Source organism: Nannobrachium achirus (genome assembly GCF_963921795.1).
Source record: "Nannobrachium achirus genome assembly, chromosome: 24".
Lineage (NCBI taxonomy): Eukaryota > Metazoa > Chordata > Actinopteri > Myctophiformes > Myctophidae > Nannobrachium > Nannobrachium achirus.
Genome location: NC_137831.1, coordinates 27,133,325 through 27,421,682, shown reverse-complemented (window position 1 = coordinate 27,421,682; position 288,358 = coordinate 27,133,325). Strand labels below are relative to the sequence as shown.

General features: G+C 43.1%; 4 protein-coding genes across 4 annotated transcripts; 1 reads left to right on the top strand and 3 right to left on the bottom strand.

Annotated features, from left to right (window-relative positions):
* Window positions 1-25,266: 25,266 nt before the first annotated feature.
* Window positions 25,267-28,688, bottom strand: gbx2 (gastrulation brain homeobox 2; the record flags this gene model as incomplete). The annotated part of the gene is made up of 3 exons (XM_080720455.1): window positions 25,267-25,449; window positions 25,626-26,005; window positions 28,118-28,688. 3 exons carry the CDS (start codon window positions 28,686-28,688, stop codon window positions 25,267-25,269), a joined length of 1,134 nt encoding a protein of 377 aa, XP_080576581.1.
* A 40,306-nt stretch (window positions 28,689-68,994) lies between these two features.
* drc11 (dynein regulatory complex subunit 11) lies at window positions 68,995-202,257 on the bottom strand (the record flags this gene model as incomplete). Its single annotated transcript, XM_080720454.1, has 18 exons — window positions 68,995-69,156; window positions 70,077-70,318; window positions 70,594-70,771; window positions 72,436-72,522; window positions 85,566-85,765; window positions 96,941-97,048; window positions 119,767-119,849; window positions 120,003-120,070; window positions 127,049-127,147; window positions 129,789-129,895; window positions 163,004-163,085; window positions 173,900-174,043; window positions 177,869-177,953; window positions 188,654-188,859; window positions 191,100-191,171; window positions 194,899-195,096; window positions 197,502-197,621; window positions 201,904-202,257. 18 exons carry the CDS (start codon window positions 202,255-202,257, stop codon window positions 68,995-68,997), a joined length of 2,595 nt encoding a protein of 864 aa, XP_080576580.1.
* Window positions 202,258-229,794: 27,537 nt separating this feature from the next.
* ackr3b (atypical chemokine receptor 3b) lies at window positions 229,795-234,477 on the top strand (the record flags this gene model as incomplete). Its single annotated transcript, XM_080720453.1, has 4 exons — window positions 229,795-229,867; window positions 231,345-232,012; window positions 232,606-232,866; window positions 234,154-234,477. 4 exons carry the CDS (start codon window positions 229,795-229,797, stop codon window positions 234,475-234,477), a joined length of 1,326 nt encoding a protein of 441 aa, XP_080576579.1.
* A 50,527-nt stretch (window positions 234,478-285,004) lies between these two features.
* LOC308280543 (glyceraldehyde-3-phosphate dehydrogenase 2-like) lies at window positions 285,005-286,015 on the bottom strand (the record flags this gene model as incomplete). Its single annotated transcript, XM_080720863.1, has 1 exon — window positions 285,005-286,015. The coding sequence occupies exon 1, from the start codon at window positions 286,010-286,012 to the stop codon at window positions 285,005-285,007; it is 1,008 nt and encodes a 335-aa protein (XP_080576989.1). The 5' UTR covers window positions 286,013-286,015.
* Between the last annotated feature and the right edge of the window lie 2,343 nt (window positions 286,016-288,358).

Below are 288,358 nucleotides of genomic sequence, written 5' to 3'. Positions count from 1 at the left end.
AGATTCTACGATCCGCAAATAGGTCCCGAACCACCATTTTGGAAACAGTGATTTAAAGATGTTGTCAAGTGGTGTTTCTTCTGAAATGACTCCTGTGCACAAAGCCTGGATGTCACTCTTACATCTATTTTACATTAACCCTTAAGTTCTGTTCAGATTCACTACGCCTTCGTTCTGTTCGGGTCATTTTGACCCGGGGGGTATTTGGTTTAAAAAAAACAACACTAATATAAATTTTAACTTAACAAATCATCATGATACATTGACTTTGACTCAATACCAAACAATTCATATGATATATATGGTAAATGTTTGCATTCTTGCTTTGCTATATCACATTAAACACTGAAAGAGCTAGGCGTTTTTAATGATTTAGCTGAAATTCATGTAAAAAAACTAATATATTTAATACTGGGCAATATTGCTCATGCTTATAGGACAAAATGAAAATCAGACAATATTTTTATGAACAACATGCCCATTAATTGAATACTTGTGGTTCAACAGGACATCATTCTCACATAGAGCTGAACACACATGTGAACACACATGAACGTCACATATGAATATACACTTGAACGTATACACTAGGACAGAGGTTTTCAAACACTTTGGTCTCAGGGCACCCCTGTAAACAACATTTTCATCCACAGCACCCCTGAAATACAGTGTTACTTTACAGCACCTTGTGTTTATGTAAAATAATGTAAAATTTCCCCTAAGATACAGTACAGTCACAAGGAAAACTTCAGATAAGTGAGGGGTGAGGAGGTGAGGGGTGAGGAGGGGAGGGGTGAGGAGGCGAGGGGGTGAGGAGGGGAGGGGTGAGGAGGAGAGGGGGTGAAGGGTGTGGGGGGGTGAGGGCGATAGGAGGGGGGAGGGGGGAAGAAGGTGACTGTGTGTCTGTGTTAGTATACATGCTTTCTTTTATTTCTGTGCATCTGGGGTGGCTGGGGGGGGGTGTGGGAGGGAGGTGGGGGGGGGGTTGGGTTGGGGGGTTTGGAGGGGAGGGGGTAAGGGCAAGGTGAGGGGGGTTGGAGGGGTGGAAGGGGTTAGGGGGTGATTGTGTATCTGTGTTTGTACATGATTCCTTGCATTTCTGTGCATCAGGGGTTAAGTGTGGGGAGGGGGGGGGGGTGCGGAAAGGGGGGGGGGGTTCGGAATGGGGCTTCGGAAGGGGGGTGTTAGAAGTGGGGGTGACAAGTGGGGGTGACTGTGTGTCTCTGTTTTGGCATAATACTGTGTATTTCTGTGCATCTGTGCTTCCGGGTCAAAATGACCCGAACAGCACTTAAGGTTCAAAAAATATGAGGGGGGTGTAGCATGGGTGTAGTGCAAAAATATTTTTTTTACATGTTCATCTCAGAAGAATCTTTAAGGCCAGTGAGTTTCAGGTGGAAACAATTTAAACTTCTACCTTTTTTTTCCAAATGAAAATGTAAAACGGGTCAAAATGACCCGAACAGCACTTAAGGGTTAACATTAGTTTATTCTACATAACATTATAGTCTAGTAGCCAGAATGTGAACCCAGACATTTTGAGTACCCCAATGTTTTATGTTAGAAATGTTGAGTATGGGTCCCCAGCATGTAAAAACCACCGGATGCTAACTTGTATATGTTGGGCAATTTTCATAATCAGCCGCTAGAGTTGGTGTCCCATCAACTTTACATTACAGGAAAAATAAGCAAAAAATTAATCTGCTTCAAGTAGCATATGAGGGGTCTAACTAGGGGTATTTCATGATTCTGAATCCATTGCAAGCATCCGTTTTGCATGAAAAACATTCCTTGGGCTAAAACGGACCCCAGAAACATGTGAAAAGTGATGACTCTGCACTTTTCATCACTAAACCAAGGCCGATTTTTCGCCAAGGAATGTTTTTCGTGCAAAACGGATGCTTGCAATGGATTCAGAATCATGAAATACCCCTAGTTAGACCCCTCACATGCTACTTAAAGCAGATTCATCTTTTGCTTATTTTTCCTGTAATGTAAAGTTAATGGGACACCAACTCTAGCGGCTGATTATGAAAATTGCCCAACATATACAAGTTAGCATCCGGTGGTTTTTACATGCTGGGGACCCATACTCAACATTTCTAACATAAAACTTTAGGGTACTCAAAATGTCCGGGTCTACAATGGGGCTCTATGGGCTGGCTACTAGACTATTAAGGTTAACAGCCATTTAATGTGTGAAACACTGAAATGATTCTTCTGGTACATATGTTATTGCTCAGGTGATAATAGGTAAAAAATCACACCCGTGTGAACTGAGCGGTGGTCGTGGAGGCTGCGCAACAGCAAAACAAATATATAATAATAATTATAATTATAATAAAAAAGATTAAATAAATATGTTTTAAAAATATTAAAAATAATAATAATAATAATATGGGGGGGGGGGGGTGCTTGCTTGCGTGTGAGAGAGAGAGCCATCCATCCATCCATGTCACTCAGGCCACCACTGGTATTGCAGTTGATGCTCAGGGCAGACTAGACTCAACAGCACCTCTCTGGTCACCAGGGGTACTTAGGCTACATACGGACCCACATACATAGACGGACGGATACACACACGGCCACGCTATGGAGACGGTGTGACCACCGCTCAAAAAGAAGTGGAAGAGTTCAGTGTCATAAAAGTAAAAGTCTTGTTAAAGGAGTAGTTCACCCCCAAAATGACATTTTTTCTATTGATTAGTCACGCCATGGAGACTTGAGTTCAATAATATTTTTAGTTTTTTGTCGCATTCCTAAGACAAAAATGTGATAACAATAAATGTACCCCCATTCGTTCCGGATGGGGACCCGTTTGAAACGGGTCCCCATCCGGAATCAATGGGGGTAAATTTACTCGAATCAAATTTTTGTCTTAGGAATGTGACAAAAAACTAAAAATATTATTGAACTCAAGTCTAATCAATCATGACTAATCAATAATTTTGGGGATGAACTACTCCTTTAAGTGTGTCTTCAACCTGTTCATGTCAAGAAGCAAAAGACGCTGGTGTGGCACGCCTGGTTTTACTAGGACGGGGTTCAATTCCCTTTGGCGTCCTGCTGATTGCAATTACAGGAATGTTGATTTAGGGGGTTTGATTGTACGTAAGTGTAGTTAATAATTTAGACATGTCGATGTTAAATATGTAATGTGTCTAAATATGTATATGTGTATTAGTTTGGTAGTGTCTTCATCTATGTATCTGATGAAACTATGGTTATTTAATTTCTTAATGAATTTTCCATGTGGGCATGGGTGACAGAGACTCTGAACAAAGGTTTAGCTATCAAAGTCATGTGACCAAAAGGTTATTACATTTCTAAGATTTCAGAAATTCATGAACAATATATTTTGTCAATCTTAACAAAACGTAAATGTAAAACTATAACTTCGCTTGTAACTTCTTGTAACTTGTAAATTGAGCCAAAAACTACCCAAAAAGTATCTGTTACTTGACGAGTTACAGAAATATGAATGTAACTAACTTCCTCAACACTGATTGTTTTATGGTTCAGTGCACCATAAATATTCTTTTTGCATTATTTTGTTCCAGGGGTCGCACAGCAATGTGTCGCACATCCACACGTTCGTCTCGGCGAGCTATACAACATACTAAAAGATGTGCACTTAAAACCTATTGGTTTCCGAGTTATCGCACTTTGAAAAATCTAGGAATAGATTTAGAATTAAGGAGAAATGTTTTATGCCTGCAGCTCACTAAGTGTGTGCAACCTTGTGTAGTGTTAGCATTAGCATTTTAGCATTTGTTAGCATTAGCATTAGCATTTGTCAAAAAAAGTAGGGTTCCAGGGCTTGCACAGCAATGTGTCACACATCCACACGTTCGTCTCGACGAGCTATACAACATACTATTAAGACTTAAAATTTATGTTTTGACGACATACCATAGTCTTATGTACATTTGGGGGTTTTGAAGACAATCTAAAAAAAATAATTAATTTCATATCCACGCGTTATTCTCGACGAGTTATACAACATACTAAAAGACGAGCGCTTAAAACCTATTGGTTTCCGAGTTAACGCACATTGAAAAATCTAGGATTAGATTTAGAATTAAGGAAAACATTTCTGAGACATTTTAAGTGTGCCTGCAGCTTGCTAAGTGTGTGCGACCATGTGTAGCGGTTGGTGTTAGCATTAGCATTTTTAGCATTAACATTTGTTAGCATTAGCGTTTGTTAGCATTAGCATTTGCACATCGGAAATTTAAGACTTAAAATCTATGTTTTGGGGGTTTTGAGGACAATCTGAAAAGAATGAATACATTTCATATCCACGCGTTCGTCTCGAAGAGCTATACAACATACTAAAAGACGGGCGCTTAAAACCTATTGGTTTCCGAGTTATCGCAATTTGAAAAATCTAGCATTAGCATTTGTTAGCATTAACATTTGTCGAAAGAAAGTAGGGTTCCAGGGGTCGCACAGCAATGTGTCACACATCCACACGTTCGTCTCGACGAGCTATACAACATACTAAAAGAATGGCACTATCGGAAATTTAAGACGTAAAATCAATGTTTTGACGCCTTATGTAATTTTGGGGGTTTCGAAGACAATCTGAAAAAAATGAATACATTGCATATCTACGCGTTCGTCTCGAAGAGCTACACAACATACTAAAAGATGGGCGCTTAAAACCTACTGGTTTCCGAGTTATCGCACTTTGAAAAATCTAGCATTAGCATTTGTTAGCATTAGCATTTGTCGAAAAAAAGTAGGGTTCCAGGGGTCGCACAGCAATGTGTCACACATCCACACGTTCGTCTCGACGAGCTATACAATATACCAAAAGAATGGCACTATCGGTAATTTAAGACTTAAAATCAATGTTTTGACGCCTTACTATAGCCTTATGTAATTTTGGGGGTTTTGAAGACAATCTGAAAAAAATGAATACATTTCATATCTACGCGTTCGTCTCGAAGAGCTACACAACATACTAAAAGACGGGCGCTTAAAACCTATTGGTTTCCGAGTTATCGCACTTTGAAAAATCTAGCATTAGCATTTGTTAACATTAGTATTTGTCGAAAAAAAGTAGGGTTCCAGGGGTCGCACAGCAATGTGTCACACATCCACACGTTCGTCTCGACGAGCTATACAACATACCAAAAGAATGGCACTATCGGAAATTTAAGACTTAAAATCAATGTTTTGACGCCTTACTATAGCCTTATGTAATTTTGGGGGTTTTGAAGACAATCTGAAAAAAAATGAATACATTTCATATCCACGCGTTCGTCTCGAAGAGCTATACAACATACTAAAAGACGGGCGCTTAAAACCTATTGGTTTCCGAGTTATCGCACTTTGATACAAAATCCAGGAGAAATCCAGGAGATTTGCCAATCCAGGAGCATGCCAGGAGATGGGGTCAAATGGCTTTTTCTGCCTTGCCGTCAGGTGAGGCAAGCCCGAGTGTTGTTAAAGCAAGCAGGGGTTTGAAGAAGTGTTATTGAACGCTGTTAGCTTTTTTTGGGAGCATTTAATAATAATATGAATAATAATAATAATAATCATTCAAAACAAACTGTAGGAAACATAACATTAAGAGACCCATAATGTGACTGTGTGACCGACCCACGTGATGGGGTCGCGCCAAACGGAGCCAACTATTGGGATACAATTTGGTCTAAATCTGTAATTAAAGCAACAAAGTATATTTATTTGAGGTAATTGTACTCTAAGTAAGTGTGTTAACATGTTCTAGGAGGAGTTCACCCCCAAACCCCCGTTGGGGGGTCGTAAACCCGATGTTTAGAAAGTTAGAAACTGAGCAAAAATGAATAAAAATGAACGCAGCTGCCGCCCCGAGCGGCCAGGCGGCGGCGCCGATGATTGCCGATGAATGCCGAACACCGCGACGCCAAGAACAGAACAGCAGCTGCGTGCAACCTGCCGGAACCGGGATGTTGTTTCGACGTCTCCAATGCGTCAGGAACCGGGATGTTGTTTCGACGTCTCCGATGCGTCAGGAACCGGGATGTTTTTTCGTCTTCTTGCACCATAGAAACGGCGAAACACCGTCCGAGTTCAGAGATCTCCAAACACCAACCCACTTCAGTCACAAAATACAGCGCGCGCGCGCGCACACACACACACACACACACACACACACACACACACACACACACACACACACACACACACACACACACACACACACACACACACACACACACACACACACACACACACTGGTGTAGTAGCCTATTAGGCGTCAGGAATCACCATAAAAAAGACAGGTGTTTTCATTGAATCTATCATTTAGTTTGACGTTCCTCCGTTACAATGGGTTCATATGGGGGGGAGGGGGGGGGGTTGATGAAATGAATATTAATATCTAAATAATGTAATAATGTAAAGTCCAGTAGACTGAGTGAGTCTCAAACCCCAGCCTCCCACTTGGAAGACAAGATGAGCAACACACTACACTAAGTTGTTTAAGGGCATTTTCAGCCTTTATTCATAAGTGGACAGTAGGCTGACAGGAAACGGGATGTCCCTTTAAAAGAGGATTTCAGTGTCTGCAGGTTCACATCATTATGAAATAATAAGTAGGCAGTGGTTTGTTCTACACATCTTTTATTTATTTTTTGGGAAAGAAAGCAGTCTTCAAAGTAAAGGACTAAGTGGGATTTGAACTCATCACCCTGATTCTCCAAGCTCAGTGCCCTACCTAACTTAATGACCTACCTCATTGAGCTGCCTACTGCCTACATGAATCAGAGTTCTTTCTCATGAAAGGAACAACAATATGCTTTATTTTGACCTGACCAGAGAGAGAGAGAGAGAGAGAGAGAGAGAGAGAGAGAGAGAGAGAGAGCTAGATCTCACACCTTTCAACAAAAAGAACAATAAAATACCCCCCCCCCCTTAATTTTATGTTTCCTACAATTTGTTTTTAATGATGATGATTATGATGATGATGATTATTATTGCTATGCCCATTATTATATGTTTTACTTTTTTTATTCTTTTGAAATCTTCTGAAATAATTAGCCTATTTAAAAGAAATTGCAATAAACGAAACATTAACTATATTTTGATTTATTGATTGAAGACTTTATTAGAAGTTTGCATAGGAAAAGGTACAGTTTCACGACGGTAAAGTTAACTGGTACAAGGTCTACTAAAAGGAGATCCTAGAAAAGACTAAGCTTATTTCCATAGGCTACTATGGAAATAAGCTTAGTAGGTCTATTAATAATCATTAAAAACAAACTAGAAGACATAACATTAAGAGACCCATAATGTGACTGTGTGACCGACCCACAGATGGGGTCGCACCAAACGGAGCCAACTATTGGGATACAGTTTGGTCTAATTCTGTAATTAAAGCAACAAAGTATATTTATTTGAGGTAATTGTACTCTAAGTAAGTGTGTTAACATGTTCTAGGAGGAGTTGACCCCCAAACCCCCGTTGGGGGGTCGTAAACCCGATTTTTAGAAAGTTAGAAACTGAGCAAAAATGAATAAAAATGAACGCAGCTGCCGCCCCGAGCGGCGCAGCGGCGGCGCCGATGATTGCCGATGAATGCCGAACAGGCGACGCCAAGAACAGAACAGCAGCTGCGTTCAGATTCTAAGTTCCAACTGACTCAGTTCCCCCCATGCATAACGTATCTTTTGAGTCGTTTTATCAACACAATGCAGAGTAAAGTAACTCTATTTACAGTAGGCCTACTGTAGCCTACTTGAGGTACTTTTACTTTACGTATTTTCTTGTTTCTCAGCTTGTAGATGCTCTATTTTCAAACATTAGTTTTTGTACTAATTATTCCAATACTTTTGTACTTTTACTCAAGTAGGCCTACATATTGAATTCTGGATTTTTTTACGTGTAAAAGAGTGCGTAAAAAGAGAAACTTAGAATCTGAACGCAGCTGCTGTTCTGTTCTTGGCGTCGCCTGTTCGGCATTCATCGGCAATCATCGGCGCCGCCGCCTCGCCGCTCGGGGCGGCAGCTGGGTTAATCTTCTTCATTTTTGCTCAGTTTCTAACTTTCTAAACATCGGGTTTACGACCCCCCAACGGGGGTTTGGGGGTCAACTCCTCCTAGAACATGATAACACACTTACTTAGAGTACAATTACCTCAAATAAATATACTTTGTTGCTTTAATTACAGATTTAGACCAAACTGTATCCCAATAGTTGGCTCCGTTTGGCGCGACCCCATCTGTGGGTCGGTCACACAGTCACATTATAGGTCTCTTAATTTAATGTTTCCTACAGTTTGTTTTGAATGATTATTATTATTAATATTATATTGTAATATGATATTATATATGATATGATGAAAAGAATATCAATAAAGTTCAGTGGACTGAGTGATCAGTCTCAACCAGCCTCCACTCAGCAGGGAAGCAATAATACCTGAGTAACCACTGCTGGATTTGAACCAACACCCATTGAAGGTATCTATTATCACTGACACCCTTTAAAGGTAGGCTATTTAACATCAATGACCACATTGCTGGTCCGCTGCGCCAGCAAGCTCATCTCATCACGCTTTCTGTGCTGCATTTGAAGATATTCTGCTGGTAGATATCATAGATAGGCCTATATATCTATGGTAGATATAGCAGGGTGTGTATGTACACTCAAAACTGTGCATTTCAGTTTAGAGTGAAAACTTTCAGTCATGCTTCATAGACCTTCTTCAGACAGAAGTTATTCTGCTGTAAATCAGTCATTAAACAAAGACCTCAGAGGGGTTTGAACCCACGTCCTCTGAATCATTAGCTCACCATTCTAACACATTGAGCCACTTATCTCTGGAACGTTGAGCGTCTTTTTTCATATTAGATGAACTACAAACAACATTACCAAAAAAAAAAAAGAAAAGAAAAAAAAGAAAAAGAAAAGGAAGACCGTTAACAGCATATTTGTCTGTTGTTTGTTGTTGCTTGTCTAGATGTTTGAATGTGTTGGAACCACAACAGAAACAGGACTCAAATAATAACACAAACCTCAGTGACTCACTGGACAAAAGCTCTTCCTGAGAGACAGAAGGTTATAGATGGGGGGGCTGCCTCAGTCTGCTAAACGTTACAATATCCTCTCACAACAAAGTTGGTACTGCTCAATCCTTCTACGTCTGTGGCGGAGAGTCGCAGCCCCAGCCTGAAGCGTAACAACTCTAGTATCTGCCCTTGATGCATAGGGATATTCCTTTGGATTTATGGTTAAGGTAATGGACTTTCATGCGGGGGACCGGGATTCGAATCTGGGTGGGGAGGTTTGGATCTCCTCCGTCACACCAATCTGTCCAATCTGCTTTCTGCGATGTTTTTAACTTAACCAAAAAGACACAGCGAATAAAATACAAACTGTTAACTCCTTATAATCCTTGAAAAGCTGTCAGTCAGTCAGTCAGTCAGGCAGTCAGGCAGTCAGTCAGTCAGTCAGTCAGTCAGTCAGTCAGTCAGTCAGTCAGTCAGTCAGACAGACAGACAGACAGACAGACAGACAGACAGACAGACAGACAGACAGACAGACAGACAGACAGACAGACGTTCTGATTGACACCCATGGCTTGATCCCAAATTGACATAGCTTCCGTGAGCTTGGTATAGTGATACCAAGTGGATATAGTGATACAGGTGGGCCGTTTTCTGTAAAACCTTAAAGGGATCCCTGGCTAATACAACAAATATGCCTTAATACATTATAATTGTCCTTTAACTACATTGTAAAATTTAAAACAGCTCAAAATAGCTCATATTTCACTCAATAGGGGAAATGCCAGTCGCAAGTTGATGATGTCATAAATGTCATGTGTGATCTATCCCTATGGAATTGATGGCATGCATGTGCAAATAAAAACAAATGTAATACTTCCTATGGTTAATATGAGCATCAAATCAATAATTCAAGTGTTTTTTGTTTTTTTTTGCACATACATTCCATAGGGATAGATCACACATGACATTTATGACATCATCAACTTGCGACATGCATTTCCCCTATTGAGTGAAAGATTAGCTATTTCTAGAAGAAATACAATAATTGAGGTGTTTTTAATTTTACACTGTAGTTATAGAGGACAATTATAATGTATTAAGGCATATTTGTCGTATTAGCCAGGGATCCTTTTAAGAATAAAAGTTTTCATCGTTATATGGAATGGGAACTTTGTGTACTATGGAACACATCATTAAAATAAACATGCTCTGAAAATGTACACACAGTGGAGCCGTGCAGTTCAGGAAGTGACCTCATCTAACTGTCATGGTTACATAAAAGTGCCATTTCTTTTCCCACAACCCCCAGATGGTTATTGGATGACGTAAACACATACAGACATACAGACAGACAGACAGACATGGATGAAGGGCGAGGTCGCGCCATGTCTTGGCCATCTGGCCAAAGGGATTTGGTTCCCCTGGCATCACAGAGAGGCATTCACAGATATGGGCTTAATATTGATGACATCAGGGATCTCCATATATGGGCATAAAAGGGATTGCGTTCCCCTGGCATCATAGGGATCTCCATATATAGGCATAAAGGGATTTGTGCTAGTGACCCCCCATATTTGTGTTTGCGACCGTAGGTCGCAGTTTAGTATCAAAACCTCCACCGGCCGTCCGTCGGTCGGTCACACGTCACACGTCACACCTTTGCCCTGCTCATATCTCCGCATCAGTATGACATCACACCACATGTGTACACAAACCTTTGTGTACGTTGCTGTGGCAACAGTCTGTTGTTGCTGGTCTGTTAGTGTACGTTAGCAACCACCTTAGCAACCATGGTTTTACCCTAGCAACCAACTGTTTACCCTAGCAACCAACTGTTTACCATAGCAACCATGTTTTTTTTACCCTAGCAACCAACTGTTTACCATAGCAACCATTTTTTTACCCTAGCAACCAACTGTTTACCATAGCAACCATGTTTTTTTTACCTTAGCAACCAACTGTTTACCATAGCAACCATGTTTTTTACCCTACATCCCTCCATATATGGAGATAACCGACGAATCTCACTAAGTCTGACCTCACAAGCCCCATATTTGGACACGAACAACATATAACTCCATATATAGAGACATAGCTGCTGACATCAGTATGACATCACACTGCTGACATCAGTATGACATCACACCGTACACAAATGACCCTTATATAAGACCGGCATTATCTACCGACAGATTGTGGAGATAAGCGACCAACGGTCGCTTATCTCCCGATTAGGGAGTCTTACTGGTATCAAAACCTCCACCGGCCGTCCGTCGGTCGGTCACACGTCACACGTCACACCTTTGCCCTGCTCATATCTCCGCATCAGTATGACATCACACCACATGTGTACACAAACCTTTGTGTACGTTGCTGTGGCAACAGTCTGTTGTTGCTGGTCTGTTAGTGTACGTTAGCAACCACCTTAGCAACCATGGTTTTACCCTAGCAACCAACTGTTTACCCTAGCAACCAACTGTTTACCATAGCAACCATGTTTTTTTTACCCTAGCAACCGTATAGGTTCCGAACGGAACCCTGTTTATTTAATACCAGAGGACAAGGTCCCCCTATGGGATATCGGCGCCATCTGGCGGCGCAACAGAGTAAAACTCATATCCTCCCGTACGAGAAATGTCATTTGTCGGAAGGGCTGTCAATCACAAAACGAGGGCACCGCCCCCGAGTGTATATAAGCCCTGTGGGCTATCATAACTTCCTCAAAAGCCGCACCTCTGCCCGCAACTAGCGAACCGAGGGGCTTAATTCGGGGGACCTTGTCCTCCGGTATTAAATAAACAGGGTTCCGTTCGGAACCTATACGTTTATTATCATACCTCCAGACAAGGTCCCCCTATGGGACTCATACACTCCCCGAGAAGTCATGAACCGACAAGACTGTCGTGTACACCGACCACCCCCGGAAGGAGGTCTCGTCAACCGACGTGACCCCTCTCAGGACTGGCCCGACCCAGACCCACAGGGCCTGGGCGTGTTCAGACAGAAAAAGAGACCCTGACAGACCGAGATCTGCCTTATGCACTAAGGGCAGACACGGGTCCGCCTTATAATACTACAGTAGTATAAGGGAAACACTCAGGGTCCCCCCCCAGGTATCCTAGAGACAGTAGCATGCTGTCCCAGGAAGGGGAGAGAGCCGCCCCACTACATCGTAGGCGGGGCAGCAGCACCCAGAACCGTATGCGCCATGGCAGAAGGCGCAACGTCCAGGTGATAGTAGGTCGCAAAGGTGGACGGCGAAGACCAATTCGCCGCCGCACAAATCTCCTCAATGGAGACACCTTTGGACAAAGCCCAAGAGGTCGACACACCCCTAGTACTGTGGGCCTTAAGTGCCTCTGGCACTTCAGACCCAGCACGGGTGTAAGCCAACCTAATGGCATCCACAATCCATCTCGACAGAGTGGGTTTGGACACCGCCTTTCGCTGACGGGCATTCATGACCACGAAAAGCTGAGAAGTAGACCTGCTGTCCACCGTCCTGTCACAGTAGGCCTTCAGGGCCCTAACCGGACAAAGACAATGAAGACGCCTATCCTCCTCCGATGCAAACGGAGGAGGATGGAAAGCCGTCAAAACCACAGGTTTCTTCGGGATCACTCGGTTCTTAGGAATAAAACTCAAATGAGGTTTAAGAAGAACCTTGGAGTCATTATTGAGAAACCTCATACAATCAGGGCTCACAGAGAGCGCATGAAGGTCGCTCACACGCTTAGCCGTAGACAAGGCAAGCAAAAGAGCTGTCTTGAAACTTAAATGTTTCAAAGAGGTCCTCCCAAGCGGTTCAAAGGGTGCCTTGCAAAGGCCCTCAAGAACTACTTGTAGATCCCAAGCAGGAAACAAGGCTCTGGTCACAGGTCTCAAATGGTCAACACCATGCATGAACTGGACCACCTCAGGGATTTTAGAAAGGCCTTTACCTGCCACCCCCAGGTGGCAGGCATCAATAGCCGCTAAATAACCCCTCAGTGTAGAGAACGCCAGACCAAGGTCCAGGCGATCCTGCAGGAAATCTAACACCCTCTGGGCCGGAGCTAAGTGAGCCACCACAGGTGGCTCCTGTAGCTCACACCAGTCCAAAAAGGCATTCCATCTTCCATCGTACACAGCCCTAGTGGAGGGGGCTCTAGCACTCTGAATAGTGGCTACAACCATTGGTGAGAAACCTGCTGCTAACAGGTTCTCCCTCTCACGGGCCAAACCCACAGGTCTAGGCCCCGTGGGTCTGGATGGAAGATCTCGTCCCCTGCCTGGCGCAGCAGATCCCTGTGCAAGGGGAGCTGCCAAGGGGGTCGAGAGAGCAGTGGGGTGATCAGAGACCTCCACACTCCCCTGGACGGTGTTACTAGAAGAACCTCCCGGTTGGAACATCTGATCCTCTCCAGAGTGGGAAGGATCAGTTCCAGGGGCGGGAACGCGTAGAGAAGGCCTTCTGGCCACTCGTAAGCAAATGCGTCCGTCCCCAGAGGAGAAGGTCCCCTCACTGAGAAGTAAAGGGGACACTTCGCGTTCTCCTGAGAGGCAAAGAGATCCACTCGAGGTTGACCGAACCTGGAGAAAATCTGCCTCACCACCGCAGGGTGGAGAGACCAATCCTCGTAACGAGGCTCCCCCCTGGACAACAGATCGGCGCCGCCGTTCTGAAGGCCCGGAACATGGGAGGCTCTGATGGACCTCAGACGAGGCAAGCACCAGAGGGTCATCTCGTGCGCCAACTGATCCAGCGGGCGCGAGCAGAGGCCACCCTGTTTGTTGAGATAATACAGGGCCGCCGTGTTGTCCGTCCTGACCAGAACATGACAACCCCGAAGAAATGGTTCGAAATGCTTGAGCGCCAAGTAGATCGCCATTAACTCCAGATAATTGATGTGGTACTCCAACATGGCCGGGGTCCAGAGACCCCTGGCTGAACGCCCCTCGTGGGTGGCGCCCCACCCCGAGCGGCTGGCGTCCGTGGTGATCACCTTGCGTGATATCACCTCGCCCATGGAGACCCCACTCGTCAACAACGCCTGGTCCCTCCATGGGACCAGAGCGTCCATGCAGACCTGGCTGACCGTCACTTTCCTGTACCCTTGCAGGGAAGGAATCCTGAGCGCCAGTGTCCACCGCTGGAAAGGTCTCATGTGAAACCTGCCCAGACGCAGAAGTTGCACCGCTGATGCCATCAGCCCAGCTAACTTCATGCACTCCTTGTACCTGACCACCTGGTTCAGTCGGAAGGAGCTGAGACAAGTCAGAAACCTGTCCACCCTCTCCGGTGAGAGGCGGGCGGACATTGTGGCCGAGTCCAGCGATATCCCTATAAAGGAAATCTGCTGGGAGGGTGACAACATGCTTTTGCCAAAATTGACGTTGAAACCCAAGGCCTTCAGGTGTGACAACACCAGATCGGTATGGCGCGCCACTCCTGAGCAGGAGGCGGCGGAAATCATCCAATCGTCTATGTAGTTCGCGAGCCTGACTCCCTGATGCCTCAGTGGAGCAATGGCTTTCTCGGTCACTTTCACGAAAACCCGAGGGCTCAGGGAAAGACCGAAGGGGAGGACCGTGTACTCGTACAGGCGCCCCTCGAAGGCGAACCGCAGGAACTTCCTGTGTGGGGGATAAATGAGGATGTGTTGATAAGCATCCTTCAGATCCACTGAACAGTGGAAATCCCCCTGTCTCACTGATCTCATCAGGGACTCTGACGTCAGCATCCTGAATTTGAACTTTTTCAAGTGCTTGTTCAGAGCACGTAAGTCCATTAAAGGACGCAGCCCCCCCCCCTTTTTTCTGTACCAGAAAATAACGGCTCCAGAAGCCTAAACGGCTCTGGTCGCGGGATAACTCCACTATAGCGCCCTTGCGCAATAGTGAGCTTATCTCCTCCCTCAAGGCATCCGCTTTCAAGCCACGGGCTCGAGTGTAAATAACCTTGCTGGATAGGGAGGGTATTTCCGCGAACTGTAGTCTGTAGCCCCGTGTCACTGTCCGAAACACCCAGTGATTCGGATTGCAACGCTTCCATTGCTCTGCACACTGTGCTAACGTGTTGCTGAGCAACGGAGAAGCCTTGGGGTTGTACCGCCTGAGCGGGACTACTGGGCCGTGAGGGAGAGGATGGACGGGACCGAGAGGTTCCGTATCCGGGCACGTTTCCGTATCCGCTAGACGCCGGGCCGGAAGGCGCGGAGACACCGGAGGAAAGAGCGTTTCCGTTTCCGGTACGCTTATTTCCGTATCCGTTGGGAGACGGACACGTGACCTCCGAGAAGCCTCGCTTGTTAATAATACAGGTGGCACATAACGTGGAGCCCGGGGGACAGGGTTTATCGCATAAGTAACAAAATCCCCGGCTCGGGGAATTGTATTTACGTTTATAACCTGTTCTAAGGCCTTTATATGCTTCCTTACGGGAAGACGAGGCCGACCCTGGGTGTTGAAATGTGCTGGCTTCTTCCCTGACGCTAAGACCAAACTCCTGTCCTGAACTAGAGTCGGCATAGCAGTGCCGCTCAGTGGAGACAGAGGGGTATTGCACACTAGTGAAACCATACCATTGTGAATAGGAATTAGCTTGTCTGGGAACATTTTGCAATGAGAAATATTCTGCTTGCACCCTGTCTGCGTGACTGGAGAAAGCGATATTTTCTGAGTGGAAAGAAATTCCAGCCTGGACTTCTCTACACTGGCTAAATTCATGCAAAATGGGGTCGTCTGTACTAGAGCAGGTGGGTTTGAAAGAAACAGGCATTGTTTTGTCAACACACACTTTAATACAGGCACTGGAGGAGAGCACAGAGGAGGAGACAACAACATTATTTTCTTGGCATGAGAAAAATTGTTCATATTGTTCACTCGTTTGCGCTTGAGAGGGGGGGTCCCCTGAATGATCAGGGGGACCCCGCCAGAGTCCAGTGTCACTTTCGCGGCGGTTCCCACAGGCCTTGTGGGAGCTGGCCGGTATCCCGTGCCTGGGAGGGTGGCGGGATTGAGAGCGGGTAGGAGCCCCCGCTGTAGTGCGAGGGGGTCCCGCGGAGGAGGAGGAGGGGGTCCTAGGGGGATTGTTGGATTTCCCCTGCTTGGATGCAGAGCGCCCCCTGTCAGCCTGACCAGGGGCCTTGCTTCGTCCCTGCCTCTTCTCCTTTTTGGGTGCCTGGGGGTCCGTCGTGGCCTCCAGGAGTTCCAGAGTGATCTTCTTATCCGCCACCTCCTGGCGGAGAAGCTCCAGTCCACCGCCCATGAGGGAGGTAGGGTGGCCGGGGAGGTCTTGCAGGACCTTCTCGGTCTCCTCTCCGGAACTGCCAGGGCACTTTACCTTTTCAAGCCACCTGGCACGTTCCGCCTGGATGCAGTAATCCATACCGTGTCCAAGCCACTCGATGGCGTGTACATTCAGGTCCATCAGCATGCGCAGCGACTTGTCCACCTCCTCCACCGTATCGTTAGGCACCTCCCGCATCTCGCTAAGGAGGCGCCTGGTGGAGGAGAGCAGCAGCTGGGTGGCGTTCATCGTCCTGGCAGCCAGCGCGGAGGCTCTGTAAGAGTTCCTGACCCTGGACGACTGCTTGTCGTCGTAGGCGATGGCAAAACCAGGAGGCTTCTTCCCCACGGACAAGATGAAGGGATTGCGGCCTCCAGGACCGGTCCGCTCATGAGCTGGCTTGAGGCTCCCGATGAGGGACTGAGCCATCAGTTTGTCCATGGGAGGGCACAAGGGGATTCCCGCCTTCTCTGCGTCGCGGCAGTCGACCAAGAAGGGGAGCTTGGGGGGGTCCTTGTGCGTAGTCCAGGTCGAATGCAGGGCCTCTGCAAAGCCTGGGACTAGTGGGAGCTTAACCATGCGTTGCGGGGGGGAAGGTTCCAAATCCTGGCCTAGGATAGGAACCCTAGCCCGTGGTCCGAGTGGCGCGTCTCCGAGCGGCAGCTCCAGGCCGCAGCGGATGGTAGCACGTTCCAGCACCGAGAGCTCGTCCATGGGGATAGAGTCTGGGTCTTGTGCCTCTGCCCCTCTCGCCCCAGCCGGCATGGAAGGGGGGAGAGAGGCAGAAGGGGCTGGGGAGGACGCGGCGGAGGTAGGAACCTCGGCGTGAGGAACCGACCCGGCCGCGCCTCCGCCCTGACCGGAGGGAAGCGTGGACTCGTCTTCTTCCGAGTACTCACCCTCCGAGTCCACCTCGGACATGTCGTAGTCCTCTGGCTCCGGTTCGTCACCGTCGCTAGCATGCCAGGAGACGGGGCTAGGTGGCCGCATGGCCCGGAGCTGGGGGACGGAGAAGGAGAGGGGAATGTCACCGACGATTAGCGGGTGGAATTCCTTGAAGGGGACGGCCAAGGTTGCAGCTGGCGGTGGAGCAACGTGGGCGGTCTTGCATGTTCTCTTCTTGGGCACGGCACCAGTCGAGCCAGTCGGAGAAACAGTAGGGGGAGCAGCAGTAGCAGGCCCGCTAGCATCGGGGCTACCGAAGCTAGCTGAGGGCGAGGCCGCTGGAGGCCTAACCACGTGGCGAGAAGCAGCGCTGTGGCGTACAGCGCTGTCCGGCACACGAGGAGAGGTGTCTGGGAGGGTTCCGGCGGAGACCGTGGTGTGAAGGCCGTAGCCTGCGGCAGCGATCTCACAGCGGGCCTCGAGGGCTGGAACGTCGTACTGGAGGCATTCAGCACAGTTCACCCCCGTGGCCGGGGCCGGAGGGGACAGAGAGGCCAAGGCGTGTCCTACCCCCATGCAGACAATGCAGAACGGGTGGGTGTCTTCATTGGCGATGAGTCCTTTGCAGCTGGGAAGGCCGCACTTCTTAGGGACCCTGGCTAGCAGGCTGCTAACCGTGGGCAGACGAGCCGCCATCGTGAAGCTAACCGAAGCTAAGCGAAGCTAAGCTAGGGCAGGGAAACACGTGGCAGAGCGTACAGAGAAGAAGGTAAAGACTCAAAGACAAACGAAGAGAAAAACCACGAACTGTAGAGAGAAGATAGAAGAGAAACGTACAGGAGGGATTCTATAAAGGCCAGTGGCCGACTTCCTAGCCGTCGCTATAGGCTATACTTTACAGAATTTAATTACTATATGGCTGAGTTCGCGACACTCTAGTTGCAAGGCAGAGGTGCGGAAAGAGGAAGTTATGATAGCCCACAGGGCTTATATACACTCGGGGGTGGTGCCCTCGTTTTGTGATTGACAGCCCTTCCGACAAATGACATTTCTCGTACGGGAGGATATGAGTTTTACTCTGTTGCGCCGCCAGATGGCGCCGATATCCCATAGGGGGACCTTGTCTGGAGGTATGATAATAAACAACTGTTTACCATAGCAACCATTTTTTTACCCTAGCAACCAACTGTTTACCATAGCAACCATGTTTTTTTTACCTTAGCAACCAACTGTTTACCATAGCAACCATGTTTTTTACCCTACATCCCTCCATATATGGAGATAACCGACGAATCTCACTAAGTCTGACCTCACAAGCCCCATATTTGGACACGAACAACATATAACTCCATATATAGAGACATAGCTGCTGACATCAGTATGACATCACACTGCTGACATCAGTATGACATCACACCGTACACAAATGACCCTTATATAAGACCGGCATTATCTACCGACAGATCGGGAGATAAGCGACCGTTGGTCGCTTATCTCCCGATTAGGGAGTCTTACTGGTATTAAATGTGTTGCAACGCGTTATGAGCTTGTTGATCGTCGTATAGAGATTTAAAGTGGTTAAAACTGATTAGATTGTCACATTTTGCTGGGGACCCCCTGGAACCCATTCAATGACCCCCTAGATGGCCCTGGGGGTCCCAGAATAATAGAGGGGGGGGGGGGCCCTATGGGGTTGAGTTAGGGCCACGGACCTCCATCTGAAAATACATTTGTAATTTTATGTAATGTTTCCAAAAATATTCCTAATCTTTGTTTTAAATGTACAAGCTCTGCAATTCAATAAACAATATATAGGCCTAAATCAGCGGTCTTCAACAGGGGCTCCGGGACCCCTAGGGGGTCCTCAGAGCTAAAACAGGGGGTCCTCCAAATCTTTGTGTGATTCTTATATTAACCACTTGAACCCTAGCGTCCATATTCTGATAACTTTAGCCAGAAATAGCAGATCTACAAGCTCACAATGTAGATCGGCTATTTTCAGCTAAAGAGATTTGGTGTAGAGGGGAAATGAAAGGTCAAGTTTATTAAGTATTGATGGTTCAAGTGGTTAAATATCTAAAAACACAAATTGACATGAATCCAAAATACACAGATTATTATGATATCAAATGATGAAACTATATGGTATCTATGGGTTGTGGGGGTCCCTGCTTCATCTTTCTCTTGACTAAGGGGTCCTTGGCCCTGAAAAGGTTGAAGACCCCCGGCCTAAATCATTCATTCGTTCATCGTAATCGAGGCAAAAGTTTGTGAAATAATGGCGCTATATTGATTTGAAGTCTCATCAGGGACGTGCTGGGCCCCTGGTTCAGCATGGGAAAAAGAGTTGGAGAGGCCCTCATTGCGCGCTATAGAGAGAGATCTCTCTCTATGGGGCTTTTAAGCCGTGACATCATTTTGTAGGCAGAGGAGAATCTGCCCCAGAGCATTTTCTGTCCCTCGCTATTTAAAAAAACAACGACTAAAAAATAACGACTACAGTATAATTCTAACACTTTCCTTTCAACAACAAAGAGAAGAAAAATGTGTAAATAGTAAAAATAGTAAAAAGATTCACGGAAAATGGGGGCAGAAATTCTCCTCTGCCTACAAAATGATGTCATACTTAACAGCCCCATAGCGCTGCTGCTACTCAAAGATTTGCCATTTCAGATCATGACAAGTGACAAGCCAATTACATGAGTTATATTTCATCGTTGTCGGGTGGAAACCTTGTATGTCCAAAACCGTTTGTTTTGTATTTATCATTTTTAAAGATGATTTAAACTAGTGAAAACAGCCGATCTACAAGCACACAACGCCTCGCATTGCGAGGCGTTGTGTGCTTGTAGATCTGCTGTTTTCACTACTTTTGTGCGACAGCCTTGTATGATGAAGCAGGGCTTTGCTTTGCAAAAAAATCCACTAATTTGAAACTTGGAGATACGAGAATGGAACAAAGGCCGACATTTTATTTTTTAATTTTGTCCAAATGGCCGGCCTGGACCGGCCGGGAATGAACCGGCCATTCGGGAGTTGTCCCGCTTTTCCCAATGGCCAGCACGTCTCATGCAGCCAGTGAGACTTCAGCGCAGAGAGAGGGGAGAGGAGAGGAGGGTTGGGGTCTAGTGGTCCTGGGAGCCCCATGGGTCTCATTCATCAGCAGAGCGCGACGGGCCGAGCTGATTACAATTTGCAAGAAAATTCATTAGAGTTATAGAGACCAATTGTCAGCTGTACCTCTCTTTCTCTCCCTCTCCCCTCTCCCCCTCCTTTCCTCCCTCTCTATCTCTCTCCCATCCATTTCTCTCTCCTCTCCCCTCTCTGTCTATTCTCTCTCCCTCCCTCTCTATTCTCTCCCTCCCTCTCCCTCCCTCCCTCTGCTGTCTCTCTCTCTCTCTCTCGTCTCCTTCATTTCATCACTCCCTCCCTCATTTACCCATGTGTTTGTGTCAGCTATCTGACTGTAGTTCGATTATATCAATCCAGAGAATTTACATTTATAGGCTGTTTCGTTTATTGGCAACCCTCCTGTAAATGTCTATTATTTTGTCCTCTTTTTTTTACTCAAAGGTGTGTGAGTGTATTATGTGACGCTGTGTGTGTGTGTGTGTGTGTGTGTGTGTGGGGGGGGGGGGGGGGGGGGGGGAGAGAGAGAGAGAGAGAGAGAGAGAGAGAGAGAGAGAGAGAGAGAGAGAGAGAGAGAGAGAGATCATCTTGCCATCAGAAGAGCAGGCCGTAAATCTGCACTTTACAATAATTCATCTTTTCTGCTGGGGTGACGAGTTGGGATTTCAGATTAATAGCAAATGTGCTGGTAGAATTTCAAACCATGAATCACACACACACACACACACACACACACACACACACACACACACACACACACACACACACACACACACACACACACACACACACACACACACACACACACACACACACACACACACACGTAAAAAAAAAAAGAAGGGGAAAAAAGAAAATTTGTATATGTGACGCTTAAAAAAGTACTCAAATGTATACTTAAGTAAAAGTATCAATACTGCAATGTAGAAATAATCAGTTACAAAAGTCTAGAATTCAAAATGTACTTGAATAAAGCACAAAAGTAGCCTATTGGCATCAAAATGTACGTTTATATGTTCCAATTCATTGTGCAGAATGTCCCATTTCAAGTTTTCAGATAAATCTTTTGAAAATAGCATTGTGAGCTTGTAGAAAAGGCCAAAATTAAATATATTTAGGGTTCAAGTGGGTAATGTAATAATCCAAATCTACAAAGTAATTAAGTTTTCAAATAAATGTAATGGAGTAGGCCTACACTATTTGTAGAAATTTGGAAATACTCAAGTAAAGTACAAATACCTCAATTGTACTTAAGTTAAGTAGGCTACAGTACTTAAGTAAATCATGTACTTAGTTACAACAGTGTCGCTCGCCAAAAATGGCATTATAAAAAGCTGGATCGGCTACTTTCAATTGACAATCAATTGAGGATTAGTCTTTTTTTGTTAAAACGTTTTTCTTTTTTCTTTTTTTTCTTTTTTTTTGGATAAACTTTTCAAATTCAAATGATGTCGGGTTGTTGGTCGTAAATTGCAAACCATTTCCTAAATAAAATACGGAAGGCTTTAATTGCAATAACTCAAATATTAGGCTATAATAAGTATTAGTCTATAAATAATTGTTTCACCAGAAAGGATTTAAAATCATTAAAAAGCACCAACACTGAATGAACACAACCTCACATTAGCTGGAGATGGATTTCAGACGTTTTTAAATGAAAACAACAAGTAGTCGACCATTATTCTGTGATTATTTAGGGCTTGCTTTTAGCGAATAATTAGGCTACTAATAGGCCTGCCTATTGCCTATCGAATTAACGTATTATTATTATTTGTATGATTATTATAATATAACCCAGAGCAACACCAACAAAAAAAAGTCAAATCTCTCACACAGGCAGTAGGCCTATACTGTATATAGGCTACATCTCGCTTTTATGTCCCCTCCTCAGATAATGTCGCCGGTCCCAATAAACTGTGTCATTTGTGTCACCATCCATGAGCCTCTAAAACCGCCTGTCAAATGACAAAGCAATTGACTCCGTGTGTGTGTGTGTGTGTGTGTGTGTGTGTGTGTGTGTGTGTGTGTGTGTGTGTGTGTGTGTGTGTGTGTGTGTGTGTGTGTGTGTGCGCGCGCGTGCGTGCGTGCGTGCGTGTGTGGGAGAATAGGGCTAACACGTGTGGGCAGTCCCAGGGCGGACCAAGGTGAGGCCAGGGCCGTGGGATCAAGGCTTTCTTTCACCGGGGGGACCAGTCGGGACCACCGCCACGACCCTCCCTATAAACAGCCTTGCATCGCGGGGTGGTCCCTGGGGGAGGAGAGGAGAGGAGAGGAGAGGAGAGGAGAGGAGAGGAGAGGAGAGGAGAGGAAGAGGAGGACCACTGACCTTGGTTTTTCATTTCCTCCCCGGCTAGATGCGACATGTGACCCCGCCCCCCTGTCATAACACCACATTATATACGTCGCTCTTATCTTCTTCTTAAAAAAAAAAGAAAAAAAAAAAAAGGCGAAAATATCCTACATGCAACTGATGCAAGGACTGCGTTGTGGGGGGCTTGTAGGGTCTGTGCACGCAGTAAAACAATTAAGTAAAAATAATACAGGGCTTTTAATTCCACAGAGATAAGAGACCCACATAAGAGACCCACAGAAATGCCCGCCCGGCTCTAAATCCCATGTTAATAATATTGAACACAAGCTGTGACAAACAGGTGCCGTGCTATCATAGAGGCCGCCTCGCTTCTGGTCTGCATGCACTGCAGTGCATGTGTCCGGGCCCGGCTTTGCACATTAAAAAAATAATAGTGTTAGTGTTTGAAAGTGCTGCTGGCCTCCTTATAATGACATGTGTGTCACAAAACAATGTTCGAGGTTAGAAATATAGCGTCGTTGTCGGGTGGAAACCTTGTATGTCCAAAAGCGTTCGTTTTGTATTTATCATTTAAAAAATGAACTAAACTAGTGAAAACAGCCGATCTACAAGCACCTGCTGTTTTCACTACTTTTGTGCAATGGCCTTGTATGATGAAGCAGGGCTTTACTTTGCAAAAAACGTACACATTTGAATGGAGATACGAGGTTGCTGCCCGACAGTAGGCTTCTAATTCAGTTGGCTGCATTAGAGACAAAGAATGTTCCTTCAGACAAGCCTTTGTAATGGTAACATTTCAGCTTTTAATTCACACCTATATCATTTACTCGATAAGTCATGGAATGTTAGTTTACTTTTGCACAATTTTATTTTTTATTTTTTTAAATAAATTAGCAGCATAAATTCTGTAAAAGAAGAAAAAATAAAAACGAAAAAATAAATTCAAGCAACAGTGTAAGGGGCCGATTAATACAAATATTAACAACAACAAATAATAATATTAATGAATAACGATCCAGTGGATGTGTTGTCTGTATTTGGCTTGAACTGTTGGTTGTTTGTCTCTTGTCTGTCTCTCTTGAGTATAAGAAAAGAAGGGACAAAACTGTTAGAAAGAAAGGGAGAAACTCGTCTTTGTCTTGGAGTTTGATGTCCACTCCCAGTCCCAAGTTAAACCCGCTTATGTCCGGGGAGAAAGAGAATCAAATAAAAATCAAATAAATACTCATATCAAAGTAAAAAAAAAAAAAAAGGGAAAAGAATCAAAAGAAATCTCAGCAGAACAAATACTTTTTGTCTTTCCATTAAAAACAAGAGTAGGCTATAATGCTACCATACTGAAATGTACACTTGGCTTCTTGGGGATCCATTATATCAGTATACCCTAGTTCTCAAAGTGGGGTCCACTTCGAGGGGTTTCCAAATGGATCCTTACTGTAAGCTCCGAGAGTGTACAAATGGAACCAAATGGTTCCATGGTTCCATTTGTACTCTCAGAGTTTTGGGAGGGATGGGTTCTTGAAGAAAAAAGGGGGAAAAAAAGAAGGAAAAAAAAGTTTGAGAACCACAGCTTTATATATTTTCCAACGTCCTTAGTTCGCCAACAAAATGCATTCCCCCCCCCCCCCCCCTATATCAATACTCATCCCATGGTGACTTGAGTTCAATAATATTTTTTCATTTTTGTCGCATTCAAGACAATAATTTGAATATAATAAATGTGCCCCCATTGGTTTGACATGCGACAAAAAAATATATATTTTATTGAACGCAAGTCTCCACGGGGTTAGTAATGATAGGGGGGGAAAGTCATTTTGGGGTTGAACTTTAATTTTGGTCCCAAATGATGTTGATTCTTTCTGCGTCGGACGGATGGGTGTTTTATTATTTACACGTGTGTGTGTGTGTGTGTGTGTGTGTGTGTGTGTGTGTGCGCGCGCGCGCCGTGCGTGTGTGTGTGTGTGTGTGTGTGTGTGTGTGTGTGTGTGTGTGTGTGTGTGTGTGTGTGTGCATGTGTGCGTGCGTGCGTGTGTGTGTGTGTGTGGGTGGGTGGGTGCGGGTGCTAAATGCGTCCCCCCCGCACTCGCTCGTCATTCAACAGGCGGCCTGTCCGTCGTGTCACTTCACGTCGCGGATGGATCGATTCCCGTGTAGAAGCAACACATGGATGTCACCGTCAATAGCGTCTCATCATGGACTGTCATTCAACACCACTCCTCCCAGTAAAAGGACAACCACAAGTGTCGGATCGACAGAGTGGGTTAGGTTCGGTATAGGCTTACTACACCAGTGCTCCATGTTTTTACGCAAAGTTTATTTGGCGTCTTTATAAAAGTAAAAGAAAAAGATTAATACTGCGTTTTTAGGTCTCTTTTGGTCCAGTTGTTTCTTCTTTTCTTTTCTTTTCTTTTTTAACCACTTAAACCCGTAAAACGGACCTGAGTGAGTTTGGCTCCGATGCTTGGACCGCTTTCTTCCTTCTACGCTGCCAAATCCCCCCCAAAAAAGCCGATCTACAAGCTCAGAATTAGCAAAATTGCAGTGCCCATTGTGAGTTTGTAAATCCGCTATTTGGGGGGGATAATAGCCCCCCTCCCCCTCCAGAATATGCGATGCTGCTGGGGTTCAAGTGGTTTAGTGTTTATTGTACTTGTTCGTTTTTTATTGTTTTTCATGGTCTGGCTTGCTCCAGCTGTTGGTGCTGACTCCTGATGGCGAAGCGGCTCACGTGCACGGGGATGGGCACGACGATCTTGGGGTTCCGCGAGGGCTCGCCCGTCTTGTTGTTGACGTTGCCCGCCTTGACGCGCTTCCACTTGGCGCGGCGGTTCTGGAACCAGATCTTCACCTGCACCTTTGATTGATTGATTGAAGACTTTATTAGTTTGCATATACCTACAGTTTCATGACGGTACAGTTCACAGTTACAACGTCTACTAAAAGGAGATCCTAGAAAAGACTAAGCTTATTTCCACAGGAAACCATTCAAGTATCTCATATAACATTGAATGACAGACGAATAGTACACACCTCGCTCAGCTTGAGCGCGTGCGCAATCTGCGAGCGCTCCGTTAGCGACAGGTATTTCTTGCAGTGGAACTCCTTCTCGAGCTCCAGCAGCTGCTCGCTGGTGAAGGCCGTGCGCCGCCGCCGGTTCTTGCCCGTGGACGTGGTGGCGCCGCCGCAGCCCGAGTCCGGGCCTCCCGCCCCGGCTCCTCCTAGCTCGCCGTCCTCCTTGCCTCCTCCTCCTCCTCCGTGGCACATGGAGCCTCCTCCCCCGGCCAGGGTGTCGTCGGAGGAGCTGTAGTCCAGGTCGCTGTCCATGGAGTAGCTCTCGTCCTTCCTCATGGAGCACTCGTCCGGGCTGTCGTGATGGTCTTTGTTGCCGCCGTGGTGCGCACCTCCTCTGACTGTGACCACAACACACAATACATCGTCAGTGTCGGGCAGAAACGTCGTATCTCCAAGTTTCAAATGTGTACGTTTTTTTCGCGAAGTAAAACCCTGCTTCATCAGACAAGGCCGTCGCACAAAAGTAGTGAAAACAGCAGATCTACAAGCACACAACACTGTGAGGCGTTGTGTGCTTCTAGATCGGCTGTTTTCACTAGTTTAGTTCATTTTTTTTAAACGAACGCTTTTGGACATCCCGACAACGACGATATATAAATATGATTTATTTTAGACGTTAAATAAAATGTCTTGATTTAACTCCCCGAGTGTTCGAAATGGAACATTCCATTTGTATGCTGTTATAACGGCAGTTACAAATGGAAACATTGCGTTTTTTTGTGTGTGCATCATGTGTGATATGGATCTCCCTTGGGTCTGAAATAAAGATTAGATTGAATTAAATTGATACACCCCCGCACGCGCACGCGCACGCACACGCGCACACACACACACACACACACACACACACACACACACACACACACACACACACACACACACACACACACACACACACACACACACGAAGAAGAAGACGAGGGGGAAAAAGGAAGTGAGACATGAGTTAAACATGACATCTGGATGATTCTCATGTCGTTGTCAATCAGCCTTGTGTTTTTTTGATGCTCGGCGCGCGCAGCGGATCGAGGCCCATCTCAAATTGGAACACATTATTTATGACAACAGCGCTGTGCAATATAGGAAGGTTTTTTTACGCGTAATTACGCACGGCCAGGCGCGGCGCGTTCCTTTCTTTCTTTCTGTTCTGTGATCATCATCATCATCGGCCCCTCTAGGCTACATCTGGAGAGCAGTGCGTAATCCCCCCTCCACGCACGCACGCGCACACACACACACACACACACACACACACACACACACACACACACACACACACACACACACACACACACACAGTGCGTGATTTAGGGCCTACGATTTTAAATAATGGCCTTATAACCATGCAGATCTAGAAATAAAATAATACAACTTTCAACTGGCCCAGCTTTTAAATTTAGGCTAAGTCACAAAAAAAGAACTTGTTCTCTATAATGATATCTAAGATGAGTGGATTTTTATTTTGGGATCAGTTTTATAAATATATATAGGCTATATATGTGATATGTGACATTTAAACACTGACGCAGATGTTGGTCGTTATTAAAATGAGCACATCACGCAGCGATTACAGTGATTTGTGAAGGGATTACACAGACTTGCCGCCGGCGTCCTTCTCCAAAAGCCCCGAACTCCGGTGGGATTCATTTGACACGGGATGTTATTTACGGCTGGGATCCAAATGAGCTGCGACACATAGGTCTGCTCTAGACCGCCACGTGTCTCAGTAAGGAATGCTATTTATAATTATAATTATACGTTTTTTCCTGCCACCAATCATATAACAGGTTTTATAAAATATAGGCCTATATAAAGAAAATTCCTTAGTCGCGAGACTGATATGACATGTATTGAATTGTCCTAATTGACATCGATTGCCTATTCTGTGTAGGGTTTATGTCTTTAAAAAATGACAAAGCATTCGATCAATGGAATAAAACATATAGCCTAGAAAACGGATCATTTATGTGTACACTCTCGAACTAAATGTTAAATGTAGCCTATACGCAATTAAATAAAGTTAGATTCAAGACGGAGGAGTTTGTGTCATCATCCACCACGGCTTTAATAGCTTATTACTATTATTTTAAAACGAAATCACATCCAAATGCCATTTATTGACAACATTACAGAAATAAATAAAGTGTACCCACTGAGCACTATTTATAGCACTATATATAAAGATAACTATATTGTTCACCATTGCATTTTCTTTTTTATATAGAGTTGGTGAACACTGCATGTGAACACTGTCATCCACTTGACTTTTAGAACGTCCAGTTGACGATTAGAAAGATAAAACAACATTTTTATAATTTATACAAATCCTGGGTATTTTATTGTTGTTTTAAGGCTTAAAACACAATACAATCCTCAGGATTTCTGTTCACAACACCAACGCAAACTGCGGGTTGGGGGTTGGAGGGGACTGGGACTGCAGGGCGGGCTACCTGTAGCTGCAGACTCCGGGTCGTGGAAGCCGCTGTCCTTCCCGTGAAACGCCTTGCCGTCGTCGCCCCCCTCCAGGCGGCCGCCGTGGTGCAAAGAAGAAGCGTCCTTCTCGAACACCGAGGAGGGCGGCGAGCCGAACTTCCTGATGGCCTCCTGGTGATGATGCTGCTGCGACGCGGAGGGCGAGGACGAAGAGTTGGAGGAGGAGGATGAAGAATTGGCGGAGAAGCAGCCGCCGGGGAGCGACGCCATGAGCGTGGAGGTGAGCGCCATGCCCTGCGCCAGGCTGGAGCAAAAGGTGGATGGGAGCGGGAGCTGGTGGTGCATGCTGGCCGGGGGAGGAGGCGGCGGAGGCGGCGGAGGGAGCACCACGGAGCGGTAGGGCATGAACATCGGGTAGCCGGTGTAGACGAAGTGTCCCGCGGGTCCGCAGGGCTGCGGCCCCCCGCCGCCGGCCCCGCCGCCGCCGATCAGCGAGTCGATGCTGAAGGCGGTGGTGGCGCCGCCGCCGGTGCCCAGGGGCCGCTGCATCACCATGAAGGACGGACTGAACGCGCCGCCCGCACTCATGTCTATATGGAGACCGCGCGCGGGGAGGTGCGATCGGAGCGCACGGTGCAAGAAAATAAAGAAATGTTGTTGTTATAGGTGTCCGCGCGGACCACTCCGGAGGAGGGGAGCGAGGAGGTGGGGGTCCCCGTTGAAGTTTCACACGCCCGACGATCTATGCCTGTTTATTCATTCATGAAGACCGCCGAGCCCTCAGAGAAACCGATCATCATCATCATAACAATAATAATCCCCTCGTTAAATGTCCGCTTCTCGCCTGTAAATCGCCGCATCCCATCGACACAGAGGAGCGCACAGCGCAACAGCTTGATTTTCCTTTCTTTTTTGAGTTACTGTAAAGTAAAAAAAAAACTAAAAACTAAAACAAGCACAAATAACAAGGTTTTAAAAAAATAAATCACTTCGTCCACAGTGCAATGCCAGCCTGCTGTGCGTGCGGTCCTCCTGTCCTGTCGCTGTCAGAGTGCGGTGGTGGCGAGAGAGATGATGTGACATTCACTTCAACTTGACGTGGGCGCACTGCGCGTCGCGGAGCGGAGCGTCTCTCCTTGCCGTTCCAACAGCGTCCAGATGTTTGGCATTGGATTTAAATTCCGCTCCCAAATGCTTCCTCGCCCCCTCCTCCTCCTCCTCCTCGTTCTCCCGGCACGGCACAGCCCCGCCCCCTCCGCGTCGCACCGCTCTCCTATTGGTCGCCCGGAGGACCGGCCCCCCCTCCTCGCGCCCGATTGGTCGCAGGGAAGACGCGAGCGAGATGATCTCCCCCCCCCCCCTCCACCCCCCCCCCCTCCCCCCTCCACCCCCACTTCCTAAGAGTCTCGTGGATGAATGCCAATTACACGTAATTGGGACTACAGGCCATTTAGAAATGTGAAAACATATCATTGTAAATAATAAGCTATATATGTGTGTGTGTGTGTGTGTGTGTGTGTGTGTGTGTGTGTGTGTGTGTGTGTGTGTGTGTGTGTGTGTGTGTGAATAATAAGTCTATGACTATGACTGCCCTCACTCACTCACTCCCTCCCTCCGTGTGTGTGTGTGTGTGTGTGTGTGTGTGTGTGTGTGTGTGTGTGTGTGTGTGTGTGTGTGTGTGTGTGTGTGCGCGTGTGTGTGTGTGTGTGTGTGTGTGTGTGTGTGTGTGTGTCCGTGCATGCGTTATTCTCTAATTTGTCTTTATTATTCTCCCTATTTCTTGTCTGCTTTCATAATGTACGGGGGGGGATTATGTATTTCAAAACAGTATTGCAAAATATCACATTTACACCATAGCTGAGGAAAGAAATATGGTTCGTGCAAATGTGGAATATACAGGACTATGCTCAAAGAACATTATTTTTATTTTTTCCCCTTATTTTTTCCCCCCTTTATTTCAAAACTACAAGATGACATTTGTCATTTTAATTGGGCAAAGAATCATTCAAAGGAAGGAGACCCCATTTGTGTTCCCAGGACCCCCCACTGAGAACTAGAGAGATTGGGAATATCTGCTGAGAGCTGAACTCTCAGCAGATATTCCCAATCTTCCCAATCGTTCACATGCAGTGTGACGGACTTCATTGGACCAGAAAATGGATCAGACTAATTGTGTAATCACTAATAAAGACAAAGTTTTAAAAAAAAAATAAGAAAAAAAAGAAAAAATGGATCAGACACAATTTTGGAATTCAGTGCAGAGATAGAGATTTGATTGATTATTTACACTTTTTATTTTTGAAACCCAGAAATCCATATTCTGTTGGGAACCAAAAAAATAGCAGATCTACAAGCTGGCAACCAGTGTTGACAGATTTAAGAAATAAGCAACCACGTGTCTATAAAAACGAGCGTCTATATAAGCCACACGAGCACGTTACCTATACAAGCTCACAAGTTGTTAGCTTGTAGATCTGCTATTGTCAAAGAAATCTGGGGAGAAAAGTAAAATATGTTACATATCTTTGAAACATTTTAACAACACAAATCTTGTATGGGGGAATCCCTGGTATGCACAACCCTTTTCTGATAGGGATACACAGACAATCAAACACTTTAATTTGGGGGTCCTTGACATGAACATGTTGATGAAGCAGGGACCCTCAGTGTCAGTGGCGTCAGTTCAGCAAAAGCTAAGGTATGGCAAAGATGGGAGTCCTCATGGAAAGGAATCATTACATTTTGTATAACACAGTTCTATTGTGAAAATAGCCATTATACATGCTCACAATTGTGAGCATGTAGAACGGCTATTTTCACAATGTCTAAAAAAAACGAGTTTTGTCAGTTCTTTACTCAGGTTTCTACGGTTTCTTGGGCTGGATATGGCAGCATGGAACAGTTGTTCCAAGTGCAGCTAAACTTGGCATGTTAGTAAACGTGCCACAATTAACAATAATGCATTGCACCTGTGCAGCTGACCTGCGGAACCTGGGAATATACCATCTTGTCAAGATGGGGAGAATACAAGTGTGGAGAACATAATTATAATACCTTGTTAAAGTGATCATGTAAAATTTTGCATTTGTAGTTATTTTACTGTAATTTAACAACAGATTTACATATTTACAAGTAACTTCTATTTCCCCCCATGAACCCAGGGTATGGCAGCTGCATACCCCTGCCATACCCAATTGACACCCCTGCTCAGTGTATCATCAGTTTATTTTGGATTCATGTCAATATGTGTTTTCAGTTAATTAACCACTTGAACCTCAATACATAATACACTTGACCTTTTACTCTGTGTACTTAGTCTGCTCTTTTCCCCTCTACACCAAACCTCTTTGCCGAAAATGGCAGATCTGCAAGCTCACAACACCTCGCAGCACGAGGCGTTGTGAGCATGTAGATCTGCTATTTTTGGCTAAAGTTCTCAGAATAAGGACACTAGGCTTCAAGTGGTTATTCTAAAAAAAAAGGAGGAAAAAAGGTTTCTATCACACAAAGATTTGGAGGACCCCCTGTGGTAACTCTGAGGACCCTCTAGGGATCTCGGACCCCCTGATTAAGACCCCCACCCAAAAAACAAAACAAAAACACAACCCGTAACTACCAATATTTACTAGACACTTTACAGGAAAACAAGCCTAAAGTCACTTATAAGCAGACATGGCAACACTGCTCACAACCTGTGGTGATGAACCTGACATGCTGTGAGCTTGTAGATCCAGCAATTCTTGACAAAGAGATTTGGTAACCAGACTTTCCACCGCAGGGTTCTAAGCTGGGTTTTAAAAATATTGTGTTCCGGTGATGGGTTCCGGTTGATGGCATCGCATTGTTTTGGTTCCCCAGATAATACAAATCAATTAGTTTAGTCTTGTTTGTCGTGCTACAAGTTATAATAGAAGATGGAAGTACCAAACCATTATTATACTAAAATAAACAAAAAGATTATACAAATGTTAAACTGGGGTAATCCTTTTGGAGGTGCACAGCACCGGTGGTTCTGGTCAATGAACATCTCTGCAGGAAAAGACGATTTTCTCTACCAGTCGATTCCAGCCAGCAGATTCGTTGCACCGGGTGGCGAACTCACACCAGAAGTAGGATGAAATGCATGGCAGTGAATGCTGGAGCCGGCTGGATCAGCTCATGAAGTTCCATGAAGAAAAACTATTTTTGAACGACTGAGCTCTTTGTCATATCTAATCGGTACAGGAATATAAAAGAAGACATATCACAGGTATTTTTACAATCACTTGCTTTTCGATGTGCACAGTACATGATTTTATTGAGGGATCTAAACAGCGGCAGGTATAGTTTCTGTCGCGGAGAAATCGTGAGATTTGGTTTCCAGACAGGAAATTGTGGTCTCGCGATACCAGAATAGTTCAGAAACGTACTTTGTGCTCTTTAGATACCTCTATAAAGTTAAACAGCATACACACCGAAAAGCAACACAGCAGAAAACAATGTGTGACATTTTTTTCTTTTCTATTCTTGAGCCGAGTATTTCATAAAGGTCTCTATTGTTCAGATTTATTGAGCGGTGGTCACACCGTCTCCATAGCGTGGCCGTGTGTGTATCCGTCTATGTATGTGGGTGGGTGGGTGGGTGGGTCCGTATGTAGCCTAAGTACCCCTGGTGACCAGAGAGGTGCTGTTGAGTCTAGTCTGCCCTGAGCATCAACTGCAATACCAGTGGTGGCCTGAGTGACATGGATGGATGGATGGCTCTCTCTCTCACACGCAAGCAAGCACCCCCCCCATATTATTATTATTACCCTTATTATTTTAAATATTTTTTAAAAATATTGATTTAATCTTTTTTATTATAATTATAATTATTATTATATATTTGTTTTGCTGTTGCGCAGCCTCCACGACCACCGCTCAGTTCACACAGGTGTGATTTTTTTTGTTCTCATAGACTCTAATGTCATTCACCAAACTTCCAGTGTGAATTTGCCACAGAGTGCTATGAATCTGCCGGGCAAGGATTGCAGGGTAGAGAAAATTACGTTGGTGTAATTTCCTGATCTCTTCAGTGGTTCCGGTCACGTGATGATGTACAGTAAAGTTATTCCCGCTCCGGCCGGATCAGAAACATGAAAATGGCATTGATCCCAAGGTTTAGAGTGAGTGAAAAAAGTGTGTTGCAGTTTTCAGTTTAGGCATTCAGCAGATGCTTTTAATCCAAAGCGACTTACAATAAGCAGGTAATACACATCACTATAATAAGCAAGCAAGATAATATGTCAGTACATTAACAACAATATAAGAAATGCATAGGAATATCAATCTAGAAAAACAATAACATAGGTAGACCACACGCGTAAAAAACTTCTAAAACCTGAAAAATTCTATCTAGCTTCATGTATGGTCATTGAGGGAAGGGGAGTGTTAAGCCCTTTGCACACAGGCGCGTTTAACCGCACGGATAAAACGGATAATATAATTTTTTGAAAAGAAAACAATGATTCTCTATGACCTCATGCACACCGGCTCCGAATTAGCCGTGCGACGAGTGGCTGCCGCCGTGCGTTTTTTTCTCGATCGAACCCAGTTCGATTCGTGCGTCTTGTCGCATGCGGTAAAAAACTCATCACTCCTTTTATGACTCCTTTTTGGATCCGCAGCGCCGATTCCGCACAGCCTTGCACACCAAATCCAATGCGTTTTATTCATGCCGCAAACGAAAAAAACGCAACTGTCCTGTGTGCAAAGGGCTTTACAGTAGTGCTATGAGTTTAGGTGGAGTCTGAAGAGGTGAGTCTTCAGTCCACGGCGGAAGCTAGTGAGTGAGTCTGTAGTTCTAAGTGCGACAGGGAGTTTATTCCACAGTTTGGGCGCCAGGAGGGCAAATTGGATGAGTGGATTTTTGTCCTTGGGTTTTTAGTGAGGGTTCTGTCAGCATCCCTGTGTTGGCTGATCTGTTGCAAGTATATTTGCAAGCAACTCAGGTCCATTTTACAAAATATAGAGCGTTTACATAGAGATTAGTAGGCCTGCCATTCGCAACTGGCAATAACAAACCTAGCCCAGCCTCCCCTAAGCCTTCTTTGTATTTACCTACTGACTGTATATATTTTTTGCACTGTTTATTTGATTTTTATTTACTTTTTTTTTTACTATATCTACTGCATAGTACTGTGTTCTATCCGTCTGTCATTCAATGTTATATATGAACCTCCACCGGCTGTCTGTGAGTGAGTGAGTCAGTGAGTCAGTGAGTCAGTGAGTCCGTCACACTTTTGCCCTGCTCATATCTCCACAACCGTTGCCCTTGACTGCCAAACTACAACCTCCAAGGACCCCCGGAGCCCCAGGGACCCCCAGGTCCCTGGGGGACCCCCAGATGTAAAAAATGACCTAATGTGCTCACACGTCACACATCACACTTTTTCCCTGCTTATATCTCCGCACCCGTTGACCCGATCCATGCCAGATTTTACACACACACTCCTTGCCTGCCAAACTACAACCTCCAAGGACCCCCGGAGCCCCAGGGACCCCCAGGTCCCTGGGGGACCCCCAGATGTAAAAAATGACCAAATGTGCAAAAATGACCAAATGACCACCCCAACGGGGCTGCTCACGGGGAATTCCCGGGGACCACCGACTCCTGGTGCTCCAGAACGGATGCAAAAGTGGTGGCGCCCCCAGTGGAGGACCCCCTGCCACTGCAGCGCACATAAAATGCCGTAACTCGGGCTAGGAGCGTCCAGGAGAGCCGGGGCCGGTACCTATTCGTCCGCTAAGGCAACGCGGAGACCCCACCCCTCATTTCTCACATGGCCCTATTCTAGCGCCACCTTCAGGCCGATTTTTAAAACACATTTTTGGACACTGCTCCTACAGTTTTTGCCCTAAAATCACGAATATCACTACACAGCATGTCTACACTCATGTCATCAACATGGATCAGGAAGATTTTGGAAAAACACATTTTTGCCCTATTTGTGGAGATAAGCCACCTACGGTCGCTTATCTCCCGATTAGGGAGTCTTACTGGTATATGAGATACTTCAATGGTTTCCTATAGACGGGTTTCTTGTTTACAAACATTGAGACTAAATGCACAGCTGACTGTATCATGTAATCAATTCCGTCCAATCCCCAAACCTGTTGTTTTGGGGAGCGCTGGTTTTATTGGCTAATTTTGGTACCGACCCTGCGCAAGCATCTAGTTCTTATCAGTGTAACGTGGACCAGAAACCCGTCTATCGAAATAAGCTTAGTCTTTTCTAGGATCTCCTTTTAATTGACCTTGTACCAGTGAACTGTACCGTCATGCAAACTTCTAATAAAGTCTTCAACATGTTTCGTACAACTTAACAACCAAGATATAACAAGGACGTTCTGTGCCATTATACAGTAAGATTAAATCTTAATTTCTCAGTTTGCAACTCTGAGAGTGTGCAAAATATAACCATTTGATTCCATTTGCACACTCTCAGAGGCTCCTTATACCGAGATTCTTTTTTTACTGTATAGTTCTCTATGACAGTGGTTCTCAACCTTTTCTGGCCGTGACCCCCAAAAGAATCATATTTGAATTGGGGACCCCCACCCTGCACAAGCACTTGGAATTGCTGGAGTTGGCATTACATTTGACTCAATCTATTCCATTGTGAAAATAGCTGATCTACATGCTCACAACGCCTCGCGTTCGCGTTGCGAGCATGTAGATCTGACATTTTCTGTTTCTAATATTTGACAATTTGACCAATGCTTGACCAGAGGTACTAAAAAGGTATTTAAAGTCCTTAAATTGTCATTTTAGAAATGTGCAGATACCCTCTATACACTTAAACTTCATGTCGGTTTGTTTACTTCTGAGTGAGAAAACAATCTTGCACTTTAAACTAATCATCTGGGGGACCCCCCAAAATAATTTGGGGACCCTCCTGGTGGTCCTGACCCACAGGTTGAGAACCACTGCTCTATGACAGACACACATAAGACAATGTAAAGAAGCGAGGGGTCGGCCGGGTCGGTCGCTATATATCCTTTCCCCAGGGACCCCCGGCGTGGCGGGCCGGCGCTCAGAGTCAGATCTCATGCGAGGGGGGGTCTCTTGGGCCAAATCAAGGGCACGCATGAACACCTCTCTCCCCTAACCCACCCCCCCCTCCCCTTCCACACCCCCATCACCCCCTCCGGTCCCCAGGGTCACCGGGCCGGGGATCTCATTAAAAGGCTCTCGTCCCGATCCTGCAACTGCAATGCAGACATTAAATAGCAGTATTTTTCAATTAGGGCTGACAAATTCAATCAAAATTCCATAGATTAGGATGAAATGAGGCATGGGTCATTTACAAGGGGATTTAATTGCACGGCCATTAGACAAATAGTACAGCAGCCACCGCGTCATTATCAATCATGCGGGGGCATCAATAGTAAAAAGGTTGTAGGTGTGCGTGCGTGCGCGTGTGCCTGTATCAAGCGTGCGCATGTGTGTTTGAAATCTGTGTGTGCGTGCGTGCGCGCGCTAAGTCCGCGCACCACCGCCACACCGCATTGGCCCCCGCCGCCGCGCGTGCGCGGGCCACCGCCAACAGAAGCACGCCGGCTAATAAATACCCCTCTTTTGTGCTTATAAATTATCCAGTTTAATTAACAACACGGATTATGATTGGACTATGATTTAATTAAACCTTTCCTGCGTGCAAGGCAAGAGCGCGATCATTCATTATAGCCGCGGAGAAGGGGGTGTGGGTGTGGAGGGGGGGGTCGAGAGAGGGGGTATGGAGGGCATTAACTCCGCGCTAAATGAAGCGGAGAGCTTTTGAGAGGAGCTGCTTACACGATGATAGCGCCTTAATATCTGATCCTTACCGCCCGCAACAAGCGCCGATTATAATAGACGCCAAATGACTCCATATAGAGGTGGATGACACAGTTCTAAAAGAAAAAGAATGGGCATCCCCCCACACACACCTCAAGCGGCCCTCCCTCTTTCTCTCCCTTACTCCTAGCATTTAAATCAGCACGTAAATGGATAACATTCAGGACGAGTTTACCGATATTATTGTGTGTTGTAAGTACCGGGGATGGGGTTTGGCGTGCGTGTGTGTGTGGGGGGGCCCCATGCGAAGCAATTACAGCGCAAAAAGACGGCTACTGCTGGCTGCTGCGTCTTTTTTTGGCGTTGTAATTGCTTCTAGCAGCCACAGCCACACACACACACGCACACGCACACACACACACACACACACACACACACACACACACACACACACACACACAGCGACTGATGATGTTGGCTGTCGGTCGACAAAGAGAGAGAGAGAGACGGGACGAAGGCACACAGGGAAAACGGGAAGAAAAATGGATTTGAGAAACGTTGCCCCGAGCGGAACACGGCAGCGCTGAACGGTGCTCCGTCAATGTGGAGCGATCAACCTTTTCATCAGCTCCCTCTAAATGCCAGCGCTGATTTATTCCGCTCGCTCCCGTTTTAAGGAAAACAGAGTCGCACACACACGCGCACACGCACGCACGCACACACACACACAGCGCAATAAGCGGAGGAGTCACACAGCGGATGCAGGCTCAGAGAGTTGCGTAAAACGTAAAAGTGGGAAAAAAACTACATATCTTCTCATTCCGATTGTTGTTCTGTAAAAGTGGTGGTATTAAGAGCTTGTGTATTCATATGTGCCAGATCTGTAGAGTATAGGCCTATCTGCGCGCTGGTTGTTGTGGAGGGCCGGTCTGGGCAAGGATGCAAGGGCCAAGGGCCGAATTTATGTCCCAGTCCAGCCCTGATTCCTACATATCGTCGTTGTCGGCTGAAAACCTTTTATGTCCAAAACCGTTCGTTTTGCATTTATCATTTTAAAAATTATTCAAACTAGTGAAAACAGCCGATCTACAAGCACACAACTGCTGTTTTCACTACTTTTGTGCGACGACCTTGTATGATGAAGCAGGGCTACGGGATACGAGGTTTCCACCCGACAAAAACATTAAATGAATCAGACAGGTGCTAACAGAAGCCTTTTTGACAACATTATTTTGACAATATTCATTTTTAACTCTCAGTGTTTTACACACTATGGGCCCTAAACGTTTTAGCCAAAAATAAGTAAGAATAATAATTAAAATTAAAAGCATTTTAAAATAATGAAAATAGCCAATCGGTATCGACACGTTGTGAGCTTAGCTATACTTGTACTATTTTAAAATGCTTTTCAAAATAGTACGACAAAATGGATTAAAGGTTTTAGGCTAAGGTTTAGCCCTCAAGACAGGGCCCTTCCCTGCCGTTTGCATGGTTTGGTATATGAAACGAGGAATACTCTTTTTTCTTGTTCTGAAACCCCTCCCCCCCTCCCCTCCCCCCCCAGTCTAACCTGCTCAGACCAGATCAATGAACATTTAGGACTCCGATTGGATTTTTGATTATCGAAGCTGAAAGGAACCCGATTGATTGGTCGCTTAAGGTTGCCCCTGACGATGGCTGATCCAATGAGGGAGAGAGGGGGAAAGGATAGAGGGGCCTGATGTGATGTGAATCGAGTTTCTGGACTGGCACCACTGGTTACTATTGATCGATTCTCAACATAGGGTCCGGGGGGCCACCTAGGGTCCCTTACACGTCTGAAACTCTTGAGTGTATGTGGTGTATCTGTTAGCGTGAATGTTTGTGCTTACCCCCGTAACAAATCAGGGACAAGAATTCTTGGTGGCGTCACCATGAACAAGTGCGACCTGATATAAATAACAGGGCGTGCGCAAGTAGGCCATACGTGGCCACAAGTGCACACTGCGCATGTTGGCACCTCGACAGAGTGCAGTCTAGTTTAACTCTGAGAGTGTAAGAAATCAGTGTTTTCTGATATTAGTCTTTTCTGCCTTTCTTGATAGTATACTGTGTAAAGCATATATGTCAAACTCAAGGCCCGGGGGCCAAATCAGGCCAGCGAATGAATTACCTTCGGCCCGCAGGATGATATTTAATTCCCATTAGAACTGGCCCACTGGTATATTGCACGCACCACCATAATAGTACAAGTCCCACAATGCACTGCGAGAGCATTGGCAAGTATCACAATCCTGCATCTTCACTATTCATCAGCAGCGGAAGCGTATCGCATGTGGTCAACTGTCAGCTACCCCTCTCCCCAAAAATGAAACGAATGGTGAAAACACAAGTTTTCAAGCCAGGTGGGAGGCAGAGTACATGTTCATGGATGTAAAGGGCATGGGCAGGGAACCAGAGAGAGAGAGAGAGAGACAGGGAGTGACACGCAGCAAAGGGCTCGGGCCTACCGAATTTGTGGTATGCGCCTTAACCGCTAGGCCAGCAAATGCTGCTGTAGAGTAAGTTTGTATCAGGGTCACCAGTGGTATATGACTCACCTGAGCTGCTGGTTGTTGGATCATTTCTGATTTGTTCTTAGTCAGTCAGTCAGGCAGGCAGGCAGGCAGGCAGACAGACAGACAGACAGACAGACAGACAGACAGACAGACAGGTAGACAGGTACAGGACTGCATCTTGTGTGAAACACTTCTTCAGGGTAGTAATAGTGAGGTGAACGTCTCGTAGCCGTACCATATCCATGAAGGTAAATGTCCCACGCCACATTAACTCCCCTGCAGCAGCACATTGATCAGGGCTGGCCCCACCCGTCATGCCACTGAGGAATTCATTGAAAGAAATATAAAGTTAGTGGGACCGCGCGTATTAAACCTCACCGAGATTTATACCGAAGGCAGTCAGCTGATGATGCTCCGGATCGGGAGAGACTTACAATTAAGTGGGCCGGTGGCATAAAAATAAAAGCGTGTAAATTCCCTTTCATTGTCAAATATTACAAGCCTAAAGACGTCGAGGAAATGGATAAAGATGAGCAGAAGCGCATGGTAAAAGTCCCGGGCATTCACCTGACTACATTTAACCAATTTCTAAACGTTAAGAGTTAAATGAACAACTGTGTTGCAGTTCTGAGATGTAGACATTTAAAACCTGGGAGTTTTCTTACAAGTACACATGCCTGACAAAGTGCATAGTGACGTACTAGATGACACTCTTGACAGAAAGATCTGCCATCATGCAAGTGAGAGTTGGCACAGAGTAGATCCTAGCCTCAATTAAGCACTTAGTCGTATACAAATACCAGATATTGTAGATTGACTATTTAAGACTATTTGTTTTTTCTTTTGAACAATTTTCACCTAGAATGACATGAGAAGGTATGTCATGTTGATTCAAAGCCAAGAGGGAAGCATGCACATCGGGCCAAGATCAGATTTTAGATCACAACACACTGTGCTGTGTGTGTGTGTGTGTGTGTGTGTGTGTGTGTGTGTGTGTGTGTGTGTGTGTAGGCAGCGATGAGAGAGAGAGAGAGAAACAGACAGACAGACAGACAGACAGACAGACAGACAGACAGACAGACAGACAGACAGGTGACTACAGTATAGGCATATGTGAAATAATATGGATCTCAATGGAAATAAGCCAAGGCTTACCTGAGTTTCATTTTAGTTAACCTTGTACCAGTGAACTGTACTGTCATGAAAATGTACCTTTCCCTATGCAAACTTCTAATAAATACTTCAATCAATCAATCATTCAGCCAAGGAGAAGCCAGGGAGAATGTTGTTTCCCCTCCAAAGTCAAGACCTCGCCAGTCTAATTAATCCACAGCGCCCTCTCCAGGTCTACATAAGAACTTCAAGAAAGCGCTGAAGCATCTCGATGTGCCTCCTCAACTCTGCACGCCCCCTCCCCCACCTCTCCCTCTCTCATATAAAAACAATATGTTAAACAGACATCAGCCATTGTTTGAGGACATTTAGAGCCTATTATAATTGCTGAGGGATTTTGAGGGGATACCCCTTGGTCTCTAGGGGGGGTTGTATGACAGCTTTACAGAGCCCTAGGACGAACTGGCGCGTGCCAACTCCTCTACACTGGGGTGGGCTCCTAAATTTCTGACAGATTAAATAGATGAGACCCCCGGGCTAGCGAAGAGGTGAAAAGCGCCGGTCTAGAGGGGTGTGTGTGTGTGGGGGTGGGTTAAATACAGTTCTGGGATTTGCAGGAATTGGCTTTTCGTTGGTAAATATGCGGCTGAGGTCGTCGCTTATGTTTGTCCTTGTGACTGGTGGCGTTTTGAATGTTAATTTAATTTATTCCATCTTGTCTGTATCCCCCCAACTCTTACCACAAGCGAGAACAAAGGATTATTTTGACATTAATTGATTCTTCATATTTGTAACTTTCTTTAGAGCAATGGTTCTCAAAGTGGGTGCCGTGTCACAAGCTCATCGGGTGCAGAAGAATACTTTGATAATATTTGTCAATATCACTTCAGTTTAAACGCTTAGACCACTAACCCCAACCAGGACCAGCAAACCTCCTCGCCAAAAATAGCCGATATCTTTGGTGAAAGTTCCCCCAAGAATGGGGATGCTGGGGTTCAAGTGGTTAAATCTCAAGTATGAAGTTATTTTTGATCTGTCGTAGTGGAAACTACTATTCTCTCAAGTTTTCCTCGCGACACATACTGTATATTAGGGGGAAAGATTCACGTACCGTAATATGACATAAATGTAAGGTTCTATTGAAATAACAATGTAATTCAGGGGTGACCTGAGACAAAAAAAGTTTGAGAACCACTGCTTTAGAGCTCTATTCTAATTTGTTTTTCCTGCTTTCACCCCAATTTAGTCATCACGCCAATTCTCCACTTGGGATTTGCATCCCAGTTAGTCTGTGTCGCCTCAACCTCTAACCTCCTCCGACACATGAAGTTGCCATGCGGCCTCTTCTTTTCACATGACACATGAGGAGTTTCACTAGGAGGATGTAACGCGAGTGGAGGAACATGCACTTCACGGTTCTGAATAGGCACCCCGACCAACCTGTACTCCCAGCCCGGATTCACCCCTGTGAACACGACAAATTGTGTTTGTTGGAACACACATTTCTATTCTATCGTCGGGTGGAAACCTCATGAGTCCAAAACTGTTTTACGTTTCAGGATTCAAATTAAGAAATAGACAAAATAGTGGCTTAAGCTTGTCAATCTGCCACTTTTGATGCTTTTGTGTGACGTGATCAAGTAGTAGTACGGCATTCATTTACGAAAAAATCACACTCGTGTGAACTGAGCGGTGGTGTGTGTGTGTGTGTGTGTGTGTGTGTGTGTGTGTGTGTGTGTGTGTGTGTGTGTGTGTGTGTTTGTGTGTGTGTGTGTGTGCAACAGCGCCCCTCCCTTAACATGTGTGGTCAGAAAAGGTTACTGCAGGCTACAGACCCGGAGACAGACAGACAGACAGACAGACAGACAAACAGACAAACAGACAGACAGACCCACACACACGGCCACGTATAGGAGCGTTGTGACCACCGCTCAAAAACACAAAAATGTAGAATATGGAGATATGAGGTTTCAGTCCGACAGCTACACTATTCTTGCTAGCTCATAAGAAATCCTATCCTATCCTATCCTATTCTATTCTATTCTAGTGAGTTCCATTCTATTCTATTGTTTTGTAGGCCTATTGCAAGCACCCAGTGTTTGACAGAAAATTATGATAGCTTTTAGTCACAGTCTTTTGAACACAATTCTTTGTAACTTTTTAGTCACATGAAATGTTGTTGAAATGTTTAGTCTAGTTTTATTCGACTAAATAGCATACGATTTAGACGACTAAATCTACAGTTGAATTGGTCGACTACTGGATCTCTTCTCCATCAATCTCTCTTTAACATTTTAATCCAGTTTTTTATTTGTTGCCAAAATTGTCAATATAGGCCTATTTAGTCTTAGTTTTAGTCATCATTAGTTTTTATTTAGTTTTCGTCAGTGAAAAATGGTGGTCGACGAACATTTTTCAACATAGTTTCAGTCATCGAAATCAACACTGCAAGCACTTCTTGCAGTGCTTGCAGGGCCTTATTCCATTCCATCCCATCCTACGGTTGAACCAACGTGGGGGGATTGAACTGTCGTTCACAGCCATCCGTCATCCCTCCCATCAACTTTCATACCTGCCTAAAGACACAGCTCCAGGTGTGCAGCGGCGAGCATAATGACAGTCATTACGGCGAAAACAGCCTTCCCCCGCCGTTGAGCTGCACTTACGGGCACTCAGAGCGCCGCGCGCACAGGCCCCGCGACCTGACCTTTCACTCCGCTCCGCGGCAAAACACGCACTTAAGTATAGCCTCCCATGATGGCGGCAAACCCAGAGAATTAGAGACATCCGCGGCGGGGCCCCGGTCAGACGTGGGTCTGTCTCTATCCAGACGGCCAGGTCAGGTCCAGCGGGGCCGGGGCTGAAAGGTGAAGAAAGGAGGAAAAGGTGGGACAAAATAGAAGGGGAAAGAATTGTGCTGGAACATGTAGTCAGATCTTCAAACCAACAAGTTCTTTTCCAGAAAAGGAAAAGGAGGAAGATGAAGAGGAGGAGCCTGCAGAAACTGGAGAAGCAGATGATGCTGCTAAGCTTAATTTAGAAGACATTTGTAGATTCGGTCTCAGGTCTCAATGAGTTCAACACTTCAGGCCTATATTAGCCTTCTTCATTATGATGAAAACATTCAAAACCTCACTGAATCCACAGTACAAAAGTATTTAAAGGAGTAGTTCACCCAAAGAATTACTTATTTCCTATCAATTACACCCCATGAAGCACTGAATTCATGGAATGAAAAGAGACGATTTGTGTCCCCTACCAGATACATGAGGGTCTTTATTATTATGATCAAATTATTGGCTTATAAGTAGGTCGGAGTGGCTTATTGTTGGTATTAGCCGGTAACACGTAGGAGTCTGTCCACGTTACAATGCGCTAGACCCCTGGGAGATGGATTGCTGAGGTGGAGTGCCACACCTACCATCAGCTCCCAGTACTTGCCGCACCCAAGCCGTGCTGCTCATACGCTGAGTTGGTCCATAGGCGAGAGCTCTAACGACTGAGCTACCCGGACACAGAGCGCTGCTCGCACATGTGCCTCGCGAGCTGATCTTTCACTCCTCTCTGCAGCAAAACACGCACTTAAGTATAGTATATAACTTACGGTAAGTATGGCTTACATGCGACGAAAACAATACAATATCCTTGAATTCAAGAGTAATCGATAGAAAGAAGGTCATTTTGGGGGTGAACTAAACCTTTAAATGCTCAAAGTAGCAAAGTGAAAGAGGTGGTGCCATAGTTTTTGTACTTGTTCTGTTTTGTATGTGTCTATGTATTTAACAGTACTCTAATAGACCACCAGGTATGGTTATAATGTACAAAGTTGCCTTCCCTGTGTATTTTTGGTTCTTCCTGAAAGCTGAAAGCCTCCGAGTCAAAAGGCCTGATCGAAAAACACAGATTTAATGACATCATACAATCAACCCTTCCCCTTTTACCATACACCCAACACTGTGGGTGTGGCTAACTTCAGCTTATATTTTGTATTCAGTTGATAATCAAATTCTGCAAAGTAACTATTAACTAAAACTGTAAAATAAATGTTGTGAAGCAAAAAGGTAGGAGTAGAAGTATGAAGTAGCCACAAAACGTAAATACTCAAGTAAACTACACAAGTAATACCTATTAAGTAAGTAAATGTACTTGGTTACATTCCACCAGCAAAAAAAAAGGAAAAAAAAGGTCTTGAGGACGAGTTTCAGACAAGCAGCTAATTAGATTTGGCGACACACACACACACACACACACACACACACACACACACACACACACACACACACACACACACACACACACACACACACACACACACACACACACACACACACACACACACACACACACACACACACACACAGGCCAAGAAGAGGAAGACACTTATTTAATTATTACAGCCTTAATTACCACTGGTACAATCAACGGGCCCCCCAGAAATAGCACATGGAGAGTATATAGACGGCGGCTAAAATTGGGTTAGCGACGCTTCATTCCGACTAGCTTCCTCTGGGCTAACGGTGTCTAGTTCGATTAGTTACATGAAAGGGCGGCCGCACAGATCTACTCGTCTCCTCAGCTGAAAGAACACATCGTCGGTCTGCTTTCATTACACCGGGAAGGAGAGAAAAAAATAGACAAACGTCAGACATCTGGAAAGCCTCACACGAATGAATTCCACCACTGTCTTATTCACTTACCACTGTCTGTCTTCCTGTTTTTCTGACAAGGGATGGTCTCGCTTTTGTGGTTCCCGCCAGGCTAAAAGAACATTTCTGTTAACCACTTAAACCCTATTATGGTTGACCGGAGTTCCTCAGGGCTCTATACCAGTGTCTTTTCTGTTATTGTGGGGAAAGCTTTCGCGGGAAAATGGCCGATCGACGAGCTCGCGGCGCGCTGTGAGCTTGTCGATCCGCTCTCAAATGCACCACCACAAGATTGTACATGGCCCTGGTGTCCTCCCCCTATTCAGGACATTTGGTAAATGGCGCATTTATACAGCGCCTTTATCCAAAGTGCTTTACAATGTGCGTTACAAGCATCCATTCACACACTGACAGAAGAGGAAAGCATGCACAGCACCAGCAACCTGCTCACCGGGAGCAGTTAGGGGTTCAGTGTCTTGCTCAAGGACACTTCGACAGAAACACTTGGAGGAGCCTGGCATCCAAACTGGGAACTTTCTGATAATAGGTGAACATTCGGGGGAAAAACAGACGAATGCAACAACACATTGTGAGCTTATAGATCAACCATTATCGGCAAAGAGATCTGGCACAGAGGGAATAAAGGAGAGGGCCCAAGTGAGAATCCCTGCGGGATCCCGGTCAACTGAAGTATAAAGGTCAGTGGTGTAAAGTAACTAAGTGAATTCACTCGAGTAGCGAAAGACAGTATTTTAATTTCCAATGTCAGAGGCAAATATTGTACTTTCACTCCACTCGAATTATTTGAAAAGTTTAGTCACTAGTTACTTTGTAGATATTGATTATTAAAATCTACATAATTATCTTTACAAAACATACATTAACCACCTCAGCCCTATAAACCGTACATTAAGTCTGTTTAAAAATGGCCGATCTACCATGCCTCACCCTCCCGCCTGAAGGAGGGGAAAGGAACTTTTTGGAATAGCATTTTCCCTCCACGTGCTATGTCCTACCGGGGAAACTCCCCCGTCAGGTGAAAAGAAGCGGGTTGGACTCCTCGTGCATAGAAGGAAGTATGAGTTCAGTCCGTTGCTCTCCCCTGGACGGCAGAAGGAGTGTAGCGCCCAGGATTACATTAGATAATTGACACTGGGTGAAAAAAATGCACATAAATTCTTGCATAATGAGTTCTTTCTACTTTTGGAACTTTTACCCAAGTACATTTTCAATTCTGGACTTTCACTTGTAACAAGAGTAGGTATTTCTACATTGCAGTATTGATACTTTTACTTAAGTAAAAAAAAAAGGTGAGTACTTTATTCCCACCACTGATAAAAGGTTTAAGTGGTTAAACGGCATATGGCCACATGCTCCCATCCTCTCCCTCTGTTCCAGGCACTTGCACACATCAAAGGGGGCTTGAGCCCCTGCCCCTTTATCCGTCTGTAAAAAGGGCCCTCTCCAGACCATGACTACAGTTTTCACTATGGTGAAAGAAATGCAAATGCCCTCTTTCCACGCCATACCAGAAGGCAGCATTCAAGAGAATTGGCTTGTACAAACTCTCCTGAACTTGAATGCAGCATCTTATGTTGAAAGAATTACCCTCTCTGTGTAGAAATCCATGCCGATACACTTCATCTCCAGTATTGACTTGATTATGCTTAGTTTAGTGTGGTATCAAGTATTGAAAATAGCCGACCTCCAAGCTTACAATGCGTCGCGCGAGCTTGGATGTCGGCTATTTTCGAAATTTTCAACAAAAGGCCCTCTTAGAAATTCCAGCCCCTGCCTCTCTAACATTCTCTGCACGTCCCTGCTCTGTTCTGTTCTGTCTCCAGACAGCTTCCTCTGCAGCGCTGGTGCAGGACAGAGCTGTGACAGATAGCTGGCCAGAGCACCACGCACCATTTAGTTCTGCTCCATTGTGTCAGGTAAAAACCCCGTAATGAGAAGTGAACAACCTGCCCTGGCTGCACAGGGAGAGAGAGAGAGAGAGAGAGATGAGAAGATGAGAGGGAAGGGGAGGAGAGAAGAGGGGAATAATAGAAGAAAAGAAGAGAGGAGAATAGAAGAGAAGAGAAGAGAAGGGAGAGGACCAGACACCAGTGGTGGAAAAAGTACTCAAATTCTTTTACTAAAGTATCAGTACTGCAATGTAGAAAGAACATTGCAGTAAAAGAACAAAATAATTGGTGTAAAAATGGAGTACGAAAAGTAGATATATAGTAGAGCCTACTCATTATGCAGAATGTCCCATTTCACATATTTTCAGATGTATCTTTTGAAAATAGCTCACAATGAGTCACAATGCGACGCATTGTGAGCTTGTAGATCGGCTATCTTCAAATGACCGAAATGTACAGGGTGAGTAGATGTTTTGTAATAATCAGAATCTAAAAAGTAACTAAAGTTTTCAAATAATTGTAGTGGAGTAAAAGTGCAATATATGCCTGGGATGTGGTGCAGTAGAAGCAAAAGCACTGAACATTTGAAATACATCCAATTGAAGAGGAATATCTAAATATTTTAGTAGCCTACAGTACAGTACTTGAGTAAATGTACTTATAGCTACTTTACACCACTGGAGAGGACAAGAGAGGAAGGGAGGACGAGAGACGGACGGACAGCATAGGAGGAAGAGGGAAAGGCAACCAAAGGACAAGACACAGGAGGAGAGAAGACGTCGTCAGCAAAGAAGGAAAGAAAAGGGGAGAGAGGGAGACAGAAGAGAGATGAATGGGGAAATTAAAGAAGAGAAAAGAGATATAGAGATATAAAGATATAGAGATACAGAGATGAGGATAATTGAGAGAGTGGGCGAGGTATGGGTGGAGGGAGCCTTGGCGAGAGAGAGAGAGAGAGAGAGAGAGAGAGAGAGAGAGAGTGAGAGAGAGAGAGAGTGGTAGAGGTAGAGGTAGGTCCAGATCAGGGACGTGCAGAGAATGCTAGAGGCAGGGGCTGAAACTTCTAAAAGGGCCTTTTGGTGAAACTATTGAAAATAGCAGACCTCCAAGCTCACAACGCATCGCAGCGCGATGCGTTGTGAGCTTGGAGGTCTGCTATTTTCGGTACTTGATACCACACTGAACTAAGCATAATCAAGTGAATACTGGAGATGTGGTTTTTGGCATGTATTTCTACACAGAGAGGGCAATTCTTTCAACATAAGATGCATTCAAGATCAGGAGAGTTTGGACAGGCAATTTTCTTGAATGCTGCCTTCACATATGGCATGGAAAGAGGGCATTTGCATTATTTCACCACAGACTAGAGTAAAAACTGGTTTGATGTCTAGTTGTCTACAGTATGTGTGCACGTGCCTGGTCCAGATACAGGCATAATAAGGATGAGACAGACAGTAGACTGGGATCAGTAAGATTTTCGGGTTTCTGATCCGGTTGGGAGCGGAAACAACCTCCGTCATCTTGTAGTCATAGACGCACTACACTTTGGACGGGAAGATCAAACCGGAAACCGTTTTAACCCAAAATAATTCCCAGCGCTCAAGGGCATAATTTTAGGGCCTACCCAATAAAATCCTTCATGCGGCGCCAGCTTATGTTTTGAAAAGTTTGGCATATCTTTTATTCTTCTTTTATTCCAACTCATAACGACTGGCAAGACTACACTTCTCGAGCATTCAAATAGGGATTTGGGAAACAAACAGGGGGGACCAGAACAAATCGACGCCGCCTCTTCTGCCTGTTGCCGGTTTAGGCCACGTCTAGGGGGAAGGTCCTCTGAGGTGGAAGGTCTGGTGACGCGAGGTTAGAAACAGTGGTGTAAAGTAACTAAGTACAATTACTTAAGTCTGTACTTAAGTACAATTTAAGTACAATGAGGCATTTGTACTTTACTTGAGTATTTCCAATTTCCAATACTTTTACTTCTAGTCCACTACTTCTCGTATCCAAATATTGTACTTTTACTCCACTACATTTATTTGAAAACGTTACTTATATATAGATATAAATGATTATATTATAAAACCATTTGATGCGACGCGTTGTGAGCTTGTAGATCTGCTATTTTCAAACAGTTTGTACTTTTACTTTTGGTACTTTAAGTATATTTTGATGCAATACTTTCATACTTTTACTCAAGTACATTTTGAAATCTGGACTTTTACTTTAACATTTGAGTACTTTTTCCACCACTGGTTAGAAAGATAGAGAAGACAGGATAGTGGGCGAGGCAGATGATGACTAGAAGATAGCAAAGTGTGTGTGTGTGTGTGTGTGTGTGTGTGTGTGTGTGTGTGTGTGTGTGTGTGTGTGTGAGAGTGGATGCGTGCGCGCGTGCGTGCGTGTGAGAGAGTGTACTGTATGTATGAGTCACAGAAACATGCATGTACGTATATTTTGCGTGTGTGTGCGCATGCAAGAAATAGATGTTCCAGACATAATGGGCCACTTCTGGTGACAATGAAACCAGTTGACTGTGAGGTCAGTCAAGTGGTGGGAAAAGAAGAATGGGGTCCCCAATTAAATTCGACGGAAGTTTCACACAAGGTTAGGGTGTGTTTGTGTGTGTGTGTGTGTGTGTGTGTGAGTCCCAGTATGTGTGTGTGTGTCTATGGTGTGTGTTTATACATCACAGAAATACATATCGTCGTTGTTGGGGTATTTCCAAAACCATTCGCTTTGTATTTGTCATTTAAAAAGATGATTTAAAATAGTGAAAATAGCCGATACAAGCACACAACTCCTCGCACCGCGAGGCGTTGGGATCTGCTATTTTCCCTAGTCTTGTATGATGAAGCAGGGCTTTACGTTTTGAAAAAAGTATGTATTAGAAACTTGGAGATAAGAGGTTTCCGACAGTGACGATATATCACATAATAAATGTATCGTCTGTCGGACGTGGAAACCTCTCATGTCCAAAAGGGATACATTTCAGGCTTCAAATTCAAAAAATCATTTTGGGAGTGAACTACTCCTTTAATGTACGGAAAAAAAGAACCACACAAAAAGTTAAAAAATGGATATAAGAGGTCTCCAACGGTATGTGAGAGAGTTGTGTCTTGTGTGTGTAGCCTATGTGTGACAGACAGAGAGAGAGAGAGAGATGTGGAGTCAACAGCTATACGCTAACCCCTACACGCGGAGGCGTTTGATGAAGTGCCGGGCGGCTGGCCTCCCTGAGCCGTGGGATCCAACATCGTTAGCGGGCAGAGCACAGACAGTATGTTCTGCCGCTGCGCGCGTCGTCGCCACTAATGAGGCCCGAGCTCCGCTCATCGCTCACGCCGTAATTAGCGGCCGAGGCAGCTAGCGTAGCGCCGCTGCAGCGGCGGCGGTACGGCATTTCCCCCGCACCGCACCCACCCGCCTGCTCCTCGCCGTTAATGGAGTGAACAAGGCCAGAAAACGAGCACTATTAGGCCGGACATGAATCCAGAAGAGTCGCCATGTGAGACCCTTAAACATTATATCGTCAATGTTGGGCAGAAACCTTGTATCTTCGTAAAGTAAAGCCCTGCTTCGTCATACAAGAATGTCGCACAAAACTAGTGAAAACAGCAGATCTACAAGCACACCACGCCTCGCATCTGTGATTGTAGATCGTCTATTTACATTATTTTAAAACGTTTTTAAAATGATGAATACTAAACGATTGTTTTTTTTTACAAGGTTTCCACCTGACAACGACGATATCCTGTTCATCATTCAGCGACCTCTCTCTCTCTCTCTCTTAGAATCTTTCTCTTTCTCACTCTGTCCATTTTTCTTCTGTCTTCGTATGTACCGTTCAAAGTAACTACTACTACTCAAGTACTGTACGTAACCACTGTGTAACTTTCCTCTTCTACCCCGCATTTGAACCCGGTTTCCTGTACAGTTAAGTGCTGACATCTTTACCACTGAGCTAATAGAGCCTGCCTGCTTGCTCAGGGGATACATTGAATCTTGAACTCCAGGTCAAAATTGGTGTCAGATCCTGTGTCTATAGGTGAGACAGAGCAGGGAGACAAAATACAACTGCACCAATTGTATAAGTTGTATTGCATTAACATAGTCTACCATGAAGATGAGGGAGGGCTGGAAAAGATTGGACAAATGTACATCTTATTCATTCAAAAACATATGTAATTTTCTGGTTTCTGATCTGGTCGGGAGCGGAAATAACTTACAGCACTGCTGATGGGGTTGATGATGCAAGACTTGACCTGTTTGCATGGAAGCAGGTCTTATGATGCCATTCCACCCACAAGGGCATCTCTTGTTGCAACCGAAGGTCGCATATACTCTGAAGAACCGTGTCGCTTGAGTGTCCTTCCGTACCCCTGTGATGTCAGTGTGATGTCAGCGAGTTGTGACATCACTTCCTGTACGGGGCGGCTACACAAAATGTGGATAACACTATATATGGAGATAGTCCAGTCCATCATGTCATATGGGACTACCGTCATAGACAGTAGCCAAAAGAGAAGGATACACAAGACTAAGAAAGACAAAAAAAGGAGGAGGAGGATAAAGATACCAAAAGGAGAGAGAAGAAAGGGTGGATGAGGTACAATGTGTCTCAGAAAAGAAAAGGAGGTGGCAACGGGGGCGGCTAGATAAAGTTATTAGGCCTGGATCCGACTTTAAGTCGACGCACAGGATTCCAGAAGTGTAGCGCTTATTCGCTCTTGTATCAAACTGGTACTCGAAACGTTCTTAGAATTTAATATATATTTTCTAAAGTAAATATGGGGGCGGCTGTGAAAAAAAGGGAAGAATAAAAAAGAAAAAAAGGAGGAGGATAAAGATACCAAAAGGAGAGAGAAGAAATGGTGGATGAGGTACAATGTGCGGTATCCTCCTTGTCAAGCTCGACGTTGGTCATTTGGACCTATACATGGAGAAATGGAGCGAACCTGTTTGGCCTAAACATGGAGATGTGGTACAGAATGACTCATATATGGGCATAAAAAGTATGTCATGTGACATCACTTCCTGTACAGACAGTCAGACAGACAGACAGCCATTGACTCCGGCCTAACAATGGCTACTGTCTATGACGGTAGTCCCATAGATAGATAGATAGATACCTTTATTATCCCAAGGGGGAAATTTAGTTGTCCAGTAGTAGCACAGCAGTATACAGTTATTTACAAAGTTACAGAGACGTAAGAAAGATAGATAAGAGGGAAAAAACAAAAAACAAAGACAAGAGCAGTACAGTACCAATAAGGAGAAGTTGCATCAATAGAGGGGGCGAATAATATATAAGTATATATACATAAAGTGTCTTGCAAAAGAGACCATAGCAGTCAATGCTAGTTAGTGCAAACAAGTATCTCACTGTCATTGTTAAACAAAGCAAAAAATACTCAGAAACTACCGACACTAACAACCTAATAGTGCAGTGTCAAAAATCAGTGCGAAAAAAGAAGAAACTAGGAAGTGTGTCACCAAGGCGCACATGAGCACTCTTCCTGGAAGGTCCTTAGAGGTCAAAGTCAATACAGCAATTGTTCCTTAGAGGTCAAAGTCAATACAGCAATGGTTCCGTAAGTCTAAGTTAGGAAGGGAGACCTTTTCAAGCGTCCGTTATGTGTCTCGTTGTACAGCTTAAGGGCAGCCGGTACAAAAGATTTTCCTAATCTCTCACATCTCCGTACTGGGTAGGTAAAGCGGTCGTTTCCTCTCTTACTCCAGTAACTGGTGATCTCTAGATGGAGGGGGTGGGAGGAGTTCTCCAAGATGGAATCTAGCTTCTTCGCAGTGCGCACCCTGGTTACTTCCTCCACCCCCTGCAGAGAGGACCCAACGACAGAGCCTGCTTTCTTCACCAGTCTGTTTAGGTTAAACGTGTCACCTGCTCTGTTGTTGCCACCCCAGCATGTTATGCCAAAAAAGAGGACACTTGCCATGACAGACTGATAGAACATCTGTAGCATCCTATTGCACACCCCAAACGATCTCAGTCTTCTCAGGAGGAACAGCCTGCTTTTCCCCTTGCTGTGAATTGCCTGCGCGTTGTCCGACCAGTCCAGTGAACTATTCAGGTGTACTCCGAGGAATTTGTAGTTATCCACGAGCTCAACCACCTCACCGTTAATGGTGCTTGGCACCATATGACATGATGGACTGGACTATCTCCATATATAGTGTTCTCCACATCTCCATGTTTAGGCCCTATCGCTCACACCCTAGGTGGGGTTGGCGATAGGGCCTTTCTGTGTGGAGTTTGCATGTTCTCCCCGTGTCTCCTAGGGTTGACACCCTCACAAAAACATGAACAAACTCCCCCCAGAATGATAACAACTAGAATCGTCAGAGAAACGTTCTGGTTGGCCAGATAGTCAAGAATTGGCGCGACATGTCACCCTGAGGTCGCATTCCACCCTCAGGTGTCTTACTAGTACAGCATATTAAGTGTAGAACTTATCAAGCTGCCTGCGTCTGGAGCCAGGCAACTGTATGTCAAATGCATACAGAGAGCCCTGCCAACTGGGGATGGCAACGCAAAGATGACATTTGGCAAGTAGTGTGAATGACAGTCCCACCAATTGCCCAGAGATGCAAACATCTGACAAAATGTGGGTGCAGTACTGAATGTTGTGGTAGATGCAAGTTCTACCGCTTTGGACTTCAAGAACACATTGAATTGATTCACAGTTTGTAGTGGGGGTCCCTGCTTCTCCTAGCTCTAAGGCATACATGGGCAACTAGCGGCCCGGAGGCCACATGCGGCCCCCACTTTCACTTAATGCGGCCCGCAGGTTAATACCGGAATACTGATATATTATTGATTTCAGTTGTTCCAATACCAAACATGACCTGCTTTAATTCCGTCAGTCTATATTAGTAGCTTAATGACTAGTATAGTAGTATTAAAATGTATTTATTTTATCTCCAATGTATTTGTATTTAGGTTCATAAAGTTAACATGAGTATATAACTAAATGCGTTTGAAATTAAATCAAAATATTACATCTCAGGATTCCAATTAAAAAAGAACAAAACAATTATTCAGGAGTCCAATTCAAAAGATGCAAAAATAGCTAATAGCTGATCTACAAGCTCAAAACGCATCGCAGCGCAATGCGTTTTGAGCTTGTAGATCTGCTATTTTTGCTTCTTTTGTATGAGACACTAAAGTAGGACGTAACAATATGCAATGTGGCCCTCTGGAGTGAAGGTGGAAATGTAGTGGCCCTCGCCATCATCAAAGTTGCCCACCCCTGCTCTAAGGGGTCCTAAGGCCTGAAAAACATTGAAGACCCCTTTTCTGAGTACCCAAAGACGCTTTACATGGGGGGCAAGAGAGAACTAAGAATAAACAACAACATATAATGTTGTCAGGTTTATCAAGAGTGAAAATGGACCCATGAGGGTCTTCTCAGAGTTAAATTATCCCTCCAGGTAATATGTCTTAAGATCAGCAACATTACAAGCACTCCACAGTAAGCACAGTCCCAGGTTCAAGGCCACAGGTGCACACATCCCACGTCTGATGGGTAACATGTTATACCAGAGTCATTATACTGAGGTGCGGGCATGCGCCGCACACGCAAATTAGCCGGTTTCCAAGATGACAACACATCGCAGCATCGGCCTATTTTCGGAACGCGTCACTAGCACACAACATAGTATAAATCAAAGCTTAGGCAAAGAAGTAAGACACGCAATTGTTCGACGCTAGTCCATGCAAGTCATGATTGGACCCCCCCTGTGTGTGTGTGTGTGTGTGTGTGTGTGTGTGTGTGTGTGTGTGTGTGTGTGTGTGTGTGTGTGTGTGTGTGTGTGTGTGGTGTGCGGTGCTAATGGGTGTCGCCTGGATTTGATGGGTGACAGGGGGCGGGGACTGGTAATAGCCGTGTTTGGGCAAGGTCAGCGAGGTGATTGGTCCGCTGTTCAGAGACGGGGGGTCGGGAGTCAAGGTTAGGGCTGATGAGGGCCTGTGATGGTGATGGCGGTACGGTAGGCGGACCCCCGGACCCCCGAAGGAATGTCACATTGACACATCAGCTTCCACTTCTGCTGTATATATTTACATCACTTGACATCTGGGTTAGGGTTACACATACAGTATGCTATACCAGTGGTTCTCAACCTGTGGGTCAGAACCCCCAGGGGGGTGCCCAAATTATTTTGGGGGGTCCCCAGATGATTAACTTAATCTGCTAAGATCTGCTGTTTTCTCACTCAACAGTAAACAAACCAAGATAAAGTTTAAGTAGAGGGTATCTGTACATTTCTCAAGTGACAATTTAAGGACTTTTTAATTCCTCTGAAATGACAAATTAAACATTGGCCAAATTGTCAAATATTAGAGGCAGAAATTGTGAAAATAGCCGATACATGCTCACAACGCCTCGCAACGCAAGGTTTTGTGACCATGTAGATCTGCTATTTTCACAATAGAACCGTGATATACAAAATGTAATGCCTTGTCAAATATGATTATTTTAGGGGTCATGGCCTGAAAAGGTTGATACTAGGCTAGTATGCTCACAACCCAGTGCTTGGGTCACCGGCTTGTTTCTATGGGTTGATTTGTGAGTAAATATCCTGTTTTCTTAACAGTTGCTGAAAACGAATCCTCCAACAAATCTTCCTCCAAAATATCTTTCTGATCGGCTCTAACCGCTCTGATACGTGGCTGTGGCCACGTGTTTTTCCAAGGGGTTTTCCCCATTGGATGACCTAAGTTCCAAGGGTTTTCCCATGGGGTCATCATCAGCACCGCTCACTTCACACTGGTGTGATTTTTAATTTTGTAAAGTGTTCAATACAAAAAGCAGATCTACAAAGATCACTGCTTTGTGATGTGACACAATGTGATACTGTAGCTGAGATTGTAGCTATAGTGTATTCACTACATTTTAAATGGGACTTAAAGCCGCAAACATGTTGCTGTTCTACACTGGATTTGAACCCGGGTGTCCTAGGCAAATGCTGACATTTTTACCACTGCACTAATAAACCTGCATGCTCTCTCTGGGGAGAAACCGAATTTTGATCTTCGGGGGCAGAATCTGAATCTGTGTCAAACCAGAAACAGGATCTAGTCAAAGGTCATGTCTCATCTAGATACAGGATCTAAATGTCTCAATAGAAGAGCTAGGAGACCAAATACAACCACCCTAATTGTGCTCTACCATAGAGATTGGACAAAATAAAAATGTATTCACTAGAAATCATGAAATTATAGAGCTTTAAGTGAGTTGATTCATATTGCATTTTTGGTGTCCTGCTTTAGACAGGAGAGTTTGGATTACTATATTGTTTGTGCATGTTTACTTGACAACACCATGAATTTACAATTTAGGAATCCAGAGCGACTTACAGTAAGTAAGGAAAACACGAGGCAATACATCAAATGCATAGCAAATAGTAATATAGTATCCTGGGTAAACCAAGAACCTATCATCACAGTCTTAACCCATTTAGACCTAGAATTATTGACTGCTTTAACCAGTGAAAAATAGCAGATATACAAGCTCACAGCGCGGCACCGAGTGCCGCGCTGCGAGCTTGTAGATCTGCTATTTTTGAAAAATCATGTTTTTTCTTTGCAAGTCTTTGAATATATCTATTTAAAAGCGAACGTTTGTAACTCAAATATTTGCTTCTGGGGGGTCCCTGGAACAACATATTTTGAGATGGGGGTCCGTGGCTAAATACCTGTAATTCTGGGGGTCCTTGACATGAAAAAGTTTGAGAACCACTGATTTAGAGGAAGGATTTAGAAGTCGGGTCAAAGATCAGGTCAAAGATGTTCACAGACTTGCACACATTTTCACGATTTTTCAATGGTTAAGGCATAACATAGTGGTTAAAGTGGTTAAAATCTAGCGCGACTCGGGCGCGTTCCAGGTATTTCCCGTGGCCAAGTGTGGATCGACTCTGGGATGAGCTCTCTGTACAGTATGTAGGTAGGCCTACTGTATATATCATTGCTGTCGATCACACTACGAACACTGTCGAACAAAAAATTTACAGTCTTGGACATACAGTTTGAGGTTTCCACCCAACAGAGACGATATGACAATTATGACAGATCCCACCAATACATTACATCAGGGGTCTTCAACAGGGGGTCCGGGACCCCTAAGGGGGTCCTCAGAGTTACTACAGGGGGCCCTCCAAATCTTTGTGTGATAGAAACGTGTTTTTCCCCCTTTTTATATTAACCACTTGAATCCCAGCATCCATAATCTGAGAACTTTAGCCAAACATAGATCTTCAGAGCTTGTAGATCGGCTATTTTTGGCATAGAGCTTTGGAGGGGGAAGTACACTGAAAAGTGGTTCAAGTGGTTAAATATCTGAAAACCCACATTAACATGAATCCAAAATACACTGATGATCGTGATGTCAAACAATGAAACTATATGGAATCTATGATAAGGTTGTGGGGGTCCCTGCTTCATCTCTCTCTCAACTAAGGTTGTCCTTAGCCTGAAAACGTTGAAGACCCCTGCATTACATAATTCAGAGAGAGAGGGAGAGAGAGAGTAAAAGAAGAAGGAAGAGACAACTGCTGATGACAACTATGTGAATAATGATCCCGGCTTCTGTTTCCAGGGATCCATAAAAACACGTCGTCCCACCCCAGACCCCACCCCACCCCACCAGGCCCGGGCCCGGGCCCTGTGATTACCCACAACTGCCGTGCCGGAGCCCTGACCTTCGCTGGCCGGGACACCAATTAGCCCGAGCCTGACTGACGCGCTGTAATCCATGCAGGACAACAGCTGCCGTTTTATGACACCTTCACCTGTTTTTAAACACACAACCTGAACCTCTCTCTTTCTCGCTCTCTCTCTCTGAAAAACTGACTGACTGAAAACTGTGTGAAATAGCAATTATTACCGGTATATCTGGTTGTATAGGATTGCCAAAACGGAAGAATATATAGAGGACAGGACAGGGCAAATGCACTTTCTGTTTTATCGTTTCTTTGGTGAAAGCCAGAATCCAGATTGATTTTAGATTTCTTTTTTTTTAAGGAATGAACAACGTTGAGGAATTCATCGGAAAGTGGCGCTATGCTTTATGCTCTGTGGTAGAAGATAATTTAATATTCCACGTGTTTTAGGTAGGTGTTTGGTTTGATTGATGTATTGAAATACAGACATGTTTTATGGTGAAATGAAAAAGATATTAAAAAAGAAGAAAAGAGAAAAAGAAAAGAAAACAATCCTAACTAATAGAAATACAATCTCTCTCCCTCTTTCTGCCTCTCTCTAGAGAGAGAGAGAGACACACACACACACACACACACACACACACACACACACACACACACACACACACACACACACACACACACACACACACACACACACACACACACAGCGCAGGGATTGAGGGACAAGTTATAGCTCAAACAGGTATTTAGTTTGACCTTAAGAGGTGTTTTAACAAGTTTAAAAGCCCTTAACACCACCTCCCCTTGGTGCACTCCCTCAATCTATCCTAACCTTTCCCCCTTCCTAGAGATACAGTGGAATCAACAGTAGCTTAGAAATGTGTCTTTGAAAAGTAGTGGTGTGAAAGTATCCAAAAAATATAAATGATGTTGAGCACAGTATAGAAGACAAATGTCCTAAAGTACAGTACTCAGATTATGGTATATTGTCTCTGTCGTGTGGAAAACTCCTACGGTATGCCCACAACAATAACTTTTTAGGATTCAAATTTTGAGGCTCATTTCGAGATTGCGGATCTGTTACTTCTGAGTGACGCTGTATATGATACAGTGTCACTTATCAACTTGCCCTACTTGATATGATCACTTGATATGATCAAGTAGGGTATACATTTGAAGCAGAGAACAAGAAAAACTAGGTGCTCAGGAGGTACCAGCAAAGTTAAAAACGTGTGGCGGGTGCTACCAGGATCAGTGGGATAAAACTTGAAAAAAGAGAAGGCGGATCCGAGCACTCAAAAAATAAAAAGGAGGGGAACGGACGTAAAAGCAGTGTACTTTATTTCAAGACATAATAAAAGCCGACATGTTTCGACCCTCTCGGGTCTCTCTAATCGTAACGACTTATTAATAAAAAAGAAACGTAGGCCTACCAATTCCTCTCAATCCCGTCCTTATTTTGTTACACAATATAGCACTGCTGCCAACCATATCAGCCGCATCATCAAAAACAACTGGGGCATCATTAACAGTGACCCTACCCTTAGACAGGTCTTCCCTGAACCTCCAATGGTTTCTTTTAAAAGGGCTCCGACTTTAAGGGACAAATTAGTCAATAACTTTTTACCTCCCCCCAAAAGCGATTCTTGGCTTAAAAGACCAATAGGTTGTTATAAATGTATGCATTGTCCACATTGTTCCAACGTTGAACAAACAAAAACTTTTATGGACTTTAAGACTAATAAAACGTATAAGATTAATGACTTCATTAACTGTAGCACTACTCATGTCATCTACAGGTTAACATGCACCTGCCCTGGTGTGTTCTATGTGGGAAGAACCAAACGTCGCCTTAGGGACCGTCTAGCTGAGCATAAGTATGCTATTCGCACAAACAACATGGTATATCCAATAGCAAGACATTTTAAAGAAATGCACAACAGTAATGATGGTTTACTGCGCATCATTGGTCTTGAGCAGATAAAACCGCTAACCAGAGGCGGAGATCGGCTCAGAAAATTAAACCAGAGAGAAACATTTTGGATCCACTCCCTAGACGCATTGTGCCCTCCAGGTCTAAATGAGGATATAGACTTTATGTGTTTTCTTTAAACTTTTTTGCAATTATACTTTTCTTTGCTTTAAGTTTGCTTCTTTGTTATTGGCATTTTGTTATATTATTTTTTTCGTTCTCTTTATTTAGTCTTTTTGGCTAATTGATTGATTGCTCTATTCATTGTCCCTCCTATGTAATTACCTTTTGTGCTGCTCACACACACACATGTGCAATTCTGAGTGTGTGTCCTCAGTACTGATTGACTAGGTCTCTGCTACTCAGCAGCCCTCTGTATATATTGACTTGTGTTTGTCTGTTTGCCTCATATATGCCCTGATGAAGACCCCGAGAGGGTCGAAACATGTCGGCTTTTATTATGTCTTGAAATAAAGTACACTGCTTTTACGTCCGTTCCCCTCCTTTTTATTTTTTGAGTGCTCGGATCCGCCTTCTCTTTTTTCAGGGTATACATTTATTCACGGGGGAAAAAATTGAGATAGAAAGTTACTGCCCAACAGCAACAATATGTACTTTATTACTGTCCACCACTGCAGACATGTCAGTGTAAACGTATAAGTGGCTGTTACCGTGCCGAAGCAGCAGAAGTAGCACAGTAGTCAGTAGTCACTTTGTGCCGCGCTGCAAGCTTGTACATCTGCTATCCATATAATAATTAGGGAGATCGGTCAGTCAGTCAGTCAGTCACACAATGCATTATCTATTCACTCGCTTCAGCGACTGATCTAAAATTTAACATGGCATTGGCCATTAGCATTATACACACGGTGACGGAGCCCGAATTTCATTTTTCCCAAATTCTAGCTATTTATTAGCGTTTCTTCACTCTACAGCTCTACAGCCTGTTGTCATGGTTACGGTCCGTTCCTCCAGGCCATGGGATCTGTAGCCCTGGGCCCACACACACCTCTCTCACAGTTAGGAATGTTGCAGTCTCTCTCTCTCTCTCTCTCTCTCTCTCTCTCTCTCTCTCTCTCTCTGCATGGGTCACGCATGCAACGGGTGATGTGTGTCTCATCTTCCAACGGGTATGGAAAAATTATGTGGAGCAAGCAAATACATCCTCATACTTCTATTCACCTAATTTTGCTGTTAAATTATTTGTATCCATCATAAATATACACTCCCCCATGGGCTGCTCCTTACATTATGATGCTCCCACATATTCTCACGCACACACCATGCAGTTAGTTACTTTCCCCATAACCCACACTCTGCACATATTTTGCAGCACATATCTTCGAACGGGTAAGGTCTATTTCTGAAGATTTTAGAAAAAACTCGAAAGCGTAAAAACGACAGATTTAGAAGGCATTAGCAGAATCTTAAAGGTCAAGTCACTCACTATGATGTCTCATTCGTCATGACATCACAGCCGTGATGACATCACACTCCTTATGGCATCACAGCCCTCCAGAAGGCCACGCGGCGCGCGGCGCCTGCCTGCTGTTGAGCACAGGAGTTTGTTAAATGCCCAGATCTGTCGGATTAATCAATTGCTCATAATTTGATGCGCTGAAAAGTCATCATGGTAATTAGCAAATGATTAGCAAATGATCTGGAATTGCTGGAAATCCGACTTATTAGCATAACATTAATTGCTGTGTTTTATAATAAGCCAGCTGGCTAATTGTTCTTTTTCTTCCCCCAGCGCAGTAATTGTTCTAGAATGGAGGTGTTTTTTGTCCTGTTTGTGTGAGTGTGTGTACATGTGTACTGTACGGTGTGCACAAAAGAAGAGTGGCCTTTTTCCATGCGCCTATGCTGCAATGTAGCCTGGTTTGAGTCCAGTGTTGTTTTTGACAGCAAATTTTGATTTAGTTTTAGTCATAGTCTTTTGGATAAAATGTCTTTAAGTTTTAGTCATAATTTAGTCACCTGAAAAGTTTTAGTTTTAGTCTCATTTTAGTCGACTAAATATCATAAGATTTTAGGCGACTAAATCTACAGTTGATTTAGTCAATGTATTTTGGCAGGCCTTGATGACATTGTAATGGCTGATTTAGCACAACGCGTTGTGAGCTTGTAGATCGTCTATTTTCAGCACGCAACACCTGAGAGCAAACAAACATAAAATGACTCTCTTCAGCACTAGTCCCGCCCTAACATTTTAGTTTTTATTGTGTTGATGAAATTGTCAATATATTTAGTCTTAGTTTTAGTCATCATGGCTTACTTTTTATTTCGTTTTTTATTTTGTTTTCGTCAGTGAAAAAAACGCAGTCGACAAACATTTTTCGTCATTGTTTTAGTCGACGAAATCAACAATGTTTGAGTCCCGATCCTGACAATCTTTAAGGCATCTCTCTCCCTGTGTCTTGTCCTTCTCCACTATAAAAACTATAAATAAAATGGAGAAAAAATAGCGCTATTTTGCACATGCATAATTATGAATTTGTGTGTGTGTGTGTGTGTGTGTGTGTGTGTGTGTGTGTTCTGCAAGCTCATAGCGGGATTTAAAACAATATATTTTCAAAGACACCGTAGCCATTCTAAAGGTGCTTCAAGATTATCATATTATTATTATATTATAGAATCTCGATGCAGCTCTGAAATCAAACGCTACAGCCGCGACACGCAAATTTGCACCCATGTTCTCAGGCTAAAGGTGCGTATATTTAACGGTGTCATTTTAAAATGGATGCTTTCACATGGCCTTGCTGTGTTTACATATATGACAGCTATAGGGAGGCCACAGGGGTGGATCCCCCCTCCCCTCCCCTCCCCATGGGCGAGGATGGGTCTCGGGGTGTTCTGGTGTCACTCTCTGGGGCCCCTGAGGACCAGCAAGGGCCCCTCGCTTTGTAAATGAGACAGGCACAGATGTGCGGCTCCTGGGGGGCACTGAGGACTATACACTACAGGCACTGGGGTAATAATGTATGATAATACAAGCAGCGCGCGCCCTAAGCCAGCAGGCCCCGTTACTGTGGCCATGTTTCTGATCTCAGATGGAAGAATGCTCCGAAACCCATTAAGGAACCTGTGGTCGACTCTAACGAAATGCCTTTCGAAATCAGCGGTTCTTACACTTTTTCACTGATTTTATTTTTGTTCTCTAAAATAGCAAAAACAGCAGGTCTAAAAGCTCATAACTATGATCATCGCTATGATCTCTTTTTTGAGTGGTGCTAGGCGCTCCTACATCTGGTTTTGTTGGTATGTACTGTCCAAGTGTCCGTTCTACACTTGGCTCATTGGCCAAGCTTCACAGGACGCTTAATGAAATTAACTCATGAAAGCCCAAAAGGAAGGACATCACAGAGCTGAGTGATTCAAAAGTGACCATTAGGAGTGCAGCGGTTAATCGAACAAATCGATTTAAATAGATTATAAAAGAATTATCGATTCAATTTAACAGCAAACCGAGACAATAGCAATTACTCAATCTTCAAGCTCTCAACGTGCATATTTTAGCAATTGGTGGTTAATCAGACTGATCAACCCAGTCGATTATTAAAAATAAAAACTTTGTTCACATCGATTGAATGAAATATAACACCTCATCTTGCATTATATGCAGTACGAGTTGAACTCATTTATTCTTCCTTTGCTTCCTCTGGCTAAAAACACAGATATGCAACAAACATCAGGAGGACAGTGAATAGGGACGAGTGCCACGGGCAAAGCAAAGGAAACAAAGTCGTAATTGTAAAACAAAAACGTCTAATAGGCTTTGTATGACAAGAGGATGCTCCCTCTGCCGGGTCGCGGCCCCCGGGGCTGGATCGTCAAACATAATTGCAGTCAGCGACTGAGACAGTGAATATGTAATCAATGTATTATCATCGCCACGAACGCACAGAGGCGTATAAGCATTATACACCCAGTGAGGGTTCCCTATGGGCCAGCCAGTGAGCCCAACCTGGGTATTATTGCAAATGGGATCCGCTAAGGCAAACGCTATAAGATGATAAAAAAAAGAAAGAAAAAAAGAAGAAAGAGTTAGAGAATATATGTATTTATGTATTCAGATATTTGCACAATGTGTTCCGGTTCCAGTTACGTCATCAGCGTGTCAGGTGACAGTAGAATCTGAAAATATTATGTGACCCGTAGGCAAGCGAACAGCGCCATCCAGCGACCAAAACTTGTCAAACTTGTCACTCATGTAATTTTAGGGGGAAAAAGGAGAAAACAAAATACGATTTGTAACTTTTTCAAAAATTGTAGATCTATTTTAACAGTACTAGACTGGAATCTGACGAATCCGCCGGTGCAAAACAAAAATGCCATAACAGTACAAGCTCACAACACCTTAAGGGTCCATTTGGTTTCATTCGTACGCTTCCAACGTATCAAATCTAAAATCGGATTTTAACTACTTTAACCATTATTTTACACTTTGGCTATTCAAAAATAGCAGATATACAAGCTCATAGCACGTCACTTCGTGCCGTGCTACAAGCTTGTAGATCTGCTATTTTTGAAATGATTGAAAACCACTGGTCAAGGCCATTCAATAAATATTAAAAACATAGAGAGGACATAACAAAGAAACAACAGATGAGTAATTATTACAACACACAGAAACAAACATGTCTTGCAGGAGCAGAGCAGCTCAGCTGAAGCCTAGAAGTCAGACGGAGCGTGAAGTGAAATGATGAACGCACTGCTAGCCCGCTAATTGTCAGTGCATTCCAGTTAACACGCCGCAATTATTCTGGATAACTGCCCCGCCATTCACCTTCACTTAGCTTTATAGCTAAATGAGTCTCAACCTTTTAATTATTTTCTTTTTTTTCCCCCCAAGGACTTACAGTTTGGATGTGCAACCCAAGGTGATTCTACATCTTCTAAATCATATCAGTTTTCTGGGGAAAAAGAAAAAAAAAAAGTCTGTGGTTCTCAAACTTTTCCATGTCAAGGACCACCCAAAATGATATGCATTTGGCCGCCGACCCCCAATCTGAAAATATGATTTGTTCCAGGGACCCCCTGAAGAAAAAGGACTTTGACTTTGTATATCTGTATAGTATAAATAGTGGTTAAAGTGGTTAAAAACAGGGCACAAGCTGGCGTACCGGTCCAGGCGCATACCACATACAGTAGGGTCAGGGTAGCCTGTCAGCGTGTCGCTGGTTCGATTCCCGATCCTGACTACTTTGCTGCGTGTCACTCTTCATATCTCTCCCATGTCTCCTGTCAGTCTACTGTCCTAGCAATAAAGGCAAAAAAAGAAGCAGGCTGCTTGCTCAGGGGATACATTGAAAATTGACCATCAGGTCAAGGCAGGGGTCATCAAAATGTCCGAACAGGTTCTTCAGAATATGTATGATACTGATTTACTTTATGAGTCCACTAGTACTATAGTGGCTCTCAATGTTTTATTTGCTAGGGCCACCATAACTCTGAGAGTGTACAAATGGAACCAAATGGACGTGTAAGGGTCCATTTGGTTCCATTTGTACATGTATTTTGTATGTCCGTGGCAAAAAAAAGAAAAAAAAGAAAGAAATTTGTCAAAAATGTCCACCACAAGCCAACATGCTGATGACCCCCTGGGTCAAGGGTTGTGCCAGATGATTTGTACAGTATCTTTACAAACAAAGCAACAAATTAAGCTATTATAAGACAACGTGATTCCTACTTAATAACTTGACCTCTTTAATCTTATTTTCTTTCTTTCTCTCTCTCTCTAGTCTCTCCATCATGTCTCTGCCAGGTGGGTGCGCGCAGCGTGACAAACGCGGTCACCTTTTCCTGCTCCTTGTAAAGCTTCAGCTAGCGTCTAATTGCATTAATCCTAAGTATGTGGGTTATACGCCGGATTTGTGCTCCGATCTTCAAGCTCACAACGCGGCGTGCGAAGGCCGAGTTGTGAGCTTGGAGATCGGATGTTTTCGCGGCGCGACACCGCGTCGTGCAGGGACGTATGCATTGAGCTGTACTCTACCTCCCCCCTCTCTACTCCCCTGGGCTGAGAAGAGATTAGTTTTATTATGTGAAGATGGAAGGAGGGGTTTGTTTAGCAGATTTGTGGTCACAGTGGAAGAGGTACACAGTAGTGTTTTGTTTTTAGAAGTAGCCCATACCACAATGTAGAAATACTCTGTTACATATAAAACGTCCAGCATTCAAAAGTCCTACTTGTAATCAGTACAATCATAAAAAAGTAATCATAATATTATTGGATTGCAGCTAAAAGCATAAATGTCCGTCCAAAAGACTACGGATTTTGGGGGTGCCCAAGATGATTGGCTTAATGTGCAACACTGTTTTCTCACTCGACAGTAAACAAACCAACACAAAGTATGGTGTAAAGGTCTTCGTTGCGAAATGCGGAGAGAGAGAGAGATAGAGAGAGAGAGCAAGGGGCTGAATGGTGCGCGAAACGGGCGGCAGTGTACAAACGTGACTGACATAACGTGAGGTTGATTTTTTATTTGCGCGCTCCGCAATTCACTGCGATATTCGGCCCGAAAAACGCAGCAATGTGCAACCAGCTTTAGTGTAGACAGGGTATCTGTACATTTCTAAAGTGAGAATTTAATGACATTCAAGATGTTTTTATACCGAATTGGCCAAATTGTAAAATATTCCTCTGTAAAACTGAGCCAAACTAAATGTAATGCCTACAATTCAGAGTGCTTGTCGGGGTGGAGTGGAGTGGGGTGGGAAGGGGGTTCGCGGCCTGAAAAGTTTGGGTACCCTCGCGCCTCGGAGTAGAACTGTAGAAACGAGAGATGGAGAGAGAGGAGAGGACAGGAGCCAAGGAGGAGGCAAAAAAATTAAAAAAGAAAAGAAAAAAAAGAGTGCAGTGAAGGAGACGACGGGATAGGAAGGAGGGAGGGTCCTAGGGGACCCGTCTACGAAGTGGGTCAGCCGCTTGGCAGGACAGGCCAGCTCGTTAGTGTAAACACACACACACACACACACACACACACACACACACACACGCGCGCGCGCGCACACACACACACACACACACACACACACACACACACAGAGACCTGGGGAAAAGGTGCCGTTCGAGAGCCCTCTGGCTGTTAATTGGCAACAATGAAAATTACACAGGCTAATTAACAGCTCCGTGGCATAGAAAGCCTTGCCACACTGCCACTGCTGTGCCAAGGAGGCGGAGAGTGAGCCGCGCGGGTGTGTGTGTGTGTGTGTGTGCGTGCGCGCGTGTGTGTGTGCATCTGCATGTCTGAGCATATCACCGTTGCATCAAGTAATTTATTTGTCTGCAAATGTTCATCATTAAAATCCATTATGCCAGTGTGTGTGCGTGTGTGTGTGTGTGTGTGTGTGTGTGTGTGTGTGTTGTTACACAGATGATTCGTCTCAGGACAGTGGGCGTGAATCCCAGCGCCGCGAGAGAGTCAGGAGACAAATACACATCATCAGCGCTTATTACAAATTACAACATACTCAGCACTGAGCCGATTTAAAATGTAATACGGTATGTCATTATCACTGACATGGCCTGGCGTGATGACAACAAATCTATTGTTAAATCGCTCACGTTGTTCATTTTAGAATGTATTTAAAGCAGTTTTTGCTTTCAAATATATTTTGAGCAGTGGTTTTGCTTTAATTAGGCCTATACAGGAACAGTAGAGATATGAGATGTGGTTGGAGAGGGCATTTTTAACCTATGTTTTATGAATTATCACAAAATATAGCAGCCTGAAATATGCGATTTTGTCGCACCAGCCCCATTTTAGCTGTGAGGAGTGGTTGTCAAAACGCCAGATGAGGAGCAATAATAACAGAAAGATAACAGAAGATGCCTTACTTCATCTTACTACAGTGTCACACAGGAAAATTATCCAAAATAGCCGATCTAAAAGCTCACAACGTGTCGTATCGCGACACGTTGTGAAGCTTGTGGATCGGCTATTTTTGATACTTTTGAAAATACATTCAAGTGAAAAGGTTAAGCGATTAAGTAAGTGTGCTTGTGCTGAATTTATAAATATTGAACCAATGAAAAGTATAGAGGGTATGCGCATGCATAAAGTGAGTGGCAAATCGAGTGGCAAAGTGAGTATAACATTGTTTAACATTGTTTAATGCAATCAGATAAGACTTTTCTTTTTGGATGTATGTATGAGACCTGGGGAAAAGGCTGTCAAGGCTGGAAAGTAGTTTTTTGCCACTCGGTAGGCGTTTAGCCAACTTCCGGGTATGATGATGATGACGATGTTACGTGCATACCTTCTAAAAAAAGCTTGTTGATTAAATAACAACTACATTGATTGATTGATTGAATACTTTATTAGTCAGAAATGTAAACGGCACGTGGTACGGCCAGAGATAAAAGTATAACAAAAAAAGTCTGTAATGTTTTTTTTTTTTTCCAATCCAAATCCCATTGTTCTTCTTTGACCAGGGGTCATCAATATGTCCATACATGGACAAATGTGTCCGTGGAAAAGTAAACTATTTATGAGTTAATTTCATTAACTCATTAGAGGTCCATGACGTGGCAACGCGTCAATATCTTTGATGTCTACGGGTGCCCTTTGACACGTTGTACAGTTGTAGCTACTGTACTTGGCTACCGCGGTGACGAAAAACACTCCATTTCCCAAAATGCAGCGCAAGATCACGTGACCAGGAAGCATGCTGCTGCAGAAAAGTGATTTTTTTCTCCTAATCTAGCTTTTAAATCACCTTCATGTTCAATGTTCAAAACGCGGCCTTTTCTACCGGCCATTTCAAAAGCACTGTGGCCTACGATTGTTTGAAAACGGTCCTGACTGAAAAAAAAATATTATCATGATAAACAGGACATGCTTGCCTGGATTACATTTACTCTGATTACTTTTTTGCCAAGAGGGCCTCAAAGGTAGGTAAAATGATATAATAATGATATAATGATATAATAATCCTGGGCACGCTACCAGTTAAGCATCCCGCGAAGAAGGTTTTATTCTGTACATGTACGGAGAAGTACAGACTGTTTTAGAAATTATTAATGGAAATCAATACATTTTCTCCATTTTACGTATGAAACGCTTTTGGCAAATGTTGGATTTAAAAAAATATATATATTAATGAAAAGTTGAGATTTGTTTTCTTTAAACATTTGTAATTACACACTTGGAATTCCCCACCGTCCTTTTCATCGGCAAACATACATTTAAAGAGTTCTGCATTCATTCAGGTAGTCCGTCACCTTTTCATTTCTTCTTGGACTTAGTTTTCTTCTTAATCTTCATCTTGACCCCCGTCTTTGTCTTTCCTTTGCTCTTCCTGTCTTTACCTTTCTTCAGCTCCGCTTCTTCTATGGTTTTTGCCGCCCGAGCCTTCCTCTTGCCCAGTGGGGTTCTGCTGTACCACATCTGTCAACGCACACGTGCACACACACACACACACACACACACACACACACACACACACACACACACACACACACACACACACACACACACACACACACACACACACACACACACACACACACACACACACACACACACACACACACACACAAATATGTGAGTCTGGAGAACACACAACAGCAGAGAGAACACACAATAGTAGAGAAAGGTCGCCCTCTGCTGGCTGTGGTTAGTTCCTGCAGCTGTGTCAAAGCTCTTCATGGCTACAACATTCTCATGACTGTCCGGCATTCAAATATCACGATTCTTCAGAGACTCTGAAGGTGACTCTCAGGTGTTACCAATGATACCGATTAAGGCTCTATTCCATTCTGGTCAAACAGAGTCAGGGTGCTGATAGTGTGCCCGTTGGCTCACTGGAGACACTCCGCTGCACCAGTGGGTCTCAAAGTGTCCTTGAGTGGGTTCCAAATGCCCGCTTATGGGTGAGTAACTCTGAGAGTGTACAAATGGAGAGTGTACAAATGGAACCAAATGGACCCCTCCATTTGGTTCCATTTGTACACTCTCAGAGTTGATCAGAATCATTGGTAACACCTAAATGAATGCTTTACTTCATCTTACTGCAGTGTCACACAGGAAAAGTATCAAAAATAGCCGATCTACAAGCTCACAACGTGTCGTATCGCGACACGTCTATTTTTGATACTTTTGAAAAGAAATTCAGGTGAAAAGGTTAAGTGATTAAGTAAGGAAGTAAGGAAGGAATATCTTGCCAACAAGGCTGCTGTGCATAAAGGCTGTTGCCGACCAACAGGTGGAGAATCGCTAGCCTAGTAAACCGACTCCTCCTGCCTTAGTCTGGTTTACGAGGCTAGAGAATGGCTACCATACAACATGCGGTGGACGTCGTCTCTGACCTTAAAGGCCTCTTCCTCCTCTTTGAACACGGGGTCCTGTCTGGCCAGTGGGGGGATGAACTCGGAGGCGGCGAGGGCCCTGGAGGGCAGCTGGCCCAGCCTGCGGGGGCTCAGCACCCAGCGCACCGCCGCCACCAGGTGGCCCTGGGTGTAGCCGTCCGTCACCTTGGCCAGGGAGCTCAGGTCCAGGCCCGGCCCGGGGTGGAGCACGCCGCCGCTGTGCAACAGCTCCCTCCACAGGACTGGAGGAGGTGGTGCAACGAAGGAAAGAGGAAGGACAGAGGGGAGTGTGTGTTTAATTGATGTGTCAGTTTAGTATGAGAAACAGCGCATCCTGTCTCCGGACGTCTGTCTGTGTACTCTTTTTTCCGATCTATGGGTTTGCCGCTCTGACATCACGCTCTGACATCACTGTTATGTCAGGGGAACCACACTAACAGAATCCCTTTTATGCCCGTATATGGAGATCCCTGATGTAATCAATCAGGGGTCTCCATATATGGGTAACTGCTCCTACCCAGTCTGGAGGCGTAGTCTGGTCTGGGGATGAGCAGGATCTTCCTGTAGAGCTTACAGAAGGGCTTGAGGTCGGCGTCGAAGGGCCTGCGGCTGGTCCCCACCACCAGCACTCTGTCCTCTGGCTTCAGCACCTTCAGCACCTTAGCCAGGTCCTTCTTCAGCCTCTTAGGCTCCATCTGGAGAGAGTGTGCGTTAAAACACATTTTGACTTGAGAGCGATTCTGTGTGTTCCGAACAAATTTCTGAAAAAGACTGCGTTTCTAGTTTTTATTTTTGAAAATGGTTTTAATTTATTCTAGTTTTTATTTAGTTCTGTTAAATATATATATATATATATATATATATATATATATATATATATATATATATATATATATATTAGTTTTCGTTATTTTGTTAGTTTCGTTTGACTATAATAACCTTCTTTCTATGTCATTTAAATGTATTTGCCCGCGGACCGCCATCTCAAAGCACAGGTTTGAGTTAAAAATTAGACTTTTCACAATACAAAAAAAAAGAAAAGAAAACAGAGCTTATCTGCACTATAAGCTTGTAGATCTGCTATTTTTGAATAGTCAAAGTATAAAATATATCTAAAATGACACAGATGCTTTCCTGGTTTTAATGGGTTAAGCCAATGAATTGCCACAGAAGATTTTTCAAAATAGCTTTATGTCTACTATTTCTGAATATAACATAATGGTGAACCAATCTAAAATGACACAGATGCTTTCCCAATTTCATTGCCTTAAGTCGCCACAAGAGGGCAGTATGAGCTCAGAGTTAAGCTGTGAGCCAGCATAGTTGGGGTCAGTTCAATTTTGCATTGTAACTGATACAACACAACATAAAGAAAAAGTTCAATTCTGTTGATACGATGATTTACATACAATGAATTTATGTCATATGGATAGATAGTGTCTTTTTGAGTTATTACCTATTACAGTATGTAAAGTTTGAATACGGCAAAGGTCTTCAACAGGGGGTCCGGGACCCCTAGGGGGTCCTCAGAGTTACTACTCCAAATCTTTGAGTGATAGAAACTTTTTTTCTCTGTTTTTATATTAACCACTTGAACTCTAGCGTCCATAATCTGAGAACTTTAGAGGCGTTTTGAGCTTCTAGATCAGCTATTTTTGGGGAAAAAGAGAAGACAGAGTGAAAGGCCAAGTTTATTAAGTATTGACAGGTAAAAAAAAGTAAATATCTGAAAACACAAATTGACATGAATCCAAAACTGATGATTGTGCTGTCAAACGATGAAACTATAAGGAATCTATGAAAAGTTTGTGGGGTCCCTGCGTCATCTCTCTCTCAACTGAAGCCCGGATCATAGTCGGGTCCGCGGTGGAAGGCTATCCACCGCGGTGTAGTCTTTTCGAGTCATGAAACTACAACGTTACATCATTCCTCGCGGTGGAGAGCTTTCCACCGCGAGTCCCAACACATCTCTCTGTTTTTACTATCAGACAGACAGGCTCTACACCCCGTTCACTGATTGGTCGACCTGAACCGGTCTAGACGGGGTAAAGGACTTCACCGTGGGCCGTGACTATGATGGCCTGCACTTATTTTCTGACTTGAGGTGGAAAGCTTTCCACCTCAAATTTGCGGTGGATAGCTCTCCACCGTAGACTCTGATCCGGGCTTAAAACGTTGAAGACCCCTGGTATACGGTGTATAAATTATGCTCTTTTTTTCTATTTTTTTAATGACATACTGATCTGGAGTCAGTTATTCTGTACGGTTACCCAGCATATATGGAATGTTTTTATGACACATACTGATCTGAATGGTAATAGGACACATACTGCTCTGGAGTCTGGAGTTATATTCTCACCTCTTTCTCTGTCTTCGGTACTTTCTTGTAGAAGGTTTTCTCTGCGTCTCCGATCCAAATGACTGAGGGCTGCAGCTGGCGAGCCACCTGCCGCACGCACGCGCACACACAGCACACACAGCACACACACACACACACACACACACACACACACACACACACACACACACACACACACACACACACACACACACACACACACACACACACACACACACACAGGGGATAGAGGGGATATTTGGCACGAAATGACATGACATTTCGTCATGTGACATTGTTTTCAATGACATGAAAACAATGTCACAATGTCACAGCAGGACATACACACACACACTGAGAGAGAGAGAGAGAGAGAGAGAGAGAGAGAGAGAGAGAGAGAGAGATGTACTAATAACACACACAAGAGACTTGCTATAAGGTTAAATTGGTATATATTAATATAATAATAGCCCATAAACTGTGACGACCAGAGTACTCCATGGGTAGTCTATCCTTAGTCCTGTTTCCCATTTGCATGTGGAAGTTCAGGACTTTACGTAAGGATGGGGATCAAACCTGTGATCTTCTGGCTACAGAACCTCTTTCTGACAGACAACCTATTTTTGTGTTTAAACTCTCTTACACCAACGTCACTTCAGGACAAGCACTCACACAGAGACATTAACCACTTAACACTTTCAGTGCCAGGGCGTCATATGACGTCCGACACGACCTTGGCAATGATGCCAGAAATTAATATTGGCGTCATATGACGTCCGATGCTTTTTTTTCATATTACAGTAGCACACAGTCTGATCTTGCCCTCAGCACAGACAGGGCCCTCTGGGCTATGGGATTGTGAAGTCACACGTCATGTGACCAAATTCGAGCACTCCGGTTGGCCGGTTCCCCCCAGAAACAAGGGTCTAGACTCTAGAGGCCCATTATATACACAACACAGTCACTGGACACACAGCAATCAGAGGGAGAGATAGATATATTGAGAGAAAGAGCGAGAATCAGAAGCAGAGAATTTAGTTATAAAATCATTAGATTTAGTATTATTTAGAGAGATAGAGATAGAGAGAGAGATCGGAATGTAGAGGTTTTAGCAAGGAGGAGTGGGGGAAGGGCTAGTTTCTTTGTTTAGGTTGGAGAGGGGGTCCGTTTTGTAAAAAAAAAAAAGAACACATCGCCACCACGGGCCAGGCTAAAATCACGGAGGTACTCGGCTGCTACACCCACGGGCCACGGCCTCGATTTTGGTTCTGGCGGCCAGAAAAGCTCCTTCTACGGGCGATCGGTTCATCAGCGAAGGCCTCGGCTGGAACATCCACGGCCTCGATTTTGGTTCTGGCGGCCAGAAGAGCTCCTTCTATGGGCGATCGGTTCATCAGCGAGGACCTCCGCTGGTACATCCACGGCCTCGATTTTGGTTCTGGCGGCCAGAAGGGCTCCTTCTACGGCGAGGCATGCATGCTGCCAGGGACAGACCACCGATTGCTACGGTTTCTCCCCGCGCCCTGTAGGATGCACTGCTGAGCTGTGCTGCGGTATGTTCTCTACGTTTCACTTTGTTATACGTCTGTCTTTCAATGTTATATGAGATAAGTGCTGTATAATGTATCAAAATGTATGAAATATATGGCCCATAAACCATAAAACTGTCTCCGCGACTCACAAATGGGTCCCGACCCAAACGAGAGAAGCATCCATTTCATTGTAAAGTCGACATTCAGAAACGCTGATTTTAGGCCATATTCTTCACTGCATACTACGTGCCACTCACGTTAGAACATTGTTTATTTTGGCGATAATGAGCCAAGGACATCACATCACAGCCTAGTATAGAACAGTGGTTCCCAAAAGGTTTGATCGCGAGCCCCGGGGTGGGGGCGCTCGCCCTGGAACCTCCAAAGCACTAGCGACCACCCTCCACAACTCAAGCCCGATTTGGGAGACCCTCCTGGGCATGGCGCCGCTCGGCGTCGGCCTCTATACCTCCGTGATGGAGGGAGTGAAAACTTTTTATGTCCAAAACCGCTCGTTTTGCATTTATCATTTGAAATTATTTAGACTAGTGAAAACAGCCGATCTACAACAACAGCCGATCTCCTTTTTAGGCACTAACTAGTAACTAACAATAAAATATGAGTCTAGAACACACCACTGTATGAGATGCATAGTGTGGTTCCTGTTGAAATAAGCCATGAATATGTAGCCGCTACATATTCATGGCTTATTTCAACAGGACAGACGCTATTGTGCATAATCCCTATCAAATACGCTACTTTGAAATACTGTATGTGCAGTAGGTCTAGATGTCAATCCATGGTTTGTAGTAGCTGTAAGTTCCACCAACTTCTTCCAGTAAGAATACATTTCTTTATAGTTTAGTTTTTTAGCGTGTGTGTATACCTAGATAGATAGTTTAGTAATACAATCTGTGTGTGTGTGTGTGTGTGTGTGTGTGTGTGTGTGTGACATAATAATCTATCAAATCGATCTACAAATCTACAGTAGTTATGTCAGTCTATAGGCTCTGCCAGCAGATAGTTACTGTAGATTTGTATCAAAGCAGAGCCCATAGAATTCAGTGGCCACGTATATATACATATACATTTGAAATTATTTAGACTAGTGAAAACAGCCGATCTACAAGCACACAACGCGTGCTTGTAGATCTGCTGTTTTCAGACGTATACAGACGTATCATTTAGTATTTTTTTTTCTTCTATCATATACAGGGCCCGTGGAGTCTGACTGGATGGAGGAAGGATGGGATCCCACAGTCTACCCATTCCCTGCTACGCCATGAGCTGCTGGAGACGATCTGCAACCAGACCAATGACAACGCAGAGGACAGTATGATGGCGGCCAGAAGGCAGAGCACCGATTGCTGCCGTTTCTCCCCGCGCCCTGTAGGATGCACTGCGAACCCGGTAAGCGTTACAAAGTTTATGTTCTCTACGTTTCACTTTGTTCTATACGTCTGTCTTTCAATGTTATATGAGATCAGTGCTGTGGTCTACCTGTAACGCACGTATACGGGGTCTGCTGTCGGACTTGCCCGACTTGTGACACCCTCGCGGGCAGGGCGCCGCCAGCCGCTGGCCTCTATACCTCCGTGATGGAGGAAAAATAAAATATGAATAGCGTCTGCCCTTGTGAACCTTTCAAAGTAGCGTATTTGATAGGGATTATGCACAATAGCGTCTGCCCTGGCCAAACGAATAGTGGGTGATCGTCTAGAACACACCACTGTTTGAGATGCATAAAGTGTGGTTCCTGTTGAAATAAGCCATGAATATGTAGCCGCTACATATTCATGGCTTATTTCAACAGGACAGACGCTATTGTGCATAATCCCTATCAAATACGCTACTTTGAAATACTGTATGTGCAGTAGGTCTAGATGTCAATCCATGGTTTGTAGTAGCTGTAAGTTCCACCAACTTCTTCCAGTAAGAATACATTTCTTTATAGTTTAGTTTTTTAGCGTGTGTGTATACCTAGATAGATAGTTTAGTAATACAATCTGTGTGTGTGTGTGTGTGTGTGTGTGTGTGTGTGTGTGTGACATAATAATCTATCAAATCGATCTACAAATCTACAGTAGTTATGTCAGTCTATAGGCTCTGCCAGCAGATAGTTACTGTAGATTTGTATCAAAGCAGAGCCCATAGAATTCAGTGGCCACGTATACATATATACATTTGAAATTATTTAGACTAGTGAAAACAGCCGATCTACAAGCACGGTGCGAGGCGTTGTGTGCTTGTAGATCTGCTGTTTTCAGACGTATACAGACGTATCATTTAGTATTTTTTTTTCTTCTATCATATACAGGGCCCGTGGAGTCTGACTGGATGGAGGAAGGATGGGATCCCACAGTCTACCCATTCCCTGCTACGCCATGAGCTGCTGGAGACGATCTGCAACCAGACCAATGACAACGCAGAGGACAGTATGATGGCGGAGATAGCAATAGCGGAGGAGTCAGGTCAGGTCACTGTAGGTTCGCTTCCTGGACCAATGTCACTCTATGGGAGAACTTCTGGGACTTCTCTTCCTCGTTTCCCAGAACAATGAACACACACACACACACACACACACACACACACACACACACACACACACATACACATACACATACACATACACATACACACACACACACACACACACACAGGGTGAACAGTACCATCTAGTGGCCAACTACAAATAGACATTGTTGTGCTGCCTGCCTTAGAATACAGTACTTTATTTTGACTTTTATATTATTTTATTTATTCTTTACTTGCTGCACATTTATTTTATTTTACTTTTGTGAAGTCATATTTGTGATTTTTTTTTTTTTTTTTTTGAAATATTTGTAAATATTGTTGAACATAAATATGTTCATGCTGGATGTGTGAGGTACTCACCAGGGTTAGGGTTCGATGTTGCCATAAAATAAAAGGTTGACATCGCTTTTCTGACTTTTTGTCTTCCTGACCTTCTAGACCAGGTAAAAACACAGTGAATTCACAGTGCATAGTTCTATCAAACTGTAAGACAACTTCCACCTTCTGAGTCATTCCATACTTTTTCACTTTGCCCCCTTGAAACTAGACGATGGTACAATATTTTTTAAACTTTTTTTGCACCGAATGAAAGCTGGTTTGACATTCTTTCTGTCAAGGGTACTCTTGTTCCGTTACCATTTACCAATTTGTTGCTATGGCTTCCTAAAGTTTTTTTTCTTTGAACTCAAATATCTCAGAATCTAGATTTCTGAGGCTATTCATTGGTTTTTGCAGTGTGCACTCTGCTGCACCTCTCTCCAAAACCGCTTATCGAAATCACTCCAAAATTTTTCTGGTAAAAAAAGAAATCCTCTTTTACCAAATCTCCAATTTTTGTTCCGATGTGAATATCGGATCATTTCCAATTTATTCCCTGGAATTGGGGCAGAAATGAATGGGACCTAATGGTGGCACTGGTAAGGGACGGGGGCCAGGGGGGGCTGGCACTCAAAGTGTTAATAAAGGCATACACTGTATTGTGCGACAAATTGCAAAGATTTGCCGATCTACAAGCTCACAAAGTGCCGATCTACAAGCTCACAAAGTGGCACACATTATTAGCTTGTAGATGTTCTATTTTCTGTGTTTTAGATGTTCCGTATGTCCAGACAATTGCAGGACATTTGTGAAATTAACTCATAAAAGATGGGTGTGATACTTTTGAGTGGTGCTAACCGCTCCTACATCTGGCTTTGTCTGTATCTATGTACTGTATGTCCGAATGTGCGTCTCGCAAAGCTGGGTATTGGCCAAGCTTTGCGGGACGCTTAATGAAATTAACTCGTAAAAAGCACAGACTCACTTCACACTGGGTGTGATTTTATTTTGAACATGTTTGAAAATGTTTGAAATGTTACAAAGTATCATAGCAGCAGCTGCATGCCAGAGCTGTTTACCATCAATGCCTGCATGTTACGAGGTGAGTTCTGTAACTTAAGAATGATGTTTTTGACTACAACCGAGTCGGGGTTATACAACTTTAGCATGCTCTACTTGCTTTGGAAAAAACACATCCTTTCTGTTGCTCAACATTCAGCACTGCAGAGCTTCTGGGACTGCGGTCGCAGTTAATTTGGTGTGACATAAATGCGTAGGCTACAGTTGCAAATGTATAGAATGTACCAACAACAGTTGTCAAACAGCAGGTTGCAACCCCAGAAGCTGGCACTGTTACACGTCACGCCTCCAGAGGGGTGGGGGTGGGGGGGGGGGGGGGTAGAGAGTGACAAAACAAGTGAAACCTTTGCACTATTAAGTGCATCTCAATCCACTTTTCCTGTCAGTGGTGTAAAGTAACTAATTACATTTACTCAAGTACTGATTGATTTTGGGGGTTTGTAATGCAAAGTACACCGTGATGACATCATCACGGTGGTTCTTCCCCTTTAATGAATGTAAGGATGCATACGAGGAGAAACGTGTCTATACTGTCATGTGTGTCATATGTCATGTGATGTCACATGTAGATGGATGACAGTGAATTGAGATGCTCTCACCGCCTCTATAAAATTAGATTAACACTTTTGCTGCCGGGATGAATTTTCCTTGCTGCCGCGGCGCTTCCTCCTTAGGACTCCGCTCTTATTTTGAAGGGCCAGGCGGGATTTTTTTGACCCCATCTAGTCACGGGACAGTGTGTTGACATGTGTCATGGTGGCCCCCGTGCTAGTGCATTTTTAGCATGAAACATGCCAGCCGTGGGATCAAAATGTATTTTTTCAATGTCATTCCCCATCTCTCTCCCCATTTCCTGTCAGTCTACTGTCCTATCGCATAAAAAAAAGCCCAAAAATAAATCTTAAAAAAAAAAAAATGTATTTTTTCGAGTAAATGAGGTCTCTTTATCGCAAGATCAATGGATCTTTATGGAGGAGCTTCACTTCGCATGCACGCCCAACGTGCGTTGTGAACAAATCGCTGATATTACCGATGCAGAATGGACAGCCCAGACGTAGTCATAACAGTTTTACTGTATTTACAGTAAGTGTGACGAGCTGCCCCGTCATATCAACGACATATCAACGGCAGCATAATTGTTAATCTTCAAATAACGTAAAGAGGTGGTTGAAAATATGCATGAAAAGAACTGAACTGGAGGTTAAACACGAACGCTATGGGCCTGGCGATGGCTATCCCCTGGTTCTTCAAATGACGCGCCTCCGATTCCGGAACGCCGGACAAGACAATGCTCATGGGGGAGGCTTTGTTTGAGGAAAAAAGAAGAAAAAAAGAAACCGGCATTAATTAATTGTTTACGCCTCTATTGTGGGATATCTGTTTATTCATCTACAAGCGCCCACTCACCTAACCCAGGACATTTACATGTCAATAAAGCTCCTTAACAACTCAATGGCTTGACTTGAGGGAAGAGAATGCTTCAAAAGACTCCAGAGCTTTGTTCAACCTCGGCAAGTTAACACAATTAGTGCCTCTTAATCTGAAGGTTGCTTGGTGCCTCGGTGCCACGCAGTTTCCTCCATAGGCCGCCGCTATTATTTTGAAGGGCTGGAAGGGGGTTGTTTTTGTTTTTTTGGATTATCACTTGACGGCAACGATTACGTCATCTAGTCACATGACAGTGTGGGACAAGAAGAGGAAAGATGGCTGCGCCCTGCCTTGTGCCTTGTTTACATTTAGATCTGCTGCAAAATGTCTCAAAATGGCTATTTTGTTTAAATGACGTTTCTTTATGGGCCTCTCCATTGACTTAACATTGAGGAGCTTCACTTCGCGTGCACGCCCAACGTGCGTTGTAAACAAATCGCCGACATTACCGATGCGAGCGGGACCGGAGCGACATTAAGTAAGTAATAATATCTTTACTGTATATACAGTAAGATTCACAGTCCTCACCGTCAACGGCGCCATGGTATTAACCCTTTCAATGACGGTGAGCGCCGTCTACAGCAGCAGAACAGTTAAAGTATCACCAAAACCACATAGTGACAAAAGTATCAATTGAACAAACAAAAAACCAACCACCCGCCTACCCACAGGGCATTAACGAAAAAAGTCGACAAGTTGACTCAGTCGACCTCATTACACAAGTCGACTCCCACCAGACAAAGTCAAAAGTCGAAGTTGAAAAGAAAATCCTTTGTAATGTTCTTTTCTATCATTATTTTTGCTCCATGTGTGCGTCTGTACAGGATTCAAACAGTAGGATTGCTTATTGTCAAGGACAGAATGATCCAGTATTACAGTGGTTCTCAAACTTTTCAGGCCGCGACTCCCAGAATAATCATATTTTAACTGGGGACACCCCCCACCCTGACGAGCACTAAGAATTGAGGCGTTACATTTGGTATAACACGGTTCTATTTTGAAAATAGCAAATCTACATGCTCACGCGATGCGAGGCGTTGTGAGCATGTAGATCGGCTATTTTCACAATTTCTGCCTCTATATATTTGACAATTTGGACAATGTTTAATTTGTCATTTTAGAGGTATTAAAAAATCCTTAAATTGTCACTTTAGAAATGTAAAGATACCCTCTATATACTTAAACTTTATGTTGGTTTGTTTACAGTTGAGTGAGAAAACAATGTTGCACATTAAGTTAATCATCTGCTCTTCAAGGAAGGCGGTCGCGACCGCCCGAAATTGTTGCGCAGGTTCTCCAAGATAGCGCCGTCCATGGCAGCTGTGGTGACTATGTGTTGCGTTCTGTTGAATGCAAAAATGTAGTATGCCAAAGCAAATTCCTATGTGTATTACACAATGGTTAATAAAGAAATCTGAATCTGAATCTGACCCCCCAAAATAATTGGGGCGTTGTGTGTGATGTGATGACGTCATCAAACGATAAAGTCAACTTTTTACTGAGTCGAGTCGACTTTCAAAAATCACAAGTCGTTAATGCCCTAACATGCAGTGCTTCAACCCAGAACAAATACACTAACCGTAGATAAACAACTATTCAAACAATGAAACAAATCTGATGAAACACCGGTTTATACTACTGTATGGTCTTTTGATCAGTCTATTAAGACATTTCCATTTGGCTACAGAGGGAAAAGGGAGAATCAACATCTGTAATTGATAAAATACTTTTAATTATAATGAACCATAATTCTTAACCAGCTCATTAATCTGACAAAATTGAATCTACTCCACCTAATTGAAAACACCAGTTACAAAAGTAAACTGTTGCACAACATGGACATCAAGCCATGTCGATGAACACTTAAGAGTAACTGCAGTCTTTACATTTTACACATATTTCATTTGAAAATGATACATCCACAGTTTCAACCTCACACACATCGTAAAAAAATACCCAATTAAAAATAATAATAAGAAAATAAATAAAGACTTCCTTCACATGTGTCTCCAATGACACTAACGAAGGCTCTATTTCATTATGGTCAAACAGGGTCAGGGTGCTGCTGATATTGTGCATGTAGGCTCACTGGAAACTCCAGTGGGTCTCTATAGCCCATTTTCGACTGCAACTTTAGCTCCACACCACACCACACTACACCACACCACACCGCACCACATAAAAATATCTACATTTTCCATTACACAAAAGTACCCCTATCGGTAAGAAACAAATTGACCCTTTTAACTGTGATTATTATACAATATACATTTGTATTACAACTATCCTAAATTATAATACACTATAATGGATTATAACTGTGATTATAATACACAATAAAGTATTAATGTATTACTATGATAATTATAATACACTGTAATAGATTATAATAGTGGTTATAACACAATATCATCTATTATCATGTATTACAACTATATCCTCGTGGTCTAAATGAAAAGTCAGTGAGTGATCAGTCATTATGAAGTGTTTGGCCCTGTTTGGCCTAGCTCAGACCTACTCTAGACTGGATACTTTTTAGTACCATGTTTAGTACCACTTTCACACCACTCTACCCAGGTCCTTGTAGTGGAAAACCTGGCACAAGTGGGCGGTGTGGTGTGGAGTGGTGTGGAGTGGGGTCTGTGGAAAAGGGGCTAAAGTGTCCTTGAGGGGGTTCCAAACGGCCCCTTATGTGTCTGTAACTCTGAGTGTTCAAATGGAACCAAATGGACCCGTAACGGGTCCATTTGGTTCCATTTGTACACTCTCAGAGTTATGGTGGTCCTTGAAATCACTAACCCTAAAAACCACTGTGCTACACTAAGGGGCCTTTTCCACCAGCAATGAACCGGTTCTGGTTCTTTCTCCCACCTATGGGATGAACCAGAGGTGTGCTTTTCCACAGAGAACCGGAGTTGGTTCCGAACCGTAAAAGTTGGTTCCGAACGGGAACCACAAAATCCTTGGTTCCTCAATCATGGTTCAATCGCAAGAACGAACGAAGATTCCAAGAAAGTTGAACCGGCACTGGTTCTGGAACCAAGGTTCTTTCGGTGGAAAAGGCCCCTAAATGGAACAGAGCCTTAATCTGAATCTTTGGTAACACCTGTGAAGGAAGCAAGGAAGGGGCCCAATTTCTTTCCAATGTTGCTGCTGTGAATAGAGCCTATTGCAGTAAAAGTAATGTAAAACTCATTAATTAATGTCACTTCCCTGCTTTGATAAAACATAGCCAAGAGAACAACAACACTTTGCGAGCGCGCACAAGCACAGCTTCATGTTTACGGAGTGCCAACGGTTATAACAAATTGCCCAGCAGATGGGTACTTTCTATTGTTAAAAGGTCACTTATAAAAAGTTGCCGTGTGTGAATTTAAGGACAAAAGCTATGGAAGGGGTTGACAGCGGCGGCCTGAGAGAGAGAGAGAGAGATAGAGAGAGAGAGAGAGAGAGAGAGAGAGAGAGAGAGAGAGAGAGAGAGAGAGAGAGCGCCCCCCACACCGGCACGCAGGACATCCTGACCTGTCAAGACACGATCCTAATCCCACAATGCATTAGAGAGGGTGCCGACAGGCCCCAAACACAACAACACCACTTGTTGCCTGGTGCTGTTTGTGATCTAAAGACAGCTGCTTGGAGAGGTGTCCAAGCCAGACGGACCTGCCCGCACATGTGTGGTTATGGTTAGTGGTGGCAGAGGTGTAAAGTAACAAAGTACATTTTACTTAAGTGCTGTACTTAAGTAAAATGTTGAGGTATTTGTACTTTACTTGAGTATTTGCAGTTTTACTACAAGTACCGAAAGTGGAAATACTTAAGTTAATATGTATGATGGGAAATGTGCCTCAAGATACTATCTCTCTCACGCACAAGCACAAGCACACACACACACACACACACACACACACACACACACACACACACACACACACACGATTTTCCGCACTATGAACTTTTAACTGCACGCGCACACACACACACACACACACACACACACACACACACACACACACACACACACACACACACACACACACACACACACACACACACACACACACACACACACACACACACACACACACACACACACACACACACACACACAGGTTTGCAATTGCTACTTTGTGGGGACATTACACATAGTCTACTATCTTTGTGGGGACATTCCATTCATTTTAACCCTAACCCTAACCCTTAACCTAACCCCTAAAGACCTTGTGGGGACGTATTAATTTGTCCCCACACGTTTTTTTCCCTGGATTGTACTATCTTTGTGGGGACATGAGGTCCCCACAAAGATAGCTTTGCAAGCACACACACACACGCACGCACGCACACACACACACACACACACACACACACACACACACACACACACACACACACACACACACACACACACACACACACACACACACACACACACACACACACACACACACACACACACACACACACACACACACACACACACACACAGTCAATGACTGTCAATTGTATGGAGACAAATCTTTTGGACAGGGAAACACAGGGAAAAAGTAGTGAGGCATGTTGTCATCACAAGGACAAACATGCATGACGGTACAAATATTATGACCTGAAGGCCAATTCATCGTCCAGATGTTGCATTTTAGTGCTCTCCCGTCTGAATGAAGGGAAGACTTTCTTAACCACACGAAGGCTCTATGTCAGCGGTCTTCAACAGGGGGTCCGGGACCCCTAGGGGTCCTCAGAGTTACTACAGGTGGTCCTCCAAATCTTCCAATCCTTTTTATATTAACAACTTGAACCCTAGTGTCCATATTCTGAGAACTGTAGCCAAAAATAGCGGATCTACAAGCTATTTCAGCAACAAGGTTTGGTTTAGAGTGGAACAAGAGCAGACTAAGTACAGAGTAAAAGGTCAAGTTTGTTAGGTAATGGCTCAAGTGTTTAAATATCTGTAAACGCAACTTGACATGAATCCAAAATACACGGATGATTGTGCTGTCAAATGATGAAACTACGTGTATATGGAATCTATGAAGAGGTTGTGGGGGTCCCCTCCATGGCCTGAAAACGTTGAAGACCCCTGCTCAATGTCTTCCCCATGGGGGCTCCTCCACTGGCAGGTAAGTCAGCAGGATACAACAGCAGTGACAATACAGAAATGTGTGTGGTAAGGAAACAATTGGGATAATGGTTAAAATCGGGAGAAAAAGGGGGTAAACATTTTTGGCTACTCAAAAAGTAAGTCATTTTGCATTTTAAGACAGAATGTCAGAGGCCAGAGCGTTAACCATGACATTCTTTTGGAGTAAAATTATCCTCACAAGGTTGATTTCTCCGGTTCTATACTTTGTGGGGACAACTAGCCCTAATAAGTATAGTAATACCCTTACCTCCCCATACAAAGATTCTCTGCTCTGTTATGTGTGCTTCAACATACTGTCTCTCGTATGCACGCGCATGCGCGCGCACACACACGCGCGCGCAGTGACTCATGGTGGTCGCAGAATGCCACAGTGAAGCCAACAGCAGCGACAACTATGTGTTGACCAGATAGCCATCTGAGATAAACATCCTGGCTAACCACTGCTTTGTGTCTGGAGCTTACAGACGCAAGCAGCACGTCTGTGCCTTTTAATGCACTTTGTGTTCTCCGTGATAACATTGTAAAACACTTTTTAGAATTCGTGAGGTTTTATTCTGAAGTGGTGTGTGTATGGAAAGATTGATATGGAAGGTTTCTGATATCTCCATGTGTTTTTTTATTTTATTTTAACTAAGCTTTATGGTAGGGGTCTTCAACAGGGGGTCCGGGACCCCTAGGGAGTCCTCAGAGTTACTACAGGGGGATATTTTTATCTCACAAATCTTTTGTGTGATAGGATATTCTTTTTTTTACACTAACCACTTGAACCCTAGCATTCCTATTCTGAAGAGCCCAAAATAGCCGATCTACCAGCTTCGGTCTACAAGCTACAATCGGCTATTTTTTGCCCAGATGTTTGGTGGAGAGGGAAAAAAGAGCAGACCAAGTACAGAGTTAAATGTCAAGTTTACTAAGAATTGACGGTTTTAAGTGGTTAGAGATGCCAAACAAGTCTATGAAGCTATGAAATCTATGAAAAAGTTTAAGCTGCAACACAACATGTAGTGGAGGGTCCCTGTTTCATAACTCTCTCAGCTAGGGGGCCCGTAAAAAAAGAAAAAAGAAAAAACGTTGAAGACACGTTGCTTTATGGTGCTGAAAAAAACGGCCTTAGGCCCTACCTTGAAGACCAAGTGCAGCAGGTACTGTAGACCACTGCGACCGGGGAATTTGCCCGTCAGGTTGCCAGGCGAGAGGTTGAAGAGGTTGGCTCCGGTCTCGGTGCAGATGGCATGAACCAACATCTTCTTCCCCACGCCAGAGGGCCCTGCTAGCAGCAGGGACTTCACCAGAGGAGCCTTCTCATGGACGCAATGGGAGCCTGAGGGACGAAGAACACATCAGCATTATTATTATTGTACTTTATTTGCACATAATGAAAAACAATAAATCATTCAATCACAATTCAAAATATATTTGTGTCTGTGTTTTTATATGTGCTCTTGGATGAAGAAACCTTTCCTTTTAGATTTGTGAGCAGCAATACTGGTGTGTGCGGATTCTTCTCATATACAGTACTGTTTAACTTTTTTGACCCAGCACCCAGCCTAGTATAGGTCTGTTTTAGCTGTTTCTCAGCTTCTCCCTCGTATTACTTTTACAGCTCATAAACTATTTTACTACCATCAGATTCCTTAATGCACAGCACAATACTTCACAGGGAGAGACAGGAAGCGTTTCAACGTCATCATAATTCTATGACGTAGATCTCATACTTATGGTCCCCACCCTTTATTACAAAGTCATTGTCAACGCCTTTAGTTCCAAAATTCCCAGACAATAAAGTGAGATCAAAGTGGACATGCTCTCTGAAGCGCCTCCAAAATGATCCTTAAATGCTGCAGCACGCCTGGTCTTCAACCTCCCCAAGTTTTCACACGGCTCCACCCTTTTCCGTTACCCTTCGCTGGCTTCCAGTTTGCTGCCCGCTACAACACGTTAGCTAGGCGGAAGTTCAAGACCCAAAAAGAGAAATGACACATTTGCCCGGGACCCAAACCAGTGTAAATAGCAGATCTCCAAGCTCACATCGTGCCGCGTTGGCGTTGTGAACTTGTAGACATGCTATTTTTACTACTTCTTAAATGTTGTATTTTTATTATCCGCGTCCCAAAAATGGGTCCCAACTAGTGTTGATTTCGTCGACTAAAACTATGACGAAATGTTTTTGTTGACTGCGTTTTTTTTCACTGACAAAAACAAAATGAATTATGACATTTTATTCAAAAGACTATGACTAAAACTATATCAAAATTTGCTGTCAAAAACAACGCTGCTTGGGAAATAGTGCTAGAACCTATCTCTGCTCACTGGCTCTTTTCGACACGCAGAACCAAGTGAACCGTGCCGTGAGGGGTGACCAGGGACGTGCTGGCCATTGGGAAAAGCTCCCGAACGGCCGGTTCATTCCTGGCCGGTCCAGGCCGGCCATTAGGAAAAAAATAAAAAATAAAATGTTGGCCTTCGTTCCATTTTGGGAGCTGGGCGGCCAACAAAGTAAATCGCCACTGTTGGGCAGAAACCTCGTATCTCCAAGTTTCAAATTTGTAATTTTTTTCGCAAAGCAAAGCCCTGCTTCATCATACAAGGCTGTCGCACTAAAGTAGTGAAAACAGCCGATCTAAAAGCACACAACGCCTCGCGGTGCGAGGCGTTGTGTGCTTGTAGATCGGCTGTTTTCACTAGTTTAAATCATTTTTAAAATGGTTTTGGACATACAAGGTTTCCACCCGACAATGACGAAATATAACTCATGTAATTGGCCCACTGGCTTGTCAGAGATATCTCTCTCTATAGATATCTCTCTCTATAGCGCGCAGTGAGGGCCTCTACAACTCTTTTTCCCAGGCTGAATCAGGGGCCCAGCACGTCCCTGTGGGTGACATATTTCAAAGGTTCTGGATGTGTTTCCATACGCTTTCTATTCTAGCCTTCCCCAAAAAACCTGGATGTAACTCCACACGACACGTCATAGATTTGTCTCCCTTCTAGCTTCCAAACTGGAACAAACTCCCCATGTGGCAGTCAGAACTGCAGACTCAAATATTTCAGATTTAATCTCACCTTCCTACAGCAGTGCTCAAGTACAGATACCTCAAAATTGTACTTAAGTACATTACTTAAGTAAATGTACTTAGTTACTTTACACCACTGGGTCCACTGTATAGCGTTCAGTCACACAACAGCCAGACCCCTGACCTACAGGCCTATTGTGTGTTCTTCTGATCCTAACCGCGATTTATAAGGGATGTGCTGGGTGTCTGCCAGGTCGCGGAGCGTGAGAGCCCGGCCGGCCGGACCACCACATCCACCACCTCACACACTCCAGACCCCCCCAGAGAACCAGGGGGGGTCCCTGCAGGTGCAGCGCGGTTCCCGAGAATCCTCACTGGTCCCTGGGGGGGAAGAGCAGCTGAGCACCCCTACCCCTCTACACACAAACACATATCTACACACAAACACATACATACTGGGTTCACACACGTTTACTATACTCGTGATGACATCAACATTGTAGGACAGTGATTTTAAGAAGGCCATTTTTACTTTGTGACAATTATTGTTAACCATAAAAAAAAAGAAGAGTCCTTTCTCTTGACCCCCCCCCCCCCCCGATTTTCCTCACAATGTCAATTTCTCAAATTCCCTCTTAAGTATAGTAATACATTGTCAAGTACACAAACACACACAAACAATGGCTGGCAGAAGCTGCGGTAAAATAACAGCTGGTGATTGCAAAAGTCAAGTGTGCTCAAACTGATCCAAGATAAAGAAAAACATCCTCATCCCGTGATGACGACGAACAAAATGAGGAATCCTTTTAATCCTTAAACCAATTTACTTGAGTTTTATGCCTTTCGCAGACTTTCAAAGGCCCCGCCGCAGATGTCATGTCTGCCATTATGCAATCTTTCATAGACAATTCTTCCCCATGGAACCTTTCCACAGTGTGGAAAGCCTACAGTAGGGGTCAGTGTTGTTAATGGAAAAGTTCTTAACAAGAGATACCTCATATATCGTCACTGTCGGGCAGAAACCTTGTATTTCCAAGTTTCAAATTTGTAAATTTTTTCGCAAAGTAAAGCACTGCTTCATCATACAAGGCCAACGGACAAAAGTAGTGAAAACACCCGATCTACAATCACACAACGCCTCGCGGTGCAAGGTGTTGTGTGCTTGTAGATCAGCTATTTTCATTAGTTTAAATAATACAAAACAAACAGTTTTGGACATACAAGGTTTCCACCCGACAACGACGATATGTACCTGTTGTGCGGTAACCGTGTATGTCCAATAGTGTTACATTTCAGGAAATTATGTTCCAAACAAATCAAATGTAGTTATTATTTAGTCACATATGCTCTTGTTTTAATGGATACATTTTATGTATCCATTTCTTTGTCCAATTTGGTCTCCCTGCTCTTCTATTGAGACATTTAGATTGTGTCAAAGGTCATGTCTCACCCATAGACAAAATAATTTTGACCTAAAGGTCAAGAAAGATTCAATTTATCCCTGAGCAAGCAAGCAGGCTCTACTAGCTTTGGTATTCTAAATGTACTTAAAGGAGTAGTTCACCACTTTTCAACCTGTCTTCATATTATAGGTCCTCACTAATGTTCATGATAAAATATCACAATTTTTTTATACTCAGTCCAAGTCTCCTAGGAGAGCTGTGGGAAGTTCAGAACCCATCGTCTTGTGACATCATCATTTTCCCCAAAAAGAAAATGTAATCAATATTTTTGAAAAAAATATTTAGATTTTTATTATCGCGAGAACAATGGCTTCCACTTTAAAATTGCAACTTTTCAGGAATAGAAAGCCTGCAGTTTCTATAAGCTGGATTGGCAATCGATGATGTCACAAGACGATGGGTTTCTGACCTGCCCACAGCCCTCCTCTGAAAAAAAAAAAAAAAAAAAGCTATTTTTGAGTGAGGAACAATTATATGAAGATAGGTTGAAAAGTGGTGAAGTCCCCCTTTAAGTAAAAATATAAATGTATCAAAATGTATTTAAAGTACCAAAAGTAGAAAGCACTCATTATGCAGAATGTCCCTACATTGCAGTATTGAAACTTTTTACTGTAAGTACAACATGTGAGTATACTTCTTCCACCACTGTATCCTGCACATATTGCTGGTTTATTATGGGATGTCCCGTGTACAGTAGTATCCTCTATTGACTATTATTATTGGGCCAGTGCTCACAACACAGAGACTTCCCCTGGGTCTCTGAACGTGTGCCAGCTCTCGGTGAGAAGAAACCGTCCGTGGAGAACAACAACAATGTGCTATTGTCAATTATGATTGTGAGAAACATGCTGATAGTATTAATACACATGAGCAGGTGGTGTAGCAGATGGAACAGAGCATGTCCATGTACCGGTACAACTGTACACATGCCAGCAATGGTATGTTTTGTGTATTTACTTAAAGGAGCACTGGACACAAAGCACGCGCTCTCTCTGTGTGTGTGTGTGTGTGTGTGTGTGTGTGTGTGTGTGTGTGTGTGTGTGTGTGTGTGTGTGTGTGTGTGTGTGTGTGTGTGTGCGTTAGCCCAGTGGTTCCCAGACGTTTTAGCTCGAGACCCAAAAGAGGAATTAGTCATTTGCCCGGGACCCAAACTAGTGAAAATATCAGTTCTACAAGCTCACAGCGGGTCGCTTCGCGCCATGTTGTAAGCTTGCAGATCTGCCTGCTTTTCTAATTTAGGAAATTATTTTTATTTCATTCATGATATTCTCTTTGAAAAAGGTTTGAATTTGTTTTGAACTCATGAAAATGTGTGAACTTGTGTGGGTATCAAAAAAAAAGTGTCCCCGACGACCCACTGTTTGGGAAACAGTGCTTTATCCCATCTACAAGCTTACGCCTCATGGAAGCAGTGGTGTAAAGTAACCAAGTACATTTACTTACTGTACTTAAGTACACTTTTTAGGTATTTGTACTTTACTTGAGTATTTCCAATTTCCAACACTTTTACTTCTACTCCACTACACCTCAGATCCAAATATTGTACTTTTACTCCACTACATTTATTTGAAAACTTTAGTTACTAGCTACTTTGTAGATATAAATTATGATATTATAAAACATACATAAACCACTGTAGCCTTATTTTATACCATGGCAATTTGAAAATAGCAGATCTACAAGCTCACAACGCGTCGCATCGCGACTCGTTGTGTGCTTGTAGATCAGCTATTTTCAAACATATTGTAGTTTACTATTGTAGTACATTTTGATGCCAACACTTTCGTACTCAAGTACATTTTGAATTACAGACTTTTACTTGTAACGGAGTACTTCTACATTGCAGTAGTGATACTTTTACTCAAGTAAAGACATTGAGTAGTTTTTTCCACCACTGCACAGAAGTATAAAATAGGACTAAAAGAGTGCTGGTCTCTCTTTCTGGAAATGCTTTTTCCATTGGCTTGAGCTTTCCCCAGTTGTCTCTTTATCGTCTACAGTTTTGAGAGCAGAGGACAGACTTAGTTGAGGTTTCAACAACTGTTTCACATGAAACAGCCTGCAGGGCCTTGAGTCCACCGGGGCCGCACGCACGCAACGCTCTGCACACGTAAAAGCACATTCTACTGTACGTATACTGTACATCAGTCCATGATTGCGACTATCAAAACCTCCACCAGCTGTCAGTCAGTCTGTCCGTCAGTCCGTCTGTCTGTCTGTCTGTCACGTCACACTTTTGCCCTGCTCATATCTCCACCACCGTTGCCCCTATCCATGCCAAACTTTGCACACACACACTCCTTGGCTGCCAAACCACAACCTCCACCCCTCATTTTTCACATGGCCCTCTCCTAGCGCCACCATGAGGCCGATTCTTGCAAAACACATTTTTGGACACTGCTCCGACAAATGTTGCCCTAAAATCACGCAAAGCGGTACACTGTATGTCTAGACTCATGTCATCAACATGGATCTGTCCCATCTAGCAACACCATGAGGCCGATTTTTGCAAAACAATTTTTTGGACACTGCTCCTACAGATGGATCTGTCCCATTTCCCATATTCCCTCCTGATTGGCTACCATTGCCTTCTAAAGTTTGTGTATGCGACTTACTGGTTATAGAATGCTTTCCTTTATTACCTATAGTAACACAAACCTTGTGCACTTTGGTTGTGATGAATCTGAGCAGATCTTTTGTGGCCTACATTGAACATGGACTGAATTTTTTGGAATCCTTACACTGTGTGTGTGTGTGTGTGTGTGTGTGTGTGTGTGTGCGCGTGCGTGCGTGCGTGCGTGCGTGCGTGCGTGCGTGCGCGCGTCCGTCCGTCCGTCCGTGGTGGATTGGAGGAGGTCCCATAATTAAAATGTCTCAGAAGACTGCTTCCAGCAAGTCCACAGTGCTTGCGGTTGACCTCGCAAATCACAGCAAAATATTCAGCCATCTTAATTGATAAAATGTGCTAGTCTGTGTGTGCGTAAGTACGTTTATTTAATTTCTCCATCTCTGTAACTGTGCGTGACATACAAACCAGACAGTCTCATGTACAAAGTGCGTAGTCGCAGTCGTCAGAATGCAAAACAGACAAAACAGACATCGCCTAATGCAACAACACACTCTGTAGGGTCAGAGGGGAAATACATGACAAGCGAACCCAAAATTAGTTTAACCCACTTTAACCCTTGATACATATTTGAAAACAGACGATATTGTGAGCTTGTAGATCTGCTATCTTCTAAAATGTATTGGAAAATACTTTTTTAAACATTTTAACAACACATCTTGTTTAGGGGTCGCTGGCACAAAAGGATTTTTTCAGACGGGGGTCCACAGCCAAACACATTAATTTGGGAAGGTCATTGCCATGCCACTGTTATACAGACTTCAGTTTGAGTCCATTTCATCTCATAATATATAATGATTTGGTACAAAGATCAAGATGACCTTTGACCCCGCTATGAAAGCGTTTTGGACCCAGTCCGGTGGCCTCCTCCTGACCCCTCCTCAGTGACAGGGTCAAGAGGTCACACATGGAACAACGACGCCACAGACAAAAACACAGAAACCCTAGAGTGGCAGGTGGCATTAATATTTCATCCACAGCGTGCATGCTGTGTACTGTGTATGTGTATGTGTCTGTCTGTGTCTGTGTCTGTGTGCGTGTGCGTGTGCGTGTGTGTGCGTGCGTGCGTGCGTGTGTGTGTGTGTGGGGCCTTTTAAACTGTGCGTGACCCTAGCTGTGACATGGTGGCTCTGTGGTGACCTGCCTCTCACTGTGAACTGAAAGAGGTGTTCGGTGTCACCGTTAGTCCAGGGCTGCCAACATCGGACTGTCAGAATCCAGGAGATTTGTGTGCGGGGGGTTGTGTGTGGATCCCCACAAGCGGGGGTCTGTGAGTCCTCCCCCAAATATTTCAACAGTAGATGGATTTTCCAGTGATGGTTATGCCTACAATTTAAGCCATTAAAACGCAAAAGGTAGGCGTACAGAAATTCCAAGAACCATCTTTAAATTAATAATACCTTAAATGGATATTTGAATGATTGCATGCACTGCCCCCACATCCCAAGTGGAGGGTCTGGGGGTCCTCCCCCAGGAACTTTTTAACATAGTAGATGTATTTTCCAGTGTTCTGGTGAATTTTGGGAGTTTAATACCAAATCCAGGAGAAATCCAGGAGAAATGACAATTCAGGAGCACCGCAGGAGACTCCTGCTGGATTCAGGAGGTTGGCAGCCCGGTTACTGAAGTCAACATTTAAAAAGGACAGCGTGAAACCATGCGTTTCACCAGTGCGTGTCAACATTGGATTTTCCAACAAACATAAAGCATGAATCCTCCTCAATAAGCACAATATGACTCGGGTTAAAATAAATAAAGTAAAGTCGAGAATGACTGGATGGTGCCTGGTTCAATGCCAAGTTTTACACCGGTAGTGTGAAAGGAATCATGCTTAAACAGCTACATTTCCCATTTCTAGTGGTGTAAAGTAACTAAATACATTTACTCAAGTATTGTACTAAAGTACAGTTTTGAGGTATTTTTATTTTTATTTTACTGGAATATTTCCAATTTTCAGTACTTTTACTTTCAATCGACTACAATTATTTGAAATCTTTATTTACTAGTTTCTTTGTAGATTGGATTATTAAGTGAAACACACAGTGACCACTTCAGCCCTATATACTGTACATTTCGGCCATTCGAAAATAGCAGATCTACAAGCTCACAATACCTGTATGTCGCATTACAAGGCATTATGAGCTTGTAGATCTGCTATTTTCAAAAGATTTGTATTCATTTGAAAACTTGAAATGGGACATTCTGCTTAATGAGTAATTTTACTCTCAATACTTTAAGTACATTTTGATGCCAATACCTTTGCACTTTTACTCAAGAACATTTTTAATTCCAGACTTCCATTTCTAACAGAATATTTCTACATTGCAGCAATGATATTTTTACTTAAAGGAGTAGTTCACCACTTTTCAACCTGTCTTCATATAATAGGTTCATAATAAAATAGCAAAAAAAAATTCTATTCAGTCTGGGTCTCATAGGAGAGCTGTCAAATCCTTCCTACCGGTGATATCATCGTTTGACAAAATACATTTAAATAATATTTTTGAAAAAAAAAAATAGATTTTTATTATCACGAGAACAATGGCATCCACTTTAACATTGCAACTTTTTCAGGAATAGAAAGCCTGCAGTTTCTATTAGCTTTCATTTCTCATTGATGATGTCACCGGTAGGAAGGATTTGACCCACCCACAGCTCTCCTATGAGACCCAGACTAGAAAAAAATTGTGATATTTTATCATGAACATTAGTGAGGACCTATTATATGAAGAGAGGTTGAAAAGTGGTGGAGTGCCCCTTTAAGTAAAAAATGTGAGTACTTTTACCCACCACTGGGGTTAGGGTTAGTATCTTAACTAAAATGTCAGGGGACTTCAACAGGGGGTCCGGGACCCCTAGGGGGTCCTCAGAGTTACCACAGGGGGTCCTCCAAATCTTCCTATCCTTTTTATATTACCGTATCAACTTGAACCCTAGTGTCCATATTCTGAGAACTGTAGCCAAAACTAGCAGATCTACAAGCTCACAACGCCTCGCGCTGCGAGGCGTTGTGAGCTTGTAGATCGGCTATTTTCGGCAAAGAGGTTTGGTGTAGAGGGGGAAAAGAGCAGACTAAGTACAGAGTGAAAGGTCAAGTTTATTAGGTAGGGACGGCTCAAGTGGTTAAATATCTGAAAACACAAATTGACATGAATCCAAAATACACAGATGATCGTGCTGTCAAACGATGACACTATATAGAATCTAAAGGTTGTGGGGGTCCCTGCTTCATCTCTCTCTCAACTAAGGGGTCCTTGGTCTGAAAACGTTGAAGACCCCTGTTCTAAGTTGTTTACAAGCAGGACACAGACTAGCATTGCGTGTCTGTGCCTCTCCTCCCCGTCTCTCTGTCTCTGAGCTCTGCCGCCGCCGGCTGCAGCTGCTCTCTTTGATCCCCTCCGATGACCGGAGCGCTCTCTCTCTCTCTCTCTCTCTCTCTCTCTCTCTCTCTCTCTCTCTCTTATTTACGAGGGACGCGACGACCATTTTATTGCATTCGGTGAATGTCAGCGCATGTGAACATTCAGTCTCTCTCTCTCAGCTGCTGGTGTGAATTTCTGCATAAGAGTCGGCACTGGTAGTGATCCACTCAAAAGAAACGAGTGGAAAATGAAAATTATTTTATACTTTAGCTATTGAAAAATAGCAGGTATTATGAGCTTGTGTATAAAATGTATAAAAGATCTTTTGAAAACAGCAGATCTACAAGCTCACAATGTGTAGCGATGCGATGCATTGTGAGCTTGTAGATCGGCTATTTTCAAATGGCCGAATTGTATACAGAGCTGAAGTGGTTAACGTAGGCCTATGTTTTGTAATATCTGCTGTACAAAGTAACTCGTAACTAAAGTGTTTTTTCAATCCAATACAATTCTTTTTTTGCTATTTTACTTTCCCTGAGCTGCTTGTAGAGACGTGGGTGGTCCTGGCTCGTCCAACGCTTTCCAACGAGCCATCCTACGTGTTCTGACGATTTATTCCATTGAAAATGGTTTAGAATAAAGTTTAGAGCACCCAAAAAAAAACTCAATCTATGCGCGACGTATCCGGGGTACCGAAACCAAACAATTCCGGTTTCTTTAATAAAATTAATTAATTAATCGGAGGCCTCAGCGACGCCTCGGTCTAAATTTTCATCCAGGCCGCCGACCGCGATCTCTTTCCACCGGCCCGTAATCGGGTAACGCTGCCGCATCGCGCCGCCTAATCCAATACATTCTCACATCTTTAGAGCTCATTTTCTCTGAACTGTGTTCCTATGGAAGCAAAAAAGTTTTTTTTGTGGCTAAATAGCCTCAAATCGGGCAAAAAAAAATAAAAAGCCTAAAGCCATCTGTTAGCTCTCTTCATCCGGGTCATGTTCATTCCACTGGTCAACGTGAAATGAAAATCCACTGCTGCGTGGGTACCTGTATGTTACAGTGATGGCCTATGGGGAAATGTCTGGCACTTTGGCGCCTCTTGTGGCCCTTGGCACTCATCGTGTTAAGTACAGTATATCGTCGTTGTCGGGTGGAAACCTTGTCCAAAACCGCTTTTTATCATTTAAAAAAAATAACTAAACTAGTGAACACAGCTGATCTGCTGTTTTCACTACTTTTGTGCGACGGCCTTGTCTGATGAAGCAGGGCTTTACTTCGCGAAAAAACGTACACATTTGAAACTTGAAAATACGAGGTTTCTGCCCGACAGTGGCGATATGAACTTAGTTACTTTATTTTCCGCCACGGGAGAAGAGCCATGTCAGTAGCAGTTCTCCACCAGTCAAACACCTGCCTCTCCCCAGTCAGACTCTCCAGAGCTCAGTCCATCTCAGACAGACTCCTGCTGATAGAGACGTCAAACCAACCCGCCAGCAAGCGGTGGGAGGGAGGGAGGTGGTTTAGACCAGTGGTTCGCAACCTTTTCAGGCCGCGACCCCCAAAAGAATCATATTTTACCCCCCCCCCCCCGACAAGCAGTAAGAGTTGAGGCAATACATTTTGTATAACACTGTTCTATTGTGAAAATAGCAGATCTACATGCGTTGTGAGCGTGTAGATCGTCTATTTTCAAAATATCAGCCTGTAATATTTGTCAGTCCTTAAATGATCACTTTAGAAATGTGCACATACCCTCTATACACTTAAACGTTATGTTGGTTTGTTTACTGTTGAGTGAGAAAACACTGTTGCACATTAAGTTAATCATCTGGGACCACCCCCCCCTGGGGATCCCGACCCACAGGTTGAGAACAAACAGACCACCCTGCTGGTATAGAAGACATCACTCAACACCTCCAGTCAAGTATAGCATCAAAGACCTACAGTGTGTGTGTGTGTGTGTGTGTGTGTGTGTGTGTGTGTGTGTGTGTGTGTGTGTAGTAGTAGTAGTAGTAGGTTTGTGTCACTCACCCAGGGGCAGTATGGCGTACAGGGCAACGAGCTGCCTGACGTCTGACAGAGAGGGCATGGGTTCGATGCCCGCCTGGCGCAGGGTGGTGCCCAGGTAGTTGTACTCACCTGGAGAGAGAGAGAAGAGGGGGGAGGGGGGGGGGGGAGGTTCATAGCAGTAACTAACCCTGCAACAGTTCATCAAAGGTAAGGTATTTTGATGGCAGGGAACAGACGACAACAAAGCCTAGATTTGGCAGTAGAAGAGTTAAATATACTGTAACCGTGAACATTTTTGGATGGTGCCATAATTGTGGTGGTCAAAGCAACAGAGGCAAGTCAACCTTCCTTACCGCCATAATAACATAACATTAACAAAACAAAACAAAACAAAGGTTGTATGTTTGCATATTAAGGTTTAATAAGACGTGAAGATAGCCATACAAGGAGCAGGGACTTATGGGCTGAGGCCATCATCCTATAGCTGGCGTCATGGAGACGGTTACACACCATATGTATATGGACATGGGTGCCACATAAGCTCCATTTACTGTATAGGGTGAAATGAGAGGTGATATCAGCAGCATGATGTGGCATCTCTCAGGGAATTGCATAATAAAAGGTGTTATTACAGATTCAGGACGCAGTTACAGGTGTGGAATCTGGGAACGTTCTGCCTAGAGCAGCCAACAGGGCAGCGGTAAGCTTGACAGCTGGACGCTTTATTTTGTCATTGGCTTTTGTGGATTGGCAAGGCTTTGTGTGACATCTGCCACTGAAATAATATAAGCTCTAAACACACATTAGCACTTCAGTGTGTTGTCCATACCAGTCTTTGCAGATCCAAAGAATTTTGCAGTGTGAGAAATGTTCCGCTGGACGGTAAATCCGACTGGAGGGCCAGGATCTTTTAGTGTTGCTGATGCTGTGGTGCAGAACAAGCTGTACGTCTTTATTATGGTGTGTTCTGGGAACATTTTATATATGGAGTGTTATACGCACATTTTCAACACAGTGTCTTTACGCTGGAGGGAGTTGACCACAGTGAGAATTGGGAGAGTCGAAGAAGGCAATGGGTTCCGCCAAAGGCGTAAGGGCCACACAGCTGTGGTGATAGAATATGTTGTCTACTTCTGGGGAGGGTATCCTTACAGCAACGTCCTTTATGCATTTGATGTTGACACCCACAGCTGGTTCTTACCCAAGGTGTCAGGGACCATTCCAGAGGGGAGGTTCTACCCCTCAGCCTGTGTCTTGGGTAAGATCATGTATGTCCATGGAGGACAGACCCAGGATCATAGATACACTAATGACATCTACAGGTTGGACACTTCCACAATGATCTGGTCTTTAATTAACACCAGCGGAACTCCTCAACCTGCTTCATCACATCACTCTGCCACCATCATCGGGACAAAGATGTTTGTTTTGGGGGGAAAAGGGAACGTGGCGGATGACTTCTACCTCGCTGTCAGAGTGTTTGACACAGAGACCAACTGCTGGCTGAACACACCTTCCTCACAGACTCATCCAGGAACACGCTATTATCGTTCAATCTTTACCTACAATGGAGAGCTGTACATATCTGATGACACAATGAGAGCTAGTTATCTGTGGCATTTCAGCCCTGAGACCTTCTCCTGGACGAAGGTTGAGCCCAAAGGCAAAGGCCCATCTGTGTGGTCCGTTCTGCGCTGGTGCCAGATGGGAGATCGCATCGTCCTCTTTGGGGGATACTCAAAACCCAAATACCTGTACATTCTAGATTTAAGTCCTAGCCTGAAGACGTTATGCAAGCTAGCAGTTATTCAGTACGGACTGGAGCAGTCAGAACTCCCTCACGACATCAGGTGGGAACTGAGGGCCATGACTGTTTTCTGCCCCTCGAACCCTAGCACTTTGCTCTCCTGCTAGTAGTGCAGGCATTCTATTGAAAATAAGGGGTTAACCTCAAACAAATGTGTCCCAGCATAGCAGAGGGGCAGTCATTTCGGAAAGCACAGCTTTAGACCAGCACTGAATTTACTTTTTCTTTTTTCTAAAATGTGATAAAGCCACAAAAGCATTTCATAAATATCAGGCTACATTTCACTTAAACGCCAGAGCTTAACTCTGCATGTAAATAAGACTTTTTTAAATTAATGTGAAGAGAAACCTCACATTTTGCAGGTTACATTTTATCTAAAAGGCTGAATTTCTCAGATCTAGTATTTCTGCATGGCATAACTCTATAAGCTATATCTACAAAACTGTTGGGTCAATCTTCACAACCAATATATCATTTTGTAGCTATGATTCCCAGCTGAAAATGAAAAAAAAAATTCAATGACTAGCCCTCAGCTGTGTTCGGTCACAAATTGCAACAGAAACAAAACATAAATCTGCTTTAAGTAGCATGTGAAAAAAAACATTCATTCGGCTAAAAATGGCCCCACAAAACTGTCATCAATTTTCACAGTTTTGTGGCATGCCAGTCAGAGTTGCCCCTGTGTGCAACGGTTTATTTTCTTTATTTTCCTTCTTTTTTTACACAGTGAAATATACATTGGTAAATTATTATCTTTCACGTCATATTGCTTAGGTGGATCTTGACCTTGACAGTGGTATTTAACTCAACAGAATGCAGAGAATCTAGATGGAAAGGAGATACTTACTTACTTTATTTGTTTATTTAGACGGGACAATGCATATTAATGAACACTACATGAATGCAATGTAAATAAGCCGGAATTAGCAAGAATGCTAAATTTCATCCGTAGTCCCCACATGAAGACAAAACAATACATACCAACAAACAGTAACCCTACATTAGGAGAGGGCGCCTAAGAACATACATACAAATACTATTTTTCCTGAACCAAGAAAAAAACAACAAAACAACACATATTACTAACAGTACCCTACATTAAAAAAGGATAGTTAAAAATATACGTACATGGCATGAGCTGTACTCTTAGAACTATACATGGTCACAGGTTTGATTGTCAACTAACCATTTTTTTAGATTGAACTTGAAGGATGGAAATGACAAACAGTCTCTTATTGTTAGAGGTAGGTCATTCCAGATTGAACATCCCTGCACTGAAAGGGTGTTTTTTCCAAAAGCGGTTACCCGGTACGGTACTTCGCAATCCCCTCTAGTGATTGCTCTAGTATTGAGTCCTCTATCAGGCTTCCTTTTTATGAATTCCTTTAGGGGAGGTGGGCATAGACCATTTAGGGTCTATATATGATACTGACCTGTTTAAATACCTTAAAATTAGCGAAACTCAGAAAACGGTACCTCTGAAGAATATTACAATGGTCAGGGTTTCCTGCAGGAAAAAGTCTTGACCAGGGGGGGATCCGAAAATTTTTGATAATTAATTAATTAATTCGAGTAATTAATTCACTTAATTTTTAATATTAATTCTTATTTTTGCCCTATAAAAAACACATGAATGTGCCCATGATGACGGAAAACACAACTACATGCTATCATCCACATTTATTCAACATTGAATAACTTATATTGCCGGTTCGCCACCAAAGGGTTAAAAAAATAGTGTGCACGCTGGTGTACGAATTCGTGCACAGATGATGCACTATGCATGTACACGCTTTTCACAGCTTTCAAACAAAAAAAAATCGCTTGGAAATCCGTTCAGGCATTCAGGAGATACCAGCCCTTATGTTTTCTTCAAATGTAAACAAACATGGCTGCCATGTTTGAAAGATAGGGTTGGTATGGGGGTTAAACATGCAATTTCGCGATCGCGATCATGCCTAGTACATTGTTGGAGGTCCAAAAAGTTTTTTTGAATTTTTTTTTTTTTTTTTTTTTTTTTTATACCCTTGGGGGGGGGGGGCGGGGGGGTTTTCTGGCCAGGCGGGGCGCCTGGCCTGTAAAGTGCTGCAGGAAACCCTGATGGTGATATGAGTGGGGTTTCCTATCGAATACCTTAAGCGCACTCTTATATAGCTGTTCAATGGGTTTGAGAGTCGTTATACCTGTGCAAGACCAGTTTGTGAAACAGTACTCAATGTGTGATAGGATCATGCATTGGAGATACGATTTAGCAGCACTAACTGCCAAAAAAGGTCCGATTTGTTTAAAGTTCTGAAGGTTGAACTTGATTGTGTTTGTAACCTTTTTTACATGTTTTTTAAAGGTTAGGGTTGAGTCTAACATGACCCCGAGGTACTTGAACTCTGACACAAGTTCAAGTTCCTCTCCACCCAGAAACACATTTGATGATTCCATCACAACTGGTCTTTTGGAAAAAGCCATGCAGACCGTCTTTTTTGCATTCAGGAGCAGGCATGAGTCTGTAAGCCAGTCCTGAACGCTGGTCAGAACAGAAGTTAAAACCGTTGACACCTCTGCATAGCTCTTTCCATGAGTCAGTATAACAGCATCATCTGCGTACATCTGAATATGTACATCTTTACATACATCAGGTAGATCGTTTATAAACAGAGAAAACAGAATTGGTCCTACTATTGATCCCTGGGGGACACCAACCGAGCAAGTGTGATAAGGAGACTATATATGGAATACCAATTTGGAAACAAGACCGCAAGGGCTTTTTTGGGGTGTTCCTTTTAGGCAGAGTGTTTTGTACTTCATTTCTTTTGTTTCGACTGTACTTGAACTATTCTACATTTTTGTCTAATACAATATTTTTGTCTAATACAATATTCAATCAATTCAATCAACCAAAGTTCCTCGCAGCACATCCCACTGGGAGCAGACCCTGAGGCAGACCAAAGACCAGATGGAGGGATTACATCGCCACACTGGCCTGGGAACGCCTCGGGATCCTCCCCAGGGATGTGGATAATGTTGCTCAGGAGAGGGAACACTGGAAATCTCTGTTGGAGCCTGTAGCAACTCATAATGTAATAACGGCTCATAATGTAATAAGGGCTCATAATGTAATAAAAAAAATGTAATAAAAACTCATAATGTAATAATCAGCTCATAATGTAATAAAAAAACGAGCGCATAACGTAATAACAGATTTTTCAATAATGTAATAATGTAATAATGTGTTACATTAAGAACCTCCACATAGGAGGCTCATAATGTAATAAAACTTCATAATGTAATAATGGCCTATTTTTTTGGTAAATATCATGGTATTTGCGACCGACCTCCACGGACCCCCAGGGACCCCCAGGGACCCCCTGCCACCGCCGCCAAATAGTGCAAAAATGATCAAATCAACACCCCAACTGGGCTGCTCATGGGGGAATTCCCAGGGACCACCGACTCCTGCTACTCCAACAGTCCTTCACCTTCATTGGTTTAACTTTGCCCCGCCCCCTCCCCTCATTGGCCAAAAGTTTATTTGGCTTTACTCATCAACTGTTTGTCGTACAAACTTGTGGGTGGTGTCAATTGACTTGATTAAGAGTCCTTAACCTTAATTGGTTTAACTTTGCCCCATCCCCTCCTCTGATTGGCCGAAACTTTATTTGGCTTTACTCATCAACCATTTGTCGTACAAACTTGAGGGTGGAACCAATGCCACTCACAGGCCTTTTTGTGTATACTGTGACCTGATGGTCGCTTATTGCGACCGTTAGGGCGCATTTTAGTATCAAAACCTCCACCGGCCGTCCGTCCGTCCGTCCGTCCGTCCGTCCGTCCGTCACACGTCACACCTTTGTTTGTGTACGGTGTGATGTCATACTGATGTCAGCAGTGTGATGTCATACTGATGTCAGCAGCTATGTCTCTATATATGGAGTTATATGTTGTTCGTGTCCAAATATGGGGCTTGTGAGGTCAGACTTAGTGAGATTCGTCGGTTATATTTGTGGAGATAAGCGACCAACGGTCGCTTATCTCCCGATTAGGGAGTCTTACTGGTCTCCCGATTAGGGAGTCTTACTGGTATCAAAACCTCCACCGGCCGTCCGTCCGTCCGTCCGTCCGTCGGTCACACGTCACACCTTTGCCCTGCTCATATCTCCGCATCAGTATGACATCACACTGCTGACATCAGTATGACATCACACCGTACACAAATGACCGCAATCAGTATGACATCACACCATACACAAATGACCCTTATATAAGACCGTTATATAAGATAGTTTTCAAAAAAAATTGGCAATTATTACATTAATAAATTTTATTACATTATGAAGTAATAAGGGTGTGATCCTGCTGATAGTGAGACAGACAGACAGACAGACAGACAGACAGACAGACAGACAGACAGACAGACAGAGACTGGTGACCTTCCTTCCCTACATGATATAGCCTACAATACTGCCATGATACTGACCATGATACTGACATGATACTGACCAGGATACTGACATGATACTGGCATGATACTGACCAGGATACTGACATTATACTGACCAGGATACTGACCATGATACTGACCATGATACTGACATGATATGGCATGATACTGACTGGGATACTGACCTTGACACTGACATGATACTGACCATGACACTGACTGAAACTGACCATGATACTGACATGATACTGACCATGATACTGACATGATACTGACATGATACTGACCATGACACTGACATGATACTGACCATGATACTGGCATGATACTGACCAGGATACTGACCATGATACTGACATGATACTGACTAGGATACTGACCATGATACTGACATGATACTGACTGGGATACTGACCATGATACTGACATGATACTGACCATGACACTGACATGATACTGACCATGATACTGACATGATACTGACCATGACACTGACGTGATACTGACCATGATACTGGCATGATACTGACTAGGATACTGACCATGACACCGACATGATACGGTCATTATACTGACCATGATACTGACATGATACTGACCATGATACTGGCATGATACTGACCAGGATACTGACCATGCCACTGATATGATACTGACCATGATACTGACATGATACTGGCATGATACTGACCAGGATACTGACATGATACTGACCAGGATACTGACCATGACACTGACATGATACTACCATGATACCAGTAAGGCTCCCTAATCAGGAGATAAGCGACCATCAGGTCACAGTATGTACACAAAAAGGCCTGTGAGTGGCATTGGTTCCACCCTCAAGTTTGTACGACAAATGGTTGATGAGTAAAGCCAAATAAAGTTTCGGCCAATCAGAGGAGGGGGTGGGACAAAGTTAAACCAATTAAGGTTAAGGACTCTTAATCAAGTCAATTGACACCACCCACAAGTTTGTACGACAAACAGTTGATGAGTAAAGCCAAATAAACTTTCGGCCAATGAGGGGAGGGGGCGGGGCAAAGTTAAACCAATGAAGGTGAAGGACTGTTGGAGTAGCAGGAGTCGGTGGTCCCTGGGAATTCCCCCGTGAGCAGCCCAGTTGGGGTGTTGATTTGGTCATTTTTGCACTATTTGGCAGCGGTGGCAGGGGGTCCCTGGGGGTCCCTGGGGGTCCCTGGGGGTCGGTCGCAAATACCATGATATTTACCAAAAAAATAGGCCATTATTACATTATGAAGTTTTATTACATTATGAGCCTCCTATGTGGAGGTTCTTAATGTAACACATTATTACATTATTACATTATTGAAAAATCTGTTATTACGTTATGCGCTCGTTTTTTTATTACATTATGAGCTGATTATTACATTATGAGTTTTTATTACATTTTTTTTATTACATTATGAGCCCTTATTACATTATGAGCCGTTATTACATTATGAGTTGCTACAGAGCCGTTACCCCCGTGGCCTGATTCTTGATAAGCGGATATGGATGGATGGATGAAAGGGTTGATACCAACATTACAGTAAACAGTGAATGATGTCTCATTGTCGTGTCCTATCTATAGTGAGGTAGTGGAGGCCACACACGCACACACACACACACACACACTCAGATTCATTCCTGAGGCTAATTCATGCAAATCCATTTCCTTGGTAGTCATGCTGCCTCTGTCGAGTCTTACCATAATGGTAAGACATCAGAGAGTGACGTCAAAGCGATGACAGGCATGTCTCTGCGTTGCTCATTCAGTCTATTAAATCATTATTCAGTCTTTCCATAGCCAGCGGGGACAGAAAGACTTCACCGGGACCGTGAGCGATAACGAGGGGCGGCGATGGTACATTCATAGTTATGGGAGTTGAGTTTTTTCACGGGGAGGGTGTAATGCTGATTCATTCTTTAATCGCTGTTTGGAAACGGCCTGCAAAGTGGATGACTGTTCTACAGCAGTGTTTCACAAACATTGGGTTGCCACCGATATGCTGGGTCACTGCCATGTTCTGTATGGGTGGTCAAAGTCAGTCAAAGAAATCTGAAATGTAATGAAACATTTTTCCAAAATAGCTCAAACTTGACAATCTACAAGCTCACAACGCTTCATATTTCAACATGTAGCTTGTACAGTAGGTCTGCTAATTCCATTACAAAAAAAAAATAATCAAAAAAGGGTCTCAAGCTGAAAACCTTTAGGAACTGTTCTATAGCAACAGCCACCACTGAGACACTGCTATACAACACACAGTGTTCAACTAACCCTAACCCACAGCTAGATTGTCGATAGTTTGGAACAAAAATGGACCCTTACAGATCTGTAACTCAGGGAGTATACAAATAGAACCTAATGGACCCTTACAGATCTGTAACTCAGGGAGTATACGAATGGAACCAAATGGACCCATAGAGGGGTTCCATGGCCTAATGTGTACCACACTGGGGGTCCTTGAAATTAAAAGGTTTGAGAAGCAGACTTTGTTACACTGAAGTGGACTTGACCTATTGGCTAAACAAATTCCCTTTTCTCATGCCAAACACAGCACAGCTGGTAGCCGGCATGAAAGGCCTCTGCAACAATGGGAATTATAGACAGACAGAGCAGATGAGAGAGATCAGAGAAGAGAAGAGAAGAGAAGAGAAGAGAAGAGAAGAGAAGAGAAGAGAAGAGAAGAGAAGAGAAGAGAAGAGAAAAGAAGAGAAGAGAAGAGAAGAGAAGAGAGCACAGGTAACACATGAATATCGTTGATGTCAGTAAGATACCTTGTATCTCCAACTTTTTGTTTTTTCAGAAAATTAACTTCCTTCCTTCTTCATCATACAACAGTGTGGCACAAAAGTAGCAAAAATAGCAGATCTAAAGCCCAAAACACGTCGTGATTTGACACATTGTGAGCTTGTACACTATTTTGAAGAGATGAAGCAGGGACCCCCCACAACCTGTTCATAGATTCCATATAGTTTCATTGTTTGACAGCACAATCATCAGTGTATTTTTGATTCATGTAAATTGGTGTTTCAGATATTTAACCACTTGAACCGTCAATACTTGATAAAGTTGACATTTCACTCTGTACTTAGTCTGCTCTTTTTCCCCTTGACACCAAACCTCTTTGCCGAAAATAGACGATCTATTTCTGATATTTTTGGAACATCAGTGGTGTAACGTAACTAAGTACATTTACTCATGTACAGTACTTAAGTACAATTTTGAGATATTTGTTTTTACTTTACAGGAGCATGTCCAGTTTTCAGTGCTTTTACTTCTACTCCACTACATCTCAGAGGCAAATATTATACTTTTACTCCACTACGACTATTTGAAACCAGTTACGTTGAAGATTTTGATTATCATTACAAAACATACACTAACCACATTATATTTTTTGGCCATTTGAGAATAGCCAATCTACAAGCTCACAATGCGTCGCGATGCAAAGCATTTGTGAGCTTGTAGATCTGATATTTTCAATAAGGATTTTTATACAATGTACTGCATACCTTTGAAAACTTGGGAAAGGGGACATTTGGCATAACAAATACTTTGTACTTTTGGCACTTTAAGTCAATTTGAGAGTGTAAACGACATGAACATGAGATGTGAGAGGCAGAGGAAAATGGAGAACATGTCCGGAGAAGCACTCACAGTACGTACCACCGGACAACAAATAAAACATAAAAAACATGGAAACGCTTCGCTTGAAAATAATGAAAATCGGAAATGAAAACAAATGAAAGAGAGCCCCGAGAGACAGATTCTTGTACGGTCTGGTGTATTTTATTACATTATATTCTATTCTGCTCTGTTGTATTCTAGTTTGCAATGCTGAGAAATAGTCATTAGAACGATACAAATAAGTATGACAGAGTTATGCTACTGTGAAAAAAATAATAATATGAATAATAAATATAAGGTGCTGGAGTGAAAAGTAACAATGTAATTTAGGGGTGCCATGGATGAAAGAAAGATATACTGTAGGGGTACCCTGAGCCCCCAAAGCTTGAAAAGCACTGCCTTAGAGCAGTAGTTTTCAACCTTTTCAGGTCACGACCCCCCAAAATAATGACATTTTAACTGGGGACCCCCCACCCTGACGAGCACTAAGAGTTGAGGCATTGCAACGCGAGGCGTTGTGAGCATGTAGTTCTGCCATTTTCACAATTTCTGCCTCTAATATTTGACAATTTGGCCAATGTTTAATTTGTCATTTTAGAAGTATTAAAAAGTCCTTAAATTGTCACTTTAGAAATGTGCAGATATCCTCTATACACTTAAACTTTATGGTGGTTTGTTTACTGTTGAGTGAGAAAACAATGTTGCACGTTAAGTTAATCATCTGGGGACCCCCCCAAAATAATTTGGGGGACCCCCCTGGGGGTCCCGGCCCACAGGCTGAGAACCGCTGCCTTAGAGGAAGGCATGAATAAACATGAATAGGAGGACAAGCAGACTGATTATGTTCACACGTCAAACACCACCGTGATGGGACGAGAAGAGAACATGGCGGGAAAAAAGCACGAAGAAGATGGTGTGAAATTAATAATACTGGAGGGCAGGAGCGGTCGAGTCTTCAAGAACCGACGAAGACCAGAAACACACAGACGAGGACGAAACATATGAACACGATGTTGTGACAGAGAGCGTCCAGGGACACTGGACCATGAAAAGACCCAAAGAAAGACACAGAGAGAGAGAGAGAGAGAGAGAGAAAGAGAGAGAGGGGCAGATGGAGTTCACCATTATAGACGATGAGCGTAAGATGAGAAACAGACAAACGCATGAGAGAGGTGAAGAAGAAAAAAACAGACAGAATCATTTTAAAAGGATGAAGATAAATGAAAACAATCTTGACAGTGTCCAGTGACGCCCCGAGCTACATGCATGAAACACTGTGTGTCTGTGTGTGTGTGTGTGTGTGTGTGTGGTGTGTGTGTGTGCGTGTGTGTGTGTGTGTGTGTGTGTGTGTGTGTGCGTGGACGGAGCAACCTGCTCACAGTGAGGAGCGCACACAAAGATCACAGGAACACACACATGTGCAGAGACGTGGAAGCGATGGGCGATCGCATGAAAATGATCAGAACGCGCTGAACCGGTGAACAGCAGTGAGTCTTAGAGAGAGAGAGAGAGAGAGTGAAGGGACGCACACCAGAGAGATTTAAAACACCCTCGTCCCTGGAAACAGATGTAAAGCACGCATGCAGGTTTGTATTTCCATAATTGCGAGGACATCGATGTTTGAAAACAGTGATTTGATTAATGGTATATTTTTTTATTGACAGCTTTTATCAGAAGTCTAAAGCCGAAACATAGCATGTACCGGTATGTGCACTATTTTTATTTTTTGGATAAGATGTAACTCTTGTCTCTAATCCCCAACCTATAAATGTCCAATCCTAAACCCAAACCCCAACTAAAGGGCTGTCACGATTATAACATTTTGAATGACGATTAATTGTCACTCAAATAATTGCGATTAACAATTTAATTGTGTTTTTGTTGTTCGTTGACAATTACATTTCTGTTTGGCTTGTAGGCGTTGAAGTTGCACATGGCAGATTTGACACATAACCTAAATATACAAAGACATTTGACAACGTTGAGAGTGGAAATAGCGGATCTACAAGCTCGCATCGCGGCGCGGTGTGAGTTTGTAGATCTCAGCTATTTCCACTATTTTTTGAAAAAGTTTAAAAATATATGAAAATTTTTCAACGATTATGACAAAATAATTGCGAATTATGTCCAAAAACTGCAATTAGACGTTTATGTAATAATTGTGACAGGCCTCACAACCTGAATATTTTTCTAGCTGTGAAACACAGTATACATATGTCTATATACTGTATTTGGTCCTCACAAGTAAAGTAACACACACACACACGCACACACACACACACACGCACACACGCACACACGCACACGCACACACCACCCGCCGGCCTGGGAACAGATACTAGCAGAGTCTTCTCTCCTCGCGTCCGAGGCCTCCTACGGTCTCAATAAAAAGACGCGAAGGACAGGGGCGCGCGGACGTCTCACTTTCCCTTTAAAGTTTGGAAATACAAAGGGAGACCCAGAGAGGGGATAAATCTGAGCCGCTGTAATGCAGACAACATGGCAGAGAAATGTCACAGCTGAGATGGATGGAGATGGATGAGTGTATGGAGGGGGGGAGGGACAGACGGAGAAGGCCAAGTACTGTAGGCAAGGTTATTGATGGTTTTGAATTTTTCGTTTGTTCACATTTGTATTTAATTTTGACTTCACGTTTTTAATTTCAGTTTGTTTTAATTGTTTTTTAAAGCATTTTATTTTAGGTGAAAAGGCATACAGATGTGCTGTTTCAAGTCCTCATGCTTTTCTTTCCCTGTTTTACCTTCCTAATTTTTATGGAGAATGGAGGGTGGGGGCTTTTTATGTCTTTATTTGATAGGATAGTAGACTGACAGGAAATGGGGAGAGAGATGGGGAATGACATGTGGCAAAGGTCGCCAGGATCGGGAATCGAACCGGCGACGCCAGCAGGCATCATAGCCTAGTATGTGGTATGCACCTTGACCACTACGCCAGCGGGCGCCCCAATCGAGGGTATTTTTGCACAAACCTGCAAATGGCAAGAAACCACACCGCCAGGTTGCATACACAAACTTTAGAAGGCGATGGTAGCCAATCAGGAGGGAATATGGGAAATGGGACAGATGCATGTTGATGACATGACTTTAGAGATACTGTGTACCGCTCTGCTGTGAACCACAGTGTCAGGCGTTACCCTTACGGACAAATACGGACAAGCTGTGACGGTTCTGATAGTAAACAATTATCTCACAACACAATATCTTTTAAGCTTGTAGATCTTATATTTTCACTAATTTTAAAGACAAATATTGCATACTGACAGACTAAAACCATGGACATTTTCATGTTTGGACATTTTATGTTGTTTGGTTTGTAAACATACACTACCATTGGTTATCTGGTAAGGTAAATATCATGGTACATGGTTCATTCTTAATTGAAATATACAAAAGTTCCATAAGCGCTACACAATAACCATCAACACAAAGAACGGTTCCATGCTATATAGCCTGTCTTCCTTCTTAGAGGAAAGTGCAGCCAACATACAGCTACGCGTGTGCAGGCCATCTCTCCCTGCTTTCTGCTAGCAAAATGACTGATTTTACAACAATGGAAATCCCAGTTCAGAATAGACCTACATTCATTCCATCAATGGCCGAGTGAACTTGGAAAAAATAACCAATATGGAAAGGCCTTTGATATAAACTTGGCAGTAAGGAAAATGTCTTTGGAAGAATTGGAAAAAGCTTCTTGACAAAATGGTTGGCAGAACTTGACGTTACTTCAAATCGGGCCCTCATTCACAAAGAAGTATTTCTCCTGAGTAAAGAGCAACATACTGTAGGATTCATGAAATGGTGTGTGAAGCCTTCATTTGTGCGCATCACAGGTACATATGATGAATTACAGCTGTTCGTATGTCCAATATGTTTTCATGTTTGAATCATTTACTACTTAAAAATCACACCCAGTGTTATTCTCTGCCAAGTTCAACTTGCCTGTGCAATAGAACTGCCAAGGATTTCTGACGATTTCACTCATCTTGGAGGGACAATTGCGCATTGATGTTGAGGCATAAAATAACAAAACAAAGGCCTATTGGAAAGGCCTATTCGTGTGCTTTCCAGTGGTCCAAAACTATATGTTTCAAACATGTTCGCTTATCTCAGAAAGTGGAAAAGTATAGGGCATGGTATGGGGTCTTCACAGGCTGCTGAGAAGACATTTTGAGTAAAAGCATGTTTTAGTTTTGAAAATGGAATAACTTATGAATAAAATATGATTGCTATTATAAACTATACCTTGCTGGAAAGGCAAATTCGTGCTCTTTCCAACGCTCTAAACCATAAGTTTCAAACATGTTTGCTGATCTCGTAAGGTGGAAAAGTATAGGGTATGGTATGGCGAAAAAACGGCTTCTGAGAAGAGTTTTTTTTTGGGGGGAAAATTGAATAAATATGAAGGAGCTATGAATACTATATAAACTATACCTCTCTGGAAAGATGAATTCGCCTTCTTTCCAGTGCTCCCATCCAGATGTTTCAAACATGTTCTGTTGTTTAGAAAATTGGCCATGTATCACCCAAAACACCTCTAGGAACAAACTGAATACATGTTTTAGTAAAGTAGACCCTCGATCAGAACTCTTTTCTGCCTTTTATTTTTGGCTTCAGTGATGCAGAAGATATTTACAATGTTTTCAAACAAAAGGGAAAAATAACAATGAATAAAAAATAAAGTGATTTTACAGACTTCAAGTGCATTCACAGTTCTCAATAGTGCTTTTTGAAATTACAAAAACAAGTGTTCTCATTCTCTCAGTAGTGGTTCAAGTAAATGACAATGAATAAAGGAACATTTCACCCCCCCCCCCCCCTCTGTAGTGGTTTTCAAGTAAACTACAAAATATGAACATTCCACGCCTTTTCAGTAGTGGTTCAAGTAAATGGCAATGACAAAAGGAACATTTCCCACCCTTTCAGTAGTGCTTCAAGTAAATGACAAAGAATAAAAAGTTCAGTTCTCACGTTCGCTGAGGGTTTCAAATGAAATAAAATAAAAATGTCAGGAACAGAAGAGCTGGGCAGTGAATCCACTGGCTCAGAAGCTGAAAAACACAATATAAAAAATAGGCTAGTTATAGTTTTTGCAAGGTAATATTGTGCACAAAATCAGTAGGCCTACATTGTTTCCATCCCCATCATGTCTCAATGTATGCATTTTGACACTTAGAATGAATGAAGACTTTTACAGTTGCTATGTGGATGTTTGGATTTTTAGATGGATAAAAGCATTGAACACAGATACAATAAATGTAGGCCATCTGTAACAAAAATAACCGTACCTTGACTAAAGCCAACCAATGATTCGCTGTCACCTGCAGATGGACCTGGCTCCTCACACTCAAGTGTCTAGATTGATCACAAAGAAACACAAAGCACACAGATTTAGTACAAAACTAAACTGCAACATGCGTGCACACCCACACAGTGGCGCTCTCGCTCAATCTCTCTCTAGAGAAAGATCCACAATACATGTGGGCATACATTGTATATACTGTTTGTTCAGACTTACTGTTTTCTTTTTTCTTTTTCTTTACATATCTACTGCATAGTACTGTGTTCTATTTGTCTGTCATTCAATGTTATATGAGATACTTCAATGGTTTCCAGTGGAAATAAGCTTAGTCTTTTCATGGATCTCCTTTTAGTAGACCTTGTACCAGTGAACTGTACCGTCATGAAACTGTACCTTTTCCTATGCAAACTTCTAATAAAGTCTTCAATCAATCAATACATGAGGAAAAACAATGCTGCCATTCGTTCCAAAAGCCATACCTATACAAATGCCACAATGCTCTGTTTGCCCAATGCTGTTCCCCCCTTCTGATTTACCAAAGTCATGATTTACACAAAATGAACATTTGTATTTTATTCTAGAGCAACGAGCGCGCGCGCACACGCAACCTCAACTAGGCAACACAACGAGGAGCACAGATCCGTTGGGAAAGGCCTGGCGTTGTTTGCCAACGTGTTTGGGCTCATTGCGCGCAGATCAGAGTGGGTATGGCAGGGATATGCAGCTGCCATACCTTGGCAACAGAGGGAAATAATAAAAATGTAGGCTCTACTTTTCATCGTGCCTGTTGCTAAGGTATGGCAACATGACTGGTGTCTTGCACGCGTGCCCTGCACGCGCGCGTGCAAGACACCAGTCATGTTGCCATACTTTAGCTTGTTCTGAACTGACGCCACTGGGAGAGATGCACTCACTCCGATACAACGTGCAGCTCGTATCCAGAACACAGCGATCACATACAGTACAGAGAGAGAGAGAGAGAGAGACTCAAACACGATACAAATACAAATAAAATGCTTCGTACCACTGGTGTTGGCAGCATCCCTACGGCTCCATGTCGCCGTGGTCCGTCTCTTCCGAGTCGTAGGAACTTTCAGCCAGATCCCTGAACGCAGTGACTCTCAGGCTGCGTCTGAGACCTGGAGTCGCTGCCATCGGTCTCCACTGCAGCAGCCGCGGGTGCCACAGGGCGCTGGCTTCTTCTTGGGCGCTGCGCTTCTGGAGCCGCCTGGACAGCAGGGTCGGCGACCATCTCGATCGCCGACCATGACCATCTCGATCAGTTGTGTTCTAGAATCGTCTGGCACCGAGCTCCCCAGGGGAAAAGACGTTCTAAGGACGTTTATCAGGGAGTGAGTTAAGTGAGCGGTGATTTGTATGAGTTAATTTCATTAAACGTCTCGCAAAGCTTGGCCAATGCCAAACCAGCTGTAGGAGCCATTAGAACCGCTCAAAAATTATTAACCGTTTCTATTTTGTTGCTGCCTATTTTGCATATATTTGTTAATCATGGCTCTCTCTATGTTTTCTATATGCCCTCATGTACTGTACATTATCTGCTCTTAAACAGGACAGCTTGCATGGGCAGGGGTTACCTTGGCAATCGTGTGGCCTTGATTGGCCAACCCAACACATCGGCTTTGTGGATTGGCCAGGTTTTGCGTGACATTTGGGCCGCCATACCAACATAAGTCCAAGTGTTCTCTGCAGGACGTCATTTTACAGCTGAACATTAGATGGGTTTCTTTTAACCTGTAGCGTTCCTGGTGGTTTAAATGTTTTGCTGGACAGTCCACCTGAAAGGAGCACCTAATAGAGACAGGGACCCTGCTGTTGCACTGGGGAACAAGGTGTACTCGTTTGGAGGCTACTGCGATGGGGAGACTTACGTGAACGACAGGGACCAGATTGAGGTGCACGTCTTCGACACAGTGTCGTTGCACTGGTCGACGTTGCCCCCGGTGAGGACCGAGCGAGGAGAGCGCCCCCTTCAGGTCCCCTCCATGCGCCACGACCACACAGCCGTGCTGATAGACGGCGTTATCTACATATGGGGAGGGCGCCCGTACTGCAGCGCGCTCTACGCGTTCGACGTCGACACGCACAGGTGGTTCAAGCCGAAGATTTACCAGACCGTGCCGCAGGCGAGGTACAACCACACGGCCTGCGTCCTGGGGAAGATCATGTTCATCTACGGAGGCTTCAACTGGACCGGATGGACCAATGACATCTACAAGCTGGACACCACCACGATGGTCTGGTCTTTGGTTAACACCAGAGGCACTCTGGCGCCTGTCTCGTCCTGTCACTCTGCCACCATCGTCGGGACGAAGATGTTTGTGTTTGGGAGCCTGGGGGACCAGTTGTACAACAGCATCAGGGTGTTCGACACAGAGACCGACTGCTGGCTGAGAACGCCGGTGGTCAGTCGCAAATACCATTCAGCGTTTGCCTACAACGGAGAGCTCTACATATTTGGCGGCTGCGACAAGAACTGGGTCTTCAGTGACCTGGGGAAGTTCAATCCGCTGACCTTCTCCTGGACGAGGGTCGAGCCCAAGGGGAAAGCCCTGTGTCCGTGGATGACTGGCATGTGCTGTTGCATGGTGGGAGATTGTATCATTCTCTTCGGAGGATACAAAGAAAAACAGACCAAGAAGACGCCGTCTCAAGATCTGTACATCCTGGACTTAAGTCCGAGTCTCAAGACATTATGCAAGCTAGCGGTTATTAATTACAGTCTGGAGAGATCTGAGCTCCCACACAACATCAGGTGGGAACTGGCAGCCATGAGACCACAAGCTGTCAAGAAAAGAAAAGGAAGAATCACAAGGCCCAGGTTGGCATACTGGCGGCGTGCACACACTATCTGCCAGTGATCGGCTCAGCGGTTTGTGAGATTATCTCCGGAACAAACACACTGACGTACAAGCAGAAAGCAAAATGGGAAGCGCCAACAAAGTGAGAAGTGAGATGATGGGACATGGAAGCGGACATGTGGATTGGACTGTTTCACAAGTTCTGGAAATTACAATGTTCAGGAGATTTCGGGAAAAGGTGAATTGTCCTTGACGCTGCCTTCTGGTATGGCATGGAAAGGGGGGGGGGGGGGGGGGCTTTCGCCACAGTAAATGCTGCATTCGTGGTCTTGCGAGGGAAGTTTTTAACAGGCGAGTAAAAGGGCAAGGGGGCAGAAGCTCTCTTTGATGTCTACCATGTGAGCACGTGCCTGGACCCCAGACCTAGTAATGAACTGTTGGTGACAATGTGGCCTGGCAAGCGTCTGAGGGTTCTCCAAAGGCGAAAGGCTCAAGTCTCCGGTGGCTGAACGAAGAACACGCGCATAAAATAAAAAAAGAAAAATATAAAAGACAAACAAAATAAAATAAAAATACCCAGACTGTGTTCATCTGTTAACTAGTACTGTACTCTGTCGAGGTGCCAACTTGCCCCAATTTTGTCATTTCAATGGCATGTGCCATTGGTGCCGTGGCCCCATAGCCAAATAGACAACTATCATCACCCTATGTGCACGCTAACAAGTACTATAGTCTGGTTGCCCTGCAGGTGCAACCACACTAATAATCCTAGTTTGCTCAATATAACTTGTACTGTACTGTACTGTACTGTACTGTACTGTACTGTACTGTACTGTACTGTACTGTACTGTACAGGGATACAAATACGTTGTAAATAAATATACACCTTCTTCATATGCTGAATAAATATGTGCTGCTAAATTATTAAACCGATATTAAATTACTCTCCCCCTTTTTTCTCATTCCCCTTTGCTGCGAATGTTCTGCCATTACTTTTAAACAAATGCTTTTTTTCTTTTAAATGCTTTCATTTAAATGTAATCTCATCTTATTTTTTCCTTTTTTGTTTAACTGCAAAACAGTGTTTGTATATTGTTAGCAGTTAGCACCATCTTGTGTGTAACCCAACTAACATTCCCGTGCTTGTACCTGTGTTTGACAGATAGACTTTAATTCTTGATTCAGACAAACGCACAGACTGACCCCCTCATAGACTGCTCACCCAAAATGATCAATTGATCATCTTTGAACTGGGGAACCCCCACCCTAATAAGTACTTGGAATTGTAGGAGTTGAGACATTCCATTTTATTTGACTCGTTCCACAGATAAATATGAAAATAGCCGATCTACAAGCTCTAGAGAGGCTATTTTCAAATCTTTTGCCTCTTTTACATTATCTGATAATTTGGTATATCGTTTTTTTTAATTACTTTTGATGCAGTAATGGTCTTTTTCTTTTCTATCTTTTTTTAGGTATTAAAATGGTCTTAAAAGTCTTTAAATTGTCACTTCATTGTCAATCATGTGGGGACCCCCTGGGCCCGGGGGTCCCTACCCACCGGTTGATAACTACTGCTGTAACAGTCCTTGTTATTGTTGTCATCATTGTTGTACATCATCCGGATGCTACGGTCATTATTAACGTTCATTATTTGTAATGGCCTGCTGCATTTCCTTCATAGTTCATGGGGGGCAAAAGGGATATATATATATTTTTATTTGTTCATTACTTAGAATTTGCATGTTTGATCTCTTAAAGGAGGATGAAACCCCGCCTCTAATTTGTTTTATCAGACTTGAGAATATGAAAAGATTTCTAAAATGTAGGCGTGGATATCTGCCGTTGTGGGGGGAGGGGGCGGAGTAATGCGTCTTCTATCAGAGTCGAGACAGAGCGGCCCGGGCTGTCAGCAGTGCTTTTCCATTTCGGAAACATTTTTTAAAACCAGCCATTGGAGGTGTAAAAAGTATAAAGATTCGGCAACTCCATGTTCTTTAACCAATTATAATGGGGAAGTATTTTACAAAGAAGCTGTCTGAGCTTGTATCCATGGACAAACTTTCTCCAGCTCTGCATGGACCACGGAACCAGTGAAGAATGGACGCTAGCGCTATAGCTATTTGCTGTGTAGTGTGTGTGTGTGTGTGTGTGTGTGTGTGTGTGTGTGACTGTGTGTGTGTGCGTGCGTGCGTGCGTGCGTGTGTGTGTCGTGACAGTGCGCGCACACACACATCGTCCACACACGAAAACTAGCAGATCTACAAGCTCGTTGTGAGCTTGTATATTAGCTATGTAGCTATGTAGCCTAGCTAACAGCCGTAGCAGCAATAGCTTCTCAACCATGTAAACACGTTGGTTTCGGCTCTACGGCTATTAGCTAGGCTACATACATAGCCGATATACAAGCTCACAGCGCGTCGCTTTCGCGACGCGTTGTGAGCTTGTAGATCTGCTGTTTTCCGTGTGTGGACGTTGTGTGTGTGCGTGCACTGTCACGACACGCACGCAAACACACACACACACACACACACACACACACACACACACACACACAGGCTACACTACACAGAAAATAACACAGGCACCACACAGTGTAACTGTCCGTTGAGAGAGCCTGCTCTTCTCTCTGGCTGAAACAAGCATACAGTGAAACCACGCCCCCCTTGATACGACTCTGTAAAACAAACGTTAATATTAACTCACTTAGCGCCGAGCGAGCCAGATTTCAATATGAATCTGCGCTTATAACGCCAGGAAATAGCTATATTGAATCCCCAAAATCACATTACATAAACAGGTACACGTGCCTGCGGATGCCACAAGATGACCACTAGAGTGAGCCATAGCTCATAGACTTTCCATGGTCCCATGTTAAGTCAGAATAAAAAACAAGGTTCATGACATAACAGGATGGTACAATGACATGCTCTCCATTGACATTCAATGGACAGGCCGCGGGCCGCCATTTGAGCTCAATACTGCTCAATTCGTGCTTGATCGTCTCAAACCACCATTGGTATGGGCATCGGAACGTATATAGATGCCACACAGAATGTTTCCGAATCAAAATCCGACCTAGTGAAGCTACGTGAGGGTCGGATGGTTTGCATTGAGCCTAGCGGCTAACAGAGGCCTACGTAAACAGGAAGCTATGGCTTAAAGGTGACGTCATAATCGTATCCTTTTTTTTCACGGTTTTCATCTGTATGCTAGTCGAAGGTAAGCTAACCGTTCCGCTCCGTCTATCAACCCAAATTAAAAGCTTAAACAATGCTTTTATATAAAAGTCGCTCCGAGTCGCTCGGCACTAAACGCCATCATTAGTTAGTCGCCCCGAAAGTCGCTCGGCGCTAAGTGAGTTAATTAGATATGCCTACGTCACGTTACACCACAGAACATTGATAGCTAATATTTAATGAGTGGCGCGAAAGATTTCTTTTGGACCTAGAAATTGGAAGTACACAGAAATAGCTACAGAGACAGCAGAAAGCTCTGAATCCCCAAGCCTATGGGCAAATTGAACCATATCACTGCTCCCTATCACAAGTGACTCATTGATATAATATATATTTATAGAAAAAGTGATTTTGTGTTTCATGCTCCTTTAACAACCCAGCTTTGTTCTTGGCCTTCCAAAAAATAAGCATTTCCTGGAAAATGTATTTTTTTGGTCTCATTTGTGCGGATGTTGGATATTAAATAAACAGTTTTTAACTTGGATGTCCGTGTCCCCAAACCAAGTTTTTTGCATTGGGCCCCCAAAAAGCTAGGAACCGCCCTGCCTGGTGGCGGCGCTTGTGCACGTGTGAGAGTGCACGTGTGCGTCATACTGTAGGTGCTGCGGTCTCTGTCTTTCTCTCAGTGTGGTACGCTTGCAAATACATCAGTGATGGAAGAAGTAATTTTATTTTACTTGAGTAAAACCTAAGTAACCTAAGTAAAAGCATCAATACCCTAGAAATAGTCTGTTACAGTACAAGTTACACTTGAGTAAAATAATTGGTGTACGAAATGTACCAAAAGTACTCAGTTACGCAGAAGTTCCCATTTCACAAGTTGTCAAGTTAAAATACTTTCTTAACCCTACTATTTTAGTAGTTTAGTTATTTAATCATAACGGCAAAGGTTTGAAATAACTGAAATAACAGTGGTTTGAAGTCATACCACAATACACACACACGCACGCACGCACGCACGCACGCACGCACGCACGCACGCACGCACGCACGCACGCACGGCCTTTCAGCCAGGTGTAGAATTCTGTAGATAACAATAAAGAGACAGACGTGCGAGACAAATGGCCACACATGCACAGACGGAGTTGACGGAGATAGAGAGACAGAGAGCAGAAACACATGAAAAACCAGAATAGATGGTTGGACCTTCTGGGCTGAAGAGGACCCTCACAAACATGTGTGTCTGTTCTACATGATGGAGTGAGTCTGCCTGGAGTTATAGCGTTTTTGTGTGTGTGTGTGTGTGTGTGTGTGTGTGCGTGCGTGCGTGCGTGCGTGCGTGCGCGCTGTGAGGAAGGTTTTGACTCATAAATATGAAATCTGGAGTGCTTTGTCTCAGCTGGTCTGCTGGAGTGGAAACACTGCTATGGGGCGCATACATACATACGCACACACGCACACACGTACGCACACACGCACGCACTACAATACACTCTTTTTAATGAACATCTCTGGGCTCAGCCAGACCTGCTGAGAGAAAGCTCTCTCAATGACTGTCCTTAAACTCTTAATGTGTGTGTGTGTGTGTGTGTGTGTGCGTGCGTGCGTGCGTGCGTGCGTGCGTGCGCGCGTGTGTGTGCTGATAAATTACCAATATAGTCCGACAGCTTGATGTTCATTGGTCGAATCAGGATCCCCTCTAGCACCAGCTCTTCATACAGAGACTCCAGAGACCTGAGAGAGAGAGAGACAGAGAGAGAGAGAGAGAGAGGGATAGAGAGAGACAGGGAGAGAGATGGGGGGTGAGAGAAGAGAAAGAGAGGGGTGAGAAGTGAGATAAACTGAAAGCAACATGTGTGAAGCGCGCACACATGAGACAACACACACCTGTCTGCTGTCAGGTCCTTCTCTTTCTTCTTCTTTCTCTTACTGGTCTTCTTACTCTTCTTCTTCTTCTAATTGAAAAACATAAATAAAAATAAAATAAAAATAAGGTTTCAATCATAAAACTGACTTTGACACGTTTTTTCATATTGAACGACGCCATGAACCAATGTGTAGTTTAAAAGTTGGATGTACAGCGATTAACATGAGAGAGAGAGAGAGAGAAAAAAAAAGAATAATAATAACTAGTGCAGTGCTCTTCCGAGCACAGGTCTCCACCAGGTCAGGTAGGTCCTGGTGGCGCTAAATGTGAAAAGGGGCGAAAAAATACTCTCCCCCATGCCTTCGGCTGGTGGAGACAATAATCTCAAAGTGGGGTTCCGGGGACTTCAGTGCTGCTTACGGAACTCGGCTAAGCTTCGTTCCTGGAGCAACGCTGTCGTGCCAATAATCAGAAAATCTGTAAATCTTGTGTAATATTGCTTTATCAACCGCCTGCATTTGGACCTGCCCTTTGCCATGTCTTGGGCACAAAACGTTTGGAAACAACTGCACAATGTACTTTTGAGAATTACACGGTTGCTTTTCGTCTCATTTGCACAGGTTTAGTGCTGGCTGCAAAGCCGCACCATCCTATTGTCAACTCACCCCTCAGAATGAACCACGTGAACCCTATATTGTCACTGTCGGGCAGAAACCTTGTATCTCCAAGTTTCAAATTTGTAAATCTTTTCGCAAAGTGAAGCACTGCTTCACCACACAAGGCCGTCGCACAAAAGTAGTGAAAACAGCTGATCTACAAGCACACAACGCCTCGCCGTGCGAGGCGTTGTGTGCTTGTAGATCGTCTGTTTTCACTAGTTTAAATCATTTTTAAAATGATAAATACAAAACAAACGGTTTTGGACATACAAGGTTTCCACCCGACAACGACGATATGCTTTGTTTACCGGGGTCTCCCAGGGGTCTAGGTACTTGCCACCTCTCCACCAAATCTCTTTTTCACCCGAAAATAGCCGATCTACAAACTTACATATCTGCTATTTTAACCGAATGTTTGCCTAAGACATGCCCAGAATCATGTGGTTAAAATAGCATTACTCTACTGCCCCGTAACCACGTCCCCCAGGGATCTATACAGGGGATGCTCCTGTTTCCCTCTACACCAAAACTCTTCAAGCTCAACACGACGATACCATTGCGAGCTTGTAGACCAGCTATTTTCCCTGAATGTTAACCCCCAGAAGAGAGACCCCACGGTTTCCAGTGGCCAAGGGTCCACTCTTACACTCTCAGCATTAAACTAACACTCTCTGTGTTTTACAGTGCAGTCTACTGGCCCTTAGGGGTCCGTTTCTGTACCCTCAGAGTTGAAATAACACTTGGGTTTGCACTCTACTGGCCCTCGGGGGTCGGTTTTACACCCTGTGACTCTGATATCTCAACAGACTTAGCAGAACATTCCTCTCACATCCAAAAGAGTTGGACAGCAACCAACAATGATTTTCATGCATTAGACAAGCAGAACGCAATAAAACACATGCTAGCACACACACACATGCACGTACGCACGCACAACTAGACGCATGTGTACTGTACATCCATGCAATGATGTACATGATCACACACACAGACACATGCAAAGAGACATATTGAAACACACACACAGTATGTTTGCATGCATGTACGCAGTCGCACACACACACACACACACACACACACACACACACACACACACACACACACACACACACACACACACACACACACACACACACACACACACACACACACACACACACACACACACAGAGTACATACTGTACCCATAACTAGACACATATGTACATCGGTACAGTATTACACAAGCACACACATAAAGAGACATTGAAACAGATACACATGCGCACACGCACATACTAATCTTTTCTGCTGCCTAACCTCTCATCTGTCTCCCATATCAACCCACAGTATGGCTAGTCTAGTAAGAGTCTGGCGTTGGCAAAACGCCGCCTCTCCACCAACCAACATCCAGTCTCACGCGGCCAAAACGCAACGCACCAGACGTTCCAAAATAACAAAAGATACATCAGAGCACACACACTGCCACCGAGAGACACGATGACAGGAATATGGATGGAATACGTGCGAGAGAGAGAGAGATAGAGAGCGACCTACAAATCTACAGTATATCACAGAGCAACAACAGAGTCTTAAGCGTGTTGACTCAATCCTGTCTTCAGTTAAATATTTACGAGGAAAATGTTTTTTCTTTCTTTTTTTCTTGAAACACAAGTGGATTGAGAGATATAGCAGGGTGGTCCTGGATGGGTTCTGGTGGGATTGTGTTACATTAAAGGCGTATGCATTCTATTTGAAATCGTCCCTGTCGGGTGGAAACCTCATATGTCCAAAACTATTACTGTTCAGGATATATAACAAAATAAAAAATAAAAATAGCAAAAGTAGCAGATCTACAAGCTTAAAACGTGTCGCTTCGAGCCATGTTTCAAACGTGCAGATCTTCTACTTTTGTGTGGCGCTGTAGTATGATCGAGTAGGGCGTTAATGTACGGGGGAAAAAAACAACACAAAAAGTTAGAATATGGAGATAAGAGGTTTCTGCCCGACAGCAAGGGAATGCTCAGACATAACATAGATAGGTGTTCTCGGGTTCATGTTTACATCAATAGAGGGGGGAAACTCCAGCTCTTGAAGTGAGAGTCTGGTTGGATCTTATAGCCTGTTAGAAGAGGGGGCAGGTGAGGGGACTCTGTTGTATTGTATATCAAGAAAAACATTAGATGGGTAGGGACTAGGCTTCCATCCATCCATCCATCCATCACATTATCAATCTAAAAGTTAAAGGAGATATAGTCAACTTTTTCTTGAAAAACTGACTAAAATAAAAATAATGTTTCGAAAATATTTTATAAAAAAGATTAAGCTTCATATATATGTGTTTCTATTCAAAAATGACCACAAGAAGCGTAAAATGATGACAAAATAATCATTTTGGCCATTGTCAGACTGACTTTGTTCACATCCCTCTTCTATTCTTTTATATGGATTGATAAGGGATGTAAACGAAGTTGGTCTGACAATGGCCAAAATGGTTATTTTTTTTTTTTGTCCGTTTTTCAAGAAAAAGTTGACTATTATTGCTGTGAAAATGGCGTGGGATTTTGCGTGTGAACACACAATTTGACTGACTCTACTGGAATACATACTGTAACTGTAATTATTGTCCTTTTTGCGCTGTGTGCATACCGATAGAATTGCTTGTATAATCATGTTGGGAGATAGAAGTGCTTATTGTGCAGAACACAACCTAGAGGACATTTTAGTTCATTAAAACGAGCAAAAGAACATTTTATCTGGAGGCAGAATAGAGAGGAAGGAGTAGCCTACTCCCTCTTTACTCTTCCCAAAACAGAGAATTACAGGAGTGCTTTCATTGCTCAACGTCTTTTCTTAGATACAGACAAAAATAGGTGTTCCTTATTTGGGGGGGTTTAAGTCATATACCTGTGACACAGTTTTTATTAATGAAAGATGTCGCTCTAACCTTGACTGCCCGGGAAAGCGAGAAGAACGTAGAAGAAAAGGGGTTCTTTCATTTCCCAAGGTCTTTTCTTTAGATACAGACATAAATAGGTGTTCCTTTTTTAGTCTTTCTCCTGTGACTTCTTTTTTTTTTTCATGAAAGATGCCTCTTTAACCTTGCCTGCCCAGAAAAGTGAACTTAAAACAAATACTGCAATATAATCATTCAATTTACTTAAATCTCTTGACGAAAGGTCATGTTTACTAAGTATCAACGATTTAAGTGGTTAAATGTCTGAAAAAACACATTAACACGAATCAAACAGAATGATGACAGTGCTGTAAACAGGTCTAAGCGTCTATCTATGAAATCGATGAAAATGTATCACACATTTATACAATATGCAGAGGGGGTCCCTGCTTCATCTCTGGCCTGAAAAGGTTGAAGACCCCTGACGTAGAGCCTTCGTCCTGCTCCTCCCTGCTGACATGTGCCGCCCCAGCCTGCAGTCATATCACCTTCCCTCCCATGAACACGGTCCAATTGTGTTCATATAGACGCTCAACAAAGCCGCATGCACCACAATGGATTCAAACCTACAACATCCACACTGGTGGGCATGGACTTCACCACTGCGCCACCCAAGCACCTCCATCTATGCATCCATCATTCCATGGGGGGGAATGGAGAGCGGGGGCCGCTCTCCATTCCGACATACTGCCATTCCGACATTGAAATCTAATTGTCTGAGTGGTGGCACTTCCATAGAGTAAGTTAGGGTTAGGTTTAGGTATAGGTATAGGGTTAGATACTGTACACCCACCCACCATATCTGGTTCAGCCAAAGTTAACCAAGTGTTTTATATTCCTGAATGTTTAGTTCATCGGTCATTCCTTCTACAAACGAGTTTGTTACTCAACAATCAATATGTTATCATTAACCCCACATTCTTGAACACTACATCATGGCCTGTGGATGAGGGAAAAGCCCTCGACCTGAAGCCAAAAGTTGAGAGGGAGAACATTGTGATCAGAGAACAGCTCAAAAAAGCAGCTGACTCAAGTGTCTGGGGAGAACATGGACACGCTTCTTGGCGTTCTCCAAAAACGAACAAATATATTTTGTGTTGCGTAGTTTCAACATTTTGACCATAAATACGTACTCCCTGGAACTGGGCTGGGTTGTCTAATTTCAGCAAGTCCAAAATAAGGAGGACTGCACGTCCAAAGGGAAAAACTCTGAGGAAATACTTAGAGTCACGTTTCAATCCAGGAAAATGTGTCATAATCTTGGTCTGCTAAGAGTGAACTTTGGTACACTGAGTGACTCAGCGATGATTTGTTATTCATGTCACACGTTTTCATATTCTGCCCGGCGTCAAGACATTATTACGTTCTGCCCAGCATATATTTTGATCCACAAAGTTAATTTACAGACCTAACCTTAACCGAAGCCTCCTTGAAGTCCTAAGGCTAATCTTTATAATAAATGGAAACAACGTAAATATCTTTAAACATATATTGTTGTAGAATGATGTGCTTATAATGTAGTTTGTCCAGACAAAACTGACATCATATCAACATATATATACTGTAGTATCAACATCACACGCATTGAAACAAACTTATTTATCTGTCAACAGGTTCAGCCATTTTGGCAGCGAGTCAGGATAACAAGCCAAGCAATGAGTCATTTATGACCAAACGTTAATCTGTCATAATGTGGTGTACAGTATGTCGCTTTGACCCTTTCTCTACTAAATATTAGTGTCTTGTGTTGTAATCTTGATGTTGGAGATCCATGAATTTTAAACTTGTTGCATTTATTTACTTGCTCTGAGAAGTAGCTTTTGTTAAACCGAGAAAACGAGGGCAACCTTAGAGATCTGCATAGTTGAATGTCAACATCTGAGAAATGTAATGCAGGGAAGTTAAATGGCTTGAGACCAGCTTTTTCCTAGTAATGAGTTAAGTTAGTGATTATATAGTACCAAAAGAGGTTCCCCAATGATTACGAAACAAAGACTACATTTTAGAGCTAATTAACACCATTTTTGTTTAGAATGCTGTACAGTATGCAAAGAAACACACAGGACAGTATTTTTTTATAATTTTGCAGCTCGACTGAGAAGTGCACACTTGTCGAGAGCCCACTCTCTATTGAAAACAAAATGTCAAGTCTCCGGTATATATAAATATTTAACACAGTGTTTGGAGGTTTGGAGTTCACAACGCACTGCCTTTCTCGGTCTGCAACTTTATTCTTTTTTTTTTCTCCTTATAACAAGCCATTTTGGCACATCACCCCTGGACTCTCCAGCTCCCTGTCAACAATTCCAGTTATTTTGGCCTAAACCACAGAACGTCAAGCCAAGTTCCTCTTGGAAACCGGCACATGCTCGTGAAGAAATAAAAGAAATGAAGACAATAAAACCCTGTACAGGCTGTAGAGTTTGATAGCATGAAAGGCACTGAGAATGACAGCTGAATTCTGAGAGAATGGAACTGACCACACAGGAAAAACAACAACAACAACAACAACAACAACAACAACAACAACAACAACAACAACATAACATTAAGGCTGATTAATAATTTGTCACATGATATTTCCGACAAGTGTTGCCAGACAAAAATGAAGCGTTTTCAACAGAAGAAAAGTTGTCGAACAAAGAGGTCATGGAATGGAACAAAGTATGAATGAGCCTTTTAGAGAGGAGCTGGTGGTTTCTGATCTAGGGATCGGGGAGCTTGAATTCAACATGTCCGGAGAGGGTTGAGCTGGCCATGTCGCGGTGAAGACACTCTGTTACAGGAGTAGTTCACCCCAAAAATATACTTATTTTATATCAATTACACACCCCATGAAGCCTTGAATTCTTGGAGATTGTTTTGTTTTTGACTGAGCCAGTAAAATACAAACTCATAGTACAGCACTAGTGTTGATTTTGACAGCAAATTTTGATTTAGTTTCAGTCATAGTCTTTTGAATAAAATTCCATTTGTCACATTTTAGTCACCTGAAACGTTTAGATTTTTTCTATTTTTAGTCGACTTAACATCATATGATTTCAGTGGACTAAATCTACAGTTGATTTAGTCGATTCAAATTGATTTTGGCGGGCCTTGATGGCGTCATAATGCCTGATTTTACACTTGGCTGCATGCTGAAAGTAGCCGATCTACAAGAGGTTGTAGATCTGCTATTTTCAGAGTGCAACACGCACGGAATGTATTTTAGTTCTACTGGATCTCTTCTCCACTAGTCCCTCCATAACATTTTAGTCTAGTTTTTATTTGTTGACGAAATTGTCAATATATTCAGTCATCAGTGAAAAAGGGTAGTCGACGGATATTTTTTGTCATAGTTTCAGTCGACGAAATCATCACTGTGAGGCACAAAGTTTAGGCTTTAGAAGCCAGACAGAGATAAGGGTTTAAAATGTCTGGGCACAATCTAATGATCTAAATCTAGTCCACTCCACACACGCAATTCATTCACCTTCTTGATGCCTTTCTTTGGCTTTTTCTTTTTCTTCCCCTTGTCTCGATCCACGGCCAGTTTGAGGTTCTTCAACTCCTGTCTCATCAGTTCATCCACCTTGGAGACAGACAGACAGACAGACAGACAGACAGACAGACAGACAGACAGACAGACAGACAGACAGACAGAGAGACAATAACAGGGATATAAAAAGAGACACAAAGTAATCTTGAGTGAGACAGAAGCCAGAGACTAGAGCTTAAACCAATCTCAACCCTGTAGCCGAGCACGTTCTGTCTGAGGGCCTGGTACCACAGGCCGGTGTCATTGCTGCACTTGCGTTGAGCCCTGGCTTTAAATCCAACATTGTCTTTCAAAATCAATTGGTCATAATGACAGCTATCAGCTGCAACCCACATCTTTTCAGAGCAGTAAGTGCTGCTGGATAAGTGTTGCTCTGTTGGCTTTCCCACGCACTGGAATAAACAAGCTTCTGATGTGCTGTCATTCAAACTGAAAAAATAAAATAAAGAAAATCTGTTCAGAATTACATGCAGGATCTCGCAGAGTAATGTCAGTGAAGTAACTATAAATACATTTACTCAAGTACTGTACTTCAGTCCCCCCCCCCTTTTACAATTTAAAATTAAAAATGTAGGCAGTTAGCAGACACTCTTAAGCCAGTGTGATTTACAATAGGTACGTTTTTTTTTGTGATATTGATACATCAATATCACCCTTACTGAAGTATTTCCAATTTTCTGTACTTTTACTTTTACTCCACTACATCTGATCTCTGAGGCTACAATTGTACATTTACTTCACTACAAATACTCAAAAACCTTAGTTACTGGTTACTTTGTAGGTTTAGAGTTTTTGAAAATGTAGAGTACATTAACCACTTCAGCCCTATGTACTGTACATTTCGTCCATTTGAAAATAGCCAACTTACAAGCTGACAATGTGTCGCCATGCAGCGCATTGTGAGCTTGTAGCTCTGCTATTTTAAAAACATCTCTATACATACATTATTATACATTTGAAAACTTGTGAAACAGGACATTCTGCATAATGAGTACTTTCAACTTTTGCTAATTTCAAGTACATTTTGATGCCAATACATTTATACTTTTATTAACTCATTCTGTGCCACCTTTTCACCACTAGAGGGCACCCAATGGCCATAGAATACTACATTGACAAGTGCTGGTATATGCACAAGCCCTGTGCAGCCATGACTCGCCTGAACACTTTCCTTTGTTCATGTACAGGAACAGGATGAAGTTAGCTTGAAGTTAGCTATTGACTACCAAGCATTTTAGAAGCCCTATTTTCGGCGATTTAGCCATGATTAAACCTTGCACACCTCATGGATATGCATGGAACAGAGAAAATGAGCTCTAAAGATCCTGGATTGCATTGGAGTGGATGGTAAATATCGGCGGCGCCACGCTCTCGCGGGCCGTGTAAACAGATGACGGCCGGCGGCGCGGCTCAAAAAAATAAATAAATAAATAAATAAATTAAAAAGCCTAACTAGTTCGGGATTGGCACAGTAAGAGTTAAAGTAAATTCTGAATTTGGGGATTTTTACTTGCAACATTGCCTCTCTACATTGCGGTATTGATACTTTTACTTAAGTAAAAAACAGGAGTACTTCTTCCAACCACTGGCGAGTGTCGGGTAGACAGCGAAACCCCCCAATACTTACATTTCAACAATGTAGTCCTAACCTTTGATTGACTGGTGATACTGGGTTTGGTTCTCAGCCTGGCCCGCCCCGGGGCTCCGGTCCGGGCAGAGAGTCAAACCTCTACCGGAGACGTAAAAATTACTTCACCACTTAAACCCTATATGCTTACTGTAGTTGTCCGGAATGCCTCAGGGCTTTATTCTGGGCCAGCTTTTCTTTGGAGAAACTACGTTGTGATCAGTGGTGGAAAAAGTAATCAAATCTTTCAATACTGCAATGTAGAAAAACTCTATTACAAGTAAAAGTCTGGAATTAATTCAAAATATACTTGAGTAAAAGTACGAAAGTATTGGCATCAAAATGTACTTGAAGTACCAAAAGTAAAAGTACAAAATGTTTGGAAATAGCAGATCTATAAGCTCACAACGTGTCGCGAATGTGTGTGTGTGTGTGTGTGTGTGTGTGTGTGTGTGTGTGTGTGTGTGTGTGTGTGTGTGTGTGTGTGGTGTAAAGTACAAGTACTCAAGTAAAATATATATGCAATATACTAGACGCCTCAGGGCGACAAGCGACATCGGCCTAAAGGGCAAGGTCACGCCATAGTGATGTGGACATCAGGGATTGTGGACATCAGGGATCTCCATATATAAAAGGGATTTGTTCCCCTGGCATCACAATATATAGTACTTTAACTCCATTACAATTGTTTGAAAACTTTAGTGACTAGTTACTTTGTAGATTTTGATTATCATTACAAAACACACATCAATCACTTCAGCCCTGTACAGTATATACATTTTGGCCTTTTTGAAAATAGCCCATCTACAAGCTCACAATGCGGCGTGATGCGACGCATTGTGAGCTTGTAGATCGGCAATTTTCAAAAGATTTGTGATACATTTTGAACTGAAATGGGGCATTCGAGTAATGAGTTGTACTTTCACTCAGGTAAATGTTGAATTCCGGACTTTTACATGTAACAGAGTGTCTCTACATTGCACTCTTTACTGAAGTAAAACATGTCGGTATTTCCCCAACACTGGCGTGCGTGCGTGCGCGTCTCACCTGAACTCTGACCTCGTCTTCGACCTCCTCCCTCTTCTCCTCGCGGACCAGCTGGGCATCGAACCTCTGCAGGAAGTTCTGGCTGTCGTCACGTCCCCGCCACACATCTGCGCGCGCACACACACACACACACACACACACACACACACACACACACACACACACACACACACACACACACACACACACACACACACACACACACACACACACACACACACACACACACACACACACACACACACAGGAACACACGCACCTCCGTGACTAAGCTGAGGAACTGAGTCATTGGCATTAGGGCCAAAAACAACCTGTTAGTTGATATGAGGAACAACTACCGTTCCCAGAGAGGAGAGAGAGAGAGAGAGAGAGAGAGAGAGAGAGAGAGAGAGAGAGAGAGAGAGAGAGAGAGAACTGGAAGAGGGGGGCGTAGAGGAAGAGACAGAAAGAGGACAGAGGAAGGTAAAAGCGGGAGAAAGAATGGAGAGAGAAAAAGAGAAAATAAGCCAAGGAAGTGATACTGTACATGGAACAATAGGAAAGAGTACAATTGAGAAAGAACGAAAGCCAGAGAGATACAGGGAGAGAGGTTTTTGCCTCCAAGGCAAAAGTCAAGGGCTGAGACTAAGACTCTGTCTACGACTATGAGGAAACCCCAGAATAAAAACCTTGCTTGAAAGCACCCCAAAAGAATGGTCATTAACACTTTCTAAATTCTAATCTGTTTGTAGATTGCATAAGGTCAATAATTTCTGAACTGCTGCTAGTATTGTATTCTTATTATGTAATGTACAGTATATAGAGTATTTATTATATTTTTGATATCTGCTAATGTTTTATTTTATAATCTGGTCTTGTAATTGCCCGTAATTGCTCTATGTGACCCTGTGTTATAAAGGTCATTTCACGAATAAAACACTTTCACCTTTTGACCAAGAAGAGGAACAGTGCTTGAATTCTCACACACGCAGCAAAACGGTGAAAGACTGAGTGTCTCCCATCACAGAAAGTACAGCGGTGGGAAGAGTAAAGAGTGGTGGGTGGGTAGATTTTCACACAGAGTGTGGAAGTAAAGTCTTCAACATTCTGGACAGAATCCAACCAACAAACTAAAAATACTTTTGAGAAAGTTGTCGGAAAAGAACTGTTGTCAAGAAAGGAAAACTTCTAGTAGAACCAAAGTAGAATTCTACAAAACAACCAAGAACGCTGGCATTATCTGTCGAGGAATAAAACATTCCAAATAGAATCGCATCGCCTCACAAATGCCCACCCCTCCTCCTGCCTAACAGTGGTCTGTATAATGCCCACAACTGGTGCTTTTCTCCTGGTCAACTTTGTATTCATTCACCACTTTTAAAATCATGTGACACCGTCTTTCCATGTGCCACACAATGCAGCTCTCACACTTCCTTTACTAGTGAACGCTCGCAACAAGATCTTTTCAGAGACCCATTTAAAAAAGAAAAACAGTGGTCTAGGGAATGAATCCTTTCTGCTGTGCAGCCTGGGTTAGATCCGGTCTCTATAACCCCAGGGCTCCACCAAAAAGACGGCGTCTTGCCGGCGTCGGACGCCGTCATTGACGCCGTCACGTTGACGTCCTACTGGCTCCACTGAAGGTGAATCTGTTGATATTTCAATCAAAGATCAGATGAGGATATGAGCATTATCAACTACTAGAAGTTTGCGGCCCTTCGGGCCGCAAAAGTCTAGAGTTCAGGCCGCTGCGCGGCCTTCACCGCCATGTTGCAGCAGTGTGGTGTGTGTAATGGCCAAATATGGGTAATTCTTTTTTTGAGAAAAAAAAAGTTTTTTGAGAAAAAAAAGTTTTTTGAGAAAAAAAAGTTTTTTGAGAAAAAAAAGTTTTTTGAGAAAAAAAAAGTTTTTTGAAAAAAAAAATTTTTTGGAAAAATAAAATTTTTGAAAAAAAAAAAAAATGAAAAAAAAATTTTTTTGGGGAAAAAAAAAACGCTTGCGCACACACACACTTGCGCGCACGCACGCGCGCGCGCACACACACACACACACACACACACACACACACACACACACACACACACACACACACACACACACACACACACACACACACACACACACACACACACACACACACACACACACACACACACACACACACACACACACACACACACACACACACACACACACACACACACACCCCTCTGTTGTAATTCGATACTCTACTCTACTCTGCTCAGCTCCTCTCCTCCCTCCCTCTGTAACTTGATACCCTGATGATCATTTTGAGGTTTCAGCACTGGCCAGAATGGTCAGAATACTCTCTGTCAGGACTGGCTGCTCTGCGTGAGGCGAGATGTTGTTAAATTGAAATAAATGCGGTTCAAAGAGTGGCATGTTTAAAATGTGGACAGTTGTAAATTTTCACGTTTGTTCGACGTGGTGGCTATGTTTGTGAGAGGTGTTTGTGAGAATATGTAGCTAAACATTCTGGTTTAGGATTGCCTCCAAATGCTCCAGTATAGGATGGAGATAGTGTTATGCCTAAAAAAACACTGACAACTCTGATAGTGTACAAATGGAACCAAATGAACTCGTTATGGGATCTGTGGCCTAATAATGCACAGAGAACCGGGGGAACAGGGTTTATGTACATGGACAAATGTGTCCGTGGCAAGACTTGTCCTTGTCCGTGGGATTTTGTAACATTATAATGTTCTTATTTTGATCATATTGATATAATTACTGAATGTCAGGTCTCCAGGTTTTCTTCAGGATATGTATGAGACTGATTTACTATGACACATTAGGAGTCCGCCAGTACAGTAGTTCTCAAACGTTTTATTTTCAAGGACCCCCTTAACTCACAAATGGAACCAAATGGTCCCGTAGGGTGAATTTGGTTCCTGTTCTAACTAACCCTGAAGGTCACCTCAACCCACTTTTAGGACCACATCACTAGTAGTATACATCCGGGGTCTTCAACAGGGGGTCCGGGACCCCCAGGGGGTCCTCAGAGTTACTACAGGGGGTCCTCCAAATCTTCCAGTCCTTTTTATATTAACAACTTGAACCCTAGTGTCCATATTCTAAGAACTGTAGCCAAAAATAAGAGATCTCCAAGCTCACAACGCCTCGCAGAGCTTGTAGATCGGCTATTTTCGGCAAAGAGGTTTGGTGTAAAGGAAAAAAAGAGCAGACTATAAGGTCAAGTTTATTAGGTAATGAAGGCTCAAGTGGTTAAATATTTGAAAACACAAATTGACATGAATCCAAAATACACTGATGATTGTGCTGTCAAACGATGATACTATATGGAATCTATGAAAAGGTTGTGGGGGTCCCTGCTTCATCTCTCTCTCTAAGGGGTCCTTGGCCTGAAAACTTTGAAGACCCCTGGTATACATTTAGGGCAATAGCTCTGTTTCTGGTAATAATTCTGTCCATGTTAATGGCAAAAATTTAATTTTGACAAAAATGTCCACCACAAGCCGTCATGGCGATGAACCCTGCGGGGGACTTTAAAATGAAAAGGTTTCACTGTTCTACTGCACTTCATCAAAGTGTGCTTTATAATCCTGCAGCATCTTGGATGGCGTCCCCAGAAAGGTGCTCACTAATCCCCCCACACCTGGTCCCGCTCCCAGCCAGCTGTGCCCAGAGCCTGCCTTAATATAAAGCCTGATTTATATTGTATATCCATAGTTGGTGCGCGACAGGTATAAATCAGGTGTAATGGTCTTGGGAGGCACAAAGCTGTTCATTTTAGATGAGGAAGTGGCTCCAATCGAGGCGCATACACCAGGAGCCAGAACGCAGATGTCGTCTACTCCACTGTTTCCCAAACTTTTATGCGTCACATAAAAGTTGAGTAAATCTGTTTTTGTTTGAGAAACAGGTAATCCCCCCCCAACATAGGTAAAAGTATCAATACGTAAGTCCCGTATTCAAAATGTACTTGAGTAAAAGGTACAACAGTATCAGCACCAAAATATTCTTAAACCAAAAGTAAAAGTACTCATTGTGCAGAATGTTCCATTTCAAAATGTATAAAAGATCTTTTGAAAATAGCCGATCTGCACAATGCATCGTATCTCGACGCATTTTGAGCTTTTCAGTCTGCTATTTCCAAAAGGCCCAAAAATATATATGGCTGAAGTGTGGTTAGTGTGTTTTGTAGGCCTAACAATAAACAAAATCTATCGTTTTCATATATTTGTAGTGGAGTAAAAGTACAATATTTTCCTCTGAGATGTACTGGGGTACTGACGAAAGTAAAATTACCTCAAAATTGTGCTCAGTACTTGAGTACAATTGTACTAGTTACTTTGGACCACTGTGAGAGTGTGAGAGAGAAACAGAGAGAGTCACAGAGAGAGAGAGAGAGAGAGAGAGAGAGAGAGAGAGAGAGAGAGAGAGAGAGAGAGAGAGAGAGAGAGAGAGAGAGAGAGAGAGAGAGAGAGTATTGCAGGTGTAGTGCATCCTGTGGTGGCAGAGTGCATTGTCCTGTCCAAGAGGCTCCCAGGAACCCACATCCTGCTAGGAAGCCTCCACTTCCTGCCTGGGAGCCGGGCTGAGGGCCAGGGAGGAGATCTGCTCATACAGATCAACATCAGACAGGTGCTGCTGGCTGGGTTCGGATCACAAAAAAACTAAACTAAACAAAAACAAAACAAAACTGTGGTGACAACAAAAGGTCCCTGGCCAGCTGAGGACCTGTGACAAAAAGTCCCCGGCTGACCCCCCCTGCTCAACCTTCTCCTCTCTCTCTCTCTCTCTCTCTCTCTCTCTCTCTCTCTCTCTCTCTCTCTCTCTCTCTCTGATCGACTATGCCAGGCTTCCCCAATAGGCGGCCCGCGGGACATTTGCGGCCCGCGAGGGGCTACTGTCTGGCCCCCACCAACCCCAGTAATAATGGTGGTATAAGAGCAGCAACAACACTAGTATATCGTCAGGTGGAAACCTCGTATCTCCAAATTTGTACGTTCTTTCGCAAAGTAAAGTTCATCTTTCAAGGCCGTCTCACAAAAGTAGTGAAAACAGCAGTTCTACAAGCACACAACGCCTCGCGGTGCGAGGCGTTGTGTGCTTGTAGATCTGCTGTTTTCACAAGTTTAAATAATTTTTAAAATGATAAATGCAAAACGAACGGTTTTGGACATACAAGATTTTCACCCGACAACGACGATATCTGAACTGTCGCTGGAGTAGCGTCGTCCCCTGTACTGCAATGTTGTGGCCCTCGGCTTGGTACCCTAGACATGATTCGGCCCTTGGTGAAAACTAACTGGGGAACCCTGGACTATACTCTCTCCACTCTCAGTTCAGTACAGGTCAGTTCGGTAGCTATAGTTTGAAGGGAGACTCTTTTATAGGGCCCAATGTGACATTAAAACGCAAAATGCACACTGCTGCGTTTTCCGGGCCGAATATCGGAGTGAATTTCGGAGCACGTCAATAAAAAAATCAACCTCACCTTATGTCAATCACGTTTGCATACTGCCGCCCGTTTCGTATTTATTTTCGGACCAGGGTTGATTTTTTTTCGCAACTGTTGCCACGACTGAGTCCCTTGCTCTCTCTCTCTCTTTTCTCTCTCTCTCCCTGGCCTCCGGATTTTAGATTTCCTAAATGCAACGAAAAAACGCAGTGCAGTGTGCAACCGGCTTAACCGTTTAGGCGTAATTTCTGTGCGATAAGGGTTAGAGTTACGGTTAGGGCTAGCCATAGTGTCTTGAGGTTAGGGTTAAGGTTAGGTTTAGGCATAGTGTTGGTGAGGTTAGGGTTAGGTTAAGGCATAGTTTTGAGGTTTAGGCGCAGCCTGGGTGACACACCAATTGCCTCTGGGAGACTGATGTTGGGATAATAAAGGTATCTAGCTATCTAATGAAAGAGGGAGTCCCGTATAGTTTGAAGCCTCCAGTTCTTAATGTGCCATCAGTTTGTGGCATGAACTAAATTCGGTTTTTAAAAATTCGTATTTAACCACTTGCACCCAGGGGCCTATAAATGAATAAATAAATGTAATAAATGAAAGGTTTGATGATTTGTAATCTACAAGCTCAAAACATATGAGCTTGCAGATTAGCCATACTATTCTCTTTTTTTAAAATGGGGCATGAGTGGCTAAACTCATTTCAATGTGAGCACATTTTAAATGGGGTTAAAGTCACATCAGCGTTATAGAGTCGCGTGGCCGGACTGTTTTTTTTTTTTTTCATAAAATAAAAATAAGATTTTCGTGAACAGAAATGGCAGCTTACTGCCTCGGATTTCGGGGGTGTAGCTCCAGACTACAGCATGGAATAGTTGTCTGGCTATGCAATGAGACTGCGATGAGATGGCTATGAGACTACAACAAAGTGCACAGATTTACTTGACATACAACCTACATTTCCATAGCAGATCTCTCTCATCTCCTCTCCCCGGTCATCCAACCTATCTCATCCTGCATTCCTCACACTCTCGTATCTCCATCTCTCTCTCTCTCTCTCTCTCTCGCTATGTTCAAACCATGTCTCTTTTACATCTGCCATTTCCTGAGCGGGTCACAGATCTCTCTCAAACAAATAGCGTCTGTCACGGGAGTCCAACTACAATAAGGTCTAGGTTATTATCCTTTAATTGCTTTCCATTGAACCCTAGCTTCCATCCACACAGCATCCTCCTAACTCATCCTGCTGCTTAGGAGAATGACCTGATTCATGCAGACAGACAGACAGACTGACTGACTGTGGGGATGAAGTGCCTTCAAGTTCAGCCAGGCGTCAGAGGTCATGGGTTTAACAGATCCAAACCGGTGGCAGCTCAAAACAAACAACCCTGTCTTTGAAATGAGATCGGCTCCCGAGGTCACGGGGTCAACCTCTCCTCCACAAGTCACCACTGACTCCCCCCCGCCTCCCACCCCTTAAAATCCTCCCTTTTCAAAATGCCCCCCCGGGCAAACTGATACATAGAATTACCTTTTCTCTACCTAAAGCAGGGTTGTTTGTTTTAAGTACTTTCAACCTAGCATCCCTTTTTTGGGGGGGAGCACAAAAGGACTTGGCTACTCTACTCAGGAGCATTAAATAGCACCTTTTTTTCATTGCTCTACAAAGGATATAGGGCATCAATTCTGATCTTCTGAATACATCTGATGATCAGTGATTAGAGGTATCAATTTACAGTTGCCTGAACCCGACACTACCCGACCCGACCAGACATTTATGGGCCGGGTATATAGGGCCTAAAATGTATGCTAATTAGTCAGGCCGGGCCAGTTATGGCCGGGCCTTAATTTTCAGGCCCGTTGAGAACTGAAACAGTGATCCATTGATAGCCAAGCTAACTTCTCGGGTATACTTTATTGGCTTCGTTGAACAGAAAGGAGCATCTTGTGACCCAACTTGGGACACTTTGATCCGACTAGTTGAGAAACACAGCAGTGAACAGAATACATCCAATGCGGAGACCCAGATGTGAAGGCTACTTCATCTTAAAGCTGGAATCTGTGACTTTTATGTCCCACCCGGGATTCAAACTGTGCACGAGAGACCAAATTTCTACCACTCGCCAAGAGGCAATACCCGCTTGTCCAGGGGAGATACTGTATAGGGGTTTATGAGCTTAAGACAGTATCACCTACTCTACTATACAGAAGTACTATGTATTGTATAAAAACATACTCTATCATGCAGACTGGTTAAAATAACGTTTTAATGCAGTTTTAAAATGTGGAAAATACGAGAGGTACGAGCCGGTACGAGCCGATAAAGTGCAAAGTCACATCTCCACAGCTGTCTTCCTCCGGTGGGACAACCATTTCAACACTATTCTATCAAATATCCCATATAAAACAGACACAGAGATCAGAAGTAAAGGTTTATCACCCCTTTGTGAATATTTCACATTGTGAGAAGAATCAGTTTTAGAGCCTTGTCTCTTCATGAAGTCTCTGCCGAGCCGTTTCAAAATAAGCTTTCGCCAGATGAAAAAAGAAAAGGGACAACAATTTATTTTTGGAACTCGGAACACTTAGGAATACTACATTTGCCTATGGTATCATCAGAATTTCGTTTGTATTACTACTTATTATATACTTTGTTGGACCAAAAAAAAAACACATACAAGCTCACAATGTGTTGCGATGCAATGTGCTGTGAGTTTCTGGATCTGCTATTTATTTTAAATATTTTTGAAAATGTTGAAAGTGGTTAAAGGAACCAAAAAAAACGCTCTAGGTTGATTCACATATTAACCGCCAATAAAGAGAATGGATTTCACCTACAAATACAGTACAGTGACAAATAACCCAACAACAACCATCCTGAGCTTCTTTCCCAGGATGGTTGTCATGGAAACAAGCACGATTTGTAACAAAGTGCGACCAGCTCTCGGTTGAAACCAACAGACAGACAGAGAGTGGCATCTGCATTGTTTTGAAACCGCAGCAGACAGAGTCAGACAGACAGAGAGACCAACCAATCTACCAGCCAAATGACAGACAGACGGAGAGTGGCATATCTGCACCACAAGCATAATCTTCAACATTCTGGACTTAATCCAACCAACAAACTAAAAATACTTTTGGAAGGCTGTTTTGTTTTCTTGACAAAATGTGTTGGGGAAAGGAGTGGTTTGCTGCCATTTGTGAATTTCTGCAACAACAAAAAAGAAAAAGAAGAAGAAAAAAAGAAAAAAACAATCCATTCCCTTTGAAATGCATTGGCAGAATCTGGTAGAATAAAGTGTGGTGTGACCGTGTGCTCTAATAAAGTATTCCATCAATAAATCAATTCCAAACCAGAATCGTTATCGCCTCACAAAGAGCTCCTTTAGGAACGTGTCTTCTCATGAATCTACTGCTGGGAAGAGATAATCAGCTCTTTTCACCCAGCCAGGGCGATGGGACAATCCTATGTCCAAACGGAGGCCACACACGCCAGTAGTGGTGGACAAAGTATTCACATTCTTTACTCAAGTAAAATTATCAATACTGCAATGTAGAAATACTCTGTTACAAGTAGAAGTCCGGAATTCAAAATTTACTTGAGTCAAAGTACAAAAGTCTTGGCATCAAAATGAACTTAAAGTATCAAAAGTAAAACTACTTGTTATGCAGAATGTCCCGTTTCACAAGTTTTCAAATGTATAAAATTCATAAAAACCTTCTGAAAATAGCAGATCTACAAGCTCACAATGTGCAATGAGCTTGTAGATCGGCTATTTTCAAAAGGCCAAAATGTATATAGGGCTGAAGTGGTTAATGTATGCTTTGTAATCAAAATCTAAATCTACAAAGTTTTCAAATAATTGTAGCGGAGTAAAATTACAATATTTATCTGAGATGTAGTGGAGTAGAAGTAAAATAATTGGAAAATTCTACCTAAGTACAGTACTTGAGTAAATGTACTTAGTTAGGCTACTTTACACCACTGCGTATCCCCCCCATCCCCTTCACAAAAAAAGCCCATGTCATGTGAAGGCCACAGCACTAGCCATATACCACCTGGCCAGTGAATAGACAGACACTTCAGCTCGAGTGTTCCTCAATGGAGAGCTTCATTCACCAAGGCCACGGTATTCAGCTGCATGCAATGCAAGCAGGGGCGTCACAAGGAGTAGGAAAGTGGGACTGAGTTACCAGGGCCCAAGGTGGGGGGGGCCTAGTAACTTTAGCTATTGAAAAACAGCAGATATACAAGCTCACAGCGCGGCACCGAGTGCCGCGCTGCGAGCTTGTAGATCTGCTATTTTTGAAAAGTCGTGAAAATTTGCACAAATCTTTGGATATATGTATTTTTTAAGTGAACATTTGTAACTCAAACTTTGCTTCTGGGGGGTCCCTGGAACTGAGATGGGGGGTCTTTCACATGAAAAAGTTTGAGCATCACTGACATGTTTCTTGGCACACATTATCACGATTTAAAAAAAATAGCAGATCTACAAGCTCGCAGCGCGGCACTCGGTGCCGCGCTGTGAGCTTGTATATCTGCTATTTTTCAATAGTTAACATTCATGGGGGGCCCGCAGTGAATCCTTGTACCCAGGGCCCAGAATTTGGTTTGACACCCCTGAATGCAAGGCAGCCCTGCTGGCGCCAACGTACGCACCGCCGCTGTCGGGGCAAAAACCTTGTACGTCCAAAACGGTTTGCTTTTCTTCCAATCTGTGTTCCAGTGGATCCAATATAGTTGTTTAACCCATTAACTCTTTTACCGCTTTGGACGTTCCCGTTCGCCCCATTTTTCACGGCGGCGCGATGCCAATAGTACGTTCTTTGGCCGATTCATCGAAATGTCTTCTAAATCCTAACAGTTTTCTAAAACACTTATGTTGCTTTAACACATTCCCCGCCATTTAACAATACCTTCGTACTCTATGGTGCCTCTGGTCTCCATAGACTTCCATGTAATTCATAGTGCACGGATCATGCACACCCATGCCTAGATAATGCACCACGTGTGTCCACATTGCTCACAGCTTTCAAACAAAAAAATCCGAATGGAAATCCGTTCAGGCATTCATGAGATACAAGCCATTATGTTTTCCTAAAATGTAAACAAAGATGGCTGACATGTTTGATAGATGGGGTTGCTATGGGGGTTAAACATGCAAAAAAATTTTTTTTTTTTTTTTTTTTTTAAATGGCGGAAATTCTCGGGACTATCGGGCCTGGCAGGGAAAGACATTGAAATAATCTCGGGACTATCGGGCCTGGCATGCAATGAGTTAATATCAGTGGTTCTCTTTTTTTTTATTCGAGAAAAAATAACGCACATCCTCCTGTCTTTGGTGCTGAGCTAAAAACTGACAGTGCAGTAGTACTAGAAACAAACAAGATAGCTCGCACTCACTTTCTCTGTAGCTCCAATTTTTTATTTAGCAAAACAGCAAAAATATATACGTTTCGACCGTGAGGTCTTCTTCAGTATAGCAGGAAGCAGGAAACAATGTCTTTTTATACAAATGTGACACTGACGATCATTAGCCCCACCTGGTGTGCCGGAGCACGTATCGGTGATATACATTCTGCTTCAATATACATGATTTAGAACATGATTCACAAGAATTATATGATTTTATAGTATTGTTTTTTTTCTTTTTTTCTTTTTTATAAAAAAATATACAAAATTAAAAACAACTCTCCAAGGAGAACAGATCCTGACTTAGTTTCAACCTTCATGTTGACCAAATTACAAGAAATATACATACAGACTATAGCTATAGACCCTCTATTTTACAAGAAGGGCCTGATGTCAAAGTCTTCGTTCAGACCTACAGGTGCCATTGTTTTCAGGTAGTCAATCCACCACACTTCTCTCTTTAAGAGAAGATTATCTATGTCACCTCCCCGTCTTGGATAATGTACTTTTTCAATACCTAGATATCTTAAAGATGAGACATTGTGCTTTGCCTGTTTAAAGTGTACCGCTACTGGACTTTTCTCTTTTTTTTTTATGACAAGGACCCCCAAAATGATATGCATTTGGTCACAAGCTCACAGCTTGTAGATCTGCTATTTTCAAAAGATACATTTGAAAACTTGTGAAATGAGACATTCTGCATGATGAGACTTTTTACTTTTGTACTTTAAGTACATTTTGAGTACTTTTCCCACCACTTTTTACTTTTGTACTTTAAGTACATTTTGAGTACTTTTCCTACCACTGTGTATCTCGAAGCTCAAACAGAAACAATCACGTTCAACTTCAACACAGCGTCACTTTTATTGGCGGAGTGCATTTTGCACGGACAATGACTGTGTGGGCGCTGACAACTACAACTGCGGTGTACTTTCACACTGTGTTGTTGTTATGCGAGTTTAATGGACCATTTGGTCTTGGAAAAGCAGTTAAAAGCCCCATTGTTTAGCCGAGTAAAGTGCAGCACATGAGGGTCAAGGAGATAAGCACCTAGCTACAGTACTTCCACTGTACTTCCAACATAACCTTTGAAAAGTTTGAAATGACAAGAATCATGTTTAGAAGCACTAATCATGTTAAGAAGTAACATGTCTAGAATTGTTGAATCATGTTTATAATCACCAGAACCATATTTAAAAAAATCTGGATCATATTAGAATCGCTGGATGCTGACAGCATCCAAATAAACTACATGATGTAGTGTAAATAAACTACATGATGTAGTGTAAATACAATACATCCGTAGTTCTCATACACAAAACAATCTAAATTACAATATCTAATATCTAAACGGTGCATCTTTACAAACGTATTAACCTCTCGTAATGTTTGGCATGAGCATGCATGCCATACTCACCCAAACCATTCAAGTACAGTACACATATACTTTCACGGCTATCAAGGCAAACCATTTACAGCAAAGTCTATTTGGAAGCAAAAACCCAACGTATACACATGGTTTGAGTCCCACCACCAGCAGCGAGGTATTATTTGTATGCAGGGACACGCCGTTTGAACTCATCTCTCTCCTGCCCCACTCGTGTTTTTTTTTCTTCTCCAGCCTAGCCTGTGCAACAGTCTGGGAAAAAAAGCAGCACTGCGTTTTGTTCTGAGTGCAAAGCTTGCAGGCAGGAAGAGTGAGCGGGGTTCTGGGTAACAAGCGCTTCCTACACTGCACGGTCCCCTGACCAGGAAATTGAAAATTAAGTCCATGGGTCGCATCCAGCCGCTGCTCCGTGACGCTGGCACACAGAACGCAGGAAGAGCCGGGGCTCCAATCACGGCCGGTCCCAGGGTTCTTTTTCTGAAATGCCTGGGCCTAGCTGGGATGGAGAGTGCGCGTTTGTGTGGGGTGTGCGCGTGCGTGAGAGTGTGTCTGTGCGCTCGCAAGTGCACAGAAATAGCAGATCTACAAGCTCACAATGCCTCGCAGCGCGAGGCATTGTGAGCTTGTAGATCAAAAGAGCAAAGAGCTTTGGTGTAAAGGGGAAAATGAGCAGACTAAGTACAGAGTGAAAGGTCTAGTTTAAGTTTATTAAGTATTGACGGTTCACGTGGTTAATTATCTGAAAACAAATTGACTTGAATCCAAAATACACTGATGATTGTGCTGCCAAACAATGAAACTATATGGAATCTATGAAGAGGTTGTGGGGTCCCTGTTTCATCTCTCTCTCAACTAAGGGGTCCTTGGCCTGAAAACGTTGAAGACCCCTGCTCTAAAATGTAGTTACTACCACATTTTTTTTTTTTTTCATTTTTTTAAATCCTAAACAATATTTGAATATTTGATTATTCTGACCCATTCCTAGAAGAGAGAGGGGATGTCTAGCCGCTAAGATCCTCTGTCGGAATCGAACCCTGGCCAGCTGCGGGAAAGGACTATAACCCCTTATGTATTTATGTAGTACTGTATGCACTCTCCACTGCTTGCATCGTTTCATGTTGTCTGGCTCCAACTAAATTGTTATGCTTTCAATGATGCTGCGTTCTTGGCCAGAGGCTTGTAATCTCAGTAAATAATGAAAATAATATAAAATCAATTATGATCCACACAGCACATATACAGTACAATACAAATTGCGTACTCCAACAAAAAACATGCTTGAGCAAAAATAAAGCAAAAGTTCAAAGACAACTCATTATAATGAGCGGTCCAAGTCAAATAAGACTCCAGCAGGATCATGGCCAAAGTCTGAACAAATCAACCCTGAAACTTGCACCGATTGGTCAACTGCTGTATTATCCCCAGGGCTGATATGGCAGCTAACCAATCAAGTGCAGGTTTACCACCGACTCACCCAGGGCAAACAAACATTGGTTATGTGATAAATATACTGTATATCTCATATGTATATCTCAATAAATAATATATAACATTTTAACTAAAATCTTTGCTTCTGGGGTTCCCTGGAACAAAACCTTTTGATATGGTGGTCGGCGGCCAAATACATATCATTTTGGGGGTCCTCGACATGAAAACGCTTTGAGCAACACTGATTTAGCAACATATGTTTTTCAGAAAAATGCCCTCAGGCCATAATGGGTTAGGTGTCCGTGACATTTCACCCGCTGCTCAGTTGCGATGCGAACCTATATCTAGGGATGCGAAGGGATCCTACAAGTTTCCATCTTTGCCTATCTTTCCGCCTCTTGATATATTTCGAATGCCTTCACAATGACGTCGTTACCAAAATATAGCTCTTAGCGATAATAGGTTTGTATTATGTGAATAGCCTGAACTTCAACCCAGTGCTTGTTTCCTTAGCGGACCCCGCTCTCTAACCCCGGCTGTCACCGGGGCTCCGCATAATTAGAGCGAAGCCTCACCTTAACGCCTCGTTACGTCCAAACAAACCTTAACGAGCAATCATCTTCCAATTAGGAACATCTGGTAAAACAGTGACGTTATGACGTGCGGGACCACCGTTCGGCCGACCTCGCAGATTGGACAGATGTTTGCGCTCAGTCTGCTCTTTGACAGGGAGAAGGTTATACGCGGCGTTTTCCGTGCGCAACAGCACTTCAGCCTCCATGTTCCACGCCGCGCAATTATGGCTTTAGTTACGTTGCGTATCGTTTTCTGAGGCAAATGCGCACGCATGCGGTTCATCACAGCACCCGGTCAGTCAAGAGTGCACACGCAGCAAGGTTGGACACAGAAATATTCTAAGTGTGTCAAATGAACTCTGAGAATGTACGTACAAATGTAATCAGATGGACCTGCAAATGATTACATTTGTACAATCTCTGAGTGGATAAATGATGTCTGAGGATTTTACGGAGCATTTATTTTTTGTAGAATACATGCATATTGTCGCTGTCGGGTGGAAACCTAGTATCTCCAAAGTTACAGATGTATACGTTCTTTCGCAAAGTAAAGCCCTGTTTCATCATACAAGGCAGACACACAAAAGTAGTGAAAACAGCAGATCTACAAGCACACAACACCTCGCGGTGCGAGGCGTTGTGTGCTTGTAGATCAGCTGTTTTCACTAGATCAAATCATTTTTTAAATGATAAATGCAAAATGAACGGTTTTGGACATACAAGGTTGCCACCTGACAACGACGATATATAAAGTTAAGTTGTCAGTCAACCTTGTCGAGCCATGACAGGCTGCAAGACATGTAGCCCATAGCTTTTATTTCTGTAGCGTGATGTAGAAATACACAACCTGGACGTGACGCTAGTATGCAGGGACTTACCGCAAATCCAACCCTTGATGCTGAGTGCCAAGCAGGGAGGCATTCGGTCCCAATTTTATAGTCAGGGTTCCCACCCATTTTTACCAATTCATTTCCAAAACTTTTCCAAAACTTTTCCAGAATATTTAACCCAATTTCCAGGACTATATAACAATAATTCAACTCATTAACAAGTCGCTTACTCCTATGCGCAATGTCCAAAGACAGGTAGTGTATGCCAGTGGTTCTCAACCTTTTCACAATTTCTGCCTCTAATATTTGACATTTTGGCCAATGTTAAATTTGTCATTTCAGAGGTATTCACAAAATCAATAACCAAAGACAATGCATAGATATTTTTTCCAGGACCTTCCAGGACCCTTGATAAATTCCAAAACTTTTCCAGTACTGGAAAAATAATTTTCAAATTTCAAAATATTTCCAGGAATTTCATGACCGTGGGAACCCTGTATAGTGTTCAGTATGACCCGACCGGGGAATCAAACCCCGACCTCCCTGTCTCAGGGGCAGACAATAAGCACAAGGCCACTGAGCTGGTATAGACCGATTTCACAGAGCGGCTGTGCGCCGACATGGCAGCGCTCTGGAAAAAGGTCTATAGGCTTCCATTGTGAAGGATGAATCTAATGTAATATTCAATATTCAATAATTTACTGACAAAACAAAGTTACGGTTGTTTTGGGATTTGTTTAGGCGTGCTCAGTGGCCTTGTGCTTATTGTCTGCCCCTGAGACAGGGAGGTCGGGGTTTGATTCCCCGGTCGGGTCATACTGAACACTATACAGGGTTCCCACGGTCATGAAATTCCTGGAAATATTTTGAAATTTGAAAATTATTTTTCCAGTACTGGAAAAGTTTTGGAATTTATCAAGGGTCCTGGAAGGTCAAGAACAATGCTTACTATCAGGTGAGGAACCCCTTTTGGGTTTCAAGACGGGAACCCCTTCTGGGGCTCTTGTTGCAGTATAGTAGCACTTTTTTTAAATACAAATTTGAAGCTTTTCATAAAAGAAGGGTGTTTTTAGAATCAGCCTCAATCCGAAATAGGTTAACGGCTTAATTAAGATCAGCAGCAGCGAAGAACAGGACGCGTTTCGGCACGTAGGCCTTTCTCTGCGTTTCAAGCCGTTTAAACGTCTCAAGAGAGAGATGATTCCTCTTTATTGTACAGTAAACTGAACTAGCACACTCATGCTGAGTCACTCTGGATAACCTGTAAGGTAAACGTAACGTAGACTAGACAAGACACAACAGATGTTGCTGGGATGGTGAATTTGATCCCGCAGGTACCGCGGTAAACCGACCCCTCGAACAAATGGGTTCCCAGCCTTCTTGGCACAGAGGTGCTTGTGATTCAACCCAGTGATTTAAAGTAGGTGAAAAGGAGGAGCGAGATGAAGAGGAGAGGGGAAAATGTCCAACTGTGTCGTGTTATTCCACTCCCACGGCGTCCACGGAGCATATTAATACCAGACGCTTGCCAAGGAGAGGTCAGGGCCTTGTTAAAAAGCTACAAATCAATCACTCCTTCTTCATGCGAGGAGTCTAGACCTGCTGCGGACTGGGCCAGGCTAATGAGCTTTGTGGGAGCAGTGGTAGTAAGTATTCTTAAGTAAAAGTAGCAATACCACAATATAAAAAACACAATGTTAAAAGTAAAAAGGCCTTTTTACTTGAGAAAGGTACAAACGTATCTGCATAAAATATGGGCTACTTACGCCACCAAAGTGAAAGTATAAAAAAGAAAAAATGTTTTTGACAAAGCTCATGTACAAGCTCACAACACGTCGCATTGTGACACATGTTGAGCTTGTAGATAGGCTGTTCGAAATAACCTATCTACTAGCCGAAGTATGAAACAGGGATTAAGAGGTTAAGCCATTATGAATTAAACTAAAACTGTGTACATTTGCCTGTGAGATGTAGTGAAGTAGGAGTATAAAGTATCCAAAAACGTTTACATAATTCCAAATTGTACTTACACTAAGTTACTTGAGTAAATGTAATTAGTTACTTTCCAGCAGCGCGTGGAAGCGAGCAGCAGCAATAAAGCCAACAAGCGTTTCTGAGGTGAGGTGCCGAGCGCGCCGCGTTCCACCGTCTGGTCTTCATTAGCCAGTCAAAGGCTTGTTTCTTTTCAAGAACGTAACCCGAAGCCCCAGGTTGTGGCGGGCTGACATTCGCGGGGCGAATTATAACCGAGGGAGAATTAAACAGCTTTGACCAGGCCCTATAATTGCTTCCTGCGAACGAGGCGCAAGATGTTTTTCTTTTACACCCCTCGGAATGGACTTTAAAGGTGATGCGGAGGGGGGTCGGAATGGAGGCGTTGTGTCTCTGACATAGTAATAACAGGAGGTCAAAGAGAGATTCCTCAATCAAAGCTGAGAGCTCGGAATGTCAGCGGGGCCACAAGTAACATCCATGAGACGGTTGAACACCGAACAACATTTGAATACATTTATGAAAAATAGAGGGCGGCATTTTTTCATGAAAGAATGTTGCACATCTCTAAATTTATTTAAAAAAAAAAGAAAAAGTAATTCTGCTATCCCATGCATTTCTGGACCACTTAATCCCTGTCACCTTTTTATATGCAACAAATATAGAAGGAAATAGCTGATCTGCAAACTCATCAGGTGCATCGCAGTGGGTTCTGAGCTCTTTAAAAAATGTTATATCTAACTATTCATTTACGGAATGTCTGTCCGCATGCTGACATCACCAATACTAAACTGATATTAAACAGTGTCGCCACCATGGTAACAGCCGCATGCTGAAACAATGCCCAAATAATGTCTGTCTGTCTGATATGATGAAACGTGACCAAATTTGGAGATTACATCACAGACTGGCCTGGACACGGAACACCATATATGGGCATGAAAGAGAGCCATGGCAGACATAAGGGATCTCCTTATAACGGATTGGCATGAAAGGGACACAAACTGACAGAAGGATACAACGGGTATTGCACAAATGGACGTCAGTGTGACTATTCTGCCCAAGGGCACCGGTCTAGGTTCTCTAACATTACTTCTGAGACTTCTCAGGGACATTCAATCCCTCATATACTGTGCACACCCCCGGGCACAGGACTAGTATATATTATCAAACATAAATTTCAAAAATGTAAAACAAGTCTACTTTTCCCAAAAGCAAAATACATGTCTTTAATTCAGTCTGACCTGAAGCAGGGTGCTAAAACATACCCCCAAAGGTCATAAAAATATGTATGAAAGGAGGAGGGCTATCAAAAGCCATAGGAATCTGGGAACACTGACACGGTCCACGGAACCAAAATATGACAGAGTGTAAAAATATACTTCGGTGGAGTCTTTCGGTGAAGTAAATAATAATATAGTAAGCCTGGCGCCAGCGGGAGGCCATATTTCTTTGTCCGACTTCAGCCGAAAGTTTACATTGTTATTGATGTGACGTCTGACGTTGTGTGACCCTCCAGCCTTTCGGAACGGCTAAAAAGCCACATTGTGTGGTTTCAAGAATGCCAGCGTCCATGAGAAAATAAACATGTCTTATTTCCTGTAAAAGACCAGTTCTTCCTCACATTTTTTTTGTTTTTACTCAACCATCCTCCTCTTTCTTTAAATTCTCACAGAAAACAATAATAGAAGTGGTGATAGGTTTACGAATATATACAAGGACTAAATGCCAATATTGGTTTGTTGCATAATAGGTTTTACCTAAACTCCCTTACTCCCTTACACAATCTAAATGTTGGTGAAAGAGAATTGACATAAATGCAATTATTTTAAAAGTATGTATTGCTGTATGTATTGATATTAATATAAAAATCGAAATAACATGTATTTGTGCAAACGTGCTCCATTTCATGGAAAGTTCAATACATTAGCGAGGTGTCTAGACTACTGTGTATAAGTAAACTGATTTAAAGGGTCAAATTTGATTGGCCGATAATGGCCAATTCAATTGACGTTTTTATTTTCCCCCCGAAAGCTCTACAATTCACACAGAGACATCAGACAGCCATACATCTGAGTCTCGCTCAAGGACACCTCAACACGGTGCCAGGAGGGGACTGAAGCCGGGAACCTTCCGTTTCCCAGACAAATAAATGCTGAACCTCCTGAACCACTGCCAGTCAGTGCATACAGTAGCATCCTCTCTTTATTATTACAGTGCTAGGCACAGAGGGAACCAGGAAAACCTTATCTTCCCCTTTCCCCCACGCCACTCTCTGGGAGGAAGTTGGAAGTGACTCGGGTCTCCCATGTGTTCCCATTGTGGTTAGGAAGCGGCCGAACAGCTGGGAAGAAAGGCTTTTGACCTGTCACACATATACAGGAACTATAACGCTGTTTCATCCCACTGGTTCCAGGAGACTCAGAGGAAGACGGACAGCTATTGAGTCGCAAAGGGAACAACACTATATTCTTATTGAGCGGTGCCAGCCGCACCAACAACTGACTGAGTGTGTTCGCCTGTCTGTCTGTATGAGTACGGCCTCAACCGCTGCAATACAGCTGGGTGGCCTGACTTCAGGTGGCGCTGTTGAGCAGCCTAAGGCACCTCTCACTCCCACTGGGTGGGATTTTTCAGCTCAGTTAAATTTGAAAAAAAAAACTGATTGACTCATTAAAACAGGGTAAGCGTCTGTGTATATCAACATCTTAGAAAGTGTGCCCTTAGAAAACTCTTAGGATTTATAATATAGTGGATCTCAGAAATAGCAGCTTGACACAAAACAAAAACCTTCGAGAACTACCGATTTAGAAGGCATTTTGTAGAATCAGCCTCAGGTCTTAATGGGTTAAGCAGCAGCAGTGTGTGTGTGTGTGTGTGTGTGTGTGTGTGTGTGCATGCGCGTGCGTACGTACGTGTTTTGTTTGTATGTGTGTGTCTATCTCGAGTATGTGTGAGGGCAGCTATGTGCTAGTTGTGTGTACAGTATGTAGCCTCCAGTATGCATGTGTGAGTGAGTATGTGTTCGTGACGAGCACAAACTACAAATGACAGACTATTCCTCCAAATATATGGTCTCTCTTGGCCATTAGTCCAGTAAATAACCTGTTGATTTGGTGTTTGTTCTCACCCTGAGGGACCCATATAAATATGGTAAGTGGTGGTGACAGGTTCAGGGTGTTTGCAGTTGTGATTTGTGTGTGTTTCTGTGCACGGAGAGAGAGAGAGGGGAAATCCTACAAGAACATATTGTTGATCGCAAAGCGTGGAATCCCTAGCCTAGCTGAGCTAGACATCCCAGCCATGTTAAAACAAGGTAGGGATACTGCAGTTAGTTAGCTAGATGCATTAGTATCTAGGCTGGCCCTAGGCTATGGAATCTCCGCTCTGCCTCAGGTGACTCAGGCCAGGAATAAAACGGTCCACCGCGTTTCTATAACGCCTACATGAAAACAGGGTCGGGATCCTCAGGAACCGGATCCGACATTGAGGAACCAGGAATCGGTTCCATCACATTTGGAACTGTTTCTGGAACCAGCTTTTTAATCACACTGCCAGAGCTGCTATGTGGATTTCACGCCTGCGATACAATTACAATACCGGTGGTTCTCAAACCTTTTCATTTCAAAGACCACCATAACTCAAAAGTACAAATGGTACCAAATGGACATCGTTAAAGGAGTAGTTCACCCCCAAAATGAATTCTTTCCTATTGATTATATCAAATACTAGACCTTACCCGTAGGCCACCCTTACCCGTGTGGTCTCCTTCCCTCCTCCTCTACTCCTCTCTTCCTCCTCCTCACCTCACCTCACCCCCCCTCCCCCTCTTCTACTCTCTTCCTCCTCCTCTCCTCTTATCGGACAGACAGACGGACAGACGTTAAGGTTGCTTAATATAGATATATTATTGTGGGCTCGCCTGAAAGGCGAAAACACTATGTTATCTTCAATATTTATTTATCTATCGAGTTCCGCCCAACAGTATAAAGGCAGGGCCCTTAGCCAATGACACATTTTTTGTGTCTCCATCTGGAATCAATGGGGCAAATGTATTATAATCAATTATTGTCTCAGGAATATTTACAGAACACCTTTCAGACATAAATGTAGTTCAAAGTGTTTTACATTCAGGTTAACAACACAGGACAAAGCAATAAGTCTACTCAAGAGTCTAATTAAAACTGCTTATAAGAAGAGCAGTTAAGTGGGTTTTTTAGCTGCTCTTAAAGCCACCAACCGAGGCTGCCTGTCAGATAAACAGGGGGAGCGAGTTCAAAATCCTCGCCGCGTCACTGCCTGACGCTAACAGGACATAGGCTCTGTCAAACAGGACATAAGCTCCTGACCTATAGGCCATATGGTTTGGAAACTGCTGGTTCCCAAGACTACTTACTTATAAACAAAACTTAGCCGAGCATAAATACAGTTACGTTCATTAGGTCATTCCTGCAAGTTGACCCAGGGAAGAGATTTGCTATGCAATGAGCCGTTCACAATAACTTTCACATTTGTTATCGCTTCCAAGTAAGTGGTTTAGATAATTGGGTTAAATTGCACTCGTTTAAAACCAGTCCGAGTCCTCGCGCTCTGTGGCCCCGATTGAAGCTGTTCAAAATCTCTTCGATGAAGGTGGCAACAAAAACAATGAAAAAGTATGATGGCAAATACAATGAAAATAATAAAAACCTGAAATTTCCATTAAAGATAGAAAACACAAATCTATGTTGTGGTATTTGGTATAGTGGTGAAGTAAGAGGAATAATGATGCACACACAGAACCCAGAAGACTCCCCTGCTCTGAAACAAACACTTGCTGTGAATCTAGTCTGCAGCTGTAATCATCACACAGGAAGATTAATGTAATAGTTGCTGGACAAAGGTACTGAAGCCCATTTCCACTCATTAAATAAAAATAAAACATGGTCCTGACATGTTTAAGATTTTGCTAACATTCATGACATTGCATCTCAGAATTCAGCTCGCTATTACCTCAAAGAGATGTAGTCCAGTAAAAATAAAGCTGAGGTTGGAAAAAATTGTGTTATTTAGTTTTTCAACTGATTCTGACAGGAAATTAGGTATACAAGCCAGGATAAAAAATCTACCATAATCTGCTCACTGCAAATACCCACAGTGGCCAAATCAAGTTGGGCTCCCATCGACTTTCTATAAAGGAGGAAAATACCCAGAAAAAAAATCTGCTTTAAGTAGGATGTGATGGGTCTAACTATAGGGTTTGTCATGATGCTGAATCCATTGCAAGCATTTGTTTTGCACAAAAAACATTCATTGGCCCCAGAAAACGCCCACAAAACTGATGAAAAGTGATGACTCATCATCACTTTTCATCACTAAACCATCATTTTCTGGGGCCATTTTTAGCCCAAGGAATGTTTTTTGTGCAAAACAAATGCTTGCAATGGATTCAGCATCATGACAAACCCCTAGTTAGACCCCTCACATCCTACTTAAAGCAGATTTTTTTCTGGGTATTTTCCTCCTGTATAGAAAGTCGATGGGAGCCCAACTTGATTTGGCCACTGTGGGTATTTGCAGTGAGCAGATTATGGTAGATGTTTTATCCTGGCTAGTAGACCTAATTTCCTGTCAGAATTAGTTGAGAAACTAAATAACACAATTTTTTCCAACTTGAGTGGATTTTTTCCCTAGAATTACTAGACTAATGGGGACTCGAGGGAGACTCATACTCGAGTCGTATTTGTGTTGACTCCAGACTCGACTCGGACTCGCCCCTTAACGACTCTAGACTTGTGGACAATCTTTATTTTATGTTTTATTTGATGCATTAACAGTGGTGTGTTCTAGACTTTTTTTGAGGGCATACTATAATCTATGATCTGCGGCGTGTGGCCAGCGCATACGCCAGTGCCAAATGCCTATCAGATACGCTACTTTGAAAGGTTCACGAGGGCATACTCTTTTTCAAAAAAAAAAAAATCTTCACAGCATCTCTGTATACCGACGTGACAGGTAGAACACAGCACTGTGCATTAATGAATGACAAGCCCTACAAATATATTGTCCTTACATAACCACAAGTCTGTATACATTTTTAGATACAGGAAATAAAGCGCTAATGCTGGCAGTGCTATTGTTGGGCTCTACATGCTGACTTGTACAGGAAATGGAACACCTTACATTAATACATTACTCTACCCCAGGGGTAGGCAACCTTAGGCACTGGTGCCAACCTTGGCACAGGGGAGGGTGATCACTGGCACACTGGCATAAGTGTGAGGGGGAGGATTTTTCTTTTAAAATAAGATATTTAAATACAATTAAGTCCCCTCACATCTTGCAAATGACATCCTGCATGTGTCTGCTAAATGCCTAAATTCAGGCTTGTTCCAAATAATGAATTTCACATCAGCTTCTTCAACTGGGTGTTTTCAACAGGGGGTCCAGAAACCTGAGGGGGTCCTCATAGTTACTACAGGAGGGCTGCCAAATCTTTGTGTGATTGTAAGTTTTAATTCTAATTTTGTATTAACCACTTGAACCCTAGCATCCCTATTCTGGGGAGATCCACTGTCAAAAATAGCAGATTTGGGGTACAGGGGGAAAAGGGTACAGGTTTGAATGAATCCAACACAACACATTGACAGTACTGTCAAACAACTGTCTATGGAGCCATCTATGAAAAGGTTTAATATGCAACACAATGTAGTTAGGGGTCCTTGACCTAAAAACGTTGAAGACCCCTGCCCCTACAGCATTTTGTGAACGGACAAATGCGACTGCGTGCGTGGGAGGGGGATCGACAGCAGGAATTCTGATTTTCCAAAAATGAATGATTAACACCTGGAAGCGAGGGGTTGAGTGCTGGCTGTAAAACTAAAGCAAAAAACAACTAAAACTTGAGTGACGCGGACAAAAACAGCACCATCAACCCGGCATGGCTGTTGACTTAGCAAAAGCCAAACAGTTTGGGCTCTCCAGAAGGAGCCCCCAGGACCGCACGCAAACCCCAACGAGGGGGCGAGAGGTCAGCGGATGGAGGCATGAGAGGCCGCGACCTCTCGCGCGCGACTCGCACACGGGTCACAGGCGCGCAGAGGAACCCCGGGCCACGATATACCTCTCTTCCTCTTGTTAAGGACCCAAAAGGTAGCTGGGAGACAGGAAGGTGGAGGTTTGGACCATGTTTGTTTGGGTTGATTTGTGGGGATGCCTGAATGCTTTGTCACGCAGCGGGACTGTTCATCTAGATCCGCGGGGGACCGCACAGGGCCCGCCAGGATGAAGCTCAAAGTGAGTTACTGCAGTGGGTCTCAGACATTTTACCTGTCAATGACCCCCTCCAAATTGATACATATTCGGCCATGGACCCCCATTTGTAAAGATTTTGTGGCAGAGACGCCCCATAAGAGATTTCTTTTGTTTTGTTTGTCAGATTAGATTTAGTACCCGTGTTAATTTTTTGCTTGTTTTTTTTTAGTCATAGTCTTTTAAATACATTTCCATTTAGTTTTAGTCACATTTCAGTCATCTGAAATGTTCTAGTGTTTAGTTGACTATCATACGATTTTAGTCGACTAATTCTTTTTTTTTAAGATTAGTTTTTTGGGCTTTTATGCCTTTATTTGATAGGACAGTAGACTGAAAGGAAATGGGGAGAGATGGGGAGTGACATGCGGCAAAGGTCGTCCAGATCGGGAATCAAACCGGCGACACCGTCAGGCATCAATGCCTATGTGGCAATGCCTTATGTGGTATACCAGGAGGCCAGCGGGCGCCCCGTTAGTCGACTAATTCTACAGTTCATTCAGTCGAGTAAAATGTATCTTAGCAGGCAGTGATGATGGCGTTGCAATGCCCGATTTATACTATACAGCTGCATGCCGAAAATAACAGATTATGACCCGTCGCGCTTCGTTCTGCTTGTAGATCCACCATTTTCGGAACGTGACTCCTGCGTACAACCAAGCATAAAACGACGTGTCTTAGTTCTACTGGTTCTTTTCTCCCTAACATGTTAGTCTAGGTTTTATTTGTTGAGAAAATTGTCAATATATTTAGCCATAGTTTTCGTCGTCATAGCTTAGTTTTTTCCACTATTGTGTTACACATTTTGAATGCAACATATAAATGTGGTATATTTTGATTGTTGGTGCTTTTTGTCATATCTGCCCCCGTTTAACATTTGTTTACAAGGCCCAAAAGCCACACAATGAAATCGTTCATCGCAATTATTTGTATGACAATTAGTTGTCAAGTAAAAGTTGTATTATCAACCCTAGTACAACCCAGTGTACTGCTGCCAGGGTCGCTGAAGGCCTCACTTTGTTACTGCTGCCAGGGGTCACATTGTACACTGCTGCCAGCAGGGGCGTCACACCAAATTCTGGGCCCAGGGTACAAGGATTCACTGCGGGCCCCCCATGAATGTTAACTATTGAAAAATAGCAGATATACAAGCTCACAGCGCGGCACCGAGTGCCGCGCTGCGAGCTTGTAGATCTGCTATTTTTTAAAAATCGTGAAAATGTGTGCCAAGAAACCTATGTTTCCATGTCAGTGATGCTCAAACTTTTTCATGTGAAGGACCCCCCCATCTCAAAATATTTAGTTCCAGGGAACCCCCAGAAGCAAAATTTGAGTCACAAATGTTCACTTAAAAAATACATTATATTCAAAGATTTGCGCACATTTTCACGACTTTTCAAAAATAGCAGATCTACAAGCTCGCAGCGCGGCACTCGGTGCCGCGCTGTGAGCTTGTATATCTGCTATTTTTCAATAGCTAAAGTTACTAGGGCCCCTCCACCTTGGGCCCTGGTAACTCAGTCCCACTTTCCTACCCCTTGTGACGCCCCTGACTGCCAGGGCCAGCAGCAAGTTGCAACTTTTTGTACTGCTGCTAACCTAAACCAGGCTCCCTCATACATGAGATCTTGTATCTCAATGGGACTTATCCTGAATAAAATAAGGGTCAAATGAATAAAGAAAGGTCCCCACATGAGCCACACGTTGTCATGGTTCCCTCTTGCTCCAATCACCGGCACCAAACTTGACACGAACAACACTGGGTCTTGGCATGAGAATAGTCACACCAAAAAGAAATCTAAATTGCACACATATGGGGTGCAACAGCAGGGCTACTACAGTGGTTAACACTTCACATGGGGAAAAGAAAAGACGCAAAACAATTTAAGGGCGACCCCAGAGAGTTTCAACGAAAATATATTTCTATTTTATTATATCATGCTCATAAAGTGCTCAAAGTGAAAACTGCTTATATTGCACACAATATAGCACTGACAAAGGTCCTATGACCCAAATGTTTGCTGCTTTTTTGCACTTTGCAAAGTCTTCTTTAAAGTTTTTGTAGAGTGCAAGTGTTTTTCCCACCAGCTTTCCATTGTTTCCATTCCATTGCACCTTCAGTCAACACTGAATAAAGGAACAGTTTACCCTGGACTTTAACACTTCAAATGGACAGAACTCGGTGATGATTGCTCTGATCTGCGCAATACAGGACGAAGTAGTCTAAAATGCTGTAAGATCTACAGCACCCTGACATTGAAAGTTACAAGCTGATAATATCTTATCTTTTATATAAAGGCTATCTATTAACAGTCGGATTGCAGCACCAACATGTATGCAGGTGCATGTGCACGCGGGAAAGCTCACATCGCATGTTGACACTCAGTGGTGTAAAGTAACTAAGTACATTTGAAAAGTTGTGAAACGGGACATTCTGCATAACAAGTACTTTCTACTTTTGGTATAAAGTACATTTTGGTAAAAGATTGTAGTACTTTTTCCACTATTGGTGGTACAGCATGGTAGCTGTACATACATACAGAGAGAAAGAGAGAGAGAGAGAGAGAGAGAGAGAAAGAGAGAGAGAGAGAGAGAGAGAGAGAGAGAGAGAGAGAGAGAGCCTGAGACAGACAGACAGAGACAGAGAGAGAGCACACTGTTCAGGCGTCTGTCTGGCATGAGAATAGTCAACAACAAAAAAACAACTAAATTGCACACATATGCACACATTGCACCCAGTGCTACTGCAGTGGTTATAACACTTCACATGGCCATAAGTCTGTGTTCATTGCTCTGATCAGCATAATATAGGCCTAGTTTGTGTTCTCTCAGCAAGAGAGAGAGAGAGAGAGAGAGAGAGAGAGAGAGAGAGAGAGAGAGAGAGAGAGAGATGGGGGGGATGCAAACAGCTGTTTCCACCATATTTATAGAAAAGATACAGCGTAAGGTTTATCGACAGCACAATTAGGCTACAACATGTAGTGGGGGTGGGGGGGTCCCTGCTTAATTTCTCTCTAAGCTAAGGGGGTCTGGGTTTGCATATTTCAGGCTACCAACTCAGTCGTTGCAATATCACAGCTAATTACAAGATACAAATACAATAGTTGCAAGTAGTGGGCTCTATCCCTCACACACACGCACGCACGCACGCACGCTGTGTGCGGGTGCACATAGCTATCTTCACAATATTTATCTGTGAAACCGAGTCAAACTCAACTCCTACAATTCCAAGTGCTTGTCAGGGCGGTGGGTCCCCAGTTCAAATATGATTATTTGGGGGGAGGGATCCTAAAAAGGTTGAGAACCAATGCGGAAGAGAACGCAAGAGTGAGTAGAAGAGAGAGAGAGGGAACGAGGAAGATATGAGGCACAGAGACGAGGTTAGGCTGTGAAGGGTTAACAGCAACGAGGAGGCGCTTCCCAGTGACGCAAATCTCAGGAAGTGAAAGCAAAACAAGGACAGACATTTGGTGTGCAGTGCAAACGCTCTCTACATAACTGTAAGAGGAGCGTTATAGAAGTACTGAGAACTTAATGACAGGCAAGTACAGCACATAATGATTTATTATTCATCACCAGAGAATAAAGGGCACATTAAACTGTATTCTGTAACATTGTACTGCCCAGTATTCATATCTCATGACATTCCCCAGTCTAGTGTTATGTAAATACAAATATGGTTTCTGTATCTGTTATCTGTAGTGTTGATTTCGTCGACTAAAACTATGACGTAAATATTTGTCGATTAGGAAGTCAAAATATATTGACAATTTCATCAACAAATAAAAACTAGACTAAAATGTTATGGTGGGACTGGAGAAGAGATCCAGTAGAACAAAAAGACAAGTCATTTTATGTTTGGTTGTGTGCAGGTATAACGTTCCGAAAATAGCCATTCTACAAGCTCACAATGCGTGACGTGACTCATTGTGAGCTTGTAGATCTGCTATTTTTGCCATGCAGCTAAGTATAATCATGCATTACACCGCTATCACAGCCTGTTAAGAAACATTTTAGCCAACTAAATCAACTGTAGATTTTAGTCGACTAAAATCGTATGATATTTAGTCAACTAAAACTAGACCAACTATAAAACATTTCAGAAGACCAAAATAAGACTAAAACTAAACAGAATTTTATTCAAAAGACTGACTAAAAATAAATCAAAATGTGCCGTAAAAATCAACACTACATGATTGTTCTCTATTCCACAAAATCCAGCTCAGATAATCATTAAGCCACAAGCCGAACTGTATCATTCAAGATCTACATTTCTGTCGCTTTTATTCTCAGTGTGTAGAAATGGCGTCTGCCAGCAGTCTCCTGTCTGAAGAGCAGTTCCTGTGTTCCATCTGTCTGGATGTGTTCACTGACCCAGTCACCACTCCGTGTGGACACAACTACTGCAAAGCCTGCATCACACGACACTGGGGCAGCAATTACGCGTGCAAGTGTCCCCTGTGTCAAAAACAATTCTACGCGAGGCCGGAGTTCTCTGTGAACAAGGTCCTCTCCGAGATGGCCGATCGTTTCAGGAAGTCAAAGCAGCTGAAACGGACGTATGGCGTTACGCAACGACCTGCCGAACCAGGCGAGGTCTCCTGCAACGTCTGCACCGAGGTCAAGTTCAAGGCCCTGAAGTCCTGTCTGGTGTGTCTGACCTCCTACTGTGAGACTCACCTGGAGCGTCATCAAAGAGTGCCGGGGTTAAAACAACACGTACTGATTGACCCTGTGAAGAACCTGGACGACTTCATCTGTAAGAAACATGACAGACCCCTGGAGATGTTCTGTGCGACTGACCACACGTGCGTTTGTCAGACCTGCACTGGGTCGGACCACGCGTCACATCAGATCGTATCTCTGAAAGAAGGATATGAAGGAAACATGGCCGAGCTGGGAAAGACAGAGTGTGATGTTCAGCAGATGATCCAGGAGAGGCAAGCAAAGATCCAGGAGGTCAAACACACAGCAGAGCTCTGCAAGAAAGACGGAGACAAAGAGAAAGCAGACAGTTTGCAGGTCTTCGCAGCTCTGCTGAGCTGTGTTCAGAGAAGCCAGGCGGAGGTCGTCGACGCGATTGAAGAGAAGCAGAAGACAACAGAGAAACAGGCTGAAGGCTTCATCAAAGAGCTGGAACAGGAAATCGCTGAGTTAAAAAAGAGAAGCTCTGAGCTGAAGCAGCTCTCACGCATTGAAGACCACCTCCAACTCCTCCACAACTTCCCATCCATTAACACCCCTCCACCCACCAAGGACTGGGCAATGGTCACAGTCCATCGGTCTCCCCCAACTAGTGTGATTAGAACTTTGAACAGCCTGGAGAAGACACTCACTAAAGAAATAGAGAAGCTACGCAATGATGAGCTGGGAGGGATCCTGATAAACATGATACGGAACACTGCCCGCCGCCCGCCGCCCACCCCCCCCCCCCCCCCCGCCCCCATCCCACGTCACTTTTTGGAGCTGTGTGAAGCACAGGCTCCCTATACGTGGCTGTGTGGGTCTGTGTGTGTGTGTGTCTGTCTGTCTGTCTGTGTGTCTGTCTGTCTGTGTGTATGTAGCCTGAACTTCCTAAACTTCGGCACGCCACTAGTCCCACAGTTTTGCCACCACACACTCGCGCCATATGTCAAATCGACCGGCTTACTCGGGAATCGTGGGCTATTACTTTTCTAAGAGAAAGGTTCTATAGTTTAATTGATATTAATTTATTAGTGAATTAATTTTCCCCATTGACTTATAATGGGAATCGCAAAAACTCACATTCAATTATTTGTCTCTCGCAAACCATAGGGGCTAGAGTTTCAAGACTTGGAGAGGAGGTTCATAATGATTTCAAGGATTAAATAAAAAATAATTGTGTCATTTGGCCGCATGGTGGCGCCATAACACCCCACTTTACGTTTTGGCCTGTAACTCTTGAACCTTAGGTCGGAAAATTAAAAATATTTTTTCCCTGGATTCCTTGGGTCATGACGCATCTCCCCATATAGGCCACGCCCATTTGCGCCATGATAGATTTTCCGCCATCTTGAATTTTCTCCAAAACACACTTTTTGCTCCTTTTCCTACATATTTTCTTCAAATGTCACAAAAATCGGTACACATGATCCACACACACACACACACACACACACACACACACACACACACACACACACACACACACACACACACACACACACACACACACACACACACACACACACACACACACACACACACACACACACACACACACACACACACACACACACACACAGCTCCACTTCACACGGGTGTGATTTTTTGAAGTATGAACCATGCACACAAACCTTCATGCGCCTCAATGCATTGGGACCAACATACAGACTTTGACATAATTGCATACAATTATTTGTGTTGTATTATCATTCTTAATCTTAAAAAAAAAAAGTTAAAAAAAGTACATTTATTCATCTATTTCATTATCATTATCATTATGACTAGAAGGTAAAAGTGTATACTCTTATAACATATTTCTGATTCCTGAATTGCTAGTGTTGATGTATATGGAAATTCCCTTTATCATGTTTCCTTTATCTCCATTAATATTATTATTATTATTATTACACATATCCTTTTATCATGTTTCCTTTTGTTTTGTTTCATCTCTTTTTCCTTTTCTTCATTTTCTCTTATCCGCTAGGCTGATGTATCCTTAAATCTTAAACACTTCAACATTATTATGTTTCCTTTATCTCCATTTAATTGTTTTTTTCCCCATTCTCTCATATTTGCTATGAGGCCGATGTATCCTTGAATTTCAAACATTCCTATAAGAAATCACTGTGTTTTACTCCATGAATAAGTAGGATAGGCTTCTACAAGCTTTCAGCTTCAGCCTATTCCTTTTGATCACATGTAACAATGACTAAGATGTATGACTTGTAAAAATGTGAGTGATCAAATAAACTACGGTAAACTAAACTAAAAAAACTAAAATCTGCCTTAATCTTGATTTCTCTGTTACTGTCGTCTATTATTCCTGCACAAATGTGTGAAGAAACAAAACAACATATGTTTCACTCATAGTATGTACTTTTAACAATACAAATATTGGATGGACTGTGTTGTTACTTTTGTAGAGCGCTTATTATCAGATCTGGTGTTTCCTTTTTAACACTTTGCCGTCCGAAATAGAATGGTTGTTGGTAGATTAGCCGTGAAATTTCTATTATTATGTTATGATCTGAACCGCATTCATTTTACCAGACATCCAGCGCTATATCACGTGGTCTTCATCCCCCATTACCATTCCGCGATCCCCCGTTGTTTTACTCACCCCAGTTCCCAGTGAAATTCTCAATCTGCATTGGCTTAGAGTGGGAGATTCGGCTGACGCATCATGTCCCCGTGCGCTTCGCGTGCGCGATCCGTTCACGTAAATGTCCCCTCAAATAATCCATGTGTGACTCAAGAGTAGAACTGAAAAGTATCGCTAGCATAGCCACCAGCACGGCTGCAGTAGAAGCACTCGTGTACAGACAGTAACTGAATGGGGGAAGGTGCCTTGGAGAAGGAAAGGGCCATGACATCACTTCTGCTTCATGTCAGACCAGCCATGAGCTATCAATGCACGAGTGGTGATTAGGGAAGGTTAGACGATCGCCGATTTTCGGATGAAAATCATTTATTTCAGTAAATACGGGAAAGTACGGGAAAAGACGATTGGCTGCCCCTCCCCCCCTAGGAAGTCCGATATAGTACAGTTTTAATATTAAGGGGCTCCCCGTGGCTTGGAAAGGGTTAAGTGTGTTAATTTCAACTGTCCCTCATATCGCCGAAACCGTAGACATCACCACATCCACTAAGACATGCGGCCCCCACCTCGGCCCGCAGGTTGATACCGGAATACTGATATTTTATTGATTTCAGCTGTTACAATTCCAAACATGACCTGCTTTAATTCCGTCAGTCTATATTAGTAGCTTAATGACTAGTATAGTAGTATTTGTTTAATGTCCAATGTATTTGTATTTAAGTTCATAAAGTTAACATGAATATATAACTAAATGCGTTTGAAATTAAATCAAAATGTTACATTTCAGGATTCCAATTCAAAAAGAACAAAAAAAATGTCAGGATTCCAATTCAAAAGAAGAAAAAATAGCCGATCTACAAGCTCAAAACGCATCGCAGCGCGAAGCGTTTTGAGCTTGTAGATCTGCTATTTTTGCTTCTTTTGTATGAGATAGTACAATGACAAAGTAGGACGTAGCAATATGCAATGTGGCCCTCTGGAGTGAAGGTGGAAATATAGTGGCCCTCGCCATCATCAAAGTTGCCCACCCCTGCACTAAGACATCCACAACATCCCTATTTTACTGTTCCCAAGCTAACTGAACTTGTATGTCTGTGTGTTTATTGTGTGTTTATATTGTATGTAAGGTTTTACTAACAGTACAGTATGTGTATTTGTACTGTATGTAGGGATGGGACGATATGAAAATTTCATATCACGATTATTGTGACAAAAGAAATTGCGATTTACGATATTATCGCGATAATCAAAGTCCATTATCCTGGGGCAGAACATTTGCCAAAAAATAGCAGATCTACAAGCTTGTAGATCGGCAATTCTTTGGCAAAGACATTTGATAGAGTGAAAAGAATACCTTAAAAAAGTACCTTTTACCAATTATAGAGGGTTTAAGTGATACTGGATATGCAGCTCGGCAAATAAAATGTGAACTGATCCCAGTGCATGACGGAGGACGATATCATGATAAATTAAATTGCCACAATACGATTATAGTGAGTGTTTTTTATCACTGATAAACGATAATATCACTTACGATAATATCACTTAAGGGACTATCCTCTCAATAAATTATTTTATGGACTGCATCGTTACCTTTGTAGATCTTGGATCCCTCCATGACGGTGGGGAGGAACCTGCTAGGAGTCATCTTCCATCCCTTCTCCTCCTCCTCCTCCTAAGGCGCATAAAACATTACAGTTACATTACACAACCGTTGAACTCAATTCAAATTCAATTCAATTCAAAGAGGGGAAAAGTACAATAAATACATAACTAGGGATGGGACGATAAGCAATATTATCGTTTATCGTGATAAAAAACACTCACGATAATCGTATCGTGGAGATTTAATATATCGTGATATCGTCTTCTGTCATGCACCGGGATCAATTCACCTTTTATTTACCAAGCTGCATATATGGTAACACTTAAACCCTCGTATACGTACTTGATACTTTTTTTCCCCCTATCAAATGCCTTTGCCAAAAAAATAGCCCATCTACAAGCTCACAACGCGTCATACTGCGACGCGTTGTGAGCTTGTAGATCGGCTATTTTTTGGTAAATGCTCAGCCCCAGGATAATGGATTTTGATTATCTTGATAATAAATCGCGATGTCTTTTGTCACAATTATCGTGATATGAATTTTTTATATCGTCCCATCCCTATACATAACCCTATGATCCGTTTGTTATTAGTGCCGTGGATGAAACCACTGATCATTTACACACATTTAATTGTGACAGTGCTGAGGTGTGTTTAAGAACTTTGACTAAATAATAACTGCATTGGATCCATTGGAACACAAGTTCCATTTTCCCCCATGTCCTACGCTGCAGGACATAGAGTACATGGTTTCTGCCCGACACAGACTATAAGAACTACCTTCTCGCTGCTTTTACTTGTGACGGTCATAGTCCAAAGTTCTGTCTAACCCAGTGGCTCTGAGTAGGGTGCCTCGGCACAAGTCCAGGGGTGCCTCAGTATTCTTTGATAATATTTGGAATTTATGGATGTCACTTCAGTTTAACCACTGAGACCCTTTTATTAAAACAGACCCGAGTTAAACTGTACTTGCTGCGTTCTTTTTCCGCCTACAGCACACCTAGTCTCTGCACCGATTCTACAAATACATTCTAAATCAGTAGTTTTAGTAGTCAAAATAGTAATGAAAACAGATAAGGTTAATACTTTGGAATAATTGTCCATCATAAATAGTTAAAGGTAGCTCTTTATTAAACAGAAAATGTTTTTTTCAGGTCGGGATACCAATTTTATCCAATCAGTATAGGGAACTCCGTCAGGCTAAAGATTAAACAAGTGATGACTCAAAGACCTGAGGCCGATTCTATAAATGCCTTCTAAATCAGTTTTGCTTAAACTTTTTGCGTGCCATGGACCCCCAAAATGACAGGTATTTGGCCACGGTCCCCCCATCTGAAAATGTTTTGTGCTGGGGACCCCCAACAGAGAAGATTTTAATTGGCACTGTGTACTTGGTGCGCTATTTTTTACACTACACTGGATGTAGCGGAAATGTCTACACTGAATCGCTTTGCCGAATTGTGAGCTTGAAGATCTGCAATTTTTGGAGACCGTTCTCCCCAGATTAGGGATGCTAGGGTTCAAGTGGTTAAAGAGACAACGTGAGCAAACATCTACATTCGTCTGTGTGGGCTTGTAGAGATGGAAAATAGGTAAATTTAATTATCTCAACCGCCATAATTTAATAAAAGGTTTGCTTACATTCCGAGTGTAAGAAAACCTTTTACGGACTTAATATACTGTATATATGCATGATTTTATCACGTACGTTCCCGTTCTGCCAGGTCTCATATGAGAAGTTCAGATAATAAATTCCAGGATGAAAAAACTCTCTGCCTTCCAGTAAATCACAATGTAAACAGAGGCAACGTCGCAAAGAAAAGTGTTTCAGATTATACGTATGGCCTGAACCTTTAGGGCATGCACGTTTGCCTTATCTGTAACACATTTCCTTTATTTATAATACACTTCAGACCAGCGAGGGCAGCACGCACAGTCGCACACCTGCACTCACATGTGTATAGCGAATTACTCTGTTTGAAAGGTACCTATCTGTGTGTGTGTGTGTGTGTGTGTGTGTGTGTGTGTGTGTGTGTGTGTGTGTGTGTGTGTGTGTGTGTGTGTGTGTGTGTGTGTGTGTGTGTGTGTGTGCCTCCTTTATCCGTGTGCCATTCCATCCATGTGAAAGAAGTGGAAAGAACCACTGTACATAAGTACAATGTTGAGTTACTTTTACTATTTCCATTGCTATACATACTTCTACTCCACTAACAGTTCAGAGTCAGATGTTGTACTTTTAACTCCACTATAATCGTCTAACAGCTTTAGTCATCGGTTATTGTTGTGGTATTAATACAAACCATACAGATGGATTATGCATTATTATAGGTTAATCTACACAGCAGCACAGGAAGTAATTAAAATCAGCCCCAGCTTTACTAGCTGCTACATTAAAGTGATGGAAACACATTGATCCATTACTAATTATTCATTACTGATGGAATCGAGGGTCCCTCTCGAAAACGTGATGCTGCATCTTAAGGGCTTATCCTCTAGTGCAAGGGTCTTCAACAGGGGGTCCGGGACCCCTAGGGGGTCCTCAGAGTTACTACAGGGGGTCCTCCAAATCTTCCAATACTTTTCATATTAATAACTTGAACCCTAGTGTCCATATTCTGAGAACTGTAGCCTAAAATAGCAGATCTAAAGCTCACAACGCCTCGCGCTGCGAGGCGTTGTGAGCTTGTAGATCGGCTATTTTCAGGCAAGAGGGTTGGAGGAGAGGGGAAAAAGAGCAGACTAAGTACTGAGTAAAAGGTCAAGTTTATTAGGTAATGACGGCTCAAGTGGTTAAATATCTGAAAACACAAATTGTCATGAATCCAAAATACACTGATGATTGTGCTGTCAAACGATTAAACCATATGGAATCTATGAAAAGGTTGTGGGGGTCCCTGCTTCATCTCTCTCTCAACTAAGGGGTCATTGGCCTGAAAACGTTGAAGACCCCTGCTTTTGAAATATCAAAATAAAATAGATTACAATCCAATAATATGATGGGTTTGGCGTTTGGTAATACTTTTGTACTCAAGCAAAGTTTTGAACGCAGGACATTTACGTGGCATTGCTGCGTGATTATGGATCCAACTGGGAAAGATGGATAACCACGCCCCGGACTCATTTTTGAAGCTTGTGATTGGCTGAACCGGACGTAGGGAGCGCTCCGTTGTAGTCACTTGGACCGCGCGAGGTGCACCAAAACCCAATTATCATGGCGTTTATCGTGCGCTTGCCCAGGCCTTACGGCCTGGGCATAAATATAACGATTGCATTCACCACGGCTTCGTAACTCGCGCGGCCGGCGGCCCTGGCCCGCTGGTCCTTCGCGCCGCTTGCAATGTCGTGGACAATAACTGAAAACGAGCGCTCTTTGCCGTTTCCATCCATCTTTCCCAGTTGGATCCATAATCACGCGGCATTGCTCAATGTACTTAAAGGTCTGTGCCTGGTGCTGTGGACACTTCAGAAATCCACCTACACTTGTCATCATCATTAGGTATGTTTATTTGTTTATTTATTTATTCAATCAAATAGATTTTTATTAATGCAAGAACATTGCGTTCATTATAGCATGCTAACTTTCCAGGAATTGAAAGCCTGCCGTTTCTATTAGCTTGGATTCCCCATTGATGATGTCACTGGTAGTTGGGTATCTGAAGTGCCCACAGCTCTCCTCTGAGACGGGGTCGACAAAAATGGTACCATCTTATAATGAGCATAATGAGTGAGGACCAATTATATGAACATAGGATGTAAATGGGTGAAGTTGTGCTTTAAGCAACAACAATCTGAGCAGTGTTGATTTTGTCGACTAAAACTATGACGAAAAATGTTTGTCGACTGTGTTTTTTTCACTGACAAAAACTAAATAAAAACTAAATAAAAACTAAGCTGTGATGACTAAAACTAAGACTTAATATATTGACAATTTTCTCAACAAAATAAAAGAGGGACTAGTGGATTATGTTTGGTTGCTCTCAGGTGTTGCGTGCTGAAAATAGCAGATCTAAATCAACTGTAGATTTAGTCGCCTAAAATCTTATGATATTTAGTAGATTACAATTAGACTAAAACTAAAACGTTTCAGGTGACTAAATTATGAATAAAACTAAATGACATTTTATTCAAAAGACTTATGACTAAAACTAAATCAAAATACGCTGTCAAAAACAACACTGAATCTGAGTACTTCTTCCACCACTGTAGGCGTCCTCAGCTGAATTGACACGGCCTGTTTTACATCTCTCTGTTTGCCTGCGTCGCATCAACCTTCCACTGTCAGTCTAAACGTCCCCATGAGAGGCCAAAGTTCCATTTCAGAGTCTGATGGAATGGTTAAGTGGTTCGTAATACGTTTCAATGAAGGGTGACGGGAACTCTCTCTGCGAGGTGGGAGCCGCTCTCTCCCCAATGGACTGGTGAATTCAAACAGGTATGATCAACATTTCAGCTGTTCAAACTGAGCTGTCAAAAACACCACCGGAGCCTTAATGGACATTGCACATGTCATGGCCTAGCCAGCTGCCTCTGCCATCATCAACAGGCTTAACGATGAACGGCTTGCTCATAGCAATCGGTAACGAAAAACAAATAAAGGTAACATTTTGGAACATTTGATCATTCATGAGTTAGTTGCAGGCTGAAATTCAATTATCTGACGTATTTGAGCTCAAATGTGTCCTGTGGGCCATCTATTATAGTCAGGAAATGTTTAGAAGTAGGCAGTGCCTAATCGGAGCTCATGAAACCGACTAAATCATGTCCGCCCGAACGTAGTAATAGAAGAATACTAGTATTACTTAGGAATGATTCTGACATAAACAGGAAGGGAGTGGCACGTAGAAGCAGTTCTCTCTCTATATCTATTTATCTCTCTACACCTCCCTCTTCCTCTATCCCTGTTGTTAATTAGTTGTTGTTTCAAAACTCTGACCTCTAATGACATTCCTAGGGCGGGGTTCTTGTGCTGCTTAGCTTTCACTGTGAGCACATGTCACTTTTTTTCTTTTCTTTTTGCACTGACCAATGAACACTTCATCACACTGCACTGATAAGTAGTATTCTAAGTATTATTATTTGGGTTATGACGAGATAACTGATAGCACTGACTTATGGACACTTTATTTGGTTTTACCTCCAAATAAAGCTATCTATCTATTTATCTTTCTATCTATGTGTGCATGCATTCACTTTCGCAGACAGTGAATGCCACAGACAGTCACAGACAGACAGACATGTGCCGGACTGTAGTACTGTCTATGGAGGTGCAGGGAAGGTGCTGTATGGTTGTAGTAGGTGGCTGACTAGGGAAGAAACTAAAATAAATAAATAAAAAAACACAGACAGCTCACGTATTAGGAGGGTATGAGTCACCAGGAAAAAAAAAGTGTTTTTGATGAATCTATCATGGTTAAAATGGAGTTTGAAGTTACGATGGGTTTGTATAGGAATGGGCCCTGGATGGGGAGTGTCTGATCAAATTGATCAATGAATATCACATGTCTAAATATTGAATCAAGCAAATTAAAAACTGTCCTGAGTGTTCAAAAAGCCTGAGTAGACAATAAAATGACAAAAAGTTTTTTTGAAAGTGGAATATGTCTTTAACTACTAATTAACAACAAACCTTCAACAAGTCATCAATAACCACTGGCTAATAGTTTGGGAATTATCTCTTCATTGACTATTCATATGGGATAAGTTATTCTAAAGTGTTACCCATAAAAAATACTGTTACTGTTTCTCTCTCTCAAAAAAAGGGAAATCTTTAAGCATTACACGACTATAAACCATATGATTTCTCATCTGGGGTAATGCTTTTATCGGTGTGCCAAGGTTTACAGCTGCCGTGAGCCCGACCCGATAATCCCTCTCCACTTGTCAGCCGTTCTTTGGAGGAACGCCCGTTTGTTTCAGTGCTGCTGCAGCTAGGGAGTGGTGTAAGGGCCTGATAAAGTGGTGGACGTAAAGAACTTGAGCCATACTGTCAAATTGAGAAATGCCGGGTTTGTGCGGTTTTTAGGCGGAACACAGGGGCGAGGAATGTCAGTCCACGGGGAGCGGGGAACCGAGCTGGATCCATGGCCGTTTTACTGAACGCTCCGATGGAATCAGAAGTATTTCCTGGAGACAGTTGTCTTCAGAGAGCATAATAATAAAAGTCCTGACATTCCAGAATGCTTAGAAGAGCTGAAGGCGCCAGATAGCCTATTAACGGAGTCATTTCGTGGCACAAGACAGGGGGGAGCGTGCCAAAGTCGGATCCATATTTGGGAGCCACGTGCATGTGCGCGCACACACACACACACACACACACACACACACACACACACACACACACACACACACACACACACACACACACACACACACACACACACACACACACACACACACACACACACACACACAAGCTGTAATGGTACAGATTCAGTCAGATTCAAACTAAGGTCCTCCTGACTGTAGTAGCCTATTTACCAGTAAGACGCCCTAAAGGGCGAGGTCACGCTGAAATAACAGACTGACACATTATGTCCATATATGGGCTTAATATTGATGACAAGGGATCAGGGATCGCTATATGGGCATAAAATGGACAAGAACAGAATGAATTTGCAAGTGTGGTTGCTGTGACGCGAGTCACACTTGCAAATGAATTCTGTCTTGGCCATACTTTATGGAGCGTGACATGAGACGTGACTGACTGACGCACACGGGCTGCAGGTTTTCATAGTAAATGCGACCTACGGTTGCAACAAGACCATTTACACGTCGTTCGCAAACCCCCAGAACGGCTTGTAAACATTGAAGCGGCCGCCCTACTGGCCAAAGCTGGAATTTCAGGTGGGGTGAAAAATACATGCACGAGCATAAGAGCGCGCCACTGGGGTCTACGATAGGGTTCAATGGACGTCGACGTCGTTTGTGACGTCAAACATTTTGGTCTCTAGGTAGAGACTAATTTCCCCCAGAATGCACCTGGATTAGCTACTTCCGCATGCTTCAAAACGCCACTGAGCACTTGCATTGAAATGATAGCTGGGGGCGGGGCTGGTCCGCTCTCTATTATATACTCTATGGTCGTTCGTTGACAGGGTTTCATGTCATTTACTTCCTTCTTGCACTTTAGAATTCGCACTGGATCAGAATGTCTGCTAAATGCCTGAAATCCTTATTCACGTTTTGTCATCCACTCCGAGAAATCAATCCAGGGACATTGTGATCGCAATCCCACCTCTCTTTAAAAGCTTCCACAACACACATGCACGACTCTTGGCTCAAGTAAAACGTTTAAAGAATGTCTGACTGGAATTAAAAGCATTTCTTGGCGGCGGTTCTTTTCATTGGCCGCGGTTCAATAGCAATAAATGATTGTCATTTTAGAATGCTCCAGTCGACACCAAACCTGTCTGCTAATTGACTTATACGATAATTTAGTGATATGTGAGTCGGAGGCTTAGCGCTTCAGGAAATTAACTGGTATGGCTGTGTGAGTTGAACTGCCAACAGGTTGGGAGATGCATTTAGGTACTATGAAATGTGATATGCCAGTCTAGAACACACCAAACCACATTTCAATTTCATTAAGTTGGTTTTGAGTTTGAGCCAAAGGAGGTTTGATTTAAATCATTACCAGTCGTACCCAGGGAGGAATAAGAAACAGACAAAACCTGGCCGGTGGCCACAGCCATTTTTATGCGAGCAATCATTAAAACCACTTTAACCATGGTGTCCATATTTTGGACATTTCATCATACTGTCATTATACTAAGTAGCAATATAGTTAATTACCGGTAGTATATCATACTCGTTTCAGATGATCTACAAGCATGATGTGAAATATAAACATGAAAATCTGATTGTACAATAGACATGAAAGACAATAAAGGGTAAACTCTAGTCACTTTATCAGTCACTAACTTTGAATACAGGAGCAACTTGAATTTTCCACAATTTCATCCTCTGGCAGAGGTTGAAGCAAGCCAGGTCAAGTGTGCTGTGGAAGTTTACTGAAACACTTGTGTTGCTATGTCAGTGGTGCACAAACGTGTCAAGGACACAAACAATTATATAAATTTGGCTGCCGACTCCCATCTAAAACATGGGTGCGTGCACTGCGCGAGTGTTGTATAGTAATATTTGTGAAAAAGACATTGTGAGGATAATTTTCCTGGTCCGCTCACAAGAGAAAATTGTTGCTATAATATTAAATATGTTTTGGATTCATCTTACAATTAGAAAAAGATTCAAGTTAAGAGTAAGAATTCAGTGGTTAGGTTTAGGGGTTTTAGTTATACCCGCAACAAAAGACAAACCAGGCTTATGGCTTGGTTTTTCATTAAAAAATACATTTAAAAACATACAATTGGAGTCATAACATTTTCTCAAGTCCTCACAAGTACAGTTATACTAACATACGTGTGCATGTGTGCATTCCCTGTGTGTGTGTGTGTGTGTGTGTGTGTGTGTGTGTGTGTGTGTGTGTGTGTGTGTGTGTGCGTGCGTGCGTGCGTGCGTGCGTGCGTGCGTGCGTGCGTACGTACGTACGTGGCTTGACCTTTGGTGTGCTGTAGCCCCAGAAAGATTGATGTGCTAAGGGACTGATCAGTGAAGCCTTGTGCACTTTATTACGTTTGAGAGCTCCAGCCACTTGATTTCGGTGTACCCTCCATGCTGTTCAATTTTCGGAGGTTGAGAGCCCCAGGCGCTCCACAGTCCAGATGCCTTGGGAAGTAACAGTTGTAGCTGATGTACAAGCTTGTGAGCTAGATGTATCTGCTATTTTTGAATAGCCAACGGCCTACATTTAAGTATACCTGGTATTCAGATGGGTGGTGACCCACCTAAAGTTAGCCACACCCACAGCTTTTTTTTTTATTGTGTCACTAAAGCGGTGTATTGCGATTGGGCCTTTTGACTCAGAGGCTGTCAGCTTTCAGGAAGAAACCAAACATACACAGGGAAGACATATGTGCATATTATAACCACATCTGGGGGTCTATTAGAGTAATGTAACTCCATAGACACATACAAAACAGAAAAAGTACCTACCCTTTTAACCTATAATAATGCATATTTCATCTGTTATATTTTGTATTAATACTGAAAAACTAAACTAAAGTTGATAAGTTGATTATAGTGGAGTTCAAAGTACAATATTTGGCTCTGAACTGTTAGTGGGGTAGAATAATGTATAGAAATGGAAACAGTAAAGTAAAAGTAGGCCTAACTCAACATTGTACTTGAGTACAGTGGTTCTTTTCCACTTCTTTGGATGTACTGACGCGCGCGCACGCGCGCACGCACGCACGCACGCACGCGCGCGCGCGCACACACACACACACACACACACACACACACACACACACACACACACACACACACACACACACACACACACACACACACACACACACACACACACACACACACACACACACACACACACACACACACACACACACAAACGGAGGGGGATACTTTTCAGAGTAATTCACTACTGTGAGTGCAGGTGTGCGACTGTGCGTGCTGCCCTCGCTGGTCTGAAGTGTATTATAAATAAAGGAAATGTGTTACAGATAAGGCAAACGTGCATGCCCTAAAGGTTCAGTCCATAAGTATAATCTGAAACACTTTTCTTTGCGACGTTGCCATGCCAGGCAGGGAAAGAACAAAGTGGAAAAACTATATTGGCAGTAAATTAGTGAAAAAAGAAAAAGAAAGATACTTTAGCCAATCAGCTAGAGTGTGTAAATACTGCTAGTTCCAATTTGCCCAGACCTCTGGTATTTGTAGTTTTTAATCCGGTTGATGCGTCTCCTCCACATTAACCCACCAGTAAGACTCCCTAATCGGGAGATAATCGACCGTCAGGTCGCATATACAAACTTTAGAAGGCAATCATAGCCAGGAGGGAATATGGGAAATGGGACAGATCCATGTCAGTGATGTCATTACGTGCGCATCCCGCATCAAAAACTCATTCAAGTCACCCAGGGACTCATTCATGTCATGGTCCTGGGGTCCCGGGGATGCGCCTCCATTGGAGTCCATGTTAAAATAATTTACCGCGTCGTAAATTAGAAGAAGAAAGAAATTCCACAGACACCACCATTGTTCATGCGTGAAAGCATCCTACTTTACCCTACGTTAACACAAATAAAATCCACATAGAAAGTCTTAAACAGGCGATAGAAACATCAATGTTTTGATTCCACCAAAGTCCGACGCCATTTTGCGCGCGTAAACTTTATATTGAGGACCCATAAAACTTTTCTGGGACCCATTTGAATGACCACCTGTGGGTCCCGGGACCCATTACATTGAAAACCTAGTAACATCACTGCCATGTTGATGACATGACTTTAGAGATACTGTGTACCGCTTTGTGTGATTTTAGGGCAACATCTGTAGGAACAGTGTCCAAAAATGTGTTTTGCAAAAATGGTGGCCTCATGGTGGCGCTAGAAGAGGGCCAAGTGAGAAATCAGGGCTGGAGGTTGTGGTTTGCCAGCCAAGGAGTGTGTGTGCAAAGTTTGGCATGGATAGGGGCAACGATGGCGGAGATAAGAGATAAGAGACGTGACGTGACGTGGCGTGACGGACAGACAGAGGGACAGCCGGTGGAGCTTGTCATAGTAACGACGGAGGGACAGCCAGTGGAGCTTGTCATAGTAACTTTAAGACCGGGAAAGCCTATACATTGTTATACCTTTAAAACCGTGAAAGCATCTGTTGTCATTTTAGATGTTGCTATTTGCAACATGATTTCTTCCTCAAATTTTCATATAAAAGGTTTTTCTGAAAACCTAGGTTATAGAAGGCGTCTAGTCTTCAAAAGCAGCATTTCATGTTGTATTATGCTTCAGAACAAAGGTTTTTACCTCCACCTCTTTCCCCTTCTTTCCTTTGCCTTTCCCCTTCTTCTCCTTCTTCTGGTCCCCCTTTCCGACGTTCTTGTCTTTCTTTGCCTTGCTTTTCTTCTTCCTCTCCCTCTCGTCTTCCTTGGCGATGAGCTCAGCCGCTACCTGTTGACGGGACGAGAGCCACGCATTGAGATGACGGCATCACATTAAACCATCATGCCATAGACCAGTGGTTCCCAAACCAAAAGAGAGATTAGACGTTTGCCCAGGGCCCAAACGAGTGAAAACAGCAGATCTACAAGCACAAAATGTGTCGCTTCGCAGAGTGTTGCAAGCTTTTAGATGGTCTATTTTCACTGCTTCTAAATTATTTTTTTTAAAATGTTGGAATTTCTTAGATTTGTTTGTTTTTTAAAATGTATAAAATATAGTTTTAAAACATTATTAAAATATGTAGGAAAAGAAAATGATCCATATTAGTCAAAAATCATTTGTTTATTTTTTGGAACACAGTTCTTATATTCCACGATATTAACACCTTGACGTCCGAAATAGAATGGTGGTTGGTAGATTAGCCGTGACATTTCTATTATTGTATTGTGATCTGAGACATAATATTATGTTTATAAACATGACCCCGCAGCCCCTCCATCTTGAACAGCGCCGCTGTTTTTTTTTTTTTCCCAGGCCAGTAACTCACCATGATTTTCTCGATTTCCGTTGGGATAGAATGGGGGTTTTGGCCGATCGTCGATGTCCCCGTGCGTTTCGCGTGCGCGATCCTTTCACGTAAATGTCCCCGCAAATAGTCCATGTGTGACTGAAGAACAGAACTGAAAAGTTTCGCTAGCATAGCCCCAAGCATGGCTGCTGTAGGAGCTCGAGTGTGCAGACAGCAAACGGATGGCTGGGAGTAGCCTTGGAGAAGGAGAGGCGCTGACGTCACCTCTGCTTCATGCACGGTCTGCATGAGCTATCAGTGCACGAGTGGTGACTAGGGAAGGTTAGACGATCGCCGATTTTCGGATCAAAAGCTTTTATTCCGGTTTTAAAGACAAAGTCCGGGAATGTACGACGTGGCTGAGAGTCCCTGGGGGGATGTGCGATATAGTACGGTTTTAACATTAAGGGGCTCCCCGTGGCTTAGAAGGTGTTAAACACGTCTATGGGAATTCAAAATAGGGAAGAAAACAAGAAACATAGTAGGAATGCGTAAATTACAGCAGCTACATGATGTTCAGGCAAGAGATGCTCTCATCAGTAGGTCCCCCACTTCTCCATATTATAAATTAGTCCCTAAACGGTATATTGTTCCATCAATCTTTAAAACTGCCATAATTAAACCCATGCTTAAAAAACAAACCTTGACCCACACATTCTGGCAAAATACAGACCAATCTCAAATCTCCCATTTATGTCCAAACTGCTGGAAAGAGTTGTGTCCAGTCAGCTAACAGTCTATTTCACAAACAACAATCTCTTTGACAGTTTTCAGTCCGGTTTCAGATCTCACCACTCCACAGAAACAGCACTGGTTAAAGTCAGTAAACGACTTACTAATGGCGATGGACACAGACAGGATCTCTCTCCTCATCTTTTTTGCCTGCATTAGGGTTTGCCGTAGTCTATGAATTTCATTGTTATGACCAAATCGTACTGCCCTGTGGTTTTTAACATTGTGTTGTTTTATTCTTATTTCTTTTGTAAAAAGTGATGTTTTTTGTTTGTCTTTTTTGCTGATCTATACCAGTGGTTCTCAAAGTGGATTCCAGGGACTCTCTGGGTTCCTTTAGAGGGGCCTAAATTGACCCTTACAAGTCTGTAACTCTGACAGTATACAAATGGAACCAAATGAACCCTGACGGGTTCATTTGGTTCCATTTTGTACACTGTCAGAGTTAAGGGGAGACATTGAAATATGAAAGTTTGAGAAACACTGATCTATATACATTTGTGTACTGCTGCATGGAAATTGTCTGATCATGCGTGCTGGCACTTTTTACATTTTTTTTCTTTTCCTTGCTATTTTGTTTGCAGTTTGCCTTGTTTGAAGTGCACAGACCCCTTAGGGTGATGTTCTACCATATATAAAAATAAACTAAAACTGACTGAAACTTGTCAACCAGTAGGTGTCATGTACCGACACAGAGGCTCAAGATGTCTCAATTAATGGAAGCGTATGGAGACCTCGTCCACCCACTGCACGTACATGGTATATTGTAGTAACATACTCTACCAGACTGGTTATTCATTGGATAGCAGCTTTAATTATTGTTCAATGAACGGGACCACGCACACACATGTGCACGCACACAGACATGCGCGCGCAAGCCTTTCTTTTAAGAATAATGTGGTTTTCATTTTGGAAATGGCACATCTACATAAAGTTCACAAAAAAAAGGAGAAGACATTTTCACCAACAACGGGCAAGTCCAAAATAGAGATAGTGTTGTTAAAGTGGTTTACACGCCCACACGGTATATCACATTATCACTCAATGAGGAAAAAACAAGACGGGACAGGATTTAGCAGTAGACAATTTGTCATCCAGATCTAGAGTACAGTAGAGCCATACAATACAGCATCTTTGTCGAGTGGAAACCTCATATGTCCAAAGCCATTACTCGTTTTATTTTATTAGTTATTTACTTTTGTATCTAAACTAGAATATCGCCCGCCGAAGGCGGGCGATATTCTAGTGTTCGCACATAAATCCTTAGTCTAGTTGTGGGAAGAAAAGGATATCATCATCATCATGGCCCCAAATAACTTTTAAATATCTTGCAATTGGCGACGAGTCTCGACTCTTAATAAATCGGCAAGAGTGCCTCTCATTTTCAATACAAAGGCTAAGCTATATAAGCTCTCCATCATCAGCAATAGTAGTCAGTGGTGCGTGTTCCCCACACTCCCAAGCCCCCACCGTTGCGCTTAGGTTCACCGGGAAAAACTCGGTCGCGAGAGGCGACATGGGTTCTGAAGGCAAAGGTGGAGTCAGTGACGTAGCGGCGGCTCCGGCAGAGAAGTATAGGTTCCACTTGCGCAAAGGCACGTCGCATCCGCATACGTCAGGGACGTTTACTTGAGAGACACGGAAGAAGGAGAGACTGTAAAGGATAAGTGATTGTCGTCTCAGGAAGAAGGACAGACCTTTCAGGAAGAATGATATGTGACGTAGCACCGTTCGCGGCTGAGGCATAAAAGCGGGGCAAAGAAGGTAAAAGAATGCATAAAGAGACAATAAATAGCGACGGTCCAAAAGCGAGAGGTATGATTGTGCTGTTGGTTAAATGGTTTTGGGAATTGGGCCGTGGGTCTGTGCTAACATAGCTGCAGTGTAGCAGCGGGATACAGTACACAGGGCGTGATTAACTTCTCAGGGAGTGGCTAACTTCTAAATTGTATATAAGGATAGTGAAGATGATCTTCAAGCGTAACTCTTGTATGATGCAGTAGGGAAAGGGTATTCAACAGGGGGTCCGGGACCCCTAGGGTGTCGTCAGAGTTACTAGAGGGCCGGGCCGGGCCACCAAATCTTTGTGTACTATGTTTTAATGTAAAAAAAAAATAGATGTTATTGTTTTATTATTATTAACCAATGGACCATTAGCATCTCTAATCTGAGGGGAGCGAAAATTGGGCGAAGGTTTGGTGTAGAGGGAAACAAGAGCAGGCCAAGTACAGAGTCAAAGGTCAAGTTTATTAAAATGTTGAGGGTTTAAGTGGTGATGTCATCTATGAAATGAAATCTATGAAAAAAAGTTCAATCTGCATTACAATTTTATACAATATCTAGTGGGGGTTCACTGCTTCATCTCTCTCTCTCAGCTAAGGGCTAAGGGGTCCTTGGCCTGAAAAATCTTTGACGACCCATCTGCAGTAGGGCATTCATTTACAAAAGAAGAACAAATACAACGTTTGAAATAATGGCGATACAAGGTTTCTGCTTGACAGTGACGACAGTAGACGTTTGTTACAGTTACATACCTGCTCGGGTGTCTTCTGAGCGAATATGGAAGCCGATCCTCCGTCCTCGACATTGGGAAAGTCCGGGAACTTCCCAGTTGCATCCCTGGAAAGAAAGAATGCCTTATTGTCATGTGAAGACACCGTTAAAAACCAGGGCCCATAGAAATACCAGTGGTGCTGTGAGAATAACAGCCTCAATTATTCTTTGTCATAAAAGTGTGATTCTCATTTCTCGACATTTTCGGTGCATGACGCATTACCACAGCGTAGAAAAGCCCTACATTCAAAAGGATTATGTATTTTTCAAGAAGGAAAAGTACATAAATATAAGGACCACAGATAGACTTAAAGGTGATACACCATGAAAATTCACTTTTCCTATTTTAAAACCTTTTTTGGGGTCCCACTAGCACCTTCTATCCTCACAAAGTCCCATTTCAGACCGTTGTGTCTTTCTCTGGTTTTGGGAAGGTGGAGGTTAAAAGCATCCCACGGGTTCTCAAAACAGGCTGTCCAGATTTGCTGCAGTTTGTGACGTCATAAACGGCCGTTTTTGAAGAAGAAAAAAAAAGATTTTGGGGGGGGGGGGGGGGGGGGGGGGGGGGCGCAGTTCAGGCCAAAGGTGGTACTGCAGCTGAAAATGCTCTGAGAGCCATTCAAAAATGAGAGGCTCTCTATTCAGGAGTGGTAATTTAGCCTCAAACCTTTTGAAAAACGTTTTTGGGACATAAACAATATGACATAAATACTTTTTAAATGCATGGTGTATCACCTTTAAAGCAAGGGTCTTCAACAGGGGTTCCGGAACCCCTAGGGGGGTCCTCAGAGTTACCACAGGGGGAAAGGGGGCACGGTGGAGCAGTCGGTAGCGCTGTCGCCTCACAGCAGGGACGGAGTGGGACCCAAAATCTCACCGGAATTCACATACACCCACCCAGGCCACATTTGCTAGTGGGCGTGACATGTGCGTGCAAAGCTTGTTATTCCATATAGATTCGTTAGATTGACAGTCACACGGCAACACTCTTTTAAACTGAGTAACACCAGTAAGACTCCCTAATCGGGAGATAAGCGACCGTTGGTCGCTTATCTCCATAAATAGAGCAAAAATGTGTTTTTCCAAAATCTTCCTGATCCATGTTGTTGACATGAGTGTAGACATACTGTGTAGTGATTTTCGTGATTTTAGGGCAAAATCTGAATCGGCCTCATGGTGGCGCTAGAGGGCCATGTGAGAAATGAGGGGTGGGGTCTCCTCGCCGCCAAGGCGGACGAATAGGTACCGGCCCCGGCTCTCCCGGTCGCTCCTAGCCCGAGTTACGGCATTTTATGTGAGCTGCAGTGGCAGGGGGTCCTCCACTGGGGGCGCCACCACTTTTGCATCAGTTCTGGAGCACCAGGAGTGGGTGGTCCCCGGGAATGCCCCGTGAGCAGCCCCGTTGGGGTGGTCATTTGGTCATTTTTGCACATTTGGTAATTTTTTACACCTGGGGGTCCCCCAGGGACCTGGGGGTCCCCGAAACTCCGGGGGTCCTTGGAGGTTGTAGTTTGGCAGGCAAGGAGTGTGTGTGCAAAATCTGGCATGGATCGGGGCAACGGTTGCAGAGATATGAGCAGGGCAAAAGTGTGACGTGTGACGTGTGACAGAGGGAGTGACGGAGTGACGGAGGGACAGCCGGTGGAGGTTTGGATAGTGTGCAAGTAACTGCGACCTACGGTCGCAACAACAACACAATTAAAATGACAGTCACACAACAACCCTATTAAACACAACCACCATGACCACAGGCTGCCCCACACAGTCCTCCAATTCCAGAACCTTTCTGTTCTCTAATCTCTACCCTCACCATAATGCGTAATGCGTCCTTCTGTCCTATATGGTACAGTATATGCAATTAAAAACATATTTGCAGCAATATTTCCAAGTTGGGCAATTGTTTACAGTTATAAGTAGGCTATATAGTGTGCAATATAGTAGTAGTGCCAAGTTTGTTATTTATAGAGTGTACAAATGGAACCAAATGGACCCTAACTGGTCCATTTGTACACTCTCAGTTACAGACCGATAAGGGTCCATTTGGTTCCAAACTATCATCTAGCTGGGGACCACCTGGGACTCCCTCAAGGACCCCTGGGGGTCCCCGGACACCACTTTTAGAACCAATGGTCTAAGCATGTGTTGAGAAGAATCAGTGTTGTACTTACAGTACTTGAGATATCTTTTGAATATCTTTTTTCCTTTCAGCTCCACCACTCCTTTTTCATTCTTGATTACTGACATTTGGACCAACCCAACTATTATGTTGGTGAATGATCAGGCCATCTCAGAGTTTTCCAAAGAACTTTACTTAACTTTTTAGCAGCTAGTAGCAGTAGTGCAATGACAACATGAGACTGATTAATCGATCCACGAAAATCCCCACAAATCACAACACAGGCAAGGCACATCAAACGCAGCACAACTGAACAGAGGATCAGAGAGCAGAACATCAGTCAGTGGTGAGACATAACACCGACTAACAGGTGCCTATCCAGTTTGACAGCGCAGCCGATACACTGCCGCATTTACAGTGGTGCCTGCCTGCATGAAAAAAAAAAAATATATATATATATTTTTTTTTTTATATATATATTTTTTTTGTTTTTTTTCCTATCCTCTGGCAGTTGATTACTCACGCCATGGAGACTTGAGTTTAATAATATTTTTTTGTATTTGTTGCAGACAATAATTTTATGTTTTGTCTTAACAACTTTAGTCACTAGTTACTCTGCAGATTTTGATTATTATTAAAACATACAATACCCACTTCATTCCCTTTACTTTCCCCTCACTTTATTCCCTATACATTTCGGCTATTTGAAAAAAAAGATTGTCGTGTGATGCATTGTGAGCTTGTGGATCTGCCATTTTCAAAAGATTTCTTATACATTTGAAAACGTGGGGGGAAAGGGACATTCTGCATAATGAGTACTTTTTAACTTCTATAAGTTGGAACTTTTAGGCTACATTTTGATATCCTTTTACTCAAATACATTTTGAATTCTGGACCTTTTACCTGTACAGTAAAAAAACAGTATTTCTATTTTATTGTTTTTCATTGCACTATTGATACCTCTACTTAAAGGAGTAGTTCACCCCCAAAATGACTTTTTAGCTGGTCAGCAGGACCAGCTCTTTAAACAGATTACATTGTCCTGAGACATTCAGGGGACCTAGGGGACCTATTTGCCGATTGGCTGTCCATGTCACATGGTCACCGAGCTCATGATCCATTGGCCAGGCCCTCCAGATCTGTACTGCTGTAATGACATATTTTGTCCAGCAGGGAGCACCATTCCTTCACACTGAGGCGGTGCCTGTGGCCAGCCTGCTTGTGATAAATGAAACAGAAGAAAAGAGAGGTCTATACTTGAGTAAAAGTACAAAAGTATTGGCATCAAAGTACAAAATGTTTGTATGATTGCTTGTAGATCGGCTATCATTCTTTGATTTTCACAAGTCATTGTTGACATCATCATCCATTTAAGCTTTATAATTAGCTTCATACTAACATTAACATTATTTTTCTTCTTTCAATTCTAAACGTAGAGATTAGGTTATGAAAGGAAGGTGATTAGGTGATGAAAACTAGCAAAACTATAGCAGCCATTCGTTTAATCAACGCGATGCATCCAATGTAATTGTGATGAGGATGTCAAACAAACGTTAATCACGTCGTATTTAATTATACTTCATCTGTTACAGATGATTGTCCAAATAAACCGTACGTTATTTAAACTGTGAGCCATTTATAGACAATATGCAGTGTTGCCCTGGGCATCGTTGTAGGCTGTAGTAGGTGATGTGTCACACCATCTGCATACCATCTGCATTAACATATGAACTGAACGAGTATGCAAGTTGTCAATGATTTAACTCTATGACCATGATATGGGCTTTGGTGTGAAGTCATGAAAATATCGTACCCTACACAATTTACAAAAGCAACACAAAGTACATTCATTGATGAGCTGCTTCTTCCTGTCATCTGATCAGTGTCCACACAGTAGATTAATTCGAGTTGCATTTTAATATCAAATGAAACAGAGCAAAAACGATGTGCTGAATGAACCAATGCGAGTCTTTGAGAATTACAGTTAGTATCTTCACAAATAATGAGCACATTTCTAGAGACACGGTAACACATTCATTGTACTAAATGACAAGAAAGCATATATTTAGAACGATATGTAGCAGTGAAATACCACAAGATTTTGGAAAATGCCTACAATCAATACACTTATTTGAACACCTTGGTTACATTAAGTTCTGCATAATGCGTACTTTCTGCTTTTGGTACATTTCAATACAAATACTTTTTATACTTGTACTCAAGTAAATTTTGAATACAAGTCTTCCACTTGTATGATACTTAAGTAAAGAATGCGAGTACTTTTCCCACTACTGCCTAATAAGCATGCTAGTTTTAGTAAAATCAGACATCACAGATAGATTTATAGAGTAATAGGCTATATGGCAACTGTAAACTTAGCAGGAGTCCTCCAGGCTATGGGGGAAAGTAGCTGTTGGAAAAAGTACTCAAATGTTTTACACTTGTTTTTTTAAAAGTATCTTAAAAGTATCAATACTGCACTGTAGATGTACTCAGTTATAAGTAAAAGTCACACACACACACACACACACACACACACATACACGGGGGGGGGGGGGGGAGTGACAAAATTCATAGATCTAGAACACAGACTTCATAGATATAGAACACAGAATATGTACTGTACAGTACAGTACAGTGAGGTACAGTATACAGTACAGTAAAGTACAGTAAGGTAATACGCAGTTATTACTGTTGTTTGAGCACGCCCGAGTTTTTTCAAAACTTTTTTTTTCCAAAAAACATTTTTTTCCAAAACTTTTTTTTTTTCAAAAAACATTTTTTTTTTTTTTTTCAAAAAACATTTTTTTTTTCATCTGACCAGCTTATATATTGACTGTGTCAATTCTTGTTTTCTATTGCTTACTCATGCCATGGAGAGTAGAGTTCAATAATATTTTTTGGTTTTTGTCACATTCCTAAGACAAAAATTTGATTTGAGTAAATTTACCCCCATTGATTCCGGATGGTGACCCGTTTCGAAACGGGTCACCATCCGAAATGAATGGGGGTAAATGTATTGTTATCACATTTATGTCTTAGGAATGTGACAAAAAACTAAAAATATTATTGAACTCTACTCTCCATGGCATGAGTAATCAATAGAAAAAAAGTCATTTTGGGGGTGAACTACTCCTTTAAGGTACTTTTTACACTACTGTCCTCTGTGACCCCCCTCCCCCCCTCCCCCTCCCTCCCTCCTGGAAGACTGGCGTTCCCCTTGGGTGGGGGGGGGGGTCCATGAGCGTGACTGAACCCCTCTGGGGCCGTGACCTCTTGTCCGTCACGGTGCTTACATCATTGTCAGGGTTCTGAGTCGAGGTCAAAGGGGAGGGCAGGGACACGGGGGGAGCAGGGGGAGGTGAACGTGTGTAGGCCATGGGCTCACTGTGATCCATCCACCGAGGAGACGATGTTCTGACCCCCCTCCACTCCCAGGCCCACAGACAGGATCAGTGGGACATCAACCACCACTTTCAACCATGGCATTCCTACTTTGGTCATCGTTATTAAGACCTGAGGCCGTTGTGTGGCTCTGCAGGGATCTAAGTGTCTAAAAGAGGCCCGGGTTTTTGACTGTGTGTGAGAGTGAGTGTGTGTGCGAGTGTGTCGGGAGCTAATCTCTCAAACCTCCAGATAAATCAGCGCCACATTTCTTGAGCACTAGGCCTGTCACAATTATTACATAATAATCAACTAATCGCAATTATTTGACATGATCGCAATCATTTTGTCATAATCGTCATAATCGTTTCCATGTTGAAAAATGTTCATATATTTTCAAACATTTAAAAAAATAGTGGAAATAGCACATCTACAAGCTCACGACACGTTGTGAGCTTGTAGATCGGCTAGTTCCACTATCAATGTTCTTTTTTAAGTATAAAGTTGTCAAATATGTAAATGCCAAACAGAAATGTAATTGACAATGACAAAAACGCAATTATTTGATTTACAATTAATAGTCATGTAAAATGTCATAATCGTGACAGCCCTATTGATCATTGCCAGTAGGCCACAGATGCACCTCTACTTTTGAAACGGTTAACTTTATCTTCATAATCAAAGTCTGTGGGGCTATGATCGGCATGAAACCTCACCCAAATGTGTATGTGTTCAAAGCTCCGCAGCTGAATCCGTTGGCAACTCCCATTACAACGTGTAGAGTTATTGTTAGGAATGAAAACAAAGGAGCACCACCAGAAGAGGAGGGCTGAAGTACAATGAGCGGGACGACATCCGGTCTCTACACAGCAGTGTCCCCAGAGGCTTGTATATCTTTTTCCTTCTTTTTTTGTCAATGGGTTGGGTTCCCAGATTGCTGAAGTAGTGAAAGTAGTGGTTGATATTTCCCATGCAATTATTGTATTGTTGTTGATGTATTGACGTATTATTTTGCTTATTACTTGCTTATTGTAAGTCGCTCTGGATTAAGAGCGTCTGCTAAATGCCTAAATTGTAAATTGTAGTGGTTTGAAATTGAGGATCTACGTAGGAGATGGCTTGTAAAGGAGCGCTTGTTTTCGGTGGAGACGACGGAGGCTTTAGCTCGCTCGATCGGAGGTGTCTCACGTGGCTCAAGTTCGCTTGAGCCGACTCAGCGCCGTCCCAGTTATGTCCCGATAGGGACAGTATCGTAAATCTTCGCACCACCCCCGACTTTCGGTACCTAGTCGCGGTCCAAGTGAACACAGCGGAGCGCTTCCTACCTTCAGTTCAGCCAATCACAAGCCACAGCCAAACAAGGGATCTCCCAGGGACACCATAATCGCGTCTAGTACAGGGCTTGACATTAACTTTTTGAGGCACTTGTACTGTGGACAAGTACATTTCCCATTCACTTGTCCAGGCACAAAAGTCACTTGTCCGGATATATATTTGCCATTTCACAGTAATTTCTTTTTCTGTTCTTTTTTGTTTTTTTACAAATAAATAAGACCCCCTTGACCCCCTCCACCCCATAGTCCATAGTCTGCATACAGCACAAAGCTACTAGGAGCGTCACAGAAAAAGTGAAACAAAGTACATTTTTAATGAACTTGTCCATAAAGATTTATTAGTTGTCCCGGACAACAGAACAAGCCTTAATGTCATGCCCTGCAGTAGACCCTGCTGCTTTGAACCGCTGTTAGCCTCCCTCCTGTTTCTGTTAATGGACAGAACCCACCGTTGTCCAGCCATAAATCAAGAGACGCCGATAATCAACCACCGCTGCTACCATGCTCTCCCTGCGTCGAACCCAGGGGAAATGAGCTTTCTAACCATTATGACCTCCTCTCTTCTGCTCCATCTCACTGCTCTTCTCCAGTGGTGGAAAAGGTACTCCCATTTTTTAATTAGTAAAAGTATCAATACTGCAATGTAGAACTACTCCAGTACAAGTCAAAGTTAGGAATTCCAAATTTACAAAAGTGTTATCAAAATGTATAAAGTACCAAAAGTAGAAAGTACCAAGCATATTAATGTCCCGTTTCACAAGTTTTCAAATGGAGATCCCTAAGAGAATCCCTTTCATGCCCATATATGGAGATCCCTGCTCTGAGTATCCGACATCACTGATGTCACAGTGATGTGTCAGGGGAACCACAGTGTCAGGCATTACCAGTCCGGACGGACAGACGAATATGGACAAGCTGTGACGGTTCCGATAGTAAACTGCGACCTACGGTATCAAATTAAGACTTTATTTTTTGTGTATTATAATCACAGTTATAATCCATTATAGTGCATTATAATTAGGATAGTTGTAATACAAATGTATATTGTGTTATAGTTAAAAGCTAAAAGGGTCAATTTGTTTCTTACGGATAGGGGTACTTTTGTGTCATGGAAAATGTAGATATTTTTATGTGGTTGCGGTGTAGTCGTGTAGTGCGGTGCTGAAGCTGCAGTCGAAATGGGGCTTTAGGGTATGGGCACTGAAGACGCGGAGGAGAGAACGCGCCCACAGCGCCCCCAGCGGGAATCGAACCCAGGACCGTCTAGCTGTGAGGCGACAGCGTTACCGACTGCACCACCGTGCTTAGTTACTTTACACCACTGCCTTTCTGTGAACAGTTAATACTACCAGGGGCTTGCAGTGGAGGAGGAAATCTACCTCATTTGTTTTGTTTACACAGCTTCTCCTTTTATGAGTTAGCTCATTCCCCCCGTTAAATTAATAGAAATCTGTATCCTATGAAGGCATGGCATACATCATATTAATACAATGCAGAAGCCTGATGCTGGTGCCAGGAGGCCTTTTTCCCCCCATTCATTTTCATTACGCTGATAAAGCCCACAGACAGCAGAAATGTCATGTTTTTAACCCATTTAGGCCTAGAATTATTGAATGCTTTAACCAGTGAAAAATAGCAGATATACAAGCTCACAGCGCGGCACCGAGTGCCGCGCTGCGAGCTTGTAGATCTGCTATTTTTGAAAAGTCGTGAAAATGTGTGAAAATCTTTGAATATACTGTATGTATTTTTAAAGCGAACGTCTCACGTAACTCAAATTTTGCTTCTGGGTGGTCCCTGGAACTAAATATTTTGAGATGGGGGTCCGTGGCCAAATACATATCATTTTGGGGGTCCTTCACATGAAAAGGTTTGAAAACCACTGACATAGTAGTAGTCTCTCAAGAACAGACTAACTGAGCTCCATTTAAGTGAAAGGGACCTTTTCTTTGACAATGGCTATAGCCAGATTGCTGACATAGAAACATAGGTTTTTCAAAACATCTTAGAAGGATTCAAAAGACACTTATAGAATCGGGTCAAAATTCCAATTTTTACGATTTTTCAAAAATAGCAGATCTACAAGCACTCGGTGCCGCGCTGTGAGCTTGTATAGCTGCTATTTTTCAATAGTTAAAGCATAAAATAATGATACACAATAAGGTGTACCCGTTCTAAATGGGTTTTAATCTTGCTGAGGTTTTTTTCTGCTTTGAGTACGAGTATCCACCGCTTATCTAGATTAACATACAAAAGAGAAAATTGAACGAAGGCCAGAAAATGACTAAACTAATTTATTACTTCTTCGGTAATCTGTTAGCCCGCTCCCAGAGGCAACATGCTTACTAGATAACATGGTCTACCCTGTGGAGTGTGTGTGTACAGCCAATTATATGGCATCGCCGCTGCGCACAAATCATGTACGTACATAGGCATGCGTCTTTTAAGTGTTACATCGTATTATTTTTACAATAACCACGTCTCCGATGCTGCTTGTAAAGTTAACATGCAGCAGTATGATGAAAAGCATTCTTTCCCATCATCCCTCGCGCGCATGCACGTGCACACACTCACCCACAAAGAACATACCTAATGACCTATTCCCATGCATAAACAAAAGAGAGAGAGACACACACACACACACACACACACACACACACACACACACACACACACACACACACACACACACACACACACACACACACACACACACACACACACACACACACACACACACACACACACACACACACACACAAAAGACTGCAAGCTAATCTCAGTTTCAAAGCAGCTGGTATCACTATAAAAGAATAAAAGTCACTAAAAGAGCAAGCCACTATTAGGAGTGAAATTATATTACATATTTGTTGTATGCATGTACGTATTATCTCAGCATTATTATGCGCAAATGTGCTTGCCAATAAGAACTGATTCTTGAACAGATCTGCAATGTCATATTAAAAGGTCCCACATGGTCAAATTTGTGTTGATCAAACCGTCCCCCCCCCCCCCCCCCCCCCCCCCCTCCCCCAGTTTAGTTTACACACATTGTTTTACAAGCTCTACAGAATTGTATCCCATTTAGACGTTCATACGGGCAGACCAACCATTTTGAGCTGCTCGGAAATTAATTTAATAGAACTGTGGCCGTGGCCACACGGGAGAAATTGGAAACGCAATTAAAGTAGAATAGAAGGTGAAATTGGAGCTATCCAGCACGGCGGGATATTACAAAATGACCAGTAAATTAAGCCATGGGAAATGTATAAACTCTGGTTGTCAGTCTGCTAACTACTCACTGCACAGCCTCCCAATAGAGTCGACGGAGAAAGAACAAATGCAGAAAACCTACCATAGTGTAAGGGCTGATGCATACTCCACTTTTAGAGACGTATTTATTTTGGTTCCGCTCTGTCTAAACTACAATATGACGTCATTCAGATGTTTGGGGTCATTCGTTCGGCTGTTCGGTGCTGCCGAGATTTTGTGGCTTCCGGAACCGAACTATATTCGTCTCTAAAAGTGGAGTATGCATCGGCCCTAAGGGTGCACTCTTTATACAACTGTCCATAGTCAGTAATGGTCCAGTCAAAATACACATACATTGTTGATCAAAACATGTATTACTTTGGAGTTTTTAACAGTTTAACCCCTTAGACACTCTATACTTAATAAAACGGATCTGAGTTAGACTGTATCATCCCTTCAATAATTGTGGATCACTGGCTTTCAATACAGGCCTGAAAATCCATATTTCAGGAGACCACCTAAATGTCTGACTGTACCTCGTGCTGTTTACATTCCTGACTAATTATATAAAGTATACAATCAATCAAATAAGTATGAATGGGGCTCAATAAAGAACATGTGTAAATGTCTTTATTTCCAGGAGGCACTACGTTGCAGCATGCAGGACATCACATCCATACCTGCATTCGATGAACCACTGTCGTATCTGCTCCTGGAGGGTCTCGGTCATGTCGGGCCCGTCCACCACTCGGACAGACTCCTTGATGTCCACCAGGGCCCTCTGGTACTCCTCCTCGTTGCGCTCCTGGAGCAGCCTCCTGCCGGCGTCCCCCCGCTGGGCCTTCTGCTGGGCAGAGCTGGGCCCGTGCCGATCCTCAGCAGGAGCCTGGTGATGGAACCCACAGTGAAAAACCACTGGCTTGACCCATTTAGGCCTAGAATTATTGAATGCTTTAACCAGTGAAAAATAGCAGATATACAAGTAGTAGAAAAAAGTCGTGAAAATGTCTGCAAATCTTTGAATATATGTATTTTCAAAGCGAACGATTGTAACAAGAATTTGGTTTGTGGGTGGTCCCTAGATCTGAATATTTTGAGATGGGGGTCCGTGGCCAAATAAATATCATTTTGGGGGTCCTTGACATGAAAAGGTTTGAGAACCACTGACATAGAAGTCTCTCAAGAACAGACTAACTGAGCTCCAGTTGAAGTGAAAAGGACCTTTTCTTTGACGATGGCTGGCCAGATTGCTGACACAGAAACATAGGTTTTTCAAAATACCTTAGAAGGATTCAAAAGACACTTATAGAATCGGGTCAAAATTCTAATTTTCATGATTTTTCAAAAATAGCAGATCTACAAGCTTGCAGCGCGGCACTCGGTGCCGCGCTGTGAGCTTGTATATCTGCTGTTTTTCAATAGTTAAAGCATAAAATAATGATACACCATAATGTGTACCCATTCTAAATGGGTTAATTAAGAAGGAAAAAAAGCTTCTTCTTTTTTTGCTATGCACTCGAGCGTGAAGCCTGTGGGTCTAGGTTTTGTTTTTAGATACTTGTGATCTCCCCCCTTCAGCCCTTTTCAGTGAATCAGTCATTCTGCCAATAGAGCAGTGATTCTCAACCTTTTCACGCCGTGACCCCCAAAATAATAATATTTTAACTGAAGACCCCCCCACCCTGACGAGCACTAAGAGTTGAGGCATTACATTTTGTATAAAACAGTTCTATTGTGAAAATAGTAGATCTACATGCTCACCACTGTCACCAGCATGTAGATCGGCTATTTTCACAATTTCTGCCTCTAATATTTGACAATTTGGCCCATGTTTAATTTGTCATTTTAGAGGTATTAAAAAGTACTTAAATTGTCACTTTAGAAATGTTCTGATACCCTCTATACACTTAAACTTTATGCTGGTTTGTTTACTGTTGAGTGGGAAAACAATGTTGCACATTAAGTTAATCATCTGGGGACCACCCCAAATAATTTGGGGGTCTCGACCCACAGGTTGAGAACCACTGGAGTAGAGTACTGAACTGAAGTCCTGCCGCCACTCGTTCATCCCCACCTAATATTAAACATTATGGGAATTCAGTTCAATGTGGAACCACGGCGAAGCACTCGTCAAACCCTGATTTGGTGCCTGGAAGCACAGAGGGGAGAGGCGGGTGTCTGCGGTTGCCACAGCAACCACGGTGCATGTGCCTGATGTCGTGTGCCACAAAAACACACACGCGGATTGATTTCCTTTCGTTTCCGTTTTTGTTGCAGTGACAGAGATCACCCTCCCCGCCATGGCTTCCTCCAGTTCGTTGGAATGCCTGTGGCCAAGCCGGGGTGGCACCGGGGACGATTCAAAAACCCCTGGTCTCCACGGTGGTAGTGGGCAAGAACTTATCCTCTACGCCAGGGGTTCCCAAACCTTTTTGTCTCAGGGCACCCCATAAATATTTTTTTAATCCGAGGCACCCCTACATAATATTAATATTAATATTCACTCCCAGCACCTTATCTTTATAGCATATTGTCGTTGTCGGGTGGAAACCTTGTCCAAAACCGTTCGTTTTGTATTTATCATCTATAAAATGTACTAAACTAGTGAAAACAGCAGATCTACAAGCACACAACGCCTCGCATCACGAGGTGTTGTGTGCTTGTAGATCGGCTGTTTTCACTAGTTTTGTGTGACAGAGGTTTCTGCCTGACAGTGACGATATTTTAGTGATTATGTTGCGAGGAAAGCGAGATAATAGCCATTTTGGTTAGAACTGACTGAAAATAACTTTGTACTTCAAGTTTAAAATTATACTAAATATTTCTTCAAGAGTCCAAATAAATTCCAAATATTATCAAATGATCTCGCGGCACCCCTGGACTGCCGCCGCGGCACCCCACTCTCTCATTTGCTAAGATGTTATGGTCACAGCCTTGCAGGGAGCGACACGTTCAAGAGCCTAGATGTACTTTGTATATACAGCATGCTGTACCTTCATACCATGCCTTGGACTGAACCGATTTGAATGCAGGACATGAGGGATTGTAGGGATACAACAATGTGGCAATTGGGAAATTCTGCTAAAGATTCAAGTCGCATTGTAATCAGTGACTTGTCAGACTTACCATTCCGAGAAAAATCAGTTCTTCCAGACGCTCCCTCTTAGTTCTCCTCCGCTGACTGTAGCCCAGCCACACCTGCAGTACACATTCATGGGGTTACACACTTTACAAGTAGTATGTGTGTGTGTCTCATAGCAAAGTATTGTGCCGCAAGCTTGTAGATCTGCTTAGATCTGTTATTTTTGAAATATCTTGAAAATGTGTTTTCTTTGCTTCTGTGGGTCCCTGGAACAAAATCTTTTGAGATACGGGTCCATGGCCAAACACATATTTGTATTTTACATTTTCTAAATATGTTTTTCCAATATTTATGGGGAAAATGTATGGGCTTTCGATCTGTGGCACCACAACATGGCTGCAACTGCTATGCCTTATTGTGAGGTGCACGTTATTCTTGTGAGGTGCACTGCAACGTTCGGTCGGTGCATAGATAGATGTCATGCCATGCTTAAGCGCACAGCCGCACACGTTTACAAAAGAAAACGCACGCAAAAAGTCCTAGTTTCAACCCAAACGTTTCTGAAACAAACCACATTATATGTACTCATTATAGGCTACATACCAAAGTGAAAGCTTCCCTCTCACACTCAACCAAACCAGAACATAATGAACTACTGTGAATGGGCTCCATTCACATTCTCAGCAAAGTGCTAAAAGTCCAGACATGACGTCAAGCCTTCTCTATCACAACACAGTGCTACTGACGTGCTGTTGTGAATTTGGTCCCAGTCACTCTACAAGCTAAAGCACACCGGGATTACCAGCTCTTAAATCTCCTTGGCAGTCAAGCGATCAGATGAGTTACAGCTGGTCAAATCCTGGGTCTGGAAAGAAAATGTCATACTGAAACAACTTTAATTAAAAACGGGCAGCAGTGGTCAACACTTGTTCCTTGGAACCAGATTTCAAGGACCTTGAAGTAAATGCGTTGCAGGTCCACGAGCACGTAGAGTTTCCCTGTGGAAATCCAGGCCCCAAGAAGAGTTTTCATCTCACACAAAAGAATATTGAGTTAATGTTGAGTCAAAACTTTCAATCAGTACTCATAATAGAGGTTGACAACTTTGTTCAAACAGTCCTCAGATCTGCTAAATGTGCATTGTTAGTGCATGCCTACAACAGTATGTCCCTGAATACTTGCCCAAACATGTATGTGTCGTGTATAGTCACAAAGATAAGTCTAGCGCGCTTCAGCCAGTTGGGACAACTTAATTGAGAAGAATAAATACTCGGGCACTTCAGAAGAGACTAACCAAATAAAACACTGGAGCTGGTCTGCACATTTTGTTATCATTTTGCAGGGACTGATGTTGCTTGCGTCTTCCTCAGAGTCAAACAACTGTATGTATGTACAGTTATGTATGTATGTATGTATGTATGTATGTATGTATGTATGTATGTGTGTATGTATGTATGTATGTATGTATGTGTGTACAGTATGTATGTATGTATGTATGTATGTACTGTAGGTCTGTCCACAACGTCACGTTTGAGCAACACAGGCATCAATCCGTATTTATGCCATTGTGATGTCATGACTCTGCACTGGGAAGCCACGGCATTGTTAGACCCTGTCTTGTTATATTCCTCATTTGCGTGTGACACGTCACTGTACATTTGCACATATTCTGAAGTGTGAAATGTTTCCTCTGCGTGGTTACAACCGTTCTAAAGCAACCAACCTCCTATCAAGATATAAAAATAATACCAGGAGTAAATGCACCGAGCATGAATGGAGTTATTGTTCACGGCTCTGCTTCACCAGCACTAACCTCTATGCCACCCCTGACCCAAATTAATGAGTGTGGGTGGATTGTATCTGGATCTATGGCACTACTAATAATCTGTTGGTCTTGATATGGCGCTGACAGGTGATGAGTGGATTCTAACAGCGGGGGCCTCACATTACAGGGTCACCGTCGCGTCAATGCCTCTTTGTCATGAGATATGTTGTTTAAATTATCTGACGATGCTCATCATGAGATTAGATTTTAATTATTATACTAATCATGTGGTGTAAGAAGGTTGTTGGATATTCTGAACTGAAAGATTAATAATAATAATAGTCACATTACAACAAAACAAATAAAGGATTATCAATTATTTTTAATATTAATATTTTTGATGTGGTACTTGAATAAATTTAAAGGACAACTCCACCAGACTAAATAACATCTAGGCTCTAGTGATGTGTCGTTCTTGAGTGATTCGTTCATAAGAACAAATCTCAAGAATGAATCATGAACCATTCGTTTATTTCCTTCAACTGTTACGTTCACACTTTCGTTCATACCACCGTCCCCTCCCCCAATAGACCCCGGCACACAGGACGGGAGGTCGGGCTGTACGCACAACGTAATAAATACGCTCCCGCGATAGTGTTTTTCATGGGACGATCGCGTCATTTCAGTGACGGTGAACGTCACTGAAATGACCGGTTTTGCCCACCACTACTAGGCTCGTTTTCCTACTTATATTGATCCCAAATGACTGTCCATGGGGTCTATTAGGCAGAAATGCCCCTGTTGTCCAGTTTCCCCAGCAGAACCCAGCAGCCCTCACTGCATAGAGTGGAGCCCATGAGATAATCACTTTTATCATTATCAATCTTTTATTAGTTGTCATTGTACACACGTCCATGCCTTCGTTGTCCCACACGAGCCGCCACACTCAGATGCTAAACAGATGTTATGTGTTTTGCCAAGTCCTGGAAAAGACACGCTGTGATTGGCCAGTCACTTTGATTGGCAGTTGTGCCGAATGCTCACCCCAAAACATGATTTATGAGACTGTGGCAGCTCGTGTGGGACAACCATGGAATGAATGTGTTTGTAATGACAACTAGTAACACATTCATGAAATAAATACATTTACCTCAACAAATAGTGTAAAAGTGATAGGCTTATGGGCTCCACGCTATGCTATGAGGGCTGATGGCTTCTGCTGGGGAAACTGGACAACAGGGGCATTTCTGCCTAATAGACAGTCATTTGGGATCAATATACAGTAAGTAGGAAAATGAAGCTAGATTTTTTGTAATGCAGAGTTGTCTTTTCAGTTGTGTGTGTGAATTAACGCATAAAGACCTGAGGCCGATTCTACAAATGTCAAAAACGGACGTGGCTTTAATCTCATCGCAAAATATTGTGTTCCAGAGAACCCCCCAGAGGCAAAGATTTTTAGTTAAAAATGTTTGCTTTAAAAGATGTAATCTATGCATAAGATTTGCACAAAGTTTCAAGATTTTTTCAAAAATAGCAGCTGAGCTATACAGTACAAGCTCATTGCGTGTCACATCTGCGATTTTTGAATGGCAAAAGTATAAAACGACACAGGCGACATTTTTAACCCATTAACACTTGGTATGCCATTGTATTTGTAATTATTTGGATACAGAGTGCCGCCATTCACTGCGCTTTATTTTGAAGAGCCCCGGAAGCCATGATCGTGTCCATGTTGTGGAAATTCACTAAACCCGGATGTAGGCCCAATGTCGCTGTGAAAAAAAGCGTTTCTCAGCGATCAAAGCGTTTTTGGGTTTGGTCTAACGAGATAAAGATTCAGAGATAAAGTTGCATCATGGAATATGATGTTTTTTCGCTCACCAGCCGCTGCCACAGCATCTGTTTACCTCGTTACCATGGTAACCAGCTAACACATCCCTGGACGTGATAACGGGGCTGCGGCGTCGCGCCGCCGTAATTCTTACCACGTTCCTGGACGTTTTTTTGGCATCGGAAGTGTTAAAACCAGGAAAGCATCGGTCATATGCCAGGTGAAACCGCACATGTCCCTCCCTTACCTTCTGGATGCGTGTCGCAGCCTGGTCAGGGGTCATCGTGGTCGGGGGGCTTCGGCGGGCCGTGCCCGCCAGGGCCTCCCTCGCCGCCCGCTGAATCTCCCTCATGAACTTGGCCCTTAGGCGTCCCTGGCGCGCCCGCTCAGAAACCTGCAGGATCCGCACGGCCTCCTCGAGACACATGGTCTGCACGGACGAGATCTGGGGCCGGACAAAACACACACATTTTTGTTTCATAGAGAGAGCAGTGATGTAATGTAAAGTACATTTACTTAAGTACTGTACTTAAAAGGATATTCCACTCTCAAAAAAAACTTTTGGTCACTTTATCATATAATCAGGCTTTTGTGAACACCCTGAACAGATTTTAATTTACTTCATTCAATATTTGATATTTGATGTAAATGTTATCGGCCCCCCAGGCTCAGGGCCTCTCCACATACACACCCATTGTAACTTCAAACTTCATTTTAACCATAGATTCATTAAAAACAACCATTATTATTTTTTTCTGGGGACTCATAATACCCTCATAATACATGAGCAGGCCGTGTTTTCTCAATAACCTTTTTCATTTATTTTTAATAATTCTTTGTGAAAAAATGTTATCGAAAAATGAATCTAATGAATCTATCATGGTTAAAATGAAGTTTGAAGTTACAATGGGTGTGTGTGTGGAGAGGCCCTGAGCCTGGGGAGGCAGACCCATACAAGGCAGAGTTTTTTTGAAAGTGGAATATCCCTTTAAGTACAATTTTGAGGTATTTGTACTTTTTCAATTTCCAATACTTTTACTTCCACTACATCTCGGATCCAAATATTGTACTTTTACTCCACTACAATTATTTGAAAACTTTAGTTACTAGTTACTTTGGATTATTATTATCACAAAACATACATTAACCATTTCAACCCAATATACATTTTGACCATTTGAATATAGCTGATCTTTAAAATACGTAGCAGATCTACAAGCTCACAATGCATCTGCTACGTATTTTAAATGGCCGTTATACATTTGAAAACTTGAAATGGTACATTATGCATAATGAGTACTTTTACTGTTGGTGCTTTAAGTACTGTTCGATGCCAATACTTTTGTACGTTTACTCAAGTAAATTTTTAATTCTGTTACTTTTACTTGTATCAGAGTATTTCTACATTGCAGTATTGATACTTTTACGTAAGTAAAACGTGTGAGTACTTTTTCCACCAATGGAGAGAGAGAGAGAGAGAGAGAGAGAGAGAGAGAGAGAGAGTGGAGGAGAGAGAGAGAGAGAGAGAGAGAGAGAGAGAGAGAGAGGTGGGGAGAGAGAGAGAGAGAGAGAGAGAGAGAGAGAGAGAGAGAGAGAGAGAGAGGTGGAGAGAGAGAGAGAGAGAGAGAGAGAGAGAGAGAGAGAGAGAGAGAGAGAGAAAGAAAGAGTAATACAGAGAGAGAAAGACACTGATACAGGTCGTATTACTGTACATTATTTTGTACTATGCTGTGCTTCTTAAATATTACATTACCTTTTATTTTGTCCTATATTTGACCAGAGAAATAATAATTTTGTGATTTACGACAAGTGAGCCCTGGCCAAGAAGGCAGAATTTCATAAAGTACCCAGTAGCAGACAAAAACAACAAATAACACAGTATCAATGGCTATAACAGAACAGCAATGACAAGAACAGACGTGGATAATACATTTAGGTGTATGAAGGCCACCTATATGTGAACACTGAGCACAGTGCAGTCTAGAAACGTGTACATTCAAAGGCGCTTCAGTCTGGGTCTTAAAATCATCAGTTACAGTTGGTATGAAATGGTCAACTTTCGTGTCCCTTTGCAGATTACTCCAAGATGATAGACGCAGCAAACAGCTGAAGGCACTTTCACCAAACTCCGTCCGTGTGTTTGGAAAATGATATAACTAATAAAATCTGTGATCTCAGCTTGGGAGCGTAATGCCATTACACTTCATAGACGGACCGTGCAGAGCGTCTCAAATCTGTGACCGTAATGTCGTCATTATGCTTCAATCAGGGTTCCCACACATCTTTACCAATTAATTTCCAAAACCTTTCCAGAATATTCAACCCGATTTCCAGGACTATATAAAATAATTCAGCTCAATAACGAGTCGCTTACTCTATGTGCAATGCCCAAAGACAGGCAGTGTATGCCAGTGGTTCTCAACCTTTTCGGGCCGTGACCCCCGAAATAATCATATGTGAACTGGGGACCCCCCCACCCTGACGAGCACTAAGAGTAGAGGAATTTTGTATAACACGGTTTTATTGTGAAAATAGCCGATCTACATGCTCACAACGCCTCGCGTTGCGAGGCGTTGTGAGCATATAGCTCTGCTATTTTCACAATTTCTGCCTCTAATATTTGACAATTTGGCCAATGTTTAATTTGACATTTCAGAGGTATTAACAAAATCAATAATCAAAGACAATGCATAGCAATTTTTCCAGGACCTTCCAGGACCCTTGATCAATTCCAAAACTTTTCCAGTACTGGAAAAATATTTTTTCTAATTTCAAAATATTTCCAGGAATTACATGACCGTGGGAACCCTGTTCAATAGACAGGCATTTGGAGAGGGTCTAGTTTCTCACCGGCTCTCGTTCAATGAGACCTCCTTTGGCCAGAATGCGAGCAAGCATCTTCTCTCTGTCTCGCAGCACTTGCATGCGTTCTCTCGAGTACCACCGCGGGATGGGTATTTCAAGGTCACCCTGCAACAACAACATCATCAACAACGTCATCAGATAAGTGCATGAGAAGTTATTCATGTCACACTGTACAACAGCGGTTTCCAAACTTTTCAGATTGAGACCCAAAAGAGAAATTAGGACCCAAACTAGCTAAAACAGAAGATCTACAAGCTCACAACGTGTTGCTTCGCGCCACATTATGAGCTTGTAGATCTGCTCTTTTCACTACTTCTTAAACATTTGTGTTCTAATTTATGGAATTTCTTCGATTTTTCTTTTATTTCTTCATGAAATTGTTGAAAAAAAAAACATCTTCATTTTGTTTTGAATTAATGAAAAACGTTAGCTCTTTTTGAGAAGGTTTTTTGTTTAGAAATAATAATTAACAATAAAATGTAGGAAACAAAAAATAAAGGGACCCATAATAATGTGTCCGCGACGCAGACACAGTTTTTGGGAAACCGTGTTGTACAAGCTCCAAGGAGATTAATTAATCAATGATGGAAATAATCATTTGAAACTTTTAACCCATTGAAGCGGTAGGCCCTACCACTATGACACCTCCGACAATAGCCGATCTACAAGCTCGCAGCACGAGGCGTTGTGAGCTTGTAGATCTACTATTTTTGGCCAAAGTTTTCCGAATATGGACGCTAGTGGTTAATATAAAAAAGGAGAAAAAAAGTTCCTATCACACAATGATTTGGAGGACCCCCTGTAGTAACTCTGTGGACCCCCTATTGAAGACCCCTGGCCTAGAGTCTCTGCTGATTCATATTCTATCAGATCGCACAACTGCACATTAGGTTCATCCTAGGCTAGCCTTGCTGCTAGAGCCTCAAGTGTTTGGGTGCGACCAGTTATCTGGGTTAATGAACCTCTTAACCTGAATGGAATCTCTCAGGCAGTGCTTACTCCCAGGCGGTGTACTATCCCAATAAATATTTAGGTTAGAGAGTTAGGGACCATGCTGGTGGAGTTCTGCCTATGATACAAGCTGGGGTAAAAGAAATGTATTAAAAAAACAACCCTCTCTCTGGCAATAGCAGCCATGACGGATGCTTGCGATGTATGGCCAAGTCATTCCTGAGGAGGAGCCACTCAAATAACATGAAAATGCACATCACAGGAAATTAAGAAAAAGCGTATTGAAAGCAACAAGTAGGACCGCTCCGAGCCAAGAAACACTGCTATTGTGCCAATTTCAACTTGAAAACTCGCATGGTATCGCTTTAATTAAAGCAATGTCTAGATTTATTTTTTTCAGTTGTTTGACTCTACTCATAGGACAAACAGGACAGAGCATAGAGACAGGAAATTGCAGTGAGGGAGAAAGATATGCAACACAGGTCTCCAGCTGGAATGGAACCAGGAACGCTGCAATTATATTGTCGAGTGTAGTTATCTACCAATGCACCCTATGTTTACCTTAGCTGCTCAGTGTTACATTGTGAAAGTGAAGTGGTATATTACAATTACTATGTAAGATAATGAATGATTCCATAAAACAATCAACTAGGACTCAACTAAAGAGGTTCTTAGTCGACTAATTGTCATAGGAATTTGTTGTCTATTTCATTTAAATCAACAAATATTTAGTTTTTGCTGCATACAATTGTGCAGAGAGCAACCTTTTCAGGTTGGTCAGATTGGGAAATTCACAATGACTACTATTATACTATTATTATATCTAAAGATGACATGCATGTAAATAAAGCTAAAAACAGACTAATCAACTGACAAAGTCTTTGTTATCCAAGAGCAAAACATCTGATTAATAGATTAATCGACTATGAGAAAACAGTCCTATACGATCAACAAAATCTCATGAATTAAAGCAAAAATAAAATCTGACTGAAAAAACGTTGTTTGCCCTTGTTCTATTCTTTTTATCCCACAATTTTGTAACCCATTTTTTCACCCAGTGCTAATTGCCTATGTAATCCTGGGCTCTGCTCTCCCTCTGCCGCGCCTGGGGAGACAACGGACTGACCTCATGCTTCCTTCTAAGCATGAGGAGTCCAAGTTCCTTCTTTTCACCTGACAGTGGAGATTTCCCTGGTTTGGACGTAGCGCGTGGAAGGAACACGTTATTCCAACCAGTTCCTTTCCCCTCCATCAGGCGCCCCGGCTGGCCAGGGGGAGGCATTATTGAGACCAGGATTACGTGCATGTTTTTGTGAGGGTATCAACCCTAGGAGACACGGGGAGAACATGCAAACTCCACACAGAAAGGCCCTATCGCCAACCCCACCTAGGGTGTGGGCGCTGATGACGTGGAGGAGGAACACGCCGCCAGTGCCCACAGCGTCCCCCGGCGGGAATCGAACCCAGGACCTTCTAGCTGTGAGGCGAAGTGCTAACCACTGCGCCACCGTGCCCCCGACGTGCCCTTGTTCTATTCTAATGTACCATTTGTGAAACAGAGTGAAGGGAGCCCCCACACTAGTGCTGTTTCCTAAACAATAAACACTCAACAAACGAGCACAGGTCTCCACCAGGCCGTGCGTCCTGGTGGTGCTACTGTATAATAGGCCAATGTAAAAAGGGTGGCATATGTTCTTCACCTTAGATCTTTCATGGCAATCGGACGCTGCATGCATGATTTCAAGCATTGTGTTCCAAAAATGTGTTTTGCTAAAGTCTACCTGCTGGTGGCGCTATAACAGGACAATGTTAAAAAGGTAGCATTTGTTCCTTGACCTAGTGGGAATATGTGTGGCAAATGTCACGGTAATCGCAAGCTGCGTTGATGATTTGAGGCATTTTGTTCAAAAACGGAGCAATCCTGCAAACTTTGGAAGCTAATATTAGCCAATCAGGATGGAATATGAAATATCAGACGGATCGGACTTGATCACATGACTATAGAGATACTGTGTACCGATTTGCATGATTTTTGGATAAAGTCTCAAGGAGTAATATCCAAAAATATGTTTTACATAAGTCGGCCCAAAGGTGGCCTATAAAAGGCTGATGTGAAAAATGCAGGGCAAAGGTTTATCCTTAGCCTCTAGGGAGTGCGCTTACAAAGTTTGAAACTGATCGGTGGAGTTATAGGTAAAACCACAAATCGGGCTGTTATAGCGCCACCATGAGGCTGAGTAAAAAAAAATTAAGTGGCATTTCTTCCTCGGCCTAGTGGGAATGTGTGTGCGCGATTTCATGATAATTGCACTTTGCGTTTGTGATTTGAGGCATTTTGTTCAAAACGGCTCAATCCCACAAACTTTGGAAGCCAATCTTAGCCAATCAGGATGGAATATGCAAAATCGGACAGATCCGTGTCGATCACATGACTGTCGAGATATTGCCTACCGATTTGTAGGATTTTTGGACAAAATCTGTAAGAGTAGTGCACAGAAATGTGTTTAGCAAACATCGGCCACTAGTTGGCGCTAGAAAAGGCCCATTTGAAAAATTTAGGGCAGAGGTTCTAGATTAGCATCCAGGGAATGTGTGTGCTCACTTTGGCAGCGACCGGGCCAACGGCGACAGAGATTTGGCGCTCACAAACTGCGAGGACGCACGGACGCACAGACGCACGGACGGACGCACGCACGGACGGAGAGGAAAACATACTCTCCCCCATGCCTTCGGCTGGTGGAGACAATTATGTAACATTATGTGTATGAAGGCCATCTTTATGTTAACACTGAGCATACAGATGAATAAATCACAGCCTGAGGCTTTGGACAACCTAGGACAAATGTTACCTTACACTACTAGAATAAAAGTTGTACTGACTCTGACCTCTAAGTACTTTCCCAGAGAGGGTTGCTTGTGGCGTCTTGCTGTGGCACCCTTTCTTGCTTTTTTTAATTTCTTTTTATTCTTGATTTATTTGCACTGACTATGGACACTTTTTTGGCCCTGCACTACTGGGTTGTGTTGGTTGAACTATTGCTGTGTTGATATGGCGGTGAGATACTTGTTTTTTTCTTCTTTTTATTGTGCCTTGCTTTTTTGACTGTACACAACAGTACTCTTTTTCTTTTTCTTACTTCTTTGTAACTTGTAACCTTAAACTGCTGTGCTGCCTCTGGGCAACTGATTTCCCCCTGTGGGATAATAAAGGTATCTATCTATCTATCTTTAACCTTTTCTTTTATATGAGATATCCGAGACTAATAAGATGACATGGAAGATGTTTCTGAACAGAGATTGTAGATGGGCTACATACTTCTATAGGAGACATGCTGGCTTCTATGGAATCCAAATGACTGATATCAGTCATGGCGCGACTGAGAACTTTAACCCATGCAATCTAATTGATGATCTCACTGGGAGAAGCAGCACTCACCGGTGTCAGCTTGAGGTCTTGCAGGACGTCATCAAAGAAGTGGAACTCCGACAGTTCCAGCTCCACCATCTCATTCTTCAACTCCAGCAGCCTGCCCATCACCCCGTCCAGCACGCGCCTGACCACGCGTCTCTTCTGCGGGTGGACCACCTGGTTGTAGACGGCCTCCAGGCTGCGGAATATCTGCAGGTACTTGACGTAGAAGGTGGCGAGGCTCTGGAAGACCTGCACACGGTCCCTCTGCGGCCGCGGCGGCGGGGTCGTGGCGGGGAACTCGTCCACCAGAAGGTCCTCCAGCGCCCCCTGGGCAGCGGCCCACATCCTGGTGTAGGAGCTAAAGGCAAAGGAGGGCATATGAGATACAGGCCTAAATCAAGAAGATCACAGGTTACACATCAGGTGAGTGTAATAATCAGCTACTAGAGTTGTGCAGATACCAGTATCGGAAAAGCGGACTCTATTGCCTAAGATGCTGGTATCGGCGAGTATGCCAGTCTATGTCGATCTGATACCGTACCAATTTATCACGTGATATGTCATGCTGTAATCAATTATTTAGTACTAGAAGCTCGGCCGCCCGAGCGTCTAGTCGGCAACCTGGCTAACTCGGGAACAATGTAAATAGGGAATGAATGCTCCGCCCTTTAATGCAAACCCCATTATACCATCTGTTTGCGTGTGTCCATTTATGCCCATATATGGAGGTATCTGTCTGTCTACGTCCATTTTATGCCCATATATATGGAGATCTCTGTAGGACCCGTTTTAACCATCTGTTTGCCTTTGTCCATTTATGCCCATATAAGCCCATCGGGCGGCCGAGCGTCTAGTCGGCAACCTGGCTAACTCGGGAACAATGTAAATAGGGAATGAATGCTCCGCCCTTTAATGCAAACCCCATTATACCTGTTGTCATAGGAACCGTTTTGACCATTTGTTTGCGTGTGTCCATTTATGCCCATATAAGGAGTTATCTGTCTGTCTGCGTCCATTTTATGCCCATATATGGAGATCTCTGTAGGACTCGTATTGACCATCTGTTTTCCTGTGTCCATTTATGCTCAAATATGGAGATATCTGTATCTGTCTGTCTGCATCCATTTTATGCCCATATGTGGAGATCTCTGTATCTGTTTGTCTGTGTCCCTTTATGCCCATTATGGAGATCTCTGTATCTGTCTGTGCCTCCGACTGTGTTGCAGACACAGTGCCGGTTCCCCATTTAATGCAAACCCCATATACCTGTTGTCATAGGACCCATTATGACCATCTGTTTGCCTTTGTCCACTTATGCCCATATATGGACATCTCGCATGATCGCATCCCATTTTATGCCCATATATGGAGATCTCTGTGAATGCCCTACCCTTTAATGCAAACCCCATTATACCTGTTGTCATAAGAGCCGTTTTGACTATATGTTTGCCTGTGTCCATTTATGCCCATATGAACATCAGAACACGTCATACTGATGACATTCAATACGTAACCATGGCATTTTTTGTTGACTCATGTGGCGTACGTGATGTCAGAGCCTTTTGTGAAGTGATGTCACAATGAGTCAGCGCTTGCGCCGATTTCCTCCGGAACAGCCTGATGTCAACAATCAGCCCCACATAAGGAGATTCCGAACGTTTCGTGCTGGTTCGGGAAAACCGGAAGGCCCGGCACTGCACTCCGCGCCGCGGTGGGGAACGCGCGTGCCGAATCTGAAGCCGGTGGGACAAACGGTTCTCGAGATACGCGGATTACAGACAGACAGACAGACACGCAGAGACTTCTCGCATTTATAGATAGATTTGTAATGCCTCTGTTGGCGTTGCACTACTGTTCTCTACTCTTACTGTACAATCTATTATTATTTTACTAACTTGTAGCTGCACACAATTATTAATGGAATTTGTAATTATTCCGAGATCAGTGCTTTTTTATTTTTTATTTCAGGTACCCCAAAAACTCTGAGAGTGTACAAATTGAGGCAAAGGACCCTGGGTTGTGGGTTAAATGAACACTGAAGATTTTACAGTGTAGATAAGTTCAGTGAATCTCAACCTTTTCTATTTCATTTTTACATTTATCTACAATGTGAAGCCCCTCAGTGCTAAATTAACTCTGAGTGTACAAAAGGGTGGCCCATCTGGATCCTATGTTGCAAAACCAGCAGCTCCCCCCCCTTAAGACATGTTAACACATCTGAAATTATTTGTTCATTGCATAGATAGATAGATAGATCGATAGATAGATACAGTAGATAGATAGCTACCTTTATTATCCCACGGGGGAAAATCAGTTGCCCAGAGGCAGCACAGCAGTTTAAGGTGACAATTTACAAAGAAGTAAGAAAAAGAGTACTGTTGTGTTGTGTACAGTCAAAAAAAGCAAGGCACAATACAAAGAAGAATATAAACATAAAGTGGCAAAAAGCTGTCACAATAAAAGAAGAATATATGCATAAAGTGTCCAAGAAACATTCAGCCCTCATAAGTGTCACATCACACACAAAAAGCTATACTCAAAGCACAACTTAACAAAGCAGTGCCAAACAAAAGTGTACATAACAGTCAATGCTAGTCAGTGCAACACAAGTATCTCACCGCCATATCAACACAGCAATAGTACTCAATTCAACCAACACAACCCAATAGTGCAGGGCCAAAAATAAGTGTCCATATTCAGTGCAAATAAATCAAGAATAAAAGAGCAAGAAATGGTGCCACAGCAAGACGCCACAAGCAACCCTCTCTGGAAAAGTACTTAGAGGTCAGAGTCGGTATAACTTTTGTTCCAGTTGAGTAAGGTATCTCGAGAACCGTATCAGATATAGATATCTCCATATACTGTATGGGCATAAATGGACACAGGCAAACAGATGGTCAAAACGGGTCCTAACAACAGGTATAGATAAAATGGACGCAGATAGACAGATACCTCCATATATGGGCATAAAATGGACGCAGAATCACAAAGATCTCCATATACGGGCATAAAAGGGACACAGACAGACAGAAACAGAGATCTCCATATATGGGCATAAATGGACGCAGATAGACAGATATCTCCATATATGGGCATTCTGACATCAAAAAATCTCTGTGAGTGTGTATGTATGTATGTAATCCGCGTATTTCAAGAAACGTTCGTACCATCTGCTTCAAATTCAGCACGCGTGTTCCCCACCGCAGCAGGTAGTGACGGATACAGATATCTCCATATACATTTTTCATGCCCATATATGGGCATAACTGGACACAGGCAAACAGATGGTCAGAACGGGTCCTATGACAACAGGTATAATGGGGTTTGCATTACACAGACTTCGGCACGCGCGTTACCCGCCGCAGCAGGGAGTGCAGTGCCCAGCCTCGACCCGACCCGGTACGCGGTTTTCCGGAAGCGGCGCGAAAGGTTCGGAATCTCCGTTTGCAGAGCTCATTAGTGTTTTCCGGAACCGGCACTGTGTCTGCAGAGATCTCCATATATGGGCATAAAATGGACGCAGAGAGACAGATACAGATATCTCCATATATGGGCATAAATGGACACAGGCAAACAGATGGTCAAAACAGGTCCTATGACAACAGGTATAATGGGGTTTGCATTAAAGGGCGGAGCATTCATTCCCTTGGGGGGGAAGCTCGGACTCTAGTAACTATTAAATGACGAAATGTCTGTCCGTCCGTCACCCTCAGCCAATCAGGGACCAGCATTCTTGGTGACGTCACTATCAACAAGTGCGCCCTGATATAAATTACAAGGTGCGGAGTCACTGATGGATGAATTGCTGTCTCTGTCTGTGTAAATCGGTGTTGTTAAGAATGATGTCACCGGTTTGTGACATCAGACCAGATCTCTGGTCAGCCTGAATAAGAATGTGACGCAGTTTTTAAATGTCCACACTAGTCTGAGAACGACAAAGAGAGGGCCTTTCTGGATGTATGGCGACATAGAAAACTAGAGAGGGAGAAAGAGTGAGGGAGATAGAGATTGACAGTATATAATCAAAACCAAATATTTCCAGCCCACAAGAGACAAAGAAACGCAGAAACGCCTTCCAATTCACAATCAAAATAGCAGAAGCTGTGACCATGAACCAATCTTCCAAGACGCAGCTCTCCTGTTCTCCTGAGTTTCCACGCGCCTTCACTTCTCAGGCCCTCCTCCATGAAGACATGAAGAGGAGCCCCAACAACCTCTACTGTCAAATGATGAGGAATGGACAGCTCCCCTCATCTTCATCCCAGAAAATCACCAGGTGTTTAACCAGCCAGAAACAAGGAGACTCAGACCAACCAAGATTTTGCGAGGACTTCGACTCAGCCAGGAGAAGTAAAGACAAGTTTGATGACTCACACATGAAAGGAAACCTCATGTGTGATAAGGGCTTCGTTGAGGTATCGACTTTGAACAAACACCAGCGTGTCCACACCGAAGGAAAACCTTTCCAGTGTAAACAGTGTGATAAGAGTTTCAGGGAGTTAGGTATCCTGAAGAGGCACTGCCGTGTCCACAGTGGAGAAAAACCCTTCCACTGTAAACTATGTGACAAGAGTTTCAGTGAGTCAGGTACCCTGAAGACACACCAGCGTGTCCACACAGGAGAAAAACCCCTTGTGTGTAAACAGTGTGACAAGGGTTTCAGTAAGTTAGACAACCTGAAAGCGCACCAGCGTGTCCACACTGGAGAAAAGCCCTTTGTGTGTAAACATTGTGAGAAGAGTTTTAGTCAGTTAGGTACCCTGAAGACACACCAGCGGATGCACATGGGAGAAAAACCCTTTGTGTGTAAACAGTGTGACAAGGGTTTCAGTCAGCTAGGCAACCTGAAGATACACCAGCGTGTCCACACTGGAGAAAAACCCTATGTGTGTAAACAGTGTGACAAGAGTTTTAGTCAGTTATGTCACCTGAAGAGGCACCAGCGTGTCCACACCGAAGAAAAACCTTTCCAGTGTAAACAGTGTGATAAGAGTTTCAGTGAGTTAGGTACCCTGAAGAGGCACTGGCGTGTCCACAGTGGAGAAAAACCCTTCCACTGTAAACAATGTGACAAGAGTTTCAGTCAGCTAGGCAACCTGAAGACACACCAGCGTCTCCACAATGGAGAAAAACCCTTTGTGTGTAAACAGTGTGACAAGAGTTTCAGTCAGTTGTGTCACTTGAAGACACACCAGCGTGTCCACACGGGAGGAAAAACCCTTTGTGTGTAAACAGTGTGACAAGGTTTTTAGTTAGTTAGGTACCCTGAGGAGACACTGGTGTGTCCACATGGGAGACCCCTTTGTTTGTAAACAGTGTGACAAGGGTTTCAGTGAGTTAGGTACCCTGAAGACACACCAGCATACCCCACACTGGGGAAAACCCCTTTGTGTGTAAACAGTGTGACGAGAGTTTCAGTGTGTTAAATAACACTCTATCGTAACTAGTTTTATGTTAACCTTTTTCTGATCTCTGATTGGACAATATACTGTATTGTCCAATTAGACAGGGGTGACATCACAATATGTAATACCAGTAAGACTCCCTAATCGGGAGATAAGCGACCGTCAGGTGACATGTATACACAAAGAGGGCTGTAAGTGCCATTGGTTCCTGGGTGTAGGGGGACGTGTAGACATAGTGTGTACCGATTTGTGTGATTTTAGGGCAAAATCTGTAGGAGCAATGTCCAAAAATGTGTTTTGCAAGAATCGGCCTCATGGTGGCGCTAGAAGAGGGACATGTGAGAAATGAGGGGTGGGGTCTCCGCGTTGCCTTGGCGGACGAATAGGTACCGGCCCCGGCTCTCCCGAGTTTGGTCATTAAGGTCCACAGAATGAGAGGCCTGCTCTGCTGGAAACATCGCGAAAAAAGTTATGGCCATTTGTATATTCACTGTCTGTCCCATTGACTCCACTACACAGGAATGGAAATATATTATAAAAATGAAAATATCTGCTTTAAGTAGCATGTGAGGGGTCAAACTGGAGGTTTTTCATGATTCTGAATCCATTACAAGCATTTGTTTTACACAAAAAACATTCCTTGGGCTAGAAAAAGGACCAACAAAAGTGTTGCACAGGGTTAGAACGCCGTTCACGGGCGTCAGACTGAAAGCGTTCGACAATATCGTTCATCAAGCGAAAACAAAGAACGTTCAGTTCACGTTCGCCCAAAATATGAACGTGTTCATGAACGATCGTTCATTGAACGCGTTCGGGTACAACACTGGGGACAGAGTGAATATACAAATGGCCATAGCTTTTTTTCGCGATGTTTCCAGCAGAGCAGGCCTCTCATTCTGTGGACCTTAATGACCAATGAACTAATAGATAAAACAGAAATAAAAAGTGCGGCAGAACATCACAGGTTCAATCCTATTCCTTGAGCTTTTGGGCATGTGGATCCCCGATTACTACTACCATCGTGCCCTGTGATGACAGCCGAGTCATTCCCACACTGCAGTATGACTTCGTGCCTGTTGCTGAGCTAGAGAACAGGGACCCGAATGCCATTATCGATATGATTGTAGTGTGCAGGAGTGCTGAGATCACGACTAGTGGTCTGAGACACAGATTCACTTTGCCAGCAAAGTGAACCTGTGTTTTGTAAACTTTATGAGTGATGTTATCCTTATCCGGGTTGTAAGGCCAGATATCTTGGACAATACTACTCCTCGCTCGCAACCACACTCGCAATTTCCCAGAATTGCATCTTTCGGGTTACAAGGTCAAGACTGACTTCCACTGGTACTTCTTACTATCTGTTTTACGTTAACTATCTGCTTGGCCTGTTCTGTGCCTCGTTAATGTCCACTGCAGAGATCCGATTTTGCCATCGCTTCTAATCTGCTATTTTTGGCTAAAGTTCTCCGAATATGGACGCTAGGGTACAAGTGGTTAATATAAGAAAGGGGGGGGGGGGGGTCACACAAAGATTTGGAGGACCCCCTGTAGTAACTCTCGGGTCCCCCTAGGGGTCCCAGACCCCCTGTTGAAGAACCCTGCTATAGAAAATGGTCAAATATTACCAATACAAAGGTGACAATGTGTGAAAATAGCTGATCTACGTGCTCACAACACCTCACATTGCGAGCTTGTAGATCTACTATTTTCACAAATACTGTGGAACCAAGTCAAACTATATGTTACACCTCAACTCCTACAATGCCAAGTTAACATGAGATTATTTCGGTGGGTCGCAGCCTGAAAAGGTCAAGAACCGATGACCTAGATGACCATTTTTACTGAAATACCAAACTCGTAAGGTGAAGCAGCCTTAAAGGAGTAGTTCAACCCCTAAAATGACTTTTTTTCTATTGATTACTCATGCCATGGAGAGTAGATTTCAATAATATTTTTTGTTTTTTGTCTCCTTCCTAAGACAGAAATTTGATTAGAGTAAATTTACCCCCATTGATTCCGGATGGGGGTACATTTATTGTTATCACATTTTTGTCTTAGGAATGCGACAAAAAACTCAAAATATTATTGAACTCTAGTCTCCATGGCGTGACTAATCAATAGAAAAAAAGTCATTTTGGGGGTGAACTACTGCTTTAATGCCTTCTCTGTGCACCTTGCACGGGGCTGTCAACAGCCTCTGGCAGGTGGTGTGTGAGTCCAAACCTTCAAACAGACTAAACGCCACCTGACTTAGACACCTGCAAAGGGCAAGGACCACCCATCATCACCTGTGTCAACATCTCTGGTTTCACTAAGTAAACCCAGTGAGCAAACGTTGGTATGCTATCTGTTAATCCGTCTTCAATGAACTGGAAGGAAATGAATGGTGACTTATATACTACCGTCCTAGAATATAGACTTATGTCTATTCTACTAGGGAAGATATACAGGAACATTTTAAAAACTCAAACAAATATCACCCTCCCTGCATCGGCTTCCCTCCCCCGAACACAGTGTTCATCTAATGCTCCACAAAGCCTGATGAATTGCTGTGGATTCCAACTCCCCGACTCCAACACTCAACCTGTCTTCTTATAATTTCTCCTCACTAATTCTCATAATATAGCCTAATTTACTCTTGTGTCTCATAGGACACTTCAGAAACCCACCAACCAGTGTCATCATCATAGGCTTCAAGAACAATGGTCTTCATTATATGCTAACTTTCCAGGAACTGTTTCTTGCTTGGATTCGCCATCAGTGATGTCACTGGTAGGCGGGTTTCTGAACTGTCCACAGCCCTCCTCTGAGACACAGAGTGAGTAGACAGAAATGGCAACATATTATAATGAGAATAAGTGAGTACCAATTACATGAAGATAGGTTGGAAATGGCTTAAGTCGTCCTTTAATGATTTAGTATCAGTCAGAGGTCACTTTACAATTAGAAACTATGTTTAGGATTGGAAACAAACACTTCAAGTAAGATTAGCTTGTTTCTGTTTCTCTCCTCGGTAGATTTCACCCATTTTAACTATCATCCCCCACTATCATCTCTCCTTTTTTATATTAAATCATTTATTCTACTTAATGTTTTACTTTCTCACTTCTTTCACACGCAACGCATATGCACACATCATTATGGAAATAGGCTTTACCGTTCGACAATGACTATGAGACTGATCCTGTGCAAACATGCTTTTCAATTAGCCATTTACATTGACCTCACATTTTGTTTATTGCCTACCGGGGTAACTCGTTCACGGGGGAGGGTGGGCAGTTTGAATGGGGTGGCGGTGGTGGGTGATAGTGGGTGGGGAAGGGGGAGGAGTAGGGGGAGGCTGAGGGGGCAGTTTGGGCCTATACGACATTTACAATCAAAAAGAGAGGAGGAGGAGGAGGGAGAGACATGGTGTGTGGGATTTAACCAGAAACCTCAACTGGTGCTCGGCAACAAAGCCTCCATGTCAAAGAATCCCATTGGGGGGGAGCCACTCTACTGGAACCCCGAAGACATGCAGGGTCAACAAATCACACAGGGCTTTTTACCTGACAGGAAATGAAGAGCTTTGTTTTCAAATGGAACCATCTTCCTTTTACTCACGAAAATGTACTCTTAGGGCCGATGCGTACTCCACTCTTAGAGCCAAATTGATTTCGGTTCGGTTCGGGGAGTCACAACATCTCGGCAGGACCGAACAGCCGAATTAATGATGGTACCCGCCCCTCCAAACCTCTGAATGGTGCCATATTAACCTCTAAAAGTGGAGTATGCATTGGCCCTTTGTTTTCTTACAAGGCGATCTACAGATACAGCTTTACATTTCTTGGGTATTTAAATCATAAAAAGTGCTCTTCAAATTGGGAAAAGAACACGGTCAGTCCTATAAGACTACGACTGACCGAGCGTTCCGAGGTCCTCGGAATCTGACTGTGGGCGAATAGGTATTGTTGCCGACCACTCCGATTACCATCCTGGGTCCGCGAAAATAGACGATTAACAAGCTCAGCGTGCCTCTTGCAGACAGGCTATTTCAGGTAGAGATATGTAGTGTAGCGGGGAAAAGGCCTAGTATAGACCCTGTGGGGGACTGTGGGTCAATGAAGTATAGGGTTTAAGTGTTAACAGTCTGAGGAATCGCGTTGTGAGAAAGTCCAGAAATAGTCGTACATTCATAAACAGGGCGGGAAATTAACACGTCAACAGCCAAACTGATACATTTTTGATGCGTCCGGTAAGCCTCTCTAACTAGCCTGTCATTTTGGACTCAGCCATCATACAAGGAGCCAGCCATCATTCTAAGGTCTCATTCTTTTTTTAAGAAAGCCCATTAGGCTTGTAAAGTAGTGCAAATGGATAACTTTTGGCATCCGTCAACCACTGCGGCCAGCAGATAAATGACACTGCAGTGTTAGAGTTGAAATATGAGTATTCACCACGTGCAATAAGTGTACAACCATTTGTCCAAGTAACATAACACTGCTGCAAATAGCATTAAATATGATCACTCATTAAGTTGCCTTTAGAGAGACATCATCTCTTTGCAGCAATGTCACCAAAACAAACAAATGTATTGTACAGTACATGCCTGTACATCACATGTGAGGAAGGAAACCAAACATGTCCCCTGGCCATACCGGATGATGATTAATGAATTTTATCAGCTACCATTATTTTCAAAACCAAATAGGAAAGGACGGCAGAATGATCTGGCTACCTGTAGTTAGAGGCTTATCAATCACAGTCGGCATTTGGCTATTACTATCCAGTGCTGTTTATGAATACAGCATAATGACTATTTCTGGAATACCTTTTTCATTAAAAACGTGCCACTCTCGAGGCTGACAATCACCTTGGCAAGCAGGTATTGTGAATGCACTGTATATCAGTTTGTCTGTGTGACAATGAATACCGCTAACCAATCAGTGCCACTGCACAACCAGGGTGGAAAAGCCTGGGTACCGAGCAGGCCTGGAATTCCATCATTTTGGTGTTGTCAATGTTTTGAGGGCACAAAGGCCAAATGCCAAGGCAGGAATGTCATCAAATAAAACAGGATTTTGAAAGAATTTGTTGAATTTAAGGGTTAGGCATGATAACCTAATCTGCAGTTAAATAGATAAAGCACCAATCAAAGTCACCTGATTTTTAAAATGGGGACTCAGGGGAGTTAAGATTTCAGAATCTCAACAAAAGAACCTGGTGTCAAGAAATAGACACCGGTGTCTACTGTCTACATATTGACAAGAAAGAGACAGAGGAGAAAGTGGTGCAGTCAGCTGGGGCATTAAGGCCACTGTGGCCTCAGGTTATGCCAATGGTTCGAGGGGCACAAGGCCAAACTGAGGGGCAACGGCGGCCATGGCCGTTGTTCCAATACCGATACCAGGATCAAAAAAGCTGCCGATACTGCTGGTATCGGTATCTCGGCGAGTACATGCCAGTCTCTGCCGATTCGACACCACAGTATTTGCCACATGATGTATGTAATTTACAGAAATCAATTATTTTGCATCTCGAATTATGTTAACTTGCACTACTGTTTCACACGCTGTTCTATTTACATTTTCTAACTTGTAGCTAGCTGCACGTATTAATGGAATTTGAATTAATTCCTAGATCCGTGTGTCACACTCACACTTTTTAAATTTCAAGGACCCCCATAACCCCCCCACACACACACACACACACACACACACACAAACGCGTGCACACACACACAGTAACTGTACAGTATTATGTAATTTTTCAAATTGCGAGTATCTTATTTGATAACAAATCTGTGTTTTTCTCTTGGGGCTAAATGGCATTCAATGAGCCCAAAAGGCATTCATTCCCCCAGTTTGTTGCTATGGTAACAACAACAACAACGCAGTACATGTGGACACAATCTCCTCCTCTCTCTTGTTCTTTCAATCAGTGGATTGTGGACAATTTGAGGATTAGCAGGGGATTATACAACTATTAGTTTATCTTGTTTGACTGTGGGCATATATTTAGCAATAACATGGTAAACTTCAAAACCTTTAAAAAAAAAGAGAAAACAAAAAACAATATAGACCCATATCAACCAAAGAAGCTAGACACAGATTATGTATGAATCTAGGCAGTATTCCAAAAGACTACACTCAACAGGGCTGTTATTTTAAGCCACTCTCAAAGTGGGGATCCAGGGACCCTATTATTACACCTAAGGGTTCCTCTGGGGATTCCAAATACATCCATACAGGTCTGTAACTCTGAGTGCGCACACATACATACGGGTCCATTTGGTTCCATTTGTGCACTCTTGGGCTCCTTAATTTTGTTTGCATTTTAAAGTGTAAAGAGCACCTCTGCCTTAAAAGAGAAACACTGATACATCTAGAAAGCAATTCTGGGAAATTGCAAGTGTGGTCGCACTGACGTGACTCGCAAGGAATCCACTGGGAAATTAATTCCGTCTTATATATTTATATATTGTGATAGTGAAGCATGACCAATCCTGTCTGATTGGACATTATATTGTCCAAGACACCCCAGCCTTACAACAACACGGATAACATCAGTCAAAGGGTTAACAAAACACAGGTTCAGTTTGCTGGTAAAATAGCCTAATAATAATAATAATAATCTCAGACCTAGAACAATAGTGTGTTGCCTATAGCAACCACACTAATTAAGAGATACTGCATATTATTATGTGCATATAAAGTAGCAATCAATGATTACCTGTGCGACATCTCTGCAGACAATTCCAACAGGCTGTGCCCTCCAGACAGCAGCGCAATGTGTCAACTTGTCTCCCTTGAGGCAGTCAGATGATTACACTCACGTAGACCTACTACTGTATGTAAGTGAGTCGTGCATTGCTCACACGGCAGCGTTAACTCCACGGCATGCTGATGTCTGTGATAACGCAAACACTATCAAAAGTTGCAGATCGCCTTGATATCTGATATAAAATACACTGTCTATATGTCAGCTTTACTTAAAGCATATAACGTGGAAATCGGGGGGTGTTTCCGCCGCCCTCCAGTGACATAAGAAATTATTTATTATGGTACTTAAAGGAAGCTCAACAAAGAAAAAAGTTAATTCCGCCCAAACAAACACAATGAAGTGTATTTGCTTTCCCTCGCCAGCGTCTAGCAACCCAACCGACCCTATACGCCACGCCTGCGCACTGTCTGTGCGTAAAAGCTAGCCTTGAAACATGACATTGGCATGTCAAGGAATAACTTCAAATTTGGTTTGTGCACGTTCACATTAACGCCCCCTACATCTACATAAACGTTCATATTTCTAAGATAAAGTGCGTAACTCATGGCAACAGGTGTTACAATTCTGTTCGGGCTCACAGAAGTACCCGTATCTTCCACATTGTTCAGAAAAGGGTATTTAAATCCGATAAGTGGCCATTTCTCCATTCTTCAACTGCGCGAACCTATCGGTTGGGAGGTGTATTGCACGCTGATACATTATTATAACTCTATGAGAAAACGACCACCGATCGGATTAAAACACTGTTTATTGAACAATGCGGAAGATACGGGTACTTCTACGGACCAGAACAGAATTTTAACATGTGTGGCCATGGGTTAAGCACTTTATGTTTGCAATCTGAACATTTATTTTGATGTACGGGCAGTAATTGAGGTACAATGCAGAAACCAGGTTAAAGTTGATCCATGACGGGCCGGCTACCGTCGTGTGATCAATCCATGGCTACGTAAAAGCCCGACGTTATACTTCCGTCGTACGACGGTGTCGCTCGCAGAAAATAGTCATAAAAAAGAGCTACAAGCCCACACAGTTGCAGTGCAGAGCAGAGTGTGCAGTTCAGTTTGAATCACAGTTTTAAGAACTCATGAGGCGGTTATTATATTGGAATAAACGAAATAATAAAACCCATCTAGAAACATAAATAACTATGCTATAATAATTGTTATTAAATATCCATTCCACTGCAGCTATGTGGACGTGGTCCTGTACAAAAGGTCCATTATGACTGCTATGCTATATGATAGCTACTTCATAAGGGTCTATTATGACTGCTATGTGATCCTTCATGCTCCATAGGCGAGCTATTCTTTAATATCTGAGTGGTGAAGTGAAGTTAGTTACACACAGCTGCCTAATAATGAATTAGACGTTTCCATTGTATAAACATAAGATTTCTAAAGGGTGCATTTTGTATTGGGGATAGATCTTTATCTCGATAGGCTCATAGCCTAGGCCTGCTTGTAAGCTGAGTCTTTAGTTCCCAAATGGAGCCATTATTGAACAGGAATATTATATTAGAGTTTTCCCATTTGTCATAAAAAGAAGACATGGCCTGCTTTTAGAGAAATCTCATATAAAATAAGCATCAGCCTTAATAGTCTATAGGTCAAAGTTGACATCTTATATTTCAGTATAGCCTATAGGTCACATTCCATTATTCACTGAACTACAATTGATTCAAATGTCAAAAGCTGTGTCCATTTAATAGCCTTTAATCGTATATTTTGGGAACTGTAAACAAACCAAAAAACAAGTAGGCCTATTTTCTTACATAACATGTCCAATACAATCTATTGAAAAACACTTACCAAATCAGTGTAGGAAGTTTTCTTTTTCTTTTTTTTTAACCAAAAATAGGGTTTCTTTTCATGTGGTAAAACAATCACTGGGGGTAAATAACTAAACAAACCTAACTTGATTGTGTGCACACAGTGTGTGTGTGTGTGTGTGTGTGTGTGTGTGTGTGTGTGTGTGTGTGTGTGTGTGTGTGTGTGTGTGTGTGTAGTTTACTGATCAAATTGTAGTATAAAAAATCCCACCTAGTGAAGTGAGCAGTGCTGTAATTTCATTAAGCGTCCTCCGAAGTTTGGCCAATGTGAACCTGGGCGTACAAAAAACTTTGAGCTCTTTGTGCTAAGATGTAGGCCACACTTCCGGACACTTTGTCCATGACCATGACGCTTCGCACCGCTCAAAAACTTTCAAATTATGAATAATGATATAAAAGCAGGAGCTTAAATCCCACAAAATAGCCTTTTCAATAGTGTGTAGGCTTTTCACTGTTGAATTTGTGTCCAACAGTCTGTAGCCTAAATTATTAAGCACAATTAGATGTCAGTCTACTATATAATTATGGACACATGTGTCAAACACGACTTAATTGAGAATAATACATCATGCCTGATACGAATAACTACAGCTGTGGCAACATTGCATGCAATTAAAGCTGCATTCTGGGGCTTATTTGAATGAATATGCTAAAAAAGTTATTTTACCTAGTAATATTTGCCTACATCTCTCTCTCTAGCACAAAGATCTGGGTCCGAATCCCAGGTAAGACATATTAAGCAGACCGGGTATGACTGCACTCTGTGGAGGTGCCAACTTGCACCTTGTATCAGGTGATTCAGGTCGCACTTGTTGGTTGGTGGTGACGTATAACCTTGCGTAGCCAGGCTTACTCATCTGCGAAGAGAAAAGCCTGGGCGTGATATGAGGCAGAGAGTGCATAGAACGGTGGGACTTCCGCTGTGAGAATTTTCCCGGATGTTGTTTTTTTTTTTTTTTTCACAGTACAGTGTTCCTGCAAACATATTCTGGGAGGAAAGCTGTTCTTTCTCCTGCCCCTGTGGTTGCGCTCGTAATAAACTCTATCCAAACAAAAACATGGATTCTAAAGTAAGAGCGAGTTAAGCGCTAATCTATTTAGGTTTGTTTCGGTGGGGGATGTTTAAAGACCTGCACCGCATGACGTAACATCTCTTAATGGCATCACTCCATTTATGCAACGTACAACGTTGGGGGCCAGTGGTGGGCAAGGAGCAAGGAGGTAGGGAGCGCTTACTTGGACCGCGCGGAGGTGCCGAAAGTCGGTGGGACGAAGATTTACTACTCTGTCCATAACGGCACATAACTCTGTAACGGGGCTGAGTCGGCTCATGCAACCGTCGCAACGCTCGACACGACTCGCGGCGGTGTCTCACGTGGCTCATGGTCGCCTGAGACGGCACGCCTCTGTCGTCATCACCGAAAACAAGCACTCCTTCCTCTTGTAGCCCCCCGTGCCCCCACCATTGTGCTTAGGTTCGTTAACAAAAACGTGCACGCATCGTGCCCAGGGTGGTGGTGATGTCACCTAGAATAGAACGCTGCTTGGCTAAAGGCCCAGACAACAAGATATGGCCACATAATACCCACAGACAGAGCTCATCCACTTGCACACTCTGCTGGCGCAAGTATTATCCAAGGACAACACAATATTCTATGTTTTGGGTCTGAGAGGCTACATCTCATCAACTGGTGTCTGTGGCTCAAATACGGAATGAATAATGGCTCTGGTCTGGATATCAAAAAGTTTGAAAACCATTGTATAACAGAGTTGCGGATTGCAGCTTAAGTTCCTACATCCATTCTCCAGCAGTGTGGGCAAAACAAATTAAAACATCAACAGAAATCAATCACCACTAATAACACAGGTGTGCAACATGTATGTCAAGGCTGGACAAATATGCTGCAAGCTTAACTATACAGTTCTCAAAGTAGGGTCACCTATACATCTTTTTTTTCCCCCTTTTGTTTTAATGTGGAATATTTTCGAAACATGACAACACAAATCTTGTATGGGATGATCTTACACATATGGGGGTCCTTGTTTGAATAAAGATTGATTGAAGACTTTATGAGTAGTTTGCATATAAAGGTACATGACAGTACAGTTCACTGGTAGGAGTATACTTGACATGAAAAAAGTGATGATGCAAAGAGCACAGCAGACTATAAGCAATATAGGCTAACATGTGGATATAGCCTAACTGTGTATTTTTACATTCTCTCTCTCTCTCTCTCTCTCTCTCTCTCTCTCTCTCTCTCTCTCACACACACACACGCGCGGTGCAGCTGTGCACATCGATTTGCTAATGCATGTGTGAGTAGTCCTACTGTGTTACTACTGCCGGAGAGCATGCAGCTGTGTGGTGGTGGTTGACTGGACTTGGCGGGCTTGTTTTGGTTTGGAACGTGCGTGCGCGCGGGTAAATCAATCCACGAATAATGTGATGTTGTAAAAGCATAATGAGATCGCATTGTGCATTGTGTGAATGTAGCCTAGGCTACATGGTTGAACGAAATATATTGCATCCCCGAAGAGCATTTTTCCAGGTCTGTTTTACACGTCAAATATGTGCTCTGACACCGCGTTTCTCAACGTCTGGTCTGGGGACCACCTGGGGTCGAAAAAAGACTCTTTTACGCGTCTGTAAGACATGACAAGAGGCATGACAAGAGGCTACAAATGGGTCACTTTTCTTTTTCTTTTCTTTTTTTTCCAAAAAAATCTCAGTGTTAATTTAAGTCTGAGAGTGTACAAAATGGAACCAATTGGACCAATGTTGTACACTCTCAGACTCAAGCGTTACACTGAATTGTCCGTTATTTGGACCACCACGGGTCCCCAGGACCCAACGTTGAGCACCTCTGGCAGCAGCCTAGTATCATCATCATCATCATCATTAAATGACAACAAAACGCCTCCAGCGCGCATCGCCCTCCATTCCCAAGTCAATTTTACGCACATCCATCCTCGGGACGTGGACGTCAAGCCCTGATTGAAACTATTGTGGGGCTGGTATTAAGTGTCTAAAGGGGATGGAAATCAGACGTTTGGCACATTCTTCACTGTCATTGTTCATAGTGAAACCGCAATGAATCACTCTGCTCCGAGCCGCTCTGGTAGGCGTTGATGGACGAATTAAATACTCACCGTTTTACTTAAGTAAAAGTATGTCATTATTACCCTATTGTAGCCTAGAAATAGTCTGTTAGTAGACTACAATTAAGTTCGGTATAGCCTATTCACTACACTACATTGTTATCAAAATGTGCTACTGAAAGTAGACTACCAAAAGTTAAAGTGCTCATAGCAGAAGGTCCCATTTCACAAGTTTTCATATTTATCAAATGTGAAAAATAAAAATAAAAATCCTTTGAAAATAGCACATCTACAAGCTCAAAGTGTATTGGAAGATTGGTTATTTCAAATTGCCAAGTAGGTCTATATATAGGCTATAGGGCTGAATTGGTTTTGTGATAAAAAAATTAAAAAAAATCTATAGGGCTAATTGTAATGGAGTAAAGTGGGCTATATGTGCCTTTTGAGATGTAGTGGAGTAGAAGTAAAAGTTTTGCAATTTGACTCCATAGCAAAGTTTAAAAATAAATACAATCTAAATGGTACATAAGTAGGCTACTTGAGTAAATCTACTTCTTCTAGTTACTTTCCTCCACTGTGCCGGTAGGCGTTTCTCCCTCCTCTCTGTATAATAGCAAGTGCAGCGAGTCATTCGAGGCAGAATTCTGACCGAGAGTCGAGAGCTTGCACCTCCTTCCCCCTCTCTCTCTCTCTCTCTCTCTCTCTCTCTCTCTCTCTCTCTCTCTCTCTCTCCTACCTCTCGATACACCTCTCTCTCCTCTAGTCTATAGGCTACCTCTCCCACTCGCAACTTTGGATACGATTTTCACGACAAGAGGACATTATTTATATCACGGAATATCCTTTTTGCTTTTTTCCCCCCCGAAGCCACGCGTACAGCGCAGGATTAAATCAAAGCCACTTGGGTTTTATTGCAAGTAAGTTTCTCTCCTTATAATAAGCATTCACGCTACATTGTAGCCTACCCTGTCAAATCTTGTCCTTGTTAAAGCAAAGCTGCCATCCGGAATATTATTGAATTGACTAAAACGTTATTTTAATCATCTGACAGGTAGAAATGTGATGTAGCCTATCGTGCTGGGACATTGAAGTTATGGGTCGCAGTTTTATAATTTAACTCTGATGATAGCCTAAGACTACTGCCTACAAATGTAACCAAACGGACCCTCAAGGGTCCATTTGGTTACATTTGTAGTAGCCTACAATATCGAAGGTACAAATGGATACTTGATTATAACGCGATTATAACACTCACTGATGACTGTTTTTACTTTTCTACTTTGGCTTTTTCATTGGTTTTATTCTTCTTCTGCGAATCAATGCAAGTTAACCCGACTATAGGCTATTATTTTGTAAACGAACAATATGCTACGTTTATCAGTTTATTTGCCTAATGGTGAATTAGCCTATTAGTCAAACTACAAAGTGTGTAACACACACACTGAGATAGTGGTTGCGAGCGGAGACGCACAGGAGCCGTGCCTGTCCTGTCCTGTCAGCCTCGCATTGTAAAAGCTGTGGCGCGTTTCACAGTCGGCGGTGTGGATGAACAGTGCGCTTTATCTCCACACTGGCCATGCATTCAATGGGACTTTAGATAACACTATATGGCCTATGACTTAATACATATAGAGAGATGTGGACCACAGATTAAAGAGTCTATTGTGTTGTATCATTATGACACCTGTTTGCCTTATGAATAATAAATAGTAGGCTATAATAGTCTAGACCAGTGGTTCTCAAACTTTGAAATCTGAAGGTCTCCCCCTTAACTTTGACAGTGTACAAATGGAACCAAATGGACCCATCCTTATCAGTTTACACTTACAGTATGACAGGGGCGTAGCCAGGAATTAAATTTTGGTAGGCGAAATGCCAGCCCCCCCCAAGGTTATAATTAAAACACTATTCCAGTATATTCAGTGTAAGGGCTAGTTATTTTCAAAAAGCACAGTATGGCGCATTACAAACAAGGCGAACATTGCTCCCAAATAGTGACATAGGCCTATTTCAACTTGTGATTACAACACTAGCTAAATTAGTTCAAAGTAAACTTGTGTCCCTTAAAATACATGGCTCACAACAACATGCGGCGGGGCTTGAGCTTGAAAATATCGATAATTTTGAGAGTGAACTACTCCTTTAATGAAATACATTTTATTTTTTATTTAAGGCCCATTCCCACTGGGCCAGATAACAGATAAAAAAAAACTCTTTCTTTAGATATTTTTCCATTCAAAGTGGATGGTAGATACAGATAAAAAAAATATATATCTACCATGCACAGATATTTGCCACAGGTACTTTTATCTGTGGTAGATATTATAGATATATTTTTTATCTGTTATCTGGCCCAGTGGGAATGGGCCTTACATTTATGGAATGGAAGAGGCTTGCTTAATGAGTTTTAATATGCTACAGCTGGAGAGACAACAAGATGTCAATTCTTAATCCAGCAGTGCTGGATTTAAACAACACAATGATCACGTATTGTGTTTGGAAGCTGTTTACCTACTACATTAAGGACTTTATTCATTTGGAACAGAGGATATCCTACAGGTAGGAGGAAAGCAGAATGGACTTTGTTCAGTGTGTTATTGTCTCTGTTGTTGCGACTTGAGTTAAATAGCCCGGCAGCCCAAATTTACATATCTCTAAAAGGGTAACACTTTCTCAATGGCCAGGCCGCCTACTAGTCAATGAATGGAACTGGTTGAGCTACATTCTATAGGCCTATGGTCCTCTCCACACTGTAGGCCTACTGCCCAGTCAGGCCTTTACACAATGGAAATAAGAGACTTTTTTTTTTTTTTTTTTTTTTTTGGGAGATTTTTTTTTTTTTTTGCCAGATCATTTCTCAGTTGGTAGGCGGTCGCCTCGTTCGCCTACCGCTGCCTACGCCCCTGCAGTATGATATGTAAGGTAGCCTACTCTAGTGGAGGGAGGCTATGAGAAATTGAGAATTTAGCCTACACTCTCAAGAGTTAACAGACCTTGTTATATGAGATACTTAAAGTGTGGTTCCTGTGGAAATAAGCCTCGGCTTTCTAGGATCTCCTAATTTTAGTTGACCTTGTACCAGTGATTTGTACTGTCATGAAACTTCTAATAAATTCTTCAATCAATCAATCAAACCTGGAGGGTCCATGAAGAGCCCCCTCAATTAAGTAACCCTATTATAAGGGTCCTATAGAGACGAAGAAATCACTATACATCAGTGTCAGACGTGGAAAAAAATCCCCAACGTATTTCAGGTGTCACTGCGTACGAAGAGAAGGGGGAGAGTAGATGGGGGTGGTGGTGGGTGTTGTGGGGTTCTTGGCTCTCGGAAGGACAACAACAATGCTGCAGAGAGTGGTAGTGAGAGATTCGAGAGGGTGAGAGATGAGAGGAGGGGGAGGGTAGAGCTGGCTGACTGGTGCCTGGGCTTAATGAATGGCTAGGAGAGAGGGGGAGAGAGAGATGGGAGAGAGAGAGAGAGAGAGAGAGAGAGAGCGAGAGAGAGAGAGAGAGATTGAAGAAATTATAATGTGTGAACAGGAAAATGACATGGTGTTTGACTGTATGGAGATTGAAGCAGCAAAGGTAAACATAAATTGCTGGCACAGCAGTCAAATCCATAAACTGTTGCTACACAGTATTATATTTACACCTTTTGTTTTTAGGGGGAAAAGTTGCTGGGCCCAATTATGATGACAGAATAACAGTCTTGAGTTGAGAGTGAACAACACTAAGGGCATTCTTGGAGTTAAACCCTCTCCTTGTGTGGATTGTTGTTCCAAGTTCCTTGCTGTTTTATTTGAAAGCTTGTGCAAAGCCAACTGGAGATAAGCGGTAATTGGTAATTGTTAGTGTAATAAGAGTGGTTCTGACACTTACAGAGACAGACCACCATCCCCACACAATGGCCAAGGAGGCATCTCTCCACTATCCATCACCGACAGCCATGTGTGTTGGTGTTGGTGTGTGTGTGTGTGTGTGTGTGTGTGTGTGTGTGTGTGTGTGTGAGTGAGTGAGTGTGTGTGCAATGCTCGAGAAAGACAGTGAAAGGCACTTGTTTTACATTGATCTGCAACAGCCAGTGGTGGAAAAAGTACTCACATATTTTGTTTAAGTAAAAGTATCAATAAGTGTCAATAATGTATACATAGTACAGTGTACAAAGGTATTGGTATCCAAGTGTTCTTAAAGTACCAAAAAGGTAGTACTCATTGTGCAGAGTGACCCATGTTTTCTAATTCATAAAATGTATAAAAAGCGTTTGAAAATAGCAGAACTACAAGCTCGCAACGCATTGTATGCTGCTTGGTGATCGGCTACACCAATACACCAATGGCAACAGCTACATAACTAAAAACCTATGCATACATCTGTTTGCTCAACCACGAAGGATCTTCTTACTGAGATTTATGTCTCATCTTGGGTCAAACGCCCCTGCTACTGCGGCCCCTCTGGGCCAAGGATCAGGTGAAAGGGACCCTAAAGTAAACACAAGGTATTTACAAGAGCCCCGTGGGTGCTTGCAACGCACAGCGATTTATGGGAGAAGAAAGCAGTTTCGAGTATTAAAAATCACTGATTTAGATTGATTTATTTCTAATTGTGTTTATTGTAATAGGCCTGTCCACACCAATGCAACTAGTCCTGCAACAAAACCGTTGCATGCAAACATTATTATTGGCAGTTGCGAGGAGTTGCATTGGTGTGCCATCATGGCCTTAAAACTGTTTTGTTGCAAGGAGTTACATTTGTTTCGGTCTGGCCTCAGGATAAGACCTTTATTGACACAGCAAGGGAAATCCAGTCTGCAAAGGCAGCACGGCACTTAAGATACGGTTACAGCAGGACGTCACGCACAAAAAGGAGCACCATCAGTAATTTACTAAATATACAACTGCACACACCCTCAACTATAAGCTTGCACTATGCAGGGCAAAATAAATGATACGATTGCACACAGTAACCCTGCATGTTAGGTCCTTACCAGGGACGTGCTGGGCCCCTGATTCAGCCCGGGAAAAAGAGTTGGAGAGGCCCTCATTGCGCGTTATAGAGAGAGATCTCTCTATAGCGCTGCTGCTACTCAAAGATTTGACATGAATTAGGCCTATATTTCGTTGTTGTCGGGTGGAAACCTTTTATGTCCAAAACAGTTTGTTTTGTATTTATCATTTAAAAAATGATTTAAACTAGTGAAAACAGCCGATCTACAAGCACACAACGCCTCGTTGTGAGCCGCTTTTCCCAATGGCCAGCATGTCCCTGGTCCTTACTGTCCGTGTAAGGTAGAATGGCAAAGGTGGTTCTCCCATTTCTCCTTTCATTTCTCTCTCCTATCCTCTACCTCTCCTCCCCTCTCCCCCCTATCCTCTACCTCTCCTCCCCTCTCCCCCCTCTCCTCTAAATCACCCCTCCTGTCTCCAACCGTCTCCTCCCCACTTGCCTGTCATGTCATCTCCCCTCTCCTTTCCTATCCTCTCTCTTGTCCTCTCCTCTCTCTCCTCTCCTCCGCCCTCATTCTGAACAGGAAGGTGTGTTCAGCCAGAGCTATAAAAAGGGAGAGAGAGAGCTCACCCCGCTTGCCTTTTGTCTGGGGATGCGTTCTCCTCCCCCCGGGTTGCGGTGGTCCCCGGTGATTCTTTTTGTTGTGATCTGTTGGTGATTTAGGGGGCTATAGTTTGCTACAGCTGTCCATCTGCTCGGGTTACCCGGCGATGCTTTTAAGGGCTATCTCGCTAACTTTGTTAGGAGAGCAAACATCTGGCTAATTTTAAAGCGCACGTAAACAAGACGAGAACCACTTCTCTTTGATACCGCAAACCCCCCCACCTCTTTGCATTAAGTTTCCGCTTTAAAGTATCCATTCTGGGTGTATCGATTTAAGCCGTTAAAAACCGGGAAAGCATCTGTGTCATATATACTGTAGCATACTGTAACATACTTTGGATTTAGAACAGTGCAGAGATAGCAGAGATACAAGCTTGCAGCATGTCACTTCGTTCAGCTTGTACATCTGCTATTAAAAAGGATAATAATAATCTTGAAGATGTTTGAAAAATGGTGTATAATTTTGAATTGTTTCAACACAAATCTTCTCCTCTGGGGGTCCCTGGCACAAAACATTTGGGCGGGCCCATGCGGCCAAATACATATCATTTTGCCGGGTCCTTGGTACGAAAAAAGTTTGAGAACTACTGATTTAGAAGGCCTTTTGTAGAATCGGCCTCAGGTCTTAAAGGGCATATAAGTACTGTTCATAAGCTTGATGTACAGTTTTTGGGGGGTTTGAAGCGGCCAGGCTGTATCATAAACTTGCGTTGTAAACATAATTTAAAAGCACTTCAGTTGGAGCCACTCTCTGTTTTGGCCAGAGAGTGTACTATATGCCACATACGCAGTAAAGTACTTTAACCTCAAAGGATACACAAACGGAACCAAATTGGTTCCATTTGTATATTCTTCAGAGTTGAATGAACACCAAGGATCTTCAGTCACGGATCAGCTTTTTTGCATGTCACCCCTCATTCGTGTGGGACTTCAACCCCAATTGAAGTCCTTGATGCTGAGTGCCAAGCAGGGAAGCATGTGGTCCCATTTGGTCGAACCAGGAAAAGAAAGAAGAAGAAAAATCCCCCAAAAGAGTGTTTCCCCCCCTCTATTTTTCTGTATTTCACATTAAACTTTAATTACATCTTTCACACATAATTACACTATACAGTATACATTACTCGGACACAGCAACTTTGTTTAGTCTAAAAGGTTTAAAAAAGGCCAAGCAGTTTCACATCCACATTTCACATCCGCGTCTCAAATGAAAAGGTTATTTTCTAAGGTTTGGGTCTTAAGGGTGCATATGAGTACATGTCGTGAGGTTAATTCTGCTATTCATGGAGAGGTGAACATTAGAGATGTACCGATTTTCTTCCTTCCCGATACCAATTCCGATAACTTGCGTACCGGTCGATACAGTATCAATCTGATACCAGTGTGTAATTTACAAATCTAGGACAGTGGGTTCACTAAGTGGGTTCCTTGAGGGGCTTCCAAATGGACCCTAACAGGTCTGTAATTCTGAGTGTACACCACTGGTCTATTTGTACACTCTCAGATTCATGGGGGTCCTTGAAATTAAAAGGTTTGAGAACCACTGATCTAGGAATAAATAAGAATTCCATTAATAAAAGTTAGTCAAATTATAATGTAAATAGAACAGTAAGAGTATAAAACAGTCAATCAACATATGAATGCATGAATGAAATCTCATCACATGATAGATTATGTGGTATCAGATCGGCAGAGACTGGCATACTCGTCAATACCGATACCAGCATCTTAGGCAGTATCGGCAGCTTTTCTCATACTGGTATTGGTATTGGAACGACTCTAGTGAACAGTTCACCTAAGGACCTAACCTGAAGTAGCCTCACCTCATTGTTACACACTTTACTTTGAACTCGACAGTGAAATTGTGATGGGGGTGAACTGTAGAGTATAATGTCAAGTCCCCAGCGATGATTTATTAATAATCTCCTGTCTTCAACTGGAACACAATTCAGCTGCTGGATCATCAACTAATTTTAGAATCAAGAGGAGTTCATTTGTCACTCCCTTGTATTGGTCCAAGCAGCGAAATGTCGGGGTGATACATGGTCACATGGTCTCTTTCCAAAATAGCAAGAAAATAGCAGATCTACAAGCTCGCAAGGCGACGTGTTGTGAGCTTGTAGATCTGCTATTTTTTTGCTTCTGTTGCGTGAAACTGTCATACGGCAAAGTATGACAGTATGACATCGAAATAATAAAATCCTTTATGAAAAAACAAAAAGGTTAAATATGAATTCACAGCATTTCTAGCTGTCAGCGATGAAAAGCTGGTCTCATTATAAACCTCAGATATAGGGCCCTCTTTGGTTGTGCCTAAAACTCGCCTCAACACACAGGGTGATCGTGCATTTGCGGCCTAGCTGGTTGACGTCGGCTTTGGAGCGCCCAACCCGAGGAACTAAGGCTAGTCAGTGTCATCTTCTAAATCCCAGCTGAAAGCAATCTTTTATATATCGACGCCATTCCATAGCTTTTGTTGTCTCCTTCATCCGCGTCTAATGCAGGCTATTTCCTTGTATACCCTTTTCATGTTTGCCGCTGCTGTTGTTCTTCCATCATGGCTGTATTTCATCTTGCCACTAAAGCGCTCTGTAACAGTGTTTTGAAAAGCGCTTCGTCAATAGAGATCAGTAGGCCTATCCTTTGTAACTCTGAGTGTACAAAAGGATCCATTTGGCTATAGCTATAGAGTACATGTGTACACTCTCAGAGGTACATTAGCACGGTGAGGATTTTACTGGACAGTATTGCTGCTTTATTTGTAGAGGGAGACAGGAGAGAAGTCTCCATCAGGGATTTGATTGAAGTAATGTAATGGATTACATTTAAGTACATAATTAATACAGACAGACATAGAGCTCTTAACATTTCTAAGGGCGCACATACAGTTCTTTTTATGGTGATGGCGACAAGGCTATAATACTGACCGTCTCCAGAGAGTGCACAAATGGAACCCATTTGTGCACTCGCTTAGTTTCACAGGGTTAAATCCGGCACTGAGGATTTCAGTGTGTACAGTCCACCTCCCATTATAGTTTTACTGTTGAGTGTAACAATGAAGTGATGCTATTTCTGGCCCTTAGGCGGACTTTTCACCTCTCATAAACTGTGACGGCATTTAGCCCCACAACATGCACCCTTACACATCCGCCCTTAAGCCCAGAATGCACAGCTGCATGGGCGCATGCACGCACACGCACACGCACACACACACACACACACACACACACACACACACACACACACACACACACACACACACACACACACACGCAGATGTGATTAGCTGCATAACAACCATATGTTTACACAAACAATTTATTCATGCACACATAAAAGGAGAGCATTCAAGGACACAACTATTAAAGGTACGGTTAAGGTTACATTCACAAACTCATGGCATATGTCCTCTTCATGATACAATAAGCATGTCACTCTGTACTCTATGGGTATAATAACACACGCACACATGCATACACAAGTCAAACCCCAATTGCACAGCTGCGTATGTAGGGATATTGTGCACACGCTCGCACGCATGCACGCAAACACGCACGCACACACACACACAGTGGAAACAGAACACACTGTTGGTGACCCTTGTAGCCTTAAGGGGACAGCCCGGTCAGGTCTTGAAAACACACATAATGTCTTCTTTCTGTACACGAGGTCATGCGTGTGTGTGTGTGGTCGCAGCGCAACACACTATAAGGTCACTGTGCTGCCCCCCCCCCCCCCCCCCCCCCCCCCCACCCTGACAAGCACATACAATCTTATAGGGGTTATGGCATTACATTTAGTTTGACTCGGTTCGACGGATAAATATTGTGAAAATAGCAATCATTTGTATCTTTGTCATTGTATTTGATAATTTGGCCATTGTTTGACCAAGTTTTTATAGTATAGTTTGTTGATTACCTTTGATGCAGTAATGGTCTCCCCCCCCTGAACTTCAGGACTTTTGTGTATGTTAAGCTGTAAAACGTAGAAAGAGAAAAGAGAAAGTTATGTGTTTTTGGAAACGGAAACGTATCAGTGTGGACATAGCCTTTAAGCCACGGGGATAGAACCTCAGTCACACTGCTTGGTCTTCAAACAACCACTTCAGTTAATCGTGTTGACTACGCCAAGCGTGTTATGAGCCGCCGTGCCCTGGATATACGAGTAATTTTCCCGAGCTGTTCCATCCCTTGATGGACATATCTTTCCGCGGCTCCACTCCGGGTGACAGTTTCCGAGCGCTTTCGTAATCCCTGAACAAATTAGCTTTTTTTCCACTCGGGTGCCGTTTTATGCGTGGCCCCTGTCAGGAGAGGTTAAGCTTGCAAAATGCAGATGGTGATACATTTAATAAACCTTGCAATGGATCACGTGAGAAATTACTTCTTGTTTTTGAACTATTTTTGGACTATTAATCACAGCTATACACTTGTATGTAGGATCTGTACAGTATCTGTCCATTAAACTAAACCAAGCATTCAGTTATAGCCATTAATAAAATCATATATCTTAATTACAAGATTGACATTAATGTGGAATTGGAACATTTTCACCCATTAAAACCGGGAAAGCATCCGTGTCATTTTAGATTTTAACCACTTTAACCATTATCTTATGGCTTTGGCTTTTCAAAAATAGCAGATATTATTATTAATTACTTGTAATTTGTAAAAGTATTTTTAAGAGCATATATATTTTTAATACTTGGGTATTTCTAAATAGCAAGTACTCCACTACTGCCCCAGTCAACTTGAGTACAAATGTGACAAAGCAACCTCCACATGTTAGTCGAGTAGTTATTTGTCCAAGAGTGTCTGTATACTTTGACTCAGATTACCGGGGTCCACCACTGGATTTGATCCAAGACCATGTATAAATATGGGCACAGGGAGGCGGATGATGTCCACTCACTCCCTCAGCCGTGGACCGACTGGCTGGCGGCGGTACAAACAGCGTACTATTATCGGTTCATGTTAGCCCGACACGGCTCTCAAATTGGACCCATATGCGTCGAGTGTCCTGTTTTTTGGGGAGGGGGGCGAGGATAACTCTCTTTCTGACAGCGCCGGCCCTAATTCTGTCCGTTATTGATGGTGTGAGAGGAGCCGGGAGCCATGGGAAATGTTCCCAGTGTGATGAACAACAGAGAGAACATTCCCCGGAACAGCAGGCGGGCGGCCATATTACATACCCTCCTGACACAGGCAGCACACCATGGTAGACGTGTTTAAAAATGCTACCCATGGAGCAGCGTTGCTGGATTTAGCAGAGACAAATAAGCAACCAGGTCTGTGAAAACAAGCCCAAAAGAAGCAACTAGAGGCTACATTGATTGAGCACTTCAAATCTGTGCCCGGGGGTGTGCACAGTATATGAGGATTGGATGTAGGAGTCTCAGAAGTAACAGTCACCATTGATGTACAGTTGTGCAATACCCGTTGTATCCGTCTGTCTGGCTGGCACTCTTTTATGCCCATATATGGTGTTCCGTGATGTCATATCCAAATTTGGGCACTGTAGTGATGACAGTCAGTGATGCCAGTTGGGCATTGTTTTCCATCTGTCTGGCTGGCTCTCTTTTACGCCCATATATGGTGTTCCGTGTCCAGGCCAGTGTGTGATGTCATATCCAAATTTGGGCACTGTAGTGATGTCAGTCAGTGATGTCAGTTGGGCATTGTTTTCAATCTGTCTGGCTGGCTCTCTTTTATGCCCATATATGGTGTTCCGTGTCCAGGCCAGTCTGTGACGTCATCTCCGAATTTGGGCTCTGCAGTGATGTCAGACAGTGATGTCAGTTGGGGGCTCTTATCTTCCGTATGAATAGACTGGGAAGGGGGTACATATTTGTTTTGAAGTTTCCTTTGTTTGTTTGGTTTGGGTTGGTGGGTGTGTCTACTGTGTTGCTTTTAGAAATTACTGTCATTATAGTGATAGTGAATCATTCGTGTCAGAATAAAATGTGAACGCTATACATTTAGCCACGTTACGGCATCAAAGGAATGTAGTCTTGACATTATGGTCTGACCCCTGCACTCCTTCCTAGCAGTTTGCTTGTAATGTTGATCCAGACATTGATGCTTATTCTGTGGTTTCAAGCGTGTTAAACTATACTTCATTGTATGACCAGGCAAGATGTCTCCGCTTGAATCAAAGTGATTTACAGCTATAGCCACGTGATCCTACGAGAAAGAATGAATTGGGGTTTATTAAAACCACTTAAGCCCCTCTGTAAATCTAAATATCAAGAAAATGTAATAAATACATAATAATAATAAGTGAATGAAGCTATGGCTCACAGACTCCTGTGGTCTTCTCAAATAAACAGTGGATGTTTAACAGTCTCCTCTGATATTTCAATAAACAATAACCAAGACAAAAACAATGACCGCAGAGGGTCTGGAGGTGCGTGTAGAGGCCGCGACCCCTGAAGCCACATGTGTCCTGCTATGTGAATGTGAATCCCCCCGGAACCCCTCCACAAACACACACACATGCACACTCACACACTCACACACGCGCACACAGACCACAATTCACCTTCTAATTTGTCACAACGAAAGTACATGTGTGTGTGAACGTGCGTGTGTGTGTGTGTATAGTCTGAGTGAAAAGAACCCCCATGGCGTTTCCAAACAAACAATGGTTGTTTTACAGATAATGGTTTCACTATGGAAAGAATATAACCATTTCCCGTTTTCCCTCAAGAACGAAACACTACTAACCTTTGTTTTCCTCTTTTTTTGTGTGTAATTTTTCCGCAGACCCGAAAGTCGCCCTCCTTTTGAACTTGACCTTCACACCGCACCGCAGCACCATGCCAGCCGAGTCGTCGGCCGCGGGCGGCCTCAGCGTCAACGACCTGACGGAGCTGATGGAGATGTGGGAGGAGCTCAACATCAGCGGCGACCACCTGGACGGCAACGTGTCGCACCACGTGGAGGCGTACGCCTGCCCGGCGGGCTTCAGCCACGGCGCCTTCCTCTACACGCTGTCCCTGCTCTACGTGTTCATCTTCCTGGTGGGCCTGGCCGCCAACGCCCTGGTGGTCTGGGTCAACGTGCGGCGCTCCGGCCGGAACCGCGGCGGCGGCGGCTACGAGACCCACCTGTACATCCTCAACCTGGCGGTGGCCGACCTGTGCGTGGTGGCCACGCTGCCCGTGTGGGTGAGCTCGCTGCTGCAGAAGGGCCACTGGCCGTTCGGCGAGCTGGTGTGCAAGCTCACGCACCTGGTGTTCAGCGTCAACCTGTTCGGCAGCATCTTCTTCCTGGCGTGCATGAGCGTGGACCGCTACCTGACCGTGGCGCACTTCGGCGACGTCGGCAGTGGCGGCAGCAGCCGGCGGAGGAAGGTGGTCCGCCGGGTGGTCTGCGTGCTGGTGTGGCTGCTGGCGCTCGCCGCCTCGCTGCCCGACACCTACTTCCTGCGGGTGCGTACGGTTTTCAATGTGTAGATTATTTGTTTTTTTTTATATTGTTTAGAGCAGTGTTTCTCAAACGTATATTTCAAGGTCTCCCCTTAACTCAGACAGGGTACAAATGTTTCGGTCTCACGACCAAAACGTTGCTCTTTATTTAATCAATTATTCTCTTGAACTTGCAAGTGGCAGTGTGCGGGGCTAATCGTTTTAAGAGTCATCTGCTTAAAACTTAAAAGAAAAAAGACATAATCTTTTTCTTTAAATTAGAAAACAAATCCAAAGATTTTTCAAAATAATTTCATAAATGAATAGAAAAACAACAACAGCACATTAATCAAGACATGTCCATAAATTAGAAAACAAATGTTTAAGTATAGTGAAAATATTTCACTATAGTTTGGGTCCTGGGGAGACGTCACGTTTCTCTTTTGGGCCTCGAGCTAAAACGTTTGGGAACCAGTGGTTTAGACTGATGATAAGGTTCTCGATCGACCTACGATCCTAGATTACTATCGCTATGCGTTGATTTATTACCTCGTGTTTGTCCCTTGCTCTGGATTAAGATCGTCTGCTAAAATGCCTTAAATCGTAAACCTTTTCAGGCGGTCAAGTCCTACCACTCGGAGAGCACGCTGTGCCGGCCCGTCTACCCCGCCGACAACCCCCGCGAGTGGATGGTGGGCGTGCAGATGAGCTTCATGATCCTGGGCTTCGCCATCCCCTTCCCGGTCATCGCCGTGTTCTACCTCCTCCTGGCCGGGGCCATCGCCTCGCCGCCGTCCGGAGACCCCGCCTCCTCCTCCTCCTCTGGCGGCGACCAGGAACGCCGCATCAGCCGCAAGATCATCCTGACCTACATCGTGGTGTGTATAATGGCAATTTTAGGATGCAAATCTGTCCTAAAACATATCGTCACTGTCGGGCAGAAACCTTGTATCTCCAAGTTTCAAATTTGTCTTTTTTTTCGCAAAGTAATGCCCTGCATCATACAAGGCAGTCTCACAAAAGTAGTGAAAACTGCAGATCTACAAGCACACAACGCCTCACGGTGCGAGGCGCTGTGTGCTTGTAGATCGGCTATTTTCACTGGTTTAGTTAATTTTTTAAATAATAAATACAAAACTAACGGTTTTGGACATACAAGGTTTTCACCCGACAACGGCAATTCTCTATCTAATTGTATTTGGACCATATAAGTGTTACCCTTCACAGCAGGGGTCCTTTCACAGATCCTGTTGCTGGGGTTCAAACAACTGTTCCAACATCTATTTCTGCTACACTGTTCTTTTTTTTGGCTGGTCCCCCAAAATGACATGTATTTGGCCGTTGACCCCCCCCCCCCCCATCTCAAAATATGTTGTTCCAGGGACCACACAGAAGCAAATACATGAGTACAAAGTTAACTCGGTGCCACGCTGTAAGCTTGTATATCTGCTATTTTTCAATAGTTAGAGCATTAAATATTTCTAGGCCAGGGGGGCGCCCGCTGGCCTACTGGTCCAGGCGCATACCACAGAGGCTCTGTGTAGCCCGCAGCGGGTCGCTGGTTCGATTCCCGAGCCTGACCAGATTTAGCTGCATGTCACTCCCCATCTCTCTCACCATTTCCTGTCAGTCTTATATCCCACGTGGTTCTCAACCTGTGGGTCAGGATCTCCAAATTATTTTGGGGGGGTCCCCAAATGATTAACCTAATGTGCAACATTGTTTTCTCACTCAACAGTAAACAAAGCAACATAAAAGTTTAAGTGTATAGAGGGTATCTGCACATTTCTGAAGTGACAATTTAAGGACTTTAAAGACCTTTTCAGTACCTCTGGTCAAACATTGGTCAAATTGTCAAATAGTAGAGGCTGAAATTGTGAAAATAGCAGATCTACATGCTCACAACGCCTCGCAACGCGAGGCGTTGTGAGCATGTAGATCGTCTATTTTCACAATGGAATAGATTGAGTTAAACTAAATGTAATGCCAACTGCTACAATTGCAAGTGCTTGTGCAGGGTGGGGGGGGGGGGGGGTCCCCTGTTAAAATATGATTATTTTGGGGGTCACGGCCTGAAAAGGTCGAGAACCACTGTTCTATCCTATCGATAAAGGCAAAAATAAATTCTCGGCCTAAATGAGTTTTTCAACATTTCTCCATCGCAGGTGTTCCTGGTGTGCTGGCTGCCGTACCACGCGGCGCTGCTGGTGGACACGCTATCGCTGCTGGGCGCGCTGCCCTTCGACTGCCGCCTGGAGAACTTCCTGTACGTGGCGCTGCACCTCACGCAGTGCCTCTCGCTGCTGCACTGCTGCGTCAACCCCGTCGTCTACAACTTCATCAACCGCAACTACCGCTACGACCTCATGAAGGCCTTCATCTTCAAGTACTCCACCAAGACGGGCCTGGCGCGGCTCATCGACGGCGGCTCCTCGCACGCCTCCGAGACGGAGTACTCCGCCGTGGAGACGAGCAACGTCCCGCTGTGAGGAAGGGCGGAAAAAAAAGTTTGGACATATAACTTCCTTCGGACAACTCTTAACCAAAGCTTTCCTTTTGGGCTGGGGACGGACGACTGTAAAAAAAAAAAACATGTGGCCGGTGTGTGTTAGAAATAGACGGGACAGATTCATAAAGGCACTGTGCGTGAAATCGTGACCAAATTGTAAGCCTACGGCGTATAAGCTGTAATTTACTGTACCGCGGAGAACAATGTTTTCGCTCCTCCCAAGTAGAAAAAAATGGATTGGACCTTGGGGACGGGGGGGAGGGGGGCGGGGGGGCTTGGCGGTGTTAAGAAAGCACTTCAACTGAACTGGAGACATGGAGTCACCCGGACAGACGGGACAAGTGACACTGTAAACACAAACTCAAACTCTTGACACATTCACACACCCGAACACAAATACACACACACACGCATACACAAACATTGTATTCACAAAAGCACATAAACACTCTGCACATGCGTACTACTCGCACGCACACTTATGCACGCATATGCTGTACATACACAAACAGCCTCTCTCGCTCTCTTTCTGTCTCTCCCCTGTGTGCGCACAACTGCAATCGTTATTGCAAGCAATGCATAGCCCGGGGGTCTTCAACAGGGGGTCTGGGACCCCTAGGGGCGTCCTCGGAGTCACTACAGAGGGGGGCCGGGAAATCTTTGTGTGATAGGATGTTTCTTTTGACAAGAACCGCTTGAACCCTAGCATCCCTCTTCTGAGGAGAACTTTAGCCAAAAATAAGGGATCTAAAAGCTCACAACGCCTCGTGAGCTTGTAGATCGGCCATTTTGGGAAGGTGCAGAGGGAAAAAAGAGACGACTAAGCACAGAGTGAAAGGTCAAGTTTATTAAGTATTGACGGTTCAAGTGGTTAAACGTTTGAAATACACATTAACATGAATCCAACGTACACTGATGACAGTGCTGTCAAACTAGTCTATGAAGCTATCTATGAAATCTATGAAAAAGTTGAATCTGCACTGCAACACAATTTCATACAATAGACCTATGTAGTGGTGGTGGTGAGGGGGGGTCCCTGCTTCATCAGTCTCTTCAGGCCTGCAACATGTTAAATGGCATATAGCCCCCCTTTCATTCACACTAATACACATTCACACAAAAGGACACCTCCCCCCATGCCCTGCAGGTTAGTTGGAGCCTCAACCCTATAGCCTGTGATTACCTGACAACTGACAGTTATGGCAGCAGTCAGTCCATCATCGAGGCTCCGCTGCACTCCACACTGTTACTTAGACGCGAGTGTGGAGTTGTCTTTGGGTTTGAGTGAAATGGTGGTGTAGCCCAGTGGTGTAATGTACTTTTCAAAAGATTTTTATACATTTGAAAACTTCAAATAGGACATTCTGCACAACGAGTACTTTCTACTTTTGGTACTTCAAGTACATTTTGATACAAATACTTTTGTACTTTTACTCAATTACATTTTGAATTCCAGACTTTTACTTGTAAGGGTGCCCTCACACCAAAATACCTATGATTGCAGTATTGATACTTTTACTTAAGTAGAACATGTGAGTACTTTTTACCACCACTGCTCAAGCCGAGGGGCGTCAAGATTTTACGCGAACCCGAAGACAACTCCACCCTCGCTACACAAGGGCCTGCCATTTAACCCCCGCGCATGTACACAGCTGCAGGTGAAAAACGCCTCTCGCTCAAACCCACAAGATCCAGACCTGAGATTGTGCCAAACCGCAGGCTTATACGACTCCAGTCAGGAGGAAGACAAATATATTGCGTAATTTATGTGTCTGCGGGGCTCTGGGTAAAAAACTTCTGGCTGAACCACCGTTAGCAGGCGAGTGAGGAATGTCATGCATTTGTGCATCCAGGGGTTAGAGGAGGAGATAACGATCAAACACTTTGAAGGCTCGTGTTAGCAGTTTCTTGGAAGAGGCAAGAACACATGTTAGCTCGGGTTGATATTGCTACTTAATATGCTCACTACCTATTTGAAATTATCCCGCTATGCCTGGCAATGAAATAGGATATTCTTCAAGTCACAGAGTCGGTAATGTTATTTGACGATTCAGTTATTCAACTATTGCGGTGAAGTGGTACTGGTCAGCACAAGGGTTTTGGCACATTTCTGAATACAAAGGGTCTACTATAGCGGCGTTATTTTTGCCATAGTAAACAACACACCAAAAATCGTCTTACCAGAACTGTGATGGCTTTCTACACAGCAGTAGATCTAACAGTCAACAATCACAGTCTCGCTGACAGACAGGGAGATACATGCTGGGATTAATGGGGTTCAGGTGAAGCCCATATTCCTCCGTAAAGCCAATTCTCGTCCTAGTCGCTCCTCAGCTAACAGCCAACCCTGCCAACCTCCCACCAGCCTGCGTTTCTTAAAGATGAGATCTTGCCTGGGATTTTAACCGCAAATTCCACATTTCTACCCTTCTTTCAAGACGGAATGCTCGCTTGGCCAGGGGAGACATTATAGCTTCAGGCAGGGCTACTTGCCAACGTGACTAGTGTCCTGCCAGACACCACGGTGTAGTAGGGAGACCAGCTCTAAACACACATGTGCTAGTGATACTCGACCATAGCATACAGATTGGGTTAATAACCTTTCATGCATTAAAATCATTTCCGGATTGCAGCTTTTAAAACCAAGATATTGTTATTCAATTGTGTGCAAGACTTCCAGCAGGCTGTGACTACACTGTATAGTGTGAAATCCTAAGTTTTTAGTTAACTCTGTCTCTGAGAGCGTGCAAATGGAACCAAATGGACCCACACGGATCACTTTGGTTCTATTTGTACACTCACAGAGGCTAATACACGTTGAGTGTTTCCCTGTGTAATGCTTTTGTAAATAGGTTGAAGGAGTATATTTTGTGCCTTCAAAATGTCTTTAAAATAGTATATTCTGTGAATATGTTTATATCAGTATTTACATGCAAGTGCTGTGATATTTTGAAGTTTGATGTGGCATGTGATGGTATTGATGGTGTATTGATGCTGTTGTGTTGTGTTGTTTTTATACAGATTTTGCATTATGAAGGTGTTTTTTTAAGTTCATGTAAATAGCTTTTTATATATATATAATCTTTTGATCATGTCATCAAATTGTTTCCTGTTCCTTTTCTTTGCATTTATCTACAGACTTACATGCGTAAGTTTACATTTCAGCCGTGCAAAGTTGTGATTGTTGTATTCCGATTCATGCTCCTGCGTAAAAATAAATATGCCTAAAAAAAATCTGCATTTTGTGTGAAAGAGTTTATTTTATTTTATTATTAACTATAAAAACTAAGTTTAGTCAGTTAAATTAAGTCCCCTCACATCTATCCTGCACATAATTCTACACATCATTCAAACTCTTAACAGAGGAGGGAGTCTAATGATCATTACATCCTGATTTGAAAGAAAATATTTCCACAGAAGAAGAAAATAGGTTACTTATGTATAGCCTATGAACAATCAAAATCAGTTGGATATGATGACGGTCGCAGTTACTATCAAAACCTCCACCGGCTGTCTGTCAGTCTGTCCGTCACACGTTTGCCCTACTCGGAATCTCGGCCACCGTTGCCCCTATCCATGCCAAACTTTGCACACACACACACACACTCCTTGGCTGCCAAACAACAACCTTTACCCTCATTTCTCACATGGCCCTCTTCTACACCATGAGGCTGATTCTTGCAAAACACATTTTTGGACAGATTTCGCCCTAAAATCATGCAAAGCGGTACACAGTATCTCTAAAGTCATGTCATCAACATGGATCTGTCCCATTACCCATATTACCTCCTGATTGGCTATGCCTTCTAAAGTTTGTGTATGCGACCTGACGGTCGCTTATCTCCCGATTAGGGAGTCTTACTGGTAATTAAAGGGAACGTTGATATGGCACACTGACTATGAAGAAATTCACAAAATGTATACAGTATGTGGAACCGAGTCAAACTAAATGTAATGCCTCAACTCCTACATGCCAAGTGCTTGTCAGGGCCTTACCCGGTCTGCAGACAGCCAGGCCAAACTTTGAAGTATTCAAATATATATTTTTAATATATTATTGTTAATTTGTATTTGGTGGTTGTGGTGGGGTGGGTCGCAGCCTGAAAAGGTTGATAACCTCTTTTCCAGACTAATATCTACACACACAGTGATATTAGTTTGGCCATGCCAGGCTATGAGATAGCTGGTGGGCAAGTGGACATTTCGTCCTGAAGGGTGGTGGTGCTAGACCAGAACAGGAAAGGCCATAGGGGTCAACAAAATCAGTAGGGTTCATCTTAAGCTGAGCGCATTGAGTTTCACTGCAATCTACCCAATAGATGTTGAGATATCTCGGGGTGCCTATAAGCTGAATGGGCAGAGAGTGTCTGGTGAGCAGAAGGTCGCCCCCCAGGCCAGGTCCACCCATGTCTGTCCCTAACAAGACAGTTAACCCATAACATAACACATCTGCTGGGTTGTGTTGAACTGTACTTTCCTGTTTTTTTCTTCAAACTGCTTATAAAGTACTCAATCGATCGATCGATCAATCAATCAAAAGTCCTGTGTATTCACTGCGTAATTGAATGTAGGATTCTTGAATATTAATCGCCGTGACACATTGTGAGCTTGTGCTATATTCACTATTTTTTGACAACTTATTTTGACAATTGTTTAGCATATAATGACAATATAGGGACGCCAACTCGCCAAGTTTAAAGTGGTTATAACTGCCATCCATCACTCTTGCATTCCACATTACACTAAATAAACCTTTTCTCCATTACCCTTCTTTTCCATAGCTCCCCTTGTCAAGCTATACAACCATAATATATCTTCTATATTTCCATTCCGCACTCTCGTTTCTCAATAAACAGATCTGAAGAAAGTCAACCTGGTGAATCACTATACTGTCAGAGCGGGTCACGTATGTTGAGTGCAAGTGTGCGTACACACACACACACACACACACACACACACACACACACACACACACACACACACACACACACACACACACACACACACACACACACACACACACACACACACACACACACACACACACACACACACACACACACACACACACACACACACACACACATTTCAATAATTTATTTATGTCCACATAAGAGATACAGTACAAGGACACAAATATTACAAGGTGCTTTAAGTAATGTACAGTCATCATATCTTGGACAACTATCCAATACCCACAAACCATTCAAGGGTACAAGTAACACCGCCTTCGCCATATTTGGCGACTACCGATAGTAGAAGAGATTGCACAGAATTTTGCAAGCTGTTTAGCTGCTTTTTTTGGCATCCCAAGTTGTTGGAAGCCTCTTACAACCAACCTGTGTACGTGTCCAAGGCTGCCAAAGATGAACACAAATAGATTGCACCTATAGCCTAGCTCTGTGATGGTTCGTAGGAGCGGCTGGTATTTAATGACTTTAGTCATAAAGGCTTCCTCTAGACTAGAATCAAAGGTACAGGCCATTTCAAGAATGGAAACAGTTTTGTCTCCTTCATTGACAACAACAACATCTGGTGTATTAGCAGAGAGATGTGCAAAGATTTCAGGATTTTGAGTACAGAGGTGAAACATGGAGGGTTTGACACAGGAATGTTTGTACATTCTCACAGACAGTGCAAAATGTTTAGATATGTCCTTTGTTATGAGATCAACTATTCTGTCGTGGCGTGCTATGTAAAGTCCTTTATAGGCATGGCAGCCATTCAGAATGTGTGACATGGTTTCTGTAACAAGCCCTGTGGTGTGATGCAAACAATGAGGTGCATGGGTGGAGGGGAACCAGAGGGAAAGGTTGAGTTTGGTGGGAAGGACCTGTAACCTGGCTTTTACTGTAAAGGTGATAATGTCCTCATTGAGAGCAGTGTTCCTGAGAAATGAATGAGAAACAGAGTGATCTGCATAGGGAAGACACACACACACACACACACACACACACACACACACACACACACACACACACACACACACACACACACACACACACACACACACACACACACACACACACACACACACACACACACACACACACACACACACACACACAGGCTGGAGAAAATATCAGCTTTAATACTCCAGTATGAACATACGCGTAAACTGTTTAACCTGTTTCACACCAGTTGTCCTGTTGTGTGTAGAGTAGTAGATTATGTTGTACGATGGTGTGGCCCAGCGAAAATAGCAGATCTACAAGTGCACAATGCATTGCGATGGAACACTTTGTGAGCTTGTAGATCTGTTATTTTTTAACGCATTTAGACCTGAGGGTGATTCTAAAAACGCCTTCTAAAACCTAACCAAAGTTTTCTGAAAACCTTCAAATTCGTATTAAAAAAAGAGAAGAAAAAGTTAAATATACTACTATTGTGTTGCTATATCTATAGCAACAACTCCGGATTGAAAGGTATAACAATGTATAGGTTACAACAGGTCTAAATGGGTCAAGTGAACCTTTTTGAAGAAAAACTAAACCAAATTTAGTTTAAACCAAACGTTTTTTTGTTTTTTTTTTTTGTTTTTTTTTTGTTGTTTTGAAACTAGGGATGGCAGGTTAACAGTGGTTTAAAAAAAACAAGACAAGACTGGCAGACAGACAAAAATTATGTGCTTGCATGCCCGATGGGCCGTGAGTGTGTGTGTGTGTGTGTGTGTGTGTGTGTGTGTGTGTGTGTGTGTGTGTGTGTGTGTGTGTGTGTGTGTGTCAGTGCGTGTGTGCGTGCGTGCGCTTGAGTGCAGAACAGCGTGACCATGACGAACCATATGACGTCGTCTTGTCAGAAGAACAACATGTGGTGAAGAACTGTCTGTCTGTCTGTCTGTCTGTCTGTATGTCTGTCTGTGGGCGCAGCCAGTCCAGGACAGGGGCCACAGATAATCACTACCAACTGGCCAGCGGTGGAAAAAAAGTACTAAGTAAATTAAGTAAAAGTATCAATACTGCAATGTAGATATGCCTGCTCTGTTTCAAGTAGAAGTCCCGTATTCAAAATGGACTTAAGTACAAGCAAACAAGTATTGGCATCAAAATACACTTAAAAGTATGAACAGTGAAAGTACTCAGTGTCCCATTTCACAAGTTCAGAATGTATTCAAAAAATCTGTTGAACATAGCCGACCCACAAGCTCACAATGTGACACATTATGAACTTGTAGATCTGCTATTTTCAAATAGGCTACCAAGAAACTAACTAGTAACTAAAGTTGTCATATCATTGTAGTGGAGCAACAGCACAGTATTTCCCTCTGACGTGTAGTGGGGTAGAAGTGTATCGAAGTATTGAAAAATGTTAAATAGCTTACTGAAAAATACCTTCAAAATTGTACTTAAGTACAGTTACTTGAGTAAATGTAGCCTACTTTAGTTATTTGCACCACCTCCAGCTGCGTGGCAGGCAGCAGGCCGTGGCCTCCCGTCTGCCAAGGACGTGCAGAGAATGTTAGAGAGGCAGGGGCTGACATTTCTAAAAGGGCCTTTTGGTGAAAATATCGAAAATAGCAGACCTCCAAGACACAAAGAGGGCAATATATTCTTTCAACATAAGATGCTGCATTCAAGTTCAGGAGAGTTTGGACAAGGCAATATTCTCTTGAATGCTGCCTTCAGGAGGTATGGCATGGAAAGGAGGGCATTTTCATTTCTTTCACCATAGAACAAACTGCATTCATGGTCTCAGGGCCGCCGATGGGGGGGCAAAGGGTACCGTTGTCCCCCTCCCAGAAAGGGGGGGCCCTGCAGTGAACGGGACTCGGGAGCAGTCTAGTTTGTGTAGGAAAGATTTGAGTGACTGTCAAAGAATTTCTCCCAAGGTAAGATTAAGACATCATACTTTATAAACCCTATTATGTTAAGCCTAAACGGTTCTGCCGCTGTGTAGAACTGTTTTTAACAGTTTTTTTTTACTTTAAAAATGAATAATTGCCTGTGAAAAAAACGTATTTTTCAAAAAAGACTGAGGGGGGCCCACGTGGGGACCCCCCTCCCAAAAATCAGTACGACGGGCCTGCATGGTCTGGAAAGGGCACTTTTTACAGACAGATAAAAGGGCAGGGGCTCAAGCCCCCTTTCATGTCTATGTGTGCACGTGCCCCCGTCTGCTGCCTGTGGAGATGAAGAGACGGCCCAGGTGCGCGGAGCCATGGCTCCATGTGTCAATGACAGACCTCTGAACCTCTCTCTGTTCCCTCTGAACCTTCCCCACGCCACACAGGCGGAGCACCAGCGCTGTAAAGTATATAACTACCTTTTGCACTTTACTCAAGTACGGTACTTAAGTATGCTTTTGAGTTGTTTCCAATCTATATTCAATACTTTCACCTCTACTCCACGATACGTCTCGGAGGCAGATGTTGTAGTTTTTACTCCCCTGCAATTATTTGAAAACTTTAGTGGTTACTTTGTAGATTTTTATTTTTAAACATTTATTAAGCACTTCAATTTGAAAATAGCAGATCTACAAGCTATATACATTCCGGCCATTTGGAAAAGCCATTTGAGAAAGATATGTTATTTTCAAAAGATTTTGAATACATTTGAAAACATGTGAAATGGGACATTCTGCTTAATGACTTACATTCTATACTCTTGGTGTACATTTTGATGGCCAATATACTTATGTGCTTTTTTTACTCAAGTAAACTTTCATACTTGTAACAGAGTGTTTCTACATTGCTGTATTGATGCTATTACTTAAGTAAAAAAAATAAAATAAATGGGAGTACTTTTACCACCACTGGTGGAGACTGGCCCCAGGTGCACGAGGAGCCACAGTCTCCATGTGTCAAATGACAGACCTGTGAACCTCTCACGGCTGCCTCTCCGACGCCACACAGGCGGAGCACAAATTACACGGCAGCACTCCGACCCCAGCCTGGCTGCCTCGGCGGTGGTAGATTAGGAACAGAAAGGGGAGCTTGGAGTCGCAGAGAGTTGAAATCAGAGAGAAAACTATAGGTTGCAGCTGGCTGGCTGACTAAGTATGACCCTGAGTGCTGTATTTAAGTTAAATAACATTTTCAGGTACTTAGCCTTTACTTGATAACTGATTGATTGAAGATTTTATTAGAGGTTTGCATAGGAAAAGGTACAGGGCAGTAGAGTTCACTGGTAGTGGGACAAGGTCAACTAAAATGATAAAAACCACATGAAAGCTGGCTTGTTTAAATTGGGGTCCCTTTTACAACTCATACAACAACTTGAGTATTTTTTCCATTTAATTGAGTCCTTATTCTTTTACACCACTGCAATTATCTGACAGCTTTAGATTAATACAAAACATTATCTGATATATCCCATCCCATCCCGGGATGACAAGGACTGACAGATACATAGATCTCCATATATGGGCACATATACATTTACATCACACTGACACGCACAGACTTAGTCTTACTGATGTCATCAGGGATCACTGACACCTTCTGGAATCCTTGATCATAACCTCAAGTTGAAAGTTTGGCCCCAGAATGGTGGTAATGTAGTGTGAGATTGCAGTAGGCACAAACAGGGGTAAAACAATCTTCCTCCAAAGAATACCTCCCAATGACAGAGGTGATGAGCTTCCCTTCACCTTCATTAGACGACAGACAGTTCCCTATGCGCTTAGCTAGAACGAGTTGGCATCTACTTACCTCAACCTGTGTTCGCTCATGGTCACCTTCTCCAGGGGAAAAAGAGCCAGGGCCATAACATGTTTTCATTGAGGATAATGAAGAGGGAATGATGCATTACTGACAACATTATTTATAGCAAACTCCTTTAATTAGCCAAAGACAATCATTCAGCCTTTTCTTAAATTTTAAATTATAACTCTGGGGGAGCCCATGATCAAACTGGGGACCTTCCGGTTGCCAATCGACCGTGTTCTCAATCGTGCGTTCATGGTACTATAGTAACAGAAAGGTGAACTCGGTGTCGCAGAGAGTTGAAATCAGAGAGAGACTAAGTTGTTTTGGATCTCACTCTCGGTGCGTTGTTTTCATTCCGACTCTGCGCTCACGCATGCTGTTATTGCTGGAGGTGAACGTGAGTCATCAGAGTAGAACCTAGAAGCAGCAGGCCATGAGGGCACACAAACATCCTATATCTCTGTAAACGTATTAAACATGAGGGTGCTTTTGGAGTTAGTCATTTGCAGGACATGCACTCATGCATGCCATCTAAAATGACTGAACTCGGCATGCTGTTAAACAAGCAATATGAGAGGAAACAAACAAAGTCACTCATGTGGTTAAACGCAAAGCCGTGTTTTTTCTCAGCAAAAGAAACAGTATCAGATTATTCTTATTCTTTTACTTTGTACATTTTTATGACCATGGCATGCGCATACAAATTTCAATCTCTACATTTGAAAGGCTTTGCGGTTATCTTTTCTGCTGGATGCAGGCCCTGTTTTAGATAAGATAGGCCTACTGTAAACATATAATCTTTTGCAAAACAAAAATTCTGAAAATTTGTTTTACTTTCAGTTTTAATTTGCGTTGTAAATTAGGACGCGTTAATCTGTCTCTCCTTACCGGGTCGAATGAGGTTTCAAAAGTAACTCACTTACATTTAATAAAGCACACCATGGTGAGTCTAAAAACAGTTACACCGAATAGTACATCACATGTATCAGCTAGTGTTTGAGTTTTATGTACTGTTGCAACTAAGTGTACAACCATGTGTTTAACATAAACAAAACATCTCCCAGTGCTTTTTTACCCAACATTTTAGGGGAGTTGGACAACGTCCAGAGACCCAGGGAAGAAACTTCATCGTCGGGGGGAAGAGAGTAGAATTCCTGCTGTCCTGTTCAGACCTGTCTTCACCCCCAGGGCTCAGAGCTAGAGTGTGCAGAGCGCAGAATAAAAAAGAAATACTCAGTGTTCGTTTAACTCAAGAGGACCTTACGGGGGTCCATTTGGTTACATTCGCACACTCGCTGAGTTAACCCATTTAGATCTGAGGCCGATTCTAAAAAATCAAAACTAACCTTTCTAAAAAAAAAAAAAGAAAAAAAAAAGGGAAAAAACTATGTTGCTATAAATCGTCTCAGTCGGGTGGAAACCTCAAACTGTTACTTTTCAGGATTCCAAATTTGCAAAAATAGCATAAGTAGCAGATCTACAAGCTCAAAACTTGCAGATCTGCTATTTTAGCTGCTTTTGTGTGACGCTGTAGCATGATCAAGTAGGGTGTTAATTTGCAAAAAAGTTAGAATATTGAGAGAAAAAAAAACTCTGCCCGACAGGTCTAAGTGGTCCAAATGAACACAAAACATTTGACTGTGTGGAGGTGATGTCGATCCAGGCCAGTCGAGGCAACTCAGGATGGAATGGCTGTGTTGTGAACACATAGCAACAGTGCTGCTATCATCCTTACCGGTTGTGATATTCAGTGGAGGGCAAAGTGCTAAAATGTTTCACTTAAAAGTATCAATACTGCAATCAATGTAGAAACAGTACTGTAAAGTAAAGTAAAAGTACAAAAGCATTTGCATCTAAATATAATGAAAGTACTACAAGTAATGCCTATCACACCAAACTTTCTTTCTGCCTATGCAGGTGGATTCTGCCAATGCTCAATGGGAACATACTGTAGCGCAGGGGTTCCCAAACTTTTTTTGCTCGGGGCACCCCATAAATATTTTTTTTAATTCGAGGCACCCCTACATTATATTCATAATTTTCACTCCCAGCACCTTATATTAATAGCATATTTTTTAGCGAGTATGTTTTGCGAGGAAAACGAGATAATAGCCATTTTGGTTAGAACTGACTGAAAATAACTTTGTACTTCAAGTTTAAAATGATACTAAATATATTATATTTCTAATATTATCAAATTATCTGGCGGCACCCCCGGACACCCACTTTGAAAACCCCTGCTGTAGCGTTCTTTATTTTTTTCCTTTGTGGAAATCTTCGAATGGAAACAAATCATTGGTGATATTTGAGGTTCGTCATGGTATGTGATGAAAGGTGGAGGTGCTTTTTGAACTGCAGGACGCTATACACTGAATGTTTACAAGCCTGCACAGCTGTGTTTAAAATGTCTGCTATGATCAGGCACATCAAAATATGTTCTTGCTTCAACATGTCTGAATTCATCAACAAACATCAACACATCGACTAGACGGTGTGCTTTTTCATCTGCCTTGATATTATTATTATTATTCCAAGACAGTGTCCTGTACTACTTCAATCCAGGTTGGTCGTTGACTCATTTGAACATTTTCTCTGGCATCATCTTAGACTAAGAGACTACTTTGTTCCCTATGGAAACACAAAGAGTCCCTCTGCTCAAATTATTGGCTTAGGAATGTGACAAAAACAAAATAAATATCCTATCCATGAATTCAAGTCTCAATAGTAATCAATAGAAAATAAGTAATTTTGGGGGTAAACTATCCCTTTAAAAGCCCTTTAAATTGACACTTCACTGTCATCTGGGGACCAAACCCTAACCCCAACCCTAACCCTGGGGGTCCCGACCCACTGGTTGAGAACCACTGATGTACATCAATATGTAAAGATGGAAATGATTTGGCTCACCTGTCCTGCACTACTTCACTACTATAGTATTACTTTGGTCGTTTGAACATTTTCTCTGGCATCATCTGAACACTCCCATTTGTCCCAGATCAACAAAAGAGACCTTGTCTGCTCGGCCAAAACTCGACATGACAGTTTGCTATGCAGTCATGGACCTGACTGACGGTAATTAGAGCATAATCTTATCTAAATTAGGTACAGACGATCCTAATCCACCGTTTGGTACCCGGCCCGTTCCAGTTGCAATCTAAATGGTCATGTATGACTCAATGCATCCTGCGTGTATCTCGGAGGACAGAGCAGCGATTAGAGATCCGATATCCTTTATGGCACTGTTTCCAAACAGTGGGTCTCGGACAGACTTTTGTGGGTTGCAAGTTACTGCATTTAAACATAGAATACACAACTCTAACAAGTCAAATTGCCTTGTTATGGATATTCAGAAATTACATAAATTCCACACTGTTCCAGCTGTTATAGAAGTGAAAATGTATGAACTACAAGCTCACAACACATTGCAGAGCTTGTAGATGCTATTTTCACTATAGTTTGGGTCCTGGGGAGACATCAAATTCCTCTTTTGGGTTTCGAGCTAAAATGTTTGGAAACCACTGCTATATAGCCACCACAGTGCTCATTTCATTTGTGGTATACAAATCTTTGGATATAAGCTAAAAAGATGCAATTCATTTGAAAAAAGGAGAATGGTCAGTCTCCTACTGTCCATCGTACTCATTACGATTGACAGTAGGAGACCCTCACCGACACCAAGAACTCCCGGCCAAGAAGCTTGTACTGTGGGAACCAACACGCAGGCATCCATCAAGAGGACGTCCCACACCTACCTACGTGGACGTACTAAAGCAGGGTTCCCCAATAGGCGGCCCGCGGGCCATTTGCGGCCCGTGGGGGGCTACTGTCAGGCCCCCACCAACCCCAGTAATAATGGTGGTATAAGAGCAGCAACAACACTAGTATATCGTCGTTGTCAGGTGGAAACCTCGTATCTCCAAATTTGTACGTTCTTTCGCAAAGTAAAGCCCTGCTTCATCATTCAAGGCTTTCTCACAAAAGTAGTGAAAACAGCAGATCTACAAGCACACAACGCCTCACGGTGCGAGGTGTTGTGTGCTTGTAGATTGGCTGTTTTCACTAGTTTAAATCATTTTTAAAATGATAAATGCAAAACGAACGGTTTTGGACATACAAGATTTTCACCCGACAACGACGATATCTGAACTGTCGCCGGAGTAGCGGGAACGCCACCGTTGTCCCCTGCAATGCTGTGGCCCTCGGCTTGGTACCCTAGACATGATTCGGCCCTTGGGGAAAACTAATTGGGGAACCCTGTACTAAAGAAAGATGCTGGTGCAGAAAGCACAAATGAGCTGGTCAGATGTCTGGAGAACTGAGATGACTGGAGATGCCGATGGAGGGCTCGTCTGAGTCGATCTTCAGGCAAGTTTCTTGACCAGCAGGATGCAAGGTTAAGAGGCATCACAATTATGATCATCATTGCTCAGACCCAAGACAGGCAGGGTGGACAGGTAAACGACACAGTAAATATTTCACATCAAAACTATTCACATAGTTGATCATTCATACAGGCTGATCGCAGTGAAAAATCCCACCGCGTTGAGAATACAGATGGCATTGCCTATATATTCACGTTCTGTGTTGATGTACTCATGGCACAAACAACAAGCCCCAAAACATATAATTTCTGAGGAATTCATCACACACAAAAAGACGGCCCCGTAGTGTGTAATGACCATGCTAGATGTTTCCATTACGGAGCACCATATGACGTGGTATGTATGCACCATGACCCCTGTAGTCAGTGTAGCGTGCTTCTTGTCCACATAGCCAGACGGCAGAGTCTGGCTTTTCATTTCTCTCTGCAGTGCGCCATTTGCCAAAGGCGTTCCACATTCCTAGGGAGTTCTGTGGCAGAGGACACAGCAGGAGATGTGCACACAAGAAGGTTGAAGTCTGCATAAAGCCAGCAGGACCTCGGAGAGTTCAGATCAATAATAGCACCTCAAAACCTATCAATTACGACTCGAAAGACTAAGTGTCTTCCTAAAGACCCGAGGCTGATTCTAAAACGCCTTCTAAATCCTGACCTAGGTTTCCAGAAAAACTTCGAATGTATTCCAAAACAAATAAGGGAGAAAAAACACGCACCTGTGCGAAGTGAGTGGTGGAAACATGACACACAAGTCACTCACGGCAAATGCACTTTGGCTTTGAAGGACAGAATACTGTAGCTATGACAAACCCTGGTGCTATTTAGTCCATGGGCCATACGAGATGTCGGTATCGGAAAGGTGGCAAAGGTTATCATGCATTTTTGAAAAGCTCTATATCTGTAGATTATATTTTGGTATGATAATCCTTTCTGAGACACAGCTAAATTGGTGTTATCAGCCGCTAGAGTTGGTGTCTCATTAACTTTACATTACAGGGAAAAAAAGCAAAGAATTTATCTGCTTTAAGTAACATATGAGGGGTCAAACTAGGGGTTTTTCATGATTCTAAATCCATTGCAAGCATCTGTTTTGCACAAAAAAAAACATTCCTTGGGCTAAAAAACGGCCCCACAAGACTATGGTTTAGTGATGAAAAGTGATGAGTCATCACTTTGCACACTTTTGTGGGGTCCGTTTTAGCCCAAGGAATGTTTTTTGTGCAAAACAGAAGTTTGCAATGGATTTAGAATCATGAAAAACCCCTAGTTTGACCCCTCAGATGTTACTTAAAGCAGATTCATTTTTTGCTTTTTTTCCCTGTAATGTAAAGTTAATGGGACACCAACTCTAGTGGCTGATAACCCCAATTTAGCTGTGTCTCAGAGAGGGTTATCATACCAAATTAAAATCTACAGATATAGAGCTTTTCAAAAATGCATGATAACCTTTGCCACCTTTCTGATACCGACATCTTGTATGGCCCATGGACTAATTACTGCCTTGTTTATCTCCATTTGAATGCTTCACAGTGATACTTGGGAATTAGGCTACCACAGTGTGCAGTACGTGTCTCTATTAGATGGGAGTAGATCATAATCTGGGTTTGGAACCGATCCCAGTTCGGTCCAATCTAATGGACACTAACAACGGTTGGAACAGTAGCTTGACGAATAATGACCCTTCTCTCGGCTCCCATTCTCATTGCTCACGTCATATCAAAAAAGTGTGAAAAGTTGTAGAGCTGTTGCCAAATGCAATTACAGTCCGACCACAGAAAATATGAGTTGACTAAAGCCAGTGGTATTAAGTAACTAACTCAAATACTGTACTTGAGTCAAATTTTGAGGTATTTGTTCTTTACTTGAGCATTTCCAATTTCCAATAATTTTACTTCTAGCCTACTCTACATCTTGAAGGGAAATATTGTACTTTTACTCCACTACAATGATTTGAAAACTAGTTACTTCGTAGATTTCTATTATTACAAAACATACATTAATCACTTCAGCCCTATACATGTTGGCCTGTGGTTCTCAACCTTTTCAGGCCGTGGCCCTCCAAAATAATCAGCCTTACATTTAGTTTGACTCGGTTCCATAGATACAAATAGCCCATCTACAAGCTCACGTGTCGCAATGCTCGCAATTATTTTTTCTTTTCTTTTTTCTTGAGTCTTTTTGAGACTACAAGTTCTTAAAAGTTGTTACTTCACTGTCATCTGGGGGGAAAATATCATGTCCACCCTCAGGTTGAGAACCACTGGCCTACACTGTCTGTCTGCCACAGATAGTGGGCATAGCAGCCGGAGCCCTCTGCCTTCCCAGTGCCCTCTCATGCTCACGTCAACGAGGGGTTTCAGAAGACACTGCGAAAGGCGCCCGTCTGATTGTGTGCCCGGATGGCAGGCACCCTGTCCTGTGTGAAGAGGGGTGTTGAGTGCGTGGCGTCCTGTCCCCGTGTTGTGAGCGTCCAATGAAAGGAGGGGAGCGTGGGAGCGGGGTGCACCACTGAATGCCAAAGGGCCTTCTTCTACTTCAGTGCAGGCAGAGGCAGCTCTGCAGAACAAACAGCCTTTCACTTATACATCCTCATTCCATATGGGCTGTGTGTGTGCGTGTGCGTGTGTGTGTGTGTGTGTGTGTGTGTGTGTGTGTGTGTGTGTGTGTGTGTGTGTGTGTGTGTGTGTGTGCGCGCGCGAAAGAGACAGAGAGAGTGAGGTGTACAGTACATGCATGCACAGACCACATGCACCCTAAACAAATCGCCGATCTACTCGGGCGGCTATGGCTCAGGAAGTAGAGCTGAGCAGGTCATCCAAAGATCCGTGGGTCGGCGGTTCGAATCCCGGCTCCTCGGAGTGTCTTTGGGCAAGACACATTACCTCCAAAGTGTCGGTACGTGTAAGCTTGCCACCATTGGTGTGTGAATGTGGGAACTTAGGACGCTGGCGTTGACTGTTCACCGCTTCACTTCCCAATGTATGAATGAATGAAACACTGTAGAACACTTGGAAAAGCGCTATAAAAATGCAATTCATTGTTACTAGTGTTTTGATGACTTTGGGTGTGGTGTGTCTGCAAGTGTGTATATAAAGTGTGTCTACTGTCTGTGAACAATATAGGACAGAGTTTGTTGTTTTTTTGTTCCCAGATGTCTGTGCGTGCGTACGCGCATGCATGTGTATCAAGCATTATATCAACTCTACCGGGTGGAAACTGGTCCAAATTCAAAAGGGTGTTTCACGCTGTGTTTTGAGATTACGGATTTGCTACTTTTGATGCTTGTGTGACGCTGTAGTATGATCAACAACGAATACATAAAAGTGTTTTATGTATGGATATTGTATACTGTACCATACTGATGGAGGGTGTGTGTCAGTGTAAGTGCATGAGATTTGTTTCGGTCATTTACTGTCCGACACACCCGCGGTTAGAGATCTATCTACTGGACAGACTCCCAAACGTGACATGTAAACCATGTGTTCTAATTTATAAAGCACTCGTTCTTTGTTTGATCTGAGGCCTGCAGATTGTCTATTAAAGCATCTTTTTTTCCGCTCTGTCAGTCGTTACGCAGCGCAGATTCACCCTGATGAGAGTCACACCCCGGCTCCACAGGCTTTGATATGGTGTAATGAGAAGCAGCAAGGAGTTACAAACCCACGGCTAATCAGCTAAAACTCACGTAGCGTTTGGTCGATGACATGAAGAGAGTCGGCACTGCTTACAGTCTAATGGAGCACAACGTCTGTTGAGCAGCTGTAAGGGGCTTCGGTACCTGAGGACATATATCTGGCCTATTGCAGCAGATATTCAAGGGCATGCTGTTGTTCTCTGCATGGCTGGATAACCATGTGTCCAGGCACGTGCACACATACATCAAAGGGGGCTCGAGCCACTGCCCTTTTACCCATCTGTAAAAAGTGCCCTCTCCAGACCATGCATGCAGTTTTCACTATGGTGAAAGAAATGCAAATGCCCTCCTTTTCATACCATACCTGAAGGCAGCATTCAAGATAATTGCCCTGTCCAGACTCTCTTGAACTTGAATGCAGCATCTTATGTTGAAAGAATTGCCCGTTCTGTGTAGAAATTATGCGTATGAGTGGTATAATGCACCAAAAATAGCCAACCTCCAAGCTCACAATGCGTCGCGTTGTGAGCTTGGAAGTCTGCTATTTGCAATATTTCCACCAAAGGCCCTTTTAGAAAGTTCAGCCCCTGCCTCTCTAACATTCTCTGCATGTCCCTGCATGTGTCCAGTAATTAAGTACACTTACTCAAGTACTGTACTAAAGTGCAAATTTTAGGTATTTTGAAGCGGTGCTAACCGATTTGTGTGTATGACCATGTGTTTTTCCACTGTATCAAATACTGAAGTCAAGTATGAACATAAGTGTTCCAAGTGTTGTTTCCACTTGACTGCTGTCAACCACGTACTGCACTTGCCCCCGTCGACTCTGCCCTTGGATTCCAGAAAACTCCACCTGAAACTAAATCTTACTTTATTGTCTTTATCTTTACTTACTTTTTTATTGTATCAAAGGCATTTTACACACGCACTTAAATCAGCTCATTACCATTATTATGAAAAGTCCAGTGCTTTATTTTATAAATGATTAGGCACCGGAGGTTTGCGAATCCGACATATCGGCTCACGGGTGCAACCATTTTTCTAACGGACGAATAATTAATTTAACTCATTAATAAATAGTTTAAAATAAAATAAAATGTGCAGGCTATGTGCATTTGAGGTGACAACGAAGCACATTCTTGATTTTCCCAGAGATTTCTCCGACAGGCAGGTACTGGAGCTTGGCTCCGACCAGTTCCCCGGAAAAAAGTCCAAATATGATTTTTGCTATGCTGATATTTTCCTGTTTAAAGTTGTGGTCAATTTAAGTGTTTATTTACACCGATACATGGATCATGATACAAACATGTGAACCGTTTATGTTGTTGTATATGGCTGTAACTGAGAGCATTCATGTCAATGTAAACACATTACAAAGTGGAGTTAAAGGGGACCTTCAGGCCAGCTCAGTGGCCTTATGGTTTAGGGGGAAAGTGGGACTGACTTACTACAGCCCAAGATGGAGGGGCCTCAATTATTTTGTACTTTGTAGCTTGTAGATCTGCTATTTTTGAAAAGCCGTGAAGTGCAAATCTTTGAATATATGTATTTTTTAAGAGAACATTTGTAACTCAAATTTTGCTTCTGCGGGGTCCCTGGAATATTTTGAAATAATAAAATACATATCATTTTGGGGGTCCTTCACATTAAATAGTTTGAGCACCTCTGGCATACGTTTTTCAAAAAACCTTTGAAGGATTTGAAATATTCAAAGACTTCTAGATTTTTCAAAAATAGCAGATCTACAAGCTGGCAGTGCGGCACTCGGTGTCACGCTGTGAGCTTGTATATCTGCTATTTTTCAATAGTTAAAGCACAAAATAATACGTAATAATGCATTCCCAGTCTAAATGGGTAAAACCCCCTCCCCCTATAAAAGAACATTCATGGGGGCCCCGCAGTGAATCATTGTACCCAAGGCCCAGAATTTGGTGCGACACCCCGGCCGGGTCACAGCAAAGAGAATAATGGGACCCAGTGCCACCCTGCTTGGCACTCAGCATCAAGGTCGGATTGGTGGTAAGTCCCTGTGACATACTAGCATCATGTCCAGGGGGTGTACTTGTACATCAAGCTGCCTCACGCTACAGAAACAGGAGATAGTCTCCTTCCCTATTTGCCTTATGGCTCTGCAAGGCTTCTTTTTACCTACTTCAGGCCAAGAATATCTCAGTTGACACTGAGGTGTCAGCCAAAATCTAAAGCAGGCAAAAAGAGACATCCAGGTGTGACCGCAGTGGTTCCCAAACTTCTTTTTGAGCGGTGGTAAACCGCTCCTATAAGTGGCTGTGCGTATGTCTGTAGCCTTTTTCCTCAGCGTGTGTGTAGCATAGCCTGTACATCCTAGACTTAAATCCTAGTCTGAAGATGTTATGCATGCACGACCACCGCTCACTTCACATTGGGTGTGATTTTTTTTTCATGAAGCCCCCCTGCTTACATCTGACAAGACCTCCCAAATGTGCACACGTGCACGTGCAGTTGTGAGCTTGTATACTATTTTCAGCTTAAAGGCCCGCTGACACGACCCAAAATTATAATAGTATGATACAGTAGGTCACGTGGTCTCTCTGAAATAGTCTGAAACGCATGTAACAATGTAATCTGCCCCTCGCCCCCCAACAACAGCTGACCAGTACAGTAAGTAGTCTAAGTACAGTCAATTAATTTGATTGGCTTATAATTGTTCATTCCCACAATGACATCATAAAAATATGAACTCATATTTTAAGATGACTTTTTAAAGTGACAGTACCCCTTTAGGTGACAGTACCCCTTTAAGATATTTAATGTAGAGCAGGATGGGGTCTAAGGCCTCCAGTTAAATAAGTATATCGTTGCTGTTATCTTATCTCCATATATTCTTTGTATATTTTCCAAAATTAACACCCTAGGCCTAGTTGATCATATACTACAGCGTCACACAAAAGCATCAAAAGTAGCAGATCCGCAAGTTTGAAACGCGAAGCGACGCATCTCGAAAATGTCCCACTTTGATCAGTGGGCTCTGATTGGTCACCCACGACTCTGGGGTAGCGAAATCAATTCAAACAAAGGAGTGCCAAGTGCAGAGAGACCAATCTGCCCAGGGACTTTTCTTTTTGTTTAATCTGTCGCAGATTTGTCTGAATGTGCAGGCAGACAGTGAACGAAAACAAGTTGTGATTTTGTGCAACATCCTTCCTCCAAACAACAACCCGCCTTGTGATCTTTGGCACTCCCCCAAGGGCCCGGACCCCAGCTTGGGAAACCAAGGAATCAGGGGCGTCACACCAAATTCTGGGCTCTGGGTACAAGGATTCACTGCGGGCCCCCCATGAATGTTAACTATTGAAAAATAGCAGATATACAAGCAGCGCGGCACCGAGTGCCGCGCTGTGAGCTTGTAGATCTGCTATTTTTGAAAAATCGTTAAAAATGTGTGCAAGAAACCTATGTCAAGGACCCCCAAGATGATATGTATTTGGCCACGGATCCCGATCTCAAAATATTTAGTTCCAGGGACCCCCCAGAAGCAAAATTTGAGTTTACAAATGTTCACTTTTCAAAAATAGCAGATCTACAAGCTTGCAGCGCGGCACTCGGTGCCGCGCTGTGAGCTTGTATATCTGCTATTTTTCAATAGATAAAGTTATTAGGGCCCCTCCACCTTGGGCCCCAGTAACTCAGTCCCACTTTCCTACCCCTTGTGACGCCCCTGCAAGGAATACCCCCCCATAAACACCATCAAAAGGAAAGGTTTAACAAAACAACCTCCTATGCCACATTTGCTATGCAAAAACACAAACAAAACAACACAAAGTTAGGTCTTCGACAGGATCTTTTCCACTCGGTTTGCGGGAAACAAAGGTATAAAAACAAAACAAGACAAGAGAAACAGAATGATGGGAAACTTGGATAAGATGATTTCTTATTTTTTTCGTGCTTATTTTCGTACAGTTGTCGCTTTGATTAGGGAACGTTACCCACGAGAATGTTTGCAGGCTGCTTGTCTGGAGAGAATTTGTCTTGGCAGATGGAAGAGCAGGGGCGTCAATTGGGTATGGCAGGGGTATGCAGCTGCCATACCCTGGGTCCAGGGGGGAAAATAAAAGTTACTTTTAAATATAAATCCATGAATGTCTCTTTGTCTATCTGTTCTGGTTATTATGTTGTTAAATTACAGTAAAATAACAACAAATGCAAAATTTAACAAAATGGTCACTTTAACAAGGTATTATAATTATATTCTCCACACTTGTATTCTCCCCATCTTGACAAAATGGAATATTCCCAGGTTCCGCAGGTCAGCTGCACAGGTGCAATGCATTATTGGTCGTTTACTAACATACCAAGTTTATCTGCACTTGAACAACCGTTCCAGGCTGCCATATCCAGCCCTAGAAACCGTTGAAACGGGGGGAAAACTAGAATGTACTTCTTAAAATATATGTATCATGCCTGTTGCTAAGGTATGGCAACATGACTGGTGTCGCACGCGTGCAAGACACCAGTCATGTTGCCATACCTTAGCTTTTTCTGAACTGACGCCACTGTGGAAGAGATGACGCTAAATGTATCTCTGTAACACAGACGTCTCCCGGCAACGGCAATGGACGAGAAGATGATTCTTGGGATTGTTTTCACACGGCTGACATCTTAATTTGTGTATGCATAGTAGTGTTTTGCAGGCAGTTCATCTGGAGCGGTCGCGTCTCGCTTGACGGCGAGGGTGAATCGAGGCCAAACCCGCCTCATGTGACAATAATTGTTGTTGAGACGAAACGAAAAGCAAAATAAATTGTTCTCTCTTGTAACTTGCGGCTGCACTGAGACGTAACCTTTGATACAATAACAACCAACTGCTGCGCTGATTGATGTCCGAAGTACAAACGGAATTGCTGCAAAGCCCCCTAAGCACTGATCTTATAGGGCATCAAATGGAAGAAGAAAAAAAATAAAGATCCTGCTTCTGAAAAATCTTCCCAGGCTCTTAATGAGCCCCCATCGGAGGCTTGAAGCAAAACGCAGTGGTCAAAATTAGTTTGGAGTGTGGTCACGGTCACTAATTATGCCTTCCTGCTGTGTTGAGTCCAGAGACAAATAACATAATTTCCTGTATTACTTATAATAATAATCATTGCGTGTCGGTGCCATTGATGATGTCATTTTCCCATGTGTGGCCCAGCCCTATGGAATGTACAGTATGGAATGCATGTGCTAATAAAAACATAACTTCCTAGTTCATTCAGGTTTTTTCATTAATCTGAGATAACTAGAGCTGAAAATCAATTAAAAAGAATTATGTAATGAATTACCGGTAATCAAAATTAATTGTATGTTTAATTGCAAATAAATATTTGACCTGAGAAGTTTTTTTTTAATATACATTTGGTATTTGTGTGAATCAATTCGTTTTGTAAATCTAAACTTCCCATCCACTGTAGCCTGCTTCCAGACCATAGACCCCGCCCACTCTCAGAGTGGACTCTTTCTCTGGTCTGGAGCTGAGTACATGAATGAGCCGAGTCTGAGATCAGGCTACATCCACTGGGCATGCAAGCAAAGCGGTCTGATACTTGTGAGTATCTCTGCTGCATTGACGGGAGCTTTCTTTAGCGGCTGGATGGATTTAAGAGGAACACTGCAACGTTGGTTATGAAGACAATCCATACATTTATCAACTTCTACCCAAGTACCATGACTGCACTGCACACTGCACAGCATAATCCTGAACAGATCTGACTGTGTACAAACTCTATGTATGTAATGCTTGGAAGGTGCTTGGAAGTGTGAAGAATTCCCTTGAATCCAGCATGAGGCCCCATCCAGCTTGGCACTGAGGCAGAAGTTAACCCTGCCGATGTGTCTGTGTGGTGTGGTGTGGTGGGGGGCCCGCAGAGGGTCTCCTCTCTGCAGAGAGAGGCCCAGAGGAGGAGAGCCACAGGGTGAGGGACAGGGGGCAGCATGTGTCCCCCCCCCCCCATGAAAAGACACCAAGAGTTCAAATAGGACTGTCATACTGGAACTGTGGTGGCATTGACTATGGGGTCTCACTCGCATGTACACACACACACACACACACACACACACACACACACACACACACACACACACACACACACACACACACACACACACACACACACACACACACACACACACACACACACACACACACACACACACACACACACACACACACACACACACACACACACACACACACACACACACATAAATAATTGCTGGGAATGTGTGTACATATTGCCACATGCGTATTTGTATGTATGGACAGAGCAACATGGGTGTATGTACAAAATTTGAACAAGGATGTTCACAATTACAACACAAGAGGCAGCTCTACAGATCATGTCCAACCCAGATTTGGCACAAAGAAAGGGTCAAATGTGCGCTCTCCTGCTATGCCACTAAAATGTGGGACGCCCTACCGAAGGCCTTAAAGGAATGTTGATCCCTACCTTCCTTTAAAACGGCACTGAAAAGCCACTTAGAGACGGCTGCTACTTGCAAATGGTAAATGATAACAAAGCCGATCCTTCCCCTGATCTTTCTATTGTAAATACCCTTTATTTTTGCATTGTTTTTCTGATATCTTCTACATAGTACTGTGTTCTATCTGTCTGTCATTCAATGTTATACGAGTAAAAAAAAAGAATCTCAATTGAACCAAGCCATAGGCTTTCTTGGGCGTATCCTTTTAGTTGAACTTGTACCAGTGAACTGTATACTGTCATGAAACTGTACCTTTTCCTATGCAAACTTATAATAAATCCTTCAATCAATCAATCACACACCTGTAATCTGTGTGATGTTATAGTTGTAGCTATATAGCACCACACCACACCACACTACACCGCACCACATAAAAATATATACATTTTCCATTACAAAAAAGTACCCATATCGGTAAGAAACAAATTGACCCTTTTAACTGTGATTATAATACAATATAAATTTCTATTACAACTATCCTAATTATAATGCACTGTAATGGATTATAACTGTGATTATAATACATTATAAAGTATTATTGTATTACTATGATAATTAAAATACACTATACACAGTAGAATCTATTATCATGTATTACAACTATATCCTGGTGGTCTAAATGAAAAGTCAGTGAGTGATCAGTCATTATGAAGTGTTTGGCCCTGTTTGGCCTAGCTCAGACCTACTCTAGACTAGAGTGGATACTTTTTAGTACCACTTTCACACCACTCTACCCAGGTCCTTGTAGTGGAAAACCTGGCACAAGTGGGCGGTGTGGTGTGGAGTTGGTCCAGTGGAAAATGGGCTCATGCCCACACACATACTGCGTTTGTGGTACACACACACACACACACACACACACACACACACACACACACACACACACACACACACACACACACACACACACACACACACACACACACACACACACACACACACACACACACACACACACACACACACACACACACACACACAGAGCACAAGCGGGAGATTCTCCGGACGCGTTATGAAAAGACGCAGGTCTCTCTCATTCACATTCAAATGATCTAATAACGTACGGTACAATGGCACAGTAAATCCCCCTCAATGAAATCCACCGCTTTGCGGGGCCACAGAATAGAGGGAACGTGACAAAGAGTGGAACGCAGAGTGGGCCCCGCGCTGTCCAACATGGACGTCTAATTGCGTCGAGATGTTTCAGGGACCTCTTCAGTGCTTTACAACTAATGTGTTGCCTGGTTAAAGCCCTCTTGAACTTGTCTTATATGCATGGCTCTTGTATGGCAGTGGGTGGGTTTATGGCAGGTATTTGCTTTGCTCTCCTCTGAACAGTGGTGGAAAAAAGTATTAACATTTTTACTTAAAGGAGCTATCGTCAACTTTTTCATTGTAGGGCCGACACTTTGTTTACATCCTAGTCTATAGACTAGAATGTAAACAAAGTGTCGGTCTGACAATGGCCAAAATGATTATTTTATCATTATTTTAAGCTTTTTGTGGTCATTTTTTAATAGAAACACATATATGAAGCTTATTTCTTTATAAAATATTTTCGAAACTTTTATTTTTATTTTAGCATCCGTTTTTCAAGAAAAAAAAAGTTCCTTTAAGTAAAAGTATCAACACTGCAATGTAGAAATTACGTTTAGAAGTAAAAGTCCGGGATTAAAAATGTAGTGGTATGAAAAGTTATTATGCAGACTGACCCATTTCACAACTTTTCAAATGTATAAAATGGATTCAAACTCGTTTGAAAAAAGCAGATCTACAAGCTCACAATGCATTGTGAGATTCAGCACAGAACCATTCTACAGCATGCAGGTCTTCGTATATTGATAAGTCGAAGTCCCCCAGCAAAGTAGGTGCCTATGAACATGGAAGTAGGGCACATTCTATTCAAGCGTATACTCGTGGGCCCCTCTGTTCTCCCTCGTGCTGCACATGTATGTGGGGTCCAGAAATTCCTCTGTAATTACTGAATGCGGTTGAATTAATTGAGTCCGATTGGCACGGTAGTATTCTTGCAGGGCCTACCTTGTGCACCATTAAAGGAGTAGTTCACCCCCCAAATGGCCTTTTCTATTGATTACTCATGCTATGGAGACTTGAGTTCAATAAAAAAAATGTATTTTTCGCATTACTAAGACAAAATCTTAATTATAGTAAATTTACCCCCAGTGATTCCGGATGGGGACCGAAATGTATTTGGGTCTCCATCCGGAATCAATGGGGGTAAATCTGTTGAAATCTAATGAAATTATTGTCTTAGGAGTGTGACTGAAACAAAAAAAATATATATTATTGAACTCAAGTCTCCATGGCATGAGTAATCAACAGGAAAAAAAAGTAATTTGTGGGGTGAACTACTCCTTTAACATATCTACCACACATTGCTTAAAATAGTGTTTTATTTCCTCTTTTTTAAGTGTGCAAGTGACCCGATTCGAAATGTCCCTTCGGCAACGGAACACACAGCTGCGTCTGCCCGTTTTTTCCCCCCCTCCCTTTCCTCGCTGGACCTTTATCCGTCCAATCAACTCCTTCAATGACAGGAAACCTCTTAGCGAAATGTAAATAAGTATCTTGAATCAACACTCTCTCCGGGGCCAGGCTGGTGGCCATTCAACTGTCCTTCACGCATTTAGCAGCAGTAACAGATGCCATAGGAGAGTAGTAACAGCAGCAGCACACTCTACAGCAGCCAGGCTGACGGACAGACAAGCCCCCCTCTGTATGTTTACTGAAGGAGCCATTGAGTGGCTCCAGAAGCAGATTAACCATAGGAAAGGAGTGTTTCTGCAGTGACACCGAGGGCCAAGGGGTCAGGAGAGAGCAGGGTGCAAAGTCATGCAAATGCTGCTTTACATTAACTTCTGTATCTCCTCTCTTTTCAATTTTCTGTTTGCCTTTTTTGATGGAATTTCCTTATCCAAGACCTAAATCCTTGCTGTCGGGTAGAAACCTCCTATCTCCATGTTGTAACTTTTTGTGTTTTTTCGTAAATGAACACCCTGCTTCATCATAACACAGTGCCACACAAAAGCAGCTATTTTTTAATTCGAATCCTGCAAAGTAAAGGTTTTGGACATAAATGATGAGGTTTCCAACCGACAGAGCCGATATGTCACGCGACAAATAATAGAAATGGCCCATCTACAAGCTCATATATCACTTACTCACTATTTTGACAAAAACCATGTTGACAAAATGTGACAAATCTCCAAAAAAATTGCTGAAATCAGACAGTCATTTCAGCAAAGAGATTTGTAAGAGATTTTAGAGGAGGGAAAATGGTACTGTATCCACAACTTTCCAACATTCCATCGTGCATTGCGCAGAAGTTGCACGGAGCTTCCAGCCGCCGCAGCCGAGTGTGATCTACAAGCTCACAACGGCTGCATCTGCGACGCGACGTGAGCTTGTATGTCTGCTGTTAACCGGAAGTGTGGTGCAAATAATTCTCCAGTGAATTCCGCGGAAAGAGGTGGATAGAGCCTTGGGGAATTGGTTGACTGATTGCAGCGACGCATGCGCAGTACAGGCGGCTGTATCGGTGATGTCAGAAATTTGGGCACTTCTTCTCCCATTTATGCCCATATATGAACTTGTCCAATCAGAAAAGTGACATACAGATAGGGGACGTACACATGGACAGTGTATAAAATACTTATTATTTAGTGTGGTTGCACCTGCAGGGCAACCACACTATAGTACTTGTCTGACTTTATTCAATCCATCCTTCCATCCATCTTCCAGGGCCTCCTGGATAAACTTTTTTTTGCTGCGCTACTCCTCCCACAGTTTTTGCGGCATTTCTCTTTGGCAAGCTAGAGGTGGTTAATTCAGTCTCAATTCAGAGGTGGATATCAAAAGCAGAAGCATGGATTTCACCACCCACCACATTCCCCCCGAGCAAATCCCTCCCTGCATGAGTGCATATTGACCTCTCCGAACAAGAGTGTCTCTGATTGCGCTTCAGATCCGGTGTGGTGGTAGGGGAGATTCAGGGAAAAAAGAGAGCTTATCACTGTTTGCCCAAACAGAGGTTCCACAGGAGAGAGGCTGGGCTTTACAGCCCGGCAGCCTATTGTTGTCTATTGTTCAGCAGCCAGCGGTTTGCTAATCCCCCCCACGGCAGAGGAGAGGGGATTGTATTCATTAGGGCAGTGGTTCTCAACCAGTGGGTTCGGGACCCCCAGGGGGGCTGCCCACATGTTTTTTGGGGGGTCCCCAGATGACAGTGAAGTGACAATTTAAGGACCTTTAATTTAATAGCTTACCTAAAAAGGAAAAATCACACTGGTGTGAAGTGAGCGGTGCTCATTTCACACTAGAAAATACTGTTCCTGAAGAAACAGTGTGGGTTTGAAGTACAGTATGATGATTATGTATGATGACGATGTATAGACCAACCCACATGATGTCACAGGGGGCATATATATACTTGATGTCACAGCCCAGACTATAGTACTTGTCTGACTTTATTCCATTCATCTTCCAGGGCCTCCTAGATAAACCGACCGGCTTCATCGGGAATTTCCCAAATATGGAGATGACTGACATCATAGATGTCTGACATCATAGACCACATGAGACTGACACAGACAGTATGTCCATATATGGGCCTACCAAGATGTGGGCTTAAAGGAATAGCCATAGAGACCCGAGTTCAATAATATTTTTTTGTATTTGTCGCATTCCTAAGACGAAACTGTGATTATAGTAAATGTACCCCCATTGATTCTGGATGGGGACCCGAATACATGGCCCTGGATGGGGACCCAAATGAATGGCAGTGGATGGGGAAACCGTCAGGGTATTTTTTTCATGTTTTTATTGTCTTAGGAATGTGATAAAAAACAAAAAATATTATTGAACTCAAGTCTCCATGGCATGAGTAATCAATAGGAAAAGAAAATCATTTTGGGGGTGAACTACTCCTTTAATATTGATACATCATGGATCTCCATATATGGGATAAAAGGGACAAGGACTGAATGGTTAGCACCGCTCGAATAGGGACACAGAATGACAAATATAGAGATATTTGCCTCAAGGCAACCAAACTTACAATTTCCAATGGCATCTTTCTAGTTAGTGTGGTTGCCAGTAGGGTAACCAGACTATTGTTCTAGTCTGGAACACAAACATTGTGTCAATCAGGAAGCAGCATTCTCCGTGCTAGCTCGAGGATTGGTCAAGCTTCACACGACAGTTAGCTTGCTGCAGAATATAGTCATGGCAACCACACTTGCAATTTCCAATTGCATCTTTCTAGTTACTTATAGTGTGGTTGCTATAGGCAACACACTATTGTATTCGACCCAAGACATTTTTGCCAGTAAAGTGAACCTGCTTTTTGTAAACTTCTCGACTGATGTTCGACCTACTTCACTTAACATCACAATATAAAATATAAAAGGTTGCTATAGGCAACACACTATTGTTCTAGGTCTACAAAGAAGGCATGGCACCCTTTTCACATTGGCCTATTATAGCGCCACCACCAGGAGGCCACAATAACCTACCTGACCTGGCGGAGACCTGTGCTCGGATTCGGAATAGCACTGCTTCTATATATTTTTTCGTTTCCTACACCATCTAAAATCTAAAAGCTTGCAACGCGATTGTGAGCTTGTACAATAAACTGTCTATTTTCCAATTTTTTGCCCGTTTCTGATATTTTACAATTTGACCAATGTATGTTTGACCAGTATTTATAACATATACTTTGTTGATTACTTTTGATGCAGTAATGGTATATTTCAGGTAAAAGTCTTTTTTCTTTCCTTTCTTCCCATTTTTCTAAGGTATTAAAAAAGGTCTTAAAAATCCTTAAATTGTCACTTCACTGTCATCTGTCACCCCCCCTCTAAATCATGTAATTATGTAAATTACAGTAAAATAACTACAAATGCAAAATGTAACAAAATGGTCACTTTAACAAGGTATTATAATTATATTATCCACACTTTTATTATCCCCATCTTGAAAAAAATTGTATATTCCCAGGTTCTGCAGGTCAGCTGCACAGGTGCAATGCATTATTGTTAATTGTGGCATGTTTACTAACATGCCAAGTTTAGCTGCGCTCCAGCCCAAGAAACCGTAGAAACCTGTGTAAGAAACTGATAAAAACTTTTTTTTTCAGACATTGTGAAAATAGACGATCTACATGCTCACAAATGTAGATCGGCTATTTTCACAATAGAACCTTGTTATACAAAATGTAATGCCTCTTTTCCATGAGGACTCCCATCTTTGCCATATAGCTTTTGCTGAACTGACACCACTGGGGGACGCGGCCCATAGGTTGAGAACGCCCCCCCCCCCCTCCCTCCCTGTGTGCGCTCAGGGGATTGTATTCAGCGTCATTAGGGAGCGATGCATCACTAATGTGCTGCTGACACCTCAGGACAAGGAGCTGTCAGATAGGAATGCAAGCGAGGAGAAAGAGATAAAAGAGTCTGCATGTGTCTTTGCATTTGAAATAGACTGAGTGTAATCACATGGTTTATTGCGTAAAAGGGTTTGGACAGCATTATTTTCCAGAGGGCCAGCCATAATATTGACTTGGGCGAAGGGCCACACTTTGTACTATTTAAATTAAACTTGAAATATATATTGCTGAGTTTTCTTGAAAAACGGATGCTAAAATAAAAATAATGTTTCGAAAATATTTTATAAAAAAATAAGCTTCACATATGTGTTTCTATTCAAAAATGTCCACAAAAAGCGTAAAATAATGATAAAATATTCATTTTGGCCATTGTCAGACTGACACTTTGTTTACATTCTAGTCTATAGAGTAGGATGTAAACAAAGTGTCGGCCATACAATGAAAAAGTTGACTATAGCTCCTTTAATGGTGCCTTTAGAATGTATATTTTGGGGGTGTTATTTTGTATTTTCTTCCAGGACTTCACTGGCCTGACTGAGATGGTCAAAGGGCCGTGTCCGGCCCCCAGGCCGTATGTTTAGCCACTATCAACTTTTGTCATAGATTGGAACTTTTCCGCTGTTTCTGAACATTTTAGAAGAATAAAAACTGAAATTTTGGGCCATTATTTGGGGAAAAGTTTTGGAAATGATTATAATGACATGCCCAAAATATTGATGACAGGTTGAAAGTGGTTTTGTCTTTCTGCTAAGAAAGCTACGCGACGTCGATGGCTCTCCTGGCAGGCAGTTGGTTTAGTGCTGTCCCTGGGTCACATGTATTTAGTAGGCTACTTTCTTTCACCGTGGTTAAAAGTGTTTTACATATTTTAGGAATTTATTAGCTAGTAAAAGGTATCTATCTGTAGTTATCCCCAGGTGTAAATTACTTCTCTGCATTTCACCCACCCATGTCAGAGCAGTGCTTTCCCTCCCCTGAACGCGGGTCAATTGTTTTCGTGTAGAGGCAGTAGACGCTCGAGAAAGCCGGATGCACCACGATGGATTGGAACCCCAGGGGCGTCACACCAAATTCTGGGCCCTGGGTACAAGGATTCACAGCGGGCCCCCCATGAATGTTAACTATTGAAAAATAGCAGATATACAAGCTCACAGCGCGGCACCGAGTGACGCGCTGCGAGCTTGTAGATCTGCTATTTTTGAAAAAAATGTGAAAATGTGTGCAAGAAACATATGTTTCCATGTCAGTGATGCTCAAACTTTTTCATGTGAAGGACCCCCAAAATTATATATATTTAGCCACGGACCCCCATCTCAAAATATTTAGTTCCAGGGACCCCCCAGAAGCAAAATTTGAGTTACAAATGTTCGCTTAAAAAAAACATATATTCAAAGATTTGCACACATTTTCACGACTTTTAAAAAATAGCAGATCTACAAGCTCGCAGCGCGGCACTCGGTGCCGCGCTGTGAGCTTGTATATCTGCTATTTTTCAATAGCTAAAGTTACTAGGGCCCCTCCAACTTGGGCCCTAGTAACTCAGTCTCACTTTCCTACCCCTTGTGACGCCCCTAAACCTGCACGGTGGTGGCCAGGGACTTTACCACTGCGCCACCCGAGCATCTTAAATAGTCATCCATTGTTGAAAAGGCTCTGGTTCCCACAGCATTGTGGGGATTATTTCAATTTAGGGGTGGGTTTACACTAAGGGGCGCAGCACATACGTCATGCTTAAACACTGAGGAGGATCGCCTATAGGAGTAATCTTTTGTCAAGTCCGAATGCACTTCATTAATGCATTTTTCATATGGATTATTCCCAAGCTAGGAATTTATGGAGAATACTGTATAGATCTCACAACGATGATGTGTGTCTCTCCTTACACAATAATCCTTTTCCATTTTTATAATGACATATATGCGTGACTGGGCAGCAGACTGCAAGGAAACTTCACCAGCTCAGTTCTTCAATAATAATTATGGTAAAGCAGCATAACCCATGTATGGAACTCCCTGTGTAGAACAGCCCGAGCGGGCCAACGGCCTCAAAGGATGACAGCATTCAGACAAGGGCTTCCTTGCCAAATAATTGTCTCTGCCGCAATGACCCTCCAATGTCAGTCTCAGCCAAATTGCTGTCCATAACCCCCCCCCCCCCCAAAAAAAAGGACCCCTCTCCCAAGCCTCAAATCGCCCTTATCAGATGAAAACCCCACATATCTGCAAGAAAAGTGCATTATGAGACAGTGAATTCCTGTTTTCTCAATTGATATTCCAGGTATTTCTTACAAAATGAGACCATTGAGAATTGCACGCTGCAGTTTCATGGAGTCTGGAGGGATGGCTAAAACTCACTTAACACATTAATGATGTGCAAAGTCGATTTCCCGATTCAAGTGCGGAAAGGGAAAGGCTCTTAAATTGTCAAGGAGTAAAAAAAAAAACACTGAAAGAATGTTAACCTCAGCAGATTGCTGTTGGCAGTTGAAGCAACCGTTTTGTGGGGCTTGAGGTGGGTCAATTGACTGAGAATGTCAGAAAAGAATAATGTTCTCGAATGTCCTGGAACACCGCGCCACCATAGAACCTCACCACAGCCGCAGGCGTCTGCAATCTCAGTGGACGGAGGGCTGATAAAGACATGGAGTTGATCCCACATTCCTATCTCGTCTTCAGAAAGATACGCACATTGAAACTGTTAAGTGTTCATTTTAACTCAGTTGCTCAAGGGTAGAGTGGTCGCTTGGCAACCGGAAGGTTCCCAGTTCGATCCCGGGTTCCCCGAAAGTTACTGTCGAAGTGTCCGCGAGCAAGACGCTGAACCCCTAATTGTTCCAGATGAGCAGGTTGGTGCCTTGCATGGTTTCCTCCGCCATCAGTGTATGAATGTGTGTGTGAATGGGTGAACGTAATGCACAATCTCTGTAAAGCGCCTTGGATAAAGGCGCTATGTAAATGAGCCATTGGCATTTACCATTTAACTCAGAGAGTGTACAAATAGAGCGTGTTGGTTCCAGTATGTTGTACACTGTGTTTGTGTGAGGACAGAAATATCGACAAATAATTATGTTTTTTTTGTTTTGTTTAGGCCTGTGATTTATAGTACAGTGAAAATAGCCAATGTGTGAGCTTGTAGAGGGATTCAAAAGGGTGCTAGTTCAGTCCCTTATCTTCTGTTCAGTTCTCTAAGTTCAGTTCCCCCTGTGTGTGCAATGGGGAAAAGGAAGACCTCGGGCATGAGGCGTCAGTGTAAATGTGTGGGCAGTGGGCACTGCTCCTCGGGCAGAGGTAGCAGCTTCAGATCTTATCTGTTACTGTAGGTCGTATTCAACAGGTCCCTCTGCAGCGGTCATGCGCCTGGCCACACCGCTCCCAACCGAGATGTCACTCTCTGGGTTAGCTCGCCATCAACAGAATTCAGACTTCTTGTGGTTTTCTGGGGTTGTCAAAAAACCAATCTACACAGAGTGCAAAATACCAAATTACTCAATGTTCTTATGAGAATATGTTCTTGTGAGTTAATGAGTCTCATGAGCTTATTTTCTTCTTAATCTCTTTCAACACATAACCAATGAGTAAGGATACGCTTCAAATACAGTGAAATCATGTATAAAATCATGTATAACCATTGACCACAGAAATACATCCATTAAATGAACTTAAACAGCATATAGCCATATATTGTAATGCATGAATTATTTACAATTAAATGGAATTCCTATCTTCACCTTTTGAATAAAATGTAATTCTTTTTAAACCTTTTTAACCTTTTAATACTCCAAAATGAGTGTATTGCCCTTTAATCATGAATTTTATAATTAACTTATTCAACAGAGGACAACTGTACTCGTTATATTATTCAACTTGCACACAGACCATGTAGTTGTGGCTACTAGAAACATAAAATGGACTTAAGCCACTCAAACCAAAGGGTTTTGATGTAAACACTACAAATAGAATACACACTACTAATGTTTCAGCATGCTACTTACTGCATATGTTGCAAGACCCAATGTGTGAGCAGTTAGCATAGATGCTAATTCGTGGTTAGCATCTGTTAGCTTCTCATTCAATTATACAGTGATACAGAGTGTATCAGAGTATGTAACATCAGACACAATAGTATCAAACCCCTGATTGGTTTTTAAGAAAGGTTTCTGGCTAAAAAGCAAACAAACATGTAAGAGATAGCTACAATAACAACAGGCTTGAGGCCCAGTGAAATACACAGCTTCACTCACCAGGGATCACAACAAACAACGTTTGCCTGAATTAGTTTTTCCTCCAGGGTCACAGGGACTCTAATAAGAGAAGTGCTTATTAGCTATCAAAACAATAGGTTTATCAGAGCAAAATCTCTGGTCTTCCTTCATGGAAAAACGATTTCTGAAGAGGAAGTACCCATAATGCAACACTCTCTCTACACCTGGATTACAGAGACAGTAGTAGTAGTGCAGTGTAGTGCACCCCCCAGTGGAACAGAAATGCCACTACACCTCTAAACAACATAAATAGGTCCATTCTTAGTGACCCTATGGTTCACATGAGTATTTAAAGTAGATTTTGGAGTATCTCGCTCAACTACATTTGGGAAAGTTGATAATTACAGGCTAGCCTGCGAAGTTCTGCTGCGATGTCACAATCAGCAAGAGATTCGGTTTAAGATTCTTTTGAACCTCTTTTTTTTCTCTCATAAGACAAGCTTTCTCATAAAAGAAAAGATTTCTCATAAAGAAAACATGTCACCACTTTGTAGAACATCAGTGTACTGAAGAGGCCATTGGTTTGTTTCATATTGAAATGATTACAGTCAGCATGTGAAGCGCACACAATGTAACTGACACTCGCAGTAGTCTTCAAAAAGAAGCAACTTTGTACTTTTGCTTGCATCATTTCAAGACAAGCGGGAGTGCATGTCCGGTGTTGAGTCAGTCGGATAGGCGGTTGTCCAGAACTGCCAGAAAAGGTGGTGGGCCCCTGATTCAGCCCGGGAAAAAGAGTTGGAGAGGCCCTCATTGCGCGCTATAGAGAGAGATCTCTCTCATATATAGCGCTGCTGCTACTCAAAGATTTGTGACAAAGTGACAAGCCAGTGGGCCATTTACATGAGTTATATTTCATCGTTGTCGGGTGGAAACCTTGTATGTCCAAAACCGTTTGTTAAGTATTTATCATTTTGAAAATGATTTAAAATAGTGAAAACAGCCGGGCGTTGTGTGCTTGTGTAGATCTACTGTTTTCACTACTTTTGTGCAAACAGTTTAATTTTTACTTTTGTGCAAACAGTTTAATTTTTTCCTGATGGCCGGCCTGGACTGGCCGGGAATGAACCGGCCGTTCGGGAGTTGTCCCGCTTTTCCCAATGGCCAGCACGTCCCTGGCTGTGGCCCAAGTTAGCCATGGCAGCCTCAGACTAAGCTTGAATTGGCAAATTCTCCACACCTGTCGAATCCCCACACATGCCATTTGATTAGGCTACTTCACCACACACATTTACCACTGTACAAGCACTTTCAAGAACCTCCAATCTCCCCCGATATGCCCATACACGGGTATGCCCATATAGCTGTAAACATCAGGGATCTCCATATATGCGCATGTAGCACCCCTACTCTGGTACGGGCTAGTGTAGCAGGGGTTAGCTAACTTATTTCTAGGTCCTGAGCAGATAGGTGAAAGACTCACACTGAGACTGTAGGGACTGTACATTTGACCACAGAACAGCTGCTGGCAGATTTATTGCACAAGTTGCCAACAATAAACAAACAGTGGACAGTATATATTTAAATTGGACAAATAGAAATATTACCCCCCAAAAATAAAATAAAATAGAGCTCTTTGTTGAAAAATAGAAAAATGAATTGTCTTTGAGAAAAAATAGTGCACTCTACCCGGGTAGTAAAAGTAGAAAACACTTGTGTACTCCTTGTTTTGAATCTTGAGTGAGTATTCCTTGTTTCTGATTTGACTCAATACTTGCGACACTGGTGTCTGAATCAGCTCAGTTCAATTCACTGCAGAATCCCAGAACCGATGCAGTGTGGCCACCACTGCATCCAAACGCTCCTCCTGCAGATCTTCTTCACTGGGTATTAGCTCGCCATCTCATTCAGGGTTGAAACCAGAGTTCCACCAGGACACAAAAACCAATCTGTACATAGTACAGAATGAATAGAATCAGTTAGAATACTATTTTCTCAGTTATTTCTCTCCATATGGTACCATATTAACTTCTCTTCTTTATAAATCAAATCAGTAACTCATTTTTAACCATTACTCATGGATAGGAGTACTGTTCTGTTCACATTGTGCTCTGTCTGTCAGACAGACATGAACAGTAACACTGATTGGCAAAACCACATTATGACAGCTTCACCTTCATCTTTTTCCAAACAAAATAAATGAATGAAATGAAATTACATCCATTAAAGGATTTTTATCTTTTTATCTTGTTACCTTTTTACCTTAAACCATGAACTGTAAAATTCACTGTTTTTAATCACCATGAAATGAAATGAATTGCATTTTAACTGCATCAGATAAATAAATGAAATGCACATATTGTTCCCTTTTAACAGCATGAAATGCATAAAAGTGCTCCCTTTTAGCAGCATAGCATGACTGCAGTTCTACTGCATTGGGCTGAACACAGTAACATGACCAAAATCGTCCTCAAACCAAAACAAATAATTGCAAGATATCAAAAATATAAAATGTAAACTTCTCCAACAATATAACATCACTCCAATTGGTTTTATATAGTATCTTATCACCCTGTGTTGTTTTCTGTAAAACATCCACTCATTGTTCACAAAATGGCTGCTGCCATGTTGGCACACACAACAACAACAACAACTTACTGGAGTTCTTCAGCAACAAAACAACACAGAAACTGGAACAGGAACAGGGATCACACAAGCAGCACTGGATGCACTGCTCATATTAGTGCTTTTTAGCAAGATTTGCACAGAAACAAAGCTTAATTCTTTTGTTTTCAAAAACGAGCAGGAGCTCTCTCTCTCTGTCTTCACTCAAGCAGGTTCAGTGCAGAATGACCGGATTCACCGGAGATTGCGCCCTCTAGTGGTCAACATGTGCATAGGTGTTGAATTGGAACACAAATTAACCCTTTAGTTACAGCAAAATGCATTGAAACCATAAAATGACAGAAATGACAGAAAAAGAATTAGTGACACCTTATAGGGGTTACACACTCCCCTCTTAAATCAGCATGAGTCCCTTCATGTGCTATAACATTTTGACTCAGATTGTTATAACTTCATGACTGTCATAGTCATCACTGAAGGAATTGAGTGCTTGGTTAAAAGTCTCTAAAAGGCTTTGAGCAAATGAGATGAGGGGTTTACCCAACTGTGGGTAGTCCAAACGGCCTGGTGCTCGCCGCAGCCTTTCAGATCGGCGTACCGTACTGTTTTCCCCACGGTCTTCAGGTAAGTTGTTGGTTTCCTTAGCTTGGGCATCATGAACTTCAGGAATGTCTATAGTTTCCCCAGCTTGTGCATCATGAACTTCTGGATTATCAATGTCATTTTCCTGTTCTCCATTTCCATTATTCCCATCATCTAGATCACCCAAATCCAGCAAGGGTACATCATCATCATCCTCCACAGTATCAGGTAGTATTACAGGGTCTGGCTCAGGCAAGACCTCCCCTCCCCCCAGAGAAGGTTGCTCAGCAGCACTCTCTAACTGGTGATCTCCAGCCACCTCAAGACACGCCTCTGCTCCTTCAACAGGCAACGCAGGCTCATTGTCCGCAGAGGGCTCCACTTGTAGCTGGGTTTGTAGTGTCTCGCCCACTTCATTATCTGTGGTAGCATTGTCAGATATGACCAGCTGCTTTGGGATGTCATATACTCTTGTGAACCTCTCCTCGGTGAGAACTGAGGTTTCCTCAGGGAAGACTGGGTACTCCTCTTCAGACTCGGAATGTTCCTCTTCCTGGCCTTGTGGAGAACTTTGTCTTGTCCTGGGACGACGAATCCGCTTTGGCAGGACTGGTTCATCTTCCTCAGCTTCAGCCAAATGCCCGCATGGCAGCAGAAGATCTCTGTGTAAAGTGCGGATGGGACCATCTTCATCCACCGGTTGGACCATGTAAACAGGTAAGTCTCCCATCTGTTTCAAGACACTGTACACAGCAGACTCCCACTTGTCAGCGAGTTTGTGCTTGTTCCGCAGCCGTACATTCCTCACCAGGACGGTATCTCCCACTTCAAGGGTAGATTCTCTGACATTTTTATCAAAGCGCTTTTTATTTCTTTCAGCAACTTTCTTGGAGTTTTCAACGGCTGTTTGATAACTCTCCTCCAGTCGAGACTTGAGGTTTCGTACATACTGCGAGTGGGATACTCGTGTCCCTTCCCCGACAGGTAAGTTGAATGCAATGTCAACAGGAAGCCTGGGTTGCCTCCCAAACATTAATTCATAGGGACTGAATCCGGTGACCTCGTTCCTGGTGCAGTTGTAGGCATGTGTGAGCGGTTTAACGAAATCACGCCAGTGACTCTTCTCTTTCTCTTTCAGGGTACCCAACATGCCAAGAAGGGTGCGGTTGAACCGTTCAACCGGGTTGCCCCTCGGGTGATAGGGACTGGTTCTCACTTTCTTGATACCCGCTATGGCACAGAGTTCCCTAATGGTGTGAGATTCAAAATCCCTCCCCTGATCACTGTGCAGGCGTTCGGGAAACCCATAATGCACCAGAAACTGCTCCCACAGACACTTCGCAACAGTAGTAGCTTTTTGGTCTTTGGTAGGTATGGCTACTGCATATTTTGTAAAGTGGTCGGTGATGACCAGGATATCCTTAGTATTGTGGGAATCAGGCTCCAGCGATAGGAAATCCATGCAAACCAGTTGCATTGGTCTGCTTGTCTGGATATTGACCAGTGGTGCTGCTTTTTCAGGTGGAGTCTTCCTCCTAACGCACCGGCCACATGTTTTGACCTTGTGCTCAACATCAGCAGCCATTCGTGGCCAGTAGAATCTTGACCTTACTAAGTCAATGGTACGGTCTATGCCCATATGCCCCATGTCGTCATGGAGACATGTGAGTACAGTAGCTCTGAGGGACTCAGGAAGTATGAGCTGATAGACCGTTTTCTCTTCACTTTGACGCTTCCTGTATAGGAGACCATCTCGCATCTCGAGGCGTTTCCACTCCTTGAGCATCAATTTTAGTTCAGTGGAGTTAGAACCGATGTTCCGGGGTACTTTGCCTCCAGATTCCAACAGCTGAAGGACATACTTAATGGCAGGGTCAGCTTCCTGTCGTTCTCTGAGGTCATCCTCACTGAAGATGGGGACTGTTACTTGACCCAATAGATCTTCGTCACTGTAGACGTCTGGGACAGCGTCGGCATTGAGAGCCAGAGATTCAACCAGTGTCATTGAAGGTAAGTCGTTGTCGGGTTCTTTTATTAGGAGTCGATGACATAGGGCTGTAACTGCATCTTCAGGTAAGTTTAGATGGTCAGGTGACGATGCTAGATGATGCGACGTGAACTGTTTTATTCTCTCCCTTTCTTCCAGTGAAGTGTCATCATCAACCAACATGCCATGGGGTCGCCTGGAGAGACCGTCAGCATCCTGATTGCTCTTTCCAGGTCTATACTTGAGGTTGAAATTGAACGTGGAGAGGGCTGCTAGCCAACGATAACTGGCAGAATCTAGCTTAGCTGAGGTGAGTATGTAGGTTAACGGATTGTTATCCGTTACCACAGTGAAGTTGTTACCGTAGAGATAATCTTGGAATTTCTCTAGGATTGACCATTTTAAAGCTAGAAACTCCAGCTTGTGCGCTGGATATCTTGCCTCACTCGATGAAAGGCCCCTACTGGCATAGGCAATGACCCTTGATTGGCCGTCCTGCTCCTGGTATAAAGCAGCACCTAAACCAGTAGTACTGGCATCCGTATGCAGTGTGTAGGGGAGCTTTGCATTTGCGAACCCCAGGATGGGAGAGGATGTCAGCTTCCCTATGATGCATTCAAAGGCTGCCTGACAAGCAGGTGTCCATCGTTCTGCAAACGGCTCTTTCGGGTTGAAGTATTTCCCTTTACAGGTCGCCACCTTCTGGCCTTTTCTGAGAGGTGGGTAGCCAGAGGTAAGATCGTTTAATGGCTTCACTATTTTAGAATAGTCCTTGACGAAGCGACGGTAATAGCCGGCAAAGCCTAAGAAGCTTCTCAAGTCTTTAAGGGTCTGGGGCCTTGGCCATGTTTTCAGTGCGACAACTTTCTCTGGGTCGGTTTCGACACCATCTCTTGAGACGATATGTCCGAGGTAACGTACGGACGTTTGAAAGAATCTGCACTTCTCGGGAGAGAGCTTGAGACCATACTCTCGTAGCCGTTGGAGAACGTGCAGAAGTCTGGCCTCGTGTTCCTCCAGAGATGCAGAGAACACGATGAGATCATCCAGAAAGACGAGTACCTCCTTCAGGTTAATGTCACCCATGCATCTCTCCATTAGGCGCTGAAAGGTACTCGGCGCGTTGGTTATCCCCTGGGGCATCCGATTGAACTCCCAAAACCCCAGGGGACAGACAAAGGCAGTCTTGGCTTTGTCACTCTCTTCCATGCCAATCTGGTAATATCCGGACTTGAGGTCCATCACCGAAAACCATTGTGACCCGGTGAGGGCGGAGAATGCTTCTTCGAGGTTTGGTAACGCATAAGCATCCTTTATGGTTTGCGTGTTTAGCTTACGGTAATCAATACAAAGACGGACATCACCATTCTTTTTCTTTACCACGACTATGGGTGAAGAGTAGGGGGACTCGGACTCCCGTATCACACCAGCTTCCAGCAGTGTTTTAAGGTGTCTCCTCACAGCCTCATAGTCATTGGGATGTATGGGTCTTGAACGTTGTTTAAAAGGGGTTTCATCCTTTAGTTTGATTCTGTGTTTGACTTTGGTGGCATGACCAAAATCAAGGTCATGATGTGCGAAAACATCAGAATAACCGTTGAGTTTCTCGGTGATTCTCCTTTTCCATTCCTCTGACAGAGGGGACTTGCCGAAGTCAAACGTCAGAGTATTGTCTGTGGACTGACTCTGGGGAGAAGTAGCACTACAACAGTTTACAGTAGCAGCGGTCTTGTCAGGTAAGTGACTTTTTTCAACAATTTTATCAGGGGCATGCAGTTCTGCGACAACACAGTTTGTGGGTAGTGTTATGTCATGGTCTGTCTCGTTTCTCAGCCAAACAGACAACTTGTGCTGGGGCTGCTGTGGCAGAGTGATGAGGCAACAGTCAACAAAAATGCCACCAGGTAAGACAGACTTTCTTGGCTGCTCCAGAACTGCCCATTTCTCTGTATTAGCAGGATTGACATTGACCTGGCCTTCCACAGGTACTTTCTCATGTGCAGGAATAACTTGCTGTGGTTTTCCTTTCAGTGTCATTAGGCCTATTTTTCCAGTGGCTTTTAGCTTTTGTCTGAATTCAAGTGCACCAAGGATTTGTTTGTAGCCATGAACAGTTGAAGTGGTCTTTAGAGTGTCGCGTGGGCACTGTTCATCATACAACACATCAAGTAAGTTGGTCCCTATCAGAACAGGTAAGTCACTGTTGGAGCGCAGATCAGGGACAACTAATGCTAAAGTGGTTACTTCGTGTGCACTATCAATAAAGTCTTTAGGAAAACCAATACTGACTTCTACATAGCCCAGGTATGGAACGGACTGACCGTTAGCACCCTCTACATCAAGGAGATTGAACGGCTGGATTGGCTGTTCAGACAGGTGCTCTGTGTAGAATGACTTCGATATTGTGGTCACCTGAGACCCGGTGTCAAGAAGGCAGTTGCACTTTACTCCCGACACAGTCACATCGCTAATGCATTTGTTACCAATTAGCCCTTTTGGTATTTTAGATTGGTGCTTTGTGCTGTGTGAGTAATTAGAAACAGTTTGTTCAGCATCTGTTTTGGGACTGCTGTTAGTCTTTGTTCCTGTTTGTCCCTCAACAGGAACAGGATTCAGTTTAAAGTTGCCTGGTTTCTTTCTTCCCACAGCCTCTGTTTCTCTCTGAGGTCTTTGCGTTTAGCCTCAACAACCTCAGGATTAGGCTCATTGGAACAGGATGGGGCCATATGTCCATCTTCGCCACAGTTAAAGCAATACCACGGCCGCGGTTTCTTGTTGCCTTTTCGCGCAGCCCGTGGTGGTGTCTCCACAGACTCTGTCTCAGACTCTTGTGCCTTGGGTTTCTTTGGCTTGGCGACCTTGGTGGTAGCCTCTGAAGATTCACCCATAGACGCTTTCAGAGTTGCCAACTGGGCTTGGAGTTGTGCAAGTTGTTTTTGTATTTTCTCATTAGAGTTGTCTGCAGCTGCTGCAGTGGCTTTCTCATCTGTGTCAGAGTTGTACACATTCACAGTGTTAGACTGCACTTTAGCTTTTTGAAATCCGACATGCTGCTTCATACGCCGGGATTTGGCAGCTTGTTTGTCTTCCTCAGTTCGTACTAAGAGCAACAGCTCAGAGAATGAGGGTGGGAAATCCTTCTGCAGCTGGGACAGCTGAAGGTGAGTGATTAAACTGTTGTCAAAGCATCCCCTGCAGAACTGTTTCAGCAGTTGCCGGTCTGCGTCGCTGGCGGCAATGCCATTCTTCTTGACTACTTTGCTCAATGCAGACTGTAGGCGATGCAAGTAAACAGAGGCCTTTTCACCAGGCTCTGCGTCGGTTGTAAGGAATGCAGCGAAGAGCTCATCAGCATCATCCACAGTGCCGAAGGCTGAGTCAAGAACACGCAGGTACTCACGGGGGCTTGATTGAGGACCAAGATGCTTTACAACATTCACAGCTGGAGGAAGGAGACTTTCTACTATCCTTCTGACCACTTGTTTGTCAGGGATTGTAGTATCACTGAAGTAGAAATCAACATTACTGCGCCAAGTGTCATAATCAACTTCCAGGCTGGGGCAAGGAGTTTTTCCGGAGAAAGGCCTCAACCTGGCGTGCTGTGTTGCAGACATGTCACTGCTTTTCACAATATGCTCAACGACCACTCTTTGAACTTCAGGTGTGCTAATTTGAGCAGGTGACAGCTGGAAGGGGGATCTGGCACCACTAGGTAGGGTCTGTTGGAGTGGGGCCTGGAAATTATCAGCATTCACATTCAAGCGAGTGGTGGAGTGAGTTGGTGTCTGGGCATTCACTGGTACAATTCTACTTCTCTGAGGAGTAGAGGATGGGGTTTTGTGCACTACAACCTCACCCAATCGATCTGGACGGTTCTGTTCAATTCTGGCCAACTCCTCTCGCAGCACTTTTTCGAAGTTTGTGCCACTCAATTTAGCAACGCCTTGCAGCTGAGAAAGGTAGGTTTGGGTTAAACATGAACTAGCATTAGTAGCATAAATGCTAGACAAAAGTTGCACACAGTGAGTAATGTTGGGATCTGAAGAAGGTTTGTTAAGTGGTAAAACACTCTCGATTGCTTCAATAGCTTCACCAGATTTAAACTCAACAACAGCTGTGTTCTGAAAAACAGCATCTGTACTGTCAATGTGAAGCACTCTTTCAATGGACCCGTATTGTTTCAAAAAATCAATGGCCTCTTCATCTACATCAGTACCAGATAGACCACTCAGTAGTACTGAATTGGGCACCTTAATGTTTGCAGATCGAATGGCTTCCATGTTGCATAAAGTGTACAGTCAGAAATATTATTATGAATTGTGAACAAAAGTGCCAGAGCTGTTCGTACTGTATACTGTACAATATGAATTGAGAATCACTGCTCCTGGCTAGCTCGCCACTTTGTGTAGCACCCCTACTCTGGTACGGGCTAGTGTAGCAGGGGTTAGCTAACTTATTTCTAGGTCCTGAGCAGATAGGTGAAAGACTCACACTGAGACTGTAGGGACTGTACATTTGACCACAGAACAGCTGCTGGCAGATTTATTGCACAAGTTGCCAACAATAAACAAACAGTGGACAGTATATATTTAAATTGGACAAATAGAAATATTACCCCCCAAAAATAAAATAAAATAGAGCTCTTTGTTGAAAAATAGAAAAATGAATTGTCTTTGAGAAAAAATAGTGCACTCTACCCGGGTAGTAAAAGTAGAAAACACTTGTGTACTCCTTGTTTTGAATCTTGAGTGAGTATTCCTTGTTTCTGATTTGACTCAATACTTGCGACACTGGTGTCTGAATCAGCTCAGTTCAATTCACTGCAGAATCCCAGAACCGATGCAGTGTGGCCACCACTGCATCCAAACGCTCCTCCTGCAGATCTTCTTCACTGGGTATTAGCTCGCCATCTCATTCAGGGTTGAAACCAGAGTTCCACCAGGACACAAAAACCAATCTGTACATAGTACAGAATGAATAGAATCAGTTAGAATACTATTTTCTCAGTTATTTCTCTCCATATGGTACCATATTAACTTCTCTTCTTTATAAATCAAATCAGTAACTCATTTTTAACCATTACTCATGGATAGGAGTACTGTTCTGTTCACATTGTGCTCTGTCTGTCAGACAGACATGAACAGTAACACTGATTGGCAAAACCACATTATGACAGCTTCACCTTCATCTTTTTCCAAACAAAATAAATGAATGAAATGAAATTACATCCATTAAAGGATTTTTATCTTTTTATCTTGTTACCTTTTTACCTTAAACCATGAACTGTAAAATTCACTGTTTTTAATCACCATGAAATGAAATGAATTGCATTTTTAACTGCATCAGATAAATAAATGAAATGCACATATTGTTCCCTTTTAACAGCATGAAATGCATAAAAGTGCTCCCTTTTAGCAGCATAGCATGACTGCAGTTCTACTGCATTGGGCTGAACACAGTAACATGACCAAAATCGTCCTCAAACCAAAACAAATAATTGCAAGATATCAAAAATATAAAATGTAAACTTCTCCAACAATATAACATCACTCCAATTGGTTTTATATAGTATCTTATCACCCTGTGTTGTTTTCTGTAAAACATCCACTCATTGTTCACAAAATGGCTGCTGCCATGTTGGCACACACAACAACAACAACAACTTACTGGAGTTCTTCAGCAACAAAACACAGAAACTGGAACAGGAACAGGGATCACACAAGCAGCACTGGATGCACTGCTCATATTAGTGCTTTTTAGCAAGATTTGCACAGAAACAAAGCTTAATTCTTTTGTTTTCAAAAACGAGCAGGAGCTCTCTCTCTCTGTCTTCACTCAAGCAGGTTCAGTGCAGAATGACCGGATTCACCGGAGATTGCGCCCTCTAGTGGTCAACATGTGCATAGGTGTTGAATTGGAACACAAATTAACCCTTTAGTTACAGCAAAATGCATTGAAACCATAAAATGACAGAAATGACAGAAAAAGAATTAGTGACACCTTATAGGGGTTACACGCACAAAAGGGACAAGGATCGACAGACGGATATAGAGATCTCCATATACTGTATGGGCATAAAGGAGACACATGTAGACAGACAAATAGAGTGTGCGTACTCTGAAGGGTATAATGGGTATATTGCATAACAGGGTGGGGCATTCATTCCCCATTTGCATCGTTCCCAACCTGCATCACTCCCTCCCAAGTAGAGGATGGCGCCTGACAGGCACAGGTCATAGAGGTTTTCAAAATAAGGCTTCAGTTACCTTGCTGCTTTCTTCTTTGATATGCTTTAATTTTGTGTTATTAATCATTTCGAGTCATGCGTCACCCTACTGTGACAGTGTTTATTGTCCCTTTGTAGAGAGATTTATCTCCTTTAGGGCTGAGATTGTTTTTCAGCTATATAAAGGTGACTCATGTTTTGATGGATGACAATTATAACATTAAATTATCAGGAAAGCTTTCTGATTGTGACATATTTTGGTTTCAAACCATCTAAAATACATTCCACGGTACGCCGCAAGTTCAATTAGACTACATGTCTCATCTCACATGAATAAAAAAGACAGAAAAACATACGAAAACAAACAAAAAAAAACTATTTCAACCACTTAAACCCAGGCATCCCAATTTTGGTCACGGAAAATGTGAAACATTTGAACCACTTAAACCCCATATGGTTGACTGGAGTCCCTCAAGGCTCTACACTAGTGTCCCTTCTGTATTGTGGACAAGCTCACAACACGTCGTATGTATCTGCTATTTTCTGTGAAAGCTTTGCTGGGGTTTAAGTGAGTTAAATCATAGCGAGAATAGGCAATCTACAAGCCCACAAGACGTCCCATCGCGATGCATCGTAAGCTTGTAAAACTGCCAATGTTCGCCGCGTGACACCACTGTGTTGCTTGATTCAATATTTAGATATTTCCCTCCAGGTTGACCTAAAGGGACCAATTCCCAAACTTCGTTTTTAGTCTACATGACAAAAAAATAGGGGCCCAGGTAAAAAACTAAACTAAACAAAACAAAAAACACAGACACAACATTCCCCCTTAAGTGGTTAAGTAACTTTGCTACCGGGGTCCGTTGTGTAATTTGTGCTCCAGGCAATGAAATGCTGCCATGATAAGGCTACTCGCCAAACGCCTGACATAAAATATCTTCTAAAAACAAACCCAGTGTCTACCCCCTGACTCCATAGATAAGCTGTATCAGCAATGAAACCGTAATCATGGCTGAGGGTTGATTTGTTGTCCTGTCATCCTGAATCCTGATATTTAGCTATAATTGTCCTAGCAATTTGAAGTGGATGCACGCCCGGTCGCAATCATTCTTGAATTTATAGCTCATTGGGAAGCCTTCTCGTCTGTTGTTATACCATTAGCCTGCTCCAGTGGTTCTCACTCAACAGTAAACAAACCAGCATACAGTATACGTGTATGCAGGGTATCTGCACATGTATAAAGTTACAATTGAATGATATGTGGGTGGGTGACGTGACGTAACGTTTTCGCTGTCCTCGGTGTCAAACATGTATAAATAAAAAATATATTTGTCAAAAACCTTCTGAATATTGTGCAGGACATTAAGCTTTATGTGAACTTACTCAAGATTAAAACATTTCATTCCTCATTTCTTCAGAATCTTCAACCAAACATGGCAAAACTCATATGGTGTGACTGTCCTGACCTTGTTTCTCAAAGTGGGAACTTGAATAAAACTAAGAAAAAGAATTGCTAAAAATCATTTGAAAATGAATTTAGGCTAAAAAAAATGTCTATTTTGAGCCTATATCTTTTCAAAGTCAAAGCATAATGTTTTCAGTCATTTCTGATCAAAAACATTTTGTCCCCCAACCCAAAATCATTTGGTGTGACACTAGTTTGGAAAAATTAAACAGGCAATTATTTGGACACCTATTGGCTAGAGAGGTCCTTCTTCTGTAAGGCTATTCAGCACTCCCAGCACAACTGCAAGACAGGTGTCTGAGGTGAGTTATGATTTTAACATTTTCATGAAATGCCATCTTGTTGAAACGTTGACAAACTCACCATTCTGGATGTCTTTTGGTGTGACACCTTTTCTTTAAAAAAGCTTAAGTTATTTGAAGTTTTGGTCATATTTCCATGTAGATCTAGGCTGCTTTGTTATAGCTAGCATGCTGTTAGCATGCTAATGTGTACATAGTAGCCTCAAGGTAAACCTAAATGGAGAAAACAGTAATATGGTGTGACACTTAATCATATGGTGTGACATGTCTGCTTGTCACACCATATGACTTGACTGTCACACCATATGATTTATACTGTATTTAACTACAGATATAACAACAAATAACAAAGTTCCATGTTTCTTTTGTACATTTAAACATTTGTTTTAAACATTTTTACATAAAATGTAATTTAGCTTCATTCAGTGATACTTCAAATTCATCAGAAGGAGCAGAAACCCCTTCACAGAAACCTTAACATATTGTTTCAATCTAAACAATATTTTCTCTTTGTCTTAAACTATACATTCCATTTTCTTTTGTCAGCTGGAAAATGACAAGTGCTGAGAGAACGAGAAAGTACAGGGAGAAACTAAACAATGACCCAGCAAGGAGAGAGGAGCCAAAGGGGCGAGACTGCATTTTCTACGAAGAGCAGGAGGTTGTCTGTGGCATAGCAGAACCGCAACAAGCAGCCGGTTTGCTACCCTCACCAAATACGACTGGCTGATGTACAATACAGTCTAAATGTATAATCTAATCTGATCTAATACTTTTGTACTTTCACTCACTGGACTGGACAGTGGACAGTGTTAAGGTAGGACCCGAGACAAAACTAGCGAAAATAGCTGATCTACAAGCTCTCAACACGTTGTGCTGCGAGAGCTTGTAGATCAGCTATTTTCGGAGTTGCGCAACCCAGCACTCTTTAGCTAGTGGAGATGTGGTGTAATGTCATGATTCCTAATTACATTTGTTCAACACAAAATGCTGTGTTCAAGTTCAGGAGACTTCGGAAAAAAGCAATTTACCTGAATGCTGAGTTCTGTTTCCACTAATTGGTGTTAATAAAATGTTGCCTTCAATGCCTTGGCTCCAAGTGTGGCTATGCGCCTTATTGTCCCTTTAGGATCCTTCTGCCGTGGGCCGGCAGAAGACTTAGGTGTGCGTAGCATTCCTGTGCACATCCTCATCATTCATCTACTACTACAATTCTTTCTTATCCCATGTTAAAGCCCTACAATAATATCCTGTTCAGAAATATTAAGGCCATGTTATCCTGGGTAATTGTTTAATCAATCAGTAAAGTTCAGTACTCACTAATAGGTAGGTTAAAACACAGTTTGCTTTGACACATGAAGATATGATCATACGGTGTGACACTAAATCATTTGGTGTGACATTCCAAATAGTGAGAAATCATACCTTTATTAATGATTAAACCAAAAAAATGTTTATGGATTACATAGAGAATATTATCAGGAAGAGTCACAAATATTTGTGTAATTTTAGAGAAAGTTTTGACAGAATACATTTAAAATATGTTGTAAGATCATGAACATGGGCCTCACACAGAGTGTCGATTATGAAAAAAATATACAGATATAATTAATTTTCAAAAAACTATAGTGGATCACTGGTTAGTTATGATAAAGGACTTTGATAAAGTGAGTAACTTAAGAAAGATGTACTCCATTTTCATTTTATGAACAATTATTTTCATGTCACACCATATGACGATTTTAGGCACAAGTACAACAAACTGCTGAATAAAGTCTGATTCCAATAAAATATCTAAAAACAAAATGTATTTCCATAAGGTTGAGAGTGAGTAGAACAAAAGTAAATAACTTTTATGCCTGCAATTTAAAGTTTTTTTAAAAACACATTTTTTGGGGCGTCACGTCACTGACCCATGTTTTAATATTAGGCACAAAAGATGTAAAAATTGTGAAAAAAATAAGATCTACAAGCAGATAAAATATGATCCTGTTATACAATTAGTCTGCTCAATGTTGATGCTTAGAAGGAGAGCAGACCACTAGCACCCAATGAAAAACCTTACGCTCTCCATTCATTTCTACAACACTCGTCAGCCATACTGTGTAAGTCAAATTTTGTCCCTGTCTTCAAATAATGTTATGTGTACATATTTGTGTGCAGTGCATGCATGTTGAAACAGCCTAGAACACTAAATTGACTAAATCTATAGGCTATATTAAGTCGACTAAAACTTTTCAGTGACTAAAATTAAATGACTCGAACTCAGCACCGTTGGAGTTGTGTAACTTTAGTTTTATTTTTTTGTTTTTATCTTTATATATATATATATATATATATAGATATATATATATATATTTTTTTTTTTTTCTGTTATCTTTTAGTCTGAGAGATACATAAATAACCCTGTCCACTGGTTAATTTAGGGCGAGATAGATGGATACAGCAGTTAGCGTGGAAACAAGCCATAGCGAACATACACATCTCCCCCTCCCCCCCTTTTTTGTGGTCCTCTTTGCAACGACTTCCTGTCCCGGGGCTGGAGCAGGTGGCCGGCCGCCTACTCCTTGGAATGCATGTACACCAGCAAGTCGGCCACGCGGTGGCTGTAGCCAAACTCGTTGTCGTACCAGGAGACCAGCTTGACGAAGCTGTCGTTGAGGGAGATGCCGGCGCCGGCGTCGAACACGGAAGAGCGGGTGTCTCCGACAAAGTCCGAGGACACCACCAGGTCCTCCGTGTATCCCAGGATGCCCTGCATGGGGCCCTGCGAGGCGGCCCTCACTGCCTGCTTGATCTCGGCGTAGGACGCGGGGCGGGACAGGCGGCACGTCAGGTCGACGACGGACACGTCGGACACGGGGACCCGGAACGCCATGCCCGTCAGCTTGCCGTCGAGCTCGGGGATGACCTTCCCCACGGCCTTGGCGGCGCCGGTCGAGGCGGGGATGATGTTCTGGTGGGCGCCGCGCCCGTCGCGCCACGCCTTGGCACTGGGGCCGTCTACCGTCTTCTGGGTGGCCGTGTAGGCGTGCACCGTGGTCATGAGGGCCTCCTCGATGCCGAAGCTGTCGTGGACCACCTTGGCCAGGGGTGCCAGGCAGTTGGTGGTGCAGGAGGCGTTGCTGACGACTGTCATTGTGGCGGGGTCGTACTTGTCCTGGTTGACTCCCATGACGAACATGGGGGCGTCGGGGGAGGGCGCGGAGACCACCACGCGCTCGGCTCCGCCCTGGATGTGCGCGGAGGCCTTCTCCACGCTGAGGAAGACCCCAGTGGACTCGACTACGTACCTGGCTCCGGCGTCGCCCCAGGGGATCTCCGCCGGCTTCATGCACTGGAACACAGCGATGGTGTGTCCATCGACCACAAGGCTGCCATCCTGGTGGGAGACCTCGCGGTTGCATCGCCCATGGGTGGAGTCGTACTTGAACATGTAGGCCATGTACTCCACATCGATGAAGGGGTCGTTGATGGCCACCACTTTGATGCCTTTCTGGAGACAGGCCCTCAGGACAAGACGGCCGATGCGGCCAAAGCCGTTGATTCCGACACAAAGTTCGGCCATGGTTGCTGTATAGGGTTATTTACGCAAAGTACCACTTTCCGTTGGAGGATGCTGTGTTGTGGACCAGCCCTAGGACCGCCCGCCCGTTCTATACATACGTGACATCACAGCCGTGACACCACGGCTCTGATGTCACGTCTTTGCGTAGCGATATTGACGGAATCATAAATCATCATGTTCCCTCATGTCACATGTTGTAGTCGTCACCAGTTTGATGGCATGGCTGTGAGAATGAGATCAACAAAAAATTAAATCACACCCAGTGTGAAGTGAGCAGTGCTAATATGTTAATTATCTTCATTGTTATTTATCTATCAGTCAAGTTCTCCTCAAAATGACGTAATCTATCAGTCAAGTTCTCCTCAAAATAACGTAATCTATCAGTCAAGTTGTCAAGATCTCCTCAAAATGATGTAAGACACTGCCTTTGTACCGACAGTACAAAGGCAGGGCCCTTAGCCAATGATGTGCAGTTGGGCATGTCATTATAAAATAAAACATTAAAAGAAACGCCTATACCCAAAAAACGCCTATATACCCAAAGTAACATTTTGGATTTGTGTTGGTTTCTTGACGGAAAAACACGGTTTAGACTTTATATATCACTCAATCACTCTTCCCCTAAGTAAGAACATTATTTTTGTGGAAAAATCGACAACCTCAATCCATCATTCTTGTAACTCTGAGAGTGTACATATGGAACCAAATGGGCCCTTACAGCTCTGTAACTCTGAGGGTGTACAAATAGTATCACAGGTCCATTTGGTTCCATTTGTACGTGGGACAGGTGTGTGTAGGAGCAGGCAGTCAATGCACGAGACAAGAAAAAAAAGGGAATTAAAAAGTCTGCCTAACATGACTGTGATTTTTCCACTCGGCTCCCCAGTTGCCTCGGAGCACCACACTCTCTGAAAATTCACCCAAGCAATAGACACAAGGGCCCTGTGTTTGACCCTTGCCCCCCCCAGGCCGAGGGGGGGGTCATATTTGCTGACAGCAGGTGTGAAATGGAGAAGAAGAGGCACCAGCTCGGCACATTCCAGAGCACCTTTGACTGGCGTCGGGGTCGACCTATAGACACGCTCTGCTGCTTGGCCCCGCCCCCCCAGGGGCCTGGAACGTCTCCACAGTTACCTGGGCTTTAAGAGCGCACCTCGCTGCCAGAAGCCAGATGTGCCAGCGCTTTATCTTCTTTAACTGTGTGTTCTGTACCACTTACTCAATATTTTCTCATATAGTCATTTGTTCACGCTATAGGACACAAGTAGTGGTGAGAAATTCTTCTCTGGCCCCAGCTACCTTACCAGTAGGTCTGGGCCTTATCAATAGTGTTTTTTAATGAAAAAAAATATGAAATATTGTCATTCTGAAATGAAGTGTGATTAATGGTACTAATTTGTGTCCCGTCTTGATCCTGTTCCTGATTACATTTTTTGTATATTTTATATCTTGTATTTCTTTATATGTAATATTCATGTATACAGTATATGCATGCAAACATGTTGGGCTTGTGTCTATTATTGCCTTTTGTTACTGGAGAAATGGCCTGATTGGTATGGGTGGTTTCAATCACCATTCATTGTTACAGCCAATCATTGTGGATGCTAGCCTTTATAAGGACACACCCCCATTTCCCCGTATTTTTTCCTGAAGAAGATCCAAACGGATCGAAACGTTGAAGCAATAAAACAGAGCTGAGTATTACCAGTGTTGCACGTCTCTTTTACCACCAAACGCCTGTAAAGAGCCTCTGTAGGGCTCTGGAAGCCTAACGGAAACGTCATTTTCTAGCCCTCTTTTCACTGTGCCTTTTTAAAGTCTTGTGGTTTTTAGCGTGACGGATAGGTTTCCGCAGTGGATGACAGTAACTAAGTACATATACACTTGAGCACCTGTAATTTACTCGAGTATAAACATAAAATCAAGACTTTCACAGCACATTTCACAGACAAATATTGTACTTTTCGCTATGCAAAGGACCTAAATGGAAAAAAGCAATAGGCTGTCTTGGATTCTAGCAGACCTTGTACTGCACTTTCCCATGCAAACTGCTAATAAAGTAATCAATCAATCAATCAATCAATCAATCAATCAATCAATCAATCAATCAAAGACTCCACTACATTACTAGGAAAGGGACCCCTGGGAGCCAAACTTCACGATGCAATGTGTTATAGTTAGTTAATAGTTTAGCCTTTTCTTCTTCTTGTTACTAAAATAAATCACACCCAATGTGAAGTGAGCGGTGGTCGTGCTTGCATAACGTCTTCAGACTAGGATTTGAGTCTAGGATGTACAGGCTATGCTACACACACACGTTTTGCTATGGCAAAACGCTGAGGAAAA